At 38.5% G+C, this 255390-nt stretch overlaps 1 protein-coding gene across 1 annotated transcript; it reads right to left on the bottom strand.

Moving 5' to 3' along the window:
• Positions 1 to 16730: 16730 nt before the first annotated feature.
• TTC29 (tetratricopeptide repeat domain 29) lies at positions 16731 to 129790 on the bottom strand. The gene is made up of 12 exons (XM_036382455.2): positions 129735 to 129790; positions 126492 to 126588; positions 124097 to 124180; positions 110549 to 110772; positions 100857 to 101042; positions 85214 to 85426; positions 84132 to 84217; positions 68968 to 69059; positions 63474 to 63597; positions 60255 to 60489; positions 17354 to 17426; positions 16731 to 16973 (listed from the first exon to the last, which is right to left on the bottom strand). Exons 1-11 carry the CDS (start codon positions 129742 to 129744, stop codon positions 17389 to 17391), a joined length of 1389 nt encoding a protein of 462 aa, XP_036238348.1. The 5' UTR covers positions 129745 to 129790; the 3' UTR covers positions 16731 to 16973; positions 17354 to 17388.
• Between the last annotated feature and the right edge of the window lie 125600 nt (positions 129791 to 255390).

Below are 255390 nucleotides of genomic sequence, written 5' to 3'. Positions count from 1 at the left end.
TTTGTTTACCGCGTTACATATTTAATGGGGATTCCCATATTGTCCCCACCACACGCTGCTCCCGAAGTGAGAAAGGACGTGGCCGCGTAGGTGACAGCGCTGGGGGGTGGGGAGGGTGGGGGGTGGGATTGTCCCTTCGGGTTTCTTGCCAGCACAATATCCGTCTTTCTCGATTTCAAACGTGTATCGCGACGGTATTCAGACCGGCTCGGTTATTTATTTAATTATCCGATTGCTTATTTATTTATTTATTTATTTGTTCGGTTATTTATTACCTTTAATTGCAATACTTTTCCACGGAGGAAAGTCTCTTTTTGGAAGTCTGTTTGTAGAAAAGCCAAATTAAAATTTGTAGGGAAGGGGAGCGAGCGAGCGAGGCTGCACTGCTTGTAAATTCACAACCGATTTGGTACACTTCTTTTTGGAACAACAACAATAAACTGAGGGTACTCGGTTGGGTACCTGTATGTATTGTAAATATTTCATTGGCGTTGACGCACATATAGATATATTCTTACAGATTTCGCTGTATCGCTATTCTATCCGAGACTGTTTGAAGTCTTAAGTTCTGTACATGACGCGATTTCGTTGGTTTTTGTTTGTTTTTTTTTAAATTTTGTTGGTTTTGTTTTGTTAATAGGAGGTTTATTTATTCTAGTAATGTAATAAGTTATTTTTAAATGTTGTTAAAATCGTCTTTCATTAAAAAAAAAGAAAACAGGATTTTTTACGTTTTATTGGCAAAGCGCGTTTGCTGCTTCTTGTTTTTCCCCCGCCAGCCTCTGCCCGAGCTCCGCGCCGCCTCCGGGCAGGGGCAGCGGCCCCGGGAGCGTCGGGGCAGCACCGGGGACAGCACCGGGGACAGCTCCGGGCCCGCCGTGTGCGCGGGGAGGGGACACGGGGCCCTGGGGTGTCCCCGCTCCCCGAGCTGCTCTGTCCCCCCCGCCCCCGGCAAGGGGGAGCCCCGCAGGCTGAGGCGCGAAAATAACCCCCAAACTTGAAAATGGAAAAGTGATTTCCCCGCGCGGCGCTCACAAAAGCCGGGGAAAAAAAAACCCCGACGGCGGCGGGCGAGGGGGGGAGGGAGATCATACACGAGCCACGATTAAATATTCATATTTCCGCCCAGCCACCAGCTCCAGCTGCAGCTTCAAAGCCGCCCGGGCACGCCGAGGGTGCCGGCGGCTCCGCGGGCGCGGAGGCAGGGCCCGGGGTCCGGCGGGCCCAGGCTCCGTGTCCCCGCCGCTGTCCGCGCCCTCCCGCCGCCCTGCCAGCCCTTGTCGCTGTCGCCGCGGCCCCCGCAGGGTCACGGCTCAGCCCCGCGGGCCCGCAGGGTGTTTCCCTGCTCCTCCATCCACCGCCGAGGCTCCCAACTTTTTGGGAGGGGGTGACGCTGTCCCCGACCCCCCCGCGGTAAGTGTCCCCCTGCCCTGCGGGCCCGGGGCTCCTTCCGAGAGGGGAGGGAGGGCAGCAGGAGCAGGGAGCGGCCGCCAGGGCAGCAGGGTCAGGGCAGCCCGGCTGGGGAGGGCCCCGGAGCCCCCAAAGCAGCAGAGCCCCCCCAGACCGAGAGCAGGAGAAGGCGGCGAGCGGCGAGAAGAGCCCCTGCACTGCCGCTGCGCCCTCTTAAATGAGCCATTCACTTAAAGGCTATTACGGGCGAATTAATAAATTACACAGCGAATTATTAAATCCAGATAATTACAAGGAATAAGTAAGTAATCATTAGTTATCTCAGCTAATTACTGTGGGTCAGAGCGAGCGAGAATGTGAAATCCTCCTCGGGAATTGAAATTAACTTTGCACTGTGAGTCTCTCTGCTTGACATCCCCAGTCTGTAGGCACATGGCAGCTCCCCTGTGAGCTCGGCTTTCTATTTAACTTGGAGAGAATGGAAATAAAATTAAGTGGCGATGTGATAATAGGAAGCTGCTTAGAAAGCAAACGCGGTGGGTTTTATTTTTTACCTTTTACTGCCTGGAGATAGATCGTTCTCTAGTTTGCCAAATTAAAAACCCGGGGCAATTAGCCGACTTCTCCCGGTACCTGCCTGTGCCGCACTCGCAGATGATTAACAAACGAAAAGGCAGGGAAGAGCCGGGGGGCTGAAGGGTGTGTGGGGGTGCAGAGGTGCCCGGGATCCGGGAGAACCGGGCCGGGTGCCAGGGCAGCCCCTCCGCTGCCCGGGCCGAGCAGGGCTGAGGCACCAGCGTGCTTTGTTTTGGGAGACAATAAGCTGACGAGCTCTAATGAGGGTCCTCGTCTCTTCCGCTGATCTTTCGCCAGATCCTCCAGGAGCCCCCCCTCTCCCCCAACACCCATCTACGGCATCACTTCCCGGCTATCCTTCACGTGCATCTTTTGTAAACAGCAGATCCACAGGCGGAGATGCTCGCGCTGCTCTCGCCGGGCTTTGCCCGCATTAAAGCAACAACAACAACAACAACAACAACAACAACAACAACAACAACAACTGCTGTGCGTGCACGGCGAGGAAAAATATCTCGGCTTCTTTGCCTTTATCAATTGCAATTAGGTGGACAATCTTCCCCCTCTTTCCTTGCTCCAGTCTGGGATGATAATTAAAATTTAATGAAGCCTGGGAGTAGCAGAGCTCTGTCTGGGGACTGTGGAATAGAATATTTTAACTGTACATTTACACCAAGTGTCTGGCTTCAAAGACGTGACTGCTTTTAATCTCGAATTAGAAAACCACAGACCTGAAATTAAATATTAGCCACCCTCGGCTCCCCTTCCTTCCCGCCACACGGTCACGCCTGCGTTCGCCTGCCTTGCCCCACGACACGCACACATCCCCGTCTCGGGTCTCCAATTACCCTCGCTTTAATAATAAATGGCTTTGCCGGGGTGCGGGTTTTCCCCTTTCTTTTCTTTTCCTTTCCCCCTTTTTTTTTTTTTTTTTTTAAATAGGGTTAATGCAATATTAATTGCTCGTAGCTGCTATAAGAATGCGCCGCGTTTTTCCAGGAACAAATCGATGGATCGAGGCGGCGAGCGCGGAGCAGGAGGCGCAGCCCTGGGGCCGCCCGGGTGAGTACGGCCTCCAGCGGGGCCCTCCGCGCCCACGCAACTCCCGCGCCCCTTCCCGCCCCGGCCCGCCGCTCGCTGTCCCCGCTGAGGATCGGGGCGAGACCTCCTTTTGCCTCCCCAAATGCTCTCCCGGGGGAAACCCCAGCAGTGCCCGCTCCTGGGACAGCCCGGCCGGTTTGTGATCCCGGCGCGGTGACTGGGGTGAGGAGGATGGGGGGTCAGCGTTCTCCTCCCTCTCTCCCTCCTTTATGGTTTGTTGTTATTTTGGCAGGTGAGACCCCCGAGCCCTCCCGGAGGAGGGGAACCTGCCCCGCGGCTGCGGCTCAGCGCGCCCCGCAAAGGTAAAGGAGGGGCTTGGAGGGAAGACGAGGACACTCCGCAAGCCATCGGGGCGGCGGGTGGGAGATAGAAAAAGAATCACAGCCCACCTGGCAAAAAAATCCCCCAGGAAAATCCCCCAGACAGCCGGGACCCCTTTCCCAGGGCGGGGGAAGTTCCTGACCTGCTGACACGGCTCCGCCGTGCGGGAGCATCCCGGGGGCCGGGCAGGAGCCGCGGCCGCTGAGCGGGGCCGGTCACGCCTTCCCTGGCCCAGGGCCGGGCCCTCAGCTGGCACTTGTTGACAAAAACAAGAAAAAAAATTAAGAGCAAGAAACAGAAAAGAAACCAACCAAAACCTTGTCCCAAAGTGGCCACGACCCTCGAACGAAAACAACGGAGAGAAAGCAGAGGCGCTGGCAGCGCTCTGGGCGGCAGCTGGGACACGCCGGGAGCGTGTGTGTGTGCGGGACACCCCCGGAGCGTGTGTGTGTGCGGGACGCGGCTCCGCGGATGGGCCCCCGCCCCTGCCCGCTCTCCGCGGGGCGCAGCGCTGCCCGGCCGGGCTGCTCCGGACCCCCGCGGGCGCTGGGCGCTGACTCGCGCAGCGGCACAGCCGCGCTCCGAACCTGCCACCAGCCCCAGTGGGACGAGCTTCGGCCTCCTCCTCCTCCCCCCGCCCCGGGCGGCCCTGGGGCAGGCGGAGCTGTGCGCGAAGCCCCGCGGAGTTTGCGCGGCGGTGGGGCCGGGGCTGCGCGCCCCGTCGGGCTGCGGCACGGCTCGGCACGGCTCGGCGGCGCGGCGGGGCTGGGCTGGGCTCGCCTCCCCGTTTATACAGAACAGGATCATTTACATAAAGTCCTTAAGGCAAATAACTGTTGGGGCTCTAATTTATATCTGATCGAAAATTAGCCGTCATTATGCGCTCCATTAGCAGCGTCTTTAATGTGCTTCTAAGCACCATTTGTCAAGCGGCTTGTTAATATCCTTCAAGTCTTTAAAGTTGAGAGCTCATTAAAGAGTGCGCTCTGTTATTGATGTAATTTAGATGAGTTTGGAGGAGCGAGTGCGCCGCGGACAACCTGGATGAGCGGGGAGAGGCTGGAGCTTCCCCCGGGGCCGGGCGAGCAGCACCCCGGGCGCGGTGGCCCCTCACGGTCACCCCGGGCACGGCGGCCCCTCACGGTCGCCCCTCACGGAGGCGTCGAGCCTGGCCCGGGCCCGCTCTGTGGCGGAGACGGGAGAGCCTCTGTGGGCAGAGCACCCCGGGCTCGGTGGCCCCTCACGGTCACCCCGGGTCGGTGGCCCCTCACGGTCACCCCGGGCTCGGTGGCCCCTCACGGTCGCCCCTCACGGCGGCGTCGGGCCCGGGCCGGGCCTGCTCCGCGGCGGGGTCGGGGGAGCCTCTGTGGGCCGAGGCGGAGTAAACCCGGTTAATGATGTGCAGACGTGACTCCGCCGCCTCTCCCCCACTCCATCGGAAGAGCATAAAGGCCAATAAATTACCTCCGCTGCTTATCTGAAAATCCATCTATCCTGTCGCCTTTTCTTATTTTTTCCCCCCCCTCCGCTGGAGGAGGTCGCGTTTGTGCAACACGCTGAGGCCGCCCCTTGAGGGCGAGCTGTAGGGCAGCGCCCTCCGGCTTCCCCGGGGGGCCCGGCTCGGCCCCTCGCCGCCCCAAATCCTGCCGGAGCCAGGTGCTTGTGGAGGCAAGCCCGGCTGAGCTCCGTGTCCCCCTCCCCCGGGCAGTGCGGGGGCTGGAGAGGAGGGTCCTCCCCTGCGCCGCCATCCCCGGGCTTCCCCCGGGCAAAAGCAATAAAGCGGGTAATTAGAGTGCTAAAGACGGATGTAAATAACGGGGAGGAGGCGGTGGTGACAGGCGTGCGACGCGGCCGCTGCCCCCGGGCATGAGGGAAGGAGCCCCGCGGTGCCCGCCCCGAGGCTCCGTGCGGGGGCCGCGCTGTCCCCGCGGCCGGAGGGCACCGGCGATTCGGGAGGGACTCCCCGCCCATCAGAGAGCCCCCCTGGCCCCCGGAGCCCCCAGAGCGTGCAGGGCAGAGGGGCTGCGGTGGGGAGACGGCTGCAGCCTTTCAAACCCCGCTGCAGCCCCCGGCAGCGGCTCCGAGTGGCCTTTCACACAGGCTTCTGTCAAAGGGGGGTCTCCTTCGCCCCGCGGTCCCAGGGACACACGGACCCCCCAGAGGTGTTTCTCTTAAAGTGTGATGTGTAAACAGCCACATGTGTGATCAGCCCTGCTCAGCTTTGGGGCAGTGAGCCCAGGGGTGCTCCACATCAGAGCAGGGTGGAGAGCATCCAGCCCTGGCCCTCACATGTCAGACGGCTGCTCCTGACCAGCTGGGCACATCTCCTGCACTTTGCATGCTCCAGCATGGGGTGTCCTAGTCCTAGAGCCTGGAGATGACTTGTCCTAGAGCCTGGAGATGCCCTGTCCTAGAGCCACCACTTCTATATTGGTCCCCAAAGCTCTCTGGGCAGAGGAAGAGAAAAATACCCTCAAGGCAGTGAGGGAAAACACCATCGTGGGTGGGCAAGAGATGAGGCAGAAAGAGCCACCAGGTGGCCCGAGTGATGATGAGTGGTCCTTGCAGATGTGTCCTTAGTGATTGTCACCAGGAGCACACAGGAGCTGCAGCACAGTGGCACAGGGCCCTGAGCTGGCTGGCCTCTGTTTGCTGTGTCTCTCTGCGTGTGGCACTTGGGGACAGAGTCCCCTCAGGGTGTGTGTGGGCACACTGGGGTGGCCTGCTGGATTTGAGGAAGGCTTACAGGAAGCCCTTCCTTAGCCATCTTTTCACTCCCTCATAACTTTTCTGTTGCCGGTGCCACCACATTATTTTGGAGAGAATACCACGGTGGTAGGCAGGATAAACTTTGAGAATCCACATTTTTTTAGGGAGGACAATTACGGGGAGATAGCTTCGTCTGCATTGAGCAAAGCCATTCCAAACTAGGATGTCAAACACAGACTTGCCCACACCCAATGGGGAGGGAAACCCATGGAAGAGTCTAATGGTATGACCACGCCAACATTTTATAGCAGCAGTGGCTGCAGCTTTTACAAAAGTAAAAAGCAGTTCAGTATCTTGCCATAATTTGTGGGCAGAACTTGTGGATGTGCAGCAGCAAATGAACCATGTCCTGTTCTCACCCTGGACACCCTTGTGGGAGGGCTTCTGGCAGTGACACGTGTGGCAATGTCTGCTGGGCAGCAGCAGCAGGGAGGTCTCTGGGCCAAAGGAGGGTGTGATGAGCAGGGCTTGTGCAAACCTTGGCATAATAAAAGCCTCCACCCCACAGGTACACACAAACATACAGACACAGCAGATGTTAGGTAAAAAAAAGCAAAAGGTGTCACCTTTTGTAATAGTTTTTACATCCTGAGTTGCAAAACTTCTTTCCTGATTGCTCTTCCTTTTAGAAATACAGATTCTTTAAGAATAGAGTCTTAAAATGCAGCATCTGTAAGAATGACTGTGAATTTGGCGTTTGACACTAACCCTCCCAAATTTCCACTACAAAAAGTGTCACCGCCCTCCTGGTGAAGCTGAGGGCATGGGAACCTTGGAGGCCTCCCAGTTCAGCCCTTCTGGAGGCTGGGATGGCAGCACAGCTCAGCACCTCCTGGCTGTGCCTGCCCCAGGGAATGAAGCAGGGCAGGGCACCACAGACAGCTCTGTGCTGGCTGGAGCCGATGAGCACCTGCCCAAGCAGTGCCTGGCATGGGCTGGGCACAGGGTCTGCCCCAAGCAGGCTGCTCAGTGTGCCCACACTGTTTTGGGGAGGCAGGGGAATAGAGGAAGGGAGCCAGCTGTCACACAGAGCTGCTTGGCCCCAGGCTGGAGCACAGCTCCCAGCTGGTTCTGCAGAGTGGCAGGGATGCAGCCACCAGAGACCACCCACCACTCACCTAAAGCTTTCTCTCTTCTGTAAAGCCTTTTTCTTCCCTGCTGGGGAGGTCAGGCTGTGTTTGGCCTGGATATGAAGACCAGAGCTGCTTCCCCCCACCAAGCTGAGCTGCTTTGTCTCCCTGCCCCAGGCAGTAGCACTTCCAACTCATGGAATAGTCTGGATTAGAGCCAGACAGCTGCTGGGCTCTTGCCCCCATGCAGATTTGCCAGGCAATGGCACCAGGACTCAGTGAGGTCCTGACCTCTCCAAGGACCCTACTGCCTGTCCTTTGGATGATCCCAGAGCAGCCCTGCATCCCAGTGGCCCCACACGTGTGCAGGTGAACAGGGACAGGTCAGGCATGGGATGGGGCCACAGGGCTGCTCTCCCAGGCATCTCATGGGGATGGAGCAGGAGGCAGCCTGGGAAGGTGGGGAGAGGGTTTTCCTTCTTTCAGACAGCTGTTAAAATGTTTTCATTTAATCAGCCACAGCACGCACGGCTCAGTAAAACAGCTGGCACCCGGGCTGATGCACAGGGATGTGTAATTTTGATTCCTACCTTTCTGTTTCAAAGCTGTGTCGTTTTCAGCACTTTGATCCAGAGACTAAACTTATTGTGGCATATTTATGTATATGACATTTTCGTTCGCTCCTTTATTTATTTATTTCTGCAAAACACAGCACTGACAAGGTTTCTAGTGCCGAGGCAGAGATGCTCTCTGAAGGAAAACACACAGTCCAAATTCCAGCATGTGCTCCAAGAGTCCTGTTTTATACATGTCACAGGCTCCAATGGTAGGAGCAGTGGCAAAGTGTGGAAGAGCTCATGCAGGAAAAGGAAAAACCAGGCTGGGGGTGAGTGATAGTGTATTTAATGCTGCATTCCAATGGATTGTGTTTTAGTTTTATAAGGATGCATTTTTCTAGAGTTTTATAATTCTTTCAGGGTCGTTATAGCAACTCAGTGCTTTTACCCCTCCCTGATAGTAGCATACTGATCCTCACAACATTCCCAGGAAGTAGGGATGTGCTGCTATCCAACCTTACAGCAGAGGAATACAGAGAAGTTCAGGATGGGTGAGGAAATGGAAAGAGATTTCCGAAGTCCTAGAGAGCTCTTAGGACCAACCCTGCCCCATCTGACACTTCCAAAACACTGAACCAGTACTTCCCTTCAATCTCTCACTCCCAGGACATTAGCAGTATGAGATACTCCATGAAATACCCATTTCCCTAAGAGCACAGCAGTTTTTTTAAAGCTCAGCCTCAGGTGTACTCCGGAGGGGAGGTGAAAGCAGACTTCCCTGAATTTGGGCCTTTATGTTGGGTTCTCTGGTGTCAAATAAGGCACAAACTCTGGCTGACATCAGAGGATGGAGCATTAATAAATCCTCTTGCCTGGGGATTTCAATACATGTGATTTTCTGCCTTTTCCCTTGTGTGGGACACACATGGGGTCTGTCATCTCTGTTGTCCACTCCGCTGCACAAAACCTGTGGGGATACATCCACAGCTAAACCACTTACCCATCTGTTCCATTGGCCTGAAGGGGCTTAAAACACTTTAAAAACTGGTTTGAGGCTGGGGAGGTAAAAAGAGAGGCACAAACAGACAAGGACAGTCATGTGGAGTATGGTTCCCCCAGGAAGGGAAGGGGGAACCAGGAAGCCAGGTCCCATCCATGACTGAGCCACCTGAGGAAGAGATGCTGCTCGTGTGGATATTTCAGCACTTTGGGCACCTCCTTCACCCTTTTCTGCCTCCCAGACAGCTTCTGTTCCAACAATCCTCATCCTCCCAGTGCAGCAGCAGCCTGAATTCAGCTCTCATGGCTGAGGCTGGCATTTATTACGTGGGTCCTCCTGTCCTTGGACACATGTGAGCACAAACAGCCCTGTTACCCACATGGAAGCAGGACAACTTGTTTCTGTAGAAACATTTTAAACATCCTCAACAACAGTTTCAGAAGATCTTGGGCTTCACATTAAGAGAGCCCTGAGATGTTAAAAATTTAACTGAGAAAACCCAAAAAGGTTAAATTAAAAAAAAAAATATTACTCCTTGAAAAGCAACAGAGGAATTGCTGGGGCTGTTAATTTCTCAACTTGGAAAGGACTCTTTGACTCATACACCTCCAAACTGAATCCCTGGGCAGTGCTGACACCAACTCTCCCTTCACCCCTCGAGATCACTTCCCTTCTTTGCCCTATGGGTGTTTGTGAGCCAAGTCTTCTTTCCTTCTTGCCCAGAGGAAATCACCAGGTGGCTGGGCTGCCTCCTTGGGTTTTGTGTCAGATCTCAGTGAGATCTCATCCATGTGCATATTTTTAGGCATGACAATCTTTAAACTACCCCTGACTGAATAGAGAAAAATCAGAAGCTTTTCTCACATAATGGTACCTTATATCCAAAGAAGAAAAAACACCTGCAATCACAGGAGAAATATAACACTGAATGTAGTTCATTTTCAGTCCAGGCTTTCTAGGAAGAAGATGTTGTTCCACCTTTCCTCTCACTTCAAAATTGCCTGCCTTGCCTTGATCTGGGAAAGCACTGTGCTCAGATTACGGGCAAATACGATAAACCAACGTCTCAGAACACGTGTAGTTCTTTATTTTGAGGTACCTGTAGGCACTTTTGGCTGGCATTTCATCATTCCTCAGTCTTCTTTCTACCGAGGCAGAATCACTCAGATACTGTAAAACAACATTGCTTGCTACCTTACACCCTAGGCAGTGAGCTGTAACTAAGATGCACACGTGCAACCTGGTATTTTTTCTGCCAAACACCTCTGCAAAGCCAGCTGCACGACAGTGTCACATACATAAGTCATTGTATTGCCCTGCTGACACCCCCTGGCTAGAAGTAGCCCGCTTTTCTGAAGCTGAAAATCCTCCTGGAGTAAAAAACTGCCAGAAGAATAAAAATTGCAATTACAAATCTTAATACGCAGTATTTATGTGTTCATTTCAATATTACATTTCTGTGGCAAGTTTTCTCATTGTGTGTCATTCAGTCGTGTTGGGACAATTTGTTAAATAATGTAGAGGCACTTCATCATGGAACAACATCTGAGGTGATTTACAGTTCCATCCTTTAGCAGCACACCTGTAAATTGCTATAAATAATGCTAAGCCCTATTAAGGAGACATCAGGGTGCTTCCAGACAGAGGGAATTAATGGGGAAGCAGTTGTGGATGATCCTGGGTAAAAGCACTGCCACTTGGGGTTGGTCCGATACACAGGACTGCAGAGTCCACAGCCAGGCCTGAAGGAGAACTTGTGGGAGGTCCAACCAAGTCATGGAATGGCAGAGTTTGGAAGGCATTCAGCAGCAGGTTGGTGTCCAGAGATCAGTGACATTCGCTTGAGTACCTTTGTTTCTCTTGAGGCTGTAATGGACTTTTTACAGGTAAAATGTTTGCAGCAAAACTTAATTTGAAAGAGCTCCTCATTTTTACTTCTCATCTGTATCACATCTTCATTCAGCAGCAAGAATAAAAATGAAGGCTGTGAAGCATTGGAACTGTGGGGACAGAGGGGAGACTTTGAGTGAAGGTGAAGAAGGGAAAAAATGGGTCTAAGGAAAAGTGTGGAAGAAAGAGCAAATGGGGAAAGGATACAGCAGGCTCAAAAAGATCAGATAATTTACTGTAATTTGTATTTGTGTGTCAACTGAAAGCCTTTTAGCTGGGAGGTGAGATTGTGACTTAGTTCTGCTATGAATATCCACCTACCAGAAAAAAGTTTTATTTCTTTTTAATGATGCAATGCTGTACATGGAAAATGGTGAGAAAATAGTATCAAGCTCCTAACCAAGGACTAGCCATGGCAAACCAGACAAAACATGGAAAGTACTTACCCCAGATGAATGATCATCATGCAGGGAGGCAAAAAAACAGCTAAAGATGGCAGGACCACATCAAACTATGAAATAAACTTTTTCAGCTCATAGTGCTGTTACTAACACCTGCACTTCAATGGTGCTGAAGATCATTTCCAGGTAGAAATTCAAAAGGTCCCAGTAGAGAGATCAGGAAAGGTATGGTGACCCATCATTCAGAGCTGCCACATGCAGGCTTTTACTTCAGCTTGCAATGCCTGTGAAGACATTGAAGCCTTTGCTTCAGAAGTCAAGAGCTGACCTGTCCCGTTACAGGAGAGCTGTCACAGGAAGGAGCTTTGGCATACACCTGGAATGGTCCTCAAAGGCTCAGAAATCAGAGGAAAAAGTAGAAGAGCTTCCTCTTGTCTTCCTTGAACACAGCTCTGACTTATGTCTGAGATTAGACTGAACCAAGCTCACTCTATTTTAGAGGTGCAAAAGCCTCTTCTTGGCTCATGTAGTCAACACCACGACAGGCTCATGAGCCTGGGTTTTGTTCCACACAGTCTTTTAGCTGATGAAGACCACTATATATTTCCAGCACCTTTTTCCTTTGAAAAAATAGTTAACTTCAGTCTCACAGTCCTGAAGATATTTCACTCTTGTCTGATATTAAGAAATGTACAACAGGGACCATAGAAATGAATCACAGCATCTGATGGTGAGATTAAACCCAGCAGCTTTCAAGGGAAAGTGCATTGTCTCAGCGATGGAAATACTCCAGCTCCCTACAGTGGGACGTGGGATCTGGGAGAAACAGAAGGGTGACTGAGACAAACATACTTCTTGCAAATATATTAGTTTAGCTTTTTTAATTTTACTTTCCTCACCTTTACAGCTTGTTTTTTTTACTTACTTTGTATAGACAATGAAGTTTTGTGGCAGAGATAGTTCCAGAAAGTTATTTTCTAGGCAGATCCTACTATCCTGAATTTTCTAGTCAGGAAGAAGGAGATAAAAACCTTAGAACATGATTTGTATGAGTGACCCCACCCAGGGACACTGATTAAACATCACCTGCTCTAAGGTGGTTTGGTGTGTGTGTGTGGAAGTGCAGTCTTGAGCAGGTGTTCATGTTTCTGCCAAAAGCAGCGCAGAACCTGAGTGTGTTGGTGATGCTGCCCTCCAAGAACAGAGGTTTGTAGAAGCAAAGTAAAAGCAAAGCCCTAATTCATCAAAATATTCTAATACCACAGAGCTCCTCTGAGAGTATCAAGGCTCAGCAGATGTGAAAGCTCATTGCAATTCCACATGTTAAAGGGGTTGCTGTGAGAGAGAAGCAACCAGGAGGTAGAAAGCAGGTAATCCTGAACTTCCCTTATCACAAATAAATTTTGGTTTAATCTGTCCTGCAAGCAGCCATCAGTGCCAAGGAAACATTTTCTCCTGGTACTTGTGTGGAAAGAGAGTGTGTAATTTCCTCAGCCAAGTGACACTGAGGGGCCGGGAGGCAGACAGCTCTTATGAAAGCAAACAGCAAAATAACAGTGACCACTGGGCTTCAGGGAGGGCTCTTTGAAGATGTGTTTAAAGGCATTTCTATAGCTAAATCCAGGTTTAAGTCACTGCAATTGTAAACTGTGAACTTGTGGCCAGATGGGACAATGTTTTCTGACAGTCCAGGAAGACCAGGAGCAATGTTGCCAGGGATAGAACAGCTCAGTGCAGGAGGCAGCAACCTTCCAAGCTGATTTACCTCTGTGAGTGGATAAGTATGTCCCAAATGAGGGGCTGGATGTGTCAGTTACAAAAGCTGCCTCCCACAAACAAGGGCTGCCTCTATCTGTCTGTCAGGTGTAGGAGATCTCAATCCTAGCTGGGCTTGGAGCCGAGCAGGAGTCAGGAGCTACTGCCACTCCCAGACACTCCTCTCAGGATGCTCCAGTTCCCAGTCCCTGGCTCACCCACGTGCTACTGAAAATCTGCTGGATGCTGGTTTTCTGTCCCACACCTCCCATGCTGCAGGAGACCAAGTAGCAGAACTGAGCTGGAGAATGAGCAGCTGCAGGGGCCACTTGAGACTTGTCCCTCCAGGATCCTCCCCAGCTCCTGGAGACTCCAGGCCTGTGTCAAAAGAGGGCTCACACATGGAAATACCCATGAACATGTTTATCTTCAAAGACAGCAAACACATTCTATCTACTTGTAAGCATTTGTGTGGCAAATATAGAAGTATTATGAAGTCATGTTGTCAGGTTCGTTTAAAAAAAAAAAAAAAAAAAGTCCTCATTCTCTTTTTTGTAGGAGCTGCCTTCAGAAATACCTGCCTGTATCTCAGGATAAAGCCTTTGATGCACACCACTTCTGAGGGCTGAGTTCTTACCTCATGAGTAAGAGCTGCACCTCATAGAACTACTCAAGATTTTAACCTATTTCTGGCATTCTTACATGTCTATTATTGCTTCTTCCAGTTACAATCTACTTTTTCCTAGCAGGAAACTAACATGTGGCTTTATTAATACCTATCATCAATCTTATTTATTCCATCTATTTTCAGGTAATTATATATAGAGTATTTCTTAGTCTATATTCCGATGGCCTATTTAGAGATGAATGGATTCCTTCCAGAATGGCAATGACCTTTCTGTGACTCAAACATTAATTTTCTAAATGACATCACAGGTGAAATACCTTATACATCATCATAATTAACAAGATACACCCTATTAATGGTCAGAAAACATGCTTTTCATAATTATAAACAGAATCCTTTCTGAGATACAACCTTCCTCTCTGCTACAAATTGTTAATCAATACCATTGGATACATCCACAGTGAAACCTACTAAAGCCCTACTAAAAAGGCCACCTTAATTGCCAACCTAACATATCCGAGGTGCCCACAAAATGTGGATTTTAGAGACATTACACTTCAGGACTATTCAGATATTCATTTGCTCTAATATGACATGTCTCTGGTTTGAAATAGACTGGCTTTACAGGCTAAATTGATCTGCTTGCTTTCCTAACTAAAGTCAACTCTGCCTGTGATTTCTGAGAGCGCAGAGAAAGCTGTAAACTGCAATCCATATTCTCTCACGAGTCCTCCTTCCTGATTGCAAATTAAGGGTCAGGGGATCAGGTGCTTTCTGGTAAAACTTGGAGGAAGGATTGCAAGGATAAAGAAAGAGTCAGGGTAGAGAATAACTATGCTCCATAAGAGGAGCTCCTTAAAGGAATTAAAGCACCTGTCATGGAAAGAGACAAAAGGCAGAAGCTCCAATACACCAATGTGAGCTCTGATCCCCACAGATCTTATGAGCAGGGCTGTGATCAGAGATCAGCAAAGGGAAGTGATGTTGGGAGAGCTCTGCTAATTCAGAGTGGTGACTTTCCTTCTGCAGCAGCACTGGGTGGAACTTCAGCCAAGTGCAGTGAGCACTGTGCTGTCAGCTGGGGTGTGTGAGATGCTGCTGTGACCCCTGCAGCTCTGACTGCTCCCAGCAGCTGAGAGCTTTACTCCAGGATCCTGTCCTAACAATGATGTAGAGAACAACATCCTGCCTAACCTCCTGGCCCCAGTAATTTGAAGGGGGAAGAGCCTTCGTTTTCCCACTAAAAAGGTCTGCAAGGGGATGAACACCACCTGCATTCTGCCAGACTGAGAGTTACTCATCGGACACATTGTTCCTGGGATGGGAGACAGGTACATTTAGCACAATAAACACAATCTGCTCCCAAAGCTTCCTGACTTTCAAGAATGGAACTCACACTTACATTGCTATAGGATGACAAATTTCCCCTTATTTTTATTAAAAGCTGCATGATGAAAAAGTGTTAAAAATACGGGACAGTTAATGCTCTAGGGGATTAATTCATTATCATTTTTCACAAGCATATCAGAGTTATCATGAAGTAACAAGCACAGATTGGCAAAAAATAGTGATAATCATGGATGCTATTTAACATAACTGCACAATAACTTTTGAGACACAAAACCAGAATGTTCAGTTCCTGCAGAAATGTACATGGGGTTAAAAGCCCTTAAGAATTTAGAAATTTGCCCTTGATAAATTGATAATTGTCTTTTCTAGAATATTGGCATAGTTTATGTTATTTTATGTACTTTTTTTTTTTTTTACTGTGAAGGCCAAATTTAATAATGTCATATCTTTTGACAATATTTTGATAAAAGAAATTCCAAATATCTAAAATTAGCAGTCATGCTATACTTACAAAGATTAGAAAAGCTTGTAGATTAATAGGATTTTAAGATATTACCTGAAAAACTGTGCTGGTTTTAGAATGTTTTTCTTATTTCATATCAATACTATTAAAATATAAAGGGGAAAATTAAGGGGTAGACAACACAGATGTTTATATTTAATTTGTAGTCCTGTTTCTCTTTCTGGTTTCCATAAAATTTTTACCTCATTTTAACACTCAGCAAAGAGATTTGTTGCCTATGTGTGTGCATAATTGCACGTGGGTATATTTCTATACAACTTTTCAGCCTTGCAAAAGCCTTCTAAATTAACATTGTTATAATAAGCATAGTGTTCAGACAATAAAGACCTATAAACAAAAGAATAAAATTATTGAGCTATTTGTATTTAAATTGCATGTATACAGCATTTTGCATCAAAAATATTCTAATAAGAGCTGGTTAATGATACATTTTTACTATTCTTTAACAGGGAGAAACCCTATTGTCACATGTCAACCAAATACTCGGATTACAATCCTGAAGAAAACTGTGACTTATTACTATGGCAAAAGCTAATGCTTGCTCAAACACCATCATAAAACCTGATTATAGGTCTAATGGACCTCGCTACAAACTCTGAGTCTGGAAACCTCCATTGAAAGAAAGGAATGGTTGGCTATTGGGAGTGATAAAGCTTTCTTTGTTTAGTTTAAAAGAAGGGGTTTTCTAATATGTGAAATTATGAACCACCAATTTTCTAAATAAAATTCAAAGGTTCCAAATCCTGGTTTTATTTGTATTTTGCAAAGTGATAACTTCCAAATTCTGTCCTCTAACTCTTGCTAATGCCAACAGCAATAGCAGCAGGCTCTGAGGACTGAGTTCCCTGAGGACTGTGAAGACCACAGATGTCAGTGGGTCATGTGGGAAACCCACTGTCAGGAGTTTCATCAGCTCAAAATGGGACACTATTTTTTACACAGACTCCAAAATCAGTGCTTAAGATTATTTACCAGAAAGAACCAAAGCAGAATTTTAGTTTACCTGATGGTGTGAAGTGCAGAGTCACAGAATGGGTCAGGCTGGGAGGGACCATATTTGGGTTATCCAGGCAGGGTTATCCCACAGCACATGGCACTGGATTGCATCCAGATGGATTTTAAACAAACCTGGGTTTGTTTTGAGTCCAACCTGTGATATAGATTGGATCAAAATTGCACCATAGTGTGCCACCCAGGCTGGATCTATTCTGTTTCAGCTACAGCTGAACCCCAACCATTACACACATGCTAAAATCACTGGTAGCTCTATGAGTAAGTTTTTCTGGGAGGGACCACAATCTGGGACTTACAGAAAACTCTCCAGACACATTTGGAGCCTGATCTTACAAGGCATCGAGCATCTTGGATTCCCACTCATGTTTAATACCTTAACAGGAGGATCTTGACACTTTGGAAGATATTAAGAAATGGGGGCACAAAGTACTTTCTATTCTACTACTCTTTGTCTTTTAAAACAATTTATTTAAATGACAGATGCTTTTTTTGATAATAGCATTTTAATGACAAAACCTTTGCTGAAATTCCTCCTTTGTTGCACCACTCTTCAAGGATTTTCTTGTACTCATTATACATCAGCTTCTCTGTCAATAAGTAGGCATCCTCTAGAACAAAAAACAGCAAATAGAAAAATAATAAAATGTCAGAAGTTTATGTATATACATCGATATCTACATGTTTTATATTTGGGGTTGGCATCTAATTAATCAGATTTGTTTCTGTCTCAAAGGCTTATTTCTGTAAATTAAAAGTAATTACACGATCAAAGGCAATTAAATTCTAAAACTGGGAATATGTGTAAAAAAACTGAGGGAAGCATGAATTCATTCATTTATGAGCAGGAAAAATATAATTATTTAGACATAGTAATACAGAGATTATGTGTAATTGCCTGTCAAAATCAGGTTAAGTATTGATAGCAATGACATTTTGTAAAAATCAGCAGATTGGTATAAAGTCTACGGATGAAGAGCAAATACTGTACCAGAAAGATCTTGAACTGGTGTCTTGGACAGAGGCTCACAGAGGCTTTGAGGCACTTCTTTCTTTATCAGGTTCTGTTATTTAAAAAAAAAAAAAGTCCATGAATGTTTTAGACTTACAACACTTTTAATGGTTAAAAGGCCTAAATGGATCAATTGAAAAACATGACCTATGGAAAAAAGTCACAAGAAAGGGAAATCTAAAAAACACAGAGGTGAGTCACATAAGATATAATTCTAGAAACACAGAACTGACAGGGGTTTCTGGTCCCATTTCTTGCACTCCTGTGCAGCAGTTCTCCAACAGGACAGGTCTGGGTGGGAGCAGCTGGGGAGCCAACAAGGGAGATACATTTGGGAGAAGACAATGGCCAAGACAGCACTGAAAGATGGCAGGCAGGGGAGGAATTGAGCACCATTCAGGGGAGGAATTGAGCAGGGCAGGAAGCAAGAGAAGCAAGAGACCTCTCAGTGGGGTCTTCCTCATGGGATGTGATCAGGGAACAGGTGGCTGGGAGGCCATGGCTTGACTCTGCAGTTCTTGACAGCCACAGAGTTCATTTGCTCCAGTGATGCTGTCTCACTCTGTTCCCACACCAAACTTCTGCCTCCTGGCTGCACTTTCTGCTCTGTTCCCAGGGACTCTCCAGCAACACATTTCCCTCTGCCTCATTCCACCTACAACATCCCAGGGGCACTGTTCCTTATTTTGGGAACCACTGATCTGCTTCACCTCCTCAAATGAAGAAAGATCCAGTCCATCCCTGACATTTATTCTCCAAGGCTTCTGATGAAGGCTGTTTCCCAACATCCCTAATCTCTCTGTTTCAGTGCTTCACAGCCTTATTGCTCCATTTCTTCCCTAATACTTAAGATAAATATTTATTGCAAATTAAACTGATTTTTCTAGACACAAAGAACAATGGAACAGCCCTCTTTCAGAATAACTCCTTATAGCTTGAGAGACTATTTTCCTTTCTGTAATCTTCTCTTTTGGAGGCTAAGCAAACACAGTCTCTTCAATATTTGAAAGGAACTTATGTTTCTTAACTGGATCCTCCTCAATTTGTCACTACCTCTTTGTACTATGATGCCTAAAACCGGACTTTAGCTTTCAGTAACAGCAATACCAACGGCGTTTGTTTGGCATCATAATTTAACTCACGGCCAAAATAAATAATCCAGTTCTGGTGGGGGTTAAAAATAATGTTTGAAGCAGTGTCTCTGCTGGTACAATGTCTGGAACAGATTGAAACTACTGCACTCCACATGACTCAATAAAATTTCTGTTTTGTCATTGCACAGGCTTTTATTAAGTATAGTTGCTAACTAGGACTTTATCCATAGTTGTATGTAAGTAAGAACAGGATAGGTAAATCTATGAAAAATATCTGAGAATTGGCATTCCCCTATGGAGTCTCATTTTGTATGAGGGCAGTGTGTGTGTAAGTGGTTTACTCTGTATTTAACAATGTAGTTATTCCAGGTGACACGTTCTGAAACCAGGCCTAAAGTAAATGAATTCCTTTCCTAGCAGACCAAGTCTTAAATGAAAAGAATCTAATAAAAGCTGCATGGCTCAGTTTGGTTTAGAAACTCAGCCTGTGGCAAGCAGCCCAGAAGTGCTCACAGGGGTCAGAACTGCACTGTCCCACCCCAGCTTCACACCAGCGCAGTGTTGCTGCTCTTTCCAGTGGATGCATTTTGGTGGAAAGGTGGTGCAAAGTGTGGCTGGGTACAGCAACATCTGTATTTCCAGGCAAACACACAGAAAAGTGTGTCTCTGACAGCTACAGACACCGACACGTGCAAGAGACAGTGGGGATGTGCACATGACAGATGAGGAGTTACAGCAGAAATTGCTTTTGTCGTGCACCTTTCGGCCTTTTGCCTTCACACTTGGGCACCAAGCTATTATTGGCTGATTAACAGCTCTGCCCTCCCAGCACATATTAAGCATATCAAGGATAACTGATGGAATACTGAGCCATAAATGTTTTCTTGGCATTTGTTTGGCCTATGCTATTTGGAAACAATAAAAGCATCTCATATTCATAATGATAATACATATATACCACCACAGATCACACCATCAAGCATTCTCCTTCTATCTTATTGTGCAAAATGTGGAGATAACATTAATATGTATTAATAGAATGTAAATATAATTAATCATAATAGGATGTCCCTGACAGATTACCACTGCTGTTGATAAAATATAATTAAAATTGTCTGGTTGGATTTTCAGTGCAGCTAGAATTGGCATCTCTGTTCCTTCTGCTTCCATGTGTGTATCTACAGAACGCTACACTTCTAAAAATCTCATTATTTCATAATGTTTTTGGGAGAAAACAATGAAGGGCTGCAGCTCCTTTACATTATATGATTAATGAAAAGCCATACAAAAGAAAGAAGGCCACACCCACAAAGACTGAATCTACAACTAACTCCAGAGAGGACAGGAATTTTAGGCACCATTCTCTCAAAAGATTATAAAGAAAATGAAACAGACAACACCTGAGACTGCATGCCCTTGTGATGGGAATCCATTCAAATGCAAGGTTTGCATTATTCAAAGACTGCTGGACTTTATTAAACAAGAATTCTACTGAAAGCTCCATGAAGTGATGAAGTCATAAGAGGATTATTGTTTCAGCTGAAACTAGTTTGAAAAAAAAAATTTTTTTGAGAAGATGACAAAAGTAAGAGTGAGCATAGCAAGCACAAGGTGACCCAGAAACCATTTTTCACTGTGTTTTCCAAATAAAAAAAAAATGAGGTAGGGTCTACTGAAAGTGGGAGGTGGTGGGTTTGGATACAAAGCAAGGGCTTTTTTGTGCACTGCCAGCTCATCACTGGAATTCCTTGCTGCAGGATGCTGAGGATGCAGTCGTTTCCTGTGGGCTCAAGAAGTGCCATGGCAAACAGAGGCAAAGCCCACAGGCTCTCCTACTCCTCCACTACAGCTCACCTGCTTAAGCAGAATCCTCCAACACATCACCTCAAACAAGACATGGTTATATGCTGTTATGTTCTCACATGGATTCAGGTGCCTGTACACAAACAAGGCCCTCCTTGCAACTCCTGCTGATGTGACTGAGCTCTGACTATGGTGTACATACAAAAGTTGTAATATAAAGCAACACAGCATTTTCATGACATCTACTTTCCTTTAACAGAATTACTTCCACGTATTCAGATCCACCTCTAGCCAATACTGCATGTTTTGTTAAAAAAGGGAGAGAAAGCAAGACTATCTCAATGTATTACCATGTTGGTGATACACAGCTGATGAGATAGAACCCATTATTGTATTTTAAAATTTACTTGCATTTCTAATGGTCACACAGCTGCTTTGAGTTATATAATCTGAAGAATGATGTAATGGTGTAGGAATAGAGATAGAGCAGAAAATAATATGACTGCAAACAATATGCTCATCCCATACTTGTAGATGATCTTCTGATGTATTTTTCTGTCTTGATAAATGAAAATTGATGCAATGCCTTCTAGAAGCATGTTGGGCCTACCTGTTTAACAATGTTTCCTGACTTGTTTCATGTGGAATGAAGGGAGTTGTACTTGGAGATTTCATTAATAGAAAGATTAATGAATTTGTACAATTTGGGCATGCAAACCATTTCTATCAGGAACATTCCATTTAGAATAAGCAGTAAACCATATATAAGGGTTGTGTCAAAGTTTACTGAATAGGGCCCTTGGTAGCTAATGTAACATTTCTCCAACAAATCAAAGGTATTGTTCTATGCTCACATGAATATACAGTAGCCATTACCTTAAATTTAAAACTCACTGTGAGCAGCAAACACACTGTGGGGATATGAAGGCCATATTGTATCAGTGGAGTCTGCAGAGATTTTCTTCATATGGCTTTGCCTGGTTGAAATATATGTTGCAGTTGAAAGCTAAAGGGATTACTTTTGAATAGTCATCACAAAGGTTGATTATATTCGTATATCATTTAGCTGGACCCTGCAGGCTATTATTCCATTAGCTGTGCTGGCCCTGCACTGTCAAAAAGTTGATCGTATAATGTAAAAAGGGTCCATGCTATGTTAAGGTATGTGGAGCAACTTGAAGCAGCAATCTTTTAAGAGCAGCACAGCTCTGTACTTGAAGGTAGATTGCATTTAAAATAAATTCCCACAAAATGGAATAAGTACAATAAACCTACCTCTGTTTCCCATTTTTCCTTCTTCAAATAGGCTGCATATAATTTGAGTAAGTTAATTGCACCAGGTAAGATATTGGCTATGGAGTATTTTTTCCTGCTCACTGCTGAAGAACTACACCTCAAAATAGCTGCATCTTTACATGAAACCCTCGCAGAAACGACGCTTCTGGTGAAATAGGTTTGCTGATTATACTTCCCTGGCACATGCAAACACACACACACACATTTTCTTCCAGTGCTTAATAAAATGGATCTTCAGACGGTTCCATTATATGGATGCCTTAATGTTATTTTATGCTAAAACATGGTCAGCACATTAGATTGAAAGCATCTTACTGTTCCAGGAGGCAGAGCAATCATGGACTATCCCTAGATAGCAAATGCTCCCATTGGGGAAACATTGCCAACAACACAGGCTAATGAATCACAGCAGTTATTAATCATGGGCATTTGGAAAAGCCACACATAATAGAGATGGACTCTCAAGATGAGGAAGGTTAGAAGGTGGGACTGAGAAAAAGACAGAAGATCATCCAATTGCATTTTAGAATAAGTTTATGGATGAGTATTTGCTTCAGTACAGTTGTGCCCATACTAGCCTCTGTCTTTCTAAGCAGGCAGAGAAAAGAAACAATGTAAGTGGCTCAGTTCTCTCAGCTTTCAGATCCTTGAAGGACAATTTGGCAAAAAAGAAATAAATAATAAACACACAAATACAAGACCCTTAGGGCTTATGGCCTAGTGGAAGTGAGACAGTGCTTCTTTTATTAGACAAAGTTGTTTAATTTAGCTTGTAAAAGCAAGAGTTGGTTCTCTTTCAGCGTGCCATATATATTATTCAGGGCAATGAATGAGTCTCTATGAGTATGAATGGGAGTCTTTAATGAACTACAGCAAGCACTTGAGCAGGTAGATTTCTCTGAATAAAGGCTTCAGAGATGGGCAAGTTTATGAATGAGAAGCAGAATTTATTTTATAAGCTTTTGAAGAGTCTACTCAGACTGTGGCACTAAAATGAAAGGGGAAGGTTTTTCCGGTTTGGGTGAGAAAACCTAACAGGAATATGAATTTTCCCTGACTGATAACTTCCATTGTTTACTTACTCATATTCAACAGTTCTCATACAAAATAATCTTCCTCTCTTACATAGTTGGGGCATGTTCCAGACATTTGTACAACAATGGAAATCTCTCTTGATCTTACCTTTTTCAGTTCTGTGCATTGTTATACATTCATCTGTGACATCTTTTGCTCAAACCATTTGTTGAATATCAATTTTAAATAACAGTTCTATCAAGCCAAATTGTTGACTGTAGATAGAAACCAGGGATTTTTCTCAAGGCCAAAATATGACACCGTGTCTTTTGTGTATCTGGAACTTAGAGATCACAAAAATTCTACACAAATATTGGTGACACAGAAAAATCAGCTTTGGAAAACAATCATCAAGAAGATCACTTCAAACATGAAGAAACCTGAACAAAATTGCTGCCAGTTTTTAGCTCATAGTTTTACCTTTACTGTCAACAAATTCTACATTAAATCCAAACTATTAGCCTAAAATTTCAGTACAGCATCTTGTCTCTGGCTCAACTTTGTATTTGCCATTTAGGGTCTTGAATATTGTCAGTCAAAGGCAAAGTTTTCCAGCAGCACAAAGCAGGTGAGCATCTGCCCAGCTGGTTAATCAAAGTTTCCACAGTCAAAGCAGAATTCCCAAATGGCCTAGAGAAGGGTTTCTTTTCTTTCAGTCCCCATCCAGATGCAGAATGATCATGACTGCAACCTACTTGCTGTCTCCTAAAGGCAGGACAAGTCCTGGGGGAACCTGCTGAGCAAACTTCTGAGCAAAGGATGTCTTCTTACTCTTGTGGTAGAAGCCAAACCTGCTCTTGGTTACCCTGAGGAGCTGGTGAGAACACACAAGCAGTATAAAAACACTTCTATTAATTCTACCTTTGCCTATCACTAAAGACTGAGCCTGAAATCTACTCAGAAATCCATATGAAAGGAAACCCTTACCTTGCTCACAGAAGAGGCAGTTTATTGTCTCAAAGAACACCTACCAGTATTTTAGAGGCATTCCTATAGTCTTTTACAGAAATGTGTCTATCTCAATGATATTGCATCAAAGTTTTAACACACATCGTTAGAGTTATGAATGAAATCTACTCTCAAAGAAGCAGTAAATGGCTGATGTTTCTGACAACATATTGATCATAACAGAAACAGCATATTTGTTCCTAACTTGTGTGCAGAATTATCATGGCTACTTCACTTTAAAAAAAAAAGCAAAGCCAGGTATATTGGGTGCTCAGTAAATAAATATAGTATAGTAGGTGTGAAAGCACAGATTTCAGGCACAGTGAAAATTCTGATGCCAATTCATAACAAAGTCACGACACTGAAAAATTCTTGCTGTCTTCCCCCAATTTACTACAGTCTTTGTACTGTAAATTTAAATACTCTGCTGGAGAATTTACTGTTTGCATTTACTGTGCAACTTTTGTGTATGACTACATATAAAACCTCATCCTTTTTCCTTTACTCAGACATAGTGCATTTTGTCTGTTAAATATTTTGTATAAAAACACAATGAAACCTACAAGACAGCATAGGAGGACAGTTAATGTGCCTGCCTTTTGTGAACACCATCTTCTACCCACTGAGCAAAACACTGAGCAGAAGAGCGGCTCATTGGCAGTGTGTAATATTTATTTCTGAATAGGCAGCTTGATGTGTCTTCAAAGGACCTGGCTGTCACAGAGTGGTTAGCACTCCTTTCTCTGAAATTCAGGTTCCTTAAAGGTGTCCCAGGGGAGGAAAGCTGGGAAACACAGATTACTTAAACACGTCCTCTTGCTTAACTGCATGCCGTCATCATACCGAGGCTCAAATACAGTATCAGACTGCTCTGACTTAAAATATCTCTGATTTTAGTTCATTCTGCTTTACCTCTGCATTTTGACATGAGCATCCTGTGTAATTTTGTTGAGAGTTTCTTGTTCTTCAGCTCTCATTCTTTATGTTTTGGTTTGGCTCTGCTGTTTTCTGGTCTCTAAAAGTTTACCTGCCCTTCGAGAATTACACTTTTAAGAGCACTTTTTCATGGCTGAGACTTTCAGCATCTCCAGTCATCTCCATCTCCATCTCTCTGCCTAGTGGCTTGCAAACTGTTTATCATCTAAGGTCTCTACAATGTAGGGTTTTTTTGCCTGGGAAACTGTCTTCCATGAGCTTAGCCAAAGGTATCATCTGGGTACAGAACCAGAAGCCAGCCAAGCAGAGAAATCTCAGCAATGCATCTGCTACAAGAATAAAAAGGAATGCCATGGCGATTTTTTTTCTCCTTACCTGACTTTAGCTTTACATATTCTAAGGCACCCCAGGCATGAGTGCATCCTCTCCGCCTGAGGAGATGTAGGGAAGTGTCTGGAAGATCATGTTCTTTAAAAAGAAGGTATGGAATCCCTTATGGAAGTATCAATTTTCTTGTGACTGAGCTTGTCTGGGGAGAATATTGCTCTCCTCTAAGATTGAAGAAAAGTGCTCCTACTTATCTTTTAAAAATAACCAACAAAAATAGCTGCTGGAAATGAAGGTCCTGGTTTATGCAGGGTCCTTGTAGTGACCATGCTGACACTGGTGTGCTATAGGACATACCTCTCCCATGGGCACTTGGGAGGATCCTCTTTGTCTCAGCTTTTGTTGCTGATTTTACCAACAGATTGAGAATGTAGAATCAGAAATCAGACATAATTCTCTTCACCAGGCATTGGGAACTATACTTTTGCTGGCCACAGCAACACAGGGTGTTTAGTTTCTCCCTCCTACTTTTTGAACTTATGGCCATGCTCTCCCAGACAACGTGTGACAACTTGAAAGACCAAGACTCGTCTTTACAGCTGAGTAGAGAGCTCCAGCTTTCACGCCAGTCACTCGCTTCTTTTGATGAGAAATAGATTCACATGAAAAAAAGATTACACTGAAAAATGGAAATGGATTTTCTGTTTTATTAGCAGTAGCACAAGACTTGTGAGCTACTTTAGAAAGTTAGAGAACTACAGAGACTTTTAAGAAAAAGCAGCAGAAGCTAGAATTTAAAAATAAATGCTCTGGCTAGTCTGGGTCCAATTCTCAACTGATGCAGCCAATGCAGGTTCACTGAAGTTAGCATGGTTATGTCAGCTTTGCCAAATTGCTTCAAAACAGATCTTTTTAGAAAACATTTGACTTCAGAAATTTTAAATTCACTTTGAATTATGCCATACCAGTCACACTGTTTTGCTCGAGTAACAGGAAAGATCAGAAGTATGCAGCAGGAAAGCAAAACGTCTTCATGAAGTAAAAAATGTCACCCTCTCATTCCACTCCTTGACCACAGTGATGAGAGTCACCAGCAGGTACTCCCAGTGGGGCAGACACTTAACAAAGCTGAGGGGACGCATGGGAAGGAGAGCAGCAATGGGTGACCTGGCTTCTTCTGGATCTTTTCCACAACCACAATGCAAAGGGAGAAAAAGGAACAGGATTATTTAGGTGTTGCTGCTCAATTCTGTCCCTCACAAAGCCACCAGTGGAAGTGCAGGCAGACACCAGCTGCTGCTGGTTTGAAGTGCTTTCCTAAGATGAGAGAAATCATAAAAAGCCACCAGCTGAGAAATAAGGAAGGAATTTTCCCCCAGGGCACAAGTCTGATAGGGATGCTGGCAGATTTTATTTTTTTTATAAACTGTTTCCACAATTGAGGAAATCTGTTATAAGATTATCTTAGGTTTGAAAAGAAAATGATTTCCCCAAATTCACAAAGTGAAAAATGAACTTGAGATGATTTCAGGTGTCTGAATCATTTACAGACTGGGGCACTTGACTGTGCCATCATGCCCCTTCATGGGAGGATGCGAGAGTCTCTTTGGAAGCTGGACAAATTCCAAGCACTAGGTAGAAGACTCTGAGTACCAGTAATTTGATAATTTAACATCAATCTGTACTCAGGTGAATGTTCGGTGCCTTGACACCAGGTCTTCCTATAAAAACAGTCACTGGCTTAAAATCCGTGCTAGGAGCTGTATGTTCTGACCAAAACACAGTCCTAGCTCATAGCAAAGCTCACAAGGTATAATAGACAAAATCCATTGCTATAAATTGGAATAAGACAGCCCCACTTGCAGGTTTCAGAGTCTCCAGGTCACAGGTGAGCCTGCCAGGCATGGCAGTGGGGAATAGCCCTGGGAAGGTTTACTTGCCCCACTGCAAGTCTCCCTGGTGGAATGTTTGCTGTGGCTCTCTTTAATTCTTAATCTCTGCATCTCTGTTTAATTCCTAGCTGCTTTAGAGACCTGTTGTAACACAGCAGTTAAAAAAAAATATTCACATGTACTGCCAGGCCTCCCCAAAGAGTACTAACTTGACATGTAGGCCATGACAGCTGGGCTTGGACTACTAAGAAATCTAATCCAGGGTTTCCATCATCTCAGTTGTTGCCTTTCTTTCATTACAGTTTGACTCAGCCCCTAATGGATTCAGCTTTATAAAATCAGAAAAAGAGGAAAAGAAAGCAATTTATTCATGTTTCACTAGAGCTCGGAGAAGACATGAATTTTCTCTAAAAATGCAAATTATTTTGTGCCACACAAGTGAGACTGGGCAGCTAAAGCTCTTAGAGGAAGGGCCTTTCCCAGGGCTAATGTTTTTATACCCAGTGATTGAATAAATTGATCCCTTTTTTATCACATCTCTTCTGCTCTCCTTTTTCTTCAGAAGAATGTAACCAAAGGTACCAAAGCACCCTTTTTAATTCTGAGAAAACTGATTATGCGTGTTAATTTAGTTTTTAATCCCAGACATATCAAAATAAACACCATAGGCATGCGGAGCAGAAATCAATATCTCTTAAGCATCAAGTTAGTAAAAACAAGGATTTAGTAAGAATCCAAGATGTAAAAGACTAATGTACAAACTAAGCCCTTATTTATGTAATGTGTCATTATACAAGCTCAATACAAACCTGAAAACTATTTCAGAAGAGCAGAAATGGTTTACTTGTACTGCATCAAAAATGACCCCATAAGACCTCCTTTACTGAGCTAGCCCAGATATTTAATGTGAACATATGTTTTTAAAGGATTTCTTGTCTTATGTCCAGTCATTCTTGTTAATTCATGGGACAGCATACTGCAGATGTGCTTTTTTCTATGCTACATAAAGCAAAAATTACATTTAACAAGTGCAAGGTTGGTCATAAAAAATAAATAAAAATAGACTCTTAAAAGCTGGGAAATCACAAAGTGAAGCTATCAGTCATTCTTATTGAGAAGGGTGAGGACAATGTGAAATAAAACTTGCACATCTATGAAGACACATCCCTAATATGCCAGCACATGCCTGTTATTTCCCATTCTCTATAGGTTGCTTTCATTGGCCCAATATTTCTTCCTTTAGGGTAAGCTGCAGTGCATGTTTGCTCTAGATTCTGTTTCTAGTCATTGACTTCAATTTTAATAGTAATTCAATCAAACATTTTGAACCTATGTGCAAAGTTTGCTTCCTTGAAAGAAGAGAGAAGTCAGTTTTTGTGCGTTCTACTTCTGGGAAAGAACTTCAAACTGCATGTTTGTTTACCTGTAGTGCTATTAGTTAATATAATTGATTAATATGCTAATGAAATAACTTTCAGATTAGTTTTCAAATACTAATCCAAATCTAAATGTTAATTTTTGCACTTTATCCATATGCAAACTAATCAGACCATTGTAATGAGCATTTAGTTGTATGGTGGTTTTACCCTTGTATGTATGGTTTTACCCTTCCTGAGTGCAGAGGCAAGAAGCGATACCATTTCAAAAAAATGACTATTATCCCACTTTATTGCTGATACTAAAGATCTCAATCTTGCATCCATTATTTGTACTTTTCTTTCAAGAGTTGGTATACTATGGCATTCAGAAAGAGGAATCACTCTGTCTTCTAGGACACTGTTAGTTTAGAGATCACTAAGTTCACCTACATCAAAAGTATAGACATCTCAAATACACATTTCCTTTATATATTTACATTCAAATTATTATTTGTAATGGCAAGGCAGCTTCACAATTAACAATTATGTGAAAAGGCAAGTTTACTATGACATTTGTTTTCCGAAACAACATGTAGAAACATAGAAATAGAAACAACATGTCACAGCTAGAAATAGTTACAACACAGCTCCCCATGAGCTTTTAAGTAATGCTTTAGCAAAACAAAATATTACTTATAACTTCATTTGAAGTTTAATCTCACACACAAATGATTTACAATTCAATACAAACAACAGCTACTGGTATCTTCAAAGTAGTTTTAGTAGAGAAGCTTAAATTATGAAACAAGAGATTTATTTTGAAGAGTTCTGGATTTGTTAATGGACAACTAAATTTAGTAAGACAATGCTAATCCATGTTTTTGTATATAATATATTTGCTAAGTATATACTTATTCACCAAAAATAAGTGTAAACAAACAACCTAATACAAGCCAAACTACTGGTTCAGGTCTGGACTAAATCCTGACTTTGTAAAGCTTCCCAAGTAATTTCATTAACCACAGGGGTATAATATCAATCAAAGTTTACACTTATACCTTTGTATTTTTATGTATTTTTTTTAAATAAATGTAGGTCATCACTACATACAGAAGTAAATAGAAAAACCAGTAGTTTTAGGACACTGTGAAACAAAGGGTTAAAAGGTAAGCTGTTGAAAAAGGACATGATTTTTTTTTCAGACATTTAAATAAATCACGACATCTTAATTCAAGCATACATCATACACTTGTGAGAAAATATGACTTGGCAAAAATGTAATATGCCAGCTTTGGAGTTAATTTTGAGAAGCTCACACAGAGCACACCACAGAGCACACATTGCATCTTCTGAAATTTCCAAAACAAGCCAGCAAGCCTAGAACCTTTCAGGACTCCTGTACAAACTGAAGACCAGGCAAAAATTACCCACAAAGGATCACAAACTGAATTTTTTTGTTTCTTTCAAATCCCAGCCCCTACTTTTTGGGCTACCAGGTAAAACTTTCAGAAGATACAACTCTTTCCTTCTGAGCACTGGAGCTTTCTACTGTCTCACCACATTTATGCATTCCAAACTATTTCTGTCTCTCCCTTTCTCTCAAGTACCCAAAGCCCTCCAGGACACTTTCAATGAACTATTCCCTCCATTTGCTTCCCCAAAGAGGTTTGAATGTTCTTCCAATACCTAATGCAGTGGTATTTGCCTGATTCTGCAGACAAGTTAAAGAAATATCCTTGAATAAACCTCTTTTTCCACTCCCATTTCAATTAGGGTGTTATCTCTAAATTCAAATAACAGCACTTCACTATCAAATCAAACTTCATCTCTCATCATTTAACCAGTATTGTTAGGAGAATAAATGAAGTCCCTATCAGGAAAGCATTGCAGGGAAAAGATGAAAGAAAACCCTGAAGACAGCAAAAATGTGAAAAAATGATGAAGGACAAGAGAGTGGAAATAGTCATTAACAATACAGATTTTTATTTTCCAAAAAAGTAATGAACAAGACAATACAGGGAAAACCAGTAAGTGACAAAAAGTTTAGTAACCACACGATGTTGTATTCTGACACTGATTGCTGGGGAAGTATCCCTTGCACTTGGAAAATACAAGAAGGAAGGTACAGGTGTCTCTAATAGATAGGTCTCAATTAAAAGCAGAATCAGGGCCTCTGTAGGTTGACACAGCTGTCAGAAATTGCCTTGGATAGCCCAGGAGGTTGCAGCTGTTTTGCAATCACCCTGTATCCTGCTCATTTGCCTCTGACACAGAAAGCTGCTCTCTGCTGTAGCACACAAAGAGCAACCCGACCCCCTCACTGCACCTAGGAGCAGCTGATGACTGCCTGGCTTTAAACTGAACTCCAGTGTGAACTTTCATGGTGCCAAGATATCAGAGAAAATTTTTTAAAATACAACAGCTGGAAGTTTTCAGGGTATGGGCATTAAAGTACAACTTAACCCAGTGGTTTACTTTATGATGACCACAAAAAAATAACAGAGCATTGATATCAAGCATCACATCTCCACAGATTGCATTGTTCTCCTGTTTCTATTTGTGTCCCTAAGAACAAAATAGTGGAGAAAAGCACAATTACATTTTTTCCCCTCCCCAGAAAAACACACACACACACACACAAGTTGAACGAGAACTCATGGAATAGAAGATAACAGCAGAAAGGTGAAATGTATTCTTGGGATGATGGTGACTAAGGAAGACCTCCAGCAGAGATCAGCATTTTTATTTTCTAGATAAGAGAGGAACAGTCTCAAACCAAAACACTGTTAGAGTAGGATTAGAACAAGCTGAGAAATCAATCAGGCAAGAAAGCAGTATTTGCTCAAGAGGTTTAAAGGACATGTACAAAGGTATTGCTTAAATCAGCCTCAGTACAAGAGTGACATGAAGTGCTAAACAAGACATTAATTAAAACCTAGAATGTGCCATGGGAGGAGAGACCAGGAAAAATCTGACTTTCATAGCAGGCAAATTAGCTACAACTCTAATAAAGGATATAATGATAGGTAAGTAAATTAAAATGTTATAATGAAGAAAAGAAATCAAGATCACTTCTGTAGAGGGCTCCTGAGGTTGTTTTCTTTTGAGGAATACAAGAGATCTGGATGACTATTACCTGGTTGATTAGATTCCCAGAATGCTTCAGATATCTTCCCTGGATTAACAACTAGTTAAAGGCAGAAAATAAAGATAAAAATAGATGGATTGATTTTCAGTATGGAGAAACATCAGTAGTGAATTCAACAGGGATATAAGGCAGAATTTGTTCTGTAAACATTTAAATAAACCAAAGAAATCAAAATGTTAGTGAACAGCAAAGTGACAAAACCTACAGCTGACAAAAAAATTGTACTGGATGATCAAAATCAAAACTTTAAAGAACTTAAGAAAGAGTTTATGACTAGGCAATAAAGCATCAGATAAAATTCAGTGTTGATAAATGCAAATTGATGCACGTATGTAAAATGTCTTTTATGCACAGGGAGATTGGAAGCTGCAGCTTGATAGAAAGATGACTGATAGCAGGATATAAAGAGATGTATCTATTTTCATGAGTGCCATGAAGAAAAAGAGTGAGAAATGATAACTTAATTTCTTACAGAGCAAAAGCTGAGGGGTAACAGATGAAGCTGCAAAAAATGGGCTAAGGGGAGATCCAAGGAAGCTGCATTTCAGCTGCCAAATTCAATGGGGTGCCTTGGCTGCCAGTTTTCTAACAGAAATGCACTGGATAAGTTCATGAACAAACACAGAAAAACCTATTAAATATAATGGGATCTAGATTCAACTCCTTCAAGAAGTCCCTGACTTCTTGCTGAAGATATGGAGAGAGTACCACACAGACGTCTTCCATCCAAATTTCCTGGTTTTATATTTTTCCCTAATCTATTAACCACTGCTGGACAGGCTAAACAGGGCTTTGATTCAGCTTACTACAGTCTTTTTTCCATATATCACGTTAGTATTAGAAAAGCATGATCTTTAATCATGGAGATTAGAGAAGGGTTAGCATAAAAAAACCTACAGAGAAACTCTTCCAATTGTTCCATGTAGGCAACAGGACTTAAATGACCTCTGCTAAACACTACCAGGGTTTTTCATCACTCTCTCAATTTCATCTTTTTGGTGACTAAAACTTATTCTATCAAACTTGACATTTTCTGAACATCAACACCTATTTGACTTTCATTCAAAAGCTACTAACAAATGATGGTTTGTGAGTGCTGATCCCTCCAAGGTACGATGACTTTTTTTTCTTGAGAGAATAACACTAAATCTGCCTGTGGTGCTAACATAAAGGCACTCAGACTGTTTTTCTATGGTTTTGGCAACAACAGAACATGTCAGCATTGCCATGGAAAGACTGGATGCTAAACTGTCACCTCCACTCTTTACCCAAGAGCTGGATCTTGTGCTGTATAGACTGAAATTGGGAGCACACCAGTTGTTAAAAAACGCAAGGCAAGCACTGATATTCACAAATAGGAGCACCATTTCCTAGAGTGAGAGGAGTTTGCAGGCTGGTCTTCAGCTTGCAGATCATCTGCAGCCACCCTGTGGGAGGACAGTTTTTATAAATAAAATATTTGGGAACAGTGGTAGTTACAGCATTATTACAAAGTCCAAAAAAAGATATCAAAGGGCAGTGTTGCATGTGTTGAACAACAAGTCTGCAGGTTTTTTTCTTTCCCTGAACAGCTGTATACTTCTGTACTGTGCCCAGAAAAAAAAATTTTTAAGGTACTTTAAAACAAAATGCAAGAAACATTTTTAAAAAACTGGTGATATTACTTTTGTGTACACATGGAATTAATTTTACCTACACAATTAGCTATGGTTGTTACCATTTTTACATACTTTGCTAACATATCTTAAGGCTTTTTCAAGGAACTCAGGAACTGCCTTGACTCCCCACTGATGTGGGAATAAGCCCAATTCCTATGTGCTTATTGCTGAGGTGGGAAGGCTTAGGTAAGTACAGGCTTCATGCTTTCTCTGCTTAGAAAAATAACTTTAGGATTTGGGTTGTAATATGGCAATGAAAAATCTTCTTCTTCTGCTATTTGTCATATTGAACAGACTCAATTTACTGTAACTTGTGTTTGAATGAAAATGCTAAACAGTTATTGGACACAGGTTTATAATGCATTTATCATTTACATTGAAAAAAGTGGGATAGACCAGAAACCTGCATAAATGTATGAAAAGAAGTTCCTCAAAATACATCACTCAGCCTGAAGAAAATATCAGCAACACAGAGTATCTGGCAGACACAGAGGCAGGAATACAATGAGATACACAATCTCAGTTCTTTGTAAACAGAACATTGCACTGAGCTGATTGATGTGAAAGGCACAGGTGATCCCAGAGCACACTTTGGGATTAAATATTACTACCAGACCTGTAGATCATTTAGTAAAAGCTGGCAGGGGTTTTAATCCTTTAAAGTATTGTTACTGCATCACTGTCCAGATCTTCAGTGGGACAAATACAAGTATCTGGACTGATCTTGCTGTTTCTTCCTACACTATGTCATTTTCTTCAATCAGACACTCTAAAATACAGTTGAGCCTCGATTTTGCATGACTACCAAGCATAAGCGTGGCAGAAAATGATGACAGAATTTTATGGCAATCCCTGAGCTTTTTTAGGATAAAAGACCATGCAAGTAGGAGTTATTGAAAGACAATAGTTTTGTAGGAAGGTTTGAACCAGACTTCTCAAACAATTTCTGGATTTCATGATACTACTAGTATTTTGAAAAAAAAAGGCTAATTCTATTCTGACATACTAATATGGAAGTGTTTGGTTCCTAACAGTTATTGTCCACAACTGACCACAATAGCATTGGTCACAGAAGACTTGGACATTAATCTTTTAAAATGGTGTAGTTTTATTTATTCATAGGAAATGCCTACAAAGCTCACGAAAAAAGTCTCCCACTGTTTTTGGGATGAATGTGTGTGGGACAAGGCTATTCCTGTGGTTTCAGTGGTGCATTTCTGTAAAACAGTCACTGCTCTCTCTGTCCTAGTAATTACAAATTCTTCAGAACTAACCTTTCCAAGCAAGCTTCCACTGCAAATTTTGTTTCCTGCATATATTTCAGAGCTAAAATAGGAACCATGCAGAACATTCCTAGATGACACTATTTGAGCTGAGGGTCAAAGACATCTTGTATTGCTTCGGGTAGGGTGTAGGAGTTGGAGAAGACCTCAGGTAGGCACCCTCCCCACACACTGTTTTTGTTGTTGTTGTTTATTTTTTAGCAGACTTGTGCCTGTTTTTTGCCTTTTACTTATTCTATCTTTGGTGTAGTATAGTATACATAATTTAAATAACCAGGGAATCTCTCTGGGCTCAAAACCACCTGCTGGCTTATATTAGCTAATTAATGGTGATTTATCCAAGTTACTAATTTGAGTGGAGCTGATTGCCTTTAGGAATTTTGAGAACGTTGTAAGAATTTTGATTATAATTATGCTTATTTGATGGGGAGTCTACTTAAAATACTTAAAAAATTTGCCTGCCAGCTGATTTTTAACTGTGCCAAATGAATGACTGTGTTGCTTTCTGACTCAAGATCATGTATTCAGGTAGTTTGTTTACTCTGATACTCAATTTCGTCTTGGTCTGACTCCCTATGATTTTCTATTTTCTATCAGGGTTTATTTGCCTAGCTTTGAAACAATGACTGCTTGAAAAATAGTCCTGATCTTGATCCTGCAAAGCTTAATCATTTTCACAAAAACTAATATAGCAGATTCATTTTAGCCAAACTTCTTTGTCATGCTGACCTGATTCCCAGGGCCTGAAAGTGTGAATTTAATGGCGGTACAATGTCTGAGGTAAGAATATAATAGAAACCTCTCAGCAGTATATCTATTGGATCAGTGTAATTTCTTTTTTCTCTACTGGTCTCAATGTCTCTTAAGGCAATCTAGTCTGCAGACAGCAAAGGAGACCAGCCTTCTCTTTTATTGTGATCCCAATGCTACTTATACTAAACAAAGAATCAAGTCCCATGATAAGGCAGACAGTAGACATAAGCACATAATCCTAGAGGAAAATTTACTCTATTAAAAAACTTATTATTTTGCTGTGAATTCAAGAGGATGCTACTCAGAGGTCTATCCTGAAGAACAGAAGACAAAGTTACTACAGCTTAGCTGTATTACTATTGCTTTTTAACATTAGGGATAAGGATATTTTTATCTTAATCATTTTCAGGTACTAAAAATGAGAATTATACCCTACATTCTCTGGTGGTAGATACATTGCCTTCCAGTACACATTTGTAGATGGAAATTTAACAGAGCTAAAATACTTCCCAAATTGAAACAACTGTTTCCAACATAACTCCAGCATGATAAATTCTACTTCTGGTGGATTTACTGTCATGAAATTATTCTTATTGTGCAAATTCTTTCCAGACAAACTTCTATGATAAAGGAAACTTAGGATATGACCCAGCATAGCTGTGCTCTCACAGGTTCTTCTTTATACAAAGCTTTCTGTCAAAGTCTTGTCTGTTACTGAGGAGGTGCAGGAAATTGTAGATAAGTTTCCTAAAAGTCTCAATTAATTTTATATGAGAAAGTATATGAAAAGCTATAATTTATGAAAAGTGTCTTTTAAACTGGATTGTTCCATTTAAGCATTTACTTCCACATCTTTGACTGAAATCCAAGAAGTTCAGGATAATAAAGAATGGTCCTGGTATAATACTGCTGTTCAGAATCAACTGTACCTGGAGCATTTTGGTCAGACAAGTTTTTAACACAGACTTTCAAAACTTTCAAAAATCACACACATTTCCTTCTCTCCCTAGGCTTCTTATAAATAAAGTGTATATTTCCATTGGGAGTTCTGGGTAATCAACATCTCAAACTGCTTTAAATATTTAGGGATGGTTTTCACTGCCTAATTATAAATAGCCAGTATTAAAGAGATATGACCTTAGGTTTCAGTGATCTCTTTCGTGAAAGATTAAGAGGAGATTTAATGAATAGCTGTGCTTTTCTGTGATTATTGTAGAAACAAAGGAAAAAGATGCATCAGAGAGAAAAGGTGAGTCAACATTTGCAAAGCAAATCAGTGGCATGGAGTGAAATAAATTTCTATCTCTTGGTGCATGCTCTCAGTGCCTTATCTTCTCCAGACATTATTCTTCATGTGCTTTTCTGGTAGTCTGAGACCTTCTTGTGGTGACAAATTTTGCCTACTATGAAAACCAGACTTTTGTCCAATTTACACTGCTCTTTATTGTTATGCTTTTCCTCTCCAAATAGTGTTCAATGAAATAAAGCAGAGTAATTTTTTCCTCTGTTCATTCATTAAAAATTACCTTACTGTTAGGTAAAATGGATACAAAGGACAGAGGTGTTACAGTTCACTTCTGCAATTGAACTTGTTCAGCCAGACCACAGTAAAAGCTACAAGGCTTTTGTTGTCTTCCACAGCAAAATAAATACAGCTACTGTTAGTTTTTTCACACAAAAAACGCACCTTTTTTGGCAGAGAAGACAAAGCCAACTCTCCCTCCAGTTCCTCTACAGTCTTTGATCTCTTAATTCCCATTTCTCCTTTCCCTTGATGTTCCGGTCTCTCTGATCTCTGTTCATCACTACCATATATGTCTGTATAATCTCCCACTCGTAATAACTCTAGGACAACCAGAACCTCATCCTTCATTTCTGGCATCCTTCATTTCTCTGCAAATAAAAAACTAGGCAATCTTGCAGTTTCATTTGAGACCAGTTCATCAGTGAAGTTTTGATTACCACTGCCCAAATTCAGTGAGCAAGTCAGTGAATCATGTCTATCAACACCAGACTTCAAGATTTTATATTAATGGAAAATATGTAAAAGAAAATCCAAGGGACTCTTTGTAATGTCATATTATATTTAAAGTATTGTCTGATTTATCTCACGCAATTGCTGGTCATGAAGATTTGAGTTTTGCTTAATGTGTTGATAACACTATGCTCCATTTTAATTTTTGAGCAACTTTTTTATGTGTTTACCTAACATGTGTCCAAGAAAATAGACTAACATTTCAGTAACTAAATGAAGTAGCTAAACTTGAAAAGAACATGATATATATGAAGTGTTTGCCATAACCATGGACTAAAAAAAACAAATACAAGTATAAATTACATACAATACCCTCAAAGTCTGCAGCATCCAACATTCTGAAAAGCAATTGATTGGAAGATACATGGCACTGTGATAGCGAGCAAATGCATACCTACTATTATTCCCTATTTTTAAACAAGGAGTTCTCCCAATTCCTCCAGCACAAAAATGAATATGCTGACTAATCAAATTAAGTACTGTTTACCTAAAGAGACACTATTGAATTAAATGATCTTCATATTACTAATCCCCTTCTTCACAACTGGTGAAAACAAACAGAGCTTAAATTCAAATCTCTGAGCAAGGGATGAACCAAACTTCCCCTCTGTAGAATGTACCTTGTTCAGGCTCCATTCACACGTAAAACATCCAGGACTGCTTGGTACTTGGAACACCCTGTATTTTTCACAAAATAACTGTGCAGCTTCGGGCTTATTAATCATTATTTTAAAAAATACTTTCTTGTGAAAAAATGCCCTTTAATGCCCTTTACCTCATAGGTACTGTCTTGTGCAATGTACTTATTAAAAAGAGCACATCCCTGTAGCCCAGAGGGCTGACAGCTCCCTCCAAAGCTGTACTGCTGCTCTGAGCTAACCTCCAGGGGCTACTCGAGAGTGATGCAGCCTTCATCCCCTCCTACAGAGTCTGAACAGATCATGCCTACAACAGTCTCAACCTCAGCTATCCTGAGAAATGCTTTTCCTAAGGTGGTTACTGAGCTCCCCTTCTCATAGAGAGGCAGTTTGGCTGAGCAGAGAAGGAAAAAAATCACCTATCATTTTCAAAAAATTTCAAACAATTTAATGAAAGAATAAGAGCATGGATTCAGTGCAACTGAGGGCTTTTTTCTCCTGCTCAGACACAGGTAACATTTGTTTCCATTATATCACTCATCCGTGACTTTTTATCTCACATGATGAAAATATAACAAAGAAATAAAACTGCCAAACTCTGAGCCTTATGACTGAGACAGGGAATGCTTGCAGACAGCGCTGAAGAACAAAAAAGCACTGAACAAATCCAGTTCAAAAAGACTGATCATATCCTGAGGTACAGCTAGGGCTTTTTTGTTGTTGCCTGTTAGAAGTGGCATAAAATCTTTAGAGATTTTTTCCTCCAAAGATGGTATTTCTCTAGTTTACTAGATACACTGTTTTGCTTTGCATGAACACCCTCTTTGACATTAAGTTCAGCCTTCAGGCTACCGTCGCTTATCTCTCTTTCCAAAAATCCTCATATTTGATTGTCACATTTATTAAGTCAGACTCTGAAAAAACTTCCATCAATCTGCAGCCCTTTTCTCTTTCTCATCTTCCTCCAAAATGTAAGCAAATAATTTAAATGCTTGTAGGAAACGGCTGAAATTATAGATATAGTTTAACCATAAGGCATTTTGGTTAAAATGCCATAACACAATTCATTTTTCAAATAGTTGTCTGAATTTCAGATCTATAAATATTTGTATTTTCTAGACACCAAAAGACATGGAAAAATAATCAAATATTTAATATGTTACAATACACACCCTATGCCCCCATTTTCTATTTGCTTAGTTTCCCTTGAAAAGCCCTTTCTTGGGTTGTAGATTCCTTAATAATCAGTAGAGGAAGAAAACACTACAGACCCAATAGAATTTCTGTCAAATTCATCTTACTTGTTAGCTATCTATGGCTAACCTTGAGTTTACATGGAAACATACTTAAATTGAAAAAAAAAATAATGAACATCATGCTATATTGGAGGACTTGGCAGCAAGAGAAACAATCTTGGGAGTTTCATTTCACACCAAATGTTAAATGAGAAAATGGATCTCTTGGCTGACCCCAGGTAGGGGGAAACAGGCATTTCTCTTGCAGCATGTGCTCATCTTTGAATGCTAATTACCAGAGGTTCTAAGACTCCAACAATGGGAAGAGATGAAATGGTCCTGAGCTGGAAAGTGGAGGTGAAAAAGTCTGGTCTGTTATTTTAGCCAGAGAGAGAAGAAACAGGCAATGGAAGGAGGGAAGAGTTAAAACTGTGCAATGCTTTGCTCCAATAAGTGGATTTCACTCTCAGTCTTCATAGCCCTCCCTCACATTAAACCTGAACAGGAAACTGATTCCAGACTTCCAGATTTCCAACAACCAGCAAAAATAAATATTGTTGCCATCAGAATCAATGGGATGGAAAAATCTGATGGTTTGGTAGCCTTGGAACGATTTCTGCAGAGGAGAAGAGCATGGATAAGAATAGATTAAAGAGCTGGAAAACTTCCAGAAAGGAAAGGATGAGGGGATGAACTGAGTAGGTAAGGAATATCTTTTAATATCCTTAAGCCAAGGAGTATTTTGGAAAACTGTTTTACAAGACATATCAGCATCTTAAAGCTGACTTCACAGATGGGCAAAGTGAGACGCACAGAAATGAAATTTATTACCCATCTTTTTTAGCAAATGAGTCTTTATTGCAAAATAAAATGCAGTTTTTTGTTAACAGAAAATCATTCCTTTTTATCTTTTCTAGGCCATGAGATCCTGTCATGGGCATTTCACAGGCTTATCTCCTGAATTACAGCATCTGCCTGTATTCTGATATGAATGTCAAATACATATATAAATCACTCTCATCATAATGACAACTCATAAACCACTGGAAAAAAGTTCCTACAATGTTGTCAAGGTTTTCCCAGTGGCTAATCAGAAGCATCCTGCAATTTTTCAGTCCACTACTTTTAGTTCAACCTATCATGGACAAAAAGAAAAATCATTAATTATTTTATGCTCCTCTTCAAGTTCTACAAAGTTCGGACCTGCAATTTTGTTCCACCCTGAGTCTCTTCTATAGACACAGATGCTCAAATCTACCATTAAATCAATATTTTCTTTTGGTCATGATTCTTAGCTCCTTTTCATCCTTCCTGCACCATCTCCAGTTGTTCTGCATACTCCATAAAGCATTAAACCCAGCACTGCTATGATACTAAGCTGAGACCTTACTGGTGTTGAGTAGAGCGGAAGGATTACTTGAGGAGTCATCATTTTTTAATACCCCAGGAAGATGTCTGCACATTTCACAGCAGCTTAACACTGTTCATTCAGGTTCAGCTTGTGATTTGCTGCTAGTCCTGATTTTTTTCCCACCCTCTACAGAACTGGTACTTGCTCCTTGTCTGTAATTCTGCCTTTGATTACTCCTGATTATCTATACTCACACAAACACACACATAAGGTTGAAAACATTACACGTGTTTCTCAATTTGCCAAGATCCTTTAGAATTGCACAGCCATGAACAGTATGCTTATGTTCCTTCCCTAGTCTGTGTTCTCTTCCAAGGTAAAGCATACTTACTATTCCAGTCTCCAGATAAGGAATAGTACAGACTCAGATCCTTGTAAATAGCAAGCTAAACAACTTTCCATTTCTAACAACAGGCACAGATAGCTTTTATTTGTCAGAGGTATTTTTAACAATCATTATTCACCCACTTGATAGTAGATTCATGAAATTTAGGCTTCCTTTCTTGCTTATAAATGTTGCATATAACACTGTATCAAAAGCTCCAGACAGATTATATCAGATACATTCTCCTCATTTTAACTTCTTTACCTGGCAGTCCTATTGCTTGGTAATTATTTTGGTAATTATTGACACAATTACCATTAGCAAACCCATTTTGGCTGTTGCAGATTTCCTCTTTTTCTTCTAGATATCTATTAAACACCTGGTTGTAGATTCTGGTATTTTTCCAAGACTGGATCTTAATTTGATCTATCCAAAATTCCATGGTGGCTCCTCCTTTTCCCTTTCTAAAAACAGGCATCAGGTTTGCCTTTTTCCATTGCTCTGGAACCTGACTTGAACTTCATCAGTTTTCAGAAATGGTTAATGACCTCGAGATTGTTCCAGCCAGTTCTTTAGGGTTGTAGGATCAAGTTTCTGCAGCCCATCTGATTTGAAGATCTATCTCCTCTAAGTACCCTCTAGCCCACTTTCTCCTGTTCTGGCCTAGGATCTTGCTGATTTTTTTTCTTGTTGCACACATAAACTCTGTTTGCCACATGATCCCAGCTGACCTTTTCAGTGAAGACTAAAGCCAAAAAAAGCATTAAAGCACACTGGCCTCCCCTAGGTCATCTACTAAGAGTTTCTCCGCTCTGTCATAGAGAAGACTAATACTGTCCTTGATTTTCCACTGGCTAATAACGTGCTAATAGTTTGTTATCATTGATGGTCCATGTTAACTGTATCTCTAGCACAGCTACTCTTATTTTATATTTGATCAGGACACAAATCTTTTCTCCTCTGCCACATATTCTACTTTCTCCATCCATTCCTTCATTCTGTGTAATTAAAAACTCCCAAACATTATTATTTTGGTATATAAAAGGAGATGTACTTCTTGAATGCACCAAAACACACACGTCTGCCTGAAAAATGTCCTGATGTTATGAATTTTTCAGTATTAGCAGGAATAGAGGTGCTATATAAACAATGCTTTAACCATTTATTGATTGGTGCTTTAACAACATCTGACTCTGCTAAAATCACAATCAGATGTCTAGAAACTCATTGTTTTATTTAAACTCAATGTTGCACCACTGCCAATATCAGAGACTTGAGCTTAGGGATAAAAATTGGTGCTGACAAACAAATTCACTGGAAAGGAAATAATATCAAAATTAAACATATCTCAGCACTGGACTTTTGGCGTGCTTCTTAGTACAGCTACTGAGAGGTGGGTATAACAGAAGCAGTTCCCCCAGGGTCTGGCAACAGTGAGGGCACCATCTGGGTTCTGTGGTCTCAGAAAGTGCAAGAGGAAGGGGAGGGAAAACTCAGGAAGGGGGATGAGAGGGAAATATTATGAAGGGAGATGACTGCCATGGCAAGTGAGAATAAGAGAGAGGGGGAGAACAAATGTTTTGCTTCCTTTGGGGGCCTAAGAACTCCTGGTATCTCTGTCTTTCAAATGTGAAATTTATTACTTAAATCCCATAAATTACTTTCTTTTCCAACTTGCACATGAAAGTAATCAACAAGCACTAATGAGCACTAATTAAAGTTAGCCTTTTAAATCTTATTTAAATCTTTTGACTGAGCTATTTCTAAAATAAGGGTCCACACCTGACCCTCACTGCAATGAAACTATATGGGCAGGGATTACTCACATGAGTAAGAATCACAAGTGTATTTCCTAATACACTTGCACAAAAAAAAAAAAGACCATTTTTCTGCATATTTCATAGATGCAATCCGAAACAATGAAGAAAAGGCTTCAAAAGGGATCTTATTTCTGTTTATCTCAAGTTGGAAAGAAAACAAATTAATAATTTGCAAAGCAACAAGAATTCAACCTTGAAATGCCTCTGGTCATCAATTGTTGCAAGAAAGGAAAAACAAAATGCAAAAGGAACATGGGGATTACATTTAAAAACCAAGAAAAGAACAGCTTCTATACAGAAGAAATGTTTGCTTTATACTCTGCACAGATGCTGTACAAGCAAAATTCCCAGTATCTTAATAGAAACGGTCTGAAAAAATTCGACCCGATTCCATAAGACCAGCAAAAACAAAACAAAGGGAAGCATGACGTTTATGGGTTTTTCCTCCAGCACAACCATGCAAGCTGAGCTGTGAAACTGTGATGGAAATATTAGAGCTGTTGTGCCTGAAAAAACGCCGTGATCATTTCATTCTTCCTGTCTTTTAATGCTCCAGGGTTTTGGAGACGAATAGGAGCAATAAGTTCACTTTGCAGAATTAATGCTGTAATTCTTTATCATAAGAGCAGAGCATTACCTCAATCTGATTTTTCTACAAAATGGTTCAAAGTCTATTTTTAATGATGGCCCTAATTTGTTAACACCTTTTAAATTATTAATCCCCTTTATATTCAAGTAGTTATTGCATGTCATAACAATGTATCTATGCAGGGAAATTTAATAGTATTTTCTGCATGTCAAGAAAAGGCTTGTTCTGCAAAATGCTATTAAAACTGATAATGAGCTAAATATTTGCCATAGCAAACACTGAAATTACTATATCAATCAACTTTGGGTTCTCTTATTTAATAAACAAAATTTAACCTATTAACTTTGCCTAATTTTAGGCAGGAAAAAGCTTGTTTTCAGGCATATCTTGCCCTTGACTTCATATCTTTATCATCTGATAACTACATTTTCCTGGCCAATTAAGCCATTGTTTTGAATCAAATGTAGCAATATAAGCCTTTTATTCTGTCTTGAATCCAACTATATTACTGGATCCTGAATACTATTTTCTCCCAGCAAATTTAGACTACATTTTAAAGCTCACATATATCACAGGAAGATGATAAGCTACATTCCTGAAGACACCTTTCACATTAAAGAAAAAAAAAATTATGAGGAAGTCAAAGGGTAAAATAAAATACTGCAAATCTCTTAACTCTTCAGATCTCCCTAGATCTGTTTATGTGGCAGGATGCTTGTGTTAATATTTTCAGAAAAAACCTCCAAAATACAAAAACCCGCACACAAGCATCAATGCTGACAGGCACGCCAAGGAGAGCATCCTCTTTCATGAGCATCTGAAGCATAAATCTGAATGCTGATTGAGTATCTAACGCCCCGTTCAGTGACAAAAAAGCGGCAGGTTCCATCTCTGCCGGGCACGCACGGGCTGCAATGGTTTATTGCATAAGCCGGGAGCTTCGCCTCGGCAGCGTGGGCTGCTGGGGGATGCTGCTGCTCATGCATAAGTGCCTGCGCTCAGCCGCTCGCTCGTCGCTTTTGTCACAGCAAATTGTTGTGTGATCAAGAGGGATCAAAGCGCACCCTCTAGAGGCTGAACACAAGCCCTGGCCCCGCACGGCCCCCACGCTCCCCTGCACCCGGGGGCTCTCTCGTCACCTCTTGCAAACAAAAACACCACAGTCAGTCATCAGGGGGTATTAAAAATATCAGCTTTGCCTTGGTGTCTCGGTGTAAAATGCTAGAAGGGAAGGAGTGCTCTTTTGGAGTGCACCCTGCATGGCATTGCTGTCCAGGACTGTAGAGGAGTGGAAATTCATTGAAGAGTGAGATTTTTTTTACTCCTGCCTAGAGTAAAAGGGTCATGCCTTGCTCAGGCTGGACTCCATCATGAAGCTCATCACAACTTCAAGGAAATGTAGAGGAAGTGAAGTGCAATCAAAAGACACATTCCTCCAATTTCATGGAAAAGGGTACTAAATTTAATAATCAGGGAGTCACACAATGGTTTGGGTTGGAGGGACCTTTAAAGGTCATCCAGTCCAATGAGCAGGAACTTCTCCAACCAGAACAAGTTGCTCAGAGGCCCATCCAACCTGACCTTGGATGTTTCCAGGGATGGGGCATCCACCACCTCTCTGGGCAACCTGCCCCAGAGTTTCACCACTTTTATTATAACTATTAATAACTATTTCTGATTTATATCCAGTCTAAGCCTATTTTCATTTCCATTTAAAACCACTGCCACTCATTGTTGTCTTATATATCAAGAGTTCTATTATCATTATAGTGCAAGGATTCCATATCGCCAGAGCTTCGTACCTCCTTGATGTTTCTCATAGGCAGCTCCTCTAAGCACTGACTCTTCCTGGTCCTTGCAGCAGCCACCTGACTCCAGATCCCACCAATCCACTCTTTTATCACACTGTTCTTATTGGCTACAGGTGTGGCCTGTTAACATCAGGCCTGCTCCTCATCTTTAGTAATTGGTTCAGCTGCAACTCTTTAGGGGATAAGATTACACTCTATACCACCTTCATTTACCCATACTGGATCCCCCTACAGCTCATCACAGCAGGTCCTGCTGAACAGTTTGTCCTCACCTTTCTTAGAGGTTCCCTTCAAGTGCTGAAAGACTGCAATGAGGTCTCCAGGAGCCTTCTCTTTTCCAGGCTGAACAAACCCAGTTCTCTCAGCCCTTCCTCACGAGAAGTGCTCCAGCCCTGTGGTCATGTTTGTGACCATCCTCTGGACTCCCTCTTATAGATCCATACCTTCCCTGTGCTGAGGACCCCAGACCTGAAAGCAATAATCTGTGGTCCTTACAGAAAGACAATTTCTTAATATAGAATATTTCCAATTAAATGATGGAGAGCCACTGCTGAATGGAAATTAACTGTTCTGTAAATGTCATTTAAGTAAGACAAAGCTACTTGTAAAGGCTTATGCTTGTGGACCTTTTTCTTCAGCTTACAATAAAATTATTGCTTCTTTTCTCATATTTCACATCCTCCTAAATCAAGCACCTGTGTGAAAGAATACTGATTTCATTTAATTGGGGGCAAGAACAGTATTAAGCTATTTTTCCTATATAAATTACTTCAAGAATTCACCTAAAAGCACCAAAATTCCCCTCTGAACAGTACTGTCATGTTAAATCTCTTACGCTTTGCTCTCCAACACAGAACTCTGTTCATTAAGAAACAATTTTCTATTAAAGATCTTACTTTTCACAATGATTAATAAAAATTGTGATTTCTTAAAATTATACCATTGGATGGTACATGTTAAATTGTTTCATGGTTTCCTCTGGTCATCAAAACCGACCAAATTTTTAGGTAAAAGTTTGCAATTCCACATGTGTATAACTGCATTGTTGTAAACAAGACTGAGCTTGTGTCAGGATTTTGTATGTAAATGCAGTTAAATGATAACAGCAATTATCCCCCTAGTGAGGATAATAAAGCCATGAAATTCTGAATTACCTTAAGTTTAAATTGAAAAGAATCTCCCATTTACAGAGATTGCTGTTGAAGGTTCAGAAACACTCTCAGTTTCCTTGTAGTGACATGCAATACATAAAAAATTACCATTAGTGGCTGCAGTTTCAGTTAAAACTGATTTAAGGAAGGCGCTTTGTAGTATCAAGTATTTCTGCTTACAGTGCTGCTCATGTGACAGGAAAATGAGGATAAAGAGTGACTTTGCAACAGGGGAGTATTGCTCACTTCTGTCTCACACTGTGCCAATGCAGAGAAGCACACACTGGAGTTACACCATGCAGAGATGTGGTGTGTTATATGTATTTCCTGCAGTCAGGACGTACAGGGTAGAGCACTCCACCAAAATCAGCCAGTGGAGACAATTTTGGAATAAGGAAAGATCTAGGAAGACCTAGGATTATTAAAACAAAACAAAACAAATTGAATTTACTGGGGAGTGTGTCTGTGAATAATCCCTTTTGAAATCAAAACTATTATTTAAAATATTAAATCAAATATAAAGCAACCAAACTTAATCAGCTGCAGACACGTCAGAATCACAATTAAAACAACACTGATGGAGGAAAACTTTTTTCATCTGTTTCCAGGAAAACAAGGTAAGAGGTGCTGTAAGAGCACAATCCTTCAGTCTTCTAAGTAATGATTACTTCAAAAGCTCTTAAGCCCTTGCTTTATCCATGGAAACTGAGATTCTCAGGCACATGGGGAACCTCCATCTAGTAAAATGAAATGCAACAGCCTCCTTAATATCTAGACCACAAACTTCTGTGTACACAGTGCTCACAAGGTCAGGGGAAAAAAAAGTTTTCCCCTTAACTGAAACTACTTGTGTCAGACATGAGCAGGTCCCACACAAGCATCCTCAGAGACAAATACTTGAAACTGTTTACAGATAGAAAGGCATTGGAGGCGCAATGGTTATGAAAACTTGAACAAGTTTATGGAAATCAATGATGGAGAACATATATCATTTTAAGTCTGACAATTTTTTTCTTTTTTTCCATTAACACCACACGTCCCCAAACACAATATAACAACCAAACCAGTGTGTGCCTCTGCAGTGCACAGTGTACATGTAAGTAGGGGAGAGAAACATCTTTTTTTCTCCAGAGAAGCTCCATTAATCAATCTGGAGATTTCAGAGCACAGTGAGACAACTGAAATTGGTAGAAGAAAATCAAACACACTTCTATTTCACACGGAGTGAAAGAATGTATGGAAGATCAGCTCAGTGCCTGGCCATAACTATTTCCACAGGATACACTTTCTGTTCAGCTATGATAAAGTCATTTTTCTGAAGCAGAGTCTCCTTGAGCAGAATGTTTGCTGGTTGCAATTTGAGTGGGTTTTATTGATCATTTGATCTAGTTGAAGATTGATGCTTTTTGTACTCTTTTCCCTTAGTTATAGCTTCTGCAAAAGACAAACACAGCCTCAGATTTTCTTTTCCATGAATGAATCCTTAGCAAACAAGAGCCTTGCCAGCTTCTAACTTAGGTTGAAGTGTCTCTGTAGGAAACTTTTACTAATGAAGGCAGCTATTGTTAGATCTTAGGACAAAAAAAGGAGCAACATTTAGAAATGAATGTGAGTTGAGAAACTGGAGCAAGGGAAGTATGGCAGATAGTTTAAAAATAGATTCCAAGATGAGAAAAAAACCCAAACTCTTAATTAAGTTGCTATGGAATGGGAAAAAAAAGAATTAATGAAAAGGGAATAAAAGCATTTGACAAGGGCTGAGAAAGTGAGCTATCTGGCATGTAAATATTTTGATTTTTCATTGCAGAAGACTGGCAAACTGGACTTGGTATAGCTTTATGAAAATCCAAAGTTGTGAAGGCACACAGTAGTACCGTAATTTTATTTTTTGAGGCTATGGATTGAAATAGTGAACTCTGAAACTAGACAAAAATCAGCCTGAGTTTTTGAAGCATCAAAACATCCAATCTAGAATAGATAAAGAATCTGTTCAGTTCTCCTATTTGTGTTTATAGAAAAAAAAAATCCTCAATCATAAATGAGGATCTAAAGTATTTTTTTTTAAAGATCAGTTGCATCTCTAGGAGGAGTTGAAGTATGAGTGGATTAACTTGATAAAATGAATGAAGAAATCTTGCTGCTTTCCTGCTTCAGAAACTTGTGTAAGGAGAAGAGTCCTGAATTATGTAGGAGACTTTGAATAACAAAGCTTCACAGCACTTAGGGAGATCATTTAAGAATACGTAGCAACCCTTCCCCCTGCACTGGTTTACTTCTTCTGCCCTTTTGGAGTGGATACCAACCTCCTATACTCAGCTGAGTGATATGGACTAGTCCTACTGGGCACTATAACTGGAAAATAAACAAAAAGGGAAACAGGACCCTTGCATCCGCTCTCTACCTCCTTCCATCAGTTGTGCTCATAAGGAAGAACTACATTCTGTCATATATAATTTATACTTAGACTAAGTAATCCTTATAACCATCCTCTTCAGAAATTGCTAGAAAATTTTATTGTAAAGACCAGTATGTGACAGATAATTCCTGTCTCTGATTTTACTGCAAATATGGAAGGGATGAATTTGAAGAACAGACAGAGAGTTTCAATTACAGACAGCTTTAGACCAGTGAAAAATTTCCTGGTTTATTCCTTTTTTCTGCATAATTTTATCCTTTAGAACAGATGCTTGTGGATGCTGTGGAAAATAAATTGCCAGATTTTTCTAAGAACAGACAAGACAAGCTTCTCTTGGAAATTACAAAAATACTTTGTATCATTGCTGCTGTATAGGGGCTGAAGAAGATGACTTCCTGAAGTCCTTTCCACTACTATTTTTCTATGATCTTATGCTTATTGTTCTGGCTCATTAAATTCCACAGTTTTGGAAAAGACTTGAGATGATGCTGCCAAGGTGATTTGGGCATCTTCAAATTAACCCCACAGGCTTTGGCACTGAGAAACACAAAGTTTGCCAACTGCTCTCTGCTTTTTCCCTAGCCTGCCTCTGATCCTTCTAACTGGCATCTGGTCAAAGTAAGACTGAACTTGTATACTTCTGTGTTAAAAGGAACCACAGTCCCAGAGTTTACAGAGACAAATGTTAGAACCAGGTTATTTTAAATAGCAGATTATACCTATATGGAAACTATATGTAGGTTTGATTGTTCTATCCAAGTATCTCTAAGTAAAGAAAATCTGTGTCTCCATGTTTTATCATATTCAACTTCTATCTCTGAGGCACTTGCATCTTCACAAGTGGTGAAGATCCCAAATCCCTCCATGAGAAGACTATTTCCCTTTTCCAGACTTTACTAAGGACAAATCTCTTTTTAATGGTGCCATTAACATATATTAAAAGAAGCTCAGGGAGTATACCCAAATAACTGAGAGGTGCTTTACAATACTGGGAAGCAAATTAGATGAGTTAACATCGATGATTATTTAACTAATAAGCTTAAAATATTACAATACAACTGGAAAGAAACAACAAAGGAACAGTTTGTGGTTATTTGGCCTCCAATTTCAAAAGATGCAAAACATTTGTTATCGTGTCAGCCTTACTGACTTCTCTTGGCTTTCACTGTTCTTACTTGGGTATGGACAGGCTGTTAAATGGTGAGAGCCAGTAGGATATTTCATGTACATAAAGTCTGACTTGAGGGTTCAAGGCTCAGCCTGGCAAGATAACAATATGTTCCATGATTTTGCAGGTAAGAAGCACTTGAGCCAACAGCATCTGAAGAAATACCATGTTGAAAATGCCACAGTAGCACTATGACAATGAATAGCATCAATAGTGATGGCTACCTCTTTCTGCAAATATCAGATGTCACAGCATGCAATTTATCTGCATACAAAAAATGTTTTCAAACTTGCACTGTAAGGAATCTTAGTTCCTGAACTGATACTCAATTCTCTCTGGAATTTAAAGGGATCGAGAGATGTCATGTCTTGCATTGGAACCTCCTACTAGCAGTTCCAGAAGACTGACACTGATGTCTTCAGTCCAGCCAAGGTGGAGAGTAAGTGTCCTTCTGTTTTGATTCTGTGGTAATATAACTGATATGAAGAAAGAGTTTTACAGCAGTTTGCACAGTATTACTTTATGCTGCAGATAGTGCATGGTATTACCAATTCCAGATGGCTCAGGGAACAAGGGATTTAATTTGAAAGAGACACTTTGCAAGGATCTAAATGCAGACCTTAAATACAAGGTTCTAACGATTGAAATGTAAGGCCTAGATCTACTGCACAAGGTACTATTGTGGACCAAATTGTAAAATTTAAGATGATGCCTAAAAATCATAGGGAGACCTAATTAAATGAAATTAAAAAGTAGCCTGAGAAAATGTAGCCTACAAAACTAAAAATAAATACAAATCCAGCAGCTGTAAATACAAGATGTATTGTTGCAGGCATATAATGATGTGTGTATCTACTATACATTTTGTAGGTATAACTGAAGAAGAGAGTTCAAAATGCCCTTAAAAAACTATACACCTGGGTGCAAACCCTCTAGATTTCTTATTCAAATGAGGAGAAAAATCCCACTTTGAAAATAAACTCTTATTGTCACTTCAATACAAAATGGATCTATTGCTGACTTCATCTGTTTTCCAATTGTTGACAGCTGTCAATACAGGGATTTGATTTCTTTATCCAAGCATCAAACATTACATTCATATCTTCAGAAAAAGATCTTGACTGTGAGCTGCAGTTTCACTGCCCCAACTCAATTACTGCATTCTTGAACTGCAATGTATTCATTTGTGGGCAGTGGGGCAGCCAGTGGGAGGGTATTGATTGGAGTATAATGTCATGTGTAGCAGCGAGAGTAAGATGAAAAGTGTTTTCTGCTTAATGGGTTGGTATTAAGTAGGTGGGAATAGCTTCTAATTAGCCAACAATTGCTGTGTTTCTCAGTTTCCCTCCCTTCCCTCCTCCTGTCGGTCACCAGCTGCCAATCTCTCTCTCCTTTCCCTTTTTTGTTTGGAGTTCATTGCTCACTGCAGTGAAAGCCTTTGTTTAAAAAAGAGGGCTCCCAGGGTCTCATCTGCCAGGGTACAGCTTGCTGCCTGCGATGAGTAGCAACTGTCAGTTTATTTTATCTCAACCTTTTCATCATCCTGCTGAAACTGGTCGAGTGAAACCACCTGAGAGACCTGAGGATTCAGTACCTACAAGTCATTAGCCAGGACTGCTCAGTCTCTCTCCACACAGCAAGTCAACTGAACACTGCTTAAAATATAGTCCACTTTAACCCCATATTTTCCTACAACGTATTAGGACTCCTCCTGCATCTTCCACATTTTAGTTGCACGATCATTCCTTAAATGTACTACAACTATGATTAGTAATATATTTTTCAGCATTTCCCAGCAAAATTATTCTTTAGAAATACAAAATATAACGTACTAAAATCCAGCTATTAGAACAGCCTCAGTCAGAACCTCCTTCTTATTTAGGTTATGTTCTCCAGCATAAATATCATACCTAGCAACTCCGCCAATTATTTGAACCTCTGCTTGTCTTGAAGTTTTTGATAATGCAGTTCAAAGGGGCAAAATCAGTAAGTTTTAGTTACAGTTGTGCCACCCTCCTCAAAACAATAATATTTTATGAGCATAAAAAAGCAGTATTTGGTCCACAATTTTTAACAGATATGCAACACTCTCCTCTCTTTGCCACACAGTTTCTCTCTCCATAGGTACACATGTACATGTTAATGTGCTCCAAATGCACATCCATCTTCCAAATGGCAAATGGATTGTAGTACAATCATTAAAAACTTATCAAAGTATGTGAGAGAAAGAAATATTTTATTTTGAACTAAACCAAAATTAAATGTATCCACATAAATTCTGTGTCATTAGTCTGAGCTATCTGTTTTTGGTAACCACAGTTAACTTGTTGCAGTCATTACTGACAATTTAATTCAGCAACTGAAGTATTATTTTTCCTTGTATGAACAATGAGCCTTTTCAAGATCTCTAAGAGATTACAAGAACAGAAATCCAGTTATCCTTCAATATACAGTTGATTTCTTAATGCTTGAAATCGTCAATGCTTCATCTCAATTCTCTTCTTACTGCAGCATGTGTGCACTTGTATGAATATCAACAAAATGAAATTTAATTTGATTTAATACTATTCTTAGAACTGAGCTAAAGGTACCAGTGAGAACAAGCTCACTCTTGGAGAATTTCACGTTTCAAGGCACTGTTTGGCAATTTGAAAGGTTCTGAAGTCACAGAACTTGGCACTATAAAATCCTGAAGTGACATTTTCCAGCAGGAGCCTGAAGTGTGAGGTAAACAGAGGGCTGCAAGTGCTGCACCCAGGATAAGAAGTCAGTGGATTCTGTGCAGCACGTCCCTCTCCCTTCCTGGTTCCTAAGACTGGTTTTCCTTGACACCTGGGTATGGTCTGAGGTTCCTATTCATCAAATTCCTTGTGTGCCCAACATAAGCTGAGCAAGATTACTCTAGAGCACAGGCATCCTCCACTTTTCAGTTTCAGTTTCCTATCAGCAATGAGGAAAATGCATGGTGCTAGCAGATGCCCACTTGGGATGCGCAGACCCAGTCAGGCAGCTCCAGTCTCTGTTCATGTGACCTATAAATACCAGAGAGTGAAACCCACCTCCACAAGAAAGACAGGGCTTGAGTATTGGCTTTCATGATATTTGCATTAGCAGATGAATAAACATAAGGTTTACTTATTGAGGGGTGTTGGGCACTTGCAGTTCCCGTTTCAAAATCTGCTGTGGAAGATTAATTCCCCACAGGACCTGACACCAGCTACATTATGTTTGACTAATATCCACAGCAGCTCAACATCCCCAAAATTAAAAATACGCCAGAATTTTAAGAAAAAGGAGCTATATTAAACCCCTGTAGCAAGCATGGAAAAAGTCTGAAAAAAAACTTTGAACAAGAACCATTTCAAATCATCCTCTCCATATCAATTACTCTATTGAATACTTATTAATGTTAACATTGTAGGATAGTAGCTCCATGTTCAAAATGATATAGCTGATTGACACACCATGAAAAATACTGAATAATTACTTGGCTCTATGGCAAGACCTGTATGAGGCCTTCCATGGGAATATTCTGTATTATAGATAATATTGAATGCTTAACTGACTGAGTAGGAACAAGTGGATGAGCCTGGAGGCATGGTCATCTACTTAAGCATGCATTTGGATCTTCAAGCTAATTAATCACCCAGTTGTATACTTAAACTTCATCAATCCATTCCCACAGGTGATTAAGATCTATTTAAAAGCCATTTTGATACTTCACAATCTTCTATTAACCAACTTGTCAAGATACTCAATAGGAAGTGTGATTCTTTCCACTCCATTCTCTGATCCCAATATAATAAAAACACAGAGCATGAAGAACAATGTGGAAACAGTAGGAAAACACTGAAAAAACTCCCAAAACCACAAATAAAAGCACAAAAGATATACCTAAGAAGATGTAAGTTGAGATGCCAGCTACTGGGTATAGAGGTAACTGACTTACACTTAAACACTGGCATAAACATAGATAAAATTGGAATTCAGAATGAAGGTGTAAGGCCAAAAAAGGAGAAAGAATAATTTTCAGTATAAAGGTGAAGAACAGGAAAGAAAACACAAGAGAACAGCCAAGGAATGAAGAGAAACAAAAACATAATAAATGTTTCAAAAACAGTTCAAAAAAAATCACAAAATATCTCTGGTGATTACCAGAAAAGAATAAAGAGATGTGGATTTTTGGGTGAAAGAAACACGGTTTCATAAATACATAAAACTCTGGAAGTACAACACCTCACTTTTCAAAATAGATTGGCTTATTATAAATGTAAGTCATTTAAATCTTGACTATCTTCAGACCACAGAGTCTTAATAAAACCAGCAGTTTGTTACTTATAATAGGGACATAAAAGAATGTACCTAGGCAGGGAAAAGGATCTCAGAAAAAAACCTCTCAAGGATGCAGAAAAGAAAGCTGGCTTGGGAAACCCAGGAGAAGGAAGCTGTTTGATACACTGCCTGTGACTCCTGAGATGACCTAAGGGCTCCGTTACAGAACATATGCACTGAACACAGTTTCTTTGTCTTGGCTTTGATTTTCTGTGTCCAAAGATTGTTGGGGAGCTTTGGGTAAGGATGAGTTTGCAGCAGAGAACTGTTTTCACGTTGGCCTGAGGTCTAGACTGGTTGGCATGCTTGCAGACAGCAACAATAAAAGATTGTTTATGAAGTCTAATGACAACAACCATCTCAATATTAAACAAACCCACAAAAATCTTATCTTTGGCTCTTTATGAGGATCCATTCTCCTTTTTGAGCATAATCTCACTAGATACACCTCTGCTGGTGTATGCAGCAAAGGAAAGGAAAGGATGGGCACATGGAAAGGCCCTAGGGCCACTTCAGAAGTTTTCCAACTGGCTGTTCCTACTTTGGCCCTGCCACCATCAGGGCACTGCCAGAGCACAACTCCTGCCAGTGGTTTGGTTTTGAGACTCTTCATCAATGCTGTAGTCAAAGCAAAAAATTCTAGGTGCCTCAAATCAAAGATTTCTCCAGAAGTGGCCTAACAAGGCTGGGCAAGAGATTCAATTTCTTTTGCACCATTCTATAAAATCAAGCAGTACTCAACTTCTACCCTGAGAATTTTTGCTTTTTAAACTGGAAAGGAACTCCACTTATGTAGAAGTACTGACAGTGCAGTGCAGTGCACAAACTATGCTAGTTCAGTGCATAAAGCTACACTAAAGGGTCTGACAATATACTGCAGTTTGAACATCACTTCCAACTTTTTTTTTCCACAAGAAAGAACAATTCACCTTATTTAGGAAACCATTTTCTGCTGATCTAGGGAGCTTGTCTGAGAAAACACAGCTGGATGCCAACAATATTTAGCACAGGATGTGTCTAAAGGAAACGTGTGGCAAGATTTAGATGGTTCCAAATGAAACATCAGATGGCAAAAAGCCTAGATAAGATCCAAATTCTCCTCTGGGTAAAATGTTTTTATATAACTATTGATGACAAGAACACTCACAATCATAGTCAGGGTGATAGTGATTTTTTTTGAACCTATAACACCACTCAGTCATAAAATCTGCCAGCTCTTAGTAAAAACTAGGGAGAAACTTCTAACACAATAATCCCTGGTTAATCATGAAAATGTTCCACGACTTCCCTCTTAAATATGGTACAGGCAATCCACACACCTGACCTAGATCTGATTCTGTCTGGCAATTCCCAATTATTTACATTGGTATTTAAAAGAAATCACTGTAAAACCCACTGGATACTGCATTTGTACAAAGCATGAGAACACTGAATATCACCACTCCCCTCTTTTCAGACTAACTTCAGCCATCAACAGAAAATAGAACAAGCTACTGCAACTATGGCAAAACTGACACAGATGTTTATACCATGTTCTCAGGCTCTTCACCGAGAATCTGCTGCATCCAGCCACTGACCACAATGTGCTGAAAAACCTCCCTGTCACCCTCAGCTCTTCTCTTCACACTTGATTCTTTCTGTAGTCCAAGCAGTAATTAATCTCACTTGCTAAAAATTTCAGTGTATCTCTAGGCACATTTAACACATACTTAAAAAAACAAATCCCAACTAATAATAAATAATATAACATATATGAACCACTTAAGCTGATTTTCAGAAACACACCTGTTCTACGCCATAAACATCTATACACAAGCATGGTCTATTTCAACACTTAGTTAAGGCTGCATTAAGACTTAGTTAAGAATATTTTAAGAGTGTATCTAGCATTAATATGAAAAAAGACTGATGTTTTTAAAAGCTAAAGGTGAGACAAGTTAAAATTTAGAAAGCAATGAGTGCTAGTGACGTGAATAAAGAAGAGGCAGCACAAGTTCACCACATTTTAAAGAAAAAAAGACAGAATCACCTCTCAACTTTTCATTTTCCTAATAATCTTCCTAAATGCATATATTCCAGATTTTTTAGCTACTGTATTTTTCCAGAAGGGAGAAAATGATTCTGTTTGAGAAACCCCATAAAAAGGTACAGAAGCTATCCTACAGAAGCTGTGAATTTCAGTAGGGGACTGAAGCATTTGAACTACGTTTAAAATGGGCTTATTAAGAAGTGAGCCTTTGTGCCCCTGGCACAGGGACAGCCTTGGAGTCTGTACTTGGTCACACACCTCCTTTATATAATTCAAAGTCATAGTTCTTATTTACCAGTGTGAGCAATAATATCTGTAATTATATACACACTATATATGATGAACAATAGTGTGCATAATTCCCTTACTTCATGTTCAGTGGCATTTTTTGAGAACCCCCAAAATCTGTCTCTAAAGTCCTTTCAGTTTCTCCCTATCTCCAGATGAGCACATAGTGCACCGACTGCTGAGAGGGAAGAGGTAACATTAGAAGTTTTCCTGGAATTAGTGTACTTTAGGCAAAAGAGACAGTAAAAAATGCAGTTTATCACATGATGAAGCAGTCTGGTCTGCTGTTGGACACGATTACCAAAATGGCCCATAAATTACACAGCTCTGGTAAGTTACAGTAGAAAAATGTTAACTGAATTTGTTTAGCATAATCCTTGATCTCACTTCTGACTCTCTCATCCTTTATGGATAATCCTTTTATTAATGAATGACAAAGGTACACACACGTTCAATCTAAAATGCACCTGGTCAGATTGCTGTTTTCCAAAACATTAGAAATTTTGTGCTAGCCCCATCTTTTACAGAAAAATGACTATAAAACATCTTAAAGAGCTTTCAAAAATGTGAATCAGTAGAATGAAAATGTAATTTCTTACACAACACAAAAGGACACAGTCACACTATGGAATGTACCATTCCTTACACCCATGAAAGGAGGCTGGAGAAAGAATATTGAGGGACTACATATTTGGGAGTAAGAACAAAAATTCATTGGACTGTATTTTCCAAGCTATAGGCTTAGCTGGCGCATGCATTTTAAATTATATCGAAGGCTGCTTAGGTGTGGAATACTAGAAATAGTCCTGATTATGCTGAAGTTGATGGTACCAGATAATTCCATTGATCATAAGACTTCAGAATTGATGACAATATACAGTATTTAAAGGTATCATAAAAAAACTCCAACAAAATAAAGGCAGGAAATCTATGGTAAAATGCGTCAGTTTTGCCAAGTTCTCCAAAGTCAAGGAATGTAAATCTAAATTGTTGTCAAAAGCACATACTATTTCTCAAGAAAACAACTGAAGACTTTGCAGGATAGGAGAAATAATGCATTTTAAGTCTACTCTCAAAAGTGTTCAGATGATTTCAAGCATTCAAGGGCTCTTGCTGAGGCACAGCCCTGCCAGACGCAAAAACCTGGGCTGAGAGTTGCCAGTCTCACAGAAAACAATTTCTGGTCAGCATTTCATATAATCAACATGCAAAATCTGATTCCAAAATTTCCTGCCTTCAGCACCTTTAATTATTCTTCTTTCCTCTAGAAGGCGGCAAGTCAGGTGATTATTTATTGAAAGACCTGTGAAATATTTTCTCATCAGAAAATGTTAGGCTGTAGGCTTCTTTTTAGGATTTTATGTGGAGTCACAATCCTTTTTGCTTACTGATTCTGCTGATAATGTTTTCTATCCATTTTACTAAACATAAAAAGAACAATAAAACCATATTGTTGCAGTGGCATCTCACAATGATATAAATAACTCTCCTGAAGTGAAGTCAGGTGACTGAGTCAAAGACAGCAGATAGAAACACATTCTCCTTTGCATTTTTAATCACTGTCTTCTAAAAATCCCATCCCTTTTGTCCATGAGAACTCTGGCAAAACATCTATTTTATTAATAAATGTTGAGGTAAAACAAGTAATTAATGGTTCTTCCTGCCTGGTTATTGAAATGATTGATTTATAAAATAAATTTTGGTTGAAAGACATAAGGTAATATGGCAGTACTTGAATTTAAATGTAATTGTTCCCCCACTAGCTTAAGCATTTCTTTTGCCTACGAATACAGAAACTACTCTTATTTTTTGACACAGAATTTTTTTTTCAGTCAGAAGAGTTAGAAATAAAAACTTACTGCCTTTCTTCTCCCTTTCATAAAATTTCCCTGCGGATTAAGAGCTACCATTGTATCTTGTCTTTCTCTGTTCTATCCTCAAAAAGACTGAGAAAAATCTAGTAGATTATCAACACTGTGCTGTTTGAAAGACCTAGAAATACTGCTCTATTATCACAGCAGGAATTTTCTAAGTGATGAGTTCATCATAGGATGCAGAGACATTCTCCTGGAAGGTAGAATAAAGGCTGTACCTGAAACTCAAAGCCAGCAAATCCTAATCTTGAATTGGTGCCAGGTCATGTTTTGCCAGACAAAGATATTAAAAATGTAATGCCAGTACTAACGAGAGATTTGGCACACGAAACATGAGAAATGTTACAGATTGTGCTGACAGTGTGACACTATGTTTTCCTGGATGTAATCTGGGTATCATGAGAGTAAGCTTGGAGCACTAATGAGAAGAATGATATTGAACTGGAAGAGCTGCTAAATATGCAGTAGCCACAGGGTTCCTGGAGTGAACTGGAACTGAAATGAAAACTGCAATACTGAAAGTAACAGAGGGTAAACTAGGCAGAAATACAGAAGGAAGAGAATCTCAGCAGGCAAAACTTGTTTGTGGTACCATGCTTGCCAGGACATAAAGGGCTTTTCTAATCATACTCTGTTTATCCCTGAAGTACTGTTAAAGAGGAGCAGGATTCTTGAGCTTAAAGGGGCACATATAATTTCAGGATATAAATGAGTTTCACAATTGACTGGGAAAAGCCATGTATAAAAGTTGAACAGAAAACCCCTTTAGGTGCAAGAACTAAAATTCATATTGGAGATACAAAGTTCATTCTATGACTTTGAGGTTCCTGTGGGGGTTTTTTTGCTGTTGCCATTGTTGACTTTTGTTTGCCTCCTATTTTTATCAGCTACAGTTAGCGATCCTTATATGAAATGTATATAAAATTCTTTTATGAATTATTTTTCCGACCATCTCTGTTGGAATTCTTGGCATTTGCACTGCATGTCTAGACAGGAGACATACACCCAAATAACTCTGACAGTCGACAAAATCTGTCAGTGTGCTAGATGTTCACTTATTGAGACACAAATCACAAATATAGGTATGTACAGCCATCGAAGAAGTGTTACCATCACTAGAACTTTAAACAGAATACTATCTAATTTATCTCTTCAGCTTCCAAATGAATGCCCTTGTTCCATAATTCTCAGCAGCTCCCAGTGTTGCCTCTGGCATCCTGGCTCCTGTTAAACTGCTAATATCTTCAATTATAACTTATTTTATATACAAAATTCACCACAGAAGTTATACTTAATTTTCCACTTCTGTGAGAGGGTGAAATACACAAGAAAGCAGCAGCCAGGCAGTTCTTTGTCTTTAGGAGTAGGATAATTGAGGGAATAACAAAGTAACCCTGAAGCTCCATATTGTGACTGCCCCCCCCAGTTGTCATTTATTTCCACTGCAGTCCAGATTCACACTCTTCACAGGAGTGCAGAGCAGGAAGTTTTAAGGTAGAGTAGACATATACCTCCCCCTTCCTTAGTACAATACAGTTTACTACTATCAGTACTTGGAGATAATGCATAATTCAGTTTGTCTTGTATTAATGTATTGTACGAGGGAAAAAGAGCAAAGAAAATTTAACCCATGAAGAAAGAGGGCTAATCCACACAAAGTCCTCCTCTGCTCTTTCTGAGATAGGGAAACATAGTGAAGTAAGCAGACTTGCTTTTATTTTTTCCCTTTCTCTCTAATGTGAAGTACAAGGATACCAAAAATAAAGCAGTGTGTTTTTCTGGATTCAGAACTATGTCAAGCAGAAATTACGTCTCACTTTTAGTAACAGGGATCTTATTTTTCGATGCACTTGAAAAGTGTACTGCAAATGGAGATTATTATTATTTTCTTTAAAGATTAAAACAATTATGTTTTGACTAAAACATGTAACTGTGGTGTTCTGGCAAACAGCACTGAAAAAATGCAACTTACCATCCAGAGCAACTACTACTGTCCATTTCTCCCAGTTATATTGTATTTTAACCTGTTTAATTCAGCCTCTAAAACAAGCGCACAAAGAGGTAAAGCCCAACCTCCGTTCCGTACAAGGATTAAACCTGGGAAATAATTTAATAAAACTCTACAAGAAAAATGACTTAAGTGTTGAGGACAATGCAGCACTAATGTGTTTCATAAGCACTGCCTTACCGGCTGGAAGAGGGTCATTGCACATGTCACTTCTGTTTTGCTTCCATGCCAGCAGGCACTGCAGGCTGAGCGGATCGGCTGCTGCTGCTACGTGGCTGTTGAACGGCACCATCAGCTGATGAGCCTTGGCAATGCCACAGTAGCTCTCTGTTTCAGCCACCAAGGGCAGATTGTTCAAAGCTCTCGCTGCCTCAGAGGCCTGACTGAAATATTCCAGAGCTTGGTTATAGTTCCCCTAGTAAAGAAGAGAGAAAAAAAGAAAATAATGTTAAAAGCTACTTGTAGTCACCCGTATTTTATTTTGACATCAGAGCCTTCTCCTCTGCCACCTCAGAGATGTGGCAGCCCACAGAGTGACTCATGGCAGGGCATTAAGGAAATCACTCTCCCTTGCTGCTTTCTAACCTCTAAAATCCAGATAACATGGTTCACATATTTGAATTGAATAGTTTTTTGGTTATTTCTGTAGAATTTTGAGCATACAAATTCAAGTATATCAACGCTAAGTATTAATACAGATTGCAGCCAGGCTGTTTAGAAATTATTGTTCCCCTGCATTCAACGTATCTGTGGGAGAAAAGGTCCTAATTTCTGGTAGTATTAAATCTTAAAGAATAAATCTAGAAATGGAAAAAAAGGGGATAATGAAGTGATAGACTTAAAGAACAGAAAAAACCAGAAATTTAAATTTGCTCATTTATGGGGGAAGAAAGGGGTATACAAACACTAGGGATATTCCTAATCACAAAAAAGAAAAAGTAGGAGAAATGTAGCCCAACTGTTGCTGAATTGAAAACTCAAATCATTTATCTCTCTATCCTACCATTGGCATGGCATTCTGCTGCTCTGATGGCAGAAACTTCCTGAATGAAAACCTTTTCAGAGCTGTTTTATCCTTTCACTCTCACCTTGATTTAATAAGATTGAAATTCTCTTCTGTATGGAGACTGGGAGGTGAGACTCCAACTGGTACCTGTTTCACTTGATATCACTTTTTGGGATGAAAACTCCTATAACTGCTAAAATGTGCTTATGATTAAAAAAGAAAAAAAAAAAAGAGTAACAGCAATTCTGGTAGTCTTTCAGCTTTGTTTAATACAGCAGAAGAGCAGAATTAGGCCCATGAGGACACAACAATGAATAAAGAATGATAGGCTGTAATATAATAAAAAGCAGAAACACCTACTTACCATACTCATGAGAACTATAGCAGGTTAAGTGATGCAATTAGTGAGAGGAATGTAGCAAATCAGACTAAGAAACTCAGAAAAAATGAAATGAGAAATGACAGAATTATCATGCAAACTTCAGAGTGTACATATTAAGTAAGCAACCTGCTTATTGAACTGGGGGAAATGAGAGCTACTACTCCTGCATAACACAAACCCAGGCATGTTAGGAAACAAGAAACATCTGGGTAAAACAATTGTGACTAGAAAGCAAACTGTGTGTACAGCATTAAACAAAGACAGTGCTGGTGAGGGAATAGCGAAATGAGAGAACTGGGAAGATACAGCAACAGTATGGACAGAGCAAAGTGAATTTGGTCAAAGTGATTTGTGTTGGGAAGAACAGGAAGAGTTATATCCCAGGTTTACTAAAGGTCCCCATGATAAATCTGGATATAAACAGAAATATCTTTAATTTGATGGACAGTACTTCTGCAAATTTTATCACTGGGGGATGTACAGAGTTGAATAAGAAGACCCTAATAATGATTTAGAGAATACTGGCGATGACAGCTGACACCAGCAGGCAGTGATCCAAAAGAGGAAATGTTACTTCACACTCAGTTTTGATAAACACTGCTGACCTTGCAGAAAAAAATTATATAGAAAACAGGATATTGCAAACTTCAAGATTTTTAAATTTATGTTTAAACTAAATATTTTATATACATTGATATGATTAAGTTACTGCACTTGTGCCCTTCTACACCACCGCCTCAGCTCAAGGCAGAAAATTCTGAATTAAGAAAGAGAATTTGAAGAATAATAAAATAGAGATTAGTTATTAAAATACAAGTTCTATTGAATTGATTATTAGCAATGGTGGAAGAAGGAATGACATACAGAAGTAGTTAAACAGAATCTATTTAATTATTTTTCAGATTTGGAGGAGAATAATTCAGCACAGTATCATATGACCCTTCTAAGTTTCAGACCCATTTTACAGTTACTTCATCAAGTTGTCAAAGACCATAAAACTTAGTTTTCAATGGGAAATGCAGCATTTATATTAAGAACACATGTAAACAGAAAACTCTCATGCCAATTTAGAGATTGTAGAGTAAAAAAATTTCTACTGCTTATGAAATAAAACCAGGACAAACAGGACAGCAATTTTGGTAGTGGGAGTTCTCTGTAAGAGGAACCCAAGAAACAAAAAAAGGGGTACTTAGGGATAGTGTAAGAGAAAAGGGGAAAGTACTCAGTTCAATATATTACACACAGAACTGATGACAAAAAAATACGCAACAGAAGATAGAAAGGGTATTTCTAGTTCTATTTTATTTGTAGTGGAACTGTTTCCTAAGTTCCATATTAGACAGCATACAGAACAAATTCTTTTTATTACTTATTGTATCTAAATAATTTTGTGTAGCAATTCAGCTCTAAAATAGGTGTTAAAGCACGAATCTTTCACTTTTTCAGCAATGTCTTTAACCCTTTGATTTCAAAACCCAAGTGTCACTGCAGTGCAAGTGGAGACAAGAGGAAGTCCTTCCATTGCTAACAGACCTTTGACAAACTACTTGCTGCTAGAACCCATTTCATAAATTTGGCTGAGAGAATGTAGAGAAGAAATGTAGCTAAGATTATAAACAGCCCATTAGTATGCAATGCAGTATACATTCACGTACAGTGCAATAAAATTTCATTTGCATTAACTGATGACTCTTTATAGGCATATATGGCCCCAATGGTGATCTGGATGTGGATTTTTCACAACATGTAAAGTTTGTCCTGATCTGAATTTGGAATTTTTTATTCATCTATTTTAGAACAAAACTCTCTGTGTTAAATATGATGTGAATTTTTCACCTTTCTCAGAAAATTAAGGCACATTTCATTTAGTCACACAGTGACTTCTCCCTGGGTAACTCCTGCAAGATGCAACACCTGGATTAAATCCTCATGTGTCATCTCCTAGGCAAAACCAGATTTTACCAAGAAGTAAATCAAGTTGTTTGAGATCATTACTACAAACAGTACTTACTCTTTCATTGTGAACTTTTCCAAGTAGGACATTTGCATCCACCAGGCTTTGGCTTAGATTAGCACTCTCAGCATCCTTCATAAACTCTCCCAAGTACTTCACAGCCTCACTTGATTTTCCCTGACTGAAGCAAAGGACAGGGACAAAATGAAATATTTACTCAGATGACTTCTTCAAATGCTGAAATGCTGCCCCCTTGTTCTGAAGAAACTTTACTTTGTGATGACTCATCCATGACTGGATTTTATTTCCAAATGGCCTCCAGCACTACCTGTGCTGAGCCCAGTGAGACTACTTCACACAGAATGTCTGAGGGCAAAACTGGATCCTTTCAGCAAAACAGAGCAAAACTTTCTTTCAGAATATTGTGCCATATTTTAAGGCCATGAATAAAAACATAGGTGGATGATTTAAGAGGGCTTTTGGACTTTCCATTATTTTATTTTTTCTTTCTACTGAGCTGCTGACAATATTTTCAATTCAGCTGGACCTCACATCCTGACAAAATAGGGGAAGGAGGTGTGAAGGTGTTTATTTCAGTCATTCAGAGCTGCTCTAGAACCTGGTGGTGCAGCAGTGGCTCCATAAAAGTGCTGTATCTCAGTTCTGGGCTGACAGCCTTTCCCTGAACACAACACTGCCCTTTGGCTGGCTGGATCAAAGGTGCCCAGGGTCACACAGGCAAACCTATAAACCATGGATTGCGGGTGCCACCCCCAAATCCCAGTGAGCTCAGAGCAACCTGAGGTCACAGCTGCATCTAACTTGAAAATTGGCTAACATACTTTGACAATAACATTTGCAGATTTCCTTTTTTTTTTTTTTTTTTAATAAAGCCGGTCATATTAACAATATAAGCTCTCAGCAGTGTGATTGCAAGATATAAGACAGACATCTGAGCTTGCTTGTGAATAAGGCTTGGTGCCCTTTTTCCCTTTAAGACTGGAGTGTTATTCCAGCTGACCTCAATATTAGCCATGAACTTGAGTCACTAATGTAGGAGTGTAGCATGCTAAATGTCAAGGCACCAAGACAGAAAATCCAGTCTTAATTAAGAGATTCACAAAAATAGGAGTTTCTGTAAGCAATAAAGAATTGTGATTTATTTTCTCACCATCTTAAACTACCTTCAAGTTATATTCCTGCAGTAAATGATGGCCTGGCATTTATTTACAGTACAGTTTTTATTATAAACTATATTAGGGATATGTGCTTTCAAAATCTGGCAGAACTCTGAACTCTCTTTTATGCTGTTGGAGTAATTATAACAGCCTACCATGAAACAGGAAACATAGCAAAGCTTAACTGCAAATTTAAAATATTGCAGTGATTATCTGTATGTGACTAAGAGGGTAAGATTACTACAAAAGGATGCTAAATCACTGCAAACTAACATTCTTGAAATGCTCAAGTATATGCTACTGTAAAGCTTAGAGGTCAATTAGCAGACTTAGATTTACTAAACTTTCCTAAGTTAAGTATTTTATTACCATGAGAATACAAAACATACTGGACTGTAAACATTTACCAAATGTCAAAAGGCTTCTAAATTTTAGAATTAGAAACACATATTTTTTTAACCTTTTTTCTTTTTCCAAAGAAAAGAAAATCAAATGCTTCCCTAAAGAAATACAGCATATGATTTATATAAGTTAAAGGACAAGGTTAAAGTGTTAGACAAATATTAATTCCAGTTTTTCTAGTTTTCTATATGCAGTGCACAGGTGCAACTTGAAGAGCATATTATATGGTATAATCATTAAATCCATTCAACCAGACCTTTGAGAGTTAAAAACATATATTCTGAGGAAAAGGACTCCTTGGTCCAAGGAATGAGAATGAAACAGTGCAGAATATTTGTGTATCAAGGTGATTCCAGTTTCCAATTGGGAAAACAGGACTGTTAACACCCACATCCCCTGACAACTGTCCAATTATGTATATCACACTTGGCCTACTGTTTGCAGTAGAAGTAATCAATAAAGGATGTGGTTGAGTGAACATAGATTTTGGTTGAACCAATGCATGAAAACTTAATCATTTACTCAGAGTGGAGAAATCAAATAGAGCAGAGATGAAACAGCCACTAAGGGGTTTGTTGATTGTACCACCAAGTTTGTGGGCTAGAGGCTGAAAGTAATAAAGCAAATGGAATCAGTGACAGGAGAAAATGTAAAAAGGTTTTCTTAATTTCATGAATTAATAGAAATGTTTTCATGTATTTTTGGCCATTTTTTACTTTTCACATCAAAACTTCTGTTCCACATATAGAAAATATGAAAATTGCTAGGGCATATAACCTCTTTGAGGAAAACAAGAATCAATTTGATACATATCAGAAAGATATTTCTCACTGTTAGGACTTCACTTATACCAGCTAGAAATCAGTTGGAACAGTTCAACAATTTTTCAAAGGAAGTACTTTTAAAAGCACTACAGCTTGAGATATTTAAAGTATGCTAGAAGGATTACTGAAACACTTTATCCTGCACAAGACCTGATAACATGATAAACAGGTCTTTCCTACTCAAAGGGCTAATATTTTATAGTTCCTTCAAAAATCTACATGTTATTTTATACAGCCATACACTTTCTATCTCCTTAGACATCACCTTCCTAAATGCATAAAATGCAATTTCCTAAAGATATAGTCATTCATGATCCCACAGAACAGTTATGATGACTTCAGCAGAAGAGATTACACATCTACAGCAGCTCATTTTCCAGTTTCATGCTAAAATGCCCTATGAGATTTTTACCCCTATTAGACTTTTATGAAAATATGCACCTTTTATAGGATTGCTCATGTGATGGAATTGGATGTATAAATCATGTGTCCACAAGAAGTCATTACCATGGTGGACACTGGCAGAATAAGTCAAGAACATGATGCTATTATGTCAGATTCTTTCCCCTGGAAAATGACATGACTAAATGCACATGATAAAGATTTTCAGTTTCCCATAGTCTGCATCATCTGCAGCAAAGATTGCAAAAAATATTCCAAAGCCATAGACAGGTTCTGAGCCATTCAGGAGGGCTCAGGCACTTTCTCCAATCTGTCACGAGGAAATAAGTGCAAATTCTCACAGACATTTTGGTTGTAATGCATTATTTTTGGGAAACAGTCATCTTCCTGTGAAGATGTTATCCATCAAATATAAAATTATTTACACAAATCTAGCCTAGATCAAGTAACAATACAAGTAAAGGAAAGTTGAACAAGCTGAATATGGGGATTCTGTTACCAGCAGTAATTATTGGTGCATTTATCCAAAGTGTTCTGTGTCCAGCTCTGGCATCCTCAACACAGGATGGATATGGACCTGTTGGAGTGGATACAGAGGAGGCCACCAAGATGCTCAGAGGGCTGGAGCACCTCTCCTATGAAGACAGGCTGAGAGAGCTGGGGTTGTACAGCCTGGGGAAGTCACCAGGGAGACCTTACAGCTCTAATGTGAGCTTATAATAAAGACAGAGACAAATTGTTGAGCACAAGTTGGGCCTGCTGCAACGGGGCAAGGGGCAAGGGCTCTAAACTGAAGGAGGGTCGATTTAGATTAGATGTATGGAAGAAATGTTTTACAATGAGAGTGGCAAAACACTAGAACAGGTTCCCCAGAGAGGTGGTTGGTGCCCCATCCATGTAAATATTCAAGGCCAGCAAGGATGGGGCTTTGAGCAACTTGATCTAGTTGAAGATGTCCTTACTCACTGCAGGGGGTGGCCCAGCTGACCTGTAAAGATCCCTTCCAACCCAAACTATTTTATGGTTCTATCATTCTATGATTCATAGGTGCCCAGACTTTTCCACGTGTAAGTTTCTTGAACAACTGAAAGTTGCTGAGAACCATTGTGACATTTGACAGGGTTGAACAGTTAATGCCTATCACATACCCAAAGCTCTTCAGAGCAGATGTATATGGAAGGTGTTTAATTTAATTAAATGCTCTCATGGCATAACTACCAGATGGGTTTTATAAAAAGTAAAACAACAGCCATTTTTCAGAGAAAGGGTTTAGGGTTGGGTCTTCACCAAGAAGACTCAATCTATTCTCTAATCTATTCTTCAACAGATTAAATCCCTGATCCTACACATGAGATTGAACTACTCCTTCACCTAAATTAATCAGAATATTCCTCTTCCAGGAGAATGCCTTAAATACTAAACTGTGGAGTCTTACTGCTCTTAGTATCTGCTCCCACTGCTCCTCATCTCCTGTTTTCCTTCTTTTTCAAATTGCAACAACTGGTAACAGTGGGACTGTCCATTTCTGGATAGTTAAAGAATGCTCCCAGAAGGAGTGGAATACAGATTTGATACGGGAGAAAATCACTAGCCACTCCGTCTTTAGGTCTGCTTTTAAGAAAAGAATTGCATTGGCATGATCTTTCAGATGAAGGGTTTAGCAAACTAATTTCATAAAGATCTTGAAATCTGAAACTTCTGAGTAAATAAATGCATGTGCCCTCATTCCAGAATGCCTAAATCACAGAAAGGAAATTAACATGGTTTTAAAACTGGGACCTGGTATTCTTAGTCTGTTCTGTGTCTTTTTGAATATCTTTTCCCATGTCCTTATTTAGGATGCTCAGAATACATGTAGACATGAATTATGCATCAGAGAGCTGAAGAAGACTGTGGTTGTGGCTGATCCCTACGTGCTTGGATAAGGCCAGGAGACAGAGATCTGACTCCAAGAGGAGAATTTGCTCTGCACAGTGAAATGAACGAGGTGACAGGTCCCTCTCCATAAACAATTGCCAAGCTCTATCATGCATCATATGCACTGAGGTCTTCAAACATAGGATAAGTCAAGAATATGCTGCAACCTTCACTTTTATCTCTTTTTTCCCTATCTCATATGATCATTTCATTAGGCAACTTTATGTCAAAATTATTTGTACCTGAACTAATTCACCTGGAGGAAGATTTCAATGCCAGATGCTGAAATGAAAATATTGAACGCAAGCATCATAGCTGCAAAAAATTTGTACCTAGTTACACATGCACAAACCAGAAATGCCTCCACAGAAGAAGTGAGTGCAATAAATGGAAACTTACAGTTCAGAAAATATTACACTGAGACACCTACTGGAGCTTGCTACATTCTTCCAGATTTTCTTTCTTTCTTAACCTGGAAAATAGGTCTGCATCTCTATTTTCCAGTAAGGTAAGGTCCCCCACAAACCAAAAAAAAAAAAAAAAAAAAAAAAACCAAACCAAAAAAAGCCCCAACACTTAAAAAGCCCTCAAAACGTGGAAGAAAAAGGACATGTTATAGTTTACAGGCAAAGAGAAACTAGAACCATACACTTTAAAAAATGTGTAACAGTTTAAAATAACTTTCGATGAAAGGGTCACTTACTGCAAAAAGGGCACTGCTTAAAATTTAAGCAGTCAGTAATGGAAAGCGACAGACCTCTAACAATTTAAGTCTTTCACAGCTGAGTGAATCTGCACTGACAGTCAGACAAGGATGTGCTAACCTACCTTGCCAGGATCTTGGCTACAGCTGCATATGCTCTGCCCAGGCCAGCAGAATCACAAAGGCTTGTGAAGATTTCTACAGAGGTGTTCAAAACCTGTGAAACAGGAAGATAAAAACAGTAAATACCCCAATAGGAATTTCCACTTTTTCTTCCCCTCCTAATCTCTCTGCCCACACAGAACACAAAATTAAAGCTTTCCCACTTCTACAACTGTTCTCTAATTAGCCATGATGGGACTAGGGTTTTGATCATTATTTATAGTTGTTTGAAACTACTCAATAATTTCAAATCAAAAAAATGTAACTTGCAATTAAATCTCTGTATTTTGGCAATTTGCAGAAAACCAAAGAAGTACTCCCTGATTTGCAGTATAAACTTCCTTATCCATAATTTAAAAGATTTTAAGAGCCTGTGTTTTTATGAGTTTCTGATAATCAATAACTTAAGATGGTGTCCCCTGCATCCATGCTGTTTTAAAATGATATGCTGAAATACAACTCAGTATTATTTTTGTTTCTTTCATTTGTCACAACTTATCTTAGTACAATTCAGATGCCCCAAAACGGAATAAATTACATGTTATATGTTTAATCTATATTGGCTTAAAGTACTGTAGATAATGCTGCTATTTTTCTGATTAATTATTCACACATGAGAAGTTTTTAACATTAGCTTGGAATCTACTCTATTATTACGAACCCTGCCATAACTGAAGGCTTACAGCTGCTGCATAAAATCATATGATCTTAATTTAATTTAACACTGACATCACCTGTATTGCAGAATTCCTCTTTTCATCCATTTTTTTCCAATGGCGATGACAGGAGAGTGCATATAAAATTAAATCTTATTCTTTCATCCCTCCTCTTTGTTGCTTGACCCAATCTATTACACACATGAGAAAACAGGAAATCTCCAAAGACTCTCTATGGAAATCCTTTTTGCACATTTCCAAGAAAGGAATAGTGAATGTCATTTACCAGTTCTGAAGGAGGATGGGAGATGCCCAGGGACATATGACAGTATCCTGCATGCCCCAGGATGCCTATTTATATTGAGGTAAAAGACTGGGCATTTTCTACTCAGAGCACACCCCTGTCACTGGCAGAGTGCACGGTTCAAGAGAAGACAACCTGTCTGTGCTAATGCTGTGGGTGACACCATTTCCATTGCTGTTTCCACCACTCAGATTTCCTAGTTCTTGAAAGAGTTTTACTACATGCAGCAGCATCCCTGGACATGGCTTTTATTCTTTAGCTACACAAACTCTGTGTGCACCAAAAGTAGCATTTATTTATGTGCACTGCCTTATTTATCATCCCTCAAGTACTTTCTTATCGTAGTGTTCTAATGTTGCATCCTATCCTTGCAGGTCACTGCCAATTGAGTTATCAATGCATTAGGTGTGACAGAAAGAGTACAAAGGCACCTCAGTTAGGAAGTTGTCACATCAGCTCAAAAGCCTCCCTAAACTGAATACATACATGATGTTGTCAGTTCCTGCAGTACATCCTTCTAATAATCCAGGATGGTAGCAGAAACACACAGGTGTCTGAGAAATAATTCCTGGTATTGCATTTAACTCTTACAGCATTTGTTGTAATAATTGTGCCCATATTAGAAAACCTGCTACTAGAGTGTCAGGAGGTGTCACCAATGTTATGTGCTGGGCTGAAACAGTTCCTACTTTAAACTGGCCTCTACAATATTAAACTTGGATACAGGGCCTGCAGTCATTACTATCTGGCACAGAAAGGTTACTTGGAAACCTAAGGCTTTGGCTACTGTACGTTTTTTTTTTCTATTAAAGACATCAAAAAGCCTGAAAAGTACAGATAAACCCAAGCAAAAATTATACAAAGCATATAGCTGAAGTAAAAAGTTGGTTCATTGCATTGCTGCAACAGCTGCAAGAAAGAAGGAAGTAAATAAATAAAGCCCCTCATTCATATTGATGAAAAGTGCTCATTTTGGTCCCAGGTTACTACTACTCTACACAAATCAGATACTTCATTCTAAATAATGAGGAAATAACATTAATTAAATCACTTCCATGAAAGGCAGGAAATCTTGATAAATTAACATAAAAAATGTACTCTTTATGTCTATATTTCAAATTACTCCTCCAGCTTCAGGTAACAGATGGGGACATAGAAAGGGACACAGGAGCTTGATGGAAAGGAGCTGTGCATCCCTGGATGCCAAAACTGCCCAGTATCCATTTATGTGAAAGAAGTGAAGAGTGTTCTTCCCTTCTGTGATGTATGCCCAACCTTCAACACTCAGGATAGAAACATTTCAGGCCAGAAACATTTCAGGATAGAAAAAGAGGAACAGATTGAACAGGTTAAAATGATGGTTAAACATATAAGCATTACAGGATTTCACCCAGAGTCTCTTGAAATTACAGCACATTTTAAATTTTCATTTAGAACAAGAAAATTATAACGTTTACATGCCGGAAAATCAAGTGGAATCAACACAGTGCCTGCCAGAATCTGTAAAAAACCCACAAATGAGCATGAAAACTTTCCTGATTATTTTTACAGGATAGGAACAACCAATCCATCTAACTGGCTTCCTGTGGACACCACATAGGAAAAGACAAACATGAGGCAGAGAGTATTGAGTGGGCAGGGCTCTGCCAGTCATCTATCAGTTCTTTGAGAAGTGGATAAATATTGGGAACATTGGTTACCATTTGGATCCAATGGAATTTATAGGTTCCCAATGAAAAGTTTCCCTTTAGAAAGAAGCATAGCCAGAAAATGGTATTTATATATATATATATATATATATATATATATATATATATATATATATAGGCCATTTGTGCAGGGGAAAATGACATCCAAGGAAGAGGTGAAATAATTAATAATTAATGCTGAAAACTCCTACACAAAGTGAAGTTTTACTGGATGGGAAAAATTCAGACAACAAAAGAAAAACAATCTTATTAAGGTAAGATGCTTCTGCTGCGGTATTCTATAGCAATATTGTGTTTGAAAATGTCATCTTGGTAATTTCCTTTGTAATTATTCATTAATAAAAATATAAAACAATGTGTAAATAGATATTGAATGGGACTATGTAAGAATCTATACTGGTAATGTATAATTAAAACCACTTTGGGTATTACACTATTTAGCTAAATGTCCTTCTCTAAAGTTAGACAAAGTTTCTAGAGATTTAGAGTTACTGAAGGGGTAAAATGTCTGTTTTTTCCTTTATGTTTTTGTTTGCTTGTTTGTTTAGAATTAGCCATGTACAAAGAGTTCTGAGGAAGGAAGCAGTTACAATAGATTTATCTTGATCATGCTAGACTCCATTATAAAATGATAAAATTTCCATACTGTTCAAAGACAGTTTGATATTCCTAGCAACTAGAGGGAAAAGATTGTTGTACATGAGGTTGAACAGATTAGAATAATGTACAGTTCTTTCTACCTCTATATAAAAATGTAAGCTTAACAACATAACAATTACAAAAAACACACTGATTCTGGTCACAGATTATTTTTGGATCAAGAACTTTGACGATCCTAAAATTTTTACTTCTTTGGGTCTGTGAAAACGCTAGCTTAAAAAACCAAAATAACATGAAAGTCAAAGTCTAATACAGAAATGAACAGTGTGTTTCAATCACTTTTCCTCCTTTTCCTTTGTGCAGGATGTGGGAAGCTAGAAGTGGAAGGTGGACTTCAACTTTGTCTTCCACATGACAGACCACAGGATAGCTCCTGTGGGAACATCCATTCACAAAATCAACTCTTTTTCAGTGTCTTTTTAAGTCTGTTGTGCCTACAATTACAGTGTAAAAATAAAGTCTTAATCTCTGCTTGAATCGGCAAAGTGGAGCCTGTTTGTGGTATGGCTCTCACGCTAATTCTCTAGCTAGAGGTGAGTGTCATATTTACCTCCTTTTCCAAGAAAAATATTAGTGAGCTCTCAGACCCAGATTTACTTCTCAGTTATCTTGGCATTATGCCAGGCTGACCCTCCAGGGTTTATTCTAGCAATATAAAACAGATACAGGAGCTCCTCCCCCAAGAACCCCCTCCATCTAAAATCCCACCTTTTATTTTTTATTTTTGTCACATCTGTATTTCTTTTATATGTGAACAAAAACATGCACACACACCTCATTAGCATACACAGGACTCAGATAAAAGCACAGAGGCTCTGCTGAACACTGGTACATCTGGGGATAATGGACAAAAGAGAAAATATTGAAAGTATGAATTTATGTTGAATAAAGAACATCTATCCAACTCAACACAAGATTAATGCTACTACCAGTATTTCACTGTTTTGGTAAAACACATTTCTCTGACAAGCACATCATGAGATAACATTGATTTATAATACTGTAACTTTAAAAAACACAAAAACATAGTTCTGCTTTCAGCTTTAGATTTGATATCGTTGCCAAACTTTATTGGAAATACATTTATTTTGATTTCTGCAAATCTAGCTGTGTTTAGCCATTTCACAGCTGGTGAGCAGGAAAGATGCTTCTGCCTCATTTACAGATCTTGAACATGAATCAGACAATCAACTGGACCATTAGTCAAAGAGATCAGTAGCTAATGATTCCTGACAGGCACTGCAGTGGCAGGCTAAGGCCCAGCCTGGCTAGCAGCATCTGACAGTATTTTTCTGAAGCCAACAATAGTTGTTGGTAGACAGACAATGTAGTCGAGTGAGAGTACAGGACTCATACCACTTCGTACCATTATTTAGTGGTTACTAAATAATCACTTTGATATACTCCAGTGAAAATAAGAGACAGTAGAATTGTATACATGGGCACTCTGTAGTTCAATGAACTCTGACCAGTAGCTGCCCCAGAAATGCATATTTAAAAATTACAAAAAAGTGCAGTCTTTGTGGCCATAATTTGAGTGGTTACACACCTGTGGCCATGCTGAGTAAGAGTAAAGAAAAGTTTCACAATACAAACCCAGATGTATTCTTATTTTTTGCCAAAACACAGCGTGGAAGAGGTTGGACAGCAAAAGAAAAGGGTATTGTTCATGAAATGTATTGATCACAGTGTGCAGAGCTCATTAATCCCAGGAATATTACACAGCAGTACCTGAATGGCAGGCCACACCTCATGCAATGCTAAATGTGTTCAGGCATAGTGAGCATTCAGAAGCGGCACATATCCATCTGCATGCTCAGAGATACAGAAACTGGGTGCCACACCCAGGAAAGAGACAGCACTCCCTGATTTGACTGAACTGTTACTTCTCCCTCTTTACTCATGCTCTCCCTCATACTCATACTCCCTCTTTATTCATACTGAGTTTACTCAACTCAGTTCTGTGAATGTTAACTCCTTGCCCTCAGCCATACCCACTTACACAGGCTACAGTCTTAGATTAATTACTAGAAAACCACAAATGTTGTCAATCTTCTTACAGAGCTAGGAAGAATTATGCTGGAATTGGTCAAACTGGTCTGTTCCAGAACTCCTATTCCAGAGACTTTATTTGGATAATGCATAAGGACACATCTTGAAGCAAGGGGTCAGGGACAGGGGAGGGAAGTAGAAGAAGCCAGCCAGAAGTCTGTCCAAGCCAAATGTCAATGGGGAATACCCTTGTTGAAGACTTTCCAGAGGAACACCCTTGTTGAAGACTTTCCAGAGCTAGGACATGGCTATCACTGAGGTGCTGCTTGGCTCCACTCTCCCTGTGGGTAACTAATCCAGTCCACACTCCTCCTCCCCTGATCTACTGGGCTATCAAGAGTAGTGTTTACCCTCATGCTCTACAAACACTCAGCAATACATGCTTCAGGTTCCTTGTGTGTGCATCTGCTTGAAGGATTAAGGGAGGAAGACAAACATTTCACTCATTCCTTAACAGTCTATCAAGATCAGACCTAAGGCTCTTTGCCTGTATCAAGTCTTGTCTGCCTCATATAGTACTCAAGGCATGTACATTTTGCTTTGATTCTGAATGGATGATATGTAAATACAAGTAACTAATTGAAAAGGTTCCTTTCCCTAGAGTAATTTCAAACTTCTATTGGCTTCCACAAGGTCAGGAGTTCACCCTGTATGCTTCATTTTGCTGCACAGAAAGCTTAAAGAGATGAAATGTACAGATGATTGAATAAAGGTTAATTTTTGTTTCTGCCTTGCTGTCCTTAATTCTGCACTTCTGTGCCACCAATAACTACATTAATCCTAATTCTATAAACAACAACTTTGCAGGAATGAAATAATAATTTTCTTATTTCCTATACCTAATAAAGGGTTTTATTATTAATTCATATTTGAAAAATTTCCAAAAAGTCATCCAGGTCCTTCAGAGCAAAAAACTATGCAAACATCAAAACCAAGTATCTTCATTTACTATTATTGTACATTTTGAAATTTCCACTGCAAAAGACATTGCCCTAGTGAAGGTTACTGCAATCTATATTTAGGACAGAAATATAATGTTTTCCAAGCCAGCCATTGTTGACATATTTCTTCAAAATAAAGCATGGCTTAACAGTCTGGAGTGAAGAAGCTTCATCTGTTACTCTTTAACAGCAATATAAGAGGAAAAAACAGTTTATGTATCTTTTCCATCCTGACAGATGTGACAATAGCTGGAAACACTGTGCCTGCCAAGAGCTTTTATCAAGTATGTTATAACAACTAGTAATAAGTGTAAATAATAAATGGCTACGATCTTATGGGAAACGGTGGCAATACTAAACAATTTTTGGTGCTTGCTGATGGGAGTCTGCTAGTCCTGGAATTCCCTGGCTTCCCAGTAGAGTTTTGGCCTGACAATAAACAACAGTTTAATACTTTATCTAATCCCAGCCAGGAGGTAAGTTCAACAGCAAGCTTTTGCAGATGTTCACATCCAATAATCTATTCATAATTGATGAAACAGGGAGGTCAGATGTAATGGTTGCTACTATTCCAGCAACAAATAAATGGTTATTGACAAAACAAGGCAGTGTGGCGCTGAGTGCTGAGCAGTGACAAGCATGAAACAGTGCTGAGACAGAAGTAGTGATGTGAATACAGCCCTTCATCTTGAGAATTCCTCTATGTGATGTGTGGCACCAGGGCCACTCTGACACATCAGCAGATGGAGGTGACTTGTAAAGGAAAAGTGAGATTCTGCAAGCACATAAAAGACAAAGGCAGAGCCGGGGGAAGAAACAAGGAGAAAAGGGTGGACAGGACTGGAAACTGGGGTAAGTGCAATAATGTGAATTGTTAAGAAATGTTTTTGTATGCAGGACTGTGATCCAGATGTCTGGACTGCTTTTATCAGATTGTTGTGTCTACATGAATGTACCTGGCTGTCAGATCACTGTAGCCTGCTAAGCTAATAGTACCATAATATAAATACCTGCATGCTTAAATGCCCATTACTTCTTAGACAAAGCACCTATAAATATTCTGCTTCATACTTACTAATATCTTGAACAGATATTTTTAACTACACAGAGTTTTCCTAGCTAAAAGCAAGCAAGCAAGCAAACAAGCAGTTAAATTTGCATAACAATTGTAAAAACTGCAGAGATAAACTAGTAAAGTATAAAACCAATTTAAATTAGATAATGTAGTAGGTACTTTTCTGTAAACAAATATAGAAGTTCAAGAAGGGATCTCATTCAGCTGAAAACCTTATATTCTTCAAGTTTTAACCCATGTAATGCAGTAAAAGGATTAATAGACTGTTCTTATTGACTGAATAAAACTTGACTCATTTAGATGCAAATAGACACTTGAGATCTTTTGCATCCATTTCAGTGCTAGAATATAGTATTTCTACAATGTTTACTGTGTAATATACTAGTATGAAAAACAGCTGAATGAAATGGGGATCTTTACTGTATATGCAGTCATAAAAAGAAATATTTTAAATATTAATATTACTAAAATCATTTAAAGCACCAAGGAATGTGAAATCGATTTCTTTAGAAGTACAATTTATTTCACATTTTGCTACCAATTCTTTTGATCAGCTCTAAAATAATACATAAACTGAAAGCAAAACAGCAAAACAAATTGCTTCTAGCGAGGAGGCACCAAGAACCCAGTTTTACACAGACATGCCTCGGTGTTTTAACTTCTCAGGGTATTTATCTATCAAATGATAAATTTTAAATTCCTCAAGATCTAATGCCTGAATCAAGACCTACTCTCCAATTTAGCCATGGATGATTCTGATCAAGCAAAGTTGTTAAGCATTTTTGAATACCTGAACATATGACTTGTCCCCCCAAAGTCATTGAGAATAACTGAACTGAAATTTAAACATATATTTAATAAGTGAATTACTGTAGCTTGAACTGTACCAATTTGAGTAACCTAATCTAATTTTAAAAGCCTTACTTTACAGATTTTACTTTACAGATTTTTTTTTATAATCTGTTCATTAGAATTAACGATACAATGGAAAACAAAACCTCCCAAATTATTAATACATTTAAGTACTGAAATTCCTGAATTTGTACAGTGTGGGTAAAAATGTTTCCTTTCTCACAACACATTAAGAATCTGATTTCTGTAAGTAGATTATCTAACAGAATCAGAAAATTTCTCTTGCAGTTCCTCAGCCATTTGCTACAGCCCTGGGTATAGAATGTGCAGTTTCACTAATGGAAGTGCACTAATGGGCTGGCAGTTCCTAAGATCTTGTATGTTATTGTTATCAGATAACAAACTATGGACTTAGACATGCTGTAGCTACACCTTTCCCTCAATTATGTGCACCATTTAGGTTGTGAGGTATAGCACACCCAAGCTAGAAATCCAATGTGGGAATGAAATGAGGGGAAACTTGACATTGGCAGGTGCTTAAAAAAAAAAAAGAAAAAGAGAGAACAAGAAAGAAAGGAGCATACTTTATTAACTACTTTAATAAAGTTTCAATAGATTCCAGAGCAAATGCCTAAATCACACCCTATAACTGACAGAAGACAGTTACTGGAGTTTCAGAAATCTCAGGACAAGCTAACCATAACCTTCTTTCCCAGAAGCAGACCCTGTCTAGCTGTGTCCCCAGTGCCAACTTGCCTGGGAAAGCACAAGGAAGAGCCACCTGCACTGGGCACACCAGGGGAGAGCACGCAGAGGCTGCTCCACCCAGCAGCAACACCAAAAAGGTGAGACCTGAGCTGAGGCTCCATGACTGCCAAGTGCTCTGCCTGAGCTGCCTTGTGAAAATCAGATATAAAGATATTCTTATTCCCTAGCAGAGCAGTTCAAGGAATTTTTATGGCTTTGTCCTCAATTTTTCAAGATATTATAGCCGAGCAAACCCCCAGTAAGGGCAGTTTGCTTCTTCTGAGTTCAAACATAACAGTTAGGAACAATTTCTCAGAAATAATTCAGAGTTATGCAAACAATTCACTTGATCTTAGAATCTCTATGATGATGTAAATATACTTTAACTAGTGCTGCACTGCACTCCCCCTCCAGTTCTTTTCCATACTCATACAGAAAGTGTGTCTAAGTGCCTGCATGTGTATGTAAGGCAATAATAAAATAATAAATAATGATAAAATATTAGAATTTATAATTTTTAAGTAGAGTCAAAATATTACCAAAAATAGATTTTGAAGTTTGGGAAACCACATTTGATATGTTAAATAGCAGAACTTCTAAATGCAGGATGCTTAATATATATATTTTAAGTAAGGCTACATAATCTTATAAATATATATATATATGAGGAAACTTTCATACATTTCAGAAGTAGAAACAAACAAAACAATGTCATGCATTGTCATCCAGGCATAGGTCTATTTAAAATTGAGGTTTTAAACTTTTTGTCACCAACTTGTATTCAGATTCTTGAGAACACCAGTGGTCAGATAATACTAACATTCTGAAAAGGTGTTTTAGATTTATCTAATGGATTGAGCACTCAAAGTTTCAACTCACTGCAGTAGTCCTACTCTTTTGGGGTGTATGAATGAATAAATTGAAAACTGTGATGGATGAGATGGAAATCCAGCCATTCATTGTGTTTTGGTTCCATTCTTATGGAACATGAGACTCCTGAAGAGTAAAGTCAATATCAACAAGTTGCTAGAGCATTCATTGTTGCTGTGGGAAAACATGGAATTGTGATTTTTTTTTTATCATCAGGTAATAGATTTTTTACGTATTTAATATTTTTTGTTTCTTCTGCTCTATAATTTTTGTGTAACTAGACTACAGTAATTCTGCAGCGGGACTGCATTTAAGAGTGTTTTCTTATAGAGGATGTTCTTGTGGCAAATTTATCTTGACAAAAATCCACATAACTGAAGGGAGTTCTTATGCTGCCATTAACCAAGGAAAATTCAATCTGAACCATAGACTGAAAAGGAAAATGACACCATCTTTCAAGGCAAGCATAGTGGACACCATAACACCAAGGTGGAAAACTGTGTGGTGTACAGAAAAGTATTGAAGGAATGTAGCATTGCTGCTTCTCATAATTAGAACACTTTTCCCCACAGGTTTTCAAGAAACTGGTTAAGATAGGAAAAATCTTGTTTACCTTAAACCCACAAAAGAACTCCTTCCTTCACTAAGAGATTGTTAACTTTTATGTCCAAATAAAAAGTTAGAACTGTCCTTCACTCTAAGAATTAAGTGCTAAATTAACAACAAAAAATTAGCTGAATGATCAGACATTCATCTCTTTCCTGAAGTTCTAGGTCTTCTTTAGTATTGTCAACACAAATAATTTTTAATTTCTTAATTCCCTCAGCATTTGAGTCAGTCTATTTTGTCAGGACGAAGTTCACTTCCAGTGTTAATCCTCTCACATAATTTTGTTTGTATTATCTTCACCAGTATCTAGCAGCAGTGGGATCCTTCAGGAACATGAAATTTAACCAGTTTCAAAACTGGGCCACTCAATTTCTCTGTACATAATCTATTGCCAGTGTCAAGATCAATCAGAAGTGCCTACCTTCTAAGAAGGCTCAAAGTTTTGGGGTTTCATTCCTCAGATATGAAAACCATGAACTTCCTATATCAATAGAGTTTTTAAAACAGTTTAAAAGTCACTTCAATGAAAGTGGAGCCTCTAGGAATGATGAGACTTCTTAAACTGGTATGCTAACATGTTTTCCAAGCATGTGATGCCATTTACTAAGCTGAAAATGTTACACTTAATTACTAATGGCTGAAGATCACTTAGACTTTTAAATCACATGTGTGATTTAAAAGAAGGAAGTTGGAAATAATTTCTATTGAAGAGTGTCTTTGGATGTGTATTGTGAGTCCCCATGTGAGAGGGTTTTTTTTTGGGGTAACAATAATGAAAGTTTAAACCCAAACTCAGTGGTCTATTCACCACTGACTTGAAGTTCAGCCCTCTAATTTCACATGCTCATTCTTCTCAACAACCTTACTCAATATTTGAGAGAAAAGAGAGTAACATTTACTCTACCTTTTGGAGTTCTTTTATTTGCTAAGATCCTCCTAGAGTTACCAAATCTATCCATCCATCCATCCATATGGGCATAATCCATATAATGAGATATAATCAGATAAAATAGACTGTACATACCAAACTCAGAATATCTGCATCCCACTCATATTCTCCCCAGCTGCATGAGAGGAGACAAAATTCCCAGTTGTTTTGACACAGACTTTTTCAGAAATTAAGTTTATGGCCATTAATCACCTCTGATTGCTGTAACAGGGTCATTTTGAATGTGAAGATGTCTTTGCAAGTTCATAAATTTTCTTGATAATTTTATGCCTGTGGCTTATGTTCATGCAGACAGCATTATGTCATAAATTACCACATTAGCTTGCATGAGTCTCAGTACACATGAACATTGCTTCTATTATTTAAATGTGTAACATATTTGAAGCACAGGATTCAATATCCAAAATAAAGGAACACTTAGAAAAAACCCTAACACTTAGATGAGGAACAAGGACTGGATTTTTCATAATGATTTGGGACGCAACTCTAATTGAAAGAGAAAAAATCCATGATACCCTACACTTTGAAGAATTCTTGAAAGCCCAGTTTAAGAAAAAAAAGTCACAAATCAAGCATTAGATTATAATACTTTATGTAAGATTTCTAATGACACAGAAATATTTCACTTAATATCCTGCTTGTATAATGAGTCTGAGGAAAAAACAAGTAAACAGTAACTTTTACTTTAAAATTAGCCCAGATGGAGAACTCTCCATGACAAAATCTTTAATGTTTAAGATGAAATCTATCTAATGTGAACTATTAATATTTTTTTGTAAAACCATTAGGCTTGATTATAAAATCAGAAACCAGATGATATGAAAAATATTATGAACATACCCCACTGTTATTGAACATAATAAGTTCTCAGGCTTTTAAACTTGCACACACATGTATTTTTACAACTAAGTAGCTCCACTGAAATCAATCATATATATCAAATAAAATTAAACTTATTTATAAAAATTATACGTCAAATCAAATAATGTTAAACACCAAGTCCTTAGCAAATAAAAAACCTTCTCTAACAAAACCAGCCCGTTTGATACAAAGTGACTGCATTTTTTTATAGAATAGGCTGCAGCTTAATCATTTCAGTCTTTAATTACTGCATCAGATAATGACTATTTTGAACATATGCTTCTCTGTCCTGCTAGAAGACATGAATGAGAGAGAAACAAGTTCATATGCATGATCCTGAGTGTGCATGTTGGGGGAGGGAGGCTAAAGAGCAAAAGGAACCAAGTGGCAACAATTGGAGGAAATGGTGCCTGTAACAGCTGCTCCTTTCAGATTCCCCTAGAAGGAGACTGCCTGAGGTGGACCACGGCACAAAGGGATAAAGAAGATGAAAACTGATGCAAAGCAGGGAAATAACTGCTGAGACCCCTGAGTCTACATCCGAATAGTCCCAAGCTGTGTGGCAAGACCTCTTTAGCATGCTACAGAAGCTGGTGATGAACTACATATTACCATGAGGCAAACTGGCTCCTAGCAGTATTGTCTGCATGTTATGTGTAATGATAACCAGTGGGCCCCTGGGAACAGGAGGCAATGATTTCATCTCCGTAAGCATCTGAGCTCCCCTTGGATACAGAGACCATTAAACTGAGAACAGAAGGGGAAATTTTAGGCAATGATTTCCAACTGAAGAGTGAAGACAAGTTCTGCTCCACAGTACCGTCAACCACGGATATTTTACTGCTGTCTATATTGATCACTGCAAAAGACAAAAGGAACTAAAACTGTACCCCTTTTTCTTCCTCCCAGAGAACACAGTGTATTTTTTTTAACAAAAGTACTTTAAAAGTTTTTCATGTATTATCATTGACAATGCCATTATATTAGAAAATGCCACTGTATTATTACCACTGAAAAGTATTGGTATTTCCATTACTGTTAAAATAACATTTTATACTTTTAACATAATGTAGAACTTGTTTTGGATACAGAGACCTTCTTGCCCTTGCACATTACTTTCCTTAACTGTCAGGTGTTTTTGTAGGACTGAAAACATTAGGTACTACCTATTGGTTACATATTTAAAATGAGTACAATAAAAAAATCAGGGTTTCAGAAGCTTCCTTAAAAAAAATCTGCATGCAACAAAAAGAAATGCAATTTCCTAATGATTGCTGTAACTTTTTGACAAGAGACATGGAGGAGCAATGAAGGGAAGGGAATAGCTACAAAATGTAGTCAAAACTGATTTTGAGGAAACAATGCCAGGGCAACTAATATTTTTAACATTTTCAAGGGTAGTTTGATCCTTTGTATATTCTGGAGAGATTAAGAGGCAGGCTTCTTCATTTAGCACATTTGTTTATCTTGCTGCTCTTCAGAATTCACACAGTATATTATGTGAAATGAGAAGTTAAATTAAGTTTCTGAGAGTCTGAGAAAAGTTGCTAAGGTAATAATGCCAGCATACTTGTCAGGCAAAAAACAATTGCAGTTCAACTGAAGACAAAAAATTCTTGTCTAATCTATCACACTGCCTTCTTGTAAAAGATCAAATATCATATTCTTGTTGATGTTGCAACTATTAGATACAATTTTATAAAATTATTTGGAGCTTTTTAGTTTTGAAATATTTTTACATTCAGCTACATGTTTAACTGCAATTCACTGAGAACAGGCTCCCCCTTTCCATCATCCAATTGATTTATGCAGCAGATAGGACTTTCAGCATTGAAGAATAGTGTATAAAGGTGGTCAATAACTTCTAAAAAAATTGTAACAAAAAGGAAATCAGACAGAAATCTAGAACACATCCTACACTGAAAGAGCCAAGCAAGTAATATTGATACACATGCTGAATTCATTCTGGGACTTCTATTGGTCTGCTTCTGAGAAAAACAGACAAAACAAAAACCATCACAACAAAAAATACTCACAATGAATGACCTCTATAAAACAAGTTCATTAATAGAATACCGAGTCATTTTGCAGTTACAAGAACAAACAGAAAGAGAAATTATCTACCTGATTAATTGCAATAACAATAAACAAATTATTCAAATTTACTTTCCACAGAACATTTCTAAGAGGATCATGGAGGACTGTGACTGATGACAGGCACAAAAGAATCAAGTTGTTGCTTATCTTTCCTCTCACACTGACCTATGAGGAAGCAAGGAAACCCTCCTTCTAGACTAGAATTCCACATGCAGAGCTCTCATTTTCTTAGAATTATTAAGGCTCAAGGGAAACATCAGAAGAGGAGTTTGAAGTCAAGTATCCATAGCAGAAATTGCATCAGCATTACAGCTTTTCAAAAGCAATTCATATTTCTTCTAAATTACTGATGTTCTAACAATCTAAGTGTGTCAACTGATATATTTTTCATTGTTTCTCACAAATAGACTGTACCAAACTAATTTGCAAAACTGGTGTTTTAAAAACCTAGTAAACAGAGACTGATATTCACGTATATACAAGAAAAGGAAGGCTAGTCACATATAACCTGAATTGTCAATTTATATTATTTCTACAGATCCAAGCATGAAAACCTGGAGTCAGTTCTGGTATTTACTGGAACCACAAATGCTTGAGCCACGTGGATCCCTGCTACAGAACTAGATAAATTTATGAAAGGCCCATGAGCCAAGTGTCTCCAAGTTTTTTCCCACTCTGCAATTGCCAAACAAGCTGAGGAGGCAAACGAAGATCTTGAGAAAGCTAAAGCAAAGAATAAACTTACTGCGAGTGCTGTCTCGTTTTCTCCAGAAAAATGATATGCTAGACTTAAGCAATAGGCTGCTTCTCCATGCATCTTTATATCACCTCCTAAAGAGAGGGTAAAAGGTAGCGTTACCAGCATGATTTGAACAAAATTGCATTGGTATAGACAGCTCTTGCAGGTTCTTAAACAAGATACAGTGTAGTAAGTTTTTCCCTTTCCTTACCCCCCCGATGTATCTCTTTCTGAAAACATACAGTAGTAATTAAAAATAAAGGCTATAGAGTTCACCACGGAAGTTTAGCAAAGTCAGAGAAAATATCTTCCAGTAATAAAGTACAATCAAATTAACATGTCTGAGTTCTCTGTCATTAATAGTTTAATCATGGTCCTAAGTGAATTCACATTAGAAAATTATACTAGTCTCTCTATATATACTCAATATAAAATAAAAGTGGCTACAAATAAACCTTCATATATATAAACACAAAATGTATCTTGGCCCACACATTTTGCTAATGTGAATTTTGGTGAAACATCAAGACAGAACCACCGGTTCACCATTTTCATCTTATTCTCCTGTTTCTCTTCCTACCTCTGTTCTGCGATTCTGTAGTTTTTTTACTTTAGGTTTAAAAGTATTTATGCATATTAAGATAGAAAATTTTGTTTGCTTATGATAAAAACCTATTTTTTTCAAGTATAAAGTAAGTATGTAGAGTGAAAAGGTAACTTTTCCAGCAGATAGTATCAGTCAAAAACTGCCAAATCAACAGTGACTAGCCAATCAAAATAAGTGACCTCAGCTTCCATCAGTGACTTCACTTTCTGATTATGGGTTCACAGTTGTACATTATTGTTCCCATAAGGTTGTCAGTTTTGTTTTTGGAGATAAAGCTTTGAAGAACCTAAAAGTTTCTTTGTAGTCAGCAAGAAGGCATTTCTGCTTCAGTGAGATCTGCAAGAGTGTTTGATAGCATTTGTCTTTGAGTTTCATAGGAAATAATCACCCATTCAAAACCTTGACAATTTCTACTTTACTCTTGGGAAAATCATGGCCTACACATTGAATGAAGGAATAGAAAGCATTGTTTTCCACCTACCTTCTTTGGCCATCTTTAAAGCTTTTATTAGCATTTTGATGGCCTCTTGGTGTTGTTTATTTTCCAGCATTTTGTCTGCTAGCAATGTATAAATTCTCCAGAGATGCTGACATGCCAGTGAAGTGTAAGTGCGGCCTGTCTCATCCTTCCAGGATGTGCCCTCTGTTAGCTCATAAAAGGTTTCAAGGTGCTCAGCAGCTTTCGTTATGTGACCTGAAAAATGTCATTCATAATTAAAATCAGTGCAATCATCAAAAAATTGTTAAAGTTTGTTGTCTATAATAATTTTATTGTTATAAGTTGCAGCCAAACATTCCACAGATTTTTCAAGACTCTCCAATACATAACCCACAGATCACTGGAAAATAGAATCAAATTTCCCAGTACTCAGTAATGCTCTAATTTAAATTTGTTATATTTTTAATTAGCTTTCCTTTGTAAATTCCCAGTATTGAAGGGGTATGATTCCATGGATGCAAAGTCAGGATCTTCTAGAAAATAAATTTATTCTAGATTCATAAACCCTTTGTGGTTCTCATACATCAAATCACATTTATGCATAAATAATCACAACTGAAACCATTCCTCAAGTTTCTTTTTCCATAATGAAAACCTGTGGTGAAAGATTTGAAGTGTGGAGAAAAACTAAAAACCTTCATTCAAACAAATTAATCAATGAAAAAAGGAATTATCATGCAAAGTAATTCATTCAGCAGTTATTGCAAGGCCAACTCTGGTAAGTTTATCTAACAGATTTACTGCAAGAGCATTAACCATTGATAGATTAATTACTGAGCCTGAAGTAATATACTCCAAGGTCTTCAAATGTAAGTTACTCAAACACTTTTAAGGCAAAGGAAAGTTTGAAGATAGAATTCAATTCATTTTCACATTCAAGTAGTTTTTCCTCTACCTTTAGCTGGATTTACCTCTGTGCATAAAAATCAATCTAGGAGATTTCCATACCTGCTGGACAATGAAAATTCAAAGCTCTTGGAAAGAACAGAAAAGCTTTTTCTCATACATAATGGGTATTGCTGGGAAGCAGGTAAGATAAGACTATTTACACTAAAAATAATTTTAAGAAAGCATTCTAGTCACAATATCTTGTTTAGCAAAGACTCTTCTGTAGCAGGGAGAACTGTGAATGTGACCCTGCCTTCATAAGTGTGTATGTGATGGAGCAATCTTGTCCCATAGATCATCAATATATTAACTGTATTTCTATTAACAGCTGAAAAAAACCCATAAAATAGGTTCATTTATATGTTTGTAGTTTGCACCTCTTCTGAGATGGGATTCACAAGGAACTATTGCTGTTTGGCAGTCTTTTTTTACAGCGCTGAATTCAAACTGAAAAGGAACCAGGAAGAAAAGTTGTTTCCCAGTCATAAGAAAGGAAAGGAGAAAAGCTTGGAGATGTATGTTCTTTAAGCATTCCTTGAGAAAATGAGGTTATCTCCCCAGGCCTCCAGCCAACCTAGAGGCAGCAGAACAGCTATGACAGATTTCTCTTATTAACTCAATTTAGATTTGTCTTTTGCATATGTTACCCCTTTGTAACCATGCTTTCAACTTTGCAATATAAAACGTAACTCATCTTTATTAGAATTAAATTTATTTTCATATTAAGTTTCTCTGATGATTAAAATGAGTTCAACTAAAACTGACAAGCACAAGAAGCTCCTCTTTCAAAGACGCAATGAATTAAATGAGTGTCATAGACAAATAATTTTATGGCTTTACAGCCTAAAATTCATGTAAGAATCCCAGAGGAGACAACAGGTGCTGAAAAGTGCAGTGCCAGGTGAAAAGGGAGTCAGCAGGCTTTATTCTGTTCCATTCTACCTAGGAACAGGTATTGGAGAGATGGCCCAACACACTGGGAAAACAGGAAAAATTCTATACATTCTTCCCAAAAAAATATCACACGCTTGACATCAGACTGCACAATAGAAAGGCAAAGGGAAATTATCACAACCAGTACAAGCTGTTAACAGACTCCCTGACAGTAGATGCAACAGAGAATAGACACGTAGATTTGCTAAAGCCAGATGAAAACCCTTGTCCATTCTCAAGAGGCTTCCAATTTGAGTTTTTGTCTATCCAGTGCAGCTAACTCCTTAGGGCATAGTCAACACTGAAGTCAACAGAATTCCAGCTATTCAAGTTGCTAAAGGCAGATTTAAGATATTGAAGAAACTCATGTTGGGTTTGTGACAAATGATTGAAAGTTGAGTTAAAATGTAACATTAATAGGTAGAGCCAGACATACACTCTTCCTTGGAACTCTCCCCAAAGTTCATTAATAAATAGATCGTTCTTTTGAAAGGGTAGTATCATACATTTGAGTCATTGGGATAAACTACATGTGCAATGGATTCTTTACTAGAATTTGATTCATGTGTTACTCAAAAACTTTCAGTAAGAATGGGAAGCAGCAAACAAACAAATGGTATCACCATGAAGCTGAACAGTATCTGAGTTTCTCCTGACACTGTAACATGATCACTTAACAGGACACATTGTTTAGGTAAATAAAACTTGCAATCTTAAGGACTATTGATCAGGTTGTTGGAACTATCAGGTGTGGTGACTTCTACCAAGCTCCCTTCTTGCAGTATCCCCTTGAGAAAGTTTCTATCAGACTAGAAATGGAACTCATACATTCCATACTCCCCATATTTCTCAGGAGCTGACCTAACCCTAAGAGCTGTGACCCGACACTCCTTATGCCAGACCTCAGCGAAACCTCTTTGGAAACAACCCACCTACATCGAGCTTCAAAATGATAAAGTAATATGATTTTTTGGTAATATTCAAATGGATCTATATTACATTTTGCCTCACTGAATTACCAAGAAAGATTACACAGTAAAATGTAAAACAATCTGTTCATAGAAATACTAAAAAGAAAGTGATTCACAGAAAGCCAAAACACCTGCTCATTTCCTTAACAAGGAAGAGATGGAATTCCTGACATGAAAGCCCTTACAAGGGAATTTGCTTACTGAAGACTCTTTCAAATAAGAGCTATTTTGAGACTTCTCAAATTCATGGAAGGTAAAACATTTAAGACTTTGGAATTTATTCTTCCATGAAAATAAACTGAAATTCTTTGTTGCCACTGGCAAATGACACATCAGCTTATTTATTTAATCCATAATGCTTCTGTGAAACTCAAATATTGTGGGAAAATAATATTTTCAGGGGGCCAGTGAGTTTACTCCCTGTCATGAGTCAGTTCAGCTGGAACTGATCAGGCCAGTGCACTCTAATTTTTAAACACTGAACTGCTGCTAGTGTTGCCTGCAGACATTCATACAACACCATCTGAAAATCTAGAAAAAACATTAAAAGAAAGCAATTAGCCAATTGCAGAACATCACTGAGAATAAGAGCATTTTTATCTTACTTAGGCAGTGAAAAGGCAGAGTTTTAAATTACTTTTCTTATGAACTGAAAAACAACGAAGACCAAAAAAAGCAAAATGAGAAGAAAAAACAATGGAGTAAGAAAATCACTTGAAACAGCTTGCAGAAATGTATTTTTATAGGTCTAGGAATTCAAAGAGAAAAGCAAGAAAGTGTTTCCAGGAAATCCATGTTTGAAAAATCTATTTGCAGAATGTTACACAAAGCAGTAAAGCTATTTTCAGTTGGCAACATTAATAGCAATTGCATATTTATTTTCACAGTGCCGTGTAGAATTTATCTTCGTGGATACCAAATGGACTTGGAGAATCTCTGATGTCTCTCTTCTCTTCTTATAAAAGGAATCAAAAACCAGAATGATAACTCTTACAACATATGTACTACCACTACCAAAATTTTACACTTGAATAATTTTTTATAGTTTAATATAACTCAGGGCATAACAAAGGAAATCCCATCAGCAACAGCTTAATCTTAAATATGGGAGGCTAACATTGTCACAATATAATTTTGGGAGTAGAAAATCAGTTTTAAATAATTATATATGAATATAAGAAATTCTGACAGATTTGTGCTACACTGTTTTCACTGAATTGCTTCAAATTAAAAAACTCATTCAAGCAAAATAATTCAATGCAATGTTTTTAGATCATCGAAAAGTTCATTTATAATTCTCCTTCTTAAAACTCAATCTAAAAATACAGGTTTCTTATATCAAAATAGATACCAAACCAAAAGGGGTATATATGGAGACTACTATTTTGCCTTTTTTTTAAGTAGAAAGATTGACTAGATATTAACACAAATGGGTTTAAATGTGAAGCTGCCATAAAAGCAGGCACATAAATGTAATTCTCCCAGCCGCTATTTTGATGCACATTTTTGATTCCATGAATATTTTATGAAATGGCCCAAACTAAAGCCATATAACATTCCTGCATTACTGATGCTTGCGCCCGTAAGCTACAAACATTAGAGGCATGATTGAGTGCATTAAAATGAACTCATTCAGCAGTGCATTGATTACTTGAAGGAGGAAAAAAAAAAGTTACTCCCACTTAAGAAAACAGCACACAAACCTGAAGTTTTCAATACTGAAATTAGAGACTCAATTTTGACTAATGTGGTATTTAACAAATAAAGGCAGTGCAAAACTATCTAGAATTCTCTACCTACATTCCTGACTTTAATTAGGTGAGATGTTAATTAGGTTCACAGATTGCTTCCAGTAGTGTACAGGTAATTTAAAATGTCACAATCTGCAAAATGCAGTGACTGACCTGCTCTAGCTCCATGCCTCAGCAATACTGAGAGCACCTAATGATTTCCTTTTCTATCAGCTCGCATATTTGCCAATGAAAATAATGCCACAGAAACAACTGCACAAGAAAAGTGACAGGTCTGTTAGGTAACCTGCCCCAGCAGCACCACTAGAACCAGGAAGCACATTTAATTCTAAATTACAAACAGTTGTTGAGGGCTTCAGAAAATATTCTGCTGTAGATTAAAACAACTTAAAGGTAAAATAAACTCTGTGTATATTATAGTATATACAGCATCTTTGGCCATCAGTTATTTCACTACACTATGAGAACACAAAATCTGGTTGAAGCATCAGCTAATGGTAACAAAACCCAAAAATGCTATTGTCTTTGAAAAGATAAATGCTTACATTCCAGTCTAACGGCTTGAACTACTTGTATTAAGCTCAGTTTCTCTGTTCAATTATTACAGCACTACTCATGCTGAAATACTTAACTCTGCCACAGAGATTGTTACAAAACTGTTTAACAGAGATGGGTTCACAAGAAACATAAAACAAGGCTCTCATTCAGCAAACACCTCTCATTCAGTTGAACCACCTTGGACTCCTGAGGTAAAATGAATTGTAAAGAAGCCACTGGGACAGCTCTTACATTCAATAACCTGAATTCATGTGCCAGCTGAAAAAACAAGAAAAAAATTGCAGAAAGGATTTAAGATAAAATTTTGTGGTTTCATAACTCTCCAAGATCCATCTCAAACAAAACCAATCATCAGCCAACAATCAAAGTGAGTATTTTTAAGATAATGGGTAAAAACCTTATATGAATTTACTTTAGAGAAGCTGATTTTTTTTTCTTTTTTTTTCCAGAAAGACTCCACCACGAGCTTTAGCAAAATGATGTAGGCAGTTCATAAGAATATTGCAATGAACACACTGGCTCATCATGGGGTATTCTGACCATTCCTCCAGTCTGACAATACACCAGTAGATCTTACCTGGAGTCCAAGTTGCCTAAGGCCAGCTGAAGCCATACCTGAGAAGTAGAACACTTGAAGGCACAAAGGAGAGAGGAAGAGAGAAAAGGAAAGTTGAGCTTCACACAACCTGAGATGTAGCATTGGTGGACTGACTGCAGTGCAAAAGGACAGGATTTTATCTTCCCTTCTCTGGGTGAAGGACTGCCAGCCAAGTCTTAGGTACGGCACCTTAGAGGATGATACATTATTTCTGTTTACATTACTTAAACAAATGTGTGTTGCCTGAAAAGAAAATCATAACTGTAGTAATCCAGTGAGCATTAGAGCATATGTAGTCTTGTCCTCTGAGGACCTATATTACTTGCCTTAAAGCTCAAGCACTCAAAATACACCTACACAAACCTAGAGGGCAGTGCATACTGTAGAACCCGCAGCAGGACAGTTCACAGTTTCTGTATCACACCACCAGCACACTGGGATATCAAACCTGTTCTAAAAAGGGCTTACTTAAAGGCTTCTCCCAGAGACACCTCACAAGGTAGGGATAATGCTGGCTTTTCTGGCTGCTCTCTAATCCCTTCCCCTTCTGCTGCCAGCACTCCTGAGCTGCAAACAGGAGGGTTTTCCCACAGGCAGCTGAAATGACAGCTGTTTTGGGAATGGTGTACTGTGGACCAGCAAGGGGAAAAGAAAAGACAAGCAAACGGGTCCCAGATGAAAATTCCACTAACTTGTCTGTCTTACATTCATATTCAAATGAACCAACATGCAAAATTTTGGTTTACAATTAAAATTCCTTTATCTTTTTAGGTTAACACATTTTATGAAAGCAGCATTTGTCACATGCCACCTTCTGATTTTTTTGATTATATATAAATAAGCGCTTTTTCATACACATCCATTTTAATCTGGAGGACAACATTTCAAACAATGTTGAACATTAGCTGAATGATCACACACCCATTTTAGAGAGAATGGAATTCTTGCTTCACAGTATTATTCAAGCCCTCTTTCATGCTTGCAGAGCATCAAAGTGCTCTGTTCAATATGCAAAGGCTACCTAAGATGCAAAATGCATTCAGGAAGCTCACACTGTAAAACTTCAGGCTCTGGATAAGAGCAGGCCCACACTCAGTGGGATGCTCCCATTTCAGGTTTCACAAATATTTGAATGTCTATGGGTGGATATCTAAATGCAGAAAGGGAAGGGAGCAGAAAACTCAGGGATGAATGGCACATACTTTGCAATTCTGTTTTTCAGAGCTTAGGAGTTTTTAAAGTTCAACAGAAATAATGAAAACAAGTTATATTAGTATTCAACCTCAAAGACTAATATGATCATTACCTTTTAAATAGAGAAAGTGACACTGAAGCAGATTAGTTTCACTAATTTTTTTTTTTTTGCTAAGTCATGTCAAATGCTTGCTTTGGTTTAAATACTTTTTTTTTGGTCAGTGTTTACATTTTATTCAGATTCCACCCAGCTCTCGTTACTTTCCAAAGCTTCCAATAATAAATTTATTATCAGATGCAGTGCTCCAGCACTGGAGCTGTTCTGTGGTGCAGATGATTCACTTCAGAAGTGCAGCTGGATTAATGACCTGCTAAGATCCCAGCCAACCGGAAGGATTCTCTGAAGAGCAAGATATATTTTTATTAACAGCTTTGTGTTTGCTTTATCTATGGCTTCTCCAGATTATTGGTAATGGCTGAGGACATGCAACCCTGGCAGCTCTCAGTGACACTGGAAAGGCACCTCTGGAAACAGCCTCCTTTATCAATTACTGAAAGGAAACACTGCCTCGAGGAAAGTTTATGATGACAACTGCTGGTCCAGCTACAGTATTCCAAGACCTCTCAAAGCTTTGAAGCAAAGAAAAAAAACTCAGAGAAAGGGCAGCTTCTTCTCAGTACCAGTCATTAAGCAGTAAATAATTAAAATACCCTGGAAAAGACAGGTAAAATACAAGCAGCAATGTCAGTAATAGACATGAAAGAGAAGAGGGGGAAAAAGAATTTAAAAAAGCAAAGAAATAATTCATTTGAAGTTTTAATAAAGTTTCATTTGCAGTCTTGTTTAAAGATATATCAGACTTTAGGGATGTAACCTAATTACATTTTTATTCTAAGTTCTATTCAAATATCTTGGACTTTGAATCTTTAACACAGATCAAACACAGTATAATTTACTCGTGGCTATCAATACTTTAAAAAGATCTCTTCATTAAATGCCATAGTCTTATGAACATGCATATAAAGCAAACAGAGCAATACTGGATACCAAAAACATTTAGAATATGATTTGTACAGAAGTACCTATATAAACAGTTCACCTGAGTGCAACATACTATATTCAAGCACACATCAAATGTTTTTTCTAAAATATTCCTGTTACATCTTTCATAGTTCATGTAAACAGCCACAGCTTTTTTACAGTAGTTTTATGACTTGAAAATGAACTTTACAATCACTGAACACATAGGAATGGAAACTAATTTAGGATCTTTTTTTCATATGTCAAAACTTTTAATGACAATGCAAATGACAGAGTTTAGAATCAGCACCTGTGCACTGCTGTGAATATTTCTTGAAGAGCTTATTAGAAAGCAAGAATACAGACTGGTCCCCAGGTGTATAGCAGAACTAAAAGATTCTTCATTTGAAGAGTTAGGCCAGGAAAGTGGGAGTGACCACAAAAGGACTAAGGAAACTTACTTTTTCTTAGTGTAAAGAATATTGTTACTTCCTTGTGTTTAATAATAAACTGATTTAAAACAAGTGAAGTGAAATCATGTAGAAAGTATTACATTTTTACAGATTTCCTTTCAGAAGTAGGATAACTACAGAATTTTTCCTGAGTTCTCTTATTCAAAATACCTTCATTACCAACAAAAACCTTTTAAAAATAAGAATAAAAAAAAATTTTGAAGAATATTTTTATGAACTTAACAGGCCCCTTTTTCTTTCATGTTGCATGTTCAGAAGCTTTTTTCAGACTTAAGACTGCTAATTTGAGCTGAAAATATTCCTAATTTCTATAACATCAATTCCAGACAGTACTTGTTAGTTCAATACAAGTAACAGCCCTGTAATAATAAGATGTAATTTGCTGGGGAACTACTTTGTGCACCTGCAGGAGGATGAGCTCAATTACTTAATAAACCTGTTCAATCTGTCCTGCCAAGAATTGAGAAGGATTTATGGCTGCTTCTGACTGACAGAGAAAAGCAGAATATCCAAAGAGTAAGTCCTAGCAATTTGCTGCATAAATTCTTTAAATTATGCTCTACAATTAAGTTTTTCCCAGCCAACTTATATATTCAATTTTTTAGCAATCAGAAAACAATATAACCATTTTGTGAGACAGAGTAAATGCAGAATAACAAAGGAGAATTAACTTCAATTGATATGGTGAAAATCATTGACTGGAAGTACCTTAAATGGTCAAACTGGGTATGCAGAATTTCATGTCCCATTAATGGAAAGCTTCTTTCTGTCTTTAAAGTTGCCTGATGTGGAGACTCTTTATAACTTAAAATTAAGCAACAGGTTTATGTAGTTAAAGACAAAGGATTTGGAAACAAGTGAGTATGTTTCCTAGGTCTAAATTATTCCTACATGCCTTTTCCTGAATAAGCTGTTTGAGAAAAAAAAAAATCACAACTAGGAATAAATCTGAGAAGTTTGTAGTTTGGGATATGCAACCTGGGGCAAGGAGGGGGAATATCATGATAAACCAATGATAGTTGGTTACTACTGGATTTGGTCTGTTATACAAATATGTATGTTCTCTCCAGACAATGAACAGTACAGACACTTTTAGGGTAGTCTCCACAGGGAACAAATCTATATGATCATCCTGTTCTTCAACCACATTTGGAGTGAGTTTCAACCAAATTTGGTAAGAAGTCCATAGGACAGTAAGTTCCAACCACATTTTTAGAAAATTAATATCTTGAGGACAGACATTGATCCAAACTCCAGAGAGACAGAAAGGCAGGCAGAACTTGCTGCACATGTTGAGACAGCAGCACTCTGCTGGGCCAGGGAGCAGCACGTTCTCATCCAGCTTTAGTTTATCACAGCACACACCAAACCTCACCTGGTACAAGTGCTGTAGAAGCACAGAGGAAAGGGTACTGTACAAATGCAGAACAAACCTGTGGTTCCTGTCTGAGAGGATAGATAATCTCTAAATCTCTAGAAATATGGCTCTCCTTTAGGCCACTGTCATGTTTTAACTAGCACACAAGCTTCCTATAAAAAATTACATAGGAATATATATCTTTGAACACTTTTCCTGGTTTTGGTCCACACAATGACAAATGTCATTATAAAAAGGAGAAAGATAATGAGCTTCATGTTTTATCAAAAATCACAAAGGTAACTGGGTACCAAGACAAGTTGCTTACAGAACAGAATCTCCAACACAAACAAAAATATAGAAAAACCTATCTTTTAGCTGATAATTTGAGTTGCCTTTGTTTCTGAATGAAGAGATTGGATTAATTTTAGGTTGCCTTCTTCCAGTGTCTAACCTGGGCTTATGGATACAATGGTATGGAGACCTCAGATACTGGGCATAGCCTTATGGGGGAACCATAACACAGTTAAATAGACAGGCTGGATTGTTCAAATGCAGCAATTCTGTTATCAGTGACAGCTCTGCACTCGACAGTTAGTGAGGAAGAAATGAATCTCTCCTCACAAATGCTGTCCCCCTGGTTTGTTTTATTTACCAGCTGTTTGCAATTATGCAATCAGATTGTAAAGCAGAATGTTTCTACACTATACTATGGAGGATTTGCTATTTAAGTGGGCTTGGCAGACTTGCAGCACAGATAAGAACATAAAGCTCTATTAATGTAGAAGGTGCATGTGGGCCACCCATCCCACAGGTGAATTTTATTCTGGTTATACTTCGCAATCTCCTAAAAAGAAACAAGATTTTTATGTAATTAAAATAAACTTGCAAATTGTTCACACACAAAAGCATATGAAATTTCACAAGCAATTTTAACTTTTGCTTTTTTAAACTTTTTTAGTACTTCATTTTGCAATATTAACATTCTCTTTTTATATCTGAATATAAATTATTTCTGCCTGAAGGCAAACCAATTGGGGAAATTCTGCTTAAACGTGCATATTTCCTCTGCATAGATACTCATGAATTTATGCTGAGTTTCTCTCAATTATTTATACATTACAGTTTTCAATTAAAAAGCACTTGCCATAAACAATTCCAAATACAAAATCAACAATTTCTTAGTAATACTGGATTCTTAGCAAGAATTTCTTGACTAAGAACAAGAAAATAAACAGTTTAGACTTTTTATGTTCCAAAACCAAAAAGATGGATCATAACATCTTAAGTTGTTGTTCAGCAAATATATCCAATAATTAATAGTTAAGCTTCATAACTCAAAGCTATCCTGTACAACTTGTTTCAGGTGCAACCTGCTTTAGCAGGACAATTGGACTAGGTGATCTTCAGAGGTTCCTTCCAATCCAGCCATTCTGTGAAATGCCCCTTAAACACAATCAGAACCTTTCCATCAATTTCTGCAATGCCTTAATAAAAACTTCAATTTCAATACAATGGCAAAGTGACAGGGAAAATTCTACACCTCAGTTTCAATCGAAATTGTTAAAATCTGCAAGAATCCTGTGATTTTTTTTTCCCTAACAAATTAATTACACTTAGAAGTCCCTCCCATTCAGTAGGTCTTTCAACCCGAAAGGTTTCTATCAAATTCCAACATATGAAATAGACCATATTTTATCTGTGATCACAGATAAAACAATTAGACCTTTTCAAATAAATCAGGCGCAATCAATTCAAATTTTTGGGGTAGGTGCAAAGTGATCAACTCTGGCATATCATTGCTCTGTTGGAAAAGCAATAAGAATTTAAGCTTATAAACTCTGCTTATAATCAAGGCAGAGCTGGATTAGGACTGAACACTTATAAACCCTTCATTAATTTGCAGAATATGGCAGATTTTTGAAATGTCTAAGCTATTTCAGAAAGGACTAAAGGAATCCCTTATTGAGGTCTCGTAAGGCTCGCAGTCTAAAAAGCACACGCATGGACAAAACTGGGTTTGTGGATTAGCTGTATGTTGTGGCAATCAGCTCTGAGATTCCCAACATTGCTTTGTACTTGCTCCCTTTCTCTCACTAGTTCTGCCTGGCTTTAATCTTTTCAGCCTGTAAAGACTTCAGATAAAGTATCACCTCCACTTTTGTTGATCCTTATGTGCTAGCAGAATAGAAATCTGATGACTAATTCAAAGTCACCACTGCCTAGAGAATAATGGCATCATTTCCACACATCTTACAGCTCTCATAGCAGGGGAGATCCAGGTTCTGGAGTGGCACTGATACACATTTGTAATTAATTTTATTCATTGGATGCTACTGTGATACTTACATGCTTTCTAAAACAGTTATTTAAATGTATCCAGAAATGTTCCCAAGCACTGTAACTGACAGGTACCCTAAGTTCAGATGCCTGGTTGAGCTATGCTTTTGAATAACATAGAAATTTACCTGGTTTTGTTGTAACATATTTGAAGCAAAGACCTCCTACAAGTACAAACTCCTTGTTTTCTCCCAGAGTGTTCTTTTTATTGATATAAGTTAATCTTAAACTTTGGGATACATATATTTAAGGTGCATATCACTTCATGCATGATAGGTAGCAAGCATTTAGCACAAAACAGAAAGCACTCAAATATTGCAATGACGTAAGAGCCTGTACAAAACAATACTTGACATTTTGTTTTTCAGTGCACTCCAACTGTCTCTTCTGCAAAATACAACAGTGTAAACCTCAAGTTCACAGTTAACTTCAGCAGAAAGCACAGGAATATAATCTATCATAAACTATTATTATAATCTTACTCTCTGATATTCTTATAATGACTTCTGAAATTCTGATATTACTTCTGAAAATGCATTGAAAGCACAGGAAAAAAAGTTTTTTTTTTTTAAACTCACATTTCTTAAGAGAACCTATCACAAAGCCGGTGCTTACTTGGTCAACAAGTAATTCTAGATTTAACATGAGAAAAATGTGTTATGTCATTGCATTTTCAGTGTCTGTAAAGTAACATCAGCACATTAAAGAGCTATGTGAAAAAAAATAAGTAATAAATGAGTAAATAAAGTAAAATAATGAGTAAAAAAAGTAATAAAATGACTTATTAGCAGCCCTCTGAGGAAAGACAAACTGGGGGGGATAGCACAGCTAATTGAACAGCATCAAAATCTGAACACTTCTACAATAATCAGTGAATGCTTCGCACCTTATTTTATAGGCAGAGTATTTTAGGGAAGAGGTAAAAAATCTCATTCTGTGAAGCAATGCCATTAAAATAATGTTTGCTCCAAGCAGAACATTCCATTTGTTTCTGCAGCAGGCTACTCACTTATTGTTCTCTTTCCCTTACTGGCAGCTACTAATGGCCTGCATCCAAATATCATGACTGAAGTCTACACCACCAACACCTCAAATATTTAGCTTTGAAGATTAATGAACATCAGGTTATATCCAGCCTTTAGGACAGGGACCAGGCTGAAAGTCAAAGAACTTTAAATTTGATTACACAAAAATTACCCAGCAAATTTATTGATTTTCTTCCAAGGCAAACAGCAATCTTTACAAGTCCATGTTTAATTTTATACTCCCAAGCAATCAGTCCTAAGCATATACAGACAGCTTCCTTTCCCAAGTAATGAAAAATACCCTATTGGATAAGAGAACTGAAAATAACTGGGACCAGATGTTTACATTTATTCCTGTAGATACACCCCCAGAGAAGAGTGAATCTGACTAATTTGTTTCACAAATTAATTATCAAATTATAAAGAACTGAACAAAAGAAAAATCAGAATTAAAATTTTACTTATAACACCATTAAAACTGATGGAATATTATATAATGCCAACCTAATATGTCCTCTTACACTTTTTTCTCCAATCAGAACTTGCCCTTGAATCAATTTTTCACCCTTGAAAATACAAAGTGCATGGAATACATCTGCTGTCTTTTTATCTCAGTGGTCCCTCAAAGCAAATTCTATGCTTACTCTCTCAGCTTCTTTATTTTTTTTACCTCTCTCTCTCTGGAAATAAAATACTTTCAACAGACAGAGACCACAGATTCAGTGGAGTTTTACCCTGGGCACTGAAAATCCACTTGGCTTTATTTCTTGTTAATAAGTTAATAAGAAGCTTCTCTTCTAAAAGTTTCTAATATTCTTCAGCAGGAAAATAAAATTTCTGCTTCTCTGATCATCTCAGGCTATTTCATAACTTTACTTATGTGCTTTTATAATGGGCCTCAAGATATTTAAGTATTCAACAACTTTTGCTTAAGACACCCTAAAGTAGAAAACCTTAATTTTTTTTTTTAGGCAGTGCTTGGGTAACAGCAGTGAGTCACACTCAGTAAGAGCCTTTGAAGTTACAAGTAGATTTGAATGTTTGCTTGTCTGCACCTTAAAATTTTATTTTTTAGTAACTAAAGGACCAAGTAAAAAGGTTGCAAAAAAAAATTTAAATCCAGCAATTTTTCAATCATTTTATTCTACTGAGTAAGAGATAGATAACTGACCTAAGCATTTTTCATTCAAAATGAAAATGACTTGGTTGTGACTGGCTGGGCTTTAAGCAACTGCTATTTTATCAACTGGGAAACTGGATGATACCATGAGTAGGAAAAGTAATCCTTCCATTTTACTGATTATTGGTACATGCTCAAATTTTAAAACTGAATCCAAGTCTGAGTGTGGCAGGCAAGAAAGATAAGACAACAGTTCACAGGAAAACAGTGTGAATGACCATCAGTTTAGAAAGATGCGAGGAAATATAACAAAAGGTGCCATGTGTCAGCTGGAAGAGAGCAAGAGGAAAAAATAGGATAACGCTCTTTTAATAAAAAAAAAAAAAAGGGGCTGCAGACTTCTTGTTTTATGTTCAGGCTTTTGCTGGGAAATGGGGCCATCTCTCAAAACACACCCATTCCACCAAACATTTAATGGAATTAGACTATATCCACAAAATATTTCAATTTCTGTCTTTTTTTTTTTTTTAAGAGAAGCCACTTTATATGAGAAACCACTCACAAGTTGAGTTCAGAGTTGGAATTGTTTCAACCCACAGTCAAATTCAGAAACAAAACCATTGTGGCTACACAAATCACATATTTTAAGCAATAGTTAGGCATGCAGCACACTTACAAATTAGAACTGGAAGACAGGCTTTATTCACTTACTTGAGGCTTACTTATTGCTTGCCCTCCCACACCATGAAAGGATTTTAGGCAGACAGAGGAAAATGCCTTTTTTATACTCAGACTGCTATCCACACACAAACCCCTCTGCCATGAAAGGTAATATCTGCTCTTAAATACAGAAACAAGGTTCACCTTGATATAAGAAAGCAATATTGTTCACAGTGAGAACAACTGTTCACTGCAACAGGCTCCCCAGGGATGTGGTAGAGTCCCCATCACTGGAGGTTTTTAAGATGCAATTGACAGGGTGCTAAAATAACCTCATTTGGGCTCCCTTTTCCATGAAAGGTTGGATCAGATCATCTGCCAAGGTCCCTCAGAGCCTGGGCTGTTCTATGATTCTAGTTACTTCTATTAATATCTTCTGATTTCAGAGACTCCCAGTTTAAGGATGTACATGGAGAGAAAGGGAGCTAGTGGTGAGGTCTAAGTCTGAAGCAAACACCAATGTGGCAGACAGGAACAAACAAAGAGGGTGTCACTTGTGGCCAAGAGAACCAAAAGGTCATTTTAAAAAGAACAAAAATACAGGATGTTTATCTAAGTGTAAATTAGAAGCAGGATTAAACATTACAGAACTACATGTCCCCAGCTCTTTTAATTCAGCCCAGTTTGTGTAACCAGAGATGCCATCCAAAGCAGCTTTGTGATGTCAGTGCCTTACCTTCTTCCTCTTCGATGAGGCCCATGTTTACATATGCTTGTGCCTTTCTCTTCCCACCATCAATTTCTACTAATTGAGCTGTGTTATAGCTTTGTTCATAGAAGTAGTTACTTAACCATTTGTCCTCAGGGTCATTGAAACAGCAGGCCAAGCTAAGCTGGTTATCATACACCTTCTCATAGTGCCCTTTAAAAACAAAAAAAAAACCAAAATAAAAATGTAATATTATCATCAGTGTTCAGAAATTCTGCATGTTATAGCAACAATACTATTTTTATTTCTACATTCAAATGCCATCAAGTTCTGCTATGTGTTCACTCAGAGAAGTTAAAGAGGAAAATTATAATCTTACAAATTAAGCAAAATTGGAAACATTTTTGTTCTCATTTCTGTGTGCAAAACCAGAATTCAGTTCAATAAACACACAGAACTTGGATAAAACACTGGCTAGTCAAAAGAGAAGTCAGAGTGAGACTGGAGAAGCATTTGTCTGAGCCTCTGGGCCCTGAAAAGGCCTAAGAGCTTTCCGAACCTTGGACCTCTAAGGTAACAACTCTGTTGATGGAGATTAAGAATCAAAAAGAACATTCTGCAAACACAATCCATTAATTCATATAATTTTACATGTTCAAAGTATGACTTACAAGAGAGGCTTTGCGTTTTCATGCATATTCCCATGTTTAATACCTTAGCACTCTTAGAAATTAAAGACAAACTGAAATTGCACCCATTTCCCTAGGAACCTCCCACCCAGTTCACCAAGGAATTGTTCTCAGAACAAATGTGGAAAGCAGTGTGTTTTAAGTCACAGATGATATGGCCTGAAGTTTTGCCAGATTCCACAGCCTGAAGTTCGGATTCTACTCTTTATCATCTCAAACAGCTGAATGAACACACATTATCCCTAAAATTTACAAAAAACCTGCAACTCCTAAATCTAAGTAGCATTACAAAATTATCCACAATTTAAAGTTACAGAATAACAACTTATTTCCCTTGAAAAAGTACCTTTTAAAAAACCCCACAAGATATCAGCCTTGAATTATGCCAAAACTTTACTAATTTGGAGTAGAAATCTAAAACTTTCCTGACAAGTCTCATCATATTGTTCCACACTAAAGTGAACTTGAAAGATCTATTTCTTATATGATACTGAAAAATCTATGAAATAATAAAGTAAAACATGAACCTTATGTGAAATTGAATAATTAGCTAAAATTCCATTGCAGTTTTGCTGGGCTACTTAGTGTGTTTGTGGCTGTTAAATGAATATGAGCCAAACAACCAGCACTAAAGAAATTTCCACATATTTGGGTAAAAAGGAGTTAAGCACAGGTCTGGCAGCAGTAAGAGACTTTTTGGTTAAGCTGGGTGTGTGAACAGAACTGCTTTGTTTTCGGGAGCTCTGCAATTTGTAAGCTTTGCTCAAAAAGAGAGAGAATGGAGAAAAGAAAAACCCCTCTTAATTCTGTGTATGGAGCACCACACAGAAATCAACTGGGAAAAAATAAAGCTTTTCAGCATAGGCAAGAAATTCAAGTCCAGATCTTTCCCAAATATTTTAAATCTATGACAACCATATCGAAACACTTCAATCAAAAGATGCAGTTAAATTCTCTTCTTCTGCAATCTACAAGAAGAATTGGGGGAAATCCAGCTTCCAAAAGGATGAGTTTAATGACTAAATTCCACCACCTGTGCAAGTCACTTGCATTGTTTGGAACACACAGCAGCAATTACCCAAACAAGTACTTTAAATTCATCACTAAACCAGACAAGAGGGATTTGTCAGCCTCATCTCTAGTATGTTCTGTCTTAAAATTACAAATTACATATGATCTACTTGAAGAAATGTAAGTCTCATTCTCTCTATTGTCATGACTGTTATTTGACTTCTATCTTGATAAAGTTCTTCAGTGTGTTGCACAACACAGTAAGGACTTTATTCTTTTGAGAAAAAGAGCTACCACCTAATCATGTCTGTACCATGAACATCTTCAAGATGTTCATCTACTACTTGTTTCTCCTCCTTTTTTCTCCATCTTGGTAATTTCAGAGAACATTATCTGAATTCTTCCTGCTTAAAGGTTTTTGAAATCAAGCTGAAACCTTTTCCCCATTCTTGAACACTCCTTTTATCTTTTGATTTAAAAATTCATTCCTCTAATTGTAAACAATACTTTTTTTTTTACTGCTTGTGTTATTTTATTAATTTTATTTATTATTTCACTTTCTTATTTATTTTCTCAGAATATTGCCTTCTCAGATTTCTAACTTTCTAATAATTCCCATTAAAATATATATAAAATTATGATTTAGAAATATATAATACATATTGCTTCAATTTCTAATATTTTAAAAGAGATAACATCCCTTCCAAGAAATGAGTGATTCACAATCTCTTTAAAATCACCAAAAAAGAAATAGCTCAGAAATTACATTTAAATTATCATCTCATAATTTGCATCTAAGGTTCTAAGCTTAAGTTTTGAAATTCAGCTTTGAGAGGAATAATTATCAATACACAGGCCTCATGTATTCCTAATCTGAATATTCTTCATGGTTCTGAGTCTTCATGCCTTTTGTTTCTCCTCAGGACTGAAAAAGCACCTCCTGGGTGCCTCTTTTTCAGAATATCCTGGAGTCTACATTGTATAAAACATACTTATACATTAGAAATTAAGACTATTTTGGTACAATAGCCTCATCAAAATCTTTTCAAATGATTCTGGAACAGAAACAACAAAACTGGGTTGGGCTTAATATAGCTACATTTACCTGTGTGTATGCACACACACACGTATACATATATGCCTGTATTTGTATATGGTTATAACATATTTATACATCTATGCAATATCATGATCTATCACACATATCAACATTATACTAAATCCAAGACACTGGACTGTACCAGCTACTAAGAAGAAAATTAATTCTATCCTAGCCAAAACCAGGACAACACACAGAAATAAAGTTAACACCCAGTTGGGATTCATCCAAACTTACTAATTTAGATACAGATAGGAGTTACCTAGGATTCCTTTCCTCTCAGTGAAGAAAAGCAGATACTTCTTGGATGAGGTTTATCTCACCCTGAATTGAACAATGCTTGCAGCACAAGGGAATGTTTTTAGAGATTATCTCCGAATTAGAGGCAGAGCTTCCCACGATTACAAGCACACGACCACACGAGCAGTGAAATACAAAACCTAATTATAACCACTAACATAAAGATAATAATACACATTAGATCACAGCTAAGTGAAAATGAACTCAAAGATACCAGAGGATGCATACAAATGGTTGCAATAAGCCAGAAAGGGAAGAGATAATTGGATCATCATTGGATACAGACACACTGGATACAGATTTGCTCCTCTGAAATTGTTGCTACAAACTATCAAGGCACTTATGTGACATAAAATTACGCAAATAACTTCAGGTAGTGCCCTACAAATCCCAAGGGATGGAAGTGACCCGAGGCAGACTCCAGCTACTGCCATGGCTTTGATTGAATGAACTTTAACGTGACCTCTGCTGAGGATCCTGCCGGTGCATAACAATGAGAAGTGCACAAAGACAACCTTGTCTCTGGCACTGTCTTGGGCAGGGCTGACCGGATACACAGGCCATGCACCAAACCCCCACACCCCAGACTTTTACAAGTCATTTAGATTTGGATCCAAAGTCTGAGTTACTGATCAAGAAGTTAACTGATGTTATTCTGACAGTGGCAAAGCTAGTGTGTCAGACTTAGTGAAAGTGAACTTTTACATCCGCAGGAGAGGAATATAGGAATAGGGAAATTCTTCTATAAAAACTCCAAGTAGTTCGGATATTAAAACTTTGAACTCTCTGGTTTTGTAGAGTACATTCTGTACAACTGATTATAAAACACATATAGAAGTCATCTTTAGGCATCTGTTGATCCAAAAAATGTAAAAAACCTAATTGAGTGTTTATGTACAAAAGGAGAGTTGTCCTATCAAACCTTCCTGAGATCTTTCTGCTAAACAGAGATTTAAAAAAAACCCCAAAATCTTCAACTTGAGCTTAAACATTAAACCCCATATATTAAACACACAGGGTATTCCCTGCTGTGTATCAGGATCTCTTTAGGTGCACCTCAGCTGCCAAGTAGCACCTCCTCTTGTGCTCAAGCCATAGGCCCTGATCAGTGCACTGAACAATACCTTTGTTCCTGGACTCTTCTCAAGAACTGCAAGGCTCTGCACACAACAGAGGATCACTCAAATCCATATCTGCGTTTGCTGTGCTCAGCTAGACAACTACTAAGTAGTGCAATGCAAGGGATAGCGAGGTGCAGTTTGAGAACCCCAACAGGGCTAACATGAGAGAAAAGAAACACACAGAAAGCCAGCAAGCCATCCTAGTCAGACTCAAGTACAACTTGCTGCCATATCTCTATGATCTCCCTTGTTACAGGATGCAGTGGAAGAAAGGGAAAGAAGTACAGGAATGGTCTTTAGAGAACAGATGAAAATATCAGGAAGAGATCCTGGCTTGATGTCTCCTTTGAAGAATAAAATAGGCAGGTGTTCCATTTTCCATTAACAAGAACTTGCACTGATTTTTAAATTACAGGTATCAGAAAGAAATCTTTCAGCATCCAGCTATGAGTCCTTATTTCCCACTCAAAAAGCCACCAGTCAGTGCTTTGTTCCTGCCAAACAAAGGCCATATGGAAACTTTTCAACAGGTGTTAACATTCATCCTCCAGTCAGCTGTTTAAAGTGTGTATGACTGGATTATAACTGACCCTTCACTCTTGAAGGCACATAAAGGTGTGGCCTAAGGTCAATTAAAACACTATGAGTAATTTTTTATGTCAGAGTGAGGCAGAGTGCTGGAAGGCTAATTTTTCTTTTGCCAGAAAGATCAAAATCAGTGACTTAGTAGCAAGACAGCTGATGCTCCGAAGAATTCACACAGAAAGATCTAGGATGATGTTGGACCAAAAAGAAGCACAAACTGCAGCTGAATATGGTGCTGCAATTGGTTATTTCCATCTGGATCTATACATGGCAAAGAATCAGTCCCTTTTGCTTGTTCAGAAAAAGGATGCCTCTACATCTATAGGTAAAAGACTCCTCAATCACTCCTTTTTCCAGAGAGTTTATTCTTAAATGGATAAACTTTTTTCCTGAATGTTTATCTGTAAGTCCACAAATGAAGAAAGTGAAAATGCGAGTCGTGAGCACAATGACACCAAGTTACAGGCAGAAAATGTTTCCTAGAGTGTGCACAGAGCACATCACTCCCAACACTGTCAAGTAATATGGGGAAAATGCTTGATCAATGAACAGTCTGTTAAAAAAATGCTAAGGAAATGGTCAGGGTATAATTTTACTGGGTAAAGGATAAAACCAGCTAATGATAATAATATGAGTCAATTAACTGGTAATCTGGAATGCTAAAAGGGAACTCCAAGCTATTGCAACAAAAACATACTACAGAAATTTTCTAAAAAGTGCTGCTTCTGTTGAAGTTAATGGTAGTTCTGCAAGTGGCTGTATTTTGAGATGGTTTGGTTTCTTTCCTGGACAGAATCACTTCAACTTTTTGTAAAATAACTACAAAAATAATAAAATTCTCCACTGGTCTCCAGCAACTGCTGCATTTTTTCCTGTGATAAAATATTAAGTAGGGAGTGACAAACCTGCTTAGAAAATAAAACAGCATGCCCTTGCCCAGCCCCTCAAAAGCAAACAAAACTATGTCTCATCCAAGCAAATCTTAAAAGAGGGTTTGATATACTTTTTTCTTTTAAGGCATAACCTATTTCCTTTTTTTTTTTTTAAATAGCATGGGCAGTATGGTTACTGCAATGTTTCTAGCCCAAGCCTAAGGCATAACCTTACAGAAAAGCTTTCTACTGTAAAATGCTAAACTCTGTTTTCGACCTTGAGTATACTGGACAAAATCTTTCCAGTGCATGCAGATCAAATACTCATGCTTCTTTCATACACTTTATGAAAAGACATCTTTTACAACAAAAACTAATGTTAATTCATACTGTCAAAATTTTTCTCTACACTGAAGTAAGGGAAAGAAAGCCAAGTTGTCACTTTCTAATTGTGTGTCTGGTACTGTCTAGAACAAGGGTCAGCAGCCTGCAGCACATGCACAGATTCAGCATTTAGCACACAGCATAGCACAAAGGTTGCATGGGGTCAGGAACCAGGAGCAGGTGGAATCTCAGAAGGGCAGCAGTTCCCAAGTTTTAACTTCTGGTTTCCAGCAGCTGCTGCAGTGATCAGCTAATAAGCAGTGTCTTGCCCTTCTGAAGGGGTGTTCATAGCCAAGGATTCCACCCTCTGGCTTTGGCACAGTGATCTGCCACTACAGTGCTGAGCGCCCAGCACAAGCTGCAGCCACTGAACTGTGGCACTTTCCCTGGTTTTGCATTCCTGCTCTGGCAAAACAGAGTTAACAGCTGGGACAGCTCTTCCTTTAATTGTTCTTGAGCTGGAACTTGCTTTGCACTCCTTTCAATGGCTACAAGCAAACCAGCTCACTCTACACTGATCGAGTACTATCAGTATTGATAAATACAAAACACAGCTTCCTTTTGAAGGAACCCCCAGTATTTCCATATATGTGCCAAGAAATCACTGTATACATCAAATGCTGAGCTGTGCAGATCCCATACTCTGGCATTTATCCTGATTCTTCTGTAAAAAGACATACAACTATATACATATTTAAACAGCTCAACTACCTCCTTTTTTTCCCTAAGCTCCTGAAACCAGAACTAGTAAAAAAAGAGGTTAGTCCAGTATAAAGGAACATCAAAGAATAATTAAAACTCCCTCAATTTTCAAGTCAGAAACATTTACTTTGCTTGTATAAAGAAGGCAAGACAAAAATATAGTCAAGCATTGGCAATATTTCTGCCACTGCTTTAGAATAATGCTGAACTCAGGGCAAAATAACTCCATCAGTCATTTTTCTGAAAAGCTTCAAGGATTAAAGTTCCCTCTCTATTTTTAAATACTTGGGAGATATTCAAATGCAACAAAAATGAGTTTAAGTTGGCCAGAAAAAGCTGTTTTCTTTGCACACAGCAAAGTACTGGTAATAGGCAATTAAAAAAAAAAGACAACTCCTGTGTAATTTGAAGTGAAAGCAAAATATTCTATTAAAAATGAAAACTGAGAGAACCTTGACTGGTATATGTAAAAGCAATCAGTGTAATGCTGGTAAACAAAATTCTACTATTTTCAAACACAGCAGTAAAGAAAGTAATTGCTCTTTGATATTAGCCTGCATGGCTCTGATTCAGTTCAAGCAAATTATTTATGTCCAGAATTGTAGTGTCCTAGAACTAAAGACTGTGGAAACCATTACAATATTAACACTTTCCACCAATAAATATGAAAACTGAATGTGTACATAGCTTGTTCTGTACACTATGGTAAGTACCATAAAACTCTAAAATTAGAAGTTTGAAGTTATCTTCAAAATTGGGACAGTAATACCCTATTATCCAAAAATAACAGATGAGAAAAATTAAATAACAAATAAGAAAATTATTTACTGACAAAGTAAGTGTTTTGCTTTCCACATACCACTCCAAGTTCAAACCGCAACATTTTCTGAAGTTTTAATTAATAAAAATACTTACAAGTAATGAATTTTTAATGGTCATCATTTATAGCTGCTATCTCTTTTTCAGCATAATTGTTACCTCAGATAGGTAAAATTTCAGCCAACCTAATATTAGCAACATAACCATGCTATGAAACTCTCACCATTTGCTGACCCAAACATTACCTTCACCCTTTTAAGTGTGAACTGTGGCAGCTGAAGAGCAAATGCAGGTCAGCCACTGTTGTGGCTGCTACATCATGGTAAGTTCTAGCGGAGGTGAACTGCTGAATGATTCTTAAATGGTGTCAACTGGAGTTGTCAGGAGATCATAAGCCAGAGCCCCAAGCAATTTGATTAGAATCAGAGAGTAACCGGATTAGCAGAGCTACTGAATTAGTGTTTGATGAGCTGTACAATTCATGTGAATCTTCACAGCACTGCTGGCTCTCAGACCTGCAATAGGAATTACCATCCACTCCTTCATGTGCCAGGAAACTCAAACCACATTCTATACAAACGAGACATTTGTGCAAAGATTTGCATTGAAACCGGTGAAAAAAATCAAAACAAATTATGCCCTGCTCCAGCAATTCAATAACAACGCTTGCCAACTCTTAAGTCCTCATTATTTTTTTCTTCTTTCATTTTAATCAACAGGCAAAGTTGGGAGATACTCTCCTAGAGGCAAGGTGCAATTAGGCAGCTGGTGGTGGTACCTTGTCTCTGAGAGAGGTGACAGACTTACAGAGCCCAGCACACAAGAAATGCCAGGTTCAGTAGAAGTGCAGGAACTGCACATTTGGGAATGCCTTGTCTCTCATGTTTGCCATCTCTGTTGTCACACATCAGCCTGTAACACTGAAAAATATCATGCACTGAAGGCAGGCAAACTGTTATCCTCAAGTGGCTGCAGGGAGCAGCCCCATTAAGATAAGCCAGTTAAGATAATGTCCAATATTTTTGACCATCAGATATTAGCAGAATGCTTCTGCCAGACCAGTCCAAGCCCCAAACTTCTCTCTCATATTCTGCAAGATACACGGGTGGCTATTCAGGTTTTAGTCATATTCCAGGCAAAGCTAAAGATTCCTTCCAATTATGGTTGGCTGGGCTTCCTGTCAAGAATTACAGTGAAATAAAGAAACACAACTTTTGGCTTTCATGGCAAGCATCAAATAAACAGTTAAAATTAACATTTTTTGGAAGTGCCAAAAGGGTTTATTTTGCTGTTCCTTTTTTTTGAAATGAAGTTGCCTGTTTCTAAATTTCAGTTAAAAAGCTTAGATTCCAAATTCACAAGATTTACTGTAGGTTTTCATATTTGTAATGATCAAAATGCAACTTGAAACAAGACAACTATACTGGTATCAACTCAGCTATGAAACAAGATTGCAGTTAGAGTTTTGTCTGCCTCCATCCCTGCAATTATTCCAATGGAGAAAGATGGAGTAAGTTATGTTACTATTTATAGTAAAAGGAAATTATAAATATGAGTGCTTAGTAAATAGTAGGCAATAAAGAAAATACAGTAATTTTGAGTTATGTCTTCACTAATATCTAGTAATTCACAGGTGGCATGTTACATCTGTGTGCTGTATTTTATTTGACATGTTCACAATCCTTTTTAAGTCAGTCACAAATCCAAACACAGTTAGCAGGGTATTTAATAAAAATAGATTTATAAAAGTATTACTGTGTGAAACAGCATTTCACCTATTAAATTTTTCTAATACAAAACCAGCTTCTCAAATCAATAGAGGAAGAAAAACAATAAATAATGAAACTATGAGAAAATAATTGAGATGTTATCAAAGCTATAAATACATCAAACATTTCTGATGTTATCAAAATTCACTCTACATGTTTTTTCCTTTTTTTCCTTCCTTCACAAGACCTCTCCTGATATCTGCAGCTCCTAATCATTTATTCTATAAATACAGCTCAGTTGACTAAGGCTGCAATGTGCTAAGATGCAGTAGCGTTTCAAATTCATACATGAAACAATTTGGAATCTTCCCCCAGGCACTGGCGGCTGCGGCTCCCGCTGCTCCGCTACCCACAATCCCCCCATTTACCTGCTCGCCGGGCTGCCTCAGCCCCGGTCAGGAAGTGGGAAAGCTGATCCAGCTTATCAGGCTGCTCCTCCAGGGACTTCTCATGCCATATGGCTGACCCAGGCCCTGCAGCCTCCCTGAAGGCATTCCACTTCTGGATCAGAGTGAGGAGCTCAGAGAAGGACTTGTGATAACCCCGGCGCAGCATGTCTATGCAGATGTTCTTCTTGTATGAATTCCTGTAACTGGGAATAAGAAAGGGAGATTTTAAGCCTTTAAACTTGAATTCTGTTCTCCACCTTAGCAAATAAGTGCAGATAACTACAACAGCTTTCAGGAAGAGACCTCTGCAGTTCAGCAGCAGGGAGTGGGTATTATTTCCCCCGCTCAAAAAGAGATCTACTAAAATCTGCTTGCAAATACCATACCCTAGGGAAGCAAGCACGGCAATAATCAATAAATACCAATATATCCATTGAAAACACAGTAAAAAATACACTTCTATTCTTAGCTGATATTTGGTAGAAAAGGCTGACTGATGGGAACCCCCCCATGTTTACATTAGTCCATGAAAACACAATGACCCCTCCGTTTGCTTTAAGACAGTGCACAGGGAAAACTGAGGCTCATGTCAAAACACCATATATGTTGTTATACATAGCGTTATTATATGTTATATATACATATTGCTATATGCTATATATTTATATGTATATATATATAAAATAGTTTTGCTGTAGGACAGGATGGCTTGGGTTAAAAAAGTCAAACAAATGCTCCGCCAGAAACATATGACATGCCAGAATAATTAGATATTATTTTCCTTCCATTTAGCATATAACTTCAGCTGGTTTAGTGATGCAAAATTTGATAATTTCTCCCAAATTTTACAAATATGTGATGCTATGATGAATTTTTATTGAATTTAGTGCCTTCTTAAACTCTGATGAGATACTTACATCAAAAAGTTGTAGAATCAAATATTCTCAATTGATAATACACCTTTGGAGGTATTATTTATGGAAATAATCAAAACATTTCTTTTATATGAAACAATCATATTTTCCCCTATTCTGGAAAAATCTATGAGTCCAATGGGACTGCAACACAAGGTACATATGTAAAGGCTTGCAGGGATGATTGTCCAGTCTGGGAAAACCAACCTTTACCTCAGTAAAATGGCAAGAACACAGATGTGTTACTTTTATCTTGCATATTCCATGAAGTTACCAACCTGTTTTCAAGACTGTCCTTTTAGATTAAAAACCATTCAAATTCAAAATATCTCAGCTTTAAAATAAATATGAAATTCTGAAAAATGAGATTTATAGTGTATGTAATAAATTCAGGTGTAATAATAATAGCCCAATGAGACTAATACCTTGATCTTAAAAACAGCTACTGCAATTATCTAACAATGTTGATAAGATGGAAGTGATGTGAAAACTTCTTAGCTAGATGTAAATAAAATAGATAGCAATGTAAGATGTAGGAAGCAAATAATCTGCATTATTTCATATTTGATATAATTAAAATAAAATCTTTTACTACACAGATGCACATTAATCCTTCACATGTACTTTTCACATTTCACTTGCAGAACTGAGCATAAAAATATTAAATAATCCTGATACAATTTAGACCAGACAGTACTGAATTTGTGTTTAATATATAAATGGATGCTTTTTCAGACTGAAAATCATGCATTTCTCTCACAGATAAGGGAAAAGATATAACTATTCTGTACCATAAAAATCTGCAACATTTATCGTATACAAGTATATGAAAAATACATTTAAGCATTTAAGTTTTCATTCGCTAGAATATGCTATATTTGACATATACCAAATGTACAGTATATAGTTTCAAAATACTGTAAAGATACTATGCTAATACCATGCAACATATTCTCTATTTTTTATATGGAATACCTTTTTCTTTACTGTTTAAAAATTCTATGTAATCAATAAAAAAAAGCTCTAAAGAGCATAGGTAAAAAATTCCTACCAACTTCCAAAGGCCTCGGACTGAATCCTACAGTAATCTAACTCAGAGAAGTGGAATAACTATCTGCACAGCAGGCACACACATGCCTGTTTATTTATACAACGGGATCTAGATATGTTTGTGTGCATACATGCATTAGATCAGAAGATGTATTGGAAATAACAAGGAAGTAGTGCTAAAAGATCTCAGCAGTCTCTACCCCAAGTCATTCAGGCAACTTTTAACACTCACTGGGCACAGAACCAGTATTCACACAAATAGAAAAACTGTGTCCATGTTATTCTATTTCTGTAGACTGATGTATTTTACTTGAAGTCAAAGCACATTTTCCACACAAGAAAGCATTATTAGCAAACCAGTACAGGAAAGCAAAGCATATAGTAAAACATGTAATTTTTAAAAACCAGTGTCAAGCGTGTTTAAATAAATCCCATCCCAATTAATGGAGAAATTGAAATAATGCTGAGATAATCCTACTGTGCAGAGCACATTTTTTTCTGAGGCAAAGAGGACTGATTTTAGCACGCAAGCAATGAAGCTATCTAATGTAAAACCCTCCAAATTTAGTGCCATAAAAATGAAAGTCATGTCAGTTATGCACAAAGCCCACAATAATAATACTATTGTATTATTTATTACATAATTACAATACTATTGTAATACTATATAATAATACTATTAATTAAGTTTCTGTAATATGTAAGCTACAAGTGACTGATCACACACAAACAGTGAAATTGGGCAAGAGATTAATGGTACTATGAGGATAAATGGTATTTGTACCACCTAAAAGAGCCTGACACTGCAATGAAATCTAAAATAATCACAGTTATCAGTGTTTCCAGATGAAAATTCCAGGGTCCTCTTTTCCCCCCATCAAACACTCCTTTTGAACAGGGGCATGGTGTAGATGAGAGCAGCAAACTTTTCATGATACCTTGAGATAAACTATAAGTCCTCAGTCCTCAAAACACTTTCCACCCTGCTTTTTATGATGTCATGCAGCATGTAAAATCCGAGTTTAAGCAGAAAAAAATCATGTTTTAGATAACTAAAGATTACTTGATTTCTAATATCAATATCAAAACATCATACCTAAGATTCCTTCCAACTCAGGATATTCTGTGATTCTGTGATTTATTTTATAAAATCCCACTGTTAGCATTAGTATAGTATGTTTCTACATTGATAAGCAACCTTACACTAAACACTTTCGAACCTTGCTACCTAATAAATTATGATTTATTGTTAAACAAGCGAGTTTGTTTTTCTGCATTCATCCGCGCCGACTTGAGGCTTCCTTTGAACAATTAAGTTACCTCCAGGAGCGAAATGAGAGAAGACTGCCTGCCCTTTGCGGTGCTCGGAGCGGAGCCGTTCTCGGGGTTTAATGGTCTCTGGGGGCATCTACTGGAGACGTGGGAAAGTGCAGGCAGGATGCGCGGATCCCGGCGCGGAACTAAGGGCCCGGCCGTGCCCCGGCACAGGGCACAGGGCGAGGGGCCACCACGGCTGGCACGGCCGCTGCGAGCCACGGAATGTGTCGGAGCAGAGTGAGCAGGCAGCTCTGTAAGGTCAGCCGGCTCTCGTTTTGAAACTGAATGTGATGTGACTGCGAACCCCAAGTCCTCCCTCCCCTAGGGTGATCATGAGGTCATGCCAGAGAAAAGGTTTCAGATGGATTTTTTTAAAAAGCTAACTATTTTTAAATGAAATTTGGAGCATCTCTATGTATTTATGGTTAAAACAAAGATATCAACTAATCAGCTTTTAATTTAAAGGCTGAATTAGCTTGCTTTTCTCATCCCTGAAACTCAACAGATGAGAATCACAACACTTACCACAGAGCCAGCTGATTCTGAGAATCCCCCAATCCTCTGCCTGGGCACTCATTTCTGTCATTGCTGCTACCCCGTGCTGTTGCCAAATGTTTATTTACACAGGCAGGGCAGTGAGCTCCAGGTGGATCTGATCCTACACCAGCAGTTACTGTGATGCAGTGTTGCATCAAAAAGTGCTGAAAAATTCTGTGAGCTCCTGAGAGTCTCTATGTCATGATGGGGGTTGTGTGCCATAAGAGTTTTCAGCACCAAATAAATAACCAAAAGTTGCCATTCTAGTGGCACCTTAGTGGTACAGGTGACAGTTTTGTGTCACGTAATATCACACAGGTGGAAGGAGCTACTTATTGAATGTGGATCTGTGAGCTTGAAAAGACACTGCTGTAACACTGTGCTTAATTTAAGTGTACTCAGATATTGCTACACACATTTGAATTTTTCCTAAACTATACAGCTACTTCAGTAATTTTCTTATATGGATTTCTTTTTGCATTATCATTGCTATTACAAAACAATCTTGAGTCATACTGAGAAATCACGGAAACCTGATTCTAATCTGTCTTTACCAGTGGAAGAATAATAAATAGCAATGTTCAGTGAGATTAATGAAATTACACTGTTGTTCCAGTCTCAAGGACTTTCCTATATTATGGTATTGCACTTTTACAAGACCCTTAAGCAATGATGGGAGATGAATACAGCACCTCACAACATTCCCTCCAACTCAAAATCCTCCACAATAAGGCTATTTGCATTCTACCCTTTAAACTGAAAGAGAGGACAGAAAAAGGAAATTAAGAGGCCAAGAGGCAGGAACCGGTGTTAGAAATAATCAAAACAGCCAGCATAGCATAACAGAATCATTTATCAGGAGCTTAATTCTCTATGCCTCCTGTCTGATGAAGTCAATTACAGACATGCAAAATAAGTCCAGAAGACTACTACTTTCAGATGGTAGATTTATGTATTTATAGCTATATATATTTAATATTAGGTTTCATATATTTTGATTTTGTAGGGCTTAATTAGTATTTCCAGTAAATTCCAGCTGCTGATTACAATACAAGTTGTTGTATTCTACTGTAGCAATCCCATTTTGTAAAGAACAAAATGGCATGGATTAAGCAACGATAGTATATAAAATATTAAAGTGCACTTCCAGTGTAAAATAATTACTCTAACAATTATTATAATGTTTAAAAACTGTATTCAAATAGGTTTCATCCACTTGGGATTTCCTTCTGCAGTTGGCAAGTCAATGACTAATACAAATGCCTTAGATAAGCATCACAAAATTATGAAAAAATAATAAAGATATTTTTGCTTATGTTTATTTAAACAAATTTATTTTAATTCCCCCCCATTTCCTGTCTATAAATCTAGAAGAAAATTAAAATTACATAAAGTATGTGAATACTTAGCTACTTATGTGAATACTTAGCTACTTTTTGCTTAACCTATATGCAAAAAAAACACATCATAAACATGGGAATATCAAAGTTTACTCCCTAAAATTTGAAAAATATATGCATTAAGTAAAAAAAAATATAGTACATAAAATACAAAAAAAAAAGCCAAATATGCTGTAGGAATTTATACATTCAGGCTGCTCTACCTAGGAATTGAAAGAGGAATTATTATTTAACTATAGCTGGACAGCCAAAAAGCCAAGAACAGCTTTGCCACACTGTTGGTGACCCATGCCCAAAATGAGCTAAATTTTGTGCAGGGAATTGTTGAACACAGAAAGGACTCATGCAAACAATTGGCAAATATGGAAGGTGAAGTGCCTTTAGCACCCAGGTTCCAATGGTATCAGCCCCTGTACTCACACTGCCACATCCCTGGGCTGCAACCCACCAAAGGTGAGCACACAGCTAACTCAAAAATACATCCAAGCCCTGTGCTATCCCAGTTCTCTGGGAGAATTTATCCACACACAAGTATTTTGGTAAGGAAGCCCTTGTATGGTCCAGGCACAGCACATTTCAGTACCACATACTGCTACAGATACAAAGCTATTTAACTGCATCAGGGCACAGCCTCTTTAATCCTGCTTTAAAGACTGTCCGTTTAAATACTCTTCTTTTAATGAAATATTTACTGCATGGAAATATGTTAAATTGTAGACTATAGTAATCTCATTAAAAAAAGATATGACAGTACAGTAAATGCCATTAAGCAGTAATAGACAGCTTACACTTCAGAATATTTTACTACTAAGGCTGAGTGTTAAATTACATTGGCATGGGTGCCTGCTTTTTAATTCCAAATTACAAAGTTGAAATAGCGAATATCGTATTACAAAAAATAATAAAATCCACAAACCCCCAAAATGTTATAAAAAGGATTCCCTATTCTAATTATAAATAAAAAATATTGCACAGTGATTTGTACACATCATGGGAGGGAAAAACAGCACTTGGAATTGACTTGTAACAATACAGATTTTTTTAAAAAGAAAAACTTTATGGAGCTATGTATCCAGAACTACAACAGAAAGATGAAAATAAAGCATATATTAAAAAAAGAGGTGTAGGTACTTTATACTATATATATATATTTTTTTTTTATGTACAAGAACTTTTAGCTTTAGCAATGCAGTGTTTTCCATCTGCTGCCTCAGTCACTGGATTGTTGTCAAACCATACTTTAACCTAAATCATGCAATCAAAGGGAGATGCACACCCTGTCAGTAGGATCCCGCAAAGAACACATATATTGAACTCACTTCCTTTTGTTCAAAGCTACATAAAATGAAAAATTAATCTATTATAAACATCAAAGGATGACACATAAAAAGTGTTTTAAAATTAATGTAAGCACTGTAATAATTAAGAATCCTCATTAACCCAGAAAATGGAAATATAAATTTAGGAATGAACTTTTGAAACATTCTGTCCCTAAACATAAATGCAAAGAAAACACTAAAACTAAAGATAAAAATTTGACCCTTAGAAAAATGTTCATCTTACATAAGTAAACACACCTGTGATTATTTCCAGAACAATCAGAAAAAAACCTTTATCTTCATTAATCTTTCCACTTTTCTTTCCAAATTAATAACATTCCTTAACCAAAAGTAATTCCAACCATATTTTATGGACTACTATTTATCAAAATGAAGTATTTCTCAACTTCCCTCTTTTATTTCAGAGCTGACCTGATGGTCTGAGAGCTAGAAACATGTGAGTTTGGAATCCTTTCCATTTGACTTGCATGATATCAAAGCAGTCACTAAATTTCTCTGCATGTTTATTTTACAGTGTGCAGGACAGATCAACATAATTATTTACTTTCTGTATCCTCTCAAGCTGCTGTCACAAAATTTCATAAAACCCTATAGAAGGCCCTGCATTTTTTTGCAGTATTGACATGAACAATTCACACAGTACTTTTGCTTTTGTTTAGGAGATCTCTTATTCAAGTCCCCAGCTGAATTTACTCAGTAGGATAAGGACAAATAGACCACAAAGGGATTGATAAGAAAGGAAAGGCGAAGGAATTTGCACAGTGCAGGATTCACTGTAAAAATTATTAGAAAGTCATGACCGTACCAAGGCAGATTAGACAATCTTTCCTCATCTCAGCCTCTTTTTGTGTGTTAGAGATGCTTCACCTTTAGGGAGTGTTTTAAAAATAGAAATCAGTTGTGTACTGCTTGTACATTATCTTCAGTAGTAAATATTGTTGAACTCCTGAGTAATGAAAGCACTAAAAAACCATAAGACCAAACTTAGTAAAAACAACAAGTTACATAAAAAAAGAAAAACTTCAGCTCACTGTGTTCTTCTTTATTAAAGTATGTCATGTATTTTATCTTTGCAAGAGTTTGATGAGTTTTTGCAAGTAAAATTCTGTTTCCTCTATACTTGCTAATAGTCATGAGAATCTGTAGTTTGCACCTTCCCATTAAAAATGTATTGTATTTTTTGAAATTATTCACCCCGCCTTTTATCCAGATCATGTCTTTGAAAGGAGGAAGTAGATAATAAATGGAATAATTCATGATTTCCCATTAAATATGAAACTTTCTTTTGCAGAGTTTAGAAAATGAAGTTCTACATAATGTACAGAAGTTGATTAGAACTTTTTTTAACCTTTTCAAGAAAAATCTTCCACATTACACAAATGCACAGAGAAGTTTCTTAAGGAAAGGCAAACCATTCACTTCCTACACAGCTCTGTTCCTCAGATCACTGCCTAATTACACTAAATAATATGCTTATCGGGCCCAAAATTCACAGAGATCATTCATTTGACCAAAAAGAATGTGTGCCTCTAAGTTCTAAAATCTCTTTTTGAAAGTTGTTTAATAAACATTGAATCCTGGTCATGGCGAGATTGTTAGGAATTATTCAGACTGAAAAAAATACATATTTAAATAATATTGTGAAAGAAATTTAAAATTTATCATCTAGCTCACTAAGTGACTTGTGCCATCTCCCTTTCCACAACCAGCAGGGAGTTTGGGACAGAGTGCCTTAATTTAAAATTTCTTTTACCATGAAAGGATAAACTTCTTTGGTTCTGATTTACCCTCTTTCACAGTTTTTAGTATCTAAAAGTGAAGAAATACCCTCATAAAATGTAAATGAGTTTACACAGCATTCCACCAGTTTTTCAACCAGAGTAATGTGAACAGAGGGCCATAAGGTGCTTACAGGTCCTGTCCAAAGACTGACATCAGGAAGAACAGCAAAGTCTTGCTAGGACTGAACACAAAAGGGAAAGAAGTTTACTTTCTCTGTTTGCTGCTATCTCCTTGAGCTTGCCTCCTTCCCTCTGTCTCCACAGCGCTGCACACAGAATAAATGGAAGCAGCTCACAGCAGTGCAGGACTGGAACCAAATACTGTCCAATCAAGGACTGAAATACAAGGGAAAAGCAGAATCTGCTCCTACACATTATTTGTCTGCATCCCAAATTGCCTTTTACAAGCTTGCTAGTAATTGCAGATGCACCTTGTGCTTCCTTGCCTAAATCCCATACCAACAAGAAATTTTCCTCACCGTTTTTCTGGTAGTGCTTCTCTTCTATTCCTCAAGAGCCTCATTTACTAACAGAGAAATGGTCAAACTACCCTACAACATAAAACCCCTGTGCCTAGACCAAGCCCCTTCAAATTGGGAAGCCCCAGTAAAAATTTCAGGTAGTGAAAAAGACAACACGGCAATATGATGTCAATGAAAAAAGGGCCCTATCTATTTTTTGAATAACCTAAGAAGTCACCAGTATTAATTTATGTGGTAGAGGTGACAGTTACTAGAAGTATGGGTTAATCAAATCCCCAATCAGCTATTTCTGTTCAGCTTCCTTAAAGCACTGCTCCTTCAATGCATAGAATACAGACAGATAAAGAAGCAAATAAATCAAAAACTGAGTGCTGAAACAACTCTCACGATTGAAATAAATTACAACAAGGACAAGGTCAGAAAAATCCCAGTCTAAAACTAAGGCTTACTAGTCCATCATGGCTATGATGAAAATACAGAAGAAACCTTCATAGTAGGTCTCCTCTCCATCAGCCCACAAATCCCATTTTTCTCCCTCAGTGAACTCTCCAGATCATCCTGGCCTCTAGTCAGGTGAGGAAGTTTCTCCCTCTTTAGTCCTGGAGGACAGATAGGGCTGAGTATTCAGAAAGCACTGGTAGAAGACGTATGGATGTAGGAAAGAAATAATTCATTTCCACAAACTCCTCTAACACTTAATCCCTCACAAATTTTCCCACATCTTTTTTGTTTAACTCTACTTAGCTGATGCTGACACTGAAAAGAGCAGAAACTTGGGGAGAGTAGTAAATAATTTGTCTCTGACTGAAGAATGGAAAAATAATTTTGTTTCAGACGCCACCAACAGAAGTTTTAAAATGGATGCCAGGTCACTTCTGTTCTGCAGTTGACAGCTTCCTGTAAAAATGTTGCCTCAGGAATCAATCTCTAAGACCTCTACCTCATCCTTTTTACAGCTTTCAAAATTCCATAGTTCTGCAGCATGGGATTGAGTGGTAAATGATGTATCTACGTCTGAGCTCATCACCCTATGTATGATCTCTCCATAAGCAACAGAGAGAAACAGGTGCTTCGAAAGTCTAATTCACCTTACTCTAAAGCACTTGTCTGGATCCTGAAAGATGGGGCTCAACTAATCACAAGGCTGGGGTTATTAACTTGGATCAGTCAAGCTTGGGTGAAAGTCCCTCTGCTCTTTTTGCAGGGAGTTTGCAGAAGCTATGCTTCACTATATTCATCACTCCTCACTGCTTGAGCAGAAATTTTAAGTTTCATTTTGCAGCCAACAATCTGAAAAATAGTTTAACGATCCACCTTCCTAGTATTGGCAGAGATGGCAAATAACTGCTCTGGAGGACACAGAACACCTGAGAATTAAAGCCTTTGCCTTTTTCTGTTTCAGCTAATCCTAAAGTGGGCCAGCCATTGGAGAATTCTAAGCAGAGCAGCCCACTGTATCTCAAAAACATCTGACAGAATGTGTATAAAAGAATGTTGTCTCCCGCCTGAAAAAATTCATCTCACAGCCTGTCTTTACTGACACAGATTTATCAAGCCACCTTTCCATAACACACTGATCCACCACTCATGAGACAGAAAACACAAATACAAATTTTCTGCATAGCTAGGTAAGCCTTCACCATCTCTGTATAACAATTTGGATTTCTTTTGACCACCAAAGCCTTGAGGACCGTAGAACTCCATCATCCAACTCAAATGTATTTAAAATACATGTAGTAACATCACTGAAGTAATTATTTTTTTAGTTACAGCTAAGCAAAGCTGCTCCTCTAATCAAATACATTTCAAAGTTTCTCTTTCTAGTCTTCAACTCTTTTTTGATGACGTGCTCCTCTTTCAACAATCTTAATTTGTATGAAGAGGAGAGAACTGTTACTTGATCTTTCTGGCCCTGACAAAAAGGTCAGGAAACAAGAATGACAATATCAAATTCTGGCCCATTTTAGGCTCTAAACTAATCCGAAGATTCAATCCTGAAATCTTGATGAAAAATGCTTCACAGTTCATCATGAACTTCTTGACTCTTAGTTCAGTCATATGAACTATTTTTAATTTTTACTGCAATTTGATTTTGAGCTGTTAATGACTAGGTGAGTCAGGACTAAGAACAGAAAATATCAAGGAAAGCACGCTGAAGGCCACAGGAGTCAGCCAACCTCTGCATACAAAAACCTGCTTCTGTGGCAAGAAAGCACTCGCATGCTGCACTAATGAACTTTTACTTTTTTTTCCATTTCCAGATCCTTGCACCACATTTACTCCTTATTTCAAGTTTAAGTCTTTGAGAAGGAAGCAAAACAAAATCAATGAAAAAACAAAGCAATATCCTGTTTTAATATAATTAAAGTACTATCTTTCTTAAACACTATTTTTCCTCCCTCGACTATCATATCAACCGGGGACAAAAAATTATTACCAAGAAAAAGAATTAAAAACATCTCATTTTTCCACAGGAAAAAAAGAGATTATGTCATGAAGAAGCTTAATGGAATTCTTCTCTTTTGCTGAAGTTTGGAACACAGGATATATTTTACAATACAAGAATAACTGCAACCTTTTTCCTTCAATAGTTCATCTCAGTTTTAAGGAATATTGTGAAGGATAGGATTTTAGGGGAAAATTTTAAAGAATATTGCTTTTTTCCATAAATGCGATACTACCTATATACTCCTTTATTTAGAAGATAATAAATTTGTTGTTTGCCCAATGTACACTTAAAAAAATGGTGTTTAATATTAAGCAGAATTGTGGCTACAAGAATTTGTCTTGGTGCAATAATCACTGGCATATAAAGTTAACCTCAATATTAAACAAAAGTACAGATATTTATATGTCAGAGGAAGGAAATTCAGTCCTTTTATAAAGAAGTATAATAATCTGCTTCTGGAATGGAAACAATATTGAAAAACTACACAGCATATTACAAACCATCTCTCATATTTTTAAAATAATAATACCGTTGCCTGCTGAGACATACCAAGCATTACACAGATTTCAGTAAGACCATTTATACACATGGCATTGCCTTACTTTATAAATTTGTTTTAGATTACATTTGATGCATTTAGTTTTTTCTAACTAGATTAACATAATACTAATGTAACTGTGTAGTTAGTTTGCCACCTTTTGTTCGCTCTCAAGTGATTTTATCAAGGTTATGGAAGAGCATTAGTAAATTATACATAGAGAGAGAAATTTTGTAACTGCTGATTTATTATCAAAAGCTAAAATTCTAAGAGAATTAAATGCACAGAACATGAATGCAACCTTTTAAGGTAGGTACTTAAAAAATCTCCACAAAAATACACCAGAGTACATATGATATTTCAGTTTAATCTACCAAGAGGCGTTGGTAACTTTGGAAAAACAGCCTCTTACAAAACTGTAAGGGAACTCCACTCTGTGTAGGTATTGCAGAACAGATGATAAAATTCTTACTTCATTGTGGATGTCCTCACTGGCTTCCTTTGCCACAATGTTCAGACTCAGGGTTTGGATATAAAAACATCACTTAGGAGGATTTTTTGCCTTTTTTTTTTTGTTTGTAAAATGCACTTTGAAGCTTCAAGCCCTTCCTAAAATAGGAGTGACTTCCTGTGTAATCACCTTAGGGAGAACACTTGTGATCCTGGCATGGGGTGGAAATCCACTGGGACTGAGAGCTGAAACAGCTCCCTGGGAAGTCACCTCAGCCTGTGACAATTGTTGGAGTGTAATGAGCAGAGCAGCCAGTTCCACAGCTGGTGTGGAACCAGGGGAACAGTAAGCGAAGGTGCTCACTTCTGTGTTTGCTCCCTGAGCTCTGATACTTGCAGTAATTTCCTAGATTTCAACGTGAAGTTTTTAGGGAAGCTTTGCAGGCACATTCTTAGGCTAGGAAGGAGAAAAGAAGCATATTTTGCAAGAAACTAGCTGGTGGAATTCCTGCCTGACTGATAGAATGTTTTTATGCTGCAAGGGTGATCTTGCAATATTCATTGTTAAGGTGCCTAGAGCCCTTGTATATGCATCCTTTTATTATTTAAATATTGAAATAAATAAATCAGCTCACTTAAGCAACCAGCGATGCAGTTTGTTAGAATTCTTTCATTAATTTTGATGGTGCTGAACCCCAGATCTGTTAAAATACTCCAGAAGAATAAGTCAGTCATAGTCTCTTGTAACTTCTGAATGTAAATACCTCAGCTGTAAGAAATCAAAAGTTATCTAGATTTCTTTCATTCACTGGGTTTTTAAATAACTAATGGGGCATTAAATGCTTCACCACAGAAGTCAGCACTTGGGCTTGGCTAAATAGTAATTCAAAATTACAAGAATGCGTATGTCAGTACACTCAGCTCCCACCCCAAAGGAGATATTTCACAAAGGCTCATGAAAAAAAAAGGGACAAGAAAAAAAAAGGCAGCACAATATAATTACTGACACAATCTTAACAAAAATGTTACAAATCTGATCTAATTGGTAAATATACAAATTAGTAAAACCAAGGAGATAAATGCTTTGATATATTTAACATCAGCAGAAATGAAACATCATTATTTAATATCAACTTCAATTTTTAAATGCCAAGTTCCACTAAAAAGGGTAGGGCCTAGGGAACTTTAAATTTAAATTACTATGATGACTAGAAACAAAGGAAACAATAAACTTATGGATGTTAAAATGCCTTGAAAAAGCCAACTTACGCAGCAGCTTCTTGTGTTGACACCCCTTTGATATTCTTCGCCAAATAATCATCTATGGCATCTTTGTCTTTGATCAAATGAATCCTAAATTTAAATGAAAAAAATTAAAAGAAACACTGTAAGGTGCTAGCATAGACTTCTGCACCATGTATAATATATTATCATCACCAAGTAGAGCTAAACACTGAAATATTGACAAAGTAATATATCAGACGTTCTATAAGCGCATACAAATATCTTTTTAATTTTTTGGTCTGTAGTTAGTTCAAATCTTCATTTCTGAAAGAAAACAGAGGTGATATAAGCTTTCAGGGGATCTGGTTATCTGATATTTCTGTCTAAACTAAAAGAAATTGTGTATTAGCTAAATCAGTAATAATTGATTAAGCTATTTATATTTAAACTGTTTCCTAAATCAGAACTGTTACATTTTTGTATTATCAGTACAGACCAGAGTGGTACAATCTACTTCATATTTAGCTTCTCCAAAATTAAAAACAAAGGCAAATCAAGAAAAGACTTCCCAAATCCAACTCAAAATGTTTTCCTTGGTGCAATGCAATCTTTTAATATTGCTCCTGGCTTTCCACAGTTTGAGTAGCATAGTGCAAAAGGTGCTCCACTGAGGGGATAATTTGAAGGTCATCAAAATAAAGAGCAAATTTCAGGATGCATGGATGTAGGTTTAAAATTTGAACTGTGCATCATTTCACCTTTCACTTCAGCCACCATATCTTTGCATCTCCACTCTGATACACATGAGATGCCTGGAAAGGGTAATATGCACTTACTGACCATAAGGTTTATATAAATAGAATCTGATATCCCAACTGTAGAGGATGTTATCTTTATAAAAGTAATGTGAATTTATTTTTATCCTTCTGAGAAAGAGCACAAAGATTGTCTGGTTAATCACTCAAAGATAAAAGAAATTCAGCATTAGTGTTCCACATAAATCCATTACTTTGCTCTTTCTCTGTATTACAGTGCTGTCTTTCATTACAGTGATGAGAGTAAACTCTTTTCATAATGTTAGCTATTATAAGCATCACACTCCTTATTGCTCCGAGAATACTGAAGACACTTCACAAAGTTCATTTAAATGAAAACAAAATAGCTAAGCAAAGCAGAGCTATTTTGACATATCTGTATTTAAAACAATGTAACAGTGAAAACTTCTCTCACAAATGGTGCCTTTAAATTTGTTCCAGAGTGGCACCAGCAGAGGCTTGTGCTTCAAGGCTGCACAGTCCACAGGAGTTGCTGCTGATGTACACCTTATTGATATTACCATGAAAATTCACTTATAATTAACACCAAAAGGTTTTCAATATCAGAATTTTCAGACCAGAATAATAAAAATTTAGGAAGTTCTTTGGAAGAAGGGAGAGAAAGTAAAAATCCCCAAACAGAAACAGTGAACTACAGCAGGCAAATTCCTATCAGCTTACTGCAATTAAAGAGCACTGCAGTTAAAAAGCATCTCAAAATGAAACAAAGGAAAGCCTGATGCCTTTCCATTGTCTTTACAAAGGTATCTTAATAAATAAATTTTAAAAAATCAGAGGGAAAGCCCTTAGAATTTAAAATGCCACCTGTCTTATAGCCAAAGTATGAATTTCTGACTTCTGATTGGTAACACCCTCAAACTTAAAGAAAACTACAGTCAAGGGAAAAAAAATAAGCAAAAATTTGCAAACAAATTGCTGTATAACAGAAGTTCTGTAATAATCTGTATTGGACCGATGCAACTACAAATGTATAAATAACAAATACTAATCTCACCCAGGCTGTTATTATGGATGATGCTAGTGTAGCAATAACACAGAAAACATGGGCAGGTGATACTTAGGAAAAAATACACTAGGAAATTCCATGAGCTCAAGAAAATCATTATGGCTTCCTATACGCAATGAGGATTAAAAATATTAAAAGTAATTAATTAAGCAATGTGAAGAAAAGAGACTGTGACTTGAAAGGGACATTGTTTCTTTTTACAGAATTGAAATGAGGATGGCATTTGCTATAAGACACCATTTCTTTTCTTCCAGAGGTTGTCACTTGCCTTTTTCAAGCTACTTTATTCTTTTTTCTCTTGTGTTTTCATAATGACTCACAGTACTTCATAAAGTGCACAAAAAGAGTCTGCTCCAGCTGTAAGCTGGCTCCTATTTAATTTTAAATCACTCAGTTGTTAACAAGAAATCCATTTTAATCCAATGGACCCCTTTTTTTTTTCTTTTAATTGTGGGACTTTCCTAAGAGAGAATTTCCTTGCCTACGATTTCTGTAGTTTTAAATATTGCAAAAGAGTAAACACGATTTGTCACCGTGGCACAGCTGATTGAAGCTGTTCACAGCAAAAATGATGCTTTGAAAGAGAAGTGGTACCTACCTTGCAAACTCTAATGGGGGGCAAAGAGGCTGCTCTATGAACTTGGGATGTTCCCCTGGGCTTTGGAGGACTGCTTGAGGCAACACCTTCATTTGCACTAAAACAAACAAAACAAACAAACAAAACCAACATTACTTGAAACAACCCCTTCACAGCAATGTGGTTTCTTTTCCTTCTTGTGCTGCTTCCCAGGCCACTCTCTGTTTTTTCCAGTGCATTAAAACCCAACTCCAGTTCCACACAAATTGCAGCACTACTTCAGTAGGACATAGCACAAAGGAATGTTCAATTAACTTTCCATGGATTTCTCACTTTCATTGAGGTGCTTGTGATTTCCATAGGGACAGCTGATTCAGGAACCTGTTGTCTTATATATCAAGAGTTCTATGCAAAGGCGTTGTCTTATATGTCAAGAGTTCTATTATCATTATGGTGCAAGGATTCCATATCGCCAGAGCTTCGTACCTCCTCGATGTTTCTCATAGGCAGCTCCTCTAAGCACTGACTCTTCCTGGTCCTTGCAGCAACCATCTGACTCCAGACCCCACCAATCCACTCTTTTATAACACTGTTCTTATTGGCTACAGGTGTGGCCTGTTAACATCAGGCCTGCTCCTCATCTTTAGTAATTGGTTCAGCTGCAACTCATTGAGGGATAAGATTACATTCTATACCACCTTCATTTACCCATACTGGATCCCCTACAGGAACCAATACCTACATGGGATTCACCTGAGCTATCTCATTTACTTCCTCAAGTTATATAGGTCCAAGTAGTGATAATAAGTTAATACACAACATGGACAGATGATGGAATACAAAGGGTGCAAAGCAACGACAGGCACTGTGTTAATGTTCAAAATCCTACATAATCATACTAGAAACAAGCTTTTGAAGGAAAAGAAAATGTAAGTAATGCTATACTTACAACACAGGGCTTCACTTACAACAAAAGCCAAAAGCCTCACAGTTATTTAGAATCGTCTGGCTTGTCATCTTGAAGTACATAAATGCTAATAGGACTTTTTTGTCATATAGAGCTACTGTGTTTTTTCCCCAAGTATTCAGTCTACACTTCCTACCATTAAAGTTTCAGCTGCCAGTTCCTTCATTTTGCATGTCTGTGATCTGAGGACGTTAGCAGCAGGAGCACCCTTACTTTTAAATTTGGTTTAATGTAGGTATTGCATGCCCTGCTGGTAGGCCTGAAGGCATAAACTTTTAATAGGGATGGAAAAACAGAATATAATAAGAGGGGGAAGAGAATTTAACTATTTGCTACATTTAGTGAAAGGGAATTTATTTTTTAGGAAATAGGTATTAGATATGAATGAATTTGTTACTGAATGATCAGCATCAGATTAGCAGATAGTTTATATATTAGCCTTTCTGGGATCAAAAGCCACTTCATTGATGCAGTATTTTGCTGTGGTTATACTGAAGTATTTTTTAAATTGTGTTACTGAGAACTGAATAATAAGGAGAATTATAGTTTGAAAGGATGACAGGATAGCATATTTCTCCTAAGTCATTCTTTTGGGGCCTTGTACTAATGACACCATTTTTTACAGAAAGAAAATAGATATTATTTATAGATAAACTGGTCTGCATTTAGAGGCAGCAAAATTTAACAGAAGTGTGTCCTAGAAAAGAAAAAAAAAAATCAATAGAACAAAAAACATATGGGTAATTCATAACTATAAAAGATTACACTTCTCACAGAGAATGACAGGTTTGTATACAAAAACTATATAGAAAGGAAAACCCCTTTTTAGGAAGATGCTATTCAGTGAGAAATAGTAATTGGACTTTGAAACAACAATATTGAAGCCCGGAGAAGATGAAAAGCTTTCTACAAGCTTCTTTGTTGTGAGGTATTAGGTGGGAAAATGAACACAATCATGCCCTAGTGGAGGCTGAGGAATTTGGCAAGCCAGAGGGGCTGACTGCAGCTATGGGGCAGAAAAGCGGGAGAAGCAGCTGCAAGAAGACCCCCACAGAGCCACTGCAGCAATGGAAAGCTATTGATAGGGAGCTCTCATTTGGGGACTGCCACAAAGCACCTGGCTGGAGCACACAACGAGTCCTTGCTGGCTCACATGCTCCATGTTCCCAACCCACAGAAAAGAGGCTATCAGGCACACAGGCGTCACATGAGGCACACATGCAGACATTTTCTTAGCATGTTTCTGCCTCACAAGGACTAAAATACTGCCCTGGCTCCTATTTGAAACTCAAAGCTTGGGAGAGGAAAAAACCCCCCAAGCTGCTTCATAATAATGAAGCAACTTTTATTTTAGATGTGGGAGATTGCTTTCAGAGTGAAATGGAAGGTGTATTTCTCTTATTTCTCTCATTTCCAAGGTAACTAATTCTTACAGGTAAATTACAACACAGACACATGACAGAAGGCACCACATCCTTCTGTAACCCATGCTTTTTCAGTCTTGTAGATTTCATTGCTGGTCATTTAAAGACCACTTTACATCTTGCTCCTTTATGATAAAGTCTGAGCCACGAATCATTTACTTCATCAAACACCCACGGAATTCGGCAAAACACGAGGTGGTGCCGTTTGTTTCTAAAGAAGTGCTTCACTTAATCCCACAATGGAGGGAATCTCCCCATGGATGTAATTGCTCCAAGGTGCACTGAAGCCGAAGGTAAAACACCAGCTGATAGCAGTGGTGCCTTTCCCAGTACCTTTTGGGAAACCAGCTGGCTGCCCCTTTGCTCTTCCTACACATTTTCTGAGGTATTAACTGGAGGCTGAGGATTTCCCTCCCCGGCAAGGAGGAGAGGAAGCAGGGATGGATACACCACACGGCTGCCTTTGTGGGCATATCTGCTGCTATTGGCAGCTCGTAAGATAAAGGGACATCAGAAAGTGACAGGACAGACTTACTGGCACGCAGCTTTACTACACTGAAAGTAATATTGTAAATTGATAAAAAAAATAAAAACGAGCAATACATTTTTGGAATCTAAAGCCAGCGTGATAGACGCTATTTGTTCCAAGTGACCCGGACGCGGTCGCGGCCTCAGCCTGACCCGTATCCTCAATGCCCTCCGTCCCTGCGGCGCTGGGAATTCAGCCGCCATCCGCCGCTGCCTGGCTGTCACCAACCACCGCCCAGGGACACCTCAGCGTGTGCCTTCACCTGTCCCGCTACACACCCCGGCCCTTGGCTCCGGTACCGATAAAATGTACCCCCATCGGCCGGAGCTCCCCGGCGGACACACCTGGGCTCATGGCGCGGCCGCAGGACGAGCTCTCTCCGCCGGCCCGGCCCGGCCCTTCACGGGACGCCGCGGCCTCGCCATGGCGACGGGGCCGGGCGGCGCTGAGGGCCGGGCTCCCGGAGCGCTCACGGACCGTCCCACCCCTTCCCAGCGGGCTCGGGGAGGTGCTGAAGCCGGGTTAGACCCTGGAAAGCGCGGGGGCTGTGAAGAATCGGCACGGCGCTGAGGTGTTGGTGCGCTTTCCAGGAGCTCAGGTGGGCTCCGAACCAGCTGCCTCAAACGGGAGCGTCTCTCAAAGCTGAGCGAGTTCCTGAAGCTGGCAAGCAAAGAGCCAGGATCGTACGGACACCTAGGGAAGTGTGGGCAGTCTCTCAGATGCTGAAGGGTCACCTGCAGCGAGCAGGTTTTCTTCTTTCACAGAATCACAGAATGGTTAGGGTTGGAAGGGAACACAGTGGGTCATTCATCTGGTCCAACCTCCCTGCTTAAGCAGCGTTGTCCCAGGGGCACATGGGACTGGACTGTGCCTAGATGGTCCATGAATATCTCAGGGAGGGAGGCCACAATCTCTCTGGACTATCGGTTCCAGTGTGTGGTCACTGCACAGTAAAGAAATTCTTCCTCATATTCAGGTGGAACTTCCTGTGTATCAGTTTCTGCTGTTGCCTCTTGTCCTATTGCTCAGCAGAGCCTGGTCCATCCTCTTGGCATCCCTCCTACAGATACTGACAGTCCTTCATGAGGTCCCCTCCAGTCATCTCAAGCCTGGACACGCTCAGCTCCCTCAGCCTTTACTTATAAGACCAATGCTCCAGTCCCTGAATCATCTTTGTTGCACTCCATCCTTTCAGGACCTCTGAACCTTCCTGAAGTCCTTCAGGACTTCTGAGTAAGGGAAAGAGCAAGTAGAAAAAAACATTAGACTGAATCTCTTGAGTAAGTGACAACATGAAGGCATTTGGTTTGTGGAAAATGTCCTCACTTTCTGTTGATGAGGGTTTGCTGCTTAATTTAAATTTAATGTTAAAGATACGCGTACTGTCACAAAGGAGCTGTTCTAAGGGGCTGGCCTGCTTGGCTGTCTGGGGGCTAGTCAGAAATGGAAATACTGAGAAGGAATCAATGAGCTTTTGCTACGTGCAAATGAAAACTGTAAGAGAAACCCAATTGGGATGTTACAGAATATAAAGAGCAGAGATTTTTCGGTGACTTCTCTTTTCATGTTGGAAACTCGACACTGGCAGGAGATCATTTTTTTTAGTACAGATTTGACCTAGTTTTTATTGCTACAACTGTTTGGAAAACAGGAATGTCAGAATCAATTGCTATAATCTATTTTGGAAGGATCAAGTGGACAGAAAGCACTTAAAAAATGTCATTACCTGTTTCTGAGTTGATGGCAATCGAAAACAAAGGATCTTGCATGTTTATGGGTCAATGTTCTAGTGGATAAGTCAGAAGCTGACAGGGTACTTAGCTGATATCAAATCACACTAGAGAACAGCATGACCTATGCCTTACCCACCTACAACACATAGGGAAAGCACTGCTGGACTGAGTGAATTTCAGGCTGAGTGACATATGCTGAAAGCCTCGTGCTGCCAGTGTTAAAACATACTTGGAATTTCAAAATATTTAAAATGTCAATTTCCTAACTCAAAAAATGTTGCATCCAACACAGAGGAATTTTATATTAGATCTCATCTTGTCAGATGAAAAGGAATTGATCACAGAACTAAAAATTAGCCATAGCTTAGGTATAACTGATAATGATTTGATCACATTTGATATGTGCAAACAGAATTAAGTCCAAGCCAATAACACATATACTTAATCCTTTGGAAGTGCTAATTTTATAAAGGTGAATATTATTATAAGGTAGGTCTGTTGGGAGAAGAAATTTAATCTGAAGTGAGAGAATAATAATTGGAAGTGGTTTAAGGGTGGTAGTGCAGATACCCATTCAGCCAGAATGCCACAACTAAGGAAAAAGTTCACTGAGAAGCCAGGGTGCTTTACAAGGCAAACAGCTGCAAAACTGGAGAAAGAATATGGTGCCATTCATGTACACTGAAAGGTAGGAATTGTATAAAATTGCTGTGGCAGGTAAAAGGTTATGAGGGAAATATACATATGGTCAACTGAGTTAAATGAGGAAATTGGAGGGGTTTTGCAAGTATAGAACACAGAAAATTATCTGAAGAGCAAGAAGACCCTATTAAGACCAAAGATGAGAGCTTAAACCTTAATCAGTGACAAACTCCAAATGTTAAAGATATACATACTTGTTCTGTCATTTGGGAAGATGGCAGCTGATGTAAACATGTTGTTAAATATGTTGAAGAGTTGTTTTCTATTCAAAGATGAGGGAGAATGGTTCAGTTACTGAAAGAAAACTGCCATTAAAGCTTTTGGAATAAACATGTCTATCAATGTTCGTATTCAGAAGTTCTTGAAATACTAAGACCTTTTTAAGGAGGGTGAAGCCTCCTTAAAAGTATTGTTCTAGTGCCTTAAAAGAATAAATGGGATAATAATAGTTTACCAGTGTGACATTGATCAGGCAAAATACAGAATAGACTATATTGTTAACTCAGTTAACGAATAATTTCAAAGAACAAAGACATTTCCAATCACTGTGGGCTCCTGCTAAAAAGTCTTTATATCCTGGCAGAAAAATAGAGCCTGGCAATCAGACTTTGCTGTCTTAATGAGGCTGCAGGTTTTGCTTATTGATGTAATTTAATTTGATTTCAGGAAAGCATTTGACTTATTATCATTTGGCTTTTTGGATTAAACACTTGAATGACACAATTATTTGTATCCTGTACATAAACTTATAAAGAAAACTTGTAAAAACAGAAAAGATAAACCAGCAGATTTAAAATTACTCTTAATATTCTGGAATGATATCTGGAGTACTTCACAAGCAGACATTTACGCCATGGCTACAGCTCCTGTGTTAAACATATATAATTCATTTTACTTGGAAGCAAAGTAAGAAGTTTTTTTATGGAGATGTGTTCAAAGGATCCTGCATGCCAAACAATATGTAAGATACAGAGAACACTCTTTAGCAGAGAATCAAAGGCAGTCTACATCTCTATAGTAATATGAAGAGGCAGTAGCCTTTCTGTGGTTAAGGATGAAACCAACTCCTATTACAATGCTGTGTTCTAGCACCAATTTAATTTGCCTAGAAATGTTTAGCCTGCAAGTCCTGAAGAGAAAGGATGTCAGCCCATAGAAAAAAAATACAGTTGCTAGCACTTTTTTTGTTCCAATCATTAGAGTGGGTTTTCTCCCAATTCTGTAAGCAATGATAGTGTCCAAGGAATGACAATATTTTATAGTAGATGCTCCTTGCAAAAACTGGTGAAGAATTAATTTGTTTGACAAAAAATTGATTTCAGACATAGGCATATTCAAAAATGTAACCTAGCGAGGCAAAAAGTGCAATGTATTGATCACTATGAGTAGTTGATACCCTTGGGAAATATGTTTGTGCACCTGTAATGGTTACATGGAAAACAAATTGCTGTGCTAAAATGTGGCAATGCCCAAAACTTACCAGGACATATCTGGATACTACTGAATACTGCTGATTAAAAAAAAAAAGTGTTTTGATTCCTGCCTACCTGTTCATCTTTGGCCCCTGGTAGTTCTGATTTTCCTGTTACTTGTCCACCTGTCCACTACACAAAAATGCCTCAAACCTGAAGTGTCCCCAGTCCTTCACTTTAGAAGGGAGGGAATAGGGAGAGGCTTGGTGAAAACTAAAGTATCATGGTGAAAAGCATGGAGAAAAAAAAGGAGAAAAGGCCAAACTGTTAAAAATACAAAACCAGGGAACAGGAGGGGGCCAACACTGAGCGTGCTACCAGGTAGCAATCAGTGTACATAGATTTTCTTGGCATTAGCCTGAGAGCACCTAATAAACTTAGTCACAAATGTTGGAATTGTAAATAATACATCTTTGCAAAAGTCACGCTCTTAAGTCTTTATATCATACCATTGTAAGCTCTATATTCTAAGTTGCCTTATACATCTAGAGTTCTATGCAAAGGTTCCATATCGCCAGAGTTTCATACCTCCTCGATGTTTCTCATAGGCAGCTCCTCTAAGCACAGACTCTTCCTGGTCCTTGCAGCAGCCACCTGACTCCAGACCCCACCAATCCACTCTTTTATAACACTGTTCTTATTGGCTACAGGTGTGGCCTGTTAACATCAGGCCTGCTCCTGATCTTTAGTAATTGGTTCAGCTGCAACTCATTTAGGGATAAGATCACCTTCTATACCACCTTCATTTACCCATACTGCATCCCCCTACAATTCTACGTGCATTACATACAAAAGTGGCCCAGCATGCACCTTATATGTTATGATAAAATGAAATTTATGCTATCGATATCTCCTGCTGGTTCTCTTTAATTATTTCAGGTATTTTTATAGGTCTGCATCAGATGGATTTTCACCTACTGAAAAATTTGTTACAATGTCAACTGACTTGTTTGACCTTCTTTTGAAAGCTGTCTAGAAAGATTTATATAAAAAGTTAATCAAACTACATCACTGACTCAGCTCATCAGAACAACTTTTTCATCACCATAACAATATCTTTGTGACATCTAGCTTATCATCATGAATTATGGGGGAAAGGATAAACAACCCATTAAGAAATTAAAGGCCCACAAAGGTGCAGTTTGATAAAGGATAAAAAAAACCCACGGGGTATGTATAATAAAATCTCTCTCCCCTGAAGAGTGATTGTTATCTTTCTTTCATGAGCGTCAAAGACCTGGAGCTTCTCAGTGCCTCAGGCAAGTGAGTTTGAAGGTCTCCTTCATGATTGAATGGGAAATTGTAATCAGAATTAGGTTATGGCTGTTTATCCTATAGAGCATTTAAAAAATGTTTTATGTGTACAACTGATATTAGTAACTGAGAAGAAAAAGCCACTGTAATCACATTTAGAAAACTCCACTGTATTTTCAGTATTTAGTCTGTGATTATCTGTTTATTCTGGTGTATGTTGGGACAAGCTGTTCCATGAAAAACTGAGCTAAATGGTTCTAAAACATTAATTTGTATAGTCTTCATCCTGTAATAAATGGAAGCCTGGGTAAAAGAACAGTGATGTACAGATAAAGATGTCTTTACAACCCCAAGAGAAATAAGTTATTCTTAAATAAGTTTTCATTTCCTGAGACAAAATATGCAGCCAATATTCTTACTGTACAGCAATTAATTATGCCTTTCTTTATCCTAATGGAAGACAGCAGTATTTACAGCCTTTCACACTCCTTTGAGTGAATTTCATGATGCTGTACGTGGTATGGCTTGTGGCTGAATGAGAATCTAACTAAATCAAGGGAGGTGCAATCAAAATGAATGACTTAAGTGATGACAGTAGAATTATCCTGTACAGTTCTGTTCCTTGTATGATAAATTATGCTTAAATTGGTAAAAAAAAATTATTTGAGATAATAAGAAAGACTGCCAGCAAGACATGCTCATATTCAGCTGGCAGATGAATTATTTTTTTCCCAATAAGCTGAAACTATTAAGTTTTGCTCTTGGTCCCTGAAGATTGTTTGCACTTAATTGCTATTAAACTCTTCTTTCATTATAATTTTCTATTTCTGGTCACACCCATTGATTGCATCTCATCTAAAACACTGATACAGACAACAGCAATTATCATTTCAGGCAACATCTAAAACACTGATACAGGCAACAGATCCCTTTTTGTGATGGAGCCCAGCCCTGAGACCTGTGTGCACTACTGCAGTGTAAATGATAACTATGATAACTAAGATGTCTTTTGAGGTTGGCATATCTAAAATTCTCTATCTAGATGACTTCTGGAGCACTGTCAGTGACAGCCAGCATTGCCTTTGGCCTGTTCTCTGTTAGCCCACAATTTATAGGAACGGTGTTCAGATGGGACAATACCAGTAGAGGCTCACCTACATTCTAAAGGCTTACCTATAGAGGTTTATAACTTAAAGTAGCACGAGTGAAAAGGCATGCAAGGGTCACGTCTAGGAAAATAATGTGTTGTTCTTACATAGTCTAAGGCAACATTTAGGTGTGTCATGCCAGAGATAGTTCACATCCTTTGGGTTCAGTAGGTCAGGTGATTAATGGATGTTTATGCTACACTGTGTAAACTCCTTTCTATCCATAAGGCTAAGAAATGTTTCTCCTTTTTTGCTGGAGTAGGTGTTTAAATTGAATTTTGGAAACTTTTGGGATGAAAAGCACTTTGTATGCACATACTTCCACATCCAGTACCACTGGGTACTTACCTCCAAACTTGAAGTCAGGCATTGTGATAAGCCTGTCCATTATACTACTGGAACTTTGTCATAGTGTCCCTACCAAATTATTTTGTGAAAGTTTCTCATACATTAGATTGTTGTTATCAACCAGACACAAAAGTGATACCAAAATTACAATGGAGGCCATTTTAACATTCCCTATCAGAGACATTAATATAGGATTCATTTATTAATTGTAGCTGATTAGCCACAAGGCAAACATTTAATTAAACCTTGGGAGACAATAACATTGCACATAAATTATCCATTTAAGAGCACATAGGTCTTTTTGTTTCATTAAAAATTGTTTAACCAATAACAACATATCTAAAGTTCAATCTGTATTTGCAGAGCATTTGAAGCCAGAGAATTCCCTAGTGCATTGCTGGGGTTTTTTTCAGACATTTATTTCCTGATGTATTTTGATTTGTATTTACTTACCATTTGTTCATGCTGTTTTCCTGATTAGTCAGACTGCCACTCAAATCATGGGTTAACAATTGATTTAAAAATTCCTACCAAATTATTTACTTTTAAAATTATTTCAAAATAGTCTAAAAGATATGTTATGTGCTCATGGGATTTAGAAAAGCAAAAATCCAAACAAATGTGATGTATTATTGCTGTGAATTGAAGGCTTCTCTTTTGAATTATTTTTGTCCAATGCAGTTATTTTCTGTTCTTCTAGCACTGGGATTTTTTTCCTGCAAGAATATATGCTTATTGTTTTATATGTTTTCCTGAATACTGGCATATTATATTAAATGTATTTTTAGATTCAAGCAGAAAGATGACTGCTTAAGAAACTGTTATATTAGTCTAAAATTCAGTTTTCCACAAAAGCCCCCTACTTTTGGTGAGTTTGAGAAGATCATTATCTGCTCTATGAAGTGACTTTAAGAACTGAGAACACCCTTAAAACATTTGTGGTCAGCCATAAGCTTTGTAGGCAGGTCATTTTTCTTTTTTCAGCATATGTTTTCTACCCAGAACATCTTCTAAATATTATAGACTGAGGCAAAGATATCTTAGAAGTAGCCAAGGGGAAAAAAAAAACAAAACCTCTTGATAAAAATAAAAACAGTTTATATAATGTAATGCACTGTTTCTTATTTCATATCATTAAAAGGACTTAGAGCCCAACCTCAAAGTTGTAAGAGCTTGATACTAAATTCTATTTCACTATCCTGTGGTAATTCTTAAGGAGCATAGGGAAGCATGATGTGAGATATACTTCATTTTCCTTCAGTGTTTTTATATTTACATAAAATTACAAAAGTATCATACAAATATTTGTGTCTCAGAGATTACAGATATTTTCTGGAAATAAGTCAAAGGATATTCCTGTAAATGTTAATGCCAGCTCACATGCCTGCCACCTTCTTTACCTGGCTTTTATCTCTGTAGGCAATAGTAGAGCAGGGATTTTGCCTCTCTGTTTTCAAAGTGTCTTATTTATAGGAGTACAGTGAAAACAGATTCTGCTTAATTGTGAGATAAAAGCACTTCTGAAAATCAGTCTGGTGAGGTATTACCAATGCTTTGCAAATAATTATTTCTTCTGCCAAGACATTGAAACCAGACAAGCTACCTTGTCTTGTAATAGAAATTTTCTTTAAGAATTGCTTAAGGAAATGAGCACCACCAAGGGAGCCAATATGATTAAGCCTTAGAGATGAGCCCTCTAATATCCCAAGCTAGCCTCTTTCCATTCAGATTTGGGAATTTTCTCTGTGACTTTCCTAAGCAGTTGTTTTTTTTCTCTTTTCCCATTTTATTTTTGATTTGGAAAGAGAGGATAAAAACCCCAAAACATCTAGAAATCAATTATCAAATAAAAGCAAGCAGACAAAATAACCACACCAAAACACAAAACGTGAAATGCAGTGGATTTGCACAACTGCCTATGAAGTTAAATATAGGTTACTACTTTCATCTACAAAGATATTTAGATGGCAAATGGAAAGTAGCTGCTGTGAACATCACATTCATATATAATTGAAGTACCCGAGAGTAAAATACTGAGGCACAATAGGTGACAACTGATAAAAACAAGAGAAGAAGTATAAAACAGGATACAAAACTCTGGGGAATATAGGGAATATCTAACACAGGCTGAAGAATCTACAATAACTGTATCAAAATTACCAGATAATACAAAAATAATAACTGAACTGAGGAAGCCAGAGAATTCAGCAGAAGTGCTGCTGTTGGAATGATTCTTTACTGGAACCAGAAAAATGTGCGTGATTTCTTTAACTACCACGCAAAGAAGAGGAAGATTTTTAGCTGCCTGCAAGATGCCCAGAACAGGGAAGCAGGAGTTTCCCAGCAAAAGCCCCTGGCTTCAGTCATTCTTTATGGATCTGCCTCAAAACAAAGTGTTCACAGATGAAGGTGATATTTATTGTCCCTCAGTTTGCAGGGATGTCCAAGTGTAACCCCAGTTAATACTGGTCCAGTCTAACTCTACCCTTATTTTCTTGCTTATCTGGTCAAAGTAAAATCTTTTGGAGCCTAAAGCAGAAGACACCAGCTGGAAATAGCAGTTGAGGGCTATAAATCCTGAGAAAAGCATTCTGCTAAGAGCAGAACTTGGGTCTACATGCAGTTGCAGTAGGCTTTGACGTAAACGCCTTTGTCTTGTGGTGGCTGCAAGGCCCAAACTGTTGAGTCACATTCTGCCCTAAATGTGAAACAGACGTTTGTGTCTGTTTCTCGTGAATTAGGCTTTGGGAGAGCATGTTTATTGAAAACAGATGGTTTTGGCATTCTTCCATGGACAAGCTTCATGCTATTGTAATTGTAGTACACATCTGTGTACACCACAGCTTCCTAAGATGCAGAGAATTCAGGCATGTTTTCTATCTTGATGCTCTGTGCTGACCATCATTTGCCACAAATTTACTGGTGCTCTGAATCTGAAATTTCTCAGCTCCAGAAAGGATGATATTAAAGGTGGTTTTTCTTGGGACTTGACCATGAACTCAAAACCTTTATAAACTGGAGTACTGAGCGTAGTTCTGGTCCTGCTAACATAAGAAGGACATGGAACTGTTGGAGCAAGTCCAGAGGAAGGACAAGAAGTTGATAAGAGGGCTGGAGCACCTCTCCTATGAAGACAGGCTGAGAAAATTTGGGCTTTTCAGTCTGCAGAAGAGAAGGTTGTGTGGAGACCTTGTAGCAACTTTTCAGGCTACAACAGGGCTACAGGGAAGCCAGAGAGAGACTCTTTGGTAGGAAAAGCAGTGGTAGGAAATTTAGAAAATTTAAGGAAATTTAGGTTGGATCTTAGGAAGAAATTCTTTACTGTGAGGGTAGTGACACGCTCACACAGGTTGCCCAGAAAAGCTGTGAATGCCCCATCCCTGGAAGCATTCAAGAACAGGTTGGATAAGGCCTTGGGCAACCTGGTCTAGTGCAAGATGTCCCAGTCCATGGCCATGGCATGGAACTAGGTGATCTCTAAAGTCCATTCCAAGCCTTAATATTCTATGGTTCTATGATTCTATAACAACCCATTACATTTATGTTGTAACAACATTAGTTCAGCTTTGTCTTAAGTGTTGCCAGATAGATGTTCTTACAGTGTGATTAATGATGATTTCTTTGAACAATGTTCATTAAACAGTTTAAGCTAAGTACATGGGAACAAGCTGAACTGAAATTGTATTTTAGTAACATGGCCCACTGGGAGATGAATTATGGCAGTAGTAAAGATAATAATTTGAGTTTACTGCTAGAAAGATTGGAAACTAATGTCCATAATGAAATTCAACATTACCTCCTCCTGAATGATACACTGTAATGTCAGGCATCATCTGTCCTTGGTGTTGGATTTGTTAAGAGGAATTTATGGTCTCCGGAACCCAGTATGGAGGATTCAGCCAAGATACTTCTGCTTTGCAGAACCAGTCTTGTCTGCCATAACAATTTACATTAAGTCAGGGTTAAGAATCTTGCATAATATAGGTTTATAAGGACCTACATTATAATCTTATAATCATCTAATTTTGTAATTTTAACAACTACCTTCTTGTCCTCTCTGTGAACTTTGCCTCTCAACTCTCCTCAAGGCCTCACAGTGAATCCTTGCCCTCTTTAACCTGAGCAGAGTTCAGGCACTGCCTTTTGGCCTCTGCACTGAGCCTCAGTGTGCACTTTCCCTGCACACTCCCTGGGAGCTGGGTCCCTGCTGTCCAGCCAGGAAAGACTTTACAAAGACAAGCTCCCCAGGAGCCATCAGGAATTTCTTTCTCTTCTCCATTGCAAATTAACTGGCACATGTTCTTACAGTATCATAGCAGAGAAATATGGTGACTGAAGTGTACGAAATACAGGAATTTGTAGAGATTGTACCTAGATTGTAGAGATCCTACCTAGATTTTAACAATATAAAGAGCTAAAAAACTTGGTGTGAGATACAGGCAGCTGCCTGGCTTGTTTCTGATGAGCTGGTGATTCTCCTTCCTTGTGCCTTGTGTTCCAGTATTGCTGTTTCTTTCCCTCATTACAGCTAAATTTTTTTTTTTCTAGAACTCATAGCAACATGGACCTTCTCCCTAAAAGAGCATTCCTTTGTTTTTGCTGTCTTTATCTTACTATATTTTTCTCAGTATTTTTATGGTGTCTTTTGAAGAGGGACATAATTCTGTGTCCATACAGATAGGGATTAGGCAAACAGGGTAGCACAACATACAGAAACACTGGCAGGCATGCCCAGAAAAGCAGGTCATACAGTTTATGACACAGTCATATGCACGAGGAAGGTAAGCAAAAATTACATATTTTGTTCTTCCCAGGAAAGATTTAATCAAGAAACATTCATCTCAGATCACTTATTTACATACATGAAGACACATGATGACACCACACACAATGTCTAGTAAAAGTAGTGGCAAAGGTAGGATATCAACATAAAATTTTAGGTGGTTTATAAAATGAATTAAGGAAGATCCATTAAATGATGAAATAAAATTAAAATCACACATCTGTTCTTATACAGTCACTGATCACTTAATGGAACAAGTTTCATTTAAAATTTTTAAGTCTTTGCAGTGTATCTGTTTCATTTGTATGTGAAGAAAGTCTAGTCAAATCTGCCACTCAGTCTTAAAAGATTCTGTTAATTCAAACAGTTTCTTATCCAAAAAAATTTGTACTTATTTTAAAAGGTGAGATAATCTCTAATTATTATAATGCAAATAACTGGCAGGTTAGAAAAGCAGAGAAGCAAGTCTTCAGAAAATTTACTTTCTGTTTATGTCTTCACAGCTGCCAGCTGTATGTTCAGTAATTGACAATAATATATTGTTGAATTAATAGACATGCTATACTTTTTTATGTTTGCACAAAAATTGAAGCAGAGGATAAATATACCTGATAATTGTATGTATAATTTGAAAGTAAAATTGATAAGTTATTGTTAATTTTCCTGTGGGTTAAAAAAGTTTTGGGATTGAAAATCCTATGTACCTACACAAATCAAGCATTTCTCCTCCTTTAAAAATTCTACAGGATTTCTGTAGCAATGATTTCAGACACTCTAAGTAATAAGAGCAATACTGCAGTTTGCAGTAATTACTATAGAATATGGTATTTTATAAAGGTGGCATATTTCACCCAGTAAAACTCAGTTATTCATGTTTTAAAATTAATGTGCTCTAAGGTAAGCAGGTAAATAATAAAGTGCAAAGATACAATTATGCAGATAGAGAAACAAGTGTGAAAATCCAGACTTCCCTGTCTATATTATCTGAATACAGTTGCATTTCAGCATGTTGTTATTATAAAAGGGTGAGGAGGACATCAGATTTTTCTGGATGTGGATCTTATTACTAAGGCAGAAAGTGGTAGCTAATGCTGCAAAACAGAACTTCACACCAGTAAGAATATGTGGATCTAAAGTGCTAAATGCAACACATTGAGTATTATGGAGTGGCTTTATTCTTTGATAGACACCTGAGATATAATTTGTAATCAATCATTGGTCTAACTACTTTTGCCTTTGTCACTGTTTAACCTCAGCCAGCAACCCAGCCTCTGGCATCCCCTTGCTCACTGCCCCACCAGCAGGACTAGGGAGAGAATTGGAAAGGTAAAAGCTGGGAAACTCATGGGTTGAGATAAAAGACAGTTTCAACAGGGAAAGCAAAACCCACAAAAGTAAGAGCAAAACAAGGAATTAATTTCCTGCTTTCCATGGACAGACAGGTTCAGTCATATCCAGGAGAGCAGGGACCTGTCACAGGTGACTTGGGAAGACAAACATCCCCACGTACTCATTTTTACATACTGAGCATGATGTCACACGGTCTGGAACATCTCTTTGGTCAGCTGGGGTCACCTGTCCCGGCTGTGTCTCTTCTCACCTTCCCACACCCCCTTGCCCACGTGGCAGTAGAAAACATCTCTGCATTATCAACCCCGTGTTCAGCACAAATCCAAAGCACAGAGCCATAGCAGCCACTGGGTACGACATAAACTCTACTGCAGCCAAAGCCAGCAGAGCCTGGCTCCCAAACACAGCAGCACACACAGCTTTCCACTCTGCCCCTGTTATTTCTCTTTGCTATTGCCACAATTATTGCAGTATCTGTTGCATTAGTAACAGCCAACTTCACATAGGGATACACTTTGCAAATGCCATTCGGGTAATAAAATACCAATCCCACTGCATGTTTTCCCTCCCAGGATTAGCTGGTGTTTGTTCAAACTCAGTCTTGAAATGAGAAATATTTATTCTGAGCAGGACAAGGTCATAATCTTTACAGAAGATAAAACACTTGAATGCTTTAATGTATTTTCATTGTTGTAACCGGTGGCACTTTTAGAGTAAATCAGGCAGTAAAATCTGCAGTGATTCACTTTTGAGTGCATGACATGATTTAAGTCATCATACGACCATAGTTAAGGTTACAGCTGCAAGTTAGTCTAAAATAATGTCCCCGATGTCTTTACATCTAAGAGCTTTCTACACTGATAAGAGAATTCTTGAACACATTGCTTGCTTTTGCATAACATTTTTTGTACATCAAATGATTCTGCATCTTTCCTGCACATATGGCCATGGTATTTTAGTCCTTATTTTCTTTTCAAGTGTTAGCATCTTAAGTGGAATAAAGAGCTGATGTCAGGTGTCAGTTTGCATCTCCTTTTCTGATTCCAGTCTTGTGCTCTGATTCAGGCATTCCCACTGCTTATTCCAGTTACATCTTTTGAACTTCCTGTTCCCATATAGATAATTGGGTATCGTGCACAGTCCTTTTCTAGACAGAATAAATGTACCACTTTTGGGTTATGAGTGTAATCTACGGTCAGTTTTTATGCAGTATTTATGCACATCTTTCCAGAAAGATTATTTTGATGCTAATTTAGGCCACTGAAGAGCACAGTGAGCCATCACCAGTAAATTAAAACCTGTAGACAAATCAGTTCTATAATTTCATATTTTTCAGAACAATGACAACCAAATGAGGTGTGAATAACACGTCTATTGCCCTCCCCACCCCCAAGCCCTTCTCAAATCCTGTCAGTGACATAGAAGTTCGCAATTTTTATGGTTTCTTTTCTGTGAACTCTCCCAGGGTTCATCTATTTATGAAGTGGCAGGTACTTCTGGAAAGTAGGAATTGATGTAATATGCAAGAGTAAGAGAAAAGATCTTGAGACACACAACTTTTCCCACTTTATTTTCCAGAAATCTGCAGACTTGGCTGGTGAAAATCTGAAACATTGACTAAACATGTTATTTGTCCAAGACCACTGTGTATAATGTTTCAAAGTCGCTCCAGCATTAGGGACCAAAATATATTATAAAATCATCTCAGTGGAATAATCAGAATTTGTACATTATATATTATTGCAGCAATCATAAGAGAAAGCAAACTCCAGCCTTGCAATAGATTTTTGAAGTTCTGTGTTTGTTTTTTAAGTACATCATTGATACAATAATGCAAATTACTCTGGTAATGTGACTGGGCAAACCTCTCAATTTGTTTTGCTTTCTTATCATTATGCATTATTCATGTTGCAGTAGCATATGCACTGTTTATTTCCCTAATTGTAACAAGCACTTAATTAATTACACTATAACCTCTTGAATCTATAGGCCAACTGTTGCATGTTTAGTTAATATTTTAAAGTCTCATCTTTTTCCATTTTTCCATGTGTCTTTGATGTTTTGTTTCTTAGCCTTCTTGTTTGGGTTCTCTGTGGAACAGTCTCAGAATAATTCTGCAGCTCTCTTTTATGGCTGAAACTTTGCATTTTAACAGTTGTCTGGAGATAGTTTCTTCTTTGTGAAATATCAGTTTTAATAACAAGAAAAGAAAAATGCCATAAATCTGCACTAACTACATAAAGCTGAAGTCTCTGAGAGACTGATTAACATTGAGACTCCACACAGGTTTTTCAATAATTAGAGGATGTGCTTGCATGGAGCCATGACTGCTCTGGCCTTGATGCTGTTTCCCAGGGCAGGCAGCAATTATTATAGCCCACAGTAAATTTCCTACACTCATTGCCTCCAGCCACTGAAGATCTTTTTGGAGTAAAGGTCTCTTAATTTTCTACATTCTTCTCATCAGCTTGGATTAGCAACATGTTCTACTTATTTTCTTCAGTTGTTTTAGAAACAATTGACAGCTGCTTTTCTGCTGCAGCGTTTTCTTTGCACTTCAGGTTGAAGGGATCTAATCAGAGCTCTTATTACATTAACACAGTCCTGGAGCTTTCGGCAGGGCAGCCAGAACCAAACTGTTATCACTGTCTTTGGGGTCAAGTGAGTAACCCCCACTCAATACTCCCAAGCTTTGTGGTGCAGATTATGTTTATTTATTGTTCTCAGATTTTTATGGCCTCCATGGCTCACAAATGAATTATTCATTGAGGCAGAAGGCTCCTTCTTCTGTAATGCAGTGTCTTTACCTTGTCCTGTGCTTATTTTGACTAGAATTTTGTTGTACTACAAAACCACCAACTATAAAACTGACTTATCTAATCTTAAAAAACAAAATAGATACTCCTGGTTAGTAAATGAAATATTAAGTGGTGACATTTAAAGTGATTATATTGTTCTCTAATTATACAGATTAGATGCTGCTAGTTATTAGTGGGGAGAAAATGCCCAGATTGCTTTGTGTAAAATAATCTTGGACAGAGCTGTGTAAGATAGGAAACCATTGCTGGTGCATTTCATAATTTGCCTTTACATCCACTGTTATCAGTTCATGCTTAGCCTCTCCACAGTGATGCAGTTAAATACAGTAAAGGAACTTTTAAAGTGAGAAAGGACTTAAAACCCTGGAAAGATCCACTGTAACAAACTGTATTTTAGTGCAAATTTGTAGACATTCATCCATCATTGTTTTGAGCTGACCTGAGACTTACCATTAGGAGAACCAAGGACATCCCTTTAAGAATTAAAAAATTTTTGGAAAAGGATGTACATGTAAACTCAGGATGACTTTTCAGAAAAAGATAAAGATTGAAATAAAAACTGACATTGAGAAAAACATTGAAAGAGAAGGAGAAAGAGAATAAACTTCTGACAGGAAAGAAGTAGTTCAAAGAAATATGAATGGTTAGTGAAGAAACACCAGGAAGTGTGGGGGAGGATGAAAGGTTTAAAGATATTAGTTAGAATGTGAAAAAGAAGAATAACTTATATTAGTGGAAAAGGGTAAGTTACCTGTTGAATAAACCTCTGGAGAGAAAAGAGAGGAGAAACACTGTCAGGCTGGCAGCTGTGTGAGAAAAGGAGAGTGAAAATGCAGGTAAATACAACTGGATATGCAGGGAACCAATCTCCGAGCTGCCAAGTACAGTGCCTGGCATTTATGAAGGGTAGGTGAGATGTCCAGGGCAGATATGACATGTCAACAGACTGTCCATTCTCAGCTAATTTTGGTAGGATAGGTTTGAACTGCCAGATGGGAACATCCTGATAAAGGAACTATTTTCTTACTCCTTTTTCTATTCCACATGTTAAAGATGTTCAGTCAGGCATCATTTAAACAGAGTAACAGTTTTATCTGGCATTTCTCTTAAGGAGGGGAACACAAAGTATCATTTTATTATATTATTTCAGTTGCAAAAAACACAATAATAGTGGTGGCTTAGATTTTTTTTGTTTGGGTGCCAGGGAATTAGTGCTGTGTTGAAAGGAGTGCTGATCTTTATGCTTTATTCTTTCCTAAATAAAAAGGGAGGAAAGCAGCAGACTCTGAAATGGAGAAGAGTGCTCTTCCTAAGCCACTTCTGAAAGAAGAGAAACCACCACTGCTGCATCCAGCAGAGATGAGAAGAGAGATCCAGTACTAGGTCAAGAGAATGACACACAGTAGTGTTGCTTGGAGCTGACCTTTTCTGTAAAGTATTGCCAGAGCTGAGATAAAGGACTGACTGATGCTGGAAAAAGGAATATTTTCTGAGAGGAAAGTTCCAGCAGAGTAGGTAGACTTATAGGAGAGCAGAGGATTTATGCTTAAGAATCCCCATAAGAATTTGGTGTGGCAAAAAACTTCACGCTGCCTATAAGTTATTTGCTATAGAATATGATCAGTTATGGCTGATAAGGGAATTAGATTTAAAATTTTAAAATGATGACACTAATAAAAAACATTCCAGCAAAACACACAAACCCAGTAGCCACATTTGAAGCTGAAGAGCAGTGGCTGCTCAGCCCAGTTCTTCAGACCTGTTTTGCCAGGGATAAAGCCACACAGATCCCACACCTTGGTGTGGTATTAACTGCAGGAGCATCAGAGGAAGTGGGACAAGATATAAAATGCAGACAGTCTCTTTGTGCCAGGGATGAGATTAGTTAAACTGAAGGCAACTTAGAAAAATGTAATATTGTGACACTAATAGTGTTGTCATTATAGTGCAAGAGCTCTATTGTCAGTACATTGCAAGGGTTCCATATTGCTAGAGTTTCATACCTCCTTGATGGTTCTTATAGGCAGCTCCTCCAGGCACTGCCTCTTCCTTGTCCTCACAGCAGCCAACTGACTCCAGTCCCCTCAACCAACCAATCCACTCTTTTATAACACTCTTCTTATTGGCTACAGCTGCAGCCTGTTAACATCAGGCCTGTTCCCAATCCCTAATAATTAACCCAGCTGCAACTCTTTAGGAGGTAAGATTACTCTCTATACAACCTTTATTTTCTTATATTGTAGCCCCTACATAATAGAACCTTTTTAGTTCAAGATCTTGAACGAGATCCCAGTTCTGTTCTGTGTGGAAAGAAATTGTGCTCTTGTATAACGTGCCCTGGACCTCATGGCTCCAAAGTTGTCCCTAAAACTTGTCAATCCCACCATGTACTGAAACTTCTGCAGGCTGTAGATATTTCATTAACAGTAATTCTGACAACTGAAACTGCTCAGAAGTTTAACTTGGTCTTGCATAAACATTCTCCATATTTAGTGTGCCTAAATAGGTTATTTTGTGTTCTGCAGTTTTACATTTTGTGTCACTGAAATCAGTCCAGCCTTCAGTGTGATTTTCATCTCTGCATATTTCGATGTTTCTCTTTGTTTGAAACTTCCTCTCAGCTTTGACTCATTTATTCCCAATTGCCAAGATATTTTTAGACGTATTACATGTGATTTGTCCCCTCACCACTACTTTATGAACTCTACACATAGCTTCTTCTTAGCTTGACTGTTTCAGCCTTCAACACAGTATGGCAACATCTCCTCTTCAGTAAACTCTCTACATACTTTCTTTTAAAAATTCCACTGTAAAAATAACTCCCATGTAGCATTGTACCTGGCTCCATTCTAAAGCGCAGATAAGAAATTTTTTGTGTTTCTTTTGTCTAGAAGTAACATAAATTATCCTAGCAAAAACGAATATTATATATTAATCTGACCTTCATTTTTGTAATTGTAGGCAGTATGCTTCACAGCTTCTTGTGTATATATATCACATTTTATTGGATCTCTTAATTTCTCTTTAAATTAACAATATGTTTTAAATTGTAAATCAGTAACATTTAGAAATTTGGGGCTAGATTCTCAGCTAGCATAAAGGATCTCTCACTTAACCATGCCATTTTTCACAAGCTGAGAACATGGCCTATGACCTCCTTTCACTTATTGTATCATGTGATAGAAATAGAAAAAAAAATGAAACCAATGAGATTTTCAGAATTATTCTCTAAATAAGAAAAGTCAGGAAAACATATGTTTCAGAGTTCATACCTGTTAACAAATATTTTTAGGGAATAGAATATCTTTACTTTCAGAATTATTCATAGTGCATTGATTTTTAGTTGTTTTGCTGTTATTGAGATCATAATTAATAATACATTTCCTAAACAAAGGGTGTTCTAAATGGATTAGCATATATAAATATATATGTGGTTTTATATGCACATATTAAGTCTAGAAGTTCATAATTGTATTGTGTTCCAAATTTGAATAGCACTTTAAAATGCAGCAACAAATAGTCAACTAGAAAAAGAAGAAAAAAAGGAAAAAGTCTAGTACTCAACTGTAGAACTGTATCTGGCTTTGAAAAGGGGAAAAGAATACATACAGCTATTTCCAAGTGTAAACCAGTAGATAGAAGAGTGAGAAGGAAATATCCAGACAGGGAAGACTGTCACAATTCTGCACTGAGATGTCATATGCCTTTGTATAGGTGAGAGAAAAATTATCATAAAGAGAGGACGTCTGTTTCTGCCTGATTTGGAAGGTGTGTTTATCCTCTTGTGAGGATAAATAAGTGATGTTACCTAAACAGTACAGAAAATGTTTTAATAAAAAATTCTAATACTGCACTGTGTTATTTTGGGATAAAAAAATTATTAACAAAGTATTTGACCCCACTCACAGCTTGTGCTTTTGTTTCAGGACAGTAGGTGGGATCTGCAGTGGCAGACAGTGAATGAATGCATTAAATACAGATAGGAAGAAAGAAGCGTCCAGTCTAGAACACTGAATAAGGGCCTCATGAAAGAGCAGGTCCTTATTTTCTGTGGTCAGATCAAGGGCTGTGCTGGCTTTGCACAGCCAAGTGCAGTGTTTCCAAGGATCCTGGGAAAAGGATCCTCTGCACTCCTGCCTCACAAGGCTGTGCTGCACCCTCATTTGTTGGGCTATTGTTTCCAGAGCTAGCTGGGTTTAGCTAACCAGGGATGCCAACACATGATAATGAAGTTGTGTCTTTAATTTACTAGGTAGACAGCTGCTCTGAAGTTAGGATGTTATGGGATTCCACAAAGTTGGTTTTTTTTTTTTTAAGGCAAAACAGGTAATGATAGAGTTTGATGTTAAAATTGATGAAACAGACTATCTAAATAGACTTGTTCAGAAATATGGGCAGGAAAGAAAACAATACACCAGGGTAAAGCAGCACTCAAGACAGATTGATCAGAGGGAGCAGAAAAAGATATAGTTAGAACTGAAGACTGAATAAATTCTCAAGCTGTTTAGTATTATTCTGGAAAAGTATGGCTGGCTGTGACAAGAAGATTCTGAAGACTTAACAGAAGAAAGGGTGATCAAGGTCACATTTGTGACACTAGAAAATACTACACTGAAAGTTGTTGACTTTTTGTCAACAGGAGAAACAGATAAAAAGAAAAACAAGGAGGGGGGAGACAGCACAAAACAAGCTATCTATGCTTTTCAAATTTGAGTTAAATTTTGAATTTACCCAAAATATGCACAGAGAATTTAAAATTTATTTTTAAAAACCTGATGGAAAAGTATGTTAAATTTCTTTTACACTAAGACATGCTCTCTCTCAAAAATCTAGTGTCTAAAAGCATGCATCGTTTCTGTAGATGTTTTCTCTTTAACTTCCATACAGTGTTTGCTCAGTTTACCAGCCCAAATAAGTTTTTGATCCTTTTAACATTGTAGTTCTGGTCTAGCAGATGCAAGGCTGTATTCTTTTGGTTCAAAATTGAGATCGAAGAATGCCTTTTTTTTTCTTTTTCTTTCTTTTTTTTTTTTTTCTTTTTTTTTTTTTTTTTTCTTTTAGTGATGCTGCCAAAAGCACAAAGAATGCAGTCAGCCTCTTGAAAGCAAAGTAACTCCCAGGGCACTGCTTGTCAAGACTCTTCAGGGCATTCTCTTCTGTGGATTCTCAGACACGTAGGACGGGCTGTCTGTTATTGACATTGCTGCCATGGCTGTGGTGCAGAGGAGCTACTGGGGGTGTGCATCACACGCACACCTGGACCTTTGCAACTCCATGGGAGTAACTTCAGTGCCTTCTGCTTTACTTGCTTTTGTGAACAAAGTTGCTCTCACGATTACAAGCAGCACTTTTGCTGCTCTTCTCAACACAGATCACCCTTTATGTCAGACTCTCACAGTCTTTGTAGAACAGAGACTTTTGAAGCACTTTCCTGAGATGTCTAGAATGTCTTAGGCGTGTTGCTCGTGATTTGGTACATAAGGGACAGGTTTTCATTGCTAGTGGTGCCAATTTCTATATTTAAAAGGTAATTCACTTTATAAATACCTGTAAGCAGCTTCCGACTGTCTTTTGGCATGTCAACAATTTAACAAATTAGGAAGAAACAAATTATAATTTAATACAACTTCCCAAATGCTCTCTCCAAAGTCCCTAAATTCAGGATAGAATAAAAATACTCTCAGGAGGCTGAAGACTAACAGGGTATAAGGGAGTGGTTGAAAATAGGATGCAGCAGTCAGATTTGATTAGTGAATCTGAGCAGGGTACTGAAGATAAAGAGGGACCCTTCGGAAGGCAGAGAAAATCGTGTCTTATTACTTGATTGCTCCCTACTGTAGTGTCAAACACCCTTCAAATTATTTACAATTAAGACAATTTCTCATCATCCATAGCATGTTAGCTAAAGAGCTGATTTCTCCTTCCTTAGATATTCTCTCTGTTACTAATTCCTGCAATTGTATTGAGTTTCATTTATGTTTACTTGTTCAATAGACTAAAGATTAAATATAAAATTATCTGAATTCTAAGTTTGACTGATTTCATTAGCTTAAAAATAATTTTAAATTCTCAGCTATATGAAAGGCTTTTGCCTCAGACTCACTTCTTGGTGTTTTATGACTGCATGAACTTCACTGCATGAACCTGACTCAAGAAAGGGCCTCTAATATTTAGATAAAGGCCACTTGTCCACAAGCAGATGTTTTCTAATCTATTTGAAATTATTTACACAAAGTTATTACTTATTATGTTCTGTCAATAGCTGCTGTGCAATTGGTTTTTTTCTAGTTTCCAAACTATAAAGACTCTTCTCTCTGTGTGGCCATGCAGGTCACACATTTCCTTGTCCCCAGGGGGATGAGTTCAACCTCTGGAACCAGGTATCTTCTGTTCTATGCTCTAAGCTTAAATTGAATTGTTTTTAAGATAGTCAAAAGAATGTTTCTTCTTGCCCTAGGACCCTTTTGATTTTGGTATCAGGAACTTTCTAAACCTTCCTTGTTAAAATAAAATATGAAGAAAAATCCCTTTGATTACAATAATTTGTCTTGTTAAAGAAAATTGCACAGAGACTCTGTAATGTGTCAGACTGTGCCTGGGTTTCTGGACCAGCACGTTTATGAAACTGCCCAGTTTTATATTCCTAAGGCAAGGCTGGACTGGACAGGCATAGTGGGCATTCTTCATTTCTTAGAGGACTAGGACTGTGTATAGAGTTCCCCTGTTCTCTATGCCATTCCCCCTGAGGGTCCATCCCTGGATCTGTGCATAATCATTGAGACAATTGAGGGTAGGGAAGAGTTTCTGTAAGAGGAAGGCTGACAAACTAGAAAGAGTTGATAAAACAGGAGTAACTGGAGGCTGCTATAATCATTACTAGTATGAAGGAAGTCATCAAGGAATGATTGCTCATTGTCCCACTTTTCAGGACAAAAATTTGGGAAATAATTTTTTGCCAACATTAGGTATAATCAAATCTGCTAAAAAGATGGAGAAATTACTCTCATTCATTTTTTAAATCTCACACATTGATATTTTTGAACTTTCCTTTTTGTCCCCATTGCAGTTCCCACACAGCAATTTGTTTTGAAAGGATCCATGAAAATGACCCCTGACAGATTCCATTGATTTCATCACTGTAAGTTGTTCCATAGCACAGCATCACCTTAATTTAGATATTTTTTGAGTGATAAGAATATAAAGTGTGCATAAAATCAATATCATTTTTTCTGTTATAAATCATATATACACCTATAAATATGGTGTGCAATTTTCCCCTGCTATTTCTGGACAGCTCTAACTTTATATGAGCTTAATTGCATTATTTAATTATTTGCATTCTATTTTGTTATTTAGTAAGCTCCTATTTTGGATAAGAAATAATGAGGAGTCTTTCAGCATGCAGATTAATGCAGGATTTTTTTTTCTCTGGCTGACATTTCCTATAGACCGACTGTACAAATGTCATCCTGGAAAATATTATTTGTCACAAATGTATTAGCATGAGGAGTAAAGTAGAAAAAGATTTTAAGCACAACCAACTTGTGTGTTTCTCTGTTTCATTTTTTTAAATGGAAGAGCTGTATTTTCACACCATTTCTAATCCAGAAATCATGGCAGAGATCTCTTCATCACTGACCACCTGGGCAGGATGTGACCAAAGCTTTGACAGAGCAGGCAGTGCAAAGGGTCACATAAGACTATGCAATTCTGTTTGAGCCTGCACATTTGTAAGCAGGCTCAGCCATGAAATAAGAGGTATTTTCCCATGATCCATTATCTCACTGAGGTTTAAATAAAACATTGGGAAGTGAAACATGTTGAGAGTTCTTTGGAGAATGACAGGAACAAACCAAGTAAGCAAAGAATCACTGCTCTGGCACCAGTAGGGCACTTGTCTGCCAGTTTTCCTGCGCTAACAACTTCCTGCAAAACAACTGGTAGAGAATACAGTCATCCTAATGACAAAATGCTCTGAAGAAGTAGCCTTAAAATGGTTAGTTTTGTACCTGGAAGTTTGTAAATTACCACAATACTGTTAAACAAGAAAGCCACCAGCTGCAATTTCTTCAAATTCCAACTTCAGTCATCAGCTGTTTCTTCATTATCAGTGTAAGAAAATTGTCTAGAAATCAAGTTGCTATTGCCAGTCCAACTCTTTCTGTGGAGGCTCTCAGAGAAAGGAACTTTTCCTACATGGGATGTCTTCTGTTGTCAGCTCAGTGTGAAATGAATGCTGCTGCATTCCTACTCATAGCAGAATCAGGATTTTTCAATGGCTCTAAGATTTCTACAGCCAAAAAAGAAATGCCCCAGCTTCTGGGTGTCTTTGTACTCAACATGAACACCAACTGTTTTATTTTTAACAGAGGTGATCCAAATTGAAGTAATTCTGCTTTCAAAATATTCAAATCAGACAGCACCAAGTCAGCTCTGATGCCAAGAAAGTCCCTTTCTTCTCTCTCATCTCTTTCTCTTGTTTTTAGTCCACTCTTTTCCTTCCTCTGCTCAGCTTTTGAACTGAGGTGTCCCTCAGCACAAAGGAACTAGTCTTCAGTTTGATGTTTTGAAACCTTGCCTGGCCTCAGACAAGTGGATATAACAGCCCAGCCCCTTGTAGGGACGAGAGATGAAACAATGTCCAGGGGAGCCCAGATTCCTCCAATCCCCATCCATGCAAACAGAGCACTTAACCTACACCGTCACCCCAATGACGAGGCCCTTTATGTTTAGCACTTTCTCTGGATAGTTTAATATGAAGTAATTCCATTAATGTTTCATACTCTTGTTTCATTAATTTTTTGAAGGAAGAATGTATTATTAAATGTTCAGTCCCTTCTCTCTTATCAGTTCAATTAAAGTACAGGAAAAATGCAAAAAAGCAAAAACGTCCTTCAGCAAAACTGGAGTTAACATCTGATATTTTGAGGATTAAGAAGGCCATGAAAACCCCAAAAACCAAAAGGTTTTCAAGCTCCCTTTATATATCACACACACAGAAAACAAACAAACAAAAAAGGGCAGTTACTATTTTGTTATTAAAGAACAATGTTTCAGCTTGTAATTGTAAATTGTAAATGTGACATACGGTCTGCTCTTTAAAATAAGTATTTTTCTTAATTACACTTTCCTAGGTGTATTCAGCCTTTACTTCCCAGGATGACCTTTGTCTCTACTCTGAAATCATAAACCCATCTCTCCACTTCTTGCTAGTTTTCTTTGTCCCTTTCCCATTTCCACATAACTACGCTAAAATTCCAGGGTTGCTACCGAATTGTTCCAATGTGGTAATTTTTAATGTTGTTTATTACCACTATTTATTTACTTAAGATAGTCTATGACTGCATGAGTGGTGTGTTCCCAATGTGCACCATGTCTGTTTATTTCTAAATATTTGGCTGTGGTACATTTCATTCTACTCTCCATAATTCAGTTGACTTTCTAGTTAGACACAGAATGAGCCCACCTCAGCACAATGCTGTTTTAAAACACTGACAGTTTTGTGAAATTAGTCTAGTCCTTATAATAGCTATGGTATATCCCAAATTACTGGGAATAGGATTCTTTTTGTGGTGGGTGGTAGAGGGACTTGAACTGGGATCTGACAGCAAAAAATGCTCCAGTATCACTTTGATAAAAGCAAGATTCATGAAAAAGACAGTTCCACTAAGTTTTAACCCCATATGGGGTTGGGGTATACCCATATGGCTGGGTAATGGCACCAGCTGCTCAAGGGCCTCACACAGGCCGTGCAGAAATGGAGTAATTCTGTCCCAACAATCCCTTACTTCAGTGTCCTGCACAAAAGCAGCTTCCCCTGGGATTCTGCCGTCTACAGCCCTTCCCCAAAGCAGTAAGGCAGCTTGTCAGAGCTCCCCGGAGCTGATTCCTTCTATTCCTGCTGGGATTCCAGAACCCTCAAATTGTCTTTATCCACCCCCACTTCCCTGCATGTGGCTCTTTTCCCTGTCTTTCCTGCATCCTATATAGCACAAGCAAAGATGTACAGTATTTTGTTTTGGATTTTTTTTAATATGCTGTGCCTAATGAGAGCCTATATTCCTGTGTGTATGTTACAGAGTGTTCTGTGTAATGCCAATCATTCCTTTGACTTTATTGCCATACTTGGGAAAAACTTTCTGATTAATGAGTTTTTTTACCCATGTGAGCAAAAAACGAAGAGATGCCATTTAAACCCAGTGAGCTGTGGAGCAGGCAGAGGAATCAGCATAGGGTTGTTTATGGATTTGACTGACTTTCAGCTTGTTACACAACTAAAATAGTGAATGAATATTCTTGCTTTACCTTTTAATAGAGCACTGTGCTGTACAATATTTTCATCTACTGAAAATGTTTTTTATAAAGTATGGATAAAGCATGTATTTTTTAGAAAAAAATTCCTACTTGTGTAAGTCAGTACATTAGTGACATAGTTGAAAACACTTTATGAAACAATGTATTAACTCAGTAAAATACAAATGAAAACTGTATATTAATTGTTTTATGTGCCCTCCTATACTCATGTTTTATTAACTTTTTAATATTATCAAGTATCATGCTAGACTGTGATACTCTCCAAATAAGGCACTATTTTTACTCGGTTTATGAAAATAAATGAGCATTTCAGATTAGCATTTTGATTTTGCATGAAAGCACATAATGTTTTTTCTTGTATTCCCTGATTGTTTCAAGGGCGTTGTATCATACCATAAAGCTGAAGAGTCTTTCATCTTTCTTCAGATAAAGTTGCTAATTACTCTTAATTTTACATGATATTTAAAGACTTCATCATTTATTATTACCATCAGAACCAAGTCTTAACATTATTCAGATTAGGAAGACACTAGATAGCTTTTTTTTTAGTGTTTCTCTTACAAAGTAGAGTGATGACATATTCCACCACCACCTCATTCCCTTCCCTGACTAGAATTTTATCAGAGTACAAATGTTAGGAAGCTCAATGAAAATACAGTTTAATGCAGCCAGTTAAATTGCCTGAGAGGAAACAGTGCATACAGCTTTTTTAAAGCCTTTCCCCTCAGGCCATTAACTAAGAAACTGGTCACTAACTGCTGGTAACAAACCATTTTGGAGGGATTATTGCTATTACCAGAATTCAGTGGTTTATGGCTACATTTTGCTAAAGACGTTAGGAGCTGTAACATGGATGAGCCCAAAGTACAGGAAAAATCCTTCTTTTCCCTTGTGATTAACAATAGTTTTTCTTCCAGCCCAGATGTCTCAAACAGTGGTTTCATTATTTCTCATATCTCCCAGTGCTGTAAAAAAGGCTTTTCATTATGGCCAGGATTCAAATGAAAGGAGTGAAACTACAATACTGACTTCTGGGAAAGTACAGCTCTTGTAGAAGCCACTGCAAGTAGACCAGATTTTGATGATTTCCAAGAATTATATCTGCCACAAAGCCCCGGTGGAACAACACAGAGCAGCTTTTCCTTCCCATGATCAGCCTGATGAAGGCACCACCACTGCTGAACACACCAACAAGGTTTCATGTTCATTTCACATAATTTTGCAGCTTAAATTTTAGGTGTAAGAAAGGAGTTTTGATCAGTATGTTTCTAGCTTTCCTCAGTTAGTTCCATTTCCTAATTACTGCACATAATCTATAGTATTAGCAAAGATACTAATTCCTAATTCACATAATCTATAGTATTAGCAAAGATGGCTCAGCCTCATTGCTAATGGAAAGTACAGAATTCTAGGAAGTTCAGCACTTAATTAGGAAAAGTTCTGTGGCGATCCAAAAATCTTTATTTTATTATTTTTCTTTTTTTTTTTAAGGAACTCCATCTAAGAAGATATTTTGACAGCTTGGTTGTACAAATGATATTGTTGAGTTAGAATGCAGATTACAAACATATTATTTGCATGGCAAATGTGTTTTTCACTCTATTCTATCCCCCTCCATCTTTTAATTTAAAAAAAATTCCTAGATCAGAACATATCATTAGCTGTGCTTCTTAGTGAACCTGACTTTTCTCAAGAAATTTACATCTTTCTCTCATTTTCTGTTAAGGTTTCTTACCCTGTTTTCTCACCTAAAGAATTATAATGAGGTAGAGAGAATGAGATCTATGGGGAAAGCAGTGGACCTAGAGACTAAAGGTAAAAGGATGATTGATGGTATGAAATTACCATAAAAGTACAATCAGGATCAGATTTTAAAATGAATTTTTAAGCAGCCTAAGAGATACTCTTTGATTTGTAGTCTGGTGGAATGGATAATGTCTCATTCAGTGGATAAAGTTTCTCACTGTGTGACTTGAGCTTTTTCTGATCTTTCTGACTGGGAGTAAAATGGAACCAAAGCATAAAGTGGTTTTTAATGCTGAAAATATCAAAAGCAATATTCTTAATGTCAAAACCTAGGCGTAGCAGGTGAGAAAAGAAAAATAAATAGAAGATAATTATAGTGTTGATATTATTGTATAAAAGACGCTATCGTCTTAAGCACCCTCTTGGATCTACAAAAATATTTTAAACATAAGTAAGTAAAGGGTCAGATCTTTATGTTGAAATGTAAAACCTCCTGATCTTTAAACACTTTAGGTATTTTAGGTGAATTTGTTAAATCAATTTTCAATCCAAGATAAATACTATAATTTATGTCTGAGCAGCACATGACATATATTGCAATCTCTATATAACTAATAACAATTTACTGTGCAATTGGTGTGTTGGCAAAAACAGAACTGGGTATTAAGGGTATTAAGAGTGTAAAATATTCTGTAAATTTTTTAATATATAATTGCATCAAATATTACAATAAATTTATAAAAGTTGAAAGTTGAAATTAATACATTTTTAATTTTCTAATTTAGTGCATTCTCAGGAGGCATCTTATTGGCTCTGTAGGATTGATGTTAGAAAGCATTACATCCTTTACAGGCTTTTTTTTTAAAAACCAAAATTGTTTCAATTACAAATAATTTTATTCTCCCACCACTGTCTATTTCATTTATTTAATTTAGAGAATTTAATTCTGCTAGGAAATTTTTAAATAAGGATACTTTTCTTTTTGTACGCTAATTCATTCCTTTCATGTAGAAGGAAATTTATGATTAATTTTCTTCCTTCTATGTATGTAATACAGATGCTCATATATACCATTTTTATGTATAACCTCAAAGGATTTATTTTATTACATGGATCCTTATTATATTGCTGGATATTGTGATATTAAAATTACAGAAAATATTTTAAAATAGTTTAGCATTAAAAAAAAAAATCCCAAGATTTCCAACAGTTGCTTCTTATGACAGTTTTCATTTTTTTCCCTCCTCCTGACAGTTCCCATAATGACTTTAATCATATAGTCTGGAAATGGAGCAGGTTACTGAACAGCAACAAACTCACTGGTCAATGTCGGTGTCACTTTTCTGGGAGCAGGACTTTTTGAGCATCAAGGAACTAATTTTAACAGCCTGCTGGAAAAAGTGTTAAGTGCATTAACTCCCTGTCAATCACATTTTTAACATGCTGACCAAATTATTATTATTATTTAGCTCGAGACATTCTATTGAAACTTATTTGTATGGTATTCTTATCTGTGTACCTTATGTGACTAATGATGATTGTTTATGGAGAGGTGCCTGTCCAATTATTTTTGAAGGAACACAAGAATGCAGAATGACTGGAAGCATCAGGTTTTTGCCAGAGAATGCCTCAGGTAAGAGGAGAATGGCTAGAGGCTATAAGGAATCACAAGAGACAAGTCAGAGTCGTAAATTGGAAAACTGACATATCTCATCTAATATACTTGCTAACTAGGCCTTTAAAAACCTTGACATTTAACTAAGTTTGTGGAAAAAGTTATATATTTTGTCCTTTTCTATTGGCTATAACTCATTAATATGATGAACTGAGGTGTTTATAATCATTATCAGCATTAACTGACTAGCATATGGGATCATTTAGAGATCCAGTTAAGCACCTAAAAACTGCTCAGTTGTTTGTGTAGGTTGTGCCTTTTTCGAAGTCAAGTCAGTCAAAAATGATATTGCAAGTTATTTACCCTTTTGGTACTTCAGTGTGTGAAATAGGATGAAAGAATGCTGGTATTCAGCTGAGGCATTTAAATAATGCTTTGGAAGTCCTGGCCTGCTTAGAACACACTGCAATCCTTACTGTAAAACAGAAATTTCTGATGGTTCCAAGAAAAAAAGGTAATACAAAAACAAACTTTGCAGTGAATGCTGCCTATTAACTCAAAACGATTTAAATACGTTAGGGGCTTAACTTTTTTCCTGGTGAAAATAAACTTTGTCTTTACCCATTGAGGTTCCAAGGATAAGACATTAATGGCTAATTAAATACATATCCTGCCCTGATTCTGATCCTGATCCTATGTAAACAGATTTTTTTATGGGGGAAAAATCTAATTTCTGTGTAAAAAAGTAAACCAACAAAAATTCAAGCCATGGAATTCTGTGAAATGAACAACAAAAGGAACTCACTTCAGTATGAAAAGTGGAAATGATCACAAAAAAAGCAGAAGGAGGCACTGTAGCTCAATAGCTAGAAAAGAGTATGTTTTAATTTCTGACGAGCTCTCTCTAAAGAATTAAATTAAAACAATATACTTTGCAGGCAAGCATTTTTATTCTTACGGATTGCTGTAATTTTTTTCAAAAAGCAGAAAAAAATTTGAACAGAGCTAGTCAATGGAGGGAGGGGGAACCTATTAAGGATTGTTTTCCTAGGGCAGGGAGCTGAAATTCAGTAGGAAGTGGCATTTTGACAAGCACTTTGTATTTCCAACCAAAATGGAATCTTGCTCATTTAGTGCAACTGGAGAACAATTAATTGAGGAAACCCCCCCCCCCCCCCATTTTAATCTACACATGAGAAACTGTATTGACTTTTAGAGGATTTGAGTTAAGTCTACCAGCACTAGGAATTCATTCCTTTTACCTAATGTATTTTGAAACATGAATAAATTATACAGCTACATATTACAGTAGGAGAGAAAATGACTACTACTGCTCAGGCTGTGTGACGTTTGCCATGCTATCCCCATTTTCAGCTCATAACTTTCTGAAAACTTCTGGCTGCTGGGTGGAATTTTTCATAGTTTAGGTCTCTGTTGGATGAAAATTATTTTTTGAAAGTTGGAGGGACTCGTTCCATTATTTCTGGATATGTGTGAATAAAAACATATAGCCCATCAGGCAAGCAGTCTTGTTTCTGCTGCACTGCACTGTCATCCAAATGGAGAGTGGAAAGGGGACCATTTTTATGGCAATTTGGGGACTGCAAATGAATAATTTCATGTCTGCTCAAACAGTTGCTTAGTTTAAAAACAATGAAAATCTTAGAGGAATTTCCAGTTTCATCTGCTGTGCTGCTGAATTTCCTAAGCTCTTTTTTCTTGGCCCATTTTTTCAGGTGATAACTACACAAAATTGTTGAACTTAAATGTTCTTTATCTGGTCACTTATGATCAACAATTATTTGGCAATATTTTGACTGGTCTGAGATCACTGAAGTATGTGTGCTGGGTTATATTCATGTAATTCTTCAGATGTAGTGCAGTGAAATAAGGGACTGGAAAACACATGGAACCTTCACATTTCAAATGAAACATTTGCACATACAATTTCCTGTCCTACTAGAGTGCATGGGAAGAGAACAAGAGTATATCCAGTTCCATCTAAGTCTTCCCTAATTCTGTCATAGATGAACGTTGAAGGGTGAGGAAGAGAGAATGAGCAGCCATGGCACCCCTTATGGCATTGTGACTGCCTTTCCCAACTCCATGCACAGGCAGAGCTCTGGGTTGGCATTGCAGAGTGGGAGAATGGAGGGACAGGGTTGGAAGCTGGATTAAGCTCTCTGCCTCCCATCCCCATTTCCCAGCAATGCTTCCTTTGTACCACTCAGCTATGTCTTTCAGTAGAAGAGTGCTGTGGAGCCTCAGAGCTGTGAATCTGGTGCAGAGAGAAGTGTAATAAAGGCACAGGCAGCAGGTTTTAGATGGAACTGGAGTTGAGATGGAGGATGAGAAGTGAAGGCACATAACTAAGTGAGAAACAACTGGTAACCTCAAATATCCTTCCCCATAGCAAATTTCTGGGAGTTGAGGTCTGGACAGTTCTTGATATGTAATACAAAAGTTCTTTATTATTATATAGCTTGACCTTGACTCACTTGAGTCAGTGATCCCTTGTGCTCACTTTTTTTATATGTGTCCAAAATATAAATCAGTATTTCTGTTAAGCAGCCAATGCCATATATTAAAAAAATATTACATTTGTCACCTCATATATGCAGTCTTGCCTAAGGGACATCAAAATGACCCAGGGTCAATAGCACCGAGTTTGGTGGATCCTGTCCCTCAACTTGCAGGACAAACTTACTCTAATCACATAACATTTCCTCATCTGTAGGACTTGGATAAGAACTCTCATTTTATTTTTAAATACATAAGAACACTTCAGAGAAATAGATGTTACTATTCTAACTTCAATCAATTATGCCTGAATCCCAAGGAATCCCAAGTCTAGGCAACACCTTTCAGTGGATGAAAAAGGCCACCAGGCTAGACAGAACATATGAATCTGTGAATGGAGCAACTAATGTAATATACTTTTTTTTTCTTCCCTCTCTCATGTTGACACACCTGGCTCAGTTGTGCTTGAAAAATCTAGCCTTAGCCATTTGAAGTAACCATGTTGAATATATTTGTTTATAAATAACACACATACAAACATCTCTGCAGTATCCAAGACAAGAAATACCCAACTCCCCTCATTCTGCTTTGCTTACTTCCTAGTCTCAATGCATTCTTGGCACATGTGCAAGTAATCTGTCTGGTTTACAAGAGAGTACATCATCTGTGTTACTGGTGGAAACAAGTTTTAATAGTCTTCCTTTCTGAAAATATCTCTGAAACCCTGACATCTCCATTAGATTCATGTCCATTACACTGAGTTGATATTTTTCCAAAAACCTGTAAAATTTTCCTTTCTCTTGTTCAGGTATTGCTAATAAAGCAGTGCCAAGAGTGACTTTATCTGTGTCTGTAATCTTTAGTTGCATCAACAATGTTGTTTAGATGTGCCAATTTATTTTCATCAACACTTCAGTGAATCTTTAAAAGGCAATTGTTTTTTCTTCAGAACTTCCTGTCAGTGTTTCTGTCTGCAGTCTTTGGGATACAACTGTCCAATGCTCAGTATGCCTGGCTGTAGGAGACTGCATTTATTTTCACTATTTCATAAGAATAAATGACTTCTCAGAAAATAATTCCAAGGAGCATACATCCCTTTTCACCAGAAGGAATTGCTTGCAGCAGTATCAAGGAAAGGGTGTCATTTACTATCTTTAAAAATTGCTTATCCATTGCAGGTTTAATTGCAACAGCCTTCTAGTAAGTGAAACCTTCTCTTACAGCTAAGCTAATCTGAATTCAGATAGCTTAGAACAATGTGTAGTTGATATTAAAAAGTACAGATTAATTTTAGGAAAGCAGCTGGCCTCAGTTTCCCTTAAGCAATTATATTGACCACTCACTCTTTAATAATTATTGGTTTTGTAAGTCTTACTTGCAGCTTAGAAATTCCCCAGCCCCCAGTTCACATTTTTTCTAAAACTCTCTCAAAAAGTTTAAAAAAACAAAAGAAACCATTTATTCACCCTTTCTCAGAATTATTAACACCAGCAAAGAAGTGAGATGTTTCTTAAAGCACCTGCCTTGAGCTTCTATCAGGCTTACCAATACAATTTCACCAACATTTGTTTGCTGTGAAATGGACTATTTTTCCCATTTATTGATTAAGAACTGAATACAATTTACTCCACTTCATACTGAGGAGTTATGATAGGACTATGAGAAAGGTTGAATTCCCCGATCTTCTTATGTTTAAACAACATATTACACAAAATTATTGACCAAAGAGAGATAAACATGGCTGTGGAATTAATAATGCTTCTACAATTATGAAGATGAAAAGAACAATCTGTCGTATTTTAATTTTAAACTTCTGGCTTATGTCTTAAAAGTCTCCTTCAAATTGCATGTTTTAGGGTATCTATATTGGGGTTGACTTTTGGGGAGACTGCTTCTAGAATACATAGGGACTGATGGAAGAGAAATTTTCAACTCAGCAGCTTTGAGAGTGGCAGGTGCCATTGCATCTCTGCTTTAAAGCCTGTTTGCAACTATCACTAAGGGTTTGTAGATCTGTTGAAAAGATGGAGATGAAGGAATGGTGTTTGATGACTGTGAAGCAATTTTTGTTGGGTTATTTGTGGATATAAAGAAACTTCTCTTGTCTAGTGCTGTTAGTGAATCACTAGAGGAGATTGTGACTAATTAAAATAACAAACAGGTAGTCATTAAAAACCTAACAAAATAATCAAGCTAAGTCGACACAAGCATAGCCTGACTGCAAAATCATAATTTTAGGGAATTAAAGTGTTGCCATAATCATTACAGCTTACAATAATATTTACATGTTTGTACATTTCTTTTATTACTTCACTGGCATGTTTGTCTTCCAAGGCAAATTTTACAGCTTTGTAAAGGTGTAAAATTTGAAGACTCAAGTCTTCAAATTATAATTCAGGTCTTCCTATTGACCATTAAATGCTGATGCATTGCCTGTGGTAAAACATAAAGAAACTTGGTGGAAAATAGCCACCTCTTTTTTTTGGTGAAAGGCATCTGTCAGATCAAGGGGGTGTCACTATTATTGTCTCAGTGGAAGGCAGAATGTTTGAGTCAATATTTTGGTAAGACTTTTGGGCTGAATTCTCTTGTACCTTGAATTCTCTCATATCTCTACTGAGTGGTAGATGAGCACTGTAACACACCTGTGAAGAGAACCAACCCATCAACTCTTGGTGGTCTGGATTTTGTGTTGTGTGATTTCTGTATCATCCAAGATGTTTGAATTGTTAGACACAGTCACTTGGAGTAGATCTTCGGGCTGGTTCTTAGAAAGATGCAAACAACTTTCACTCAAAGCATTTTTGGTGCCTGTGCTCGTCTGTGTTTTTCTGACTTCTCACTGTGAAAAGTGTTTTTGAGGGTAGTGGAGAAAAGCCACCGGCAGCAAGAGATTCTTTCATCATGTTGGGCTTTCTACACCCTGACAAGGTTGACAGTCAGCAACTGAATATGCAATGGCTATAAATCTTGCAAAATGATTAGCCAAAGGCTATCATAATTCATACACTCCTAAAGATTGAGAAGTGTTCTACCTAGCTGGGGTGCCTTTCCACATTTAATTCACGTTACTCTTTGAGTTAGCCTAATTGAAACAGAACAGCCACTTCGGAAATGAAAAAAAAAACAACACCCCCCACCCTAATATGTGTCTTTTTAAAAAAATCTTCATAGGCCTATAACTACTGAAAGCTTGACTTTGAAGATCACAAGGATCAGAATAAAATATATCACCCTTATAATAGATGTTAAGAAAAACAGAGAAAAAGTGAACTGCAACTCCCATGTTCCCTACTGCTACTGCACAATCTAAATATGTTGTTTTCTTGTCTTTGTAGACCTGAAAGATTATTAAAAAGCTGCAGCAGGTTTCTTTTTCTTTTCCCACTAAAATGGAGCAGTTAACAATAGGTAACTAAAATCAAAAGCCCTTAGCATGCTCTTTACAATTAGAAAGAGAGGCAATAAATAACTTCTAAAAGCCATGTATACTGCTATGCAGCTTCGGTATGTAACTGTTTGCTTTTTCTATCTGATTTATGAGGTACTTATAGATTTTACTGGTGCTCAGTGCCAGAAGACTGTGCACACTGAGAATTTCTATGCAGAATCAACACAGTGTTTTAGCATTACACAGTAACAGAGTCCAGTTAACACACCTGGTTTGTGCAACCAAAGCCATAACACCAACCAAGTGTAGACTTAGACTCTCCAGAGCATATTTTTGTCTCCCTTGCACTGGAGTAAAGCAAGCATTTCCCTGAAAGAGTGTGGGAGTCTTCCCCTATGGGTTTCTTTATACATGTAAGGTAATTTGGGGAAAGAAAGGGAAGACAACTGGGACTTGAGTTAAACCAAACTGCAGCTTTGCTGGTGAATAGTTCTACTGACAACCAATGTGTTCACTGCAATTCAGGCAGATATCTTTCTGACAGCTATTTGGATGTGCACACACAGCTTCCCCCCTCAAATGAAATACAGAAACTTGTGATGAGGTAATATTTAAGAAATTGAATGAAAATGAAAAATGAAAACTCACAAAATTAGTTTAAATTATATGATTTGAAGATTATTTTGCCTAAGTTACAAGTCACCCTCCCACCAATTTTCATCGAATGGATCTCGGGGAAAGGCAAAGAGGAAGGAGCTATCATCCTGGCCGAGTGGGAGCCATGATAGTCCCAGAGTAATGCAGCCCAGTGCCCCAGGAGGCTGTGCTGACCTGAGATCAGAAGTATGATTTCAAATCCTCAGGCACAGGCAGGTGAGTGTCACTAGGCCAGATTCAGTTCAGGAATCATTTTACTGCCATCAGTGAACAGACAAGAGTAGGGAATGTTAATGCTTAATTGTAGTTTACACTTAAATGCAATTAACATTTTTCACATAATGTGTCATATTTTTAGTGTGAAGAGGTTATTTTGTAATCCCATTTTTATTTTATACTTATCTCCATATGCTATTTGGTTCTTTTAAATAATGTTAATATTCTTTTTAACAGCTTTTAATACAACAGAACATCTCCCTTTTGATTTATAAAATATGCTTATGAGATTAAAATCATGTATAGTATTAAAATACATTAGACTAGTGGAGCCACTGTCAATTAAAAGACTGCTCCAAAACTGCAGGTTTTGGTCTCAACAAAGTCTCTTCTAAAAATCAGCCCTTGAAGCTTCTAGGGGAACAATCTGGGGCTTTTTCAGTCACCAGGGAGCTGAACTCTGAGCTCTCACTGCTCAGCACAATTCATAGCAGCCTAAATATCTTTATAATTCAAGAATTTCATCTCACCTGAACTGTCAAAGTAGAATACAAATAGAGAAGTGACCTTTAATCAGTAACTCGAACCATAAAACTCCTGTGTTTGGAAACAATCTGGAAACAACTGCAAGCTTCCCTGTGAGCAATCCCACCACAGTAAGCAGGCACGCACATCCTGTGTGACATGAAGAGACATCAGATTTAGCTCGGCTTGAATGCAAAACAATGTGGAGATGAATCTCCAAAAGGAGAATTTATATTACTCTTTGCCAAATGAATGAAGGAAGAAAGCACTCTTGGCTCCAAATATTGCTATTAATCCATTAAAAAATAGGGAAATTAATATTTTGCGTAGATTTCAAACAAAAATATGTCTTCTCCATCAGGTGTATTTTACCAGATGCCATTTCCTTATAATAAAAAGCAAAACTCTAGCAACCATTAGAGTCTCCCTAAGATGCACTTAACAGCAATAGCTGCAACATGGGTTTTATTGATTTTCATTTAAATAAAAGATTTTTATTTAAATACAAATTTTGATAAAGAAGAAAGGAAATTCTTTTAGTGAAAAGACTGAAAAAGATCCTATTTGACTAATGCCACAATAACTAATTCAAAATTATAACAACAAGAGAAAATTTTTTATTCATTTTTTAGACACAGTTCTCACAAACCAGATGTACACAAAACAATCCCTTGTCGGTGCTGCTTAAAGATAGCCCTGAAAAATCTCTGTATGGTGGACCAAAGTATGCATGCAGTGTCTGATAGCTTTATTATGTATATAAAGAAAAAAGTACAGAAGTATGTGCAGTGTAGTATGACTGGGAGAAAAGAGATTTTTCGATTTCTCCACATTTTCTCTGTGAGGCTGTGTTGGCGGCACTCATATTAATTTAATTTTGTGACTATGTCTCTTCAGTAAATATTCAGTCCTGCCATAACAGATGATTTGGGATTGCGTTGGCAGAAGGAGCTCCAGCTTTCGTTTCTTTTACATTCTGCTGTTGGTCATTTCAGGCAGCACTCAAGGAATGTGCATATGAAAAGAAAAGGCACTTCAAGCTTCTCTCTGCTGTAAGAGGGGCGCTTTCATTTACATCTCTGGAATGTAGAAGTAGTTGCAGAAGAGTCAGATGAGGCCCATGAGGCCTCAAGCTCTCGCAGGCTCACAGCAGCATCGAGTTACCCATCAGTGCAGAACACGGGTTCTGTGTGCACAGAGAGCCTCAGAGGGGCCACACTGCCACCCTGCAGACCCGGGGGAAAGGACTCACATCCTGACAGGAGGACTCACATCCTGACAGGAAGGATACAAGAAATAAAAAGAGCGATCTCCAATGCACATCTCCGTTTGGGTGTTTCTCAATGGGCACGATGTTCAGCGAGCATCTTCTGAGTAGTGGATACGTTTGTTAGGGAAATGAAGCCCGTGTGCTGCAAGAACAATTGCTGGTGCTGTCTCCCTCCACCTATGGACAAACAGCCCCTGCCTGCTGCCTCTAATACCAGGAGTGCTCCTGGACACAAGTGCTGCCCACAAGACCCAGAGTCACCAAGCTATACTGGAGAAAAATTACACGGCTTGAGCACAGGTTAATGTCAGCATTTGGTGAATGAGAAGACACTTAAATATTTACCCAAGAGAAAATTTTGTCGTTTCTGAATTTCTGCCTCAAAGCAGTGTTTCCAAATTTCCCATGAACCTCAGGGAGAAAAGATTTTGAACCGTTCAACGTAATGTAATAATACATAGCAATACATGAAGCTGTCTACATAAATAAAATGTGACATGCAAATAATAAACATTAACTTTTTTTTTAGGTATCCACAGTTTAAAGGTAATTACTGGAATAGTGAATATACTGACATCCAAAAGGGCTGTGCAAGGTAATTCTGAGAAAAGGGAGGTAGAGATTTATCTGAGTTAACATCCAAAACAAAACCTCATTAGAGCTGTTCTCCTGCCACTGGAAGAAGCAGCAAAGTAGTACTCATCATTACATTATGACATTTCTTTTAATGTTAGGTAAATGGAGGAGACTCCACAGTTTCTCCATGGATTTTCTTCTGCCAATACACAAACACACACACATGTACTACTCATAAAAATCAATACTAAAAATAGAGGAACCAATCATAAAAGACTCCTACAAAAACTATGGATTCCTGTTCCACATTTTATTGCATGGTAAACTGCTGCTACATTTTCTCAGCAGGAATCATCAATATAGACCCAAGAGACCAAATGACATCTTTGTGAGTGGCTATTTATCTCTATCTCACTTACGTCAGGAAAATTTGTATTAAAAGCATAACAAATGATTCTTGAATTTGTAATATCTAATTCATGTGATATAACTAACTGCTCAGTGATATATTAATGTCAATCTCAGTTAAACTGGCCCAATTTTGTTTCAGTTGCTACCAGAAATGAATGTCACCCTTACAAACTGTATTCATTTTGAATGCATTGAGTATAATGTAGTGCAGTGTTACCTTCCAAAACCAATTTACAAGGGGTTTAGTATAGATATGTTTTAGCATGTTAACCTGTACCAGCCCTTTAGCCAGTGAGGAATTAAAGCATGAAGATGAACAAAACCAGACTGTAAAAGCTTTTCTCTTCAGCTGTATCAGTGTAAGAACAGAGGATGAAGCTGTGAACCATTTTGTAAGGGGAGGGCAGTTGCCAAGACAGTGCAGTAAAGCGGAGGAAAACACTACAGTTTGGGAAAGGAAGGAGATGGCCATGTTGCTGCTGGCCCTTCTTTGCCATTCTGGTTCATATGTGTTTACAGAGCTGTGTCTAAAAATGAATAAAGAATAAAAACTTGGAAGAGTAAAGTCATTTCCTGAGGGAAAGGCAAGGGAAACGTATCCTGTGCAGGAGGTGCAAGTGAAATATATGTAGGTAAGGAAGGAGGAACGCCTGCAGAGAAGAAAGTGAGAGCCATGAAGTAGAACTCAGAGGCTTGAAAAGAGACTGTAAGACATGTAGCATGAAAGAAGGGAAAAAGGAATCTTACAGGAACAGCACAGGACAAAGACTAAGAGGGAAGAACATGGTTTAGAACAAGGAGAAATGAAGCATAGCCAAAGGCTATTTCAGTCTTAAGAAATTGAGAATGAAAATGGATGACAAGGAGGATGAGTGAAATTTACAAAAATATTAACATTCAGCAGTTCTAAATAAAAGAATTTTCTAGTCTTGAAGTTGCGAAATTACAGGTATAAATGAAACAAAAGGTTATCTCTTTTATGAGGCTGAGAAGCTGCAAGACAATTTCTATAAAATTTTAGATTTGCTTTGGTTTGCAGACAGATGGAAAATACTAAACTGCAGTCTTAATTTTGAAAAAAAGGACTGAGTTGTTTTCAAGCTTTTGGGCAAATTGAAATAATAATACTGAGATATATGAGTTGTCCTTGCATATATGGGGCAGATAGATACTAAGATACTTCTAAGCCTCCTTTAATGCTTCAAATACACACATGACATTTCATAACTGAGCCTTTAGCTGAAAGATCAAGTTAAACACACATATCCAAGAGAGTGGGCTTCAGTGATGGGTTTAGGACTGGGTAAACCAAGGACTGTTAAGAGCTGTCAAGATTTTCTGGAGTCCGTAAAGAAAAGTTCAGCACTTCTTTAACATCAAAATCATCTCCATCCCTTCCAAAAAACAAAAGACATTTCCCAACTGTGTTACAATAGTCTGTGACTCAGAAGGATTGTTGATAACTAGGAGGCTCATTGTAACTTTCAGGATAAAAGGAACTGGCCACTTTTGAAAATGGTCTGTCATTGTTTCACTCTATGAAAGACCAATTGGTTTCAGGTAGAACACCAAGATATGAAAATAAAGTTAAATCTCTGTCTTAAAATTAATATGCCCAGAAGCAACAAATGTTCTCTGACCTCTGCAGCCTTAGTTTCCCTGCAGTTCCTATCTCTTCTGTCTCTTGAAATGACCTCCATGGCTTTTTTGTACAACTCATTTAAATGCTTGCTGGTCCAATGTGTGCCTTTCCTAAATACATCAGTTTGTGAGGGACCATTTACTGAACAGGGTTTCCAAGGTTGTTGATCACAGTGTGAAAATTTTTACAATCATTGAGGGCCTATAAATACAAAGCACTGCCACCATTTATTAAGTGACTTCTAGAATCAGATCAAGCACATTTTCCTCTGTGAACATATCGCAGCAACAAGCATTTTCCCTACCCTACTAATTGCAGAGAAGCTAATTTTGTTTTTCATTTTATATTACATTTCACGGAGCATATGGTGACTAAATTTCTTCATAGCTTGTGCTAAATGTTTATCTCATGAAGGTTTACAGAGAGGAAGAAACAAGCAACTCTGTGGCTGTTCCAGCAAAAGCGTCAGAGTAAGCAAAGAAACATGGCTGTCCCCCAATCAAACTTACATTTTCTGCAGACTTGTCCCCTCAGACCATAGGTTTGCCACTAAACTTAGCACACCATTCTTGGATGTTTCCATTCTTGGCTCACATTCATGCAGCAGAATTATTTAGATGAGCTCCAATTTCCCCAGTTTGGAATGGGAGGGAAAATGTATGGCGCTGCCAGGCAGAAGAATATATCTTCGTTTTGGTGGAGGTTTCAGGCTCTTCAGAGAGCCTCTGGTTGTGGCTGTCACTCTCTGCCACACTCAGAGGCTTTTTTTATTGTCCCTGTCAGTTAGCAGCCCAAGGTTACTGCCAGCTCTCTGTCAGTGCTTTGATTTTTGTCAGCTATGGCCAGGTCCTTTTAGTTATCTGCTATCTTTTCAGCTTTGTTCAGCCTGAGCTCTACTTGTCTACTAATTAGCTCTTTGGAGATTTCCCTTTTAAAACTCACTATCACAGAGGACAGGAACCGTTCAAAAGTTTTGTGCTTCATAGAAATTCCATATTCATCCACATCCCATACAGCCATCTTTTTAAAATTAAAAGTGGCAGGTCAGGCCAATTTAAGGTATATAAGCAGCACAGCCTGTAAAAAGATACCTTTAGGTTCTTGATCAGGTATGTAGATGAATGACAGAAAAAGAAAAAAATGGTTTCCACTGAAAGGACCAAGGTGTACAAATAAAAAAGAAACTATCATTCTGTGTAACATATTCTCATTTTCTTTATCTTCTGGTGTGCAAATATTGTGCTAGCTGAATATAAAAGTAGCACAACTTTAGGGTACAAAAAAAAAACCCACACTGTAACAACATCAAGAGTGGTCTTACATCAAGGAGGGCCCTGAGGATGTCTTTGTTGTCAACTTCAGAAGAAAAGAGAGGAACAGAAGAGGAAACTGGCAGAAGGAATAGATGCCAAAGAGAACTCAAAGGATTAGGTCCGGGTGAGGTGATCGGTATTCGAAAACAGTCTGCCTTCTGGCTCTGATCTAAGGGAATAGGCTGGCAGCAAAGCCAGAGGGCATAACAGCACAAACACACCTTCAGCACACTGCTGGAGGCTTGCCTCAGTGCCTTAAAAATTGTGGTAGCAATTAGAAATAAATGTATATAGGAGCAATAGGCGAAAGTGCTCTATTTATGAATAAAAGTCCTCTTTTTACATAATACTCAGTCTGCTTGTATCTTCTTTTCCTTCTTTTCTGACACTTAGTACGTTTTTCTCTGGTATCTCATCGATGCTGTAAGTTGCGCCTACATTGCACTTACATAGTGTTAATGCCTGGAAGATGAAAGTAAAAACCTTTGAATATATTAATGCTATAACACAGATGTCTTACTTTTTATACTCCTTTTTTAGAAATATGGTGTGGTTAATAATGATGCAGATTGTGCTGGATGGATGAGCAGATGAAACAGGGGAATACAGATTAAATAAAAATTTCTTCAAAGCTTACGTTTGCTTCATAATTTAACTTCTGTACTTGTCATGATAGTAGTAGCTAGGTGCAACTATGCATAATCACATTGTTCTAAAATATCCTGGTGAAACAGAGCAAACCTTATCTAAACAGCACTGCCACACTTGTTCAGATAACTGGGGGAAAAAGTGTAATTAGGAGATGTCAGCTTGGCTCCATGGATGGTGATAATTACAAATCTACAGTTACAATAAAATATACACAAACAGTTTTACTGTTGAGAGCCAAACATTTCTTACAGAAGGCAAGGCTGTGAAGAGACAGTGGAATAATCTGTCCAGATCTCCTTTTCAGATACAACACTTCATGCACTTTGTGCCTAATTTTTTTTTTCTGCTCTGATATTTGCCTTATGCATTGGACACCTGAAAGAAACACAGATTTGGCAGGTTTTGCTTTGGCAATGGGAAAAATCCCTTCTCAGGTCACTGCTAACCTGGGTGATATCTGACTCCAGAGCACTCACAATTCTACCTGAGAGCTGGTTTTGTTTTTCAGAGATCAGGTTTTCAATGGCCTGGGTATTATGAGGAGTTACCAGGATAATTCTTATTCTTTGAACTCACTGTGTACAGTGGGCTCCTTTGCTCCTGATTCTTGGCCAGACTGACAGACCAACAAGTATTTATTTGTTTCTTGTTCTCATCTCTGGATGTTTACATCTGCTTTTAAAACTGTCCATTGATAGATTTGGAGACTTTACACATCTTTTGTGTGTCTTGCAGGTTGAACATTTTTGACATATTTTAGTACAAACTCTGCTGTTTTCAAGGTTCAACCATAATCTTTACCTTGTCCAATTAATCTAAATTGGGGCATAAAGTTAACATAGATATTTCAGCTGCATGCATTGAAAACATTTTGATGTCACTTCCTACTGGTTTTGAAAAGTTCTGGCTAGTCACACTTATTTTCAAACTGAATTGCAATTATCAAATGGCAAAATTGAACTGACCAAATTCTGTCTTTAAAAGCCAATTCATTACTTTCATAATTTGCATGCTGTTGATAGCAGCAGTTTTTATATAAAAGCTGCCTGGTGTCCTTTTTGGACCAGCATTGTTCCAGACACTTTCTTGTGTGCATTATGTCTTTTGTCTGTCCCTACCTTCTAAATCCTCTATTTGTACATGGAACAGCCAGTCATGATCTGACACACAGCATGCACCCAGATGAAGCAGTTGTGTCCACATTGCATCTTTGTTCCACTGACACCTTAAATGCTTGGGAACAACTTAGTTCAGAAAACTTAGGGATATTGAAACTCTCTCAGCCTGCCCTTCCTCACTAGGAGGAAGGGATACTTCAGGTATGGGTGACTGTCATGTCCCTTTAGCCTTTCCAGGTTTAGGGAGCCCTCATGACAGAGAGTAAGTGACCCCTGTATAACACTGCTGGCAGTCATTGCTTCTCTTGTTTCCCTTACTTTAGTTATGCTTCCTGAGCTTGCTTGTAGAAGCAAAAGGATGTTGCAGACATGAACTGCCTTGAGTTTTTGCTAACTTCAAATTTCTAGACCTAAGCATCCTGATAACCAGGAGATTTATCTCAAGGAGCCTTCGTAGCACACTAGCTGACAGCACTGATATTCTTCTACAGAAAATTTAATCCACATTGTCTCTCAGCCTTCCATTTGCAGTGTGGTGATTAAGGTAAACAGTTGCTTGCTTAATACAAAATTTCCTGGTTGTGAGACAGTCTGTGCTGTTCCAGTCAATTCAGATATGATTTCCTCAATTGCAGGCATGTATTACTCAGCTTATCTCAGTACCATCCTATTTAAATGAATTTCTCTACACAAATGGATTTTGTCATTTTTTCACCAGATACTGCCTATTATTATGCTGCTTATCCAAATCAAGGGCTGTGTCTCTTCACTGAGTTTTTCCACTTGCTTATACTGATAAAATGCAATCATTAGGTGAATAATTTTATTTAGTTAGTTCTATTTAGTTCTACTACAATCATTTTATTTAGTTACAGTACTCATTTTATTTAGTTCAGTACAACTGATGGATATTAGTCCTTGAAGTACCTCTCAGTAATCTCTAAGTTTGTTCCTAGGTGAGTATTTCACTTTGACCAATTGTATTTCTTCTTCTGTGTTTGTTTTATGGGTTATTTGTCATATATCATAATTGAGGAAATGTCGTATTATAATAATTGAGGTAATGCATACCCTGCACTTCAATAGTGAGTCAGCTGGTCAAAGCCAGGGTGAGGATTCATTGCCAGTGCATTTGTAGCATGTTTGGGAATCTTCTGAGAAATGCCTCATTTGCTGGGCACTGGTGGATTGTCTGTATGAGGCAGCAAGAGAAAGAAGCGGGCACCCCAAGAGAAACAATCACTAGAAACACATTATTGTCAACTTTAAAATAATCAGTTCATACTGAAATGTGTTCCTAGGAAAGGAGAATACCCATAGTAGGCTATCTGGCCTTAATGATTTAGAAAGGTACCTTCTCTCCTCCCAAAAACAGAAGTCACTTACTATGATCTTGAGACTGTCTTAAGATCAAGACCAGTAAAAGAAAAAATGCAATGGAGACTTAATTGACTGAAACTGATGTCAGAAATAAGGTTCAACTAGTGGTGAAAACAATGATGGGTGCTCTCTGCTGCTCCTTTCCCATATCCATCCTACCCTCCCTGCACAGAGTAGCTCCTGAGGATGGATACACCAGGAATTGTGGCTCTAGGAACAACTAGAGGCCTGTACCTCCCAGTTAAGGTTCATGAAAAGCTCATCAAGCTCAACAGAATTACACTTTTGCTGAAATAAAATTCTTCTAACACTCCTGGTCATAAAGAAAAGCTCCAGAATATGATGTAAGTATAAATAAAGTCATGGATACCTGCCTATGTTTGCAGAGAGCTGTATTAATATTTGTGTGTGAGAGGCCCCCACAGGCAATATTTCATGCTCTTTTCCTACCTGCCACATTTCAAGTGCGATATGGAATTTTTACTAGGGACAGGACTATATCTCTAGCAAAAGAAAGGCAGACAGAATTGTGTTAACACTAAACTCATTTTCTTCCCAATAAATTAAAGAGACAAGATTTCTTTAGGACTTGAACAAATACTAAAATTCCTAAAATCAGTTTTTTAGGGATGTAGCTGTTAATATCCTTACTTTACAGAGAGGAAAAACCAAGACAGAAGTTTTGCCTAAAAATTTTTTTAGGGCTTCATTTTAGGCCCCTTGCGTTTTGGATGCCCAGGTCCATACTTTCCTCTTTCTGTTCTCCTCCTTTGTCTATAGGATATTGGCCTCTCAGCTGCAGCTAAGAAGAGTTGTGTCAATGCTCACAGAAAACTAAACTCAAATTTTATCAGGTAGAAGTCCAGGTGTTAAAAGTTTCAGTGGAAGAAACTGGACTCTCAGCATCTTACTGAGGTCTTGGAGATTTGATTTCCTCTAGGTCAGCACTCCTGCACCAGGAATTCACATTGCTGCCATCAGGTATCTATGTGAGTGCAAAAAAAATCTTATACAGGGAAGGCCAAAGGTCAAACAGCTGCATAATAAATACTTTGGATGTCAGGCTCTGCAGTGGTGAGTGGTTATGGGGATATCTACAGTCTCTCAAACAGACAAGAGCCCACTTTGTTCATTCTCTGGGCTTTCCAGGCATGGATCACTCCAAGCTGAAATCCTGCAGCCATGGCCAGTGGTTTGATGAACCTGGGGCAGTGGGCCCTGCAGTGAGGACCAGCATTACAGTAATGGCATTATTTGGCTTTGGCTGCCCAGGCTGCAGCAGAGCCTCACGACATCTAGTTACAAATACTTCATAGACTTATCATAAACATCACCTGTTGCCTTTGTCTCTCAGAAATAAAAGAATATAATGATAAGAAGTTTCATCTTCCACCTCCTATGGCTGGTTTAACATTTTTGCTCCTTACAAAATCATTTTTATGTCTTTTTTTTCCTCTAAAAATTATTATTTTATTTTTTCAAAGAATGAAGCCACTCTACAAGACAGTGCTGTGGAGAGAAGGCAGAGCAGCATTTTAGGAAGCTTGGGAGTTTTCCATATCACCATTTTATCCCTGGCTCTAAGTGCAATGAAGTAATTGAGCTCCATGTGATTAATAAAAGAGGAAATTTACGTAACATCTGACTCTCTATGTGCTATGATACATTAAAAATGGTAATTCACCCGATTTTTCCAGGCACTGCTAAGAAGAAGTGACAGCTTTCCTTCTTTTGGGCAGTTAAAAGATGTCCCTCAGTAAATACAGCCTATTTAGTTCACTGGTTTTTAATTTTCTCAATCATCCAAACCCCACTCACATGGCACTACACAGCAACCAATGTTTTCATGATTGTGTTTTTTCCTGATTTGGTAAATAAGGGAGTCTCTCAGTATTTTTGAAATAGCAGCAGGAATTAAAAGCTTGACAGAGGCCCTTGTGTCAGAGACTAAGAAGACACAACCTAACCTGAAGCTGAGACTCCACATTCTTTTCCTTCTAGACCTGTTTCTCAAGTCATTTATGCTGTTACAGAGTGCCTGAAAGACAACTGTGAGGTTAGTGGAGACCTGTGGTTACTTGCAGAAGTTGTCTACATGTGTACATAGGTGGCCTGCAGATTTTGCCATCCCTTTCTTGTCATCTCAGTCTTTTCTCCTTTTGGGAGGGAACTGGCAGATCCCTAAAACTGCTATCCCATTTTTTAACAATTGACCTAATTTAGCTTCTGTCCTGAAAGGACAAAAATCCTGGTGATATCTGGCAAAGTCATGGGGATGATATAGCTGCCTATAGATGGTTGTGTAGAAGGGTTTTAAGACCAGAGGAAGTGAGAAGAGGAAAACAAGCTAACAGGAGATAATCCCAAACTAAATGGAAACAATTAATGGAAGCAGCAAGGAGAGAAAAGAAAGGAAAAAGTAAAAAATGAAGAAATGAAATGTAAGAACATCCATCTGTTTTAATTTAGGGATGCTGTACCTGTGTTACACTGCTGCTCCAAAGGACTGAGCTTGTTCTCAGACCTGCAGGGCTGGTGCCTTTCCCTGTCAGCCTGGGGCTGGTGAGCCAAAGGGCTGTGGGCAGTGTGGGATGGGGTTTCACCTCCAGACTCTGCCAGATCCAGAAATGAATAGGAAGTATTGATCAAAATGCTGGTCTGAAATGCATTGCTTGAAACAAGACCAGAAATACTCCATTTCCTACTCTATTTCTGATTTAATCTACCTATCTCCTTCCTGTTGGCTTCTAGACCAACAGGTAAATGGCATGTAACACCCTCAGCCTAATGCCAATTCAAAATTAAACACTGTCCAGCCCACAGCTCTGCCAGAGAAATTTAACATGCATTTTGAAGGTGGAAGAGAACACACCACTTGTGTTGATAAAAAAACATATGGGGATTTGTGTATATGGAAGTATCAGCAAACAAAATCCTACAGGAGTAGGAAAGTGAGCAGGGCATAATCAAACAATGCATATTCTTCAAACACTGAAAAACTATGCAATCTAATAATCAACATTATATTTGACTGCTGTGCCACCTCCTTAATCCTCACCTTACTCAGGAAGAAAGAGATACTTGAAAGAGGAGAGGGTCCAATTATTTTTCAAACAAGAAAATAAAGAGAACCTAAACACTTGGAAAATAATCTAGAAAATGGATCACTTCCCATGCATTCCAGCTGCATGTCCTGCTGGTGACAGAGATGTACCTTCCTGGGCATAACAGCCACATGCACAACATGATAGAGGAGAACTCAAGACTCAGATTCACAAAATACAGGTATTTCATATTTTCCATATTCAGTTTAGTTCGTTTACAAGTTTAAAAGAATTTTTGTCTCTCAAACAATGTAGTGGTAGATGAGAGGGGTAAAGAGTATAATTAATAACAAGTAGGATATGTAAAAACACAACTTCTCTGTGCCAGAGAAGCGTTGAGTTTCCACCTGGTCCCTTTTGGGCTAAGCTGTTTGATCAGCTTCCCTCAGTCTCTGCGGATGTCCTTATACCACTTTAATTGAAGGACCCCTGTTCTCTTTTTATTTTTGCTCTATGAAAAATGCATTGGAGATGTCTTATAATGAACTTTGATATGGTGAAATGATAATAATGTCCTAATTATATATAAAAATGTAATTACACTTGCTACTATTATAGAAAAACTCCCTTTATAATGAAGTGTTATGTTAGAAAAAAAGATTTCATTATAGCTGGATTCCTTTACTTGTTAATTTGGCCTGTGATTCATCGCTTTAATATTAAAAAAATTCTAAGTTACTTTTGATGTTTCTCATTTATGGTTCATTTCTCTGCTCTGGCACCTTAAGATGCCAAAAATTACAAACTTATTTAAGATGTACTTAAAAATGCACTAGTTCTCTAAAAGGAAAATCAGAAAAAAAGGAATAATGTTACTTCTTCTGGTAAGAATATTTTATAACAGTACATGGAACCAGGTTAAATACCATGGCCATGTTCTCACTGACCAATTGCCTTATTATTAAAACTTTCCTTCTCAGCATATTGCTAAAGGTAGTGTCAAATAGTGAATATTGCTGAGGAAAGGAAGAATAATATTAAAATAGATCATTTGGAAAGATAAGTTCATTGAAAGAAGCATCCAGTCACTTCTGAAAGTTGTAATCAAGTGACAGTCCTGAGCAAAGGCTAAAGAAAAAAAAAAGAAAATGAAACAGAGAGAATTAACATAATGTGATCTTGGGTCTAATATAACAAGACTGAGAATGGGTTCAGAATATTTTCCCTCTTGTATAATGAAAAGAGTACTCCACGTGTTTTTGTGTGCCCACAAGTTTCTCACTGCATTATAAGGTAGTTTGCAACAATCAGCTGGTGAAAAGCCAGAGGGGGGATGTGTCAGTAAGGCAGTGATTTACTAATGAGTGGAAAAGAGAACAGTCATTTTCTAGAGCAGGAAACAGCATTTCTCAAACGAAAACAGCGTGACTTTGAGGTGATGGAATAACCAATTACACAAAAAAATGAATAGTTACCATAAACAAAAATCTCCTAAGATTTTAAAAATATTTTAAATGTAAATGACTTTTAATAAAGTTTACATCCTGGCATTCATCAGCTTTCCAAGAGCTTTAGTTTCCTTTTGCATGGAACACACCTAATCCTGTCCATTTGCTGTTTCCTCCTCTTTGCGGATGAAAGGTGGCCCCACTAGAGGAGGATGTTCCCCACTAGCCAGCAGCTCTCAGGGCTCCAGCCCTTGCTGCAGTGGGGGTAATGGTTCTACCTTGTGATAGAAGTATGAGGAAGAGATCCATGCACCTGAAAGCTTCTCTGCATGGAAGATCTCTTTTTCCTAAAGCCTTGCCTCATTTCTGTCTTTAGACCACTACCTCTGTAACACCACAGATGATAAAATCCACGTATGTAGAGTCAGAGCTAATGCATTCTGTGTGATGTTTATACTCCATCACGCCCTCCACTCTTGCTCCCTTGATAAAACCTGTGTGGAAATGGCTTCCTGCTCTCTTTACATCCATATACTTCTGCTGCTCAGCAAACCAAGGCTGAAAGACTCTGAAGGTCTGTTTCCTTATGAGTACAGTAGTGTCTGGCACGCTTTCCTCACATTACACTCTTGCAAAGCTGAGCAAGGTAAGAGCCTCATTCTTGTAAAAGTTGTTACACAGAACATGTAGGTATCAAGAATTTTAGTCCACATAATTTCCTTGCTTCATTTTGCTTACTTGAATAAAGAGATCCAATAATTCTTACTGTTTAACAAATATGGAAAAATTTTGAATTTGAACAGAAATAATTTAATTGAGACTTTAACTTTCCATCTATGTGGTTTTATCTGCATTGGTCAGGAGTCATGATACAAGAGTAGGTAGCTCTTCCAGAGCATCCTTTCAAAACACCCTCCCAATGAGTTCTTACAGCAGGACTGCGTTACACTCTTAGTGATTAATTTCTTCAGCCAGCAATTCAGATTCTTATCTTACTGTGCATTTCAGCTTATACAATTCAGTCCAAGGAAATAATTTAAATGAGACCCTAAACCTGGAAGGCTGAGAGAGGAAGGGACCAAGACCATAAGAACAAATCAGTAGTAGGATCAGGACACAGGCAGATTAGCAACAGGCTGAGCTGTACTTCCAGCTATGGTAGTGGAACAGCTCAGTCCTTTTCCATTTAAAAGCCCCTCAACCTGTAAGTCAACCTATTTGAAAAATCAGCACAATTGTTTGCATGACTGATAGCATAAATTCTGATGATATTTTTGATTTTGGACTTGGAGAGTCCAGATAATTAAAGAAAAATGAGATCAAATTAAGAGGTGGCACTGAATATATGCATTCCTAACCTACTGCATCCTGTAGCACTAGTCTCTCTTCAGAGAGAAACAAAAGTAATAAAATCAGTGGGGATGTGAGGAAGGGCAGGATAGAAACTTTTAAAATGGAGCAGCAACTGTAGTCTCCGACAGAGCAGCAAGTGTCACCAAGGAGATGCAATCTCATGCACTGCCACAATGCAGAATTCCCACAAATTTTTTTCTCCTCTGTTAAAGGAGCACTCACAAGAGTAACAGCAGATGAAGCAAAATTGGTTTTGTAGAGGAAAACTAGTTACAATTTTAATCAAAGAAGTAGTTTGAATTAATAAAAAGGCATATTTTACTCTGTTCCCTTTTCAGCCTTTTGCCAAGAGTGTGTTGGGATTCCTCTGATGTTTTGGTAGAGATTTTTGGAGTGTTGTTTCTGATCATACTACAGCAATTGGAAAATGAAGGCTTTACTTTCTGCTTGGTTAAGAACACAGGGAAACATTTTAAGAAGTGTCTAGTTCAGATTTAATTATAGTGCAGCCTATGGAATTTCTGATTCCAAACAGATATTCAGTGCTGGCCAGAGTCTTGTCTGCCAGCTGTGCTTTCTCCCAGACCCTTGCAGCATCTACCCCAACATATTATCTGGTGGCTGCACTGATGGGGCCCTGGCTGGGCTACAGAGCTCAATGGCCATTAAAACTCATTTACTGACAGCACTTTTCTGGCATTCAGAGATGCTAATGTTGACGTAGCAGGTAAGCATTTCTCCTGTTAGCAAAGCCTCACACAGCAGAGCAATCACAGCCACTTTTGACAGAAAGCACACCTTTGAAGGCTTTAAGATCATTGCAGCCTTTAAAAATTTCATTCTAAGCTAGCCAGTTGCAAGATATTTCAAAAGCTTAAGCTTCTCATGATCAAAGGCGCTCCTGAATCACACTATTATGTTCTCCTCCTTAAATCCTGTCTGCTTGGCAGTGTTGGTGAGGAATTCCGCAATTTATTGCTCCTACTCGTGCAGCATATTGAAACATGCAAACTGCATGCACAGAGCTCCTCCATAGTGTCACATATTCTGTTGACATCTCAGGATGTGACAACACGTAGCAATATTTTGAGAAAACCAGATTGCTGTTTATCCCACCACTTAATTTAGAAAGCAGAAAAGTGATCAGTGTTTAGTAATACCATTGTAGGCAAGAAAAACATGTATGTGCCACTTTGTAGTCATATACCTTGAAAGTAACATCAATTTGAAAATAAAATTGGGGACAAAATTATCTGTCTCTGACTTGAAAACTCCTTGCCATTTTTTTCTTTGCTTTCCTGTCTGCAAAGGCAGGATGTATCCAGACAGCTCTGTGCAGGAGCCAGCTGGTTCACCATAAATGATAGTTGGCCATACAGCTCCTCACCTGTGCTTTATACATCTGCATTTATCAACACAAAGTAAAAGCATTCAGTTCTAAACTGTTTTATCTCTCTGTTTGAACAACATAGCTGAATATCACAAAATGTTCAAATTGTCCAAAGAACCTATGTGATTACTTATCCTTGCCATTACAACAAACACAACTACTTTTCTTGCCCAGGAGGGGAGAAAGAGGTTGGGATAAAAATTAGGTATGTTGCAGCCTACTAATGGGCTTTAATTCCTATCTATTGGCTCAAGTTTGAGGAGAAAGGACAGGAAGGCAACAGCTCTTCCCACAAAGAAAATGAGCTCTGAGAAAGACACCAGCTAACTCCCTTTCTTACATGGGTCTGTGACCTACTGTAACCTGGTTGTATTCTCTTGTAATCTAAACCCTGATCTTAGCTTTTAAATACTTGATTTTCACAAATTAAAAAAAAAAATCAAATTACAAAATATTAGCACCAGTGGCCACCTCCAAAAGATTTGAATCAGACTCCCCATATTCTGTATGCAAAATGAACTTGCAAGCAAATACATAAGAATGAGTATTCTCATCTGCCAGTATCTTTAAATTTTGCAGATACCTACATAATACAAATCCTCATCTGTTTTTGGTTTTCCATGTCATGAGAAGTTTTGACATTTTTTAATCTTTATCTTATCTGAAGTCACAGGGAATATGCAACATTTTTAGAATTACCAGCAATCTTCACTAGGCAAAATTGATAAAGAGACATCTAGGACACTTCAGCAGGCCAATGCTCTGGCATTTCAAGTGTATCCCAAAACTAGCAAGCAGGATAAAGAGATTTTTAAACTGCACAAGAAATTATACTCTCTAGCAATAGTGTCTAATCAGACAACTGATCTATTGTAAAACAGGTTTTTGTCTAAGCAACAAAAAACCACAACTTCAGTAAAAGCTCATATTGCATGTACTTTGCATACAAAGCGCAGGAGTTTTATGTAGCAGATGTAAATGCATTTTTGGGGCAGAAGGAAGAGCAATATTTGCCTCAGTGTAGCAATGGGAGCTGCACAAGGCAGCCCAGATAATTTTCTAAGTCCTGGCAAATCTGAACTTTATGAATACATAAAGACAACCAAACAATTGGGAAGACATAAGCAGAAGCTTGGCAGTGCAGCAGAGAAAGTCACACACACTCCTGGCTCTTCCAACTAAAGCTTTGTGCTCAGTGCTGGAAAAGCTACAAGGCATTTTCACTGGCTGTGACGCAGAAGAAGCACATCACAGCAATACTAGTGAATATGATGTAATTTTAAGTTACTCAGGGTTAAGTTCCTCATAGATAATCACTTGCTTTATGAAAGAGCCTACCATATCTCACTTGGAATTATTAAGGCTGCTCATGAAGTGAAGCTTTGCTGGATTAAGTGATGCAAAATATCCAGTGAAGTTTGCAAAGTCAGGTAGCTAAGTGGTAGCCCTCTGACAGCTGGGAAAATCATGCAAATAAGAAACACATTGTCTTACATGTCAAGAGTTCTATTATCACTATGGTGCAAGGATTTCATAGCACCAGAGTTTCATACCTCCTCGGTATTTCTCATGGGCTACTCCTCTAAGCACTAACTCTTCCTTGAAGTGTCTTCTGACTCCAGTTCCCACCAATCCACTCTTTTATATCACTTGGTCTTATTGGCTACAGGTGTGGCCTGTTAACATCAGGCCTGCTCCTAACCTTTAGTAATTGGTCCAGCTGCAACTTGTTGGGGGATAAGATTACATTCTATACCACCTTCATTTACCCATACTGGATCCCCCTATAGAAACATCATTTCAAAATTTAAAATAAAAATAAATTAGATATTTGGGGGAGAAAAACATCTTGACTCAAAACCAGGGAATGAATGGGAATGTTCTTTTAGTGTTGCATCTTGAAGAGAAGCAACAGCACCAATCACCAGTACTACAAACACAGGAGCTCCTGCATTTCATCATAAACTGCAGTGCTACAGCAGGACAAACTGCCGTTGATAGCAAACCAAGAAGCCCACAAAGTCTGCATAGAAGCTTTGCTGACTTTTGAGGGATTATTAATTTTTAACATGTTATTCAATTTCAAATATTTCAGTTGAAGAGTTTTCATTTAAAATGCTGCTTTTACATCCATGATGAAGGTAGGAATTGTGGAGGGTCTCAAGCACATACTAATACATTTTTAGAGAGTATTGACTGAGAATCCCTGTTGCAAGTAATCTCTTGTAGATTTTCTTTGTTGCAAATAAAACTATCGATACACCCTTAATAAACTGGAATGTCAATTATTCTTAGCCTCAGAAATGTCACAAAAGGCAGACATTCTGCCCCAGGAGCTGTACAAGCTGCAGACTGAGTCACTACACAGCAAGCAGAAATATTTAGCTAAAGCACTGATCCTGCCATTTTTAAAATTCTCTTGATTTTGTGTACTGCCAAAAACTTCTTATTCAGAATTATGGCAGCTTGAGTCCCAGTGTTTGGGGAATATCTGCAAGACATTTCAGTGTCTGATTCTTCAAGTAGCTCATTAGGGTTATGAAAAGCCACAAGATGAAGGGGCAGTGCCATCCTTGAAGAGCTAGGGGTTCCTGTTGTCTTGAATTATTAACAAGTCAATATTTAGTGGACTGTTCCTGCCTGCCTGCCTACAGCAGGTGGTACCCCACTGCCTTTCACTTGGAAAGCATCTGCTTGCTCTGAGCCTCCCCAGAGCTTGCTACAGTCATTTGTTCGATTTAAGACAGACACTGTCATTATTCCGTGCAGCACTTCACAGAAATATTTCCTACTAAATGCTTGAACCATCTGAGCAGCACTAGGCAGGCTGCAGGCTTCATTAATAATGCATCCCTGCTTATCAATAGATTTAGACAACTGGTATTTAGAAGCTTCTTCAGAAGGAGTGGATTTTTTTCACACCAGTTAGCTTCATTCTGTCAGTTCCTTGATGTAGACATTACATCCAACTGAGTTCTGAAAGGCAGAGGTGCTAAAATTGTATTTGAGCTGCTCCCTTGCTTTGGAGAACCATTTGACTGATGTAACTCTTCAGATCAACTCCTCTGTTATTTTATTCTTTGCTGGTTTCAGGGTTTGGGGGGAGGGGCAGAGGGCAAGGTTACATTTATATTAAAATGGAAATTTACCTTTGTCTTACTTGAAATACATGGAAATATTGGCTTCATATTCTCTAGCTTCCAGCAGAGCTTCTCGGGACCCAGGTCACAAATGAGGGGGGAGGATTCAGTATTAGATACCATATGATTTGCAGAGGAGTGTCAAGCACTTTTGGCAAAGCATTCAGGATGCTTAATACAGATTAAAAAACATAGAAGTGCTGATCCATGCCAGATCAAAAGCAGTGTGAAAAAAGTACTTCATTTAGGGAAAGGAAGGAATTTAACATAGGGAAAGGGAAAATAAAGATGCAACTCCATTTTGGGAAAAAAAAATTAAATAAAAAGAAAGCATCTTTGAATAGCTGTGTCATGATTATAGAGAAGAAGTGCTCAGATCCATTTTGATATTCCTACTAAGCCTTCCTTCTGGATCAGGTTTCCCTTCCATCACCCCCTTGCTGAAGCCCACAACCTTCAGATGGATTTCAGCAATTTTCTTGTTTGTTGGACTGGCTCTATTTGATATCCAGGAACTGGGTTATTTTTGGTTTTGTTTCAGTTTTTACAAAGCATTCAAACAAATGGTTAGAAATATGCACAGATCTCCCAGATATTATCATATTTATTTATGATTTACAGAAATCTGTTTTAGCTTTGTTACCTCCCTCCCTGCAAGTGAAAAAGCTGCTGTTTCCTGCAGTTCCTGCCTATTTGTCTCTGGAGATGCTAATTTCTAGCTGATGTGCACCATACACTCAGCAAGTTCATATTTTTGGTAGACCTGGAATGCTCCAGTGCTTTCACATCCCCCTTGTCTCTGACTTGCATGGGGAAACCGTCTACACAGCTTTCCTTTCCTTTCCTTTCCTTTCCTTTCCTTTCCTTTCCTTTCCTTTCCTTTCCTTTCCTTTCCTTTCCTTTCCTTTCCTTTCCTTTCCTTTCCTTTCCTTTCCTTTCCTTTCCTTTCCTTTCCTTTCCTTTCCTTTCCTTTCCTTTCCTTTCCTTTCCTTTCCTTTCCTTTCCTTTCCTTTCCTTTCCTTTCCTTTCCTTTCCTCTCTCCTCTCTCCTCTCTCCTCTCTCCTCTCTCCTCTCTCCTCTCTCCTCCTCTCTCCTCTCTCCTCTCTCCTCTCTCCTCTCTCCTCTCTCCTCTCCTTTCCTTTTCCCTTCCCTTCCTTTTCTTTCTTTTCTTTCTCTATTTGATTGACATAATTATTTGATTATTAATGATAGGAAATAATCTAAGTTTGTTTTTTTTTTTCTTCAGTTGCAGGAATTAACTGAGAGAGACATCAGCAGAAAGTGTGAAAATATTGAGGTACAGTAGCAATGGCCAAAATTTTCTATCAGGCTAATTGTAGGTTGCTTTTGCTACAGATTGTTTTCAATGTAGACTTGCTGGTTGCTGCTCTAAGGACAGAATTAAGATATGGGCAATAAAGCCAGAGTTTAAAAAAATAGTTTGTTCTGAGAATTTTGTGCAACTATAAGAGAAATGAAATTATTTTGATCACAACTCTTCTAACTCCTTTGAGTTCCACAGTGTCTGAGGCTTTTCATGACGACACTCATTACAGGGGATTGAACTGAAAGGACCTCTTTGGAAGTTTGCATCCTACCCCTGTCCACTGCAACTAGGTCACACATGATTTCTCCAAAGATGTAAGAGCATATTTCAGAAGGATGACTTTCGGATCAAAAGGCAGTTCAATCTCTTTGCCTTTAATTCCACAGCCTAGCTAAGAGGTGCCAGTGGTAACTAATTCACAGCTCTGTCCACCAGTAACTATTTAACTGTTTGAAAAAACTTGTTTATTAAATTAGGAATGATTACTTATGGCAGATATACTGTAAGGTACAGAGAGGCAATGTATTAATCAGGTTTTTTATGTTTTGTTTTCTCTTTTAAAGAATAAATTCCCTGATGCCATCATTAGCAGACTACAAGGAAGATAGAGAGGGACTGTTCACAAGAGCAGGTATTGGCAGGACAAGGGACATGGGCTTCACTGAAAGGGTGTAGGTTTAGGTTAAATATTAGGAAGAAATTCTTTACTGTGAAGGTGGTGAGGCACTGAAACAGGCTGTCCAGAGAAACTGTGCATGCCCAGTCCTGGAAGGGTTCAAAACCAGGCTGGATGGGGCTCTGAGCAAGTGAAAGATGTCCCTGCCCACGGCAGGGCAGGGGTGGAACTGGATGAAGTCTAAGGTCTGTTCCAACCCAGACCCTTCTGTGATTTGACAGTATCCCTCGAACAGGGTAAAATTCACTAGCCATGAACAAAGTCAAGTAAGAAATTTTTCTTCCCCTTCTATATATAATCTTGATCTATAACTTCACATATTTAGTGGACAGAAAAAGGCAGCAGATGAAAGGAATGTGCAAAAGCAGTGAAAGACCAAAGAAGCAAAAGCAGCAGCTCTTCCTGAAGCTGAAGCAATAGAGCAGCACAGAGCTTCATACTTTGGCTTCATACAAAACATCTGATTTTTTGACTGCCATCCAATCAGAATTAAAAAAAAAGAGAGAGAAATAAAAAAAGGAAACCACTACTGGTTTAATAATTTTTAAAGAGATTTTAAATGATACTCACTTTATCAAGCTGATGAAAATGACAGTAGTGTCAGAGGGTAACAGGTTGCTAATAAATACAATAGTTTAGGAAAGTGCTATTCTTGTCATGGAAAAATATATTCTGAGAAAAATAATACCACTGTAATTCATTTTTGAGAGCTATAGAGACATCTTAGATGAGGAATGCAGTTATTAAAGGCAAAAGTACACAATATGTTGTAATGAAATGGTTGTGCTACACACTTCATTAAACGTTTTGTGAGGCACCTGGGAAATTCCAGCTCTCCCCCCTCAGAAGGAAGGGTTTGATGTGGCTGGATCACTGGAGGAAGCACAGAGAGCTAGGCTGAAACAAAAAACAAAAAACACACTGCCTGCCTTGGTGACTCCAGCCTGCAAGCAAAGCTGAGTGTGAGCAAAGATTAACCAAGGGGCTGCAGTAATCTTCATTTATTCTTCCAGTGCAGAAATTAGGGTTCCAGGATTCATTGAGAAAGACCTGAACACTCCCAGTGTTCAAAAAGAAGTTGATGCAAAGCTGAAGTTCGTTGTGAGCGACAGCGCTGGGGAAAATCCGACAGACGGTGCTGAGCACGTGTCCTCCACTGGAAACAAACACACTTGTCATATGAGAGGCTGAAAGGCTTAAAAATTCAGAGAGCACAGTAGGGAGTCTTCCAGGAAGATTCAAAGGACTGATATGTTTTGAATGTGTTGAGTGTTTGATTTACAATATTTAAGGGTAGAAAATAAAGGGAAAAAAAAAACAGTAAAATTTTATATGGATCTCAGAGAAACAGGAGCTCAGGAAGGGCAGATGTGCTGGAATATCTATGATATTTGCATCATCATTTCAGAAGCTCATCCTTTTCGTAAAAAAACAACCCTCCAAAACACCCAAAAAAACCAAAGAAAAATAAACCCCTAATCCTATACTTTAACATTATAAGCAGCATTGCTGAAATAATGCTGTTTACAAAGCATGTTTTATAGTTCTAGTTCACTTTAATCCACTATTCTTTCAGACATGCAAAAAGAGCACATTACAGACAAGAACCAGGGCAGAGGAAACTGTGCTTATACCACAGAAGCCAGGAGCTGCTGAAGTGCTGGTCCTTCCTTAAGAATATTTACAATCATGCTGGAAACTTGAGGACACACCCAGCAGAGAGAACAAGAGCAAGATGAAGATCTTGTTGCACAATGTAATAGAAATAAAATGTACTATCAATAGTGGCAGCTTCTCTTTTTGCTCATGGTTTATCAAAGCTTTCAGCTTACTAATCTGTTTTCCCTTAACTAGGACTTACCATATAATTTGAAAACTCTTAAGAGAAAATAAAGGATAAAATTTTAAATTAATACTTTCAGTGGCAAAGCTTTTATTAGTGTCTTAGAGCAATTGAATAACAATTAATTCTGCCCATACCCATAGATTCATTCGGAGAGAGCCCCTATGGGTATGAAGTCAGGGTGTGTCACCTGGCAGACATGTAAAACAGTATTTCAGTCTCAAATTATCTCCTTGAAACAGCATGCCACATGCAAGTCCTGTGCAGCCTAACTCTCTGAATGGCAAGCCAGAGGGCTTGTGTTCAGATTTGTTTATTGATACTCTAGCAAATAAAAGAAGCCCCCTCAAGAGGTTCTTCTGAAATATTCAGTGGTGCAGATTCTGGCAAAGGGAGAAAGCACGAGGAAGTTCTGGGACAGTAGCCCTTTCTTGAGCACTTCTCAATTCCAAGGAATGTGCTCTCAGGTGTGTGAAGCGTTGTTTAAAGCCACCAACACTCTATTCAGTGTTAACATGCTCCTTGGAAAAGACATAGGATGAGAATTTTTCCTCCTTGCTCAATTTTTGTTTGCAAAGCTGAAGAGCTCTGCAGGGAACTGAAATGAAATGAAAAGTAAAGTCTGGTTTAACACAGCTTTTGGCCATTCTTGTTTCAGTTCTGTATCTTTTAACCTCCAGGGCATACTTCTTCCTCTTAATCAATCCCCTTTTGCATTCCTTCTGGGTTCTCTTCTTACTTTTAACACATAGCTTAGGATGACTCTCATTCCAGGGAGAGCTATACTTCTTCCTAATAGTATTATTTTGGCTGCTGCTAAAACTTCTTTTGATTCAGAGTTATTATATGCCTCCCCCCATTCAAATATGTAAGCTTCCCAGCACTCACTAAATAGCCTCAGCTTTTCAGTTTGCCTTTCTAAGGCCCCAGAACCGTGGATTTATCTTTCACATTTCTCAGAGAGAAATTTGGATAAAATGGAACCTGGTCTAAGTATAGTTTTTGTGTCCAGATCCTTTAGGTCTTGCTGTTCAGTGAAACCATGCATAACATATGATTATTTTTCACTAGTTCACTGATCATTTGGTAAAAATAAGTCTATCTTAGTTTACGTCAAAGAAAATCCAAGACCTGACTTTATTGGAAAATAAATTTGGGAAAAGAAGTTAAGGTATTTATATGTAGGGTTTTACAGTGGACATTTTTTGTTCTTTGGGTAAGTTCAAGGCTCCCATGATCACATAAATTCCTCTACCACTTCCTGCTTTTAATTCCCACCCCACCTCACAAAATAGATATTATCCAGTTCCAAACCTAGGATATTTCTCAACATGCTTGTTCCTGGTGGTCCCATTTTTCATTTCACTAACAGACAATGCCACCACAGTTCCACTGGCCTCTGCCTGTCTGCATTTTGCTTTAGAAACCTGAGATCAGAGAGGTGCAAAGGAGAGCAGCAAGGACACAGGGAAAACATATTATTCTTCTCAGTTTGACCAGGAGTTTAAAGTGCCCTGACAGCAACTAAATGCAGTTAATATAAATATACTGCCTAGTGGTATTCAGAAAGTAAAATCTCACCCAACATAGCATCAGCTGCTTTGCTCCCACATCTGTCTCTGACCTTCTGCTCTTCTCAGGAGAGATATCCTTCTCAGGACTGTTTTTTAACAGGATTAAGAAAATAATATGAATTAATGTCATGCTTAAGAATTGAGTATTAAATGCAGCTGTAAAAGGAAATGAATGCAGCTTCAAATTACAAAACAGTAACATCCTTTTGCTTAATGTTTTAGGTAAAAAGTCAAAATTTTAACCAGGCAAAGCTTCTTTCTGTGTAAAATCCACATTTTGAACTGCTCAGATAAAAAAATGTCTGCAGTTCCATGAAACCTGAAATCTCTCTGTGGTATTTGCATCTTCATTGCTCTTTTCCTAAAAGCATTTTTCCTGACATCCCTTACTGCTGGTGCCACCAAACACTCGCAGGCAAGAGGGCACAGTCTGGGCCTTCTTATGCTGAGATGTGAAAAATCAATTGAATCCCCATCAGATGGAATCACTGGTGCAGAAAGTGACTAAACACTGAAAGATATTCTGTGATCCCAAAGTCTTGAAAGAGGATACTGCAAACAGAGTCTACAAGCTGAAATATAGGGTGATTATATTTATAATAACTCTCTGCATGGCATTGCTATTCTGGGCCTCTGTACTTCTGCAGGTATGCTACTACTCATGGCTCAATTCATTTTCTCTCCAAATATTTCAATTCCTATAATACATATATATAATATGACATGCTATGACACACACTGATTTATCACATCACATCATGATAGTGAAACATGCAGAATATTTCCATTCCATTACCATTATGCATTAAAAACAGGGTAGACTGACAGCAGAGCCTACATACAGTGATAGAAAACATGATTTTTATTTCTGTTTCAAATTTGGGTGATTCTAGGCTCTATGTCCTTATTTTACTAAATAAAATCTAATTATTGTATGCTGCATATTGTATCTATAATATATAATTTAGCCCTGGGTATAAATAAATCCAACCTTACTCATCTTTCCTCATATTTTTTCTCCCTTTTTTCCCTCCTATCATTTTCTATATTTTCTGCTGATTTTCCCAGCATCTTCTCTAGCCAGTTCTTTGTTTCTCTCTTAAACTTCACATACTGCCTTATATATCTGTGGTAGCATCCAGCTGAGCTGCAGGAAGGAATTTTTCTTAGTGTACTCTCTGTTTGTGTCAGCCCTTTTATAACATATTCAGGATGACAAATTACACTTGAAAACTTCTAGCACAGATATAAAGAAGTCATATTATCTATTCCCAAAAGAATGTTAATCAAAACCCTTTAATCATAATGCTGATTATAAACATATTTGGAAAAACCCAAGCATTTTATGGTTGAGCACAGGAATAGATGTCAAAATATAGATGTTGTTGTCTTGGCTTTTGCATAGTCTTGTGGTCTCACGGAAATGATCTGATTTTGATTGCTAGCTTGGTTTACTTGTCAAAATACATGAATAATATTGGCCTTCTTGATTGGGTAATTCTTGATTCAGGTAATGCTTATAAAGGCTTTGAAAACACAGACTGTGCCTGGCTAAAGAGGTGCAAATTATTATTAGTTGTCAATAATGTTTTATAGAAAAAACCATGGCTGAACGCTCATCAAATTGGTAAATTAGTAGAAAGAAAAAAATAAAGAAAAGGGGGAAAACTACAGCTTTGGAACAGCAAAAATCAAAGCCCAAGTATGATGCAAAGAAACAAACTTTTGCATGAAACCTGCACAGCTACTCCTCACCTGAAATGTGAAACCAGTGTAGACACAGACTGGTCAAAATGAAACTCTCCAGTTTCACATATAAACTCTGCACTTTAGGTAGACTGATGCTAATGCCGTGAGGTCAATTAACTTTGATCTATAATGAAAAGAGTATACTAGCTCCCTAATTTATTGGAAAAAATAAACTTCCATAAAATAAACCCTGAGCCCTCTCTGCGCTGCACGGTGTGTGCTCCTGCTCAGAGCTGTAGCTGAGCACACTCTAGCGGTGCCCGGCACGCCGGAGCGCCGCGCACACCAAAGTGCGGGCAGGCAGAACAGAGGGCTCCGCACATCCCTCTGTGCAGTGAGACACTGAGCCTCAGCTCCGGGCAGAGTTTCAGAACCCCTGGCCTAAAGACGGGTAACGTTGGATATCTGCCGTTTCTACTTTCTGTACCTGGCTTCTTGTTGAGATTACATAATGCTTTAGAAGGTGGCTGGGGTAATTTATGGGAAAAAAAAGCACGTCACTAGATTAGCCAGTTTGAGATCATAATTTATCTCTAATGGCCTTTCTTTGACATGAAGAAAACAAAAGAAAATTAAAGCTGATAGGGCTGTTCTAGTAATGTCAAAAGTTGGCATTCTTTATCACTCTTTAACTTAAAAGCAGTCCTTGTCAGAATAATGATAAAGGCATCATCGAAATTTTGCTTTTCATCTGTCTGACATATAAATCAATGATCCAAAAAACAAATCATTATATATGTATTTTTTTTAAAAGTGAATATAAAACAAGCCTGATTGTCTACATTCTTTATTCATCTGTGACAGAGTCAGTTGTACCATTTCTCTGAGCACTCACTCACGGCTGAAGCTGCTCCCCCCTCCCAGTTATAACACTGACCCCGTTTAGAGAGCATATCTCAAACAGAGGCTCTGGAATCAGTAGCCTTTTCCAGGGTGTGAGCTGACATAATGGGCAGCTTTGCTTCCTCTGGGGAGCAAGCACTCTCTTTATCACTAGGACAAATGACCTGGAGGAGAGGTATCCAAGGCCAGCCACTCTATTTCCTTATAAATGCCAGATCAGATCATAACACATTACTGTGACTCACTGTGTTAATGACCAGGCACTTCCATTTGCAGGGAAAGCACGAGGGTGCATCCAGCTGAATCTGAGCTCTGGCTATCTCAGGGTACACTTTCCAAGCAGGAATGCTACTTTTAAAACTTCCCTTTCCCTTCCAGAACACATCTTTGAAATTCATGGTTACAAGCAGACCAAAGCATTGCCAAATTAACAACTACCAACCAAATGTTATCGATAAAAATGGTTTACCTTCCAGCACTGCTGACCTGCTAGAAGCAGAGTGAATGATGTGTCTGAAGGGTGGTTTTCAGCTCTCAAGGGGCTCCTCCAGGATCCTTCACTTTGGATTTTTCTTTACTTTTTTATTTTTAGAATGCAGGACCTTATTCCTCATAGTGGGCAAATGCCAGCCCACTATGAGGAATATAGTACATCTTTGTACAGAAGTACAAGACTCTGTACTTGTATATCTTTTCACAGAAGTACAAGACTCCACCTTGTCCCTCTATAATGTGAAAGTTGAGCAGGATTAGCTGAGCCTAAAAAATAAAATAAACAAAACAAAATTATTTTTCGGGCTTGAATTAATAAAAAACAGAAATAGAGCTATTCCACGTTTTGGGAGAATAAAAAAAAATCACACCCTACTATGGGAACCATTACAGATAAATTAAGATAAGAAGCAGAGAAGGAAAATAAAGGTTAGATGACAGAATATAGACAAGAAGACAGTCAAAACCACAGGATTAGAAACAATAAAAAGAGAGAAAGTGTACAGTAATAAAATGGAAATACTAGAAATAAAAGTATTTACTTTGATGCATCTGCTAAGTTTAACATAAGTCTGGGGGGAAAAGGAAAATGTTAAACATCCACAGTGAATCAAAAAACTTCCTGAAGGAAAAAACCCAATCAACCAAAAAAACCAAAAACCCAAACAAATCAGAATAAATGTAGGAAATTAGAATGAGACTGCATGGAGGGAAGGAAAAATATAAAGGTATAAAATAAGGACATAGCCTTCACATTGCTCCTCAATTCAGTTGCTCTGCAATCACAGAAAGTCATGTTATGGAATCCAAGTCAGAATTCCCCACCAAATATTCAATTTATGTCAGACAATGAAGAACATAAAAAGTGTTTAAATTAAAAAAAATGGTTAGTGCACCAAAATATAGTGTCTGAGGCAGAGAGCAAACTCAAATGTGTATCATAGGACCCCACAAAAGAGGTGTTTTAGTTTAAAATGCTCAGAAACTGTACTGCCAATCTTTACAGGAAAGTTAGGAAAACATTTATTCCTGCTGCTTTTACTGATACTGACCTGCCATCCAAAGATATATTAAAGCAGAGGATACTGGACACTTCAATTCAAGCTTCTTTGATAACACAACCCTTAGCATGCATCATTTCTCTCAGTGAAGATATTCACAAAATTATATGTATTCCCCAGTGTATTCAAACACATCCTTAGAGGCAGGAAATGCATTTTCAAATTAGGAGCATAAGCATGAGTGCTCATTTCTGTTCAGATGGGGAAGGTGGAGTTCCCTTCCCTGTTCTTCCCTTCCAGGTCTGAGAAATATGTGAGAAATCTTTGAGCTCCTACTCCTACACTGGTTTCAGCACCTTGACTGAACTGTTCTAAAAACAGTCTTCAGGCTGAAGTACTTATTGCAATGAAAAGCTGCTGGCAATGGACCATGCAGAGTGTCTGTCTCCTTCCTCTGCCAAGATCCCTGCTTACTGTGCTTTTCTCTGTGTTTATCTTCTAAACTAAACTCCAAGTTGGCAGCACTTGGATGTCTGTGTCAGAAGGATTAAGAAGTTTGAGTTTTATATATATAGATGCACTCAGACATATACATACATATATATATATATATATATATCTGTGTGGGCTCCGTGGTTCTGCAAAGAAAACTTGGATTTAGGCAAAAATACATTTCTCTTTCTGTACAATACCAACCACGTGCCTGGTTTTGAGCGACACAATTACTCATCCCCAGAGCCATCAGGAAATGGATTCACTAACACTGTCTGAAGAGAACAGAATATAGATCAGTCCTTGTTAAGTTTATACCTGATATGAGTGTCATGTTAGAGAAAAAGCACAAGCATAAATTCTCCAGACAGTAGATTGCCATTATTAGCTTTTCCCCAAGCAACTCCCTGACACCTGTTTTCAGTACCTTCAATTACATTAAAGAGTGAGACAGAAGCACACAGGTCAGAGTAGAAGAAATATCTATAGGTTGGATCCTTCATCCCTGAAAAACCCCAAATAACTTATTCTCACTTTTATTCCCGTTAGCCTTGGTAAACTACCAAATTTTGCAAATTTTGAAGGGTTTTCTTTCACTCTAAATTTCTGCATCTGTTGTGCTTTCCTTGTTACCTCTGTATAATTATCATTTCCCATTTTACAGCAGCATGCTACATTTGATTGAGCACAATTCTGACATTTATATGGGTAATAATATTTTGCAGTAATTTCTTAGCTTAAAATTTTAATTAGAATTTTTTTTAAACATGATTTTTTGAACAGACAAGTGCCTGGTTTTAACTTCAGAAACATTAATGTTGATAGCATTTACCAGAAATATAACAATTTGCTAAATTTTAAAATAGAGTAGTTAAACTAGGATTTTTATCCAAGCAAAAAAACCCCAAAATTTCTAAGCTTGTTATATTTTAAATATCTGTTAATGATGCCAGTCTTAAAAAAAAAAAATTCTTTTTGGAAGGGATATTTATGCAGAGCCTCTGTGATAAAATAGGTAAGTGTTGGAATTTCTAATCCTAGGGACAATTTGCTGTTGCAAACTGAGTACAAATGGGTTGCAGTCACATTTTTCCTCCTGCTTCTGTACATATTTGGAGCATGCAAAACTTCCTACTTGCAATTTGCACATGTAAGGCTGCACATACACACACATTGCCCAGAGTGAATCATAGCAGAAAATTAGACTTTCAAAGTTTCCTTTTCAGCAGTACCAGAGAGTGCCCTGAATCACATAGGCTGGACACCCATGATACTCAGCTGTATGTAAAAAAGACAATTTCTCTACTAATGAAACCATCTATCTTTTGTTCAGCCTACAGGACGACATAAAGGTGATCCTTTGAATTAAACTTACATAAAGCAGGAGTCACGGTGGCTAAGCTGAGTGAGGCTAAGCATCCACATGAACCTATAGAAATGAATGTTTCATGGCTGTGGACAAAGATAATGGCATGCAAGGAACGCTGTTCCAGAAAACGATGTTGCCTTTCATCCCTAATAACCAAATAAAAAATGGGAAGTCAGTACTTGGGAGCTACTCCAGCAAGCAGATCTCCAGGAAACAAGGTTCCCCACAGACTCTTCCTTGATCTTAAAGCTTAACGTGAAACATTTATATGCACGTAGCACCTGGCCACAAGACGTGGGAAGGCACTTTTATCACACTGGCTGTATTTCTTCCTTAAATAATAGATTTCCTCTTTTTTTTTTTTTTTTTTTCTCTTTTCCTCTCCTGGAAATGGAGTACATCCTCAATAATGTTCCTGTACCTTTTTTCTTTTCTTTAAACATTTTAAGAAATGGGCAATCTTGAAAAACTTAACATCACACAACTTTAAGAACAATTAATACCCCTCAAACTGTCTGGGGCTCAATTTCATCCAAGTTTCTAAAAGCAAAACTATCCAGTCAAAATAAATAGAGCATTATTTAGATGAAGAAGTGGATTTTTTGTTGGTTTTTTTTTAATGTGTTAATTGAATACTAATCTCCCCCTTGCATTTCTCTGTACATCCAAGCACATGGATAAACTGTGCAGAGACTAAGTCCAACTGAACCTACACAAAAGTCAGTTGAATTATACACAGAATTTTCCCAAAGGCACTCCAGAGGAGTTAAGAACAGCAGTCTGTGAGCCTTAAATTGCTGCTCCAAAACCAGTGCCAGCTTTGCAATGATTGACTCACACATGTCTTAAGAATGAGTTAAAATATCAAACATGTAAAACACATTTATTATATGTGCCTCTACATAATGTAGCTGCATCTCTGTCTTCTTCAAACTACTCTTGTTTATATCTACATCTCCAGTGTAGCTTGCAATCACATCCACTATAACAACATAAAGCAACCTCGATGCTTCCACTGAAAAAACAGCCAATTTTGGAATTGGAATCAATGCTTATTTGCCTCTAATTACATGAAAAATTCAAAATTTTCCTGACCAGTAGGAAATCCCAAACTCTGTTATCCATTCAGACCAATGTATCTTGAGAGCACAGGCACAGAAAATAAAGCCATTTTTGTTTGTGCAAAACAACTCTTCAAATTTTTCTCAAACAAAAAGGTTTCATTTCACTTCAGCTTTGTCCATGTCCTGCATTTTGGCTGAGAGCAAACCAGAAAAAACCCCAAACAAAACTAAAACCCTACAAAAAGAACACAAACCCAGAACACTCAAATGTGAAAATTAGGCCATTTGAGTTCCTGCTAGTGACTCCATTTTTACTGTGACACAAAGACATTTTTCCACAGTTTAAATGTGAGAGAAAATACATTTCAAGAAACACTGTGAAAGTTTTTACCCTGATTATTTCTGTGGTCTGGGACATGCAGAGTTTTGACAAGAAATTTTAGCCTTAAAAAGCCCCTTGTAACTTCATCTCAACTTTTGTCCCTTTTGCAGTATTCCTAGGGACTTAAAAAATAAACATTAAAGAGATCACAACTATGCAGGAGGAAAAACAGCTGTAGAGTCTGCACACAACTCAGGCAGTAACAAACACAATAAGATCCAGAAAAAGAAAGTGAGGAAATATTGGAAAATTTCACCATCATTTTCACTTCTCACTGCATCAGAAATCTTTGCTGTAAAGCCTGAATTAGATTTGCATCACATAAGATTATACAGATAAGATTTCCTTGTTTGAAACAAGGAAAAAGCAGCAACTCTCTTCCTCTGCAACAGAAAAAGAACATGAAATACCTAAAAACATTTTGTGTTAGCACAGTTATTTTAACAGCACTCATTTCTCCAGATGATTTTTTTCTAGATTTCCATATGTGTGGGAGAATAATAAACATTTCTCTTCTCTGCCTTCCCCTGCATAAGGTGCATTGTTTCCAGTTCACATTTCGGAACCTGAGGCATGGAAAATTCTGTGCACAAGACACAAATACTGGGTTATGTGGTCCTCCCTGTGAAGTGCTGCTGTTTTCCTAAAGCTAAAGTGTGGAGAAATGTAGATTCTCTGAATGGAGATTCAAAAAAACAGCCCAGCATAATAAGCAGGAACCCCATTGCATTTTGTGGCAAATAAAGGGAAGTGAGAACAATCCTAACCCAGAAAGTGAGAGCTTGGCAACTAAAGCATTCTTCTGGGACACAGGACACATTTAGTCACACCACACCCTGACTTTCCTGGGCAAATATCAGAACCACTGAGCAGCTGTAGCAGCATTTTCTACCCACTCTCATGTATTTTGCAGAGTCCACTCTAAGAAATACAGAAAGCAGAGCACAGAAGCTGGACAAGCAGCGAAACCCCAACTTCATGTGTAGTGAGAATCCTTAAGGATGCTGCAAAGATTTAAACTTTGAACAGAGGCAGTCCAAAGGCCAGGCACCTCTGGGAAGAGTCAGTCCCTGATGAGAATTTACACTTGAAACCATCACTGTTGAAGTTTGTTTATTTGGTTTGTTTATTTGGTTTGCCATGCATTTATGAAGATAGCTGCTTAGCATGAGGCTGTTTCCCACCCTCATTAAGGGCTTAGAGAAGAAGTTAATTGCAAAGTCCTGCTCCAAGTAGGACTCATTTACATGAGTCCAAAGGCTGGGACTTGGTGCATTTTTTACAGGTGGAGACAACAAAGATTGCTTCATATCAGTATGACTTCCTCACAGGGAACTAAAGAGGAGCTGGCAATCATATCCAGCCTTTGCACAGATCAGTTTAACCATGAGACACTGCAAGAGAAAGGCCAGGCTTATGGCCAAGCTCAATCTAAATCTTGGTACCAACTCAACTTCCTATGTGACACCAGGCAAGTCATCTGTCAGTCTTCATTATCCAGCTATTAAGTGGGAATTCAGGGCACCTCCATGTTTCCTCACCTTCTGCCAGGTCTATTTTCATGGCAAGCATGGGGCAGCAAAAGCCTCCTATTATTCATAGGCTGAGGCCAGGTGGGACTGGAGCACCTTCTTGTCTGACGTTGTGCATACCTGGGGCTGTTCTGTGGGTGTGTAATACTCACTGGGCAGCTGATTACACATGTGGTCTCCAGGTGTTCTTTCAAAAGAGAAGTAATAATATTAACTCAAACACAGTCATCATTTTCCTCTGTCCATCTAATCTGCTGAGCCTATTTAGGATTTGTATGCAAATTTTGTTGTTCTTACAAAGCCAGCAAACTTCTGTGTGTTTCTTCTTTATTTGAAAGTTGTTTCAGAAGAGGATTTTTCAAAATGAAAGTTTCTGAAAGAGTTCATCAATGTAAGGGTATTTCAAAGGCAAAAAGTACTTGAACATCCCAGATCCTGAACTGATAATGGTGTGTGGCACTCAGAACTCATGAAATTATTTCTAAATTAAGCATGATACAGCTTTAAGAGAACACAAATTCTGGGAATCTGTTAGACTGCTGTTCTAGATGCATAAAACCATAAAAATCAGAGCTCTTTATATTAACTTACCTCACTCATCAATCTCTAAATATTATAAGGTTTTTCCAAGTAAAATACCCATATTCTCAGTGTTGAGATAAGTTGACATAAACTGAGTAACTTAGGTTTAACCAAATCACAATCCTTAACTTTCATGCATTTCAGGGAATGTCCTCAGTGGCATTATTTGCATTCTGCAGGTTTATAAAGGAGTATTTAAATGGCAATCTGCTTAGGAGAGGATCAAATAAAATTCAGCCTAATGAGAAGAAATTTTGCTCCTCACTTCTGTTTGTCTTAAAAAAGAAAACTGCTCAAGTACTCAAAGTATTAGTAGAATTTTCATGTTTTATATTTTTGATAAACTGGAAGAAAATAGAAGAAAATAGTGGGAAAAAAAGCCCTGCAACAAGAAATGTGATAGTAGAAAGCATCAGATACCTGCTATGAAATCACCTGTTTAATCTACTCATGACTGTATTATATGCTGCCATCATGTCAGCTCCCAGAAAAACACCATCCATATTGCAAAGGCAGTGATTCACCTGTTTCTCAGACAAGCCTGTGTGTTTATCCTCAGGCTTTCCAATCCTTGTTTAAGGAACTATGATCATCTGAATGTCAAAACTCAATTTATCAGCTTCAATATATATGAAGGGAGTGAAATACAGAGGCTAGCAGCATGTGGGAGTTAAACAAGATGATCTGATTGTCCCCTCTGGCCTTACTGTGACACCTAGCACTGAAGGCAAGGAGCTGGAAGATGTGCTGTCCCCTTTCTGTCTCCTTTTAATATGACCAAGCTGATTTAACTACAAAATTTGAGACAGAATCTAAGACAGTCCTCGACTATGCTCCCTTCTCACTCAAACAGCTCTGAAAGTGTCTTCTGTGAGAACTGCTTGTAGGAAAGAATACACTGAAGAAGATGTAAAGTTTTTCAGATATGAAGATAGAATTCTAACTTAAACACAGGCTGGAAAATAACTTGGCTTGCAGGGAAGGCCCTCTTCAGGAAAATGCCCTATGGTCCAACACATAGAATGGACCCTGTTATGCAGGATGGGGTGAGAGAAACTGATACTGGAGCTAGAGGGAATGAAATTAAAATGGCAAACACAGGACAAGTGTGCTACCAGCTGGGGTAAGAGCCTGACATCAGGAGTAGTCAGGAAACTTGTAGGTTTGGGAGGGATATCAGCTAATCTAATTTAATCCTGGAGAGGGCTGGGCTCAGAAGACAGCAACCCAGGGAGAGCTGAACCAAAAGTGAACCAGGAAATCGGAGAGAGCACTGAGGTAGCTACAAATGATAAAGAGAAATGAGATGAAGAACTCAGGGAAGAATTCTGGGACAAAATACAGTTGCAGGGAAGAGGATGAGATGGAAGGCTGAAACAGGGAAAGGAGGAGCATTCAGACAGAAAGGTTGAGTCTTTGGGGATCCAGTCCACCAGCCAAGACTTCCTTCCCAGAAACTTGGATGGGAAAATTTCTCCACACCTGGCAAGAGGTTAGGGCATCCACAGGATGCACACCCTTTCTTCCTTTCTACTGACAGGCAGCATAAAAATAACTCCCAGCTACTGCTGTCAGTGACACTGTTAGCTCAAGCAGCAGATGGCTGTCAGATGCATCCAGAGATTGCCATCTTGCTGATGACCCCTGTGGGGGGTGATATGATTCCACAAAATCTAGTTCAATGTTTTCACTTTGCTTTTCTAAAAATCTAGGGAATTACACAAAGTATTAAAAACAATATTATGCTTGCAAGTAAAGAATGTATTAAGATAAGCAGTATCAAGGTTAAAAATGCCTGCTCTTTTTTTAATGTGCTCTCTTCTTTCCACGCTTCATGTGATGCACATTGCTCTACAGGGATAACAAATGCTACTGTCCTTATAATTTTGTCTCATTTCTTTTTCTGTTGTTTTTCCTGTTGTTATTTCTTTGTTAGTTTGTTTAATAATGCAGAATGGGTGGCAAAACAGGAGATCACTATAGCAAAAACGAAAAAGTATATTCTTAGGGTCAAGACAGTTGAATGCTGCCTAAAAAAAGAAGATTCCATGTCTGCTTCTGTGCATAACACAAGGCAGAACTAAGCAGAAACCTCAACTAACCTGATGACCACAAACTCTACGTTCTTACACATCCCACGTGAAACATCTGGCTGGGTTTGCTGAGTACTCACAGTTTCAGTCAAAGTTTAATTTATTATATCAGTTTTCTGTATATCTAATATAGCATAAAAATGCAGAATGCTTTGAAGAGCTTTTTCAAGATGTCTCACTATGATCACCAGAATTAATAGTAGTTTGATAATTTGAAACTCTGTCTCACAACACCGCCCCTGTTGTCCAGGAACAGTGCTTGATTTTGTATGGATATTGTGAAGTGTTACAGAAGTGTCCACAATAAATTACCAATTCAGTCAGCATATGAATTCAGTCACAGAATATGACTGAATTCATATTTGATATTTTTCAATGAAGATTAAAAAAATATTGAATGCTGACCATCCCTGGTGAAGATGAAAACACAGTGACATGGCAAAAGTAAACAGTGTGTGTTTGTATACACAGACACTGTAATTTCTATTTCTGTACAAAGGAGAAAACATGGGATGCATGGACAATGTTAAATTCAACAACGATGCTTGATTTTTCAAGCTTTAATAATGCTTTGTTAATCCAGATTTTTGAATGCAACATGCTATAAACTCATCTACATAGTATTCAGAATTTATAGGAGAGACAAAGGTTCAAAATTTGAATCAAGGTGTAACCCATTTTTCCTGCTTATGACACGGAGTATGGATTAGGTCATCTTTAAAAATTGCTTCCAGCCCAAACAATTCTGTGATTCTGTCCCAGTTTGGGAACTGTAACCTGACGTGTTGCTTTAGAACAAATGGCAGCATAAAGTTCTGTCAAAGATAAACTTAATTACATGGTATTGACTAGTTTTCTGGCACTGAGACAATCATAATTCATTCCAGTAAGAACAGAATCAACCAAGTCTACTATTTCCACTTGTGTTTTTCAGGCATAGTGAAGTCCGTGGAAGATGTGGATTTTGGATGTTTCATCCATAGGAAGAAGCACGACCCCCAAAGCATTACAATTCTAGATAAAACCAACCAAAACTGCACTTCTGGGAGAACTTAGCCCATGCACAGGTGTTTGTGTCAGACACACCTGGAGCCTGGGGGGGGACCTTTGCTCCTCGGCTCTGTTTTGTGGGCAGCAGGACCAGGGCCACAATCATCCCTCATCCTTGGAACAGGTGAGGCTGCACCTCAAATCCTGGGCTCAGTTCTGGGCCCCTCCCTACAGGAAGGACATTGAGGTGCTGGAGTGGTCTGGGAAGGGAGACTGAGCTGGGGAAGGGCCTGGAGAGTAAATCCTGTGAAGAGCGGCTGAGGGAGCTGGGGTGCTCAGCCTGGAGAGTAAATCCTGGGAAGAGAGGCTGAGGGAGCTGAGGGTGCTCAGCCTGGAGAGTAAATCCTGGGAAGAGCGGCTGAGGGAGCTGGGGTGCTCAGCCTGGAGAGTAAATCCTGTGAAGAGCGGCTGAGGGAGCTGGGGGTGCTCAGCCTGGAGAGTAAATCCTGGGAAGAGAGGCTGAGGGAGCTGGGGGTGCTCAGCCTGGAGAGGAGGCTCGGGAGGCCTTCCTGCTCTCCACACCTCCCTGAAAGGAGGCTGTAGCCAGGAGGCAATGGCTCTGTTCTCGGAGATAACAAGCAACAAGACAAGGACATGAAGTCAAGATGAACCAGGGGAGGTTTAAGTTTGGATGTTTGGGAAAATTTCTTCATAAAGGGGTCAGGCATTGGGACAGGCTGCCCAGGGGCAGTGTTTGGGTCACCACCGCTGAAGGTATTTTAAAGACATGTAGATGCGGCAGCTGGGGACACGGTTTAGTGATCGGCCTGGCTGTGCTGGGTGAATGGTTGGACTCGGCGGTGTCACAGGTCCTTTCCCAGCCCTGAAGATCCCGTGAATCCATGGAATACCGAGTTCCCTGGAAATGCGCTCTGGGGGCGCCGCAAATCCGCCGAAGAGCATCGGCGACATCTAGCGGCGGCACGGGGCGCCTCACGCCGGGCCCGCCGCGGGAAGCAGCGCGGGAAGCGGCGATCCAGGGAAATCGGTGTCCCCTGGGGAGATCTGTGTCCCGGGGGAATCTGTATCCCGGGGAAGATCTGTGTTCCCGGGGAGATCTGTGTCCCCACGGAGGGTTCTGTCCCCAGTGAGATCGGTGTCCCGGGAGATCTGTGTTCCTAGGGGGATCTGTGTTCCTAGGGGGATCCGTGTCCCCTGGGGAGATCGGTATCCCCTGGGGAGATCTCTGTCCCCTGGAGAGATCTGTGTCCCCTGGAGAGATCTGTGTCCCGGGGGAATCTGTGTCCCAGGGGGATATGTGTTCCTAGGGGGATCTGTGTCCCCGGGGGGAGATCTGTGTCCCCTGGGGAGATCTGTGTACCCAGGGAGATCTGTGTTCCTAGGGGGATCTGTGTCCCCTGGGGAGATCCGTGTTCCTAGGGGGATCTGTGTTCCTAGGCAGATCTCCGTCCCCAGGGAGATCTCTGTCCCGGGGGGAGATCTGTGTCTGCCGGGGACAGCGCCGTGCCTCACAGCCAGGCAGGGACACCAGGGGTGTCACAGAGGCAGAGGCACAGAATGGGCTGCTGGGACGGAAAAGACATTTAAACTTATTCAGTCCAACCCCTTGCAATGAGCAGGGACATCTTCCATTAGATCAGGTTGCTTGGAGCCCCTTCCCTGGCCTTGAATGTTTCCAGGGATGGGGCAGCTGCCACCTCTCATGGCATGTTCCAGAGTTTCATCACCCCTCCTCCTCCTCCTCATTTCTAGTCTAAATGGATCCTCCTTCAGCTCAGAACTATTGTCCCCTGTCCTACCCCAATGGGCCCTGCTACACAGTCCATCCCCAGCTGTCTTGTAGATCCTTCAGCTACTGTAGGCGCTATAAGGTCTCCCTGGAGCCTTCTCCATGCTGAACAGCCCCAGCTCTCTCAGCTGTCCTCACATGAGTGGTGCTCCTGTCCTCTTATCATCTTCATGGTCTCCTCCACACCCATTCCAACAGGTCCATGTCCTTCCTGTGCTGGGGACCCCAGAGCTGGATGCAGCACTGCAGGTAGGGTCTCACCAGGGCAGAGGGGCAGAATCACCTACCTTGACCTGCTGGCCATGCTGCTTTTTGGGGTTTTTTTTTGGGTGGGTTGTTTGATTTTGGGTTTTTTTTTTGTTTTCTGTTTGTTTGTTTGTGGTTTTTTGTTGTTTGGTTTGGTTTTTTTTTTTGTTTGTTTGCTTTATGTTACAATTGGCTTACTAGGCTGCAGTTCATGTTCCTGGCTCATGTCCAGCCTCTCATCCACCAGCATTCCCAAGCCCTTCTGCAGGGATGCTCTCAATCCCTCAGCCTGTACTAATACCAGGGGTTGTCCCAACTCAGGTGCAGCAGCTTGCACTCTACCTTGTTGAACCTCACAAGGTTCCCATGGGATCTCTTCTTGAGCTTGTCCAGATCCCTCTGGGTAATATCTCATCCCTCAGGCATTTCAAAGTATCCTCTTTTTTGTCCATAGATGCCAATTTAATATGACAAACTCTAAAAAAGCTCCAGTAGTTAGCTGCTTTTTCAGAAAAAAACAAACCAAACCAAACAAAAAAAAAGTCCTCAGTACACCTCGTGTCAGATGAACAAACAAACAAATAAATAAATATCAAGAACCACTTACTGAAGAGACTATGAGTTATTTTCTGGCTACATTGGCAAAATGCATTTTTCCACCTTTCTCTCTTAGAAAGCTGAGTCATTTTTGCAGTTTCTGGAAAGCTTCATTCAGCCTAATAGTGACACTTACTGGGAAAACATGCCATGGAAATGCCAAGGCCAAATAGTTTAAAGCTGGCACATCATAATCAGTTGAAACAAGAGCCTTACAAATGGGAGTGCTGAGCAAACACAGACAAAATGTGGTCACTTTCTGCTCTAGTCCAGAACTTACACAGGCTACACAAGGCAATAAAATTAAATATGATCTATTTTGCAGCCTGGGTGTTTTATTACACCCGTGTAAGTTGACCCAAAATTTCTAAAAAGGAATAAAACTTCAGTTGCTGGCCCTGTCCTTGAAAAATAGGAAATGTTGAATACACGACAAAAACCTTTTGAGGAACATAATGCCTCCATGAGCACATGGAATCAATTCCTCCAGAAGTGTGACCCGGAAGTTTCTTTGGCCAAAACTAAATGTTTGAGAGCCCTGTGTTTAGTTGTCATCCATACAGCCAGTGAGGCTTCTGCTTCTTTCTGGTTTTGTACCAGAACAAAGGTCAGGAGGCTTATCCTGTCACAGGCTTTAGCAAAAGGCAAATAGAGGTGTGATGGTTTAAGCCATAGCCACACATCTCTACCAGCCCCAGCTTGCTTTCCAAACCCCAAATCTGATTTACAAGAAGGGAATACACACTTTTTCCTCACTGTTTAAAGCTAAAATGCTTCACATTACAGTAGCTGAGACTCCAAGCTCTTCCTTGACTCAGCTTAGAGGCAGAAGCCTCCAGCAGAGACACAGTGGAGACCTGCAGATTGAGGAGACAGTTTAAGATACAGTTTAAGATACCATATCAAGATTCACCAGAAGTTGTCTGTTAAATCTTCACATAAAAAAAAAAAAAACAGTGAAATTTTTACAGACATCCACCTGACTTGCTGTATCCTACAAGATGCCAAGGAGAGGGATTAGGCTTAGTATGTATATCACAGCAAGTAGTAGTTTCCTGACTACACAACTGCTTTTCCTGAAAAGAGTACATAAATCCTTAATGTGCTGCCAAAAACTCCTGCACTCCAAGGAGGCCCAGATGAAGCATTTTCAAATACTTGCTGGATGCCCCTGACTGAAATGATTTTTGCTTGATTCAAGTAGCAGATTTCTTATACATAGCATACAGAGAACCTTCTTACACACATATCACACTTCTGTGCAGATGTGGAGACAGAAGCTGTGAAAAGGACACATAAGAACCAGAAATGACCATAACAGTGAAACCGTTCCTTCTCCTTAAAACTAATAACAACACTACGGCACATGCTGGGTAGCAGCAATTTGCCCATGTGCCAGAAGAAAACAAACAAAATAAAACTTAAATAAAAAAAAAATTTAAAAACATCTACAGAGTTACACAAGCCAAGCCCTTTGAGAGAAAAAGGAGCCCTCTGAATAACTAAACATTGGGTCCTGGCATTAGTTTTTAGAGCTGTTATTCTTCTCCTATATGACTGCAGCAACTCTGAATGTCTATTTATCCTTCTGAGGTCTGTGGAAGAATCTATTTATAGTTGTGGGATACCAGTGCTAGTGCATCATGACACTGGCCTCTGTTACTGGAAATGATCCTGGCTGATTTGCAGGCAACAGGATGAGTGACTGACACATCCCATCAGAACAAGAAGTATGATTCTAGAGAGGAAGTACCAAAAAGAAAAGAGAAGCCTCAAGATGCATGGGAAGGTAGTCAAAACAAAACAAAAAAGATAGAAAAGTCTCCTTTTGAATCCAATTGACCTCATTTACAGACAAGTAAATGGAGTAAAGAACAAGCCAAAGTATCATTTCTGTTACATGAGTTCTTGGATGTTCTAATCATGATAACAAAGTCATAATTCATCAAAGATGAAAATATCCATAACCACAAAAATAAAAGCCAAGGGTACCAGCCCTGATATGCACTTAAAAAAAACCCTTGTTCACCTTACTCAGACTGTGCATCACCACAAAACCACTAGAATAAAACTCCTAGAACTGATTTTGCTGGAAGTTAGATGGTTATTCTGCTCTGCAACCCATCAGGACAGTATCCTCACCGAACCAGGAAAAAAAAAAAAGGCCCTAGTGAGATATCAGCTGACACATTTTTGCATCTTCCACCATTTTCTCTTTTCCATTCCCTAGAGTGCTATATCAGTCAACACTTCACAACATCCACATTCCCTTATCAACAATCAGACATTAGTGTTCGTGGCACTCCCTTGCCAATGGATAGGCAAGTTTGACACATGACTTATTTATTTTGGAGATTTGAGAAACTGTGATTCTTGGCTCTTGGCATTTCTAAGTTTGGGAACAGCTTTATTTATCACCAACTCTGAATTAAGGCTGTAAAACTGCTATGAAAACACGTAGATTGGTCCCTTAAAGGAGAGCTGTGCAACACTGCCAGTGAAATGGTTAAACACAATGTCTGGTTATTAATAAAAGGAACTGAGCTGCATGCTAAGGGGTAAGGCCACAGCAGTACTGATATCACTGGAGTGTTTGCCATGCTTTGGGATAACAGGACTATTTATATGCACTGGTGCACAGACCAGGCACTCTGTGCTAAGCACAGGTGAGGGTAAGAATACACAGCTGTGAGCTGTCTTCTCTTTTTGAAATTGCATTCTCTAGTTATGCAAATAAACCACTTTCAAGGTGTTTTTTCTAGAGTTTAAGGGAAATCTACAGCATTGCCACCGCTGTAAATGTTTGTGGGTGTTCAAATGTCACCTGGTGGGAAAGCTACTTTGCACAGTGTCAGCAGGAAACTCCTATTAGGCCTTCCAAAGGGCATCCTCATATCACAGCCACTGCATGGAGAAAGAAGGGTGTTCCTTCATGTATAGCACTGCCTGCTAACTCACCTCAGTACTGTTCATCTAGCACTTGGAACTGGTTATTTCACAGGAAGCTACTATTTCACACAGTGGAAATGAGTGATTTGCTTTAGCAGGGCTCATTGTTCCATGACAAAGGAGTCTGTTGCTTGGACAGGGCAGAGTATCACTATAAATATCAGCTTCTTACAGTTATTTCTCTTCTTGGTAGTGGTTGATACCTGCAGTGTCAGATCAAAGAACAAATGTGGTAACTGTGCCTTATACAATAAAATCAATAAGTCAACAACTCTCCTTGGATCCTTTATTCTAAGGCAAAGTCTGTATAGTCTGTACTCTTGGCTACAGTAGAAGATGTTTTACTGTGACGTTCATACTGCAGGAGTCAACAGCAGTCTGGAAAATGCTTTGCCTCAGTTTGAAGATGATGTGTTCATAAAAGAGTAATTTCTCTGAGGAAAACCAAAAGAACATGTTAAGTCAAGGTAGGCAGCCCTAAAGATGATGCTGGTGCTGCTTTTGCAGCCATGATGTTTAGGTTATACCACACCATTACATTGGAGATTCAGGATTTCTCAGGCTACAGAGGAAAACTTGAAGCTTCAGTGAATCATTAAACAATACACTTAATCATAGGGAATGAGTTGCACCTTCTGTTCTGACAGGGTTACTTTGAGTTTGTTTGGGTTCTTCTGTCTTCTTGCATTGCGGTTCAAGGTGTCAAATTTGCATCAGTAATAAGAAAACTCTCACTTCAATGTCTCCTTCCCCAGGTGAATGGGATACCCAGTACCCTGGAAGGGGAGCTGCATCTTTGTTTCCCTTCTGAGTTTTGATCAGGTGTGCACTTGGCCTAGAAGGTGCAATTGCAGCAGATGCACGTCCATATTGCCAGAAGCTCAGTCAGAAAACATGTAGCTCATTTCTTCGTTCTGCCTTCCAAGACTGTTAGCAAGAGAGTGTTTTCACACAGGTATGGAAAGACTTATGTCAGGAGGAGTTTTAGAAAGATTGAATGCTTCAGGATATAGTAGTAGGACACAGAAGAGCTGATGCTCTCTGGGAGGATCCACACCCCACTGTGATGAACCTTCAGTCAGGTTTTGGGCTTAGGTGCTTGCTTTCTAGGCACCAAAGACATCAATTTTCAGGCCGCACACTTGACACTTCCTGAGCACTAAAGAGTTGCCCCAGGAAAGCCCTGCCCAGCACCACATGCTTCTTCCACATGCAGAGCCCATAGAGAGAGGCAATGTCCCCATTTGTGTATAACCTACACAGACACTACAGGGCAGACAGGATCCCTGTGTCAGCACCACTCTCAGCTCAGGGACTGAGCTGCTGAGCTCCAGCAGAATCCAGTTCCTAATGGGTGCAGCTCCCCAGCAGGTTTGCTGGGATCAGAGAAACCTTTCTGAAGGCTGTCCTCTTTGCCCAGTTCTAAGCCACATTTCCCATCTAAGACCCATGACAACTCATCAGGGTTCAGCCAGCACCATAACTTTAACCAAAATATTTTTATTTCTCCACAGAGTGCCCCTTGAGGAACTCAAGCCAATTTTCCTCTGAGCTGCTAAAAACCCTGAAACTTTCATTGACAGACCCTTCCCTTTGCCCAGTGTGTAGTGCCAGATTTAAGGAGAACTGTTTCCCTCTTTTTCCACACAAATATCTTGCTGATTTCTCCCTAGTGCTACGACACTTACACTTACATTGCTCTGCCATCCCTTAGTTGATTTGCCACTTTCACATCATTCACAGATGATTCAGTGGAAGAACCCAGAAAGACCTGGAAGGCCTTGGGAATGATACTGAACAGCACATCGGGACATTACGATGCTTGCTGTCCTTGAAGGCAGCACACTTTGCACTTTCCTAAACCTACACTGCTCTGGAGGCTGACAATGACCCATTTCAGTACATGATTAAAATACAGGGCTCTCTGTGGAGCAGCCTCAAGATTCTCTCTGTTCCAATCATCATTTTCACCTATGCCCCTTACTCCCAGTTCAATCCATGCTAGAGCAGAGCCTAACCAAACAACCTTAAAGGTGATGTTTTGAATGTTTTCACAGGCACTTGTCTGTCCTGGTGAAAAATCTCTAAGTACTCTTGATTTTCTTTCATCCAGTTTAATAAAGGTCCAGCTTACAGGGATTGTTTTTTCATTCCATTTTTGTCTTTTTTATTTCTGATTGCCCACAGCTTAACTAAACCTTGACTAAACAAATGATGTAATTAATCATAACTAAATAGATAAATTTTAAACGCACTACTACTGGTAACTGATATGATGCTTTTCTATTTATGAAGAAATAAACCAGATTGTCAGTATCAACTCAGTTTCTAAGGAGTCACAGCAGCATATTTTTCCCCAAAGTGACCCAGAGAACACACAAAACATCTGTCCTCAACAGTTTTAAACTGTCCTTTGGCATTAGCTTGGCTTTCTCTCCATGTTATTCTTTTTTTAACTCAGAACAACTTTTTCCAGTCATCGAGAGGAATCTCCAGTAAAAACAGACAAGTCATGAGTTGATGTTCTTGATATTTTTAAGGTTAAATAAGCATTTTTATTTTGAGTAAATCAACAAAAGTTCATACAGATTGCAGTGGAAACTACTGATTGAACAGAAACTTTGTCTCACATGCTTTAGGAGTCTGTGTATACATTTCAGTAAAAAGGAAAAGAAGGGCATAAGCCTTATTTTTCTTTGAATTACAGAAATAGTTTAATTCTAGCTATGCATTCAATAATACTCTCCTCTGCATCACAGTTTACCCTAGGATTTACACCCTCATGTAAAAAGATCCAACTTTTTCATGGATATACATGAGAGTGAAAGTTTCAAAACAACCCCATGGGACCCAGTACCAGTGAACATGGACATTGCCAAGGAAGGGCTCAAGTATCAAGAGAGAATGGTCAACAGTGGCTTAATGGATTACCATGTGGTCAAGGGAATTGAATCAAGCAAGAATTCCTTCCCCAGCTGGACTGACCTGCTCTTGAAGTGAGACAGGTTTACTGTTGTCTACAGCAAGAACTAATTTTTCACTCCACTGTTCCTTCTTCCAGCTGCCTAATCAATTAGGGCCCCAGATAATACACTTTCAAAAGTAATTTTACTTGAAGAATGACAGACTTGCACTGGGCTGTTGCTTCTGACTTCTGTTGGTCTTAAGTCAGCTGCAAATACACAAGAGAAGTCTGGAGCAAGAGATCCTGGAAATGAAAACATTAATTTCCCCCAACGAGCCTGAGAATTTAAAGAGAAAGAAAGGGTAGTCTAATGAAAAAAACCCACTTCTTTTACTATTCTTCCCACAATTAGGAGGAACTTAATAGCTGCAACCATTTACCATTTAGTAAAAAAATGCCTTTTTTGAAGGCAAATTTATTATTTTTAAAAAACTATTGCTTAATCCCTCTCCAATAAATTCGCAGAGATCATGTGTTAATACAGGACCATGGATTTCATATGTTGTACAGATTAACTATGGGCAAGGAATTTTCCTTCCCCTAGCAGCAAGCTGCTTGCCAGTAATATTGTCAGTGAACACACTGGATTTCCAGTGTGGAAAAACTCTCAATATATTTTATGCTTTCTTTTAGGACTAGTGTTTTTATATGTGGCAGCAGAATGTTTCTGCACAAGTAAGTCTTTGATAACTGATCTGATAAACCCATTTCATCCATCCTACCAAGATAAACTTAATGAAGGAGATTAATTTGTTTATCCTCATAAACCGGAACTTGGATGACAGGACATAACTTCTAGTAAGTTCTAGGAACAGAGAAGAACTATATGTGCTAAAGGAATAGGGTGGTACAAGGACAGAAACAAGTTATCAAAAAAAAGATGCAAAGCTGGAAATTGGTAAAAAACAAAAGGTTGTAATAATGAAAACAATGATGAACTGAAGCAAAACTCCCTAACCACTTCAAGGGAAAAAAACCTGGATGGGATAATGGAATAAAGCAATGAAAGCAGATGAAGCATACATGCAAGCCAGGGAAGGCTAAGACAATTTTCTGTGGATATTTTTCAGTTCTCCAAAAGGAGCATGAAGGCAGGACAAAACAGCCAGGACCAAGTGATGACTCAAGGACTGGTGTCAAAGGTAAGCCCGGGGATGTTCCATAACCAGAAACAGTTCATGAAAAGGAGCAACTGTCTTTGAAGGACAGCCTTTCTCTGGATCCCTTAAAAAAATAACCAAACCACCTTGTTGGATCAAATCTAGCACAACCAGTGAAAGAAAAAATCAGCAGGAGAAATATATCATATAAATAAGAGATCCTCTGACTGTCTAGTCCTGTTCCACAGGACTGGAGTAAATGTGACCACTTAACATCCAACACCTTTTTCAAGCCACAAGAATCTGTCATGTTACCTTGGTGTTTTCTTCCTGAGCCATGTTTAGTTTATGGAAATACTTCTTGGAGTTTGGCTTCCAGCACGTTACACAGTGTTCCAATAGTGGCTGAACTTGCACCAAACACAGTTATGTTTATCACTTTGTTCTTATAAGAATTTCTACTGCTTATTATGCACATTTGTTCTAAGTACTCCAGGAACTTCAGCAAAGCTGATTGAGGAAGGCCTGGAGTGTATGATACATAAAATTACTGCTTGTGAGCAGAAATTTCACACGGAAATTCAGCCAACAGTCTTAGCTCCTAAATACCTACTTTGTTGTAAGAAATATCTTTTGGTTGCTCAGACCAAGATGATCCCAATAATTTCCTGATCCATTTCCATCTGTTTCCTTACTTATAAGTTCCCATTATTTTACTTGTTATTTTAATTTTTATCTTTTAGTTGCTTTTAAATATTAGATAACTAAGGAACAAGAAAAAGCTCCTACAGGACCCTCTAGAAGGACTCCTGACTGATGAATGCTTTTTCTCCACAAAGAAGACAGGGAGTTGTATTTATAGAAGCTTATAATCTTCTTAAATTATTTTTTCCTTCCTAAGAAGAAACCTGCTAGGTTTAGGTTTTTCTTTGTTTGTTTGACAGAAAACAGACCATGAACAGATTTACTGACTTAACTGGACTAGCCACAAGGTTGGAATTATGTATGTGCTTCAGTATCTTGCCAGATGAGTAAAAGAAGTGTTACTATCCTGAATAATTTAACACTGTACTAAAAATTCAACAGAAGGAGGTTATTTTAACTACAACATGCTTGCACACATGTACCTTTACCTGCCAAGGGAGCTTTGCCAAAAAATTCAGTGTCCTGCATTTTGTTTGGGTGTTTTGAGACCCCTCTGCTACAAAGAAAAAACAAGTTCAGGCTAATTTTTCTATTATATAGCTTACTTTCTAAAATAAATAGCTGTAATTACTGAAGTAGTACAAGATTTTCCACACAACTCAATTCTGACTTAACTGACCTTGGTTATAAGACCTTAATTTTGCTCTCTGAGGCCTCTTCTGGGGTCTAATCCCAAGGTTAGGACCTGAAACTCCTCCCCTGGCATACTTGGCTGCCAGGTGGCAGGCTGCCATACCTATTTGGAGGGCAGGTGCCTTAGATTGCTCTACTCTCTTTTTGAGAGTACTTTTTGATCCATTTCCTATATTTACTTGTTTGGAAGAGGGCCATCATCCTTCCTGAAGGACCAAAGATGGAAGTTAAGAGGAGATTGTAAAACTCTGGGAACAGCTGAAAATACCACCTGGAAAATCTTTGAATAATGATTCTGTATCTTAGCAAAGACAAGATAACAATCTTCAACAGCAGACAAGCTGCTGCAAGGAATAAAATGATTAATTTGTTGACTGCGACCATGGCAGACAGAAAAGAAATAGTGAACTTACAGAGGCATATAGGGGAAAAAAACCAAAACAACACACCTTTTTAATGGCATGATTAGTGAAGGCTTGGAAAAGATTACCTAAAAAGACATAAAATCTCTGGCATCAGAAGCCTTCAAGAAAACATGGGGGAAGTGTTTTCAGGAATGCCACGGCACATCCTGCCTTGCCTGTGATCTCATGGGGTCTACTTTTAGTCCATTTTACAGTAAATCTTTCTTTTTTTGCTCTGTCTTTAGGCAAATGATGTCTTAATAAAATTGCCTGCCCACCCAAGCACAGACTGAGGCTTATATCAAAATTCACAGAACTTGCAATTCAACAAACTTTCAGCACAACCTTGAAGTAAGTTCCTAGAATTAAGCACACATCCTTGAATGAGACTGATGACTAGGGAGGAATTGATTTTGGCACGTGTTTTCTATAAGGCAAGTTTGCAAAATCTCCTGTAGAAGAAAAACCCAAACACTAAAATTTCAACAAGAAATTCCAACAAACAGTCCAGAGCATTTTTTATTTCTTACAGACTCTGCCTCCACATTGGGAAAGGAAATGAAAGCTGTAGCAAGTAAAGGAAATTATAGCTTTTTCTTTGTCCCTCCTACACATGCATTAAAAAGAAGGGATGTGTGGGAGGAACATCAACATCTTAGCCCACTTACATTCCCTTTGCTCCATTTTCTCCATCCAAAAATCAAACAGAGTTCAAATGAAACATGAGAAGCTTTAGTCCAAAAGCAGAAAATCTCAAAAAGTGTCAGAGATTGTTATGGGAATGAGGACAAAGGCCTTCCAGATTGCATCAGTTACATCAACATCCACAAATTAATTACCTTACCTGCCCTGAACTTTAACTATGCACATATGTTAAATCCCTAGTGATTAAAACTTAGTGACATGTTGTAAAATGGTTTTGTCCTCTGTGCACACCTATCAGGAGTTTTAATCCATACCACTTAAACAGGAAAAGGTTGCACACTCTAAATCAGTTTTGTCAATACTTAAGTATGAAGTTGAGACACTCAAGTAATTGTTTACAGACAAACATTAAATCTAACTGCAAACCCCATGTAAAAGTGTCTGATTCAGCACATCTTTGACAACATTTCTAATATATGACCAGTTTTCATACGCTTAGTATTTTCTTATGATGCTATTGGGTGTCAGAATTATTCCCTGCAATCACAACAGATACAGAGCTTATCCATGGGGGAAAAAAACTCCAAAAAAGCAAAAAACAACCCAAACAATTTGGGTTAAGTCCACAAAAAAAAAGTTAAAATCTAGCAAAGAACTTCGATGTTGCTATGACCACCATAACAACTTACTATAAAAACAATGCACTTTATCGAGCCCATCTTCAGCTATTTGCTGTGAAACTGAATACCTATTGCACAGTATAAATCAAATATTTGTTTATAAGAGTTATTTTTTTAAATGTTTAATTAAGTTACATTTCCTTTTTTTGAAATAATTCTTCAAGTTCTTTTTAAAACAAAGTGTTAATTTTGAACTATGATAGCTGAAGTAGAAGTCTCTGACACAAACTTAGCTTTCTAGCCTTTGGGTAAAATATAAAACTGTTGTTAAATGGAAATGAACCAGAAAATGTATGGTGAAACTCATTTGTAGAAACTTTTACTAATAACAAACATTTGTCCAATGGCACAGATTCTAAGTAGAAACACATGACAAGGTGTGTCTTGCAGTGGTACAGCAGCAGGATTCAGGAACGTTTTCCTGAGTGAGTCTGAAGAACAATTAATTGTGGTACTAAGCCATGTAGATATTACAAGATCAAATACCACACTCCATTATATATATATATATATATGTTATCAGCATTATTTCAATGTCATGAATAAAATTCAAAGTTTTGTAATGTTCATTTCATTCGTGGTTTTCTTCTCTAATTTTTGTACCATCTGCTTTATTTTTACTGACTCTTTGAACCTAAATTGGCCAAATTGTTTTAGAAACTGCCTGGCAATGTAACTAAATACCTTTTACTGATGCTGCAGGAACAAATCTGACAATTTTATTCCCAGCTACAATAAAATCTGTCAATAAATCTAAGCTTACTGCAAATAAATAAAACTGCAAAGAAGTCATCATATTCATCAAACATTTAAGGAGGTGCTTCCATTGCCAAGACGATTACTCTCATCCCTACTCTTTGTTCTTTACTATGTGCCCCAGTGTTAAAACTTTGTATTCCTTGGGCAAGATATAAAGGAATGTGTCCATAATATTTTAGTTAGCTTATGTTCAACCCTATCTTAAATATTAAACTGAAATGCAATCTAAATAATTTTTTTTTAAGTTCAAGAAAGTAATAAATCCCCATGCTTTTTGATTTTAATAGGACACAAAGTTCTTATCTGGAAAAGGTAGTGTATTTCTAATTAAAGAGAGATTGAAAGTGCAGAGAATCAAACTATTTATAAAATTACCATATAAAAAGTAAAGCCAGGATAGGGATGCCACGAAATGTGAAGTAAGGCTCACTACTAAATGCAATCCAGGGCTAGGTATTTAAGTATGCTGGACTAATTTTGAGTGTCATGGAAAGGTAAGGAGATGACAACTTCTGTTCATGTAAGCAGTCAATATCTTCCTCAACAGGAAAAAAAACAGCTGCTGTTTTAAGCTAGCTTTTACTTATGCTACTGCACACATCAGTCTAAGGTGTCACTGCAGCTTGGGTAACTTGATGAACGCCCATTTCTCCACACCTTGAAGTGTACTGGGTAAATTAATTGCACGAATATCAAAACAGTCCTCTGATTATGAGATTTTGAGCAGTCTTCATTGTCCCTAGTTGCCCTCAAGCATTAAATATGGCATAAACCTTTTTTCTAGTTTATAAATTAATCAGCTAAAATAAAACTACAGTGATCTGAAGACATCACAGTGAGCAAAAGGATATTATTTTAGCTCTGTAAACTCTTGCATAGGTTAAGATCTTATGGGTGGTGCCTGAGCCCACAGGACTGAGTACACTAAAAATGCTCACTCCTGAGTTTGCCAGCAAACAACAAACCAAAAACCCCCCAAACTCTCCAACCAAAACAAAAACCCAAACAAATAAAACCCAAATCATAACAAAACCAGCAAACATACACACACACGGCTAAAGGACCACCAGTTGCATTCTTAGCTAATCCCAACACTGAATTTCATCAGTAGTCCCAATTTTTCAGAATTAAGTATTTTTCTTGGAGACATGATTTCTTCTGGGCTCCTAAGTAGAAAATTGGGTGTTAGAAATCAGGACTCTTGTTATAGGGAGAAGCTTCTGCTTCAATTTTTTTCAAGATGATTTATGCAGTGGAGTTTCAAGGAGTATAAGTGTTCAGTTCACAAGTTCATCATTTTGCTCCTTTTCCAGCCCACAGTTTCAACAGAGACAGCAAACACCCTGTTCCACCTAGCACCAAGTGCAGCCATGCCTTCTGAAAGTGCTCCATGTCAAACAAGGTATTCATGGTTGCTGTTCATCTTTGCCCAAGATGTGGCAGTCAGCTCCCATCCAACATTTAAGAGCATCATGACAAATAGCTGTTTCTTGAAGTGTTTACTCAACACGGTTGAAAGGCTTTTTTCAGCCCTGGCTCAATGGGATTTCAGCCTTGAGCCAGAAAGACTGTGATCTTTGGGGGCTGACAAAGTGTGAGTGGCCTTACAAAATCTAGGCAGTTTGCCAAAGGCCCTTTTTTTTTTTTTTAAACTTTGTTGAACCATAGTGGAAGGTTAAACAATTCACACAGTTTTGTTTCTCCCTACCCCCAATTTGCCTTGTGCTTAATGTCTTGTCAAGAAGTAAAGTATCTTCATAATGGGATGGATGGAACAATTTCAGCTATTACACAGCAGTGATGGTATTGCAGGAAATCTGAAACAAATGTTAACTTCAGTGCTTTTCAGCTCAAAAGAAAAAAGTATATTTAACATGCTGAGAAGCTTTTACATCACATGGGATCAATTTTCTTATGGTTCATTTGAAATAATAGAAAAAAAAAAATCCAACCCCAGCTTTATGCTGAGAACTGGCAAGCAGGAAGTGAACTGCTCATGTCAAGGGGCAAGCCTTGGAAATTTGACTCCAGGAAAAGAATGCCTTGTTTCCAAAAGCACTAATGCACACATCATACAGCGCAAGCATGTTTACACACATGCATTTTAATTTATGCATGTTTTGCGGCAGAAAAGGTCCATCACTTACAAATCAATAGAAGGAAAAAAAAATGCCACCTATTGAAAATTAATGTTTGAAAGCCTTGGGTCATTCTGCAATTGCTTTTTGAGATTAGAAACAGATGTCTCTAAGCTGTGCAGAACAGTATATTACTTCAGAAAACTCTCTACTGGCCACAGATTTTATGTCCTATTGTGAGCCACAGATATTTTCTAAATCAACAATTCAGTGAGCAAATATACTAGGAAAAAATCCCAACAAAATAACCAAACAGACTATTAAGCAACAAAATGTATTTTTGTTCATTTTGACAAGTGTTGTTTTATTCCTGATCCCACTTTCAAATTCTTTCATGAAGTCCCTTTAATAGGCTATAAAGTTCAGCTACTAAATTTGCAGATAAATTTAGGCTGACATTTTCAGTATGCAAATTATATCCTCAGTAGTGAAAAAAAAAATATATATATCTATACTTGCTTAGAAATGTATACAAAGAAAGGGAACCTGACATGTCTCCCTTTAAAAATCTAAAAAAATGTAATTTCAGTAACAGTTTTCCCACTTTATGTCTCTTCTTCACCTTCAGAAGGGCTCTGCCTGTAGCCCAGCTGTGAGCAGCAGCATTAGCAGACAGACATTCACTTTTCTGGTTTGAAAGTAAGAATAAATAGAATAACGTGATGCAGATTGCATCTGTCATCATTCCCAGTGTACACCAACATGGGAATGCACCCTATCAACTTCTGCTGCTAAAAAAACACCGTCTAAAGCTAAAAGCCCACATTCTTGCCAGGATTTCAGTGGAACAGCAGTGGGTGGGTGCCCACATGAACAGGTCCACTGGCAATTTTGGGGAACTACATTAATATTTTTACCTCTGTAAGCAAGCCCTCTAAGGTCCTGCATGGTATGTTTTCTGAATTGTTGCCAAATATCAATGTATAGTACTAAAAAATCCTCCAAAATATTTTTATTTCTCTTTCCAAATTTCTTTATTTCATCTTTCAATAGCATCTTTCTATAAATATTCAGTCAGTGAGGGCATGCTTTGGCATTTTTGCTCAATAGCAGCATTTTTGTTTATGTCAGCAGGAGGTTATGGGACTGCACGTGGAATGTTTGCTGTGAGCTATGAGCTCCATGGGGTGGACAGCAGAGGCAAACACATTTCTGATGGGTAAGTGATTGAGGGATTTGGCTTAAACATCTGTCACAAAAAGTTTATTTCTCTCTCTGGCTGATCTACAGAGAGGATGGAAATCTCCATGAAATCTCCATGAAACAAATACTCCGAGGATGGGCTATTCCTTGGACAGACTAAACAGCATTGTCAGTACTTTTCTTAATAGTATTTTGTATTACTGCAATACTTTCCTTTGACTGTCCACCATGAAGACCTTCCAGTTTAGTTGACTCGTTTAATATTGACAAATATAGTAGAAGTACATTGTGAAGTCACCTCTTCTTTATACTTTAATCTTCACTGTCCTACTTATTGCATAATTTGGTATCTTGTTCCTGATACACCATCCCATATGATTGCCTATGTATTTTGCCAGGAATAATATTCATAAATAATTTACAACTCAGACTTGGCAAACAATGTTTTGAAGGAAATGTGTTGTTTATCCCAACAGAAAGTCTTGTGGTAGTTGTATAAATGAAACACAATAGGTACAATACAAATTGTGAGCTGTTCCCTCATTCAGTCCCTGATGTCATTTGTATAAATAGGTACAGTTCACTTTAAGAAAAGACAGGCAGATTTCAGAAAAAAACTCAAAACTATTTTCTCAGTTCCTTAAGGCTCACTTCTGAAACTTTATCACAGAGAAAATGATCATAGTTTCAAAAATTAAAACTACCGATGGAGAGTACCAAAGCAAGCAAGCACATGGAGCAACTGCATTAAAATATTGACATTTAACAGCATATTGGAGAGGTGGGAAAAGGGAATAAGTAATTTGTGAGAGAGTCTGAACTACCATATCAGCTGTCTCATTGTGGTTCGCAGGTCTCTGACACAAATGCAAATAGCCAGGTATTTATGCTGATGAAAACCACTTAATCACTTGCCAGGAAAATCTACCTTTATAATACTCAGCTAATAACATTGGGTAAGTGAATAAATCCATATTGTACACAAACAATTGACCCAAATGGTTTGTGCTGTGTACTTAGGAGCAAACTCACCTTTGTTTGCTCTGGACATCCCCACTGGGCTGGCAGCAACCATTGCACAGGAATAAATATGGAGCATATTGGTTGTTGTCACTATGAGAGCATGGCAGCAGCAGACAATTTCTGTTTCTGCCCACAGATGAACAATCCCAGTAATATCCAACCAAAAGTTTGGTGCACGCAGCAGTCAGATGTGGAGGCAGGATGGTGCTTGAATCCCCAGCAGGCTGCAGCACTCACTGTGCACAGGCCACAGCTAAACCAGACACCAACACAATCACATTAATCCTGGGAAGGGCCAGAGCATCACCCAGAGAACGGGTGAGTGGTGAGAAAGCTCCCCCAAAAGCTGGAGATGCAAAGCCAGCGTTGTCTTCAGTCCAAGGGATTCCCAAGCCACTTTCTAGAAAGTGCCACTGAAGAGGAGTCCCAGAGTACAGAGGACAACATGAGGCACCTGTAGCCTTGTGCTTATTCTGAGATGGATGTCAGGCAGATGTCATACCACAGTGTCTGTAAGAGTGGCTTTAACCTGGAGAGCAAGGAGAACGCTCAGTGCTGTTCTCTGGCCATCCAAAATTCAGTTCAGTTTGTAGCTGATCACACCTCTTATCACAACTGCTATTAAAGTTCTTATTTGACAGTCCTTATTTACTTTGACAGAAAAAGACTGTTCTTTCTAAGAAGCCTAACTAAAGAAATGGGCAAAAAGTAGTACAATATCACCATTATCTTTTTTTTTTTTTTTTTGTAAAGAACGAAACTAAACTGAAGTCCTTCTTTAATCACACAGTTAAGAATGCATTTAATGCAGGCTACCCAGTCATATTAGTACATCTATTAGACCACCTACCTTAATCAGCCCTCAGGGAAACACCACTGTATTGAATATATAAATATTCTATTCCTGCAGTTTTCAATTTGCTGATTTCCCCACAGTACTATTCTAATCTCAACATAATCGGAAAAAAAAATCAACACAACCCCAGTCTACTTTGAGAGACTGAACAACCAAAAACCACACTCATAGAGAGATGTTGATTTGAAGACTTGAAGAAGGAATAAGCCTCAACTGTTCAAACAAAGCAAAAAGTCCCAAGTAAGCCAATTCTACATTTCATTTTGCAGTGCATCCTGCAGGACAAAATGCATGACACATGCCTATCTCAGCCCTTTGATAACTCAGCTTACATATCTTGGTCTCATTGAAGAGAAGTTGGGAGATTAGTATTTATTTCTCTTTTCAGCTTGAATTTCATTTTTGGCACTCCTTTTTAAGAATAAAAATATAGAACACTTCTACCTTTCCTCAATATCATCAGTTGATATGTTCAAAAGACAAAAGAGGATTGCATCCGTAGCTGATTTAAACAGAACAAACTGAATTTAAAAGGAAAAAAGTAGCCTTTTAAGTACCATTTCTAGATGGTTAGCAGAGCTAGAGGAAAAGATCTGTTAACTTTGCTTCCAGCAAGAAGCAAAGAACTACAACCCAACCACAGAAAAACTTCATCAAGAGATCAATTTTCCTTCATCTTCCTCTGTAGGTATTCCTTTGTAGGTATTCCTTTCCTCTTACATGAGAAGAGCAAGAATTGATTATGACCCTAGTGGCCTGTTTTCTCTCTTTTTGTGTATCTGTACTAAACTGAGCCATGAACATAAACTGTACTCAGGGGACATCTGCTTCAAGTGGGAGAAAATGTCATTAGCAAAACCTTTTTTTGAAAGCCAGTTTGGCTTAGCCATTCCTAGAGGCAGTCTAGACCAACCCAACAAGGGAATTTTCCTTTAAGCCCCAGGTGACAAGTTCTGCTGTGACACCTGCCAGAGGCTTTCAGTGTTCACACATTTCTACATTCACCTGAGAAGCAGGATCATGACTTCTCTCACGGCACTTCTACTGGAGCCAAGGTTGCAAAGTTGTTTGTATTTTCTCTCAAGAGCCATCTCACAGCTTCCATCAGGGACAGAATTAACCAGAACCATTACGAGACAAGGGACAAGCTGTGGTGTTTCAGCCTGACAGGTAAGATGCTGTATATCATGGTAGTTTTCTTAGTCTGACTTTCTGTATTCTGACACAAGTATTTGTCTTGGCCATCTGCTGTTTCTCATTCCTTCCTCATCCTAAGGGTGGGACACACTTTCATGTGTCTAATACACGTTGTCTCTAGGCCTTATCACAATACAAACATCCAATGAGTGCAGCAAACACTGCTAAAAGTAAGAAGTGTTACATAACTCATAGTTCTGAGTGTTAATATATCACTTCCACCTACATGGGCCTCTCACAATACTTTTAACTAAGAAAAGAAAACAAGCCTTGAGTGTTTGAAGATCTTGAGTTGGTCTTTGGAACCTCTGTGTTTTACTTTTGGGGTAAATAACTCATTCCCCTTTTACTAGAAATGTCTGAGGGATGTCATGAGTGCTGCTGACCTGCTCCTGATTTCAGACAATTGTGATTTTAATAATCAATCAACTATGGTTTTGTGTGATTGGCTCCTCCCACACCACTACGTGAATGTAATCATTTAAAGAGGGATATTGGAAACCTCCAAGTTCAAAACATACTAAGAAAAAATTCCACTAAACTCTGAAGTTTGGGCATTCCAAGGTTATGCTTCTAGTTTTCCAGGATTTCTCTGGTGCAGTTAGATGCCTAAGTGGCCATTAGTAACCTGACAACCTACCTGGTCATTAGGTACACATGCAAATTTAGGATAATATTATATATGCAGTCGTGTGGACTCAAACTTCCAGAATTGTGTCCTTTAACCCACCTCATTGTAGCAAGCAGAATGACAGAAATCCAACACTGTATTTGTGCTGTGGAGCACTGCTAGGAATTCTCATGGGATACCCTATGAGTGAAGGTCACCATCTTACCAGGAACTCTGCCTGGGAAAACTGCAGTTCCACAATAACACTTCTAGCACTGTTAATAGTGAATCCCCTTTGGTATTGTTAAGATTTTCAAAACCTGTCCTTTCAAGCAGCTGGCTGTAAACTTTGAAGGGAAATCAATCCACCTTCTATAGTTGGCAGTCAAAATGAGTTTAGAGCCAGTGAAAATAAATACTTCCAGATTACATTTCATCTTGGAGTCAATTTTATTCCCTTTAATGTCCTTAAAATGCAAGGAGGAATAACCACACTCGTCATATTTTGACTCTTACATGCAGGAGTGCTCTGCTGATCCCCCTTAAGTGCAGCACTGCTTAAATCTGCGAGTGACCAACTAACCTGCACATTCTGGTTCTTGTTTAGGAAATTTTTTTAAAGTTATAAATAAGACACTTGCAGGGACCAAGTTTTAGGCAAGTTTCAGATCTCTTTGCACTGGTTAGTAGCTCTGGCTTGTGCTATGTATAGCCTGTTAATCAAGGCAAACACAAGGGAAAGTCTAGGTATGCAACTTCAGGAATTTATCTTCTAAGCACTGAGCCAAAACTGCCAGCCCTAGTTTTCTTGATGCCAAAGAACTTCACAGAAGTCCATTGCTAGCATAATGAAAAGAGTACACCAAGATTTTTCCAGGTATTCTCACACAGAATAGTGAAAAGAACCCTCTTGTTCCCCATAATTTTGTACAAAAAACAACAACACAAGCAGCACTCTCAGGCTTGGAGAAAGGGGGAGAAAAAATGAAACCCAACCATCCTCACCCTGCAATACCTATGGGCAATTCTGGCTGACATCAGACATCATCACATACCTACAAATCAGTCTGTCAGATTAGAAGTCCCCTCTTTAACCTCATCCACATGGTTCCCATTTAGAGCAGCTACACTGCACTTCCTTGCAGCATTAAGCAACGAGGAAAAAGCTTGTTTATGTTCAGAGTCAAAGCCACAGTCCCCACACCAACCATTTAACAACTGACTTATCTTTTGAATTTGAGCTGTTTTCCCTCTTTATGCCAGAGCAGACCAGGCCAGTTTTCAGGGTGATGAAAACAATTTAAAATTTATCAATCACACACAGGACCTTGAGGATTTAACTGCATGGTTTCCTTTAGACATGCTGACCTACCCTCGGTGTTATTCATGCAGGTTAGATTAAAAAGCAGACTTAGAGTTTTCTTCCTGATATGCAGCAGTTAAACTTATATATTCCAACATGCATTCATAACTTCTAGACTGCAAATTCCAGTTACAGGGCAAACCCTTCTAGAAGCAGAGGGACTCACTTGACTGTAAGCACTGCTATATCTATAAAGAAAGATGAGAGTTTTCCTTGATGTGACATTTTAATTCTGCTTGGTCTTTCCCTGTGAACATCAGTAAGAGCCTGCTCTGCTGTAGCTCCTCATTAGGTAGCAGAAGACACAGTAAGGGGCACCATTGGCCCCATCCCCTAGAATACATAAAAGAGTTTCTTCTGAAAGTATAAAAGAAAAACCCTAAATGTGTTCCAAAATGTAAACAGCAATGCAAAACTGATGGAATTAACTTTACCAGTCAAAATCATCATTTGTTTTGTTAACTGGAAAAAAAGCAAGTTATCATGTCTGAGCAATAGCAGCACATGCTGTAGGAGATGAGAACCAGCAGGGTGCTGTGCAGAGGGTTTGTTAGCAGACATAGATCGTATCAATGTGATCGAGTGACTGCACTGAATAATTTGGTTTATTGCAAACATTCTCTTGGTATAATCTGGGTATCACATTCCTTATCTTGACAGAGCTTTGAAGTTCATGCCTAGCCAGATCAGATAAAGGATGATGCTACCTTATCTCAAAAATAAACCCACCAAAAACCCAAACCACCTGACATCCTAACTAAAGCCTTTTTTAAACAGTTCATTTTTCTCTCTAAAGTATGCTCCTAAAGGCAGAAGAATGTTACTGAGTCTCATGAGTGAGAGACAGCAGCTGGAACATGGTTTACTAGAGACACAGCCCAGTAAGAATATTTAAAGCCCCCTGCCTAACTTTAATCAAGGGAGTGTCCTTGTGAAGTTGTAAGACTTAACTCTCATGTCTGAGATAGGCAAAACTTCAAATGTTTCATTAAGACCTTATGAACTGCAGCACCTTGTCTACTAAGTTCAAAGTAAGTTTCAGTGATCTCACAGGAATGTTTGGGGTGTTTTTAAGAGAGATTTTTCCATGGAAAGGGATCTTTGTCAGTGTAAAGTGAATAACTGTGAGACAGCAACATCTGTGCTGGGATGAGTATGCAGTAGGAGGGACATACAGGAAACTTCCTCTAACATTAGCTGAGACATTATTTCTAAGAATTTTGATGCCTTTTCCAGAGAAATATTTACCATCTAGAGTGTTATAAGATCCATTTGAATACTTAATATCCTCATCAAAACAAAAAAGCTGCATCTTTCCAAGCAAGGTAGAAGAAAGAACATCAATCTCAGTTTGCATCTACTCATAGACTTTTTGAAATAGAAATACTGGAAGTGCAGTGGGGATAAAATTTTATGGCTGATTAAAGTCAGGAAAATATGCCCTTTAGAAATTGTGAAGTTATTTAGCATCTTTGAAACCTTAGAACAGAACTAGACTCTGGAATCTCCACAGCTAAGTGAAAACTCTGCTTCCAATTCTGTTTGATATTGTAAACTCTTAGGAATGTCAAAAGTCAGAGAAAAGCTGCCCAAGTAAATCACACAGCAAATTCTGCCCTGAAACACTAAGGATCATTATGAGGTTTCTGCCATGAACTAAACCATTGTATGTAAACAGCTCTCCTGTTCAGGACATTTTCTGATTTTTAAGATTTTATTCTTTCAGATAAGATTCTCTTTTCTTTATTGCTTTCATCTCTGAAGATGTCTCTAAGATGTTCATAGGAGTCTGTACTCCATTCTTACTACCATAAAAGAGAAAGTCCCACAAGCCTTCATATGAATATTGATCTTGACTATGTGATTCTGTCAAAATTATCCTCTGATTTTGTTCCTGGTCTCTAGACCAAGTTCCGCCTTTCTCTTCATCCTGCTTCTGAACATTCTCTGACCCTCTCATTCCTTACCTTAAGTCACTCTTTTTTTGCAGAGCCATGGCTGAGAGCCATGTCTCTGGGAATACAGGAAAGCATAGAATTCATTTTGTTCTTTGCTTTGTTCTGTTTTTTAAACAACCTCCTCAAAAATGGCTTAAGCAATATGGTGCCAATTATGGACTAGTAGGAACTGAGAGTGAATGTGAACTTTTAAAGACATCAATTTTACTCCCCAAAATGCTATATATTTTGCCAGGTGTTAGTTAACATATTATGGTAATAGGCAAACACACTCTCTGAAAACTGAGGAGTAGAAAGTCTCTAGAGAAATACTATTGACTTGGAAATATGGGACACAGATAAAAGCTCATATTTGTAAACCATCAAATCTAATACAAAAAAGCAATAAGCAAGCAAGCAAACAAAAAATCCAGACTATATATATCTTTTTCTCATCTATCATGAAGCTAATGAATGAATATTAAAGTATGCCTGAGGAAAGATATTGATAGAGAATCCTGACAGAATTTTTTTTTGTGGACACCTGTACTCAATTTGTAGTTTTGGATATTTGAAGTGCATTGCATGAAAACACTTAGTTTGGCATAATTAGTTCCATTAAAGTCTGAACAGGAAGCAGAATCCAGATTTAGCCTCCAGCAAATAAAGTTCATTCCAGTCATGGAGGAAAGCCATAAGGGTGCATTAAAAAATTACCAGTGTGTTACTTCTACAGTTCACAGCTACATTTCATAAGAAAAACCTTGTCTATATTATTCCTGCTCCCATCTCTGGAAGAATTTCAAAGATTACGTGAACTTGCTACAAGTTCATGTAGTCTCACCCTGCCCTTAGAAGCTGCTTGCTGAGGCTCAGTACTGTGCTAACTTCAACCACATTCTTCCTCTGTCCCAGAAACAGCCTTGTTATCTCCCACCTCAGCACTTCAGTACTGTGAGAGTTTGAGTTGGTGGAAGTCTGTTTAAGGATCAGCAATGAAAATTCATGTTCTCATCTTATCTTGATCAAAAATATAATGATTCTGTCTGGAGCTGTGAAGGTATAGAAAATTGGGAATGTCCGAGAAAAACAGATCTAAGCAGGCTGGAAGGCAAAATATGTTTCAGGTTCTGTTTTTCAGCTATGTATGCAGAAAAAAAGCTCAAAGCCTTGTTATGGTTTTGGAGCCCTGGTAAAAAAACAAAAAAACATCTACTCATGCTCAGATTTTCAGTCTCCTACACTTTTACACTTTTTATTTTATTTTTTTTTTATGAGGAGGAATAACTAAGATCCTCACAAGACAGAATCCTCCACAAGATATAAATGGGAAGTGGGACAAAAATCTGTTGGCTTCTTGGTGATTCTCAACAACAGCAAGTGGCACCCTTTTACAGTCAAGTTAATAAGCCATGCCAAGCACTTGTTTCCTAGAGAGGGAGAGTGCCTTCCTTCCCCCTGCAGACAGGCATCATCAAGGCTTCATGACCAACAGGCAACTTCCAACACAAGACACATTCCCACCCATTCATATGGCTGGTATTTGTGCAGTGGCTGTGCTGATAATGGTCTAATTTTCCAGTGCACAATGGTTGGTTAGCAATAAAACACACTAAGTAAACATCACATTACAGCTGATAAATCTGCAGTTGTAGGCTTGGAGAACCATCCAAGTTTCAATCCTTCATAGATTTTTGGGTGTCTCCAAAGAAAAGTCCTTTTATACATAGATTTGATTTTATTTCAAATTCTTTATAATCATGAACACAAGCCAGTGCACAGCAGAGCTGAAAATTCCCTCTAATCAATTTAATTATGATTACTGGTTTAAGGAGCACATCCTACTAACACTGGATTTCAAAATACACAGTCTAGTGTCACTCATTTTTCACCCTGAAGTTTAATTTCACGTGATCATTTTCTGAGGCCTGCTGCAGTGACGAGTTGTTACAGAAAGCAAGTTCTTGAGTCATCCTTGCTATGGAACATTTCTGTAGTGAATATTGTCACTAGGATGCATCTACACCAGGAAAGAAACCAACTGTGCTCCTGCTCCTCTCAAGTTTCAGACACCTTGTATTCTATCTCTTATCTTCAGGGCTCTCTCAGAGATAATCTTTCTGACACTTGCACAGCAAGGATTGACTAACCAATTTTGAGAGGTTTCTACGAGACAGTAAACTGCCACTTTTTCTACTTGTTCTGCAGTTCTTCCTTCTGTATCCCTCTGGGTACATTGATAGTACAAACAGGATCCTCCAGGCTGGGTGACAGAAGCAGTAGGGAGAGTTTATATCATCAGTTTTTAGCTGTCTCTAGTACAGATGTGTCTGTGTGAGCCCTGAAAAAGGTAAGCTTGTATTTCTCTCCATTGTCTAGAACTCACACATATTCATCCTTACACAAAGAGTATTTTTCACTTGGTTCACATCTGTTTAACATGTGGCTTTGCAAGTACCTATGCCAGGAACAGTCTGGGAGCAGGAAGGAGAGCTGGGAACCAGATGGACCCAAGCACTTCATAAGCCACTCTTGCCTTGAAAGAAATGCATTTGAGTTGAGGCCAAGTCCAATGAGACATTTCCTAGCCAGCAATATCAGCTGGAGCTGCTCTTGCCCTGTCCATCCCGCTTTCACCTCTTCCCAGCTGTCTTCCAAAACCACCAGTCAAAACTGGGTATCTTTAGAGTGGGCATTTTATCAGCTGGTTTGGAGAGCTGATCTGGCTCAGTAAAAATACATAACTCCTCCTTTCCACTCCCCCATAAATCTTGCTTTCAAATGAGTTCTCTTCCCTGACCTGGTTCACCACACAGCCACACTGGCAGAACTGACAGGATTATAGAAAAATAGGAAAAACAATCAGCTTGACAATAGCTGCTCCCCCTCAAGTTCATTGCTTTAATTCCAGAACGGCATAGTCAAAACCTTGTCTTTTTGCTCAATTGCTCAGTTCTTCCACATAGCTCTGGAAAAAAAAAATCTTAGTACTACAGTCTCCAAGTATTTCCTCACTCTCATAAACCCAGAATAAACCTAGTCAGACCTGAAGTCTCTCTAGAGGTTTCATTTCAGTGAAAACCAGTTCATAAATATTAGCTAAAAATGGTTAATTTTTGTGCCATGGGAAGACACTTTATCAGGAGTCACTAAAGACTGAATAAAAATCATGCAACTTGTCCCTCCATCCATGCCATTTTATCAGTATCTGTGGATATTGCTAATGCTTCAGCTGCATGCCAGAACATTTGAGTCCAGTCAAGTATACTCCAGATAGGATTTGGGACACATGGGCAGGTCCTGAGGTACAAGCAATGTAAGTTCACATCTGAGCTGGTCACACTGATTCCTTCCAGAGCAAACAGAAGGAGCAGGCAGTGCTAACGTGGGGTCCCAGCCCATCCCAAAACCACACCCAGCCCATGCTAACAAGCTTATCCTGCTCCCAGCACTGATGCTCACAGAACTTGCCCTTCCAGAGGACCTCAGGGGCAGCCCATGGGCAGTCAATAACAAGATGCTGGGATTTTACTCTTCAAATTCAGAGTAAAGGTGGCAAAGAGGGATCTTATAGAACAGAACTTGATAATGGTTTGGGCAGGTCCCCACTATTCACCTGTCCATCTCACTCCACTCAATTTATCTCTCCAATTTCTTTCTAATCCACTTATTTGCTCCTGCAGAGCAACCCATCTTTCCTTGTCAAAGCCAGAAGCTTTGCTAATGGCTTTCCCAGAGCACACACTCTTACCACCTCAACAACCAATTCCTTGAGATTTATTAAATACTGAATATACATTTAGGTTCCCCTTTTCATCAAAAAACAACAGACATTTTGCAACTTAATTTCAATTTAGCTTCTCCTGCCCTGGCTTTAACAGCCTGAGGATACCAAATTGTACTGAGACACTGAAACAATGTTGTATTCCCTCTCTGGCTGTGCTGTTTACATTGTGATACAACACAGGGATAATCATTAAAGAATAAAATATTTCTATTGCCCTTGTTTTTCCTTTCATTGCCCTTGAATTCCCTCCCTTTCCCTGCTCTTTGCCCCATCTGATATTTCCCTTTAAAAGGGTGGTTTGTCCTGCCAGGACCATCAATCCTGCCCCAGGACGTTCAGTCTATGTCTCAATTTGCCACATTTCTTTTCCAGCCATTTCCTCTCCAGCACACCCACAACAACCCACACTTCTGCCTTTGGCCTTACACTGCCTCTTCTCCATTGCATTTTTTCCCCTCTTCTTTGGCAATGTTTCCTTTTTTCCATTTCAAGAGAGAGGGCAAATGAGCAGTGACCTCCGTAGCTGGCACCAGGAGCTCTCCTGTGGCCAGAGAGGAGCCAGCCCCTGCAGGAGAGGCAGCCAAGTCCCTTTCCCAGGAGAGGACTGTCACCTCCCCACAGCAGTTCCTGTCTGCTGAGAAGCAGAACAGAGTCAAGTCAAATTTAGATATTGATTAATCCTCTGTTTTTCTATTTTCTTCTGTGGCCTAAATTCTCTCAGGAGAATGTGGTAGATATAATAGAGGGAGTTTTATCCACATTTTTATCCCTAAGTACAAACTACTTCTAGAAGAAAGACATATAAATTTCTGCTTATCAGATTTTTTTTTTTTAATTTGCAATTTTTAAAATTTTAAGTGCCTGGGTTCCAGCAGAGATGTATTAGAAGTACCACAATAGTACAGATGGGAAGTTAATTTTTTGAAAATAGTATTTGCACAATATGCTGCTTTCAGAGAACAGGGCTTCAAATATACACATTCCTGCTTTTCAGTTAGCTTGCCTTTATGCTATTTATAAACCCAGGAAAAGCAGGAAGCACCCTAAATATATATTTATATGCAATGGGATATTTTTTCTTGTCATTAAGTTTCAATATTAAAATTGAAAGGGCCAAGTGTGACTTGCATAGATTTTGCTCAGACTCTTTGTGAAAGCCCTGTCACAGTCCTGCACTTACCCCACTGCCCTACAAGTTCCACATCAGCCTTTGTGAGGGGCATTTGCATCTGAAGCACTCGGGCTGGGTGTTCACCGGCCCTTGCAGGGCTTCAGAACCTGCCCCAGACGAGAATGGCCATTGCCATTTCCATTGTCTGTGCCTTTAGAAAGTGAAAATTCAGCACAGCACGAATGGAAAGGGAGATAATGCAGAACTCCTCCTGTGTCCAAGTTAGCTAATGCTAAAAAAAATAGATAGGTAAAATAATCATACATTATTTGCACTTTTGCTTTGGCATTCATAGTCTGTATCACCCACAGGGCACCAATTCTGTTACAATCCTAATCATCTTCAAATTAATTTTTTATTTAAGTAGGAAACAGAGACCATCCTTCAAATCTCCAGGCTCTCCACAGGTTTGTTTTTGGTTTTAACGTGCTGCAGGACCTTCTGTTTCAAGGTCATTTTGACTTCACCAAGTGGAAACGGGTCACAGTGACACGCAGTGCTAGAGCTGTCCATCTGCACACGCACTAACTCTAGTTATTTCTGCATTATTCCAGCCCTGTTTTGCCTCTTTCACTGCAGAGTGTCATGACAAAACTGATTAGCACACAATAAATTCAGCAGCTATCAGGCCAAGCACTGTGAAGGCTCTGCATGGCAGGCACTTGTCCAAGATTGCTGTTGGTTGCTAGACCCAGGAATGGCACCTCTATCCCAGGGAAGGAGAGCAATGAAAGGCACGTCTGAAGTGCCCGGTGCTGGCTCCCTGCCCCAGGAATGCCACACTTCCCTCGCTGGGACTGTGATAAGCCCAGCTATGTTTAGCAGCTCTGGCTGTAGATGGGAGTAGCCAGAGCTGCTGTCGGACACACCGGGTGTCCTGTCAGCACAGGGCGCTTTAACCTTCAGATGGTCTTGCACATACTCTGAATGTTAGACACACACACAAATCTGGGCAGTGAGGTGCATCAGAAATCACTGTGAATTAAACAAGGAATTTGTTTGGGACAGTTGAGACATATAGATCTCACTGCAGTGCTTTGGTAATGAGAAATCAAGTCTGAGCTTTTGGTGCTGTTGCTGTAAAGTCCTGTGGGACTCACAGCTGCCAGTTGTGGGAAACAAACTTTATCAGAACAGACAACCCTGAAAATCAAACTTAAAAGACAAAACAAGACAAACACAGTTTTCTCTTCAGCTAAGATATCCTAGAAGAGTAAATTTTGTGCTAAGAGTCACAAAAATAAAGCCATTTGAAACAAAAGTGCCCCAAGATATCCAAAACACATTTTCTTTAAAGCTGTATGCTCTGACACATAAGCACAATTGGGACATTATCTAAAAGTCCAGGATGATTCACACAGAAATGTTCATACCTCCAGATGTTGTAGCTGTTGACATCATGTTATCAAGGTCAATAACTTAAATTTTTAAAAAATACACACACATTTATATATATCTCCACAGCAGGAACAAAGACAGAACTGCAGTTATTTTTTTAGTTTATTTCTTTTGTTAGAAGAACTGCAGTTTTTAAAAATAAATTTAAATAAAATCCTATTTTTATGACCTAGATTGATTTTCATTAAAATGAAAATTGTACTTTGTTGTGATACTCATAGATATTAGATTTTTAAAATTTGAAATAAACCCTATTAAATTAAAATAAATTTTGGTAGGGACTGAACAAGTATGATGTGATCTGAAAACTTTTTTCTCCAGATTCTGTTTCCAAAACTTTGGAAAAAGAAAAAAGAAAACTGAAAAATTTTCTTTGCAATGATCAGCTTCTAAATATTGGGAAGCATAAAGAAACCTAAGAATTTGGGAATTTCATCTGAGGGAGAGAATAAGCAAGAATAAGCAAAGGGACAATAAACCTTTAGCTTTCTAATTTTATCATTCTTTCTGTGGTAGAAAAGCCAGAATACAGCGCCAATTAAGTTGATTGCCACTGGCATAAGAATTAGAAATTTTAATATTTAAAGCAAAATCCAGAATAAATTCAACAGTAGTATTTAGGGCTGCTCAGAGGGAATCAAAGGTTTAAAACTGAATCATGACTGGTAGAGAAGATGCAGGTATAGATTAAGATGGTCTCAAATATCATTTATCCTCCATTAAATTTTAAGAAAAGGATGCCCACAAAGTTAGCAGAAGGGCTGCCATCCAGCTGTCAGAAGACAACTGATAAATATTATGGGGAAAAGAAGGATGCGAGAAGGTGTGTTCCAAGCATTTCTTCAGCAAGATGGAGAAAAGGTCACCAAGAAAAGCAAACCTAAAGTTTTGTGACAGCAAAGTTACACTACTCAAATCAGCACCTGTGGACTTTACCCAAGAAGACAGCAGAGCCATGGCAGGTCAAAATCCAAACTCCCAGGCAAGCCAGTAAGGCCAAAGATGTGGGATATACAAGGGGCACTGACAGTGGAAGTCAGCAAGAGAGGTACAGAACTAAAACCAGCAGCAAGGGAGATAAATGCACAGCCTTTCCCTCACCCACCAGACAGGTGACCTGGTCATCACAGGACATCAGGTTGGTGAAGCAGGACCTGCCTTGCCTAAACCCATGATGGGGTCTGACCCCTTGGTTGTCCTGAAAATCCGTTCTGTAACCTTCCCTAGCACTGAGGTCAGGCTGACAAGTCTGTAGTCCCCTGGATCCTCCTTCCAGCCTTTCTTGTGGCCAACCTCCAGGTGTCTGGGACCTCCCCGGTGAGCCAGGACTAATGATAAATGATGGAATGGCTTGGTGACCTCTCCCAATATCCTTGGATGAGTTCCATCCAGCCTCATAGAATTGTGAGTGTCCAAGTGTCAGCAAATCACTGACTAATTCCTCCTGGACTGCAGGGCATCTGTTCTGACCCTGTCCCCATCCACCAGCTCCCCTCAGGATAACCATTCTTTCTGTTAAAGACTGAGGCAAAGAAGGCATCGAGTACATCAGCTTTTCCTTCACCCTTGTAACAATGATCCCCTCCACCTCTAAAATAGGATGGATATTTTCCTTGGCCCTCCTTTTGCTGTTGCTGTATTTATACAAACACTTTTTATTAGATTTCACTGTGATGGTCAGATGGATGCCTTCTGAGTCTCTTTCTACACAACCTAACACCATCCTTGTTCCTGAGTTGCCTGCCCCTTCTTCCAAAGGCTTTAAAGCCCCTTTTTTAACCCTGTTCAGCCAGGCTGGTCTTCTTCCTCACCAGCTCCTCTTTCAGCACATAGGGATGTCCTGCTTCTGCAACTTTAAGATTTCTTTGTTAAAGTGTGTCCAGCTTTTTGTTATTAAGGACTGCTTGCCAAGCAACACTCCAAACCAGTGATCTAAACAGGCCAAAGTCCATCCTCTGGAAGTCCAAGATAGATGTTTTGTTGACCTCCCTCCTTACTTCACAAAGAGTCAAAAACTCTATCCTTTCGTGGTTTTGATGTTGGAAGATGTTCAACACAGAACTAAAGAAAGATGTAAGGATGCATGGCAGCCACTCCTAAACCTACAGTTTGCTCAGGGAGGCTCTGCATCTTAGAACAGCAATGGAACTGCTGTCCAGGATTGCCAGAACTCACTGGCAGAGGGAAGGTTGGGGTTGTGCTCCTATGGAGCTACAAAAAAAGATGCTTCTAGAGCAGAGAAAATGGCAGCGATAGAAACTACCAGGATAGAGAGAGACACATTGGAAATAGACCACGTTTTGAAGGCCATTTTATTAACAATTCTAGTGTTATTTGACAAGCTCCCCCCACTCTCCATCAGTGTGTTAGCCTCAAAAATATTTCCACTAATATTTTAAAATAAATGCAAGCTCTGTATTCTGTCACACAGAATTTGCTAAGGGTACTTTAGCAAAGAAACCCGCAATATTGCTGCATGACAATTAAATTAACAAACAATCAGAAAAAAAAAAGCTAAGGAGTACTGCAGAGCCAAGTGTTGATCCATTTCTTTTTTAACTGCAGGTTTTGGATTCTTGCCACTGAAACTGAAGAGGACCAGAACTCAGCTATTTGACTTTTGAACAACCTACCTTGAGATTACCATCGTTCCCTTCTCAATTCCAGTTCAGATGATAAACATCTCTCAAATCAGCACTAGATGCTTCTCTTAAAATATACATAAATTAAATTCTTGCAAGGAGTATGCTTTCCCCCAAAACCACTGAATTTACTTTGTTTCTTTTTTCCTTCTCTTTCCTCTTAATCTTTTTCTTTCATGCTCCCAAACCAACAGGCTGACTTGTCCCCATGGGCTATTGATGGCATTAAAGTGGACTGTTCAGCAGCTGTGTTCTGCTGCCCGCCCTATCGATTGGTTTCTCACATGGCTCTTAATAGGTTTATTGATATTTTGGATTCATTTTGTCCTGATTTTTGCCAATCTTCACATTTTCACAGTCAGGTTCCATTTTGCTTGAGGAATGTATGCAATTAGCCCAGCTCTCAAAAGGCACATTCTTTCACTAATGATTTATTCAGCGGATTTATCAACCCATTTCTTTGCCTTTTCTAGTGTTTCTTTGTTTTGAGGTTTTTTGGTTCTCATTTTGTTTTGGTTCATGTATTTAGGTAGGATCTGTGTATTATCTGCTGTTTTCTGAATGCAAACTCTCTCCAAATCAATTTTAAATATTTTGTGGACCTCAGTCTGCCATTATAGTCTGACCACGTTTTAAAACTATTCTTATATTTGTAATACATTTTAATATCCATAAATTTTGAAATCATTTGCTGGCATTAACTGGCATAGGATGAATGTTGTTGCTTTACTTCAGACAAAGATTTGATTCTTTGTCTGTAGGAAGAAAGGCTAGTAAACAAATGCATTCAAGTCTGAACTGTTACTCATTTAAGTCTTACTGAAGAGTAGAAAACAGATCCAATGAAAATATTTGTCCCTAAGATTTCAGGAACTATGGAAATTGTGCAGCTTCTGGAACCTCTTCAAAAGACAGAGTACTAAGTGGGTTTACTGACTGCTGACAAATATTATGCCACCAAATGTTTCCAAGTTTCTCGTATGCTGATTATTTCACTTCATTTTGTGTAATTTTACTATTAAGATGGTGTTCTATTTGGCCTGATTTGAAAGAATTAAGATATAATTTATCTCCAAGTTGTTTTCTCTTTACAAGAATCAATCTAATTTATAAGACTTATTTTCAGTTATTTTTATGCTCTTTTCCTACGATGCTCTTTCATGTACTATATTGCTTTACCTTTTTCATACAACCTTGCTGTTTGGTTTTATGAGGTTATACCTACTGTTCATTTACAAATCCATGGTAACAAGGTGCCTTGCAATACCAACGATTTTAAATCAGTAGGAATTTCACTTGTAGATTAAAGCAAAACAAAACCAACTGTACCCTTCTACTATATAAAATGTAGAGAAAAGGATTTGTTACTTTAAATCCTCCCAGGGAACTGAGGAAACCACAGCATTGCACTGCCAATGTGTAACCAAGATAGAAGAAGAATTTTGTCATGTTCTTAACACAATTTGCAACCAAATCTCATGGACAAATGATAACCTGCCTCACTGTGGGCTTTGTGATTCCCTTGGTACTTCATAGACAGGTTAATTGCAAAAAAGGAAGGCTTATTTTCTCACAGAAGAACAAAAAATTCAGTGCAACTTTTGTAACTCTGAATACAGTTGAGGAAAATCCCCCATGAAGTTAATGGAAATTTAACTTCTGACTTGGTCAAATTTCCACCCCAGTATCTGCAACATTTAAGGGTTGGAGGAAAAACCAAGAATCTTGGATTTAAGAATAATCTTGAAGAAACTAAAGGCTTTATAATTTGAATAATAAAGTCATTAAACACATTTTTAAAAGCCCTATATTTAAACAAACTGATAAAATATGGAAAGCATCAGCCTTTAAAATATCACACAGGGGTTTTTGCTTGAAAATAAGAGTTTAAAACTGCCTATGTGCTCATAGCAGGGATTAATGCTGGGATGCCTCTTATGTTAGGCTAGGCCACAACAAACAAAACAGAGATTTAGTAATGTCAACATTTTTATGTGAGGGCTCTTGTTTATTTTTGTTTCTTCATTTTAAATCTTACAGATTTTACCAATATGACTTCATTTCATTTCAAGTAAGTGTTTATACCCACAATCCCATTATTTCACTATCATGCTCTGAGTTTCAGTGACAAACCTTCATCTGTTTTAAAAGTAAACAAATTCTTTACCATAGGCAGTGCTCAGCAACATCTGGCATAATTAAACCCTGATTGTAGGTGAGGCCTCTGGACTCTCCTTCAACACAAATTTAAATACATTTGAGAAAGTAACATTTTTCAGGTGTTTCTCAAACAGTAGAGGACCTTAATACAATTCCTTTGAAGTAACATGTATGTTTCTGGGAAATAGGTCCCTCTGTAAGTTATACTTACACATTGAGTTGCCTCAATTTTTAGCTGAGTTGGAACCAAGACTGTGTCTGCCTTTTGTTTACATAGGAGGATTAGAACAGGAGGATAAATGAGGGGTTCTTGGCTGGCTGAGGATTATAGAAATAACAGAAAGACCTCATAAAACCAGATAGCATCCTGCTTCAGATTTGCAGCTCCAAAAAGCTAAAGTTTGGCAGGCACACACTGTGGTTAAAGCTTCCTTATTTGGGAAGAAAAGAGCAGTAATACTAAAAAGGTTGAGAGAGAAGCAGTGTTCTCTGAGAAGACTTAAATTCAGATAAGCTAAAGCAGGCATATATTAACTGGGCAAGCATCAAACTGATGGCCTGATAACCACTTCTTCCAATGGAAGAGTTTGGAGTTTGGCTCTCTGAAATGTGTTTCCAGTCAATTTTTATTAGACAGCAATATTTAATATCTGAATACAGAGTGTTCCAGCTTCCTTTCCCTTTGAAGCCTGGAGTGCTATGGCTGCTCAAAGCAGGCAATCAGAGAACCTCCTGTTGCCTTTGGTCAGCAGCATCTCCCTCAGAAGCCAGGAAGAAGGCAGTGCCAGCTGCTGGTTAACAAGCAGATACATTTTCCTGGAAAGCTCCAGGCTGTAAAACACACCAAATTGAGAACAACAAGGGTCAGTGTTCAGTCTGTGCCATGCTGGAAAACTACCTGCTATGGGCAAGGTTGGCCCTGGAGGTCACCCAGTCCAACCTCCCTGCTCAAGCAGCCTTCCCTAGAACACTTTACTCAGGATTGTGTCCAGATGGCTTTTGAAGATCCTCAGAGAAAGAATATTGACATTTAGTAAAATCAGATCCTCTGAGAAACTATGGGGTTAAAGAGAGCCTCTGAGCAGTCATCTGGCCTGTTTCTGTGACACCGTATGGAACGGCAGCTACACCTATGTCTTTCCTGACCAACAGTTGCTTAATTTGTTCTCAGAAGCCCTTCCCATGGCAGATAGTTTGCAGGGCTCCAGTGAGTCACCTTCCTGTTGGGTTTCCTAAAGCCTAATCCAGGCTGTCTTTGTGGCAGTTTCAGCTCACAGAATTTACTGTCCTCCTACCCCACCCAAATCTGGGGGAGAAGTTACCATCTGTGATTGCAGTGGCCTTTTATTAGACAATGACTAAGTGGTGGCCTCAGAATTCTCAAGACTGAGCAGTAGATTTTGACTTTTTTTTTCAGAACTCATGGTTTCTAGACTTGGGACCATTTTTGTTGTCCTCATCTGGAACCCCTTCAATGGGCCAACTTCTGCTTGAGTTGCAAACCCACAAACCTGAGACATTATTCCAGTTAAGATGCTACCACACTTAGCACAACTGGGAGAGCTCTCCTGTCTTGTGTGGTCTATGCTTGCTGTTGTGGCCCAGCAAGATAAGTCCCTTTTTGCCACAACAAAATAATATTGCCATAAACCAACCCTTTTTAGACAAAAAGGAACAACGTAGGAACTCAGACAGTCATGTGCATACAAACATCGGTCCTGCACCACCAAGAGACACCTTCTCTTGCAAGCAGAATCTTCCCTTTTCTGACACAAGTCTTCCCACAAGTCACAAATCACATCTATCAGCCAGCTGCAAGGATCCCCTCATGGATCTGATCCAATCTATTCTCTTAGTAGCTCAAATAATGTAAAAATCACGTGGCATTACAACAAAGACTTCTTGCATATGGAAGCCAACGTTTTGGGGCACAACACATCTTCTGCATGATCATATATTTATGAAAAGAACATTTGTGGGTCAACTCAACATTCTACATTTAAAATCTCTGAGTTCCAGGTGAATTTTGTAAAATTCTTATCAGATGATTAAAAGAAAAATCCAAACTGAGTATGTAATTTCTGGCAAGAGCATATTAAATATTAAAACTTGAATTCTAATCAAAATTAAAGATATTTCTGAAAATCCTCCCTACTGCAAATATCTGTGTAACTGTCATTATAGTTGTGGAATTTAGGAAGCTTGCAGACAAAGACAGTGTATTACATGTGGACTGGGTTCTGTTGCACTCAAGAGGATCTGCAGGGATGCCAACACTTCTCAGATCTCAATACATTGCAAAATATTGCACCTTGACTATATAACCCTAGGCTTCTTATCTCCATATTTGCCTGCTGCAGCCCCACTCTCTCATATTTGATGTCTTCAAAAGATACAGGGAGGCTGAAAGGTATCAGCCAAGCTCTGGAAAATCTCTGGAGCTGGAAGACTGGGTAAGGCAGACCATTATTCTTATAGCAGATTATTTATGTACGTTTGGTTGCTGGGACCAGCTTGCACACACACAAAACATGATCAGCAGTGACTTAAGGCCTGGCTAGTTTTATATCCACACAGTGTTCAAGACAAGCTAGAACTTAAAGGCTGATCTCCTGTAAAGGTAAACAGGCCATGTCCCCTTTGGAGTACACAGACCTCTTGGTTAAGCTGGATGTAGCTGGTAGAGAAAAGAACCAGTTAAATCTGCCCCTAAATTCCAGTTAACTCAAACCAGGGGTTTGGCTCAGCAAAAAAACCCTCTAACTGGTATTGCAGAAAACTGCAGCAACAATGGAGAAATTTGGAACAGGTTTTCTGAAGTGTTTCTAATGCATCCAACCTTTTCTCCCATGAAACCAGTAAGCATGTCCCTTGCACACAGGGGAAGCAAGCATATGTGTATGGATGTTTATAGACTTGAAGGAGAAAAGGAATCCATAGTTCCCTAACTGCTTTCAAAAGCCACATATGATCCTAAATTTCTTTATAAACACATTTGACTGAATGTCTTCGCAAGGAAAAAGTACAGTTGTGTACCCTTGAGCTAATTTACTGTGCTGTAAGACTTGAGATAAAAATGTATTTAAGATTACATAAGCAGAAGACTAGAAAGAATAGTAAGAGTTACAACTCATGATAAAGGATATAGTAATGCATCAAATGGAAGAGTCTAGCCTTTATTTATTTCCAAAGAGCCTGGAAGCAATTATTAAAACTGAAGAGCTGAGGGTTTAATGAATGTGGAATATTATTACATGTCAAAAAGATCCTAGTCCATGATTTAAAGGATACAATTTAAATCAATCATTTGATTAGAATTGCTTTAAGCAAAAACCTAAGTAAGAAATATTTAAGAAAAGCAAATGTAGAATCTGTAAGTTAAAAAAAAAAAAGACAGAGAAAAATAAAAAAAGGAATAAAAGTATTTTCACTGTGAAACATGCCTTACTAACAAGCAAGTAAAACAGTAGAGGTCTGGAGAAGCTCCCAGCAGTGAGTTACATCATTTACTGCAATGCTTGACTAAATTTCAAATAGACTTGGAGTGCAGAACGTTCTCTGTATAATACTAGCAGGCCAATTGTGGGCTCCAAATAAAAGGAAAGGATTCATCATTTACCATCCCTTCTGCAGCTTTCTTTTCATTACAACAAAAGGCTGTTTCAATTAGAGCTGTGCAGATTCCCTGTGCTGAATTCAGTTCAAAGTGTTCTTGTGCAGTGCCAGCATCTCCAGGGATCAGCCTCCCTGATCAGCAGGGGCCAAGCTGTCCCAGTGCTGGGACTGAGATGTGTTTGGGTCAAGCTCTGCGTGCCATCTCTTCCCCCAGCTCTCTGCAGAGTGCTGGTTCTCAGAGAGGGCCTGATCCAACCTATTTCCAGCTATTTCAACTCTGCTGCCTCGCACCCTTTGGGCTGGATCTTGAGGCTCCTGCAGGGCACCAGGAAAGCGTCCCCTTGGCAGCTCTGCTCACCCCTCTCCACTACCTGTGCTCGGGGCTGCAGTTAAGCACACACTTGTCTTCAACTCCTCCCTTTCCAGCCACAATAATGCCAGAGATGTACATGCAATTGCCATCCCCCAGTCCTAATAGAAGCCTTAAAGGGATTCTAACAGGTTCCCCCCTAGAGACACAAGGACTCCCATGCACCTGGCCCGTGTAGAAAAGCACACATAATACTCAGAGCTTTGTGCACCTAGTGATAGCTCCTCCAGCACTGAAAAACTCAGACATGCAAAGGGCTGCAAGGCATCTGCAAGCTGGAAGCAAATCCATACAGATTTGAAGCAATGACACAGCATTTGACAATCCTCATTTTTGGAATGAATTCAATACACTTGTCTCAGCCTATGAGCTAAAACGCGACACCAAAAATATATTGCATTTCCTGACAGCTAGAAAGTAAAAAATTCTTTCAACAAATTGATTTCATCTCTGAGTCTCATTTACAATTAAGTAATCTATAGCTGAGTCCTAAAAACGAAGCAGGATTCAGCTTAGAAGTGCAAATGCCTATAAATTGCTAAATACTCAGAGAAAAACAACATAGGAATTGTGTCCATTACTATTTAAATGAAATAAACACAGCAACACAACTATTGAGTCTGCCCTGACCACTCCTGTTCAATACTGCGAATAAGAGGAGCATCTCCAGACACAATTTCCAAAAAGCCTGAATTCTTTTGCCCTCAGTATGTTGGTCTGTAAATATAACAGTGTGAAGTGTTCTGACATGCCTATGAAATTATGTCAGACCCCAACAGCTGATGTTGATAGACTGCAAGAGCCAATATTGTTTATATTTTTGTATACAATACCCTTTCCACCAAACCCAAACTTTCTTCACTTTCTATTGTTAATAAGTTGAAGTATTTAACAAGCTTTTGGCCAGCACCAAACCCCAAACCAGTGCATTCAGAAGTACATTCTATTGAATAACACTACTAATTCCTTTTTTTCACTTATTTTGGGATCTCATAGCACAGTCCTATATTTAAGCTAGATTTTTCTGTCTTGAAACTTCCTCTGACCTTTGCCTGAGAATGTCTAAAAATATTTTCATTAAACACTTGTCTGTAAAGGATACACAGAAGTCCCTCTTTTTGGAAGTGAGTGATGTGCCCAAAAAACTTTCCCTTGCCACATCCATTCCACAGAAAAATTCTGGTAATATCTCAAAAGAAAAAGATGGCCCTAACTATGGGAAGGAGTTTGACTCACACCACTTCTGGGGCAGCAGCTGCAGCATGCTGCACTCAAGAATGCCAAGGCAATGTTCTTTTACATTTCTTTTTTCCTATTCTAAAATAAAAAGTAGCTCTACGAGAATTTCTAAAAATAATTTTCACTGCTTAGTGGGTTAAACCAGACACTGGGAAATAGTAAATTTACAATTACCTATATGTCATTATGTCAAGATGCTATGATCTTTTCTGATTAGAGGACCACACAAATTTTCTCTGTTGCATTGTTTTTCCATAGGGAGAGCAAGACTGTGTACAGCGACCCAATGATATAGCAAGGGCAAGCCTGAATTTGGAACTTCAGAACTTTTGAGGACTTGGTTTGCAAACCAAGTGCTACTAAAAAAATATTCCCCACTGTTGCTGGTCTACAGTTTAGAGTATAACTCTAGTTACATCTGTGCTATTCCATTAGTGCAAAATTCCATGCAAAGGAAGGCATGACCATTAATTGTACCTCACACAGTTAAAGACCTAGGTTGATATTTATAAGACTTCATAACTGAACTCATGTAGCATTATCCTGCTGTAGATGCTCTTTTCCCCAAAAATGGGTCTTACTACTTAAAACAATGGATGGCAATGCCCAATGGTTGGCAGTGTGGGCATCTTTTGTCAACAGTGTTTGACATGGGAAACATTCACAAATAAGATTATCACAGTTCTTTTGTCAGTCTGCTTTAGATACAGAAACATATTAGTTTATCCTTCTTGCTTGTATAGCTTTGGTTTCATCAGGCATGATGGGAACTGTGGTGCTCATTCTGTGTGTATCATCTGGAAGTGGGATATACCTTGGATGAAATGGGAAATTAGCATGAAACTCTTCCCTCAGCAAACCATCCTGTTTACCTCAGTACTTCTTTCTGGGCAGAACTAGGAGGTTGCAAACAAAAGGGGCTCATTGCAGGGCAGACACACAGACAGAGGAAACACATGACTGTTAAAAAAGGAGTTGTTACAATGAAAAAGGAGTGACGCCTTTACAAACCCTAAAACTCTAACATACACATAACACTGAAAGGCAACACACAGAAACCTATTCCCCACTGTAGCCAGATGTTGCAGACAAAATATTAAATAGATATATAGAGCATTAGAGAAAAACAGTGGACTACAGCATGAAGGGAAATTATTTATGTCAGAGTTTTGCAATGGAGAAATATCCTGAAGAAAGAGAGCTGAATAGAAAGAAAAAATGAAGAGTTTAGAATGACACTTAAACATGCTTGATCCCAGATCTTCTCAATTATATTAAAAAATGAAAAAGAATCACAATCCATACTCGCCCCAAACTAAAGATAACTGGAAGTATCCCATTCCCCCATCTCTGGAATATCACCAAGTCTTTCTCTTTAAAGAAGTAAAGACATTTCAGGACGCGACAGTCCATTTTACACCAAAGTCCTAATTGAAAGAACATGGCATGACCTGAAGCAAAATGTTAATTAAAACCATTCTGCATTTCTTTTCCAAGCAAAGTCCTTTTGTCTGACTTTTACAGATTAATTTGACACACTCCCTTCCCTTGCCTGGAAAGTTCGGGGGTTTTTTGTTTATTCTGTACAAAGCATGAAATTATTGTCCCTAAAGCTTTGTTCTTTCCAATTGCATGAAATTTAGCAACATTTTCAAACATATTTGTAAGATGATGAAGGCCAGAGCTAACATATGAAAAACACATGAGTGTGTCCTTTTACATGGAGCAAATCCATACTCAGTATACATGAAAACCAGAACTTTAGCAGCTAATTATTTCTTTGTCCTCAAAGCACTAAACTACCAATTAACTCAACACACCTCGATGTTTCTGATGGAAAATCAATTGCAGAAACAGTGCTGTTATAAACCCTTCCATCATCACCCAACACAAATGCATTTCTCTATTTGCATGTACAAGAAAGCTCACTTTATTTAGAAAGGCTTGAAAAAAAACACACTCTCAATTTATTTTTCTAATACTATTCCTTTCTCTCTTAGGCTATATAGCCCCTTTTCACTCCTTTCCAATTAAAAATGGTGAGCTTCTTACCCCAACTGGCAACACCACTGAAAATGAGATTCCTTTTAATTGTTTTCTAAATCCTCAGGTTCTAGCAGAAGATGGACATTTTTTAGAGCACTGAACATTATTCCTTTACTTTCTGCGCTCCAGAAAGCTCTCCTGTGTCTAATGTCAAGGACACTTTTAAACACACCAGCAGTAAGTCAGCCAAGTTGCATAAAGTGCAAAGAGATTTTGTTTTTCCTGGAGGCCAGCGACATGGTGGGATTTGGGCAGACCATTTCCTACTCAGTAACACTTCTATTCCCTTTTAATACATTGCCCACCAAAACAAGAACAGGCAGAAAAGACCAAGAAATTGAAGAATTAAACCCAGATTTTCAGAAACACATCAAAAACAATAAAAAAAATCCCACAAAACAAATTTAAAATATTAATTACATACCACAGAGGAAAATCAGATGGCTTAAGAAGGCGGTAGCACCTTGTTGCTTCTGTCCCTGCAGGAGGGGAGGGAAGGGAAATTAAGTGTTTTTCCCGTGGTGCATCCTGAGCCCAGGTGAGAGCAGTTACCTCCCAGGCAGTGCCTGCAGCTGAGCTGGGGAAGGCAGGAGCAAAAGGAAGAATCTGATAGAAAATCAAATGGTTCTCAGTGGGGAAAAGTAAAAAGGGGTTGAGGGGACATTTAGAAATGGGCATCTAGGATAACCTTTGCTTGGAGAGTTTAATTTTTGCCAAATGAATTCTCTTTGAAATACTTGTAATATACCTCAATAGTCTTTAAACTGAAAGCTGTAAAATCCTTATTGTGCTCACTCTGCTGGCCTGGAAGTTGCTTTAGTTTGCATATTTTTAATAAAATCACATGGATTGTTACCTTTGAGGAATTATTTTCTCAGACATAATCTAAACAAGTCAAAGTGGAGGAAAATAACTAAACTACTTGTGAATGTTTTGTTCCACCAGTCACCATGAATTCTGGTTCATGTGTAGTTCACAGCCAAAAGGAATCCAGGGTAAAACATTTCCTGGGACTATTTCCTGTTTCAAATTTCAGCTAAGAAAAAGAAATGGAAATTTAATTGAGCACATCCCCTATAATTTCTCTCTTCATAACAATTTGAAAATCAATCATAAAAATTCCACTTCAAATAGCATTCTGAATTTCAGGTATGTAAGCAAATAGTTGAGATCTAAATTAAAAGTGGGAATAATTTCAAGTTTACAAATGACATATACTTTAAAAAGAGAAATTAACATTTGTAATTTTTTTTTCTTGTCAGACACAGTAATTACCAAGACCTAAATGGAATTCCTTACCATATTTGCTTTCAGGTATTCCTTTCTTAAATATGCCACATACATTTTAATTAAGAGATACCATTAATCTGGTTAAATTATGATTTATCCTGGGCAAAACTTTGAGGCCTAATTTTTGGAGACAGCTAATATACAGATCAACTCTTGTAGTTGTGAGAGAAATGTTTCACCAGAACCTGTGATAAGTCTAATTGATTTTTGGCCAGCATAATGGTAACTATTAGGAAAGCAGATTTTATATCAGTGATTTAACTTGGGGTGACCAAAAATAGTGAAATCAAAAGCTTTATTGATTATAGGACCACTAGAAATCTGCTTTTGGCTGAACTTCATCTGTGTTTTGCTGGGTTAACTACTGCAACAGCTGCTTCTCTGTGCCATCACTCACAATATGTAGCACCAGGTCACTTCTTTACCTCTCTCCTGCCTTTTTCTTTGCAAGGAAAGAGGAAGCTGCAGGAACAACCTATTCTTCTCCTGCAGTTGATCTCTTCCTCCCTCCTACCACATTGCCAAGAAGTAAAAATGTAACAAAAAATTATAAATATAAACATAATTTTAAAGTGAGATACTGTTAAAAAAAGAGAAAATAAATATACATTATTTACCAAACTACTAGTATCATTATCTAACATCAAATTATAGGTCTTTTTACAAAAAAAATCCACAAACTGTGCTGTTTTTCAGTAATTTATTGCAGCTAATTACATCTAAAAGATTCACAGATTTTTTTTAAAATTTTTATTTTTTCCATTCTGAGTCAGTGAAATAGCTGGAAAAACAACTTAATTTTCAGAGAGAAATCTTCTAAAATTAAAGAGTTAATGTATATTTTGGGGGCATGACTCGTAATGCATATTTGGGGGCATGTGACATAGAGTGATTCCTATGCTACATGGAAGGTTATAGAGGAGAATAAAAAAGCAATCCAACCAGTTGCACTCAGCAAATATAAGTGCAACACAGAGGTGCCAGACTGCACAGGAAGGTAACCCAGGGGTCAGCAAGCAGCTCCCTGGAAGCCCTTTCAATCCTGTTAGACATCTCACCTGAGCTCTGTCTGCAGCCCAGGAAACTTTAAAATGGCCTCCTCCCCTCCTCCCTAAAGCTCCTAAACCTTATCACTGTGCAAGGACAAAACATGGGCTCCAAAAATATCATCCTAAGAGAACATGAATGTCAGTTCAAGAGTGCACCTCACCTAATATAACCTCTCAGCCTCCAAGCAGAAGCCATTTAGGGCATTTTCCAACCTTCCTGTGGCTTCCTTCTCAGTTACCCCAATAGGTACCTCTTCCAACTACCTGTTCAGTTTCCTTTTAAATCCATACTGTGGAAATAAAAGGCATACAGTTTTTGACAACAAATCCCATGGGTCTGCAAGCTGCTTGCTTTGTCTAGCCAAGCATTTATACAAAGCACAGCAATCTCCTTAAAGTGGGGCTCAATACAGTACCTTGTCTCTGGGGTTGGAAGGGCCAACCAACTGAAAAGAGTGTCTTTACCTTCACCTTGTGAACATCAATGACTTAAAATTTTGTTCCTTCTTTCAAGCTCTAATTGTCCCCTTCCAATTGGGATCTTGCATCATTTTGCTCTGTTGTGACACCACTCCTTCAAACACAAAAAAAATGAATCCAGCCCATCCTCTTTACTCTTATCACTTAAAACTTCACTTTTTTCTTTAAGCTTTGTGGTTGCCTTTTTCTTTTTCTTTCTTCTTTCCTCCAAATCCCACATTTGGATAATTTCCAAATTCTGCTGGTTTTACCTCCAAAAAACTCCAGACCTCTACCCCCGTATCACTGTAAGTAAAATCTGATATCCAAAGTGCCGTGAATATCATGAATATCCAGCTTCACTGATGTAAATCCCTCTCATCTGCCTTTCTTAACATCAGTGACTGTGGTCCAGTACGAATCAAATAGAGCCAACCAAGATGCTGGGAAGGGAGAACAGAGAAACCACAGGAGCCACAGGGAGATTTGGATGTCAAACATGAAGAAAACTCCTATTCAGCCCAGATCCCCATGGCTCAAGGGTATGGGCAGCACAGATGGAATCTTCGGGGACTGTTGCTGCCAAACTCCCATAGAGACTACACAGGAAATTTTCAGAGGGGATGGAGATACAGTCAGATTTACACAGGTTCCTGACTCCAGGTTCTCCAGCTTCTTTAACCACCTGATAAGATTATAAGATTAGAAAAATATTATAATCTTATCAGGTGATTAAAGAAGGTTATAAGATTAAAAAAAAAAAAAAAACAAAAAAAAACCCAAAAAACAAACCATTGTGTAGACTGTGTTTTGCCTTGAATTTTTTCATTGTCTACTGAAACTTTCCCCAGAAAATTAGCCTAAGACTGATAGCCATGGAGAAATCAGGTCCACACTTTTCAAATTATACACTAGCATAGGAAAGGTCTTATAAAGGAACGTATTACATAACTTTAATGACAGCCACCTTTGCTAGCTTCACCTAGACCAAATTTTAAGAGTAGAGTACTTTATCCTTTGTTTTCTCAGCAAAGGACCACCTACTTTCTGCTGTGTGACATTCTACAAATGATTCATGCAGGGATTTCCAGATTAAACTGCAAGCCAAAGTTTCAATGCAAATCTTTTGTGATCTCTTGTTAAACAGTTTCTAAATTAAAATAAAATCAGAGGGTTTCTTGTGAGTGTATTTTTAACTGAGTCTCATTGGTTGCATTCAGTTAGAGAGCCCACAGGGTCACAGAGTGGTTTGGGTTGGAAGGGACCTTCAAAGGTTGTGTAGTACAAACCCCTTCAATGAGCAGGGACATCTTCAATCAGATATGGTCGTTCAGAACTCCATCCAACCTGACCTTGAATATTTCCAGGGATGGAGCATCTGCCACCCCTCTGGGCAACATGTGTGAGTATTTCACCACATTCACTGTAAAAAAATTTCATCATTTTGTCTAGTCTAAATCTTTATCTTAAAACAATTTCCTCTTTATCCTACTGCAATAGGCCCTACTCTTTGGGGCCCAAATGGGTCTCCCCATTGTTCTTATAAGGCCCTTTTAGTACTGAAAGGCCACTACAAGGTCTCTCTGGAGCCTTCCTTTCTCCAGGCTGACAATCCCATTTCTCTGAGCCTATCTTCATAGGAAATATTAGGAGATTGCAGTAAGTCCCTCTATGTCATTAATGAGGACATTAAATAGCACTAGTATTATTTTGGACCCCTGAGGGACAGCACTTGTCACTGATGTCCCTGATCAGGACTGTGAGCAGCTGTCCCTTTGGATGCAAAAATCCAACCAATTCCTCATCTACCTAACAGTCCTTCTGTCAATCCTTAAAATATTATGGTTCAGTAGTATCTGATTTCTTCTATCTCCCAAAGGGAATCCTGAATTCAAGAAGTTTTAGACATTAAGAGAAGGATTAGAGATCCTTTGTTTAGATATTTTTCCTCCCTTAGCAACAGATTCAAGCAAGGGGTGTGAAGCAATTCTCTTGGACACTGAGTATAATTATAACTAATCATTTCCTTCTTTCTCCTTGGAGCAACACACATTGACTTCTCTGCATTTCAAGGTAGTTGGCTGACACAATTCAAATTTAATTACTCTTTCTGCCTGATAAACCTCAGTCTGTGAGCAAACAAGTCTCGTTTTCAGGTTTGGCTAGACAGAAGTGGTGTAATAAAGACCTTTCCACCCCTAGTGTAGCCTGTAACTTTTGAAATCTTTCCTGGATGACAAAACAGCCTTCTCAACAGTAGAACTTTATCATAACAGCCTTATTAAATAAAAAACTAAACCCCAAGAAAACTCTGAACTAATCAACTGACTGCCAGTTATGATGAATTCTCCTGTCAGAATTGCTTGACGTGCAACCAGAGCAGGTAATGGCAATGTTGATGCTCTCTTTCAAATTAAGGTTTGTTAGGCAAGGAGGAGAATTGTCATAGTCATTCTAAATAATATTCCTGGTTTTCCCCCATTGAGTAAAAATTTCCAGTCTCTGAATGGTGGTAGTAGTCTAATTTGTATAATCACTGGATACAAATATCCAGGCAGGAATTTCTGCCAGGGCTGCTTGTGCTTCACACCTTGGCTTATCTGCTGAGACTCCCTGCACAGACTCAAACTAATCCAGCACTATAAAAGAAGAGAATAATTATTATTTTAGTTTTTTAATTCTCAATAACATCTCCAAATGGGAATTTCTATACTGAAATTCATCTTTGGATAGCCCTTAGCAATGAGCAAAACATAGAACTCTGCAGGACTGGGGAGGTCTCTTCCAATGCACCTCAAAAATACTCAGACTGTCTTCCAGGAGAAGAAAGTCAAGCAAAGGCAAGGGGCATCTCTAGTCAGTCCCATTTTAAAGCTGTTAGGAGGCAATTAAAATATTCTGATCATGGGCTGCCAAAGGACAAGCACAAACATTTGCAATTCCCAGGGGAAAATACGTCAGAAGAAGCAGATTTCTCAGACACGAGGCCAAGAGCAGCATTTGACACAACTCAGTCTGCAAGAGGAAGATGAAAGGAAGTATGAGAAAAAGTTTATGCCCTGTAAAATCAGCAACCAAGCCATTATTTTCCTTGGGAGAGCTTTAACTCATGGCCACCAGCAGTTGTTCCCCTCTTCCTTGTTCAAACTGAGATAGGTATCAGGCAGGTACTGAGCATGGGCTATTTGCAATTTCTTTAAGTGGGGGCTAGAAGTGATTAGCATGTCTCTATTAATACAGATTTTGAGTGAAACCCCCAAAAGTAAAGAAACAATTGGTGGTAACACAAGAAAAATAAAGAAAATTTTTGAAGACCCATAAATTACCCCCCTCAGTAAAAAGAATAAAATTGACAAAAACATTTCAAACAAAATTAGCAATGTAAAATAAAGCAAACACTGCACTTTAATGCCACTGTTCAGAAGGGGCCCTGTTCTGAGTGGGACATATTTTATGCACCCCATTTTTTTTCTTAAATGAGTGAATTTTGCCTCCAACTTTTCTAGGAAATTCTAAGGAGGAGAACAGTAGGTTTGGATAAAGGATCAATCTTGTTCAGGCTCTGTTGCACCAGTGAAGGGTGGGCTGCTAGCCCTGGTTAGTTCAGCTTTCACATGTACATGAACCACATTTACCATAAAAGCACCATGATCCTAAATGGAACTAGAAAAGGAGGAATAAACACCACAGGTGAGGCTGTTACAATGTCTTGACAAGGACAGATGAACCAGTGCTATTTAGCTAGTATGCTTTGAATCAAGGCTGGCTGATGGTTGAGAATATGTTCTTATCCACAGTATTCCCAAACCTAAGAGAGTGATCAATGCTATCCCTGTTTTTGGCTTTCCCTGCAGCTGTCTCCATAATGAAATTGTCTTTCCCAGTGATAGTGGTAAACCTAAAGTGAAAAATTCCCTTATACAGCACCTGATCTATCTTAGATTTTAATTTTTTCACAGCAGAAGACTGCCATGTATCATGGGCATGCATACAGAGAGGCATGGAAGAGAGGAAAGCAAAATTATTGTAAATTATTTTTATAAAAGAAAAATAGTCCCAAATACAGTTGATTTTAAAACAGGTCTGGAGAAACGTTATTACTGGTCTTGGCTTCTGTTTTATTATGTTACTGTGCTGAAACAAAACATTAATGTCAAGCAGTGTCAAACCATGCACTCAAGGGGGTTCCAAATATTTTAGTGCCTCCATTCTACATGGAGAAGAGGAAAATTAGTATTACCCATCTCCATGCTATTTTTATAAGTATGTAAAAGCAGCCAAGGCTTAGATTTGTTAGTGAAAATGGATATATAAAATGTATATAGTGGTGGATGGCAGAAAACCTTTCTGATAGACAGACCTGATTGCAGATTGTTCAGATTTTGGCTGCATCTTGTAAAAGAAGTAGTTTTAAAAGCTATGCTCTCTAACTTTTAAGAAAACTACAGGACCCACACAAAGTATCTTCATGCTCCTGAAATATTTGATAAATAAAACCTAAGAACACATAAGCAATGTAAATGTTATCTATTATGAAAGATGAGACAACTTTTTTTTTTTGGTAAAAGTATATGCTTGGGCTCTTTTCTGATTTTTGTAGTTTTATAAAAAATTTTCTTCTGCTGATACTGGTAAGATACACATTACCAAAAAGAGCAATAAGTTTAAACAAAGAAGCAGATACACCAATTAAACTTCATGTTACCACATAGACAAAACAATGAAAGTACAAAAGAGGTTAATTGCTTCATATAGTTATCTAGCTCTTTTCAAATTAAGATATATTTGTATGTATACACTCTGAAAAATAATCTCAATAAAGTTCTGAAATAGATTTGTAGAATGACTTTAAACAGCCCAGCACATATCTATTTATCATAATTAATTGTGGAAGAGAATTAAGATAAACTGAATGCATGTATTTTATTTCTGAATATGTACAGCGTACTTCAGTCACATTAATCAGTCAGCATTAATCCCTATAATTGCATTTGGTTTTCTTAAGTTCTAACACTGAAAAAATATATTTGGCTTAAAGAAATAAAAATGAAGCATGTGAATTTTAAAATAAACTGGTTTTTGAACAACACATTTTCAATCAACATACCCTAAGTTAAAGCACATACTTTGAGAATGTCGAATTAAAGTCTTGAGGAAACACTGCTTGAATCTGCCTGTATACCTCAGATGGTCTTAATTACTACACTATTTGTTGATGTGTAAGACCTTAAATTATTCTTTTAACCAGACAGAAAGAAGAGAAAGGACATTCTATTGTGCATTTGCAAATGTCAGCTTTTGAAATAATGAACCCACATTTCTGAATCTCAGCTTGTTTTTCACTCCAGCTTGAGAATGATGAAACAATCCTGCTTCAAGATTTATAACAGCAGCTGTGCAAGTTACAAAAGCACAGAATTGTCACTGGGAGTACATGAAAACTCTAACTTTGCCTCAAATTTTGCCTTCAAAACACCTGAATGTTATTTGCCTCAGGTTTCTGAAGACTGGACATTGTAACTGATGTCAGGCATAGAAAGTGTCAAGCAAAAATCTCAGAAATTTATGAGCAGATTTATCACTCAGTAAGAATAAGTTAGAAAGACTACAGTGTTCATGGCAAACTCATAATCCATTATAATGGAAATTTCAAAGATATAAATCACATAGTATCATACAGAAACATAATTTGTTACCCCATGATTCCAGCACCTGGATGGAGTCACGTTACACCACCCTTTTCTGTTTCTTTCCCTTTTTCATCAAAGCAATATAAAATCATTCTTACATGAAGACAAACAAAAAAAACATTTACTGTGTTCTCTTAATAAGACCTTAATAATTTAAGATCTTACACATCAACAAAAAATTGGCAATGTTTGGTGTAATTTCACGTGCTTCATGAGATGACATATTCATGAGAACTTACCATCTTCAGCATTTTTATCCTATCATAGAAATACCTTCTGATTTGTTCCACAAAACACCTTTTTTTCCTGCAGTACATTCTTCTTTCTCCTGTGTCAAGGTGCACATCATGCTGTAAAAGGACAGTTACTTGAAATCAATAATGGATCAATTTCTAGTCAATATCTAAAAGCATAAAACCAGTGAACCACTACTGCAAAGAATGGTGTGAGTAGAGGGTAGAAAAGCAGCCAACCACTTCTGGACCATCAGGTTGGATGCAAGGAAAAGAAGGCAATAAAAGGTTCTGTGTCCATGCTCATGGGCTGGTATGAAAGGAAACAAACCTAAAATGAAACGAAGAGAAGTCCCAGGGATCCCTTAGGGCTGCAGGAAGAATTCTGCTTTCTGTAATGCAATCAATATTTGGCATCAATGAAAGTATCCCCAGGAACACAGGAACCAGCTTTAGCTCATGCAATTTTCCAGCTCTCTTCTCTTTCATGAAGTAAATATGGCAACTGGACGTGAAGGTTTTTGTTGTATTAAGCATTTGTATTTTAAAATACTTCCATACATGAGAATAGCAAATTCCATACAGTAACTGATTCAGCAAAGGTGGCCTTTTAACCTGTGAGTAGCATAAACCATTATTGATTTTCTTAATTCTGTAACAATTAGTTTCACAATGATGTCTACCAACAATTGATTTATAATTTATCAACAGCTAAACTAGAGGCTTTCAAATTTGTGCTACACTGGTTAGATTGATGCAAACCACATGGTAATGTGATGATTTACTTATTAAATTACTAACTCTTACAGCCAGGTTTCTCATGGAAATACACCAGCATTTCTACTGATGAATTCCAAATTAATTTCCCACCATAGTTCACTGAACTTACAGTTTATTTGCCCCATGAGAGTTTCTTCCAGTAAGTGTCTAGACAGTTTCAGAAAAGCAAAAGAAAAGTAGAGGGAGTGGAGACACAGCTAACCAGCATTTGATTCTTTACTTTAGGGATCCTTTCTGCCTCTGATCAGAGCTGCCAAATCTCACATGTCCATCCAGATTTATAAAATTCCTCCCATAAACACCACAGCTCTTGCAGTCAAATGAATACCCAGGAGCATCCTCTTTCATTTGAAATGAAAGCCCCTTTCAGCAAACTGAAGTTTGAAACCAGAAGACAAATGGAAAAAAAAGGCAAACTAGCATTTAAGGAGGAGAGGTAAAGGTCTTAACACTTCTGCAAGATCATTGATTGGGATAGACATGCACTGGTACTCAGGTAACAAAGTATGTAAGCACAGCATAAAACCAGATGCAGCTGGAGTAGAATTAGAAATCCACAAAAACTCTGCATGTTTATATTAATCTGACACACTAAAAACCGTTGAATTGCCAGAGTCATGGGTGGTAAATGAGAAAACCACAAGATAAAGAAGAGAGACAGAATAAGATTTACAAGAGATAAAAAACTGCATTGATTTATGAGAACAAAGACATCATTTACTAAAAGTTAGCTGTGCAAGTTACAGCAGCTTACAGCCATCCTTGGGAATTGGCACTTAAATAGCAAAAAAAATCCAGGTTTTCTATATCTTGGCCATAAGAAACACACTCTTAACTCAAGAAATCATTAATTCAAACAGAAATGTGTTTTTCTTCTGCAAAAGCCAGGCCTCCTTTTGTTTGTAATTATTTCCTGAACAATGCCTTCCCTGTTCCATTTTCTTGATTCTGAAATAAAATCCATATTTGTGTC

Source organism: Molothrus ater, chromosome 4 (assembly GCF_012460135.2).
Source record: "Molothrus ater isolate BHLD 08-10-18 breed brown headed cowbird chromosome 4, BPBGC_Mater_1.1, whole genome shotgun sequence".
Taxonomy (NCBI): domain Eukaryota; kingdom Metazoa; phylum Chordata; class Aves; order Passeriformes; family Icteridae; genus Molothrus; species Molothrus ater.
Note: the sequence above shows the minus strand (reverse complement) of the source record. Positions and strands in the feature narration are given on the sequence as shown.

Bases quoted from the DNA above. Each gene is read 5' to 3' on its own strand.
- TTC29 (XM_036382455.2), bottom strand. The intron at 110,773-124,096 runs GTAAGTTGGCTT...TCTTATTCCCAG, and splicing joins TCAACACAAGAAGCTGCTGC to TTACAGGAATTCATACAAGA. The intron at 60,490-63,473 runs GTAAGTACTGTT...CTTCTTTACTAG, and splicing joins GAAAAGTTCACAATGAAAGA to GGGAACTATAACCAAGCTCT.